The sequence below is a fragment of the Lissotriton helveticus genome, chromosome 3_1 (assembly GCF_964261635.1).
Source record: "Lissotriton helveticus chromosome 3_1, aLisHel1.1, whole genome shotgun sequence".
Lineage (NCBI taxonomy): Eukaryota > Metazoa > Chordata > Amphibia > Caudata > Salamandridae > Lissotriton > Lissotriton helveticus.
The window spans coordinates 2,097,557,883-2,097,846,240 of record NC_136061.1 but is presented as its reverse complement, the minus strand read 5'-3'; the positions used below and the strand labels follow the sequence as shown (position 1 = coordinate 2,097,846,240).

Genomic DNA, 288,358 nt, shown 5'->3' with positions numbered 1-288,358 from the left:
TATATACAGGGTGAGGGGCTTCAGGAAGCTACAGCTGGTTTATACAATAAGGATCGATTTGAGGAATATATACACAGGGTGAGCTGGAACTCGAGGCATATACACAGGGTTATGAAGCGCTTGAGGTATATGCCGAGAGGTAAGGAGCTTGAGCTCAGCCAGGTTATACAAAGAGAGGATGAGGAGGGATGCGGAATATATACATAGGGTTAGGAGCCTCAGTCATATAGACCGGTGGGTTAGAAGCTTGAGATGTGTACAGAAAGGGTGAGGCACTTGAGGCACAGACGGATAGGGTGAGGCGCCTCAGGTATACTGAAAAAGAGAAGCGAGCACGAGGCATGTTTACAGATGCGTGAGGAGTTATAAGCATATACACCGGGTGAAGAACGTGACCCACTTTTAGATACACTGGACTGTTAAAACGTAAACAGGATAAGAACTTTTGGCACAAAGACAGGCAGTGCGGGGACCCCGCGGCGTACACTGTTTATATCACCTTCAAGTGCTATAAATAAATTGTTCACATGGACTAAAAACAAGCAGCATCTAGGCACATCACGCTAAATGTTTTGTTTAATAGGGAAGTATTTGGGTAAAAGAGAATAGCTAGGTCTATGCACTGTTTGCCAGGACTTACAGACAGAAAGTGCTTGTGCACATTACATAATTCTGTCTATCCATAAAACCATGTTTAAGACAGCCCCACAAACACCTGACCAATGCTGTACACTCCGTCCATCCTGTTCAGTACATGTTTGTTACTTCACGTAGTTATTTTTTTTCCACTTGGGTGGTATTACGCTACTTTTTACTGTGTAGTTAAACGTTAGTACTGCATTAGCTCCTGCGGTGTTGTGGGCGCCTTTGGAAAACAGAAAAGGCAAAAGAGGGGGCACACTGCTGGACACTTCGCCGCAGGTAGCGTTTAACCGCGGGCAGCGTGTAACTTCTAAAACAGGTGTGTGCTCAATGATATTAACGCTATCCCAGCAAACTTTTGTTTAATAAGCAGTATGTAGGTGAAAAAAATACCATAAGTGTGTGCGCTTTCTGCAGGAGTTACACAGAGAAGGAGCTTGTGCACATTGTCTGATTGCACCATTTTCAAACAGAATGGTATCCTTTTTTCCACCACTCTGGTACTATGGTACTTTTTTTTTTGCTTTATAGTTAAGGTTTAGCTATGCATTGGGCACTGCGATGTTCTGGACGCTTTTAGAATACAAAGAAGAGAGCAGAGGGCGCCCAATGTAAGAGACATAGCAGGCAGCAGGCACCATCTAGGGACAGCCTGTAAACTCTTTCATCCTCCCTAACACCAACCTGCTACTTCTTCCAATACATACTTCTTACGGGAAAGACGCGTGCCCTCCAGCATTTGTTTACTGTCTGATAACCAAGCGTTTGCCATTTGTTAGTAATGAATTAACAGTCGCTGAACACAGCACCACACCAACAGAGCCCTCAGGGCGAACGTCCTCTGGCAGCAAATGTACGAAAGTACCAGCATCCTTTCGTCACTCCCTATATTAGCGATCAAAGCACGATTTCTAAACTTACAGCTATTTATATTTTCTTTTATTTCCAGCTCTACTTATAATGCCATCTGAACATATCTCTTATGTCATGTTGTGTTAGGCTAGGCTGCATTATGTTGTGTTAGGCTAGGCTGTGTTATGTTGTGTTAGGCTAGGCTGTGTTATGTTGTGTTAGGCTAGGCTGTGTTATGTTGTGTTAGGCTAGGCTGCATTATGTCGTGTTAGGCTAGGCTGTGTTATGTCGTGTTAGGTTGGCTGTGTTATGTTGTTTTAGGCTAGGCTGTATTATGTTGTGTTAGGCTAGGCTGTGTTATGTTGTGTTAGGCTAGGCTGTCTTATGTTGTGTTAGGCTAGGCTGTGTTATGTTGTGTTAGGCTAGGCTGTGTTATGTTGTGTTAGGCTAGGCTGTGTTACGTCGTGTTAGGCTAGGCTGTGTTATGTCATGTTAGGCTAGGCTGTGTTATGTTGTGTTAGGCTAGGCTGTGTTATGTCGTGTTAGGCTAGGCTGTATTATGTTGTGTTAGGCTAGGCTGTATTATGTTGTGTTAGTCTAGGTTGTGTCGTGTTGTGCTGTGTTTTGTTATGGTATGTTTTACTGCTGAAATGATATTAGCCTGGGTTTTGTTCTTTTATGTTTTGGGATCCAGGTAAGATGGGCAGCGAACGAGACTCACCAGATGAGAATGTGTTCAGAGTATCTGGCTGACATGTAAGCTTTCAAACTCTCACTCTGTACCGGGTAGTTTGAGGTGTGCTCCGGGTTTTGTTGGTTGCTTTATTTCACAAATAGTTAGTTACCTTCCAGAAGGAGCAGTGGTGGGTGGGGTTTATTGAACTCTGCGTATTTTCTTTGCCTCGCCAGGTGTATCGCAAAGATTGCTATATATTTATAATGTTTGCCCTGAGTCTTTGTCATTCCCTCTCCAGTTAGTCATTGCAAATATTAATCTTGCTCTGGTTGGTTAGAACAAACGCCGCTGCAAAACTGCCCTGCTGTAGTGCAAATGTAACTAATCCTGCCCCTCAGTTCAATTATTACCAGGGAGGTCGTTGACCCACCAGGAGGGCATGGCAGCCTGCCAGATACGAGTGTTCTGTACCTGGGAGCCTCTGGGGTCGGACCCTCCCTGGAAAGGATGCACTCGGTTAAAGTTTGCCTTCGACACAGAGAGAGGTTTCAGGGAAGAGGTCGGAGTTTCACACTTGGCAACACCAGGGCAGGGCCGGTGCATGTTTACTGGGGAACCAGGGGAAATCACTGGAGCTTGTCCCCATGGCCCCACTGCAATTAGGAAATCTTTGATGTGGGATGGGAAAGGAACGGGTGGGGTGGGGTGGCCGCATCAAGGAGGAGGGACAGGGGTGGAGAGGACGGGAGGCTGTGATCGTTCTACAATGAATTCCACTATATATATGTTTGTGTGTTTTAAGACATGACACTATTTATAGAACCCAAATAATTAACAAAACACTGGTAAAGCATACAAAACAAGCATTAGCGGCAGCATTAGAAACGAAAATCGGCCGCGAAATGAAACAAGAAGAAAACAAGCAATAAAACGAGTCACGGCCTGCGGCCGTGAATAAGTGACGGCGGGGGGAGTCAGAGAGCTAGATCCGTGCACAAGTGATTATCTGCATTGCAGGGGGCGGGGCAGCCGAACCCGAACCCTTTGAAGTAGCCAGGCTGAAAAAAATGCAATTAGGACGGCCTGCGGCCGTGAATAAGTGACGGCAGGGGCGGGGCAGCTGAAGCCTTTGATGTGGCAAATGCTGCTGGCAGGGGGAAGCCTGTGGGGAAATGCAAGCACGTGCACAAAGGAGCTTGTGGTCACGTGATTTCACGTGAACAGTTGAGAATCCTCATCATAAAAAAGTGGATGGATAGGAAAAGGTATCTCTACGAGACCTAAAAACATGATGAACGAGAATTCAAATGGACCGTCTATCTGTCATTAAACAACACCCAAAAGCTTACATGCTTGCAAGATTCAATAGTGTCACCAACAGGTTAACCCCTTCGGTGCTGGTGACGGAACCGCTCCGTAACCAGCGTCGGTTGAGCTGTGCTGGTGACGGAGCGGTTCCGTCATGGCCCGCCCAGCTCGATAGAACGCTCATGCGCGGCACGAATTCCGCGCCTGCGCTGAACGTTCTATTGAGCGGGGCGGGCCGTGACGGAACCGCTCCGTCACGAGCACAGCTCAACCGAGGCTCGTGACGGAGCGGCTCCGTCACGAGCATGCGGCCGCGAAAATTCGTTAGCACTGCGGCGGAATAGCCGCCGCAGTGAAGTGGTTAAACTAAATGTCAGAAACGAGGAGAAAGTAAGATGTTTTTCTAACACAGACCTAATCCACAACTAGCTGCTTCCCTTGAGGACTCTGTCTCCCAGAATGCAACAAGTTGGGTTACCGGTACTTAAACACCTGATACTCATAATTTAACTGTGTTATTGAAGTGAGAACAAGGCCCGCCACATTCGTTCACGAGTACCCGATTCAAGTAAGGGTGTTTAGTTATCTAACTAGGCATTGCCATTTAACGGGCCCTTTGTTTCCCTTCATTAAAACGGCATGTAATATTGTTTCATTTTCAGTTCGGAAGTGAACTGTCTTGTTGAAGCGAGACGAAGCCCCGCCACAAGCGTCCATAAACTCCAGATTCAAGTAAGTCTGTTTGTTTTGAAACGAAACCCAGCAAACCATGAGGCACTCTGTTTCCCTTTACATAATCGGGTTTTAACATTGCATCATTTTTAGCATGACCGATTAACGATCCAGTGCTGCTGCGCTTCAGAGAATTACATTTCCTCCGATAACGGCTAACAGGCTCCTACATAACTTGCATCGGACAATAAATGTAAGTGACCGTCCTGATCTCGTCAGAAACGGTCGCTCCCCACGCTGCTCCCTGCTCCGCCTACCACTGGATATCGTAGCGCCATACCGCAAGTGTGCTCTGTGAACCTTCATTGCCTGCCTGCTGTGCCGAATTATATCGTAGCGCTATTGCCTGATTGCTCAGTTGTTTTAGATCGTAGCGCCATATACCTGCTTGCTCACTGCCTGCCTGCTGTGCCGAATTATATCGTAGCGCTATTGCCTGATTGCTCAGTTGTTTTAGATCGTAGCGCCATATACCTGCTTGCTCACTGCCTGTCTGCTGTGCCGAATTATTTCGTAGCGCTATTGCCTGATTGCTCTGTTGTTTTAGATCGTAGCGCCATATATCTGTTTGCTCACTCTGTCTGTATCGTAGCGCTGCATTGCCTAGGTGCGCATTCGCGAGTGTTTCTATTGTGCTGTGCTGCCTGTGTGTCTCATTTGCGCCTAATTGTGCGGTGCCTCTGCCATTTTGTTCGCTTTTATTCATTCACTTTGTGCCCCAATTCTGTTTCGCTTTTTGGCTTGCTACCATTTTGTTGTTGTTGTAGTCCCTCCCTGCCCAGCTCTCCGCCCCGCTCCCGCCTCCCAGCTGCTCCTCCCTCCCACAAATAGTTAGGCTCCGCTCTCCCCTTGATAGCACTGTGACCGTCCTGATCTCGTCAGAAACGGTCGCTCCCCATGCTGCTCCCTGCTCCGCCTACCACTGGATATCGTAGCGCCATACCGCAAGTGTGCTCTGTGAACCTTCATTGCCTGCCTGCTGTGCCAAATTATATCGTAGCGCTATTGCCTGATTGCTCAGTTGTTTTAGATCGTAGCGCCATATACCTGCTTGCTCACTGCCTGTCTGCTGTGCCGAATTATTTCGTAGCACTATTGCCTGATTGCTCTGTTGTTTTAGATCATAGCGCCATATATCTGCTTGCTCACTCTGTCTGTACCGTAGCGCTGCATTGCCTAGGTACGCATTCGCGAGTGTTTCTATTGTGCTGTGCTGCCTGTGTGTCTCATTTGCGCCTAATTGTGCCGGTGCCTCTGCCATTTTGTTAGCTTTTATTCATTCACTTTGTGCCCCAATCCTGTTTCGCTTTTTGGCTTGCTGCCATTTTGTTGTTGTTGTTGTCCCTCCCTGCCCGGCTCTCCGCCCCGCTCCCGCCTCCCAGCTGCTCCTCCCTCGCCCCTCCCCACTCCTCTATCCACATATGACAGAGGCTATTACGCGCAGCGGTCACGCCCATGCGCGCCGAAGGTGCGCCAAAGGTAAGCCCGTCTACGCCCGTCCGCGCCTGGACCGCGCCCAGCGTTAGACCTCCTCGTCCTCGCAAATCCCACTCCTCCCGCATAACATATGATGCCGCATCCCTCTCAGCACTCAACCCCGGCCGACTCAAAGACTGCTACCAGGCCTCCCTTGGACACACCCACGGATCCTTCTCCTGCCATATCTGCAAACTCGACTGCATCAAGACCCGCTCCAAATCCACAGACTCCAAACAGAGCTCTGACACCAACCAACTGAAGTGCATCCTGCTCAACACCCGCTCTGTCCACAGACACGCCATTGAACTATGGAACCTACTCGACACCACTTCGCCGGATGTCGCCTTCCTTACAGAAACCTGGATGAACGCCTCCTCAGCTCCCGACATCGCCATAGCCATCCCGGACAACTACAAGATCATCCGAAAAGACCGCACCATCCAAACAGGAGGAGGCATCGCCATCGTACATAAGAACTCCATCCGCATCACGACCAGCTCAGATGACAACCTTGCAGCCACCGAACACCTTCACTTCCAGATCCACACCGACCCCAAGACCACACTCAGAGGCACCCTCATCTACAGGCCACCAGGACCCCGCACTCGATTCAGCGAAGACATCACTGACTTCATCAGCCCACACGCCCTCCCCTCTGAGGACTACATTCTACTGGGAGACCTCAACTTCCACCTGGAAAAGAAAAATGACAACAACACCACCACCCTCCTGGACAACCTAGCCAATCTCGGACTAAAACAACTTGTTGATACCCCCACCCACTATGCCGGGCACACGCTCGACCCAATCTTCACCTCCAGGAAGCACTTCTCCTTCAACCACACTACAGCACTCCACTGGACGGACCACAGTTGCGTTCACTTCAACTACAAAAAAACCTCGACCCACAACCTCCCTCAACCAATCCCCCGAAGAAACTGGAATAAAATTACCACCGACCAGCTCTCTACTTCGCTTCACAAAAACCCTCCCGCCAATACATCGGACCCAAACCAAGCTGCCACCAACCTCACTCAATGGATCACCCACAGCGCCGACGAACTAGCTCCCTTGAAAAATCATCAAACCAAGCAAAGTAGCAAAAAAGCCCCCTGGTTCAACAATGACCTTAAGACATCCAAAAAGCTCTGTCGTACCCTCGAGAAAGCCTGGAGAAAAAACCCATCCAATGACAACATGACCTCCTTCAAGACCGCCACCCGCAAACACCACCAACTGATCCGTTCCACCAAGAAATCAGCATTCAAGGATCGACTTGACAACAACTCCCTGTTAGAAAGGCGATCCCGGGTGAGGCAGAAGATGTCTGACTGACCTCCCCTAGGTCCACCCCTCCGTCTAGAAGTAGCCGAGCGTTAGCGAGAGGCCTCCTGGGTGAGGGTCCTCTCCTAGGATCGTACAGCAGAGCAATCACACCACTACAAATGGACACCACACAAGAGGATAAGTTCTTAGGCTTTATCAAGAATAAAGGTTGCTTGTCTTCAGCGATATGTACAGGCAGATCGGGGGATCTGTAAAGTCTCGTAATTAAGGACAGGGTAGCGGGACAGTCTTAGTACTGGGGAAGGAAGGGATACCCTGCGCACAGCTCTCAATCCTCGAACCGGGGGGTTCCGAGAGGTTGAGCCGCGGCAGCGCCAGCAGGCCTCGAGGTGGTTACGGCGAGGATGGGCCGTGGCAGCGCCTGCAGGCTCCAAAGATGGTTCAGCGAATATGGACCGCGGCAGCGCCAGCAGGCTCCAAAGATGGTTCAGCGAATATGGACCGCGGCAGCGCCAGCAGGCTCCAAAGATGGTTCAGCTAAGATGGACCGCGGCAGCGCCAGCAGGCTCCAAAGATGGTTCAGCTAAGATGGACCGCGGCAGCGCCAGCAGGCTCCAGAGATGGTTGCAGGTTTCAGGGAAATGAGTTCGTCTCGGAGTCAGCCGCGACAGCATCAGCAGGGCTCTCCACTCCAGGATACAACTGCCGTACTACTCTGGGGCTGGCCCAGATATAGGACTGGAGTCCTTTGATGTCCAGACCCTCTCGCCTGGGGGTCAGAGGGGCCGGGATGATGATGTCCAGACACCCAGCAGGGGGGTGGAGCCAGCGCCCAGGGAGGCCGGAGGGCGATCGATACCAGGCGTCCGGGGACGGCTGGAGGGCCATCGAAACTCCCCTCCTCTAGGATCTGTTGAGTGGCCACTCTGCCACCCGGGGGGATCTTGGTGCCTCGATGTCGGGGCTTCGCTGGGGCCTTGGCCGGGGCCGAGGCCACGTGCTCTGGACGTGATGGGCCCAAGATGGAGTCGGGCGAGGCCTCGTGCTTGGAATGTGATGGGCCCCAGATGGAGTCGGGCCCGTAGGGGTGGTCCGGGGTGGTAGCCGGACCGGCAGGGTTGGGGCGTGCAGGGTCCGCCATGTTCCAGGGGGGAGAGCCGTGGTGTGTCAGGGTGGTTGCTCTCGCCAGTAGTTCGTGTAGGGTCGGGCCAAGGGGGCGCCCGTGGCCCGATGGAGGGCCGATGTCGTCCTGGGCCCGCCATGCGGGAGGGGTAGGATCACGCCATGCGGCCGGGTCCAACACACGTCCCCTCCAGCTGAAGGCAGGGGAGAGTCACCCATCTTCTTGGGGGTTCTCCTCGCCGAGGCGGAAAAATCGGGACAGGCCATCAGCATTGGCGTGGTCGTTGCCAGGGCGATGCTCCACAGTGAAGTCCATCCCTTCGAGGGAGATGGACCATCGGAGTAGCTTCGGGTTCTCGCCCCGCATCTGCATCAGCCACCGCAGGGGCCGGTGGTCGGTCTGTACCCGGAAGTGGGTGCCGAAGAGGTAGGGCCGGAGTTTCTTTAGGGCCCACACGACGGCGAAGGCTTCCCTCTCGATGGTGCTCCATCGTTGTTCTCTAGCCAGCAGGCGCCGACTGATGAAGGCCACGGGAAGGTCGACTACCTCAGGGTTTACTTGTGATAGGACCGCCCCAATGCCGTGCTCCGAGGCGTCTGTTTGGACCACAAACTCGCGGCTGTAGTCGGGGGCTTGGAGCACAGGGGTGGTACACATGGCAGTCTTTAGGGTCTCGAAGGCTGCTTGGCACTCTGGGGTCCAGTGCACCTTCTGTGGTAGTCTTTTGGAGGTCTGTTCTGTGAGGGCCCCACAATGCTCCCATAGTCTTTTATGAAGCGCCGATAATATCCTGTGAGCCCCAGGAAGGCTCGGACTGCGGTCTGGGTGACCGGGGGCTCCCAGGCCCGGATGGCGTCAATCTTTGGCTGGAGGGGAGCCACCTGGCCGCTCCCTACTTGGTGCCCCAGATAGGTCACGGACCCTTGGCCTATCTGGCACTTGCTGGCTTTTATTGTCAGTCCGGCCCGTCGGAGGGCCGCCAGGACCTCCCAGAGGTGCGTCAGGTGCTCGTCCCAGTGGAGGCTGTATACTGCAATATCGTCCAGATACGCGGCACTGAACTCTTCTAGCCCCGCCAGCACTCTATTCACGAGTCTCTGGAAGGTGGCCGGGGGATTTTTCATGCCGAAGGGCATCACTTTGAAATGGTAGTGGCCATCAGGGGTCGAGAAGGCAGATCGCTCTTGGCAACCAGGGGTGAGGCCGATCTGCCAATACCCAGCCGTGAGGTTGCAGGTGCTGAGATACTTGGCGGCCCCCAGGCGATCGATCAGTTCATCCGCCCGGGGGATGGGATGGGCGTCGGTCCTGGTGACGGCATTCAGCCCCCGGTAGTCGACACAGAACCGGAGCTCCGGGGGTGCACCGGGGGCGGCGGCTTTAGGGACCAGGACAACGGGACTGGCCCAGGGACTGTTGGAGGGTTCGACTACCCCCAGGGCTAGCATCTTGGCAACTTCGGACTGAATGCAGGCCCGAACTCGTTCGGGAACTCGAAAAGCCCGGTGTCGTACAGGCGGGCTGTCCCCGGTGTCTACATCGTGGACACACCTCCGGGTGACTCTGGGAATGAGGGAGAATAGGTCTGCAAATTGCCCCAGCAGCTTCCGGCAGTAGTGGTGCTGTTCGGGGGTCAGGGTAGAGGAGAGCGTGACCCCTTCGACGGAGCCGTCCGGAGCTCAAGAGATCTGGTAGGGGCTCCGAGTCGTCTTCAGCTCCGTCATCTGTAGCTAGCAGCAGGCTCAGTTCAGTGCGGGCAAAGTGAGGCTTGAGCCGGTTGGCGTGTAGAACCCGGAGGGGGTTCCGGGGGGACTCCATGTCCACCAAGTAAGTGACGGGGCTCTTGCGCTCCACCACTTTGAAGGCCCCCGTCCATTTGTCCTGGAGGGCGCACGGTTCGACCGGGGATATGACCCAGACCTGCTGGCCTGGTTCGAATTCGATGGATGAGGCATTCTGGTCATACCAGCGTTTCATATCCTCCTGACTGGCCTCAAGGTTGGCCTCGGCAAGTTCCCGGAACTTCCGAGTCTGGTTGCGGAGGGTCAGGAGGTACCGGTAGACATCCGGGGGTGCATCTTGGACAGCCGTCTCCCAGCCTTCTTTGACCAGGCTGAGGGGACCTCGGACGGGATGCCCGTACAACAGTTCGAAGGGGCTGAACCCCAGGGATTTCTGGGGCACCTCTCGATAGGCAAACAGGAGGCAGGGCAGCAGGACATCCCATCTGCGTCGTAGCGGCTCTTCTAGGCCCTTGATCATCCCCTTCAATGTTCGGTTAAACCGCTCTACAAGTCCATTTCCTTGGGGGTGATACGGGGTGGTGAACTTATATGTGACCCCGCACTGTTGCCACAGGGACCGCATATATTTAGATATAAAGTTGGTGCCCCGATCACTCACGACCTCTCGGGGGAAGCCGACTCTGGAGAAGATCCCCATTAGCGCTCGACCCACCACGGGGGCCGTGATGGTGTGGAGGGGGATGGCTTCCGGATAGCGGGTGGCATGGTCCACCAGGACGAGGATTAAGCGGTGCCCCTGAGAGGTGCGGGGGTCCAGGGGCCACACGATGTCGATCCCCACTCGCTCGAAGTGGGTGGTGACCACGGGAAAAGGCTGGAGCGGGGCTTTGACTTTCCCCCCGCTCTTCCCGCTGGCTTGACAAGTCGGGCAGGTTCGGCAGTGATTGTTCACATCGTTGCGCATTTTCGGCCAGTAAAAATGGGTCACCAGGCGGCTGTAGGTCTTGTCCTGCCCTAGGTGCCCGGCGAGGGCACATCATGTGCCAGGTTCAAGAGAAAGTCTCGGAATCGGAGGGGGACGACCAGCACCCGGCTGGCTCCCAGTTCGGCAATCTTCTGCTCGCTGTAGAGGAGGTCGTGGTCCCAATAGATCCAGTGGGACCCCGAGGGGTCGCCGGCGGCTTGAGTGGCGGCTTGTTGACGGATTCCCTCGAGGGAGGGACATGTTTTCTGCTCCTGCCGGAACTGTTCGCGGGTGGGGCCACCTTCTTGGCGCCATTGAGCTAGTTCTGGAAGGTGGCCGAGCTCGGCGAGGTCTTCAGGGTTGGGCCCCTGGGGCCCGGGTTCAGGGTTGGCGTCCTCGGAGACGGCGGGCGGCAGAGGTGCGGGCTACTCCAGTTCTTCAGGCGGGGTGTCTTCGTTCGGGGCGGAGGCCCGGACGGTCATGGAACGAGTGGTGGCACAGACCCACTCGGGAAGGCCTAGCATCCCCAGATGCTCTCTCCACTCGACGTGGGCCCAGGGGGAACTTTCCAGGTCGTTCCCGAGGAGGCAGTCCACGGGGGCATCGTCCCGGACAGTCACTTTCAGCATGCCCGACACCCCTCCCCATTCGAAGGGGATACGTGCCATCTGGCACAAGCTCGGAGTTGTCCGCCGACCGTACTGGGCACAGGACGTTGGGCAGGATTTGTTCAGGGGTCACTAAATGGCAGCGGACCGCCGTCACGCTAGCTCCAGTGTCACGGAGGGCTTCGGCCCGGTGTCCATTAATGGTGACCCACTGGCGGTACTTCTGTGTGTTGCCTGGGATCGGGGTTCGGGGGATCATGTCTCTTTCGCCCAGGCACACCAAGGACATAGCTGCGGGCTCCCACTCTGTCTGTTCGGGGACTTCGTCCTCTTCCTCGCCTCTTTCTTCACCCAGGGCGGCGGCCACGATCTGGCGGTTTGGAGGGCCGGTGGTGCCGGGTCGCTGGTTCATCGGGCAGAGAGGGTCATTAGCATAGTGACCCAGCCGCTGGCATCTGTGGCAAGTAACGTTCGGGCGGGGCCCCGGTCGTGCTGGTGGGGCCCCCCTTTGGCCCAGGGCTGGCGAATTGGAGGTAGGGGAGGACCCCGTGGGGGCGTCTCGGCCCCTGCTCTGACCTCCTCCGCTGCCTCGTGGTCGGTGGTTCCCCGGGGATCCCCGGCCGTAGTCTCCCATCGGGCTCCGGGGGACTCGGGTGCTCACCCATCTATCAGCCTCGACAGCGAGTTTTCGTGGCTCTGTCAATTTGCTGTCGAGGAGATGCTGCCGGAGTTCGATGAAGCAGTTGTTGGAAAGGTGTTCCCATATAATGAGGTCGACCAACTGCTGGTAGGTGGTGACCTGACTGCCTTTGATGCACCCCTCGAAGGCTCTGCTATAAAAGTTCACGTATTCCACCCATGTGGTACCGGGGATATTTTTTACAGTCTCGGAATCGCTGCCGGTACATTTCGGGGGTGAGCCCGTAGCGAGTGAGGAGGGCGGTTTTCATGTGTTCGTACGAGGTCATCTCGGCGTCGGGAAGCTCTAGCAGGGCGTCTCTCCCTTCGTTGATGAACTTCCCCCACAGACCGGCGCCCCAGTCCTTGAGGGGTACTCGATGGGCGGTCATGGCTACTTCATAGGTTTTGAACCACTGTTGGATGTCGTCGTTCTTATAGTACTCTTTGACGACATCCTTGGGTATGGGCACCTTCGTGTCCACAGGAGGGGGCGAGGTCTTGCCCCCGGAGGCGCTGGCCTCGTTCGCTTTGGCCTTTAATTTCTAGTTCCTTTAATCCACGCTCATGCTCGAACGTGAGTCTCTTTTCTTCGAGGTCTCTTTGTCTTCGCTTCTCCTCCAGGTCTCCTTCCAGCCGTCGTTGTTCTAGTGCGATTTTTCTTTCTGCTAGCTGTAGTTCTCCGTCTTGCCGGAGTCGGGCAAGCTCCAATTCGTGGAGCCGGTTCCTCTCTCGTTCTCGGGCGTCTTCGCGGGAGAGGCCCGTATCTAGGTTTGCGGGTCTTTCCCCTGCTGGGGTCGGGTCAGTCTCCGGGCGTCCGTCCGGGCCCGGGTTATCTTCATTCTGGGGTGGCGTGTCTCCGGCTTCCACCCATGCTTGCAGGCCCGATTTAAAATCTTCCTTGGTGCTTAGGCCAGTGGTAGCGGTGCCCAGATCTTTGCAGAATTGTTTCAACTCCTTATGACTGTACTCTTCCATTTTCTCTTTCCAGAATTCTGCAGTCGGTCTTGTTTCTTGAGTAGTCATGCTCGCGGTGTGTTTTTCTCGGTAGTGGTTGACTCACTCTCTGTACGAATTGCGTTGGCTCGGATCGCACCGCCTGCCACCAATGTTAGAAAGGCGATCCCGGGGGAAGCAGAAGATGTCTGACTGACCTCCCCTAGGTCCACCACTCCGTCTAGAAGTAGCCGAGCGTTAGCGAGAGGCCTCCTGGGTGAGGGTCCTCTCCTAGGATCGTACAGCAGAGCAATCACACCACTACAAATGGACACCACACAAGAGGATAAGTTCTTAGGCTTTATGAAGAATAAAGGTTGCTTGTCTTCAGCGATATGTACAGGCAGATCGGGGGATCTGTAAAGTCTCGTAATTAAGGACAGGGTAGCGGGACAGTCTTAGTACTGGGGAAGGAAGGGATACCCTGCGCACAGCTCTCAATCCTCGAGCCGGGGGGTTCCGAGCGGTCGAGCCGCGGCAGCGCCAGCAGGCCTCGAGGTGGTTACGGCGAGGATGGGCCGTGGCAGCGCCAGCAGGCTCCAAAGATGGTTCAGCGAATATGGACCGCGGCAGCGCCAGCAGGCTCCAAAGATGGTTCAGCGAATATGGACCGCGGCAGCGCCAGCAGGCTCCAAAGATGGTTCAGCGAATATGGACCGCGGCAGCGCCAGCAGGCTCCAAAGATGGTTCAGCGAATATGGACCGCGGCAGCGCCAGCAGGCTCCAAAGATGGTTCAGCTAAGATGGACCGCGGCAGCGCCAGCAGGCTCCAGAGATGGTTGCAGGTTTCAGGGAAATTAGTTTGTCTCGGGGTCAGCCGCGACAGCGTCAGCAGGGCTCTCGACTCCAGGATACAACTGCCCTCCTACTCCGGGGCTGGCCCAGATATAGGACTGGAGTCCTTTGATGTCCGGACCCTCTCGCCTGGGGGTCAGAGGGGCCGGGATGATGATGTCCAGACACCCAGCAGGGGGGTGGAGCCCACGCCCAGGGAGGCCGGAGGGCGATCGATAGCAGGCGTCCGGGGACGGCTGGAGGGCCATCGAAACTCCCCTCCTCTAGGATCTGTTGAGTGGCCACTCTGCCACCCGGGGAGATCTTGGTGCCTCGATGTCGGGGCTTCGCTGGGGCCTTGGCCGGAGCCGAGGCCACGTGCTCGGGACGTGATGGGCCCAAGATGGAGTCGGGCGAGGCCTCGTGCTTGGAACGTGATGGGCCCAAGATGGAGTCGGGCCCGTAGGGGTGGTCCGGGGTGGTAGCCGGACCGGCAGGGTTGGGGCGTGCAGGGTCCGCCATGTTCCAGGTGGGAGAGCCATGGTGTGTCAGGGTGGTTGCTCTCGCCAGTAGTTCGTGTAGGGTCGGGCCAATGGGGCGCCCGTGGCCCGATGGAGGGCCGATGTTGTCCTGGGCCCGCCATGCTGGAGGGGTAGGACCACGCCATACGGCCGGGTCCAACACTCCCACAACAGCAAAGAACTCTTCAACATCGTCAAAGAATTTACCAACCCCACCGCCGGCACCAACGACATCACCCCTTCCCAAGACCTCTGCGACTCCCTAGCCTCTTTCTTCCACAACAAAATTGCCGACATACATAACAGCTTCGAAAACCAGTCCAGAAACCAATCCACCCCACCCACCCCCAAACCAAATACCCCCTCCAACAACCTCTACGCATGGGACCCAATCACCACTGAAGACACCATCCACCTGATGAACTCCATCCACTCAGGATCGCCTACCGACCCATGTCCCCACCACATTTTCAACAAAGCAGACTCCATCATCACACCCCATCTCCGAGACGTCATCAACTGCTCCCTCAACTCCGCTACCTTCCCGGAAAGCTGGAAACATGCCGAACTCAGCACCCTTCTGAAGAAACCCACAGCAGACCCCACTGAACTTAAGAACTACCGCCCTATCTCGCTCCTCCCATTCCCTGCCAAAGTCATTGAGAAAGCCGTCAACAGTCAGCTCGCCACCTTCCTCGAATCCAACAAATGCCTCGACCCTTCTCAGTCCGGCTTCCCAGCCAAACACAGCACTGAGACCGCCCTCATCGCAGCAACAGACGACATTCGAACACTACTGGACAACGGAGAAACAGTCGCCCTCATCCTACTGGACCTCTCCGCAGCCTTCGACACGGTCTGTCACAGCACCCTTATACAACGCCTCAACAACATCGGAATACAAGGAAAAGCACTGGACTGGATCATCTCGTTCCTCGCCGGAAGAACCCAGAGAGTCCGCCTCCCCCCTTTTAGGTCAGAGGCCACCGAAGTCATCTGCGGCGTACCACAAGGATCTTCACTCAGTCCCACCCTCTTCAACGTATACATGACCCCCCTCGCTTCCATCACGCCAAAACAACCTCAACATCATCTCCTACGCAGACGACACCCAGCTGATCCTCTCCCTCACCAAAGATCCAAACTCCGCCAAAACCAACCTACACGACGGGATGAAAGAAGTGGCCGAATGGATGAAGAACAGACGCTTAAAACTGAACTCGGACAAAACAGAAGTCCTCATCTTAGGATCATCCCCTTCTGCCTGGGATGACTCATGGTGGCCACCGGCCCTGGGCAACGCACCCAAACCCACGGATCACGCACGCAACCTCGGCTTCATCCTGGACTCCTCCCTCTCAATGACCAGACAAGTCAACGCTGTTTCCTCATCATGCTTCAACATCCTTCGCATGCTCCAAAAAATCTTCTGTTGGATCCCTACCGAAACAAGAAAAACGGTCACCCACGCACTGGTCACAAGCCGACTGGATTACAGAAACACCCTTTATGCCGGAACCACAGCCAAACTACAGAAAAAACTTCAACGCATCCAAAACGCCTCTGCCAGACTCATACTCGACGTCCCCCGCCAAGCTCACATCTCCGATCACCTGAAAGACCTCCACTGGCTTCCCATCAACAAGAGGATAACGTTCCGACTGCTCACCCACGCTCACAAAGCCCTCTACGACCTAGGACCCGAATGCCTCAACAAGCGCCTGTCCTTTTACACCCCCACCCGCCAACTTCGTTCATCCAATCAAGCCCTAGCCGCTATTCCGCGCATTAACAGATCCACCATGGGAGGAAGATCCTTCTCCTACCTAGCGACCAAAACATGGAATTCTCTCCCCACACATCTCCGCCTTACACAGAACCACCTCTCCTTCAGAAAACAACTTAAAACTTGGATATTTGATAAGTAAGTACCCCCCTCCTCCCCAAGCGCCTTGAGACCCTCTGGGTGAGTAGCGCGCTATACAAATTTATGAACTTGAACTTGAACTTTAAGTCCCCCTTTTCCCTTCATATTATGGAATTACCAATGAGCGCACTTGATACAGTTTTTTACTGTGTGGCCTCAAACGTCGCGTTGTCATGTCGCGCGATGTTAAATCGGCGATGTGACACGCGATCCAATTAAATTGCCGCATTTGCGGCGCAACTACTTGCGATGACATAATGGCCGGTGAGACGGCCGATGCGATGTAATGCCCGCGATTTGAAGTGCCGCAATGACATTGACATCGACGGATCGTCATACAACCGTTACACTGGTTCATATGAATGCCCTGCCTTGCCCAATGGGTATCTAGGGGAGGTGACAGTACGGGGTTGACTACCACTCCCCTGAGCTTCGTGGGTGAATAGTGTAGACCAAGGGCAGTAGGGATTGGATTGGGCTCTGAGCAAATGAGGACTCCTAGGGGTGGCATTCGCAGAATGTCCACCCCCGAGCAGCTTCGGGCGGGTTGAAGAGGCCAGTGGGACAGGTGTGTGGTCATTGGTTGTTTACGGATTAGGGTGGGGCTTAAACAGCAGTTTGTGTCCTTATGAAATTCTAGTCAGTTTACGATGGTTAAGGTTTGAGATAACCCTTTTGCTGTAGTCAGGAGTTAAATTTCATCGCTCTTAGATTAATTTATAGAATATGGTAGAGAAAGCGGTAGCTGTTAGAGAAGCGCTAAAAGTGTTATGCGATGCTGGCAGGGAGAATTTATTACGACCGGGAGTTTTATTTCCTAGACATGGGTGGGTATGAAGCGGCTAAAGCATTTGGCTGCTAATGGTGTGGCAGGAGCAATATTAGCCTGTTCTACACCAGGGAATCCCCCTAAAGCAACTAACTTTAATTGCATGACAGGAAGCATGGAATTAATTAAGTCGTCAGAGTGAGAAACACCGCTTACCTCTCTGCTCCGGCTGGTCTCGCCAGTGAGGACAGGGAGGGGTCAGTGAAGGTGAAAGTCAGTTTCAGGATGCTTTGGAAATTAAAGTGGAAGGCATAAGGGGACACGCTTGTTCGTTTTCGCTCACTAGAGATGATTTTGCCAGAAGTGAGCCTTCCGAACGGTGGACACAATCCACTCAGGCATTACATATCTAAGGTAAATATACCCATATTAAAAAAAATGTTGGGTAATGTCGGAAATGACATTTTTTCACATTTGGTGGAGAGAACATTACCTCTAATAATTTGTGGGATACAAGGGGACAACCTTGTACATACAATGCAGTCTCCTGGTTTAAAAGTATGTATTGGTGGGGGAGACAAACTTCCAGAGCGAATTAAAGAGGCAATGAACAAAATAACGTAGATTCTCTTTTGAATAAAAATGTTAAAAGTGATAATGATTTCGACAAGCTGCTCACAGACTTCATGCCAAAACATGCCACATCTTTCACCTACCGCAAGCTGGTTAATAACCTGCCGGACCCCAGTAAGACACTGAGAGACAGGTGGGCGGCGGATATTGGAGACATGGATGAAACAGAATGGCAGGAAGCCTTAGCCTCACCCAAAGAGGTGGGTATCCCGGCAAGACTCAAGCTTGTACAACTCAAGATTTTACACCGCACATACCTCACCGGGAATACACTACACAAAATAGGCAGGGCACAACATCCGTATTGCCTCAGGGGTTGTGGGGACGATGGCTCTTTCTTTCACACGATATGGGACTGTCCACTGATAACAGACTACTGACGGAAGATACTACGAACAATATCACAGACTATGAGTGTCTCATTGATGTCAGAACCACGTAGATGCCTTCTTAATGTGTGGGAGCCCAATGACCTATCGCAACACGGGCAGACATGGGTAACATTGGGCCTCATGGTTGCAAAACGTAACATAGCGCAAAAATGGGGGGCTGCTGAGCTGCCGTCGTTGGCGGCTTGGTGTAAGGACATGGACATCATTATGTTGACAGAGAGAACTGTGTACATGAACCGGAAATGCCCCCGGAAATGGACCAAAATATGGGCAGCATGGAACACGTACAGGGGGGACATCTGCGAACCAATACCGGACTCTGATGAGGGCAGTTCAGATGAAGAACTTGGGGAGGAATAAGGGAGGTGGGTAGGTAGGGCCAATTTTAGCTAGTACACTGACCGGCTGGTGGGAGGTGGTAGACGACGAGGATTTGTGTCTAGAGCTGTTTCAGCATATTGTTTTGTAACCTATGATTCTATGCATGCTGATTGTCTTGCCGATGCTACGAATAAAAATAATAAAAACAGTTTAAAAAAAAAAAACTTGGAGCAGAATTAATAAACGTAATGTTTCAGTACTGAGAGGCGCAAAAAAAAAAGTGATAATGATTTCGACAAAATATATTCAGCTAGCGCAAAAAGAAAGAGAAGGACATCTCAGGTTGGTAAGTGGGTTTGGGTGCCTAATGAAATAGATATGTAAGTAATGGAGGAAACAAAGTCACAGTGTCAGCAAGTTTTGGCTACTTGTGGAACAACGGTGGGAAAACTCTGCATGGTAAATCAAGATGCAGTAAAAATGTCCCGGACAGGTCAAAAGCATCCTGTTGTCACCGGCCCGAAGAGAGGGATGATTTTGACGCAATCATCCCGACGGCTTGGGAATTATGAGAAAGTGCCATCTTTCTTGCATGGTATGCCCCCACTTTTTGATGAATTGCTGATGTACTTTGACTGAGTGTGCCCAGGGCTCCTGCCAATCAGGTGCCCAGGCCCTGTGTTCCTTTCTTAAAACTGTATTGAAACCTAAACCCAATTGGCATTGCTGGCCACATCTCAGCCCCTGGTAAATGGTACCCTAGGTACCCAGGGCACTATGACCAGAGAAGACCCCTAAGGGCTGCAGCACTTATTGTGCCACCCTTATGGGCCCTGTACCCTGACACACACACACACACACACACACACACTGCCTTTGCAGGCTGAGTGTCTTGGTGCAGAACAAAACAAAGAGTTGGCATGGCACACATCCCTGTGTGCCATGCCCACAACACACTGCCCTGGCATACCTCAGCCACCCCTCTAGCTGGGTGCCCTATGCCAGTGGTGTGGGTACAGGTGCATGAGCCCTGTACTCCTACAGTACCCAGGTCCATTCCTGGGCACTGTAAGTGCAGTGCTGCCATTAAGAGTATATGGTGCTGAGGGGTCATCATCACGAACTCCACAGCACCATGATGGCTGCACTTAAGACTGAGAAGTTTGGTCTCAAACTTCTCAGCACATTAAACCCACACTGATGCTAGTGTGGGATTTAATGTACAATGCCCAACTCTCGCCATCTTGTGGATGGGGAGCCCTACCCAATCAGAGACCAGCTCCTGCCCCCCTCCCACTGGAGAGTGGCAGGATAGGGGGTGTACTCACCCCAGGGAAGGGACCCATTGGTTCCTGACCTTCCCATACCTGTAACGCCCCTAAATTTAGTATTTAGTGGCACCCTGAACCTTCCTTCCTCATATCCTGATTCCAAAACAAGAAGAAAGAAGACCTGCCGTGCAGCTGCTAACAAGAGGACAACACCAACTGACTTGGCCCCAGCCCTACAGGCCTGTCGACCCTCGAACCTGCTCCTGCTAAATCCCGGTGTCACTTGTGGTCAGCAACCTCGAAAACCCCGGAGGACCTGACTGCCTTGCTCATCCAAGGATTGGGACTCCCACGAGCAGCGGTTCTACTCAAACAGCAACAACCCCTGGTGCCAGCCAGGAACCGCGAATCCAGCACACTCTGCACCCGCCGAGCCCGACCCTAGCCTGAGTGAAGAAAGACCACAAGGACGTGCCCCCGGCGACTGTGACCACGAATCCAGCACCCAAGGACCCTACTCAATGCTCCTGACGTCGCCTGCAGCCTCACAACTAGGGACCCCTCCAACCGCGACCAGCTGAGGGTAAGATTTCCCGACACCAAAAGACACCCCTGCAACCGGCACCCTGCGGCCCCCTGTGCCCTCTTCTGGGGTGCCTACCTAACCTACAGCTTCCCAACTTACCTCTGGAAGTCGTGGCGCACCTGAAGAATCTTCGTCCCCGAGTTTGCAGCCTTTGTTCGTCTTGTAGCTTTCCCATTGAAATACATTGGACGCCGAACGGCCCAAAAGCACCTGCACCCAGCCGCCCGAGTGCCACTGGAAGTGCAGTATCTGTTCTATCCTACTTCCCCATTTGCCCTGTGTAAGTGACCAGGATCCCAGCTCCCACAGCTGTGTGGCCTGCCTGCATGCAGCCACCAACCGAAGGCCACCTGCCTGCCATAGGCTAACATTGGGCCTACCCACTCTGCACCCGGCTGCCCCTGTGCCGCTGAGGGTGTAAAGACTGTACCTACCTGACCCTGGGAGATCCCCGAGTCTTATCCCAGAACCCTAACTCTGCCAGTCGAGTACTTACCAAAAAAACAATAACTTGATTTCTCCATAGGGTAACATTGGCAGGTTTTCACTTGGAAATTCTTCTGTCGAGTTTTGCAACTTTGAAATATTCCTTCTGAATCATCCTATCAACGAAAACAAAATTACTCACCTGCTATCAGGAGAGATCCTAGTACTGGATCTTTGTGCCCAGCACTGACCCTCAAAAGTATTTACAACTGTGATTTTCTGATAACCTGATTTTCTCCCATGCGATAACATTGCCTGGTTTTTGCCAGTAATTCTTTTTAGTGTCGATTTTCAAAACATACAAATATTCCTTAAACATCACCTGTGTAACAAAAACGATTCATTTCAACTGTTTACGGGAAATGCACCAGGGATGAATCCAGGATCCAGCCCTGAGTAAGAAAAACATTTGTAATTGATTTTATTGCATTTACTTTAAACTTCTCATTGAGCTCAATGTTATAATTGTGTTTAACTTGTGTTGCATATTGCAACAACTGTATCTATTGCATTTAAAAGTCTACTGCTGTTTGAAAGTATTCAATTGCAACATCTCATTCTAAGAAAGTATTTTTATACCTACTTGTGGTTCTAAAATAAAACAACAATATATTTTTATATACAAAACAATTGGCCTAGAGTTCAGTTCTTGAGTGCGTGAGACCATTTGCTGACTGTGTACAACAAATGCTTCACACTGTCCTCTGATACTGCCTTACTGCTCAACCAAGCTACCACTTTAGAGAGTAAGGTTATATCTAACTTTAGCCTCTGCCAAACCTCTGGGGACTGTGGACTCTGTGCACACTGTACCTTACTTTGGAACATTATATACAGAGCCACTTTCGTACATTGTTGGATCAGCGGTGGGATACAAACTTGCATTTGTTGGACTGCTTGGTTACCGTCTTATCACACGACAGAACTCTTAAATTGCCTTTAGAATTCTGATTTTCCTAAATAGTTTTTTCCAAAGTACTAAATGTCTTGTCAGGGCCTTGCTTAAGTCCCCTTAGAATTTTAGAGAAATAAAAGTCACTGTAGTTGAGGGTAGAGGGTTAGAACTGTCTGGTTAGAATGTCTCACAAGTACCCAGCTACTAGTGAAGGTAATAACATGTAGGAACTGGTTGAGGAGCTCGACCTCACACCTTACTTACACTTGTCTTTCAAGGAATTGAGGTCCTTATGCAAACTTACAAATAAACACATGGGCCTGCATCCAACCAAAGAAGGGCTCCAGGAGCTCCTGGCTGAGTATGTTCAGGACCCCCCTCTGAGAATGGTGATGACCAGTCAGATGGGGGAAATCATCCCTAGGGAGGAAAGGGATCCCTTACCCTTAACTCCAAGAATCAATCTCTTGGGACCTAGAGACCACACAGGTGGACCAGGTCCCAGGGAAAACATTGGGGAACTCCCCAGTGAAGAGAACAGCTTTCTAGCAAAGTTAGCCAAGAGATTAGAGCTAGAGTACAGACTCCTGGCTCTAGAGAAAGAAAGAAAAGAGATGGGTTTAGCACCCATCAATGGTGGCAGCAATACTGATAATAAGGATAAAGAGCAGTCTTATGATCCTAAAATCCCCAAAGGAATGGACCCTAATTTCGAGGAAGGTGATGACATCAAGTGGTTCACAGCCTTTGAGAGGGCTTGTGACATAAGAAAATTAAAGAAACCTCTCTGGGGGGCACTCCTGTGGGAACTGTTCTCTGGTAACTGCAGAGACAGGCTTCTGACCCTCTCTGGGCCAGATGCAGGGTCCTATGACCTAATGAAGAAGACTCTGATTGAGGATTTTGGCTCACCACTTAGGAATATAGAATTAGATTCACAGGGGCTCACAAAACCCAGACCCAGTCCTGGATTGATTTTGTAGACTACTCAGTGAAGACACTGGTTGGTTGGTTAACTGGACACAATGTGCATGATTTTACTGGACTTTACAATGTGTTTATGAAGGAACATATACTAAGTAATTGCGCAAATGAAAAGTTTCATCAGCAAGTGGTAGACCTAGGTCTAATTTCTCCCCAAGAATTGGATAAGAAGGCAGACCATTGGGTCAAGACTAGGGTGACAAGGACAACCACTGGGGGTGACCAGAAGAAGGTGGTAACAAAACCTTCCCAGGGGAAAGGTGGTGGGAATCCCCAAGATAAAAAGCCTGAGTCTTCTAAAGGGCCCCAAAAACCTGTACAGGGGGGTGGGAGCCAAACTACTCCCTATGTGCCTCAGCCCTGTAGGGGGAAGATCTTTGATCCTTTAAAGGCCTGGTGTAACAACTGTAAGATGTTGGGACACTTAACTGTAGATAAATCCTGCCCCTATACAAAGGCCCCTAGGGCAACCAGTACAGCTACACCTGGAGTTGCAAGTCTACAGATGGGATCAACAGTGTGACCAGAGCAAATCAGGATGCACACTGAAGCAGTTCTAGATTCAGAAGGAGAAGTTGAGTTTGCCACTGTAGCTGTGTGGCCAACCAACTTAAATAAGTATTTGCAATACCCCTGGGTTAATGAAACTAGGATAGAAGCTCTGAGGGATACAGGTGCCAGTGTCACTATGGTGAGAGACACACTGGTTTCCACTGAGCAATACTTGATTGGGAAAACTTACCCAGACAATAATGCTAACAGTGTTACCACTAATCATCCAATGGCTATGGTGACATTAGGCTGGGGGAGGGGGGTTACTGGCCTGAAACAGATAGTGGTCTCTCAAAAGCTACCATCTGTATGTCTGCTTGGCAATGACCTGGAAACCTCAGCCTGGGTGGAGGTTGAATTGAAAACCCATGCCGCCATGCTGGGTATCCCTGAATTGGTGTGTGTGCAAACAAGAGCACAGAGCAAGAGGAAGGGTGAAACAGTAAGATTGGAGCCTGGTAGTATGGCCCAACCCACCAAGAGAAAAGATAAGAAGACTGGGGGACCAGATTCTGTACAGCAAACCACTCCGGACCCCTCTCCTCAGGGAGAGGACTTGGACACTGTTGTACATTGGATCATCTCCTTGTAGCTGCTCAGCCAGTATGAATGTGATGTCTGTGTAGAATGTTGAATGCTGGATGACAGAGTGGGTAGAATGAGGAAAGGATAAAACAGTCCAAACCAATGGCACAGACACCCTAGAGGGAACTGAGCCTTTGGAGCTTGAACCTTATCAGGTTGAACTCCTGGGCCCAGGGGGGCCCACTAGGGAAGAGCTGTGCCAGGGTCAGCAAGACTGTCCCACTTTTGAAAGCATGAGGCAGCACGCTGTTTCAGAAGCACAGGGAGATGTCAGTGGCACTCACAGAGCTTATTGGGAAGAGGGATTATTTTATGATGAGGCAAGAAACCCCACTCCTGGAGCCACCAGGAGGGTGGTAGTGCCACAGAATTACAGGGAGTTTCCCTTAACTTTGGCTCAAGGCATCCACCTAGCTGGACATCTGGGGCAAACAAAAACTTGGGAAAGGCTAGTTAGTCACTTTTAATGGCCCCAGATGCGCCAAAAGGCGAAGGACTTTGTTAGCTCCTGTGTTACCTGTCAGGCCAGTGGCAAGACAGGTGGCCACCCAAAGGTCCCCCTGATACCACTGCCTGTGGTGGGCGTTCCCCTTTGAAAGGGTAGGTGTGGAGATTGTGGGCCCACTTGAACCTCCCACAGCCTCAGGGAACAAGTACATTCTAGTAGTAGTAGATCATGCTACTAGGTTCCCTGAAGCAATTCCACTTAGAACTACTACAGCTCTGCAGTAGCCAAGGCCCTCCCGGGTGTCTTCACCAGGGTAGAGTTTCCTAAGGAGGTGGTTTCAGACGAGGTTCCAACTTCATGTCTGCTTACCTGAAACACATGTGGAAGGAGTGTGGAGTGCAGTACATGTTTTCCTCACCATAGCATCCACAAACCAATGGCCTTGTTGAGAGGTTCAACAAGACATTGAAAGGCATGATCATGGGACTCCCTGAACAACTCAAGGGGAGATGGGATGTCCTGTTGCCATGCCTGCTTTTGCTTACAGGGAAGTGCCACAGAAGAGAGTAGGGTTTTCTCCCTTTGAACTTCTGTTTGGTCATCCTGTGAGGGGACCACTCTGTCTTGTGAAAGAGGGTTGGGGGAGGCCTCTCCAAGAACCCAAGCAAGACATTGTGGACTAAGATCCAGAATGGCTGAGTATATGGAAAAGACATCCAAGAATCTTGAGGCCAGCCAGGAGCTTCAGAAGCACTGGTATGACCAAAAAGCTGCAGTGGTTGAATTTCAACCAGAGCAACAAGTGTGGGTTTTAGAGCCAGTGGCACCAAGGGCACTCTAAGATAGATGGAGTGGCCCTTACCCTATCCTAGAAAAGAAGAGTGAGGTCCCTTACTTAGTTGACCTGGGCATCAGCAGGACACCCAAAAGGGTGTGAACTGCCTCAAGCTCTACAATGACAGGGCTGACATCACCATGCTGATGGTGACTGATGAGGAACAGGAAGCAGAGACTGAACCCATTCTTAACTTATTTCCTGCCGTCAACGCTCGCTGAATTGAAGCGACCATCCCAGAGGGACTTGTGAACCTTTCTTTCCACTAAGGACCCAGGACTTTGCTGACCTCGCCGGACCCGCTTCGCGGGTCCCGCAGCGCCTCGTGTCCTCTGAGGCTGCATATTGCTTATTCACTGGGAGCTAGCATCGAGGAGCGGGCAGGTAGCATAGCCGGCGGGGCTGCGAGCACAGGCAGGGACTCCAGTCTCCAGGAGCCCCTGCGCGCCCATTTTACACACCTGGGCTGCTCTCCCCGCTGGCCACGCCCCCCGCTTCACTAGTGTAAAGCCGGCTGTTTCCAAGGATTCCACAGACCATTCTTAACTTATTTCCTGCCGTCAACGCTTGCTGAATTGAAGCGACCATCCCAGAGGGACTTGTGAACCTTTCTTTCCACTAAGGACCCAGGACTTTGCTGACCTCGCCGGACCCGCTTCGCGGGTCCCGCAGCGCCTCGTGTCCTCTGAGGCTGCATATTGCTTATTCACTGGGAGCTAGCATCGAGGAGCGGGCAGGTAGCATAGCCGGCGGGGCTGCGAGCACAGGCAGGGACTCCAGTCTCCAGGAGCCCCTGCGCGCCCATTTTACACACCTGGGCTGCTCTCCCCGCTGGCCACGCCCCCCGCTTCACTGGTGTAAAGCCGGCTGTTTCCAAGGATTCCACGGACCATTCTTAACTTATTTCCTGCCGTCAACGCTCGCTGAATTGAAGCGACCATCCCAGAGGGACTTGTGAACCTTTCTTTCCACTAAGGACCCAGGACTTTGCTGACCTCGCCGGACCCGCTTCGCGGGTCCCGCAGCGCCTCGTGTCCTCTGAGGCTGCATATTGCTTATTCACTGGGAGCTAGCATCGAGGAGCGGGCAGGTAGCATAGCCGGCGGGGCTGCGAGCACAGGCAGGGACTCCAGTCTCCAGGAGCCCCTGCGCGCCCATTTTACACACCTGGGCTGCTCTCCCCGCTGGCCACGCCCCCCGCTTCACTGGTGTAAAGCCGGCTGTTTCCAAGGATTCCACGGACCATTCTTAACTTATTTACTGCCGTCAACGCTCGCTGAATTGAAGCGACCATCCCAGAGGGACTTGTGAACCTTTCTTTCCACTAAGGACCCAGGACTTTGCTGACCTCGCCGGACCCGCTTCGCGGGTCCCGCAGCGCCTCGTGTCCTCTGAGGCTGCATATTGCTTATTCACTGGGAGCTAGCATCAAGGAGCGGGCAGGTAGCATAGCCGGCGGGGCTGCGAGCACAGGCAGGGACTCCAGTCTCCAGGAGCCCCTGCGCGCCCATTTTACACACCTGGGCTGCTCTCCCCGCTGGCCACGCCCCCCGCTTCACTGGTGTAAAGCCGGCTGTTTCCAAGGATTCCACGGACCATTCTTAACTTATTTCCTGCCGTCAACGCTCGCTGAATTGAAGCGACCATCCCAGAGGGACTTGTGAACCTTTCTTTCCACTAAGGACCCAGGACTTTGCTGACCTCGCCGGACCCGCTTCGCGGGTCCCGCAGCGCCTCGTGTCCTCTGAGGCTGCATATTGATTATTCACTGGGAGCTAGCATCGAGGAGCGGGCAGGTAGCATAGCCGGCGGGGCTGCGAGCACAGGCAGGGACTCCAGTCTCCAGGAGCCCCTGCGCGCCCATTTTACACACCTGGGCTGCTCTCCCCGCTGGCCACGCCCCCCGCTTCACTGGTGTAAAGCCGGCTGTTTCCAAGGATTCCACGGACCATTCTTAACTTATTTCCTGCCGTCAACGCTCGCTGAATTGAAGCGACCATCCCAGAGGGACTTGTGAACCTTTCTTTCCACTAAGGACCCAGGAGTTTGCTGACCTCGCCGGACCCGCTTCGCGGGTCCCGCAGCGCCTCGTGTCCTCTGAGGCTGCATATTGCTTATTCACTGGGAGCTAGCATCGAGGAGCGGGCAGGTAGCATAGCCGGCGGGGCTGCGAGCACAGGCAGGGACTCCAGTCTCCAGGAGCCCCTGCGCGCCCATTTTACACACCTGGGCTGCTCTCCCCGCTGGCCACGCCCCCCGCTTCACTGGTGTAAAGCCGGCTGTTTCCAAGGATTCCACGGACCATTCTTAACTTATTTCCTGCCGTCAACGCTCGCTGAATTGAAGCGACCATCCCAGAGGGACTTGTGAACCTTTCTTTCCACTAAGGACCCAGGACTTTGCTGACCTCGCCGGACCCGCTTCGCGGGTCCCGCAGCGCCTCGTGTCCTCTGAGGCTGCATATTGCTTATTCACTGGGAGCTAGCATCGAGGAGCGGGCAGGTAGCATAGCCGGCGGGGCTGCGAGCACAGGCAGGGACTCCAGTCTCCAGGAGCCCCTGCGCGCCCATTTTACACACCTGGGCTGCTCTCCCCGCTGGCCACGCCCCCCGCTTCACTGGTGTAAAGCCGGCTGTTTCCAAGGATTCCACGGACCATTCTTAACTTATTTCCTGCCGTCAACGCTCGCTGAATTGAAGCGACCATCCCAGAGGGACTTGTGAACCTTTCTTTCCACTAAGGACCCAGGACTTTGCTGACCTCGCCGGACCCGCTTCGCGGGTCCCGCAGCGCCTCGTGTCCTCTGAGGCTGCATATTGCTTATTCACTGGGAGCTAGCATCAAGGAGCGGGCAGGTAGCATAGCCGGCGGGGCTGCGAGCACAGGCAGGGACTCCAGTCTCCAGGAGCCCCTGCGCGCCCATTTTACACACCTGGGCTGCTCTCCCCGCTGGCCACGCCCCCCGCTTCACTGGTGTAAAGCCGGCTGTTTCCAAGGATTCCACGGACCATTCTTAACTTATTTCCTGCCGTCAACGCTCGCTGAATTGAAGCGACCATCCCAGAGGGACTTGTGAACCTTTCTTTCCACTAAGGACCCAGGACTTTGCTGACCTCGCCGGACCCGCTTCGCGGGTCCTGCAGCGCCTCGTGTCCTCTGAGGCTGCATATTGCTTATTCACTGGGAGCTAGCATCGAGGAGCGGGCAGGTAGCATAGCCGGCGGGGCTGCGAGCACAGGCAGGGACTCCAGTCTCCAGGAGCCCCTGCGCGCCCATTTTACACACCTGGGCTGCTCTCCCCGCTGGCCACACCCCCTGTCCACCAACCAATGCCAGGCACTGACAGTGAACAAAACTGATTATATTTCCCGCTTCGCGGGAGAAGCCCGGGACAAGGGCGGGACCGTCTGTGGCCGTCCGGGGCCGCGGGAGGCCGGGTTGGGCCAGGGTATTGTCATTTTCTTTTTTATGCTGATGTTATTTTAATTATTTATTCTCTTGTTGGTTGCCCACTGTTTCGCCGCTGTTAACAGCGTTTTATGGTATTAATAACGGGTAGATAACATATCCTGTTATTCCTCTTTCGATATGAGTCACTCAGCCCCCCCTGGTGTGGGCACCTTTCCACTTGGCCCTCTTGATACATTTTTCAAAAAAAACACCAAGGAAGTAGATAGGGATCACCTCCTTGCAGAGAGAAGAGCTGAGCGACGACGCTCAATAGAGCAACTGAAGAGAATCCAATTGCCCTCCCCCTCAGGCTCAAACCTTACTCAGGCTACGGATGCCCGAGGGCTGAGCTCCATTGAGGATGATGGTACAGACATTAACCAAATTTCCAGCATATTTAGGTTTCCTATTATTTCGCCGCCATGTGTTAGTGCAACTAGTGGTGACCAGTTAGTTTGCATTCCCATTGATCATTCGAGCTTTGTTGATGCAAACATTCCAGCTAGCCAACCTAAGAACCTCGGGCCTTGTCCCACGTTGCCCAACTCTTCACTGGTTTGTATTGAACACGGTGAGAACATACCCTTGAGGAGTGTGGGTGACGTTGCTACTAAGTCTGATGATGTAAAGAGGGTGGTGCGTTCCCCACCGAGAAAAAGAAGGAGAAAGGGTGGGGTAAAAAGGAAAGGCCAAAATCGCCAGATAGTATTATCACCCCCACCAATTGTTATCCCTGACCAACTAATCCCTCCTCATGTAGAGCTACCGACGCCAGAATTACAAAATTTGCCTACTCCTGACTTAGGTACTGAAGGGTTTAATGAGGTGTCTTATGCCATCATAGAGAAGCTCATTAAATCATACATGTTACCTTTGCTGGAGCGTGTTAGGACTATGAGTGACAAATTGGATCGCCTTCTGGTGTCCTCTGAGTTAAAACAACCCTCTACCTCAGTGAAGGGCAAGGGTGTATCCATCAATCCACAAAGTACTACACACACGGCAGGTAATATAAATACCAATACCAGTCAACATCCTAATAGTATAACCAATGCAGCCACTAACCGAAATAAAGCATCGGCTATGGCTGTTAAACCCCCAAGACCAGCTAGTACGGCCAATGCGAATCCCAGGGTGGTCGTTAACAAACCTCCCCTACAGGGAACTGTGCAACAACCAAAGAAAGGGGAGGGTAAATTGGCTCCCTCTATTAGTAATTCCCACAAACCCTCATTAAGGAGGCATAATGTGGACTTACCACCGGATTCCATGAATTTTGTTATTGTAATGACGGGTGTGCCACCAGTCTCGGAAGGGGATCGGGAAAACAATGAAAGCCTAAAAAATAAGGTCATTTTTTGGCTAAAGACAAATAGACCCCTTCCTGCACATCTTAATGGGGACATTGTTTCGGTCAGAAGATGTCAATGGGTGGGGGTTCGTCCAAAGGATATAGAGGGAGATATAGTGATTATCAACTTTAGGGACAACAGAGTAGTATCCCACATCTCAGATTGGTTTGTAGGAAAACATGAGGGTGGGGTTGCCACCAGGAACCTTAGTTATTTTTATCCTGAGACCCTGATTAACCCAATTGAACAACCCCATGTTAAAAACACCAAAAGCCTCCTCAAATGGTCTAACTTTACATCTAGCTTTCATGGACCCCAAATTAACCCTGAGGAACGGCACCGCTCCTACACCCAATCTAGCTACAACTGCCCCCCTCAAACACCAGGCTGGGCTAAAATTAAACTTCAACCACCTGGCCCCCCAGTCATACCGAACTATCCTGTTCCAAATAATCCTCTGTACCCCATAGTTCCTTTCACCCATGTCTTTCCTCAGGTTCAACAGCTCCCTAACTTTTACCCGGCATATCATCATCCATCTAGCCTAAACCCCAAAGATCACTGGAGCATACCGTTGAGGAATCTTTATGACCCCCTATCAGGGTGATCGACAAATGATTGACCAGTAGCGTCGATAAGGGATGATGAATCTAACTCTGATCATATGGGAGGGGGGGTTGATCTGTTTAATTCATTACTCAATACTGGAAGTTTGGTAGAACAACCCTGTAACTGTATGGAGGGGGGCACGGCCAACCCAGTGGAGATAGGCACACTGGACATGGCATTAACCCCTTTGCTTTCAACGAGTGTTACTTTAGTGGGTACAAACCCAGAGCCATGTCCTCAGGCCGGGCCTGCGGGTTTGATAATGCCAGGTTTGAGCTTGGCTGCCTCTGTGCCTGAAGCACCTCCTCCCCAGTCTAACGATCCCCACCCTATTGAGATTGCTAACTTGTGTGAGCAAGTGTACAACAAGGGTACTGTTATGGGTTGTTGGAACATTGCAGGTATAGAATCTTGTATATGTATTCCTGATTGGGTTGAGTTCATCTCTCAAGGAGATATTTGGTGTTTTCAGGAGACCTGGGCAATTCTTCCAGTGTATCTCCAAGGTTTCCTGAATTTTTACAAACCCGCGACCAAAGGTTTAAGAGGTCGGGCTATGGGTGGCCTCACAACATGGGTTCGCCAAGCTGCAGGTGTAACTGCCAAAGAAATTTTTATTGATTGTCCTGACTTATTGATAGTTAGCATTCGAACATGCAGTGGGCTGGATATAATGTTGATTAATGTTTATGCTAGGGGAATGACGGGTGGCAGAGTTTCACACACCCTTACTTGTTTAGATGATTTTTTAAGTTCCACCATAAACTCCGGACATGTAGTGGTGATGGGTGACCTTAATACCTGCTTCGAACCATTAAGTAAAGATGATGGTCTACTAACTGAAGCAGAGGACCTGACCTGGGGGATCCCACAACTTGAAATACCCCCAATTAATAAATGGTCTCAAGCAGCTACATATATCAAAGGTCTTTGTTTGAATTGGGGGCTTCGAGCACTCAATGGTCGCACTAGCTCGGACAGGATGGGTAATCACACTTTTTTTAATGGTAGATACAGTAGTCGTATTGACTACATTTTAGTAGATATGAAAATGTGGCCTGTGGTTTTGGATATGACTGTTAAACCGCGCCAAGAAAGTGACCATGAACCCTTGGTGGCAGAATTGAAGGATTTTAGTTTTGTAGGGTTGGTTGTACGACAGCCTAATCCAGTTCAGGAGGCGTTAGTACTTACGAACGATATGAGGAGGGTGCGCTGGCCAAAGGTTTCGGTAGACGTGAAAGCACGCATAAAGATTAGAGCTCTGGTCTCAAACTCCTTGGTAGAATTTGAAAAGTGTGATATACAGAACTTAGACATCACAGCCATTCATGCCAGCCTGTTTCTGTCCCTAAAATCCTTGTTTGTTAAGTATGTTGCAAATAAAGGGAGAGGGAAGGGCAAGAAACCACTAAATTGGTTTAATGAAGCCTGCAGAAAGTCCCATGCAGATCTGTTTAAGGCTTTAAAATCAAAGAACCCTGCCCTAATCAAAGCAAGTAGGAAGGCTTTTAATGAAGCCAAACGTCATGCCAAAGCTGCTTGGGATGATGAGCGATGGACATCTCTAGCCGAGGCCTGTGGCTCCAGGAACTTACAGCAGTTCTGGCACCTCCTTAGGTGGGGTAGCTCACAGGATGATCGCCCAAGCCCTGCTTCTGTTGAACCACAAAAATGGGTGTCCCACTTTGCGGAACAATTTAGATGTCGCAACACAGCGAATGTTTCTATTAGCGGGCCAATATCTTTTGACACTCTTGTGTTTTCGGCTAATGAAGTCGAAGCAGTTCTGAAAGCCATCCCTAGGGGAAAAGCGCCTGGTCCAGATTGTATCCCAGCGGATATATTTCTGGAGGATCATGACCTCTGGGTTCCATACCTGGTGCGTTTGGTAAATGCATTGGCAGCGGACGCCAGAGTACCCGATTCTTGGGCTGGTGCTGAAATACTGCCTATCTTTAAGAAGGGCGATCGGTCGGTTCCATCCAACTACCGGCCGATCAGTCTAATAGACGCGGTACAGAAGATCATAACCCGTCTTGTGCTCACTAGGATCCAGGCATGGATAGAGGAGTACGATATCCTCACTCCTCTTCAAGCTGGGTTTCGATCCCACGTGAGCACCTTGGATCAGGCATTCCGATTTATGCTTTTGCATTGGAAGACAGTTACCTTGGGTAAAGGCAACCTGTACGCGGCCTTCGTGGATCTTAGGTCAGCGTTCGACCTGGTCCCGAGGGCAGGTTTATGGAAATCCCTATTGGATATGGGTATGCCCCCCATTTTGGTACGTCTCATTGTGAACCTTCATGCCCAAACCTTTGCATATGTGCGCTGGGGAAAACCGGGTGAGGTGACGGAGAACTTTCCAGTGGCTAAAGGCGTCAGGCAAGGCTGTGTCATGGCACTTACCTTGTTTTCCCTATATATCAACGGGGTCACTAAATACTATGACAACTTTTCCACGGATGCCCCAAGTTTGGCTGGTATGCGAATCCCCCTGCTCATGTTCGCTGACGATACTCTCTTGATTTCACGAACCAGACAGGGTCTGCAAAAGGCACTGTCAAGGTTCGAGAGTTTCTGCAGCGAACATGAGCTGGAGGTGAACGTGTCCAAAACCAAATTTATGGTTTTAAGGGGGCACAAACAAATAAACGCCAGGGTTCTTATGGGGGATACCCCCCTGGAGCAAACAAAGCACTTTACCTACCTGGGAGTTACCTTCAGTGACACTTTGAGCTGGACCCATCAGATCGAGCTCATGACCTTGAAACACCAACAGCTGGGCGGGGCACTGATCAAGGAACATAAAGGGTCATTTACGAGGCCGATGTCCCCGCTTATTAAGATCTATGGTGGTAAGGTTCTATCAGCAGTCCTGTATGGTGCGGAACTTTGGGGTGGTAGCAATTTGGATCCACTAAAACACGCCCAAAATAAATTCTTAAGAATGTCTACAGGTTTGCCACAGTCGACCCCACTAATTCCCCTTCTTTATGACTTTGGGTGCCACTCGGTGGAGGACCAAGCAAGACTCCATCCACTAACATTCTGGCGCCGTCTGTGGACAACACCAGAACTCCATCATTATGCTGAAGCATGCCTGGAGGTTAAAAATAGCTCTGGTGCCAAAAACATTGGTTGTTTCAGAGACCTCAAGGCTACCCTACTAGCTTTGGGTCATGGCGATCTGTGGTCCTCGCCTGAGTCAGCCAATTTCCCCTCAAAAAAGGAACTTAAAAAATGTTATTGGGATTGGGTGATTCATAACATGTACTTGAAATCGAGCTCAAGCAGTCTCACTGGACTGTTCATTGTACATAAGGACGCGCCCAAGCTAGAAGGGTACTGGGATACTATAACTAAACCCCTGGACCGCAAACTATTTTTTCAATTCAGATGCGGTTCACTTCCCATCGGGGAGTTTACCAAAAAGTGGGGAACTGAAAGGTCGGGGTTTTGTCCTAAGTGTAAAGGTACTGGGGAAAGCCTGAATCACTTTTTGTATGTGTGCCCTCTATATTCTGCCCCCAGAGCCAAATGGCTAAGACCGGTCTGTAGACATTTAGGTATCAGATCGGCTGTGGAAGCAACTAGATTGTTAAAAACCAACCTGGATTCCCTTATTATTGTCGGGGTTGCTAAATTCGAAGGAAGGATGGTTTTTTAGATGTCAGAGGAAGGGCGCACTGCCAGTATGGAAGCACTGTAGGACCAAGTGGAGTGTGGTGCAACTGGGTGAGTGGATAACCATATAACCACTCAAAGGAGTAGCCAGCAAGCTGGACTAATCCAACATAACAAGAAAAAACATACCCTATGCACACACTTGACAGGTACAAAATGGAACAATGTCCAAACGCAAATGTTCAATATAATGCAGAGAAACAACAATAATAAGCAAATTGTTATAAATAAATGAATAGGTGTCAATAAAGAAGTCTTGATCTCTTTAGTCTTGATCTCAAAGACTAAAGAGATCAAGACTTCTTTATTGACACCTATTCATTTATTTATAACAATTTGCTTATTATTGTTGTTCCTTGGTTGGGCCTGGGTGCTTAGAAGTAGGCTTATCAAAAATAACCAAATGGTGACTGCCTAGTATTCTGTAACCTGCTGTCCTATGGTTGTATTTGATTCCCTCTGTAAAGTTTTGCATATTTGTACAAGAAGCTGATTAGTTATAATTGATTTAATACTTGTTTTAACTGTATCATATGTATGTATTGTATTTTATGTCTTTTATGATGAACTAATCGAATAAAGACTTCTTGAACTTGAACTTGACTGAACCTCTCCCTTATCTCCTCTCCTATAGCCCAAAAGATGGGTCAGTAGATGGAGTTGTCTTTTCAGACACCCTCTCTGCCCAACAGCAGACTGACTGCAAGCAAGTCTTGCAACCAACAGTATGATAGTCTCTTTTCCCTGACCCCTGGTCTGACAAACTGGCGTACCCATGATGTGGACACTGGCGACAGTGCACCTGTCAAAAACAAGATCTATCGACAGTCAGGCCAAGTTAAGGAAAGCATCAAAGCTGAAGTCAGCAAGATGCTGGAGTTAGGGGTTATTGAACCTTCTGAGAGCCCCTGGGCTAGCCCAGTGGGGCTGGTCCCCAAGCCTCATCCACAGGGTGGAAAGAGAGAAATTAGGTTTTGTGTGGACTATAGAGGGCTCAACTCTGTCACCAAGACAGATGCTCACCCTATCCCAAGAGAAGATGAGTTGATCGACAAATTGGGGGCAGCCAAATTTCTAAGTACCTTTGACTTAACTACAGGGTACTGGCAGTTTACTGTGATGCCTTTTGGGTTAAGGAATGCCCCTGCCACCTCCCAGAGGTTGGTGAATCAAGTCCTGGCTGGGTTGGAATCCTTTAGTGCAGCTTATCTTGATGATATTGCTGTCTTTAGCTCACCTGGCAGGATTGAAGAACCGGGGTATTTAAGACCCAGGGGTGCCAGGGTAAACGCCCGAAGTCTCCGAGTTCACCTGTCTTGGCATACAGAGACACGGAATACTTTTTGGTGACGTCAGAGATCAAATTTATTGGCTGCAACCAGTAACAGAGGTCCACGAAGTACAATAGCTGTATATTCATAGGAGACTGCTCAAATTTACAAAGCGAGTCATCCCTTTTTATACCAAATATTGTGCTTTAGGCAAACATTCCTTATTTACAGTTCAACCAACCACATGTTACCACAATCTAAGGTATTGTATAACGACAAACCCACTTTCTAGTTTGCCCAGCCCATAATCGATCATTGGTCAAACCCAACATTCTTCATCAGACAGGTCGATCGAACCCATCATAAAAATGGACACCTCCTCATCGTAAACAGGTCATAAAGAAAGGAGCAGAGACAGGTGTGAGTAAGATAAGACATAGTTGTGTGCAATAAAGGTTTATGATGTCCTGTGCCTTGATACCTAATCTTGATCAGCTACTGGGAAAGGAACTGGCCTAACAAGTTTGGCTTCGGGCAAGAGGGTCGCTCGCTCAGGTCATTCAGAAGTCAGCTAAAGTGTACGTGTCCTAAAGACTCATTCGGCCGCAGTCATCGGCCTATGTGAGGGCAACCACAAAATGGCTGCCGTACACAAAATGGAACCCAAGGGTTCAGAACGATTCCCTAAATACGTAGTGAATCCATCGGTGTAACGTGACGAAAACACTCAGGCTTGCCGTACTAACTGGTTACGGTTCGCTAATACCAAATTCGTAGCGAAACCATGACCTTTAATAAACGGGTTCAGTATTCACGGAACCTCAGACCCTTCTTTTGCCCTTACATAGGCAATTAACCTACATTCACGTCAATCTGAGTCCAGGTCTATATTCATCAAGATGTTGCTGAAGCATAATCCTATTGCTTAGTACCTCTCTTGGGACAGGGCTCCTTGCACACGTAGTAGCACAGAGGCCACATATAGCAGGAGCGCACTGCACACAAAGACAGAACAGAATCGCTAAAGCCATCCGTATGACCATCAGAATCTTCCATCCCCAGGTGGATAACAGTTCCCAGAACCATCCCATCAACGACCAATCTCCTTTCTCATCGTGTATAGAGTCGGAGATCTTATGTAACTTGGAAATGGCCTGGTATACTGTTGGAGCATTATCTGGAATGAAAACACAGCAGCTCGATTGGATTACTTTACATACCCCTCCTCTATCTGCAAGTATGACATCTAACGCAACTCTGTTCTTGAGTGTCATAAGGCGATCCGACTGGAGCTCAGCAGTCAGGTTACTAAGGGCACCGGCAGTTTCAACTACGGTGGACTCAACCACTCTCGTCAATTGCCGTATGTTCCTGCTGTTAGCCATCGGTCCCCAAAACGGCAGAAAACCCTTCAAGAAATCTCCCGATTCTTGTCCTGCAGTATCTTCCTTACTGAAGATGTCTCTCACAATTCTTGTTTTGTGGTAATCTGCCGCAGCTGTGTAGGTGGGTGGCAACAGGAACGATACAAAACATGTGCCCGAGAAGTCAGGGGGCAACCATGTGTACACCCTATCGTAACAGACAAAATAGGTCTAGAAATGGTGGGGAAGTCTGGGACGCAAAGACATACGTCTCAGTGCAGATACTCTTCCCTAACTGAGCTCTCGGATTCTTGCCATTACCTTGCAGACAAAGATGACCCTGATGGGGTAAGATCCAGATCGGAAAGGATCTTTTCGCTCGCTGGCTCTCACTCAGACTAACTCCATATCCAGTCACGTTCCATCCAATATACGCTAGTGTCTCATCTTTCGGGATCGTCTCATAGGAGCTAACTCCTCTAATCATATCGACTATACCCTTAACTAGAGCACTATTCTTTGGATTGTCCTTCACAGAACGTAGGGGGTAGACTTCACGAGCATAGATGAACATCGTTCTGTATGCCCACACAGAACCATTGTAGCTGAATGGCAGGACCAGGTAAGGAATACCTTTATCAGTAGTATGAGGCATAAGGCCACACAGTTAGTCGTGTTCACTACTAGTTGGTGTTGGTGCAGAAGCTGAACAAAGGAGTTATTAACAAATTCCAATCTTCTAATGGATTCATGTTCAGGCAGAGGATGAAAAGAATGCGAAGAAACAGTAGAAGAAAGTATGGGTTGTGTAGTGGGTGCAAACGTCACTTGAAAAGAGAATATAATATATCCCATTAAAAACATCATTAAGCTAAGTAACATAAAAAGACATGATATTAAAAAACATTTTCTGCTCATAATTTGATACATTTTGCTCTTACAATTCGTTTCCTTAGCAGGTCTCTCCATCTTGAAAAACTCCATCCTCTAACCGTGCCGTTCGCGGCGGTTGGGTGTTCCGTGCTAAGGAATGCGTCTGTCAGCCAAGGGAACGCCCTAGAACCAACCAGAACCGTCGACCTTGTGTCTTCGGCTTGCACTCCAAAGACTTGACACCGCGACCCTACAGCTGAACCCGGATGGCGGTTCGAAAAACAAAAATCGGTCAAAACAGTTTCTCAGATGGGAGAGCTGAATCTCAAAAATAGCAGGAAGAAAAAAATTTGTTATTTTATTTGTACCATGACTCTTGGTCGCAAATTATAACGGCTATTATCAGGCAATGTCTGGTCGCGGAATAAGAGTTCAGGCTCAGTAGTGTCCAATCAAACTGACGGTGGCACAGCTTCTTGTAGAAGATCGTCGCTTTCTTGCTCAGAACTTGTCCCAATTAAACGTGCATCGCTAAAAGGCAGAAAACGAGGCACAGTGTCAGTTTCCGAATCAGGAATGCCCTCCTGGACCCACCGGTCGTACGGCAGAGGTAAAGGAACCCTCTTACAATGTACGCCGTGGATCCAGTTCTTTTTTCCTTGCACTCGTACTGCAGATCGTGTTGATAAGAGTACCAAGTAGGGGCCAGTCCAGCGAGGCTGATCGTTCTTTGTCCGCTGAAAATTCTTGATCAGCACCCAGGAACCAGGATCGATGACATGTCCTGGATCGTCAGAAGCCTGAGGCAGTGTATCATGAACCTGTTGGTGTAAGACACGCAATTTAGCCGTCAAATCATACAAATAGTCAAGCAGTATAGGGTGTTCAATCTCATTAAATTTCGTCGGCCTCGGCACTCCCCATATGTTTGCCGGGCGACCAAAAATTATTTCATAGGGACTAAGTCCCACTCGAGAATGTACAGTCATTCTAGTTGACAAAAGTGCTAATGGCAACGCGTCAGGCCATTTAAGACCAGAGCTCGCCTGTATCTTGGCGAGTTTTAACTTAAGAGTGCCATTATAGCACTCTACTAGTCCAGCTGATTGTGGGTGATTTGCAGCGTGGAACTTCTGCCGGATTCCTAACCCATTGCACACTCTCTTCATCACTTGACCCACAAATTCACTCCCATTGTCACTCCAGACCATTCTCGGCAAACCATACCTAGGGAAAAACTCTTTAACAAGGGCTTTAGCTGTGGAGACGGCAGTGTTATCTTTTAGGGGATATGCTTCTACCCATCTCGAAAAGGCACAAACAACCACGAGTACGTATTTCAGGTTGTTGCATCTCTCCATGTGAATGAAATCTAATTGCCAAACCTCAAACGGATACGTTGGAGGCGCAAAATGACCAGCTGGAGTTGGAGTTCCCTTACCAGGATTGTACCTCAGACAAACCATACAATTCTTGACCGCATTCTCTGCACACTTGGGAATTCCAGCATTTTGCCATACCGGAGCCAACAACTTACAAATCCCTTTCACACTGATATGAGCCATTCCATGTGCCATCGTAACCACTGCAAGCACATACGTATCGGGTAACAACCATCGCTGATGTTCTGACAACTCAATTCAACAACCATTCGCATCCAATTTACCCGTGCTCTCTCTCCACACGCTCAACTCTCTCTCTGTAGCTTCAGCTTGGATAGACTTCACACTTTCTATAGTTTCCTCACACATTCCAACATCACCAATCCATCTTGCAGGGCCTGAAACATACATTCGACTCATCACATCCCTCGCCACATCTTTCGCAACTTCGTCTGCAAACGCATTACCGCGACCAACGTCGTCAGTAACCTTCTTGTGCGCACTGCATTTCACAATCGCAACTTGCAACGGCAAGGTAAGTGACTCAAGAAGCTCATTCACCAACTGACCATTCTGAATCTTCGTTCCATGAGACGTGAGGAACCCACGTTCTTTCCACAAGCGTCCAAAACTATGCGCCACACCAAACGCATACTGGCTGTCGGTATATATGGTCACTCTCTTTCCTTTCGATAACACACACGCTCTCGTAAGTGCAATCAACTCTGCTGCTTGAGCTGAATTATGTGGGATACGTGCAGCTTCAACAATCGTATGCAAAGTCGTAACAGCATATGCCGCAGTCGTAATCACCATTCGGAAGCTTGAAGCATGAACCATCCACCCATAAGATACCATCACACTTAATAAGAGGAGTGTCCCTAAGATCTCTTCTCCCTTTCGTTTCCTCTTCTGTCCTGAGAAAACAATCATGTTGTTCAGAAACATCTGTCTCTACTGAAATCGGCAACAACGTGGCGGGATTCAACGTATTGCATCTCTTTATGTGTACATGACTCGCTAAAAGTGTTAACTCGTACCCTGACAATCGAGCACTAGTTAAGTGCTGTGTCTTAGTCCTGTTTAACAAGGTATCCACTGCATGTGGAACCATCACAACCAGCGTATTATTCATCACCAAACCAGCAGTCTGTCGAATGGAAACAGCTGCTGCTGCTGTGGCTCTCAAACAACTCGGCAACGCTCTAGCTACCGGATCCAAAGTCGACGAGAAATACGCGCATGGACGTTGCTTGTCCCCAAAAGATTGTGTCAACACTGACAACGCACAACCCTCTCTCTCGTGGACATAAAGTGTAAAGAGCTTACTGTAGTCGGGGGTACCCAACACAGGAGCCGAACACAATGCATCGCGCAATTCCGAAAAACTCTTCTGACAATCATCAGACCACGGGAGGGGATTCGGTGTATCTTTACAGGTCAATGCCACCAGCGGTTTGGCCAGCAAAGAAAAATTTGGTATCCATTGTCTGCAATATGACGTGATATCCAAGAAAGCACGCACGTCTCTCTGTGTGATTGGCACACTCATGTTCGCAATCGCTTGAATTCTTTCTGGGGTCAATCTTCTTCCCTCCATCGATAAGAGATGACCTAAGTAGGTCACTTCTTGTCGACAATACTGTAACTTCGAAATAGACACCTTGTGATGGAAGTCAGACAAATGACGCAACAACGACAAAGTAGCTTCTTTACAGATTTCCTCAGTATCGGCAGCGACTAACAAATCGTCAACGAAACTGGAGAAGAGCAGCACCATCAGGTAAAGCGATCGTATCAAGCTGAGTTTTCAAAGCCTGACTATAGATAGAAGGACTTACGCAATAGCCCTGAGGAGCTCTCTTAAACCGGAAACTTCGGCCTCCTAATGAGAAGCCAAAAATATCCCTACTCTCCTCGGCAATCGGGATGCTGAAGAAAGCATTCTTCAAATCAATCACCGAGAACCAAGCAGCCGAAGCTGGAATCATGGTCAATAAGGCAGTGATATCTGGAACAACAGGAAATTGTGGCACTACTATCTTATTCACCTCTCTAAGATCGATCACAAACCTGTAAACAGGTGGCTGAGAAGAGTGAGTGCGTTTCAAGACAGGCAAAACAGGGCTATTGCAAACATTACCTCTTGTTTCCTCAATTACATCTTTTTCAATTAGGTCATGGATAATCGCTAGCAGCGCTCTTTCACCATCACTAGAGATCCTATACTGGGGAATGCGTGGCATTTTAACGTTTGCTTTCAGCGTCACAACATATGGCGGTATCTCCAAAAGACCCACATCATTAGGACCAGTAGCCCAAATAGTATCAGGAAGAGAAGACAATTCGGTCGGAAGTTGATCCCTCGACAAATACATCGGAGAGACCACTTTCTTACCCAATGTAAGTTGTACTCCCGAAGGAGAACAATACAATGTCGCATACAATCTTTTCAACAGATCCAATCCCAACAAGTTCTCACCACAACCTGTTGTCAGAATAAGGGGTGCTCAAGTTCACGAGGTCCAACATAAAGAGACATAGGACTAGAAATCGGGTTTCTAACTGGGGCACCAGAAAAACCTACTGAAACATTCGTTAAGCCAGACAAAGGTGCGCCAGGGAGTCTAGAGTGCATAAAAGAACTCTTCGTAGCACCAGTATCCAACAGAAAAGGCTCTGACACACCTGATGTAATCACTTCAACATAAGGTCCACTCTGATCTACTGAAACAACTCCCTCTCTTTGTCCATGGCTGTCCTAGCAATCATTACCATCCACATTCTCACCTTCAACATAGTAGTCTTCAGCATAGTATTGAGTCGTCCTACCAGACGCATTATTCTGCTGATCGAAACAATTCATTGAATTCTGCTGAGGGAAGGAACGTGCGTTCTGGGGGAAACTCCCGCGTCCCCTACCTCCTGAAGCTTGCGGAACACCCCGACCTCTTGCGCCAGAAACACCATTCATACGCTGTAACAAAACAGGGCAACTATGTTTAAAATGACCCTCTTCTTTGCAATAGGCGCATTGATTAGGGCCTACAGGAAGACGCTGTTGAGAAGGCTCAAATCTTTGCGAGTTTCGCTGAAACTGCTGAGGTTGCTGATAATCACGTTGGTTATTACGAGGCGGGTACGCTTGCTGTAAAAAAACCTTCGTCTTCAAATCTTTAGTCTTCTTGTCTGCACTATCCTTCTCATCCTTATCCCTATTTTCGTAGTATTGCGCAGTAGCCAATATCTGTGCTGACGAGGAAACAGCCCAAGAACTCTCTGAATCCTTTAACTTGGTACACAACTCGGGAAGTAAATTATGCACAAACTTATCAACGAACAACCGTTGACCAGCCTCGGTACTCATGTCTTGACCCCTATGGTCAATAAACGTTTCTTCAAACCTAGTGAAGAAATCAGACACAGTTTCATCCTTCTTCTGCTTACACGCAGACAATTTGTCCCAATTTACTCTCATAGCAGGCATTAAAGTTTTCATGTAAGTAATGATCTTACCAGGGAGATCAGCAACTAAAGGCTCAGGTTTAGCACCACCAACTTGTCACGCATCCGCAGCACCAATATTAGCCCATGTATCACCTAACTCCGGCACATGATCAGTATGACGAATCAAACCCCACAAAGGCTGCGGGACCACATTACCAAACAACATGTCTATATCAGCTAAATTCATGACGCATGAGTCTGCAGTCTGTGATAATTCCTTATAATACCCTGCAGGATTTTTACGGGGGTCAGGTAAAGTCTGTTTAAGGGCCAAAACTTCAGCACGTTTCCATGGAACATGCACCCACACACGTTGAAAATGAGCCGGTATGGCATCAATGTTATTAGGGGCATCAGCCTGAACAGCTTCCTTCCATACAGGAGGAACTTCTCTCATTGGGTACTGTCTCACCTTCCTCCTAACAGAAGGGTCAGGCTCAAACAACGACCGAGAAGGAGACTTGCTCCTGAACGAAAGCAGTGTCGCTACCGCTCTTTCAACGTCGAGACCCACAATCGTGCCTTTCGCAAACTCGGATTGCACATTGGACAACTCAGGCGGAGTTAGTTCCAGATCACCATCTTCCCATTCCTCACGAAGGAAAGTGCACATCTTATCGAAGACATATCTCTGCTTCGGTGCTTCCCATTGACGGAAGACATCCATAACAGACTCTACATCATATCTTAAAGGACGGGTGACCCATTTATGCACCAAATGATCCAATACTTCCCTTTCTCGGGAATCAGGCAGTTGACTACGCAACTGCTTACGCTCTGAGAAGGGGGTCGTACTAAATGACCCAAAGAAAGGGGACAAAAGACTAGTAACAGTATCAGTCATTCTCTGTCGAACAGAAGGAGAGGTTGACAGGACAGGAGATAAAGCGGACTGAGAAAAAGTCAACGTAGGAGAAGTAGCAGAGGAGGTAACGAGAACAGGCGAAAACGTCGCAGCAATTAAAGGCGGGGCAGGTAGCAAAGTCGGCAACCCTTGAGTAGGCTGCACCAGGGGAGCAGGAGCCAACTGAAGAGGAGCTGGCGGCTGTGCAATAGCAAGAGGCAAAACAACCGGGGGTTGCGCAACTAAGGGTTGCGGAGGTGCTGTAGCACTTTGTGCATAAGGGGGTGGCGAATTCAACAAATGTGACATCAAAGGATCTTTCTCAAGTTCCTTCACTGCATCTTGCTGAAGAGGCGGCAAAACTGGATAGCATTTATCGATCGCCATTTTACGTTGCCTGTGCAACTGCTCACTCGCTTGTTCCTCTTAGTTCTCTTTAAACTGTATAGCCGCTTGCATTATTGAGATACCCTTCTCTCTTTTATTTTTCTTCGCTAATTTAATTTCTTTCTGTTTGGCTTCCTTTCGCCATAGGCGGAAAGAGTCAAACATCGCCGGCCGGGCTTTCTTCTTAAAAAGTCTAACTTCTAGATTATCTAAAATTTCCGTATCAAAACTACCATGTTGGGGCCATTTGAGGACACCATCCTTCCTAGTGTATCTAATCCATACTTCGTTATACGTGATGGAGCCCACGCCATGTTTCACATAGATCTCATAGGTTGGAGTTCCAATCGGAGGAACCGGACACGAGTCCTCCAATCGGGAATCCCTATTTCAACCACAACAAAATATTCTTCCAAGTCTGCTAAGACCAGGCATCTTCGCTCTCTAGTCTAGCTTCAAACTTCAAGGGAGTATCGAACACGATAGTCTCGTGAATACACAAGTCCCTCGGCTTTGGAGCTTGCAAGCTTCAAATCAAAGATCCCAAGGGGATACCCAAAACAAACTAAGGACTGGGAGACGCTCCACTCATACTTAAGTGAAGTATCGATGACGTCGCCAGAAGACCCGTCTATCGTCTCGCTCTACAAATCATCAAAGGCTCCAAGACAGGGCGACAGTCAGGGCAGCAGTCCTTCGTAGCCGTCGGAAAGCGGGGAACCTCGCAGCAAAGACTTTCGGACCACGACGACATACAGGGGTCGATGAAGTGGCAGGCCTTCCTCCAGAATTTCCACACGAAGCTCCTCACGATCATCAGGCTTGGACCGGTACCGCTGAAGTCGCCCCTTGTTGGACGCCAAATGAAGAACCGGGTTATTTAAGACCCAGCGGCGCCAGGGAAAACGCCCGAAGTCTTCGAGTTCACCTGTCTTGGCATACAGAGACACAGGATACTTCTTGGTGACGTCAGAGATCAAATTTATTGGCTGCAACCAGTAACAGAGGTCCACGAAGTACAATGGCTGTATATTCGTAGGAGACTGCTCAAATTTACAAAGCGAGTCATCCCTTTTTATACCAAATATTGTGCTTTAGGCAAACATTCCTTATTTACAGTTCAACCAACCACATGTTACCACAACCTAAGGTATTGTATAACGACAAACCCACTTTCTAGTTTGCCCAGCCCATAATCGATCATTGGTCAAACCCAACATTCTTCATCAGACAAGTCGATCGAACCCATCATAAAAATGGGCACCTCCTCATCGTAAACAGGTCATAAAGAAAGGAGCAGAGACAGGTGTGAGTAAGATAAGACATAGTTGTGTGCAATAAAGGTTTATGATGTCCTGTGCCTTGATCCGTAATCTTGATCAGCTACTGGGAAAGGAACTGGCCTAACAAGTTTGGCTTCGGGCAAGAGGGTCGCTCGCTCAGGTCATTCAGAAGTCAGCTAAAGTGTACGTGTCCTAAAGACTCATTCGGCGGCAGTCATCGGCCTATGTGAGGGCAACCACAAAATGGCTGCCGTACACAAAATGGAACCCAAGGGTTCAGAACGATTCCCTAAATACGTAGTGAATCCATCGGTGTAACGTGACGAAAACACTCAGGCTTGCGGTACTAACTGGTTACGGTTCGCTAATACCAAATTCGTAGCGAAACCATGACCTTTAATAAACGGGTTCAGTATTCACGGAACCTCAGGATCACCTGATCCACATTGGGAAGGTTTTTAAAGCCCTGCAATATGCAGGCCTAACTATCAAGGCATCCAAATACCAGATAGGGCAGGGCACTGTGATGTACTTGGGCCACCTAGTTGGTGGAGGCCAGGTACAGCCCTTACAGCCCAAGATCAAGGCCATCCTGGACTGGGCAGTTCCAACAACCCAGACCCAAGTCAGGGCAGTCCTTGGCTTGACTGGGTACTACAGGAGGTTTGTGAAGGGATATGGGTCCATTGTGACTCCCCTCACAGAACTCACCTCCAAAAAGATGCCCAAGAAAATCAACTGGACAGTTAGTTGCCAAAAGGCTTTTGACACCCTAAAAGAAGCAGTGTGCTCAGCACCAATTCTAAAAGTACCAGATTATGTCAAGCAGTTCATAGTGCAGACTGATGCCTCTGATCTAGGGATAGGAGTGGTCCTATCCCAGACCAATGATGAAGGTCAAGACCAACCTGTTGCTTTTATAAGCAGGAGGCTTTTCCCCAGAGAACAGCGTTAGAGTGCCATTGAGAGGGAGGCCTTTGCTGTGGTTTGGTCCCTGGAGAAGTTGAGGCCCTACTTGGTTGGAACTCGCTTCCTGTTTCAAACTGACCACAGACCTCTCAGATGGCTAAAACAAATGAAAGGAGAGAATCACAAACTACTAAGGTGGTCCATATCCCTACAGGGAATGGACTTTGAAGTGGAACACAGACCTGGGACTGCCCAGGCCAATGCAGACGGACTTTCCAGGTCCTTCCACTTAGACAATGAAGACTCCATAGGGCAAGGTTAGTCTCATCACCTTTCGTTTGGGGGGGGGGTTGTGTGAGAAAGTGTCATCTTTCTTGCATGGTATGCCCCCACTTTTTGCTGAATTGCAGATGTACCTTGACTGAGTGTGCCCGAGCTCCTGCCAAACAGGTGCCCAGGGCCTGTGTTCCTTCCCTAAAACTGTATTGAAACCTAAACCCAATTGGCATCTCTGGCCATATGTCAGCCCCTGGTAAATGGTACCCTAGGTACCCAGGGTACTGTGACCAGAGAAGATACTAAGGGCTGCAGCACTTATTGTGCCACCGTTAGGGGCCCTGTAGCCTGACACACACAAACTGGCTTTGCAGGCTGAGTATCTTGGTGCAGAACAAAACAAAGAGTCAACATGGTACACATCCCTGTGTGCCATTCTCACAACACACTGCCCTGGCATACCCCAGTCACCCCTCTAGCTGGGTGCCCTATGCCAGTGTTCTGGGTACAGGTGCATGAGCCCCGTACCCCTACAGTACCCAGGTCCATTCCTGGGCGCTGTAAGTGCAGTGCTGCCATTAAGAGTATATGGTGCTGAGAGGTCATCATCACAAACTCAACAGCACCATGATGGCTGCACTGAAGACTGAAAAGTTTGGTATCAAACTTGTCAGCACATTAAACCCACACTGATGCCAGTGTTGTCAGTGTGGGATGTAATGTACAATGCCTGACAGAGGGTAACTTAGAGTTGCTCCCTGAAACTAAACCACAACCCATGTCCTGACTGAGTCTGCCTAGGCAGCCACCCAGCAGACATGTTGCTGGACGCCTGGGTAGAGAGCCATCCGCTCTTGTGGGACTGCAACAATGCACATCCTGGGTCGAGGTGCTAGGCCTCCGCCCCCAGGATGGGCAGGGGGAGCTTCAAAGGCATGCCACCTTTGTGAGCTTCTCCAGGCCACTTGCTGTACTCAGCAACTGGCCCCCACCGGTTCTAACCCCCCACTCTGACAGGAAGACAGGCGGGAAAATCTAAGTGAGGAAAGGGGGTGTGCCAGCCTCTGCCAACCCCGCTCCTCTGGTGGGGAGGCGAGGTGAAACACAACTCCGGACTCTCGCCATCTTGTGGATGGGGAGCCCTACCCAATCAGAGACCAGCTCCTGTCCCCCTCCCACTGGAGAGTGGCAGGATAGGGGGTGTACTCACCCCAGGAAAGGGACCCATTGGTTCCTGACCTTCCCATACCTGTAACGCCCCTAACTTTAGTATTTAGGGGCACCCTGAACCTTCCTTCCTCAGATCCCGATTCTGAAAAAAAGTAGAACAAGAAGAAAGAAGACCTGCCATGCAGCTGCTAACAAGAGGACGACACCAACTGACTTGGCCCCAGCCCCACAGGCCTGTCGAACCTCGAACCTGCTCCTGCTAAATTCTGACTCCCACGAGCAGTGGTTCTGCTCAAACACCAACAACCCCTGGTGCCAGCCAGAAACCGTGAACCCAGCATAATCTGCACCCGCCGAGCCGGCCCCTGCCTGAGTGAACAAAGACTACGAGGACGTCCCCCCCGGCGACTGTGACCACGAATCCAGCACCCAAAGGCCCCTCCTCGATGCTCCGGACGACGCCTGTAGCCTCACAACCAGGAACCCCTCCAACCGCGACCAGCTGAGGGTAAGATTTCCCGCCACCAAAAGACACCCCTGCACCCGGTGCCCTGCGGCCCCCTGTCCCCTCGTCTGGGGTGCCTACCTAACCGACAGCTTCCCAACTTACCTCTCGAAGTGGTGGTCACACCTGAAGAATCTTCGTCCCGGAGCTTGCAGCCTTTGTTCGTCTTGTAGCTTTCCCATTGAAATACATTGGGCGCCCGATGGCCCAAAAGCACCGTGGACCCAGCTGTCCGAGTGCCACTGGAAGTGCAGCATCTGTTCTATCTCTCTTCCCCGCTTGCCCTGTGTAAGGGACCAGGAGCCCAGCTCCCACAGCCGTATGGCCTACCTGCTTGCAGCCACCAACCAAAGGCCCCCTGACCGCCATAGGCTAACATTGGGCCTACTCACTCTGCACCCAGCTGCCCCAGAGCCGCTGAGGGTGTAACGACTGTACCTACCTGACCCTGGAAGACCCCTAAGTTTTACCCCAGAACTCTAACTCTGCCAGTCGAGTACTTACCCAAAGACCAATAACTTGATTTCCTCCATAGGGTAACATTGGCTGGTTTTCACTTGGAAATTCTTCTAAGTGTAGAGTTTTGCAACTTTTAAATATTTCTTAAAAATCATCCGATCAACAAAAACAAAATTACTCACCTGTTATCAGGAGAGATCCTAGTGCAGGATCTTTGTGCCCAGCACTGACCCTCAAAAGTAATTACAACTGTGATTTTCCGATAACTTGATGTTCTCCCGTAGGATAACATTGCCCGTTTTTTGTCAGAAATTCTTCCAAGTGTCGATTTTCAAAACATAAAAATATTCCTTAAAAATCACCTGTGTAACAAAAACGATTTATTTCAACTGTTTACAGGAAATGCACCAGGGCTGAATTCAGGATCCAGCCCTGAGTAAGAAAAACATTTGTGAAGTGATTTTATTGCGTTTACTTAAAACATCCCATTGAGCTCAATGTTATAATCGTGTTTAACTTGTGTTGCATATTGCAACAACTCTATCTATTGCATTTAAAAGTCTACTGCTATTTGAAAGTATTCAATTGCAATATCTCATTCTGAGAAAGTATTTGTATACCTACTTGTTGTTCTAAAATAAAACAACAATATATTTTTATATACAAAACAATTGGCCTAGAGTTCAGTTCTTGATTGTGTGAGACCATTTGCTGACTGAGTGTGTACAACAAATGCTTTACACTGTCCTCTGATACTGCCTTGTGCTCGACCAAGATACCACTTTAGAGAGTAAGGTTATATCTAACCTTAGCCTCTGCCAAACCTCTGGGGAATGTGGACTCTGTGTACACTGTACCTTACTTTGGAGGGAGTTTTTTTATGGGAAGAACGGGGGGGTCTCTAAAACTTTGTAAAAAAGTCATGTTTTCCAGAAAAATGATGCAGATGGAGAGTCTTGGATCAGAAACAAAGGTCTAAAAAGATTTCAAGTGGGAGACAACAAAAAGTGGACCTCACCAGATGTATACAACATGTTGAGAACAGGTGAGAGTCATTGGTTGAGGAACTGGGGTACTAAAACCGTTTGTGGCAAAAAAAAGAACATATCAGAGCATGTGTTTTGAATAAAAAGGGGGGTACAGAATGAGAATAAGACAAAAAAGGTGGCGGAAGTAAAGGGGGAAACAGCCATGTCAGAGAACGTGAAGGCCGGAAAAGATGATAATGAAAAAAAGAGTAGAAATGAAGGTTTAAAACGTTTACCTTATATGGGGCTTTCCAGTGCCTTCGGGGGCGCATTTGAGTAAGTCAACTAAAGATAAAGCCTGGAAGGGTGAATTCATGGTTGTATACAAATTGCTTCATAGAGAGATTCAATCAAAAGAAGGTTCTAGGGAGGAAGCCTGGACCAAGAGTGCCCACTACAATTGACACAAGGACGTCAGCATTTTTTTTTTTAATTGATTATAACACAAGAGTACAAATATACATATCGGGTATCATTTGACGGAACACAATACAGTAGTGGACGGGCAAAGGAGTTGAAGAAATACACTACAGTTATAGGCGTCTGAAATATCAATACCAGCTAAAAACTGGGGCAAAACCATACAATATAGATAACCGTAGACAAAAAATTTTAAAACCCGCCCACCGAGGATACAGGATATGCAGATTGGACACTCGACACCCAGATGGCTCAGGAGAATATGCCACATCTCTTGTGAAGAAGGGAAAAGGGAAATAGACAGGTCATAGAACAAAATAAAGGAAAAAAAAAAACACAGCCCTCCACCCTGCACCCCTGCGGATGGCTACGACCTAACCCCACTAGCAGCGTGCCTGTCGCCCCCTAAACTACGCCCCAAGGAAGGGAAAAGTTGGAGGAGGAGATGCATTACAAAACGATACGGGCTCCCGGACTCCTCTCCCCCCGCCAAGGCGGACATCCCCTACCGTAATATTAAACGAATTACAGCAGACTAATAAGCAAACCGATAGGGGAGCCATCGACAGAAAAAGGACCGTCCCACCAAGCCCCCGGCACCACAGAGGCAGCAAATCCCATTTTTCGAAAATAACCGTCACACCAAACCCAGACAATCAGAATTCCATCCGGTCCTCACTCCCACAAATACAACCCAGCAGAGCCAAAAGAAAGTCACTGTACCGAATTCAACCAGTCCAATTCAGCCCTGGCCCTTACGATCCATTGTACACACCCCATCCAATAGGACCAATGTAGTAGCAAAAGAGTCAAAGCGTTGTTGAAAAAGGAGATCAATATAGCCTGAAAGAGTCAAAAAGGTTAAGTCTCGAAGTCGATCAGATACACGAAAGTCAATCCAAAAGATATTAGTAGACGTTTCCAGAAGAGAAGGAAGAAATGAGTCCTGTGCGGGCGATAACTTCGTCGATCTAGCTAGTTGTTCAGGGGCTCCAGTAAAGTACAGCTGTAATTGTCCGGGTATAATTGGCACCAGTTTCCGATCATATTCGGGGTTCTCCTCTTGAGGTAGATCAAGCTTCGCAGGGATCACTGTCTGTTGCAAGTCTGGCACAAGGCAGGAGTCCGGTCTCAAACAAATAGTTTCGATGCTCTCAGTCAAATTGTGGAGAGCAGTCTCCATTTGCAAGCGAAGGGCCCCGATGGCGGCCATTACGGTCCCCAGGGTCGGTCCACACGTCGTCCGATCCATCTCCGCGTGAGCAATAAAAAGGCAAATCTTCAACCCCGGAGGCCGGCTACTCCGGGGAAACCAACAGGCGCGGAGTGGACGGAAGCGACTGGCGACTCACAGGATTGGCACTCTTTACACCGCTGCCGAGAGCGGGGGCCCCACCCGCGGACCCCGAGGGCTGCAACAGGGTCCCGGGACCTGGCCCCCCACCCACCGCGGCAGCCACGTCTCGTCGCCGTCGTCGTCCGGTATTCGCCGGGACCAGGACCACCACCAGGATCGAGAATATGTTCCACTCCGATGAGACCGGCCTCCGCCAGGCACCCGCGGCCGATATTGTTCAACTGAAACCCGGCTGGGTCAGTACTCGAGGCCCCGGCTCAAACACCGGAGTAGGCCCGAAAATGAAAGACGGTGTAACTTCGTCACTAAAAGCGATAGAAGCTCCGGGATTGCCCCCCCGGGCTCAGCAAAGATTCAGACACACGGGAGTCTGGCAGGAGGTCAGGATAAAGTTCAGGATAAGTCCGCCAGCGACGGAGGTCGACGGAGCCGGGAGCTTATGCGGCCATCTTGGTTGCTTGCGTAGCTCCTCCCCTCGACGTCAGCATTTTTAGTATTTGCTAACTTCTATTGCGAAAGGTATCCCGAACGTGCAGTAGCAATATTCAAATACATGGATACTATTCGTAAAGCACACATGGAATTTGGGGTTTTTGCTTGGTTGCATTATGACGAGGAGTTTCGAGCTTGTCTAGTGCTAATTCCAGAGGAGCCTTGGGGTGAGGTGGATAATGAATTATGGGTCCAATGGATGTATAACAAAGGCCTGCTCCTCTTTTGCATACTGCAAGTGACTTAGCAGTGCCTCACTGGCCTTTTCTTACCAAGCCTACCTCGGGAGGGGTGGGATCATGGAATAGACCTTGAAATCACAATTCAGGTGCATGTTGGAATTTTAATAAGGGATATTGTCCAAGGAACCCATGCAGGTACAAGCATTAATGTTTGAAATGTTGGGGAAAACATGCCATATTGCAATGTTTTGGAGACCAAGGAAATTGGGGATGTAATAGCCAAGGCAGAGGGAGCGGTGGATACATTCAGCCTTGTTACAAAGGCTGTTACTCCAATTGATATAGAAAAATTATCATTTTGGCTAAAACTTTACTCTAACAGGGAAGGACCGTCAAGGCTGGAGTGGAGATTTAAAGACGGATTTAGCCTAGGTTACCAAGCTCCAAGAGTTCATAGGTTTGCAGAAAATCAAAAGTCAGCAAAAGCGCATCATTAAGTGGTCAAACAAAAATTGTACAAAGTTTCAGAAGGGAGAATGATGGGTCCTTTTGCTTGGTGGTTTTTACCAGACCTGATAATCTCCCCACTTGGAGTACAGTTAAAAAAGCACTCGCGGGCTACTCACCCGTGAGGGTCTCGAGGTGATTGGGGGGTCACTCCTGTCAGTCGAAGAGCCAGATATTGAGGGTCTTCCTGAAGATGTGCTGGGTGGGGGCATGTCTGATGTCAATCGGGAGCTCGTTCCTGGTCTTGGCCTCGATTTAAGAGAAGGTTCTTCCACCCATTCTTGCTCTGCGGATTCGCGGGGGTTCCGCGAGGGCAAGGTTGGTGGATCAGAGGTTCCTCTTGAGTACGTGGAAGGAGATTCTTTTGTTGAGATATTAGGGTCCGGTGTTGTTGAGGCATTTGTAGGCGTGGACGAGAATCTTGAATGTTACTCTTTTTTCGATAGCGAGCCAGTGGAGTTTACGCAGGTGTTGGGCGATGTAGACGTTGAAGAGCATGGAGCTGAGCGATGATCATTGGGGTACTCCACAGTTGATCTCTATGGGTTCGGAGAAGAAGGGTGGAAATCTGATTCTTTGGGTACTGCCGGTGAGGCAGGAGCAGAGCAAGCAGAGGGTGGCTCCCTGTATGCCAGTGAAGAATGCAGAGAGGTCAAGGAGGATCAGGGCTGCGGTGTGTTCTTGTTTGAGGAGGGTGCGAATGTCGTCCGCGGCGGCAGGTAGAGCGGTCTCAGTGCTGTGGTTGCTGCGGAATCCGGATTGAGGGGGGTCGAGGATGGAGTTTTCTTTGATTAATTTCATTAATTGGAGGTTGAGGGTCTTCTCTGTGACGTTGGCCGCGATAGGTAGAAGTGAGACGGGTCGGTAGTTCTTTAGGTTCGTGGGATCTGCCGAGAGCCTCTTGAGTAGGGGTCTGACTTCAGCACGTTTCCATTCGTCAGGAAAGATGCCGGTTTCGAAGGTGGCATTGATGGTCTATCTATAATGTTATTTTTAAAGCTAAACATGTCCCAGGTACAGATAACAATATTGCAGACGTATTATCTCGTTCGCAATGGCAAAAATTCTGTAGTTTGGCACCCGGAGCAGATCTGCAAACAGGTGTGCCACAAGAGGTATGGGATCTAGTAGAATGAGAATGTTTCAGCTACTTGAGAAATTGCTAGCATCAAGTAGAGTGAATATCATACAGAATCCTCCACCTCTTTTCCGGTACATCTTAAATGCGTACTATTCAACTGCAGGTCAGCCAGCAAACATGCCTCTGATATCTTCGACCTCATCCAACACAATGAGATAGATATCATCATCCTCACTGAAACTTAACTTAATCCCTCTACCACTCCTATCCTAGACCTCTTAGTGCCCCCCTACTCACAACATAATTCGTCTAGACAGAGCTTTGAAGCTGGGAGGTGGCTTAGCCTGTATACATCGGAGCACTCTTGCGGTCTCCCTCTCAGAGTCTTCTACGCCATCATCTAGCGAATACCTTTGTCTCAACATCTCCAGTAGCAATCGTCCGGTGTGCAAATTACAAACATTCTATCACCCTCCTGGTGACAACCTCCCCTGATAAAGATCAATTCTAAATGGTCAGGCGATTTCAGTTGATGTTTCCTAAGTTAAATTTGCCCGGCGTAAAAACACCTCTAATACCATACGAAGTTATTCAATAAAGAGGCAGGCGCTGGAGACAGGAAGACAGGAAACACGTTTTATTCCGACGGAGTAGAACACATCAGATCGGACAACAAGGTATCGTCTCGAGGTGCTCTCTCAGCCTCTCTGAGAGCTGGTCTTTTATACACTGGTTCAAGACATGTGGACGCTCTTTATTACAACAAAGACATTGTGAAGTATGAGAACGACATCACCGGCACCCCCCCCCCCAGTTCCGGCCCCTTCCAACACATGACAACAGTAGAGGCCCTTTCCCCTCATATGATTGGGAGGGGGCTATCACGCAGCTGAGTGTTCTGCCGATTCCTCTGGAATGTGTGCGCCTGATCGAATCTCAGGGGGTGGGGAGGTCGTGATCAATAGTGGCTCCTTTCAGGAAAAGCGAGTGCATACAGTAGTGGGCAATAAACTGTATCCTCGGGCTAAAGGATGACCAGCGGTTCGTACAGGCAGTCGGGCTCAGAGGAAGGGGTCATCAAAGGAGGGGTATTCATGGACGGAAAGGAGGTGTTGGTCAGGCGCGGGGTGTGATTCCCTGAGACAGAGTCATGGGAGGGGAGGGTTCATGACTTGTGCATGTGAGTGCGGGGGCAGCCAGGGTGCGCGGGGAAGGCTTGCAAGGTTCAGGGAAGTGTGCTGACGGGCGATCGTGAACAGGGAGACCATGGTACCTAAAATGGCTGTCGTGTAGGCTCATACGTGAGTCTGCAAGATGGCGTAGATGATGTTCAGTACACGAACTAAAATTCCACAGTCCTCCCTTTAACATGTCTCGCCAGCTTGTCAGTTCGGATCAATCCCCATGAGACCACGCACCTCTATCTCGTATAGGGGACTCATGTGCTCAGTTTTAAAGTTCAAAGTCTTTGGGCACATACAGTTGGAAATGAGTGCACATAAAGATGGTAAACATTGAATACCTAAGCAACACCCACACAGTATCATGATTGGTATCAATAAAAACGTGAACAATCTCCATCCCCAGTTCTTCAAAGTGTCCCAGAACCAGCCTCCAAGCGACCATACTTCCTGCTCCTGGTGAACCTCCGAGGACAGTCTGTGGAGGTGTTCGATTGCTTTGTAAACTGAAGGTGAGTTATCTGGCACGTAGGTGCAACAGCTGGAGCCGATGATGCGGCATGCACCTCCACGGTCGGCCAGAACCACATCTAGAACAAGGCGGTTTTGAAGAGCCACCAGGCGGACTGCCTGAAGCTCAGCTGTGTTGTTAGCAAGGATGCCAGCGGTGATGTTAATGGTTGTTTCTACTGCCTGAGTCAGGTGTCGGATAGCGCGGCTATTTGCCATTGGTCCCCACAGAGGAACAAGTCCCTTTGCTGCATCCAGGAACTGTGCTCCGGTGGAGTCGGCTTGTTCAACATCTCCAGCGCGCTTTTGCCGGTGGTGGTAGGCTGGAGCCACATACGTGGGAGGAAGAATGAAGGCGATGTAGCACGTACCCCTCCAGCCTTTTGGGAGCCAAGTGTAAGCTTTGGTGCCACAAACAAAATACATATTCGGAGAAGCAACAAAGGAGGGGGGGTCAGCTGAAACCAATGTTTTGGTGATGCGACAAGAACTGTGACCCACCAGCTGCGTTCCTTGTCCTTCGAGGCATACGAGTCCTGTGACATTGATGACAGACAGGGCCACGGTCAGGGTGGCAGCCGTTTGTTTCCGCAGGTGGGAGAAGGTGGGTCTGGCTGGATTGTGGAGCACTTGCATTTCGACCCTTTCTTTGGCAGGGATGTTCGTAAGGAAGGTTGAACCTGAAATTGCAGGACAAAAGGGAGCAGACGTCTTTCCTGTTTTGTTCAGCCAGAACCCATAGTAGAAGTGTGACACTGTTTGACCAGAAGCGGCGTTGTCCTTGTGGCTTTCCTGCATGAGGATCAACCAGGCGAGGCAGGAGCCGTGAACTGAGAAAGGAGAAGGGATGAAGGGGATGGAGTGTCCGGTAGCATGTGGGAGCAACCCACAGATCCAGCAGTTTGTGGCATTTGCAGCAAGGTTGTGCTGGTGCAACAGTTGTACGAAGGAATTGTTCCAGAACTCCTTACGCCTTTCTCGGAGCTGAGGTGAAAGGGTGATCAGGTGGTGCTCTTTCATGGTGGTTGGCTGGACAGTGGTTGGCAACATCTGGTGAGCGGGTGTGCTTTCCTCCAAGATCCAGAAGGAAGTCATGAGGAGGAGGCAAAAGAGGAAGACAATGAAGAAAGCGATTGTCTTTGATTTGTGCAAATTATCAGTCTTTGGGTTCCTGTAGCGGGTATTTCCTGTTGCTTCCGACGTCTTCTTATCTGGCGCTTCCATCATCTTCTTATCTGGCGCTTCCATCATCTTCATCTTCAAGGTGCTCGGTAATGGGCAGAACCACAGACTTTGTTTAGCTTCTCTCCGGGTAACCCTTGGTTGCTTTGGGTCACTGTTCTGAGATTTTTAACTTAGTCAGTGGCCTACTTAGCCGAAGCTCCCTCCTTTCGACGCAGGAAATACCCTTCTCGGGAAGGCACAGTGGGATCAGAGTGTTTTGCAAGTTCAAGTGCCTCGGTATCAGGATAGCAGTTCAGTGATGGTCGGTCTTTGTTCAGGAGCTCTTCTTGGGTGCTGACGTTGTCTGTCGTGGCCAGGGTCGAGGAGAGCTTCTTGCAGTGGTGTGCATGCAGCCAGTTCTTCTTCCCCTCCACTCGAAGAGCCGTCCGAGTGGTGATCAGTACTTGCCAGGGGCCCGTCCACCGGGGTTCCAGACTCTTTGCTCGTTGGAAGTTCCGGACTAGGACGTAGTCCCCCGGTTGGATATCGTGACCGGGACCCCTGGAAGCATCGGGGATGGCCTGCTGCACCTGTTGATGAATGACAGACAACGTTTTAGTTAACTTGTATAAATAATCTGACAGCAGGACGTCGGGGACGTCGTGAATGGAGGTCGGTTTGGGGGCAGTCCAGAGGTTCATAGGCCGCCCAAACACAACTTCGTAGGGGGTCAAGTGGTGCTTAGTGGGAGTGGAGCGCATCGATAGTAATGCCAGTGGAAGGGCGTCTGGCCACTTAAGTCCTGTGGTGGCCACTATTTTTGACAGTTTCAGTTTCAGTGTAGCATTGTGTCGTTCAACCAGGCCAGCAGATTGGGGGTGGAAGACTGCGTGGAACCTTTTTTTTACCCCCAACCCCTTCAGGATTAGTTGGATAACTTCAGCTATGAAGTGGGGGCCATTGTCGCTCCATAAAATTCGACAAAGGCCGTAGCGAGGGAAAAACTCTTTCAGTAGTACTTTGGCAGTAGTCATGGCAGTGTTATCACGGGTCGGATAGGCTTCCACCCATTTGCTGAAAGCACATACAATGACTAATACGTACTTCAAGCCTTGGCACCTCTCCAGTTGGATGTAATCCATCTGGAGGACCTCAAAGGGGTGGTCGGGGATCCCAAACCCTCCCCGGGGTACTACAGTTCCTTTCCCGGGGTTGTGTTGTAGGCAAATAAGGCACTGCTGGACTAGGCGTTTGGCCGAGTCGGGGATCTTGTTGTTGTGCCAGACTTTGGAAATGAGTTCAATCATGGGGGCAGAGCCTATGTGTGCAGGGGAGTGTGCCATTGTCAGTATGGGGATCAAATATGCATCAGGCAGCAGCCATTTGTTAGTGTCTTTTGTCCGCCAGCAGCCTTCATCGTCCCTTAGACCCTCCCGTGCCCATTCAGTCAGTTCGAGAGGTGTGCTAGCCGACTGGATGTCCCTAATGGTTTCCCTAGCGTCGGTCCATTTTTCTGCTTGTGACCTGGTCACATACATGCGTGTCGTTGTCCTATTCTCAGCTGTGGTTCGGGCAGTGATGTCGGCTAGTGCGTTTCCCTGTCCAACTAAATCTGTCACCTTCTTGTGTGCCTGGCATTTGATCACTGCTAATTGTTTGGGGAGAAGAACTGCTTCAATCAGGGCGGAGACTAAATCTCCGTGAAGGATGGGCGTACCGTGGGACGTCAGGAATCCCCTTTCCCTCCATAGGAGCCCAAAATGATGAACCACCCCGAAGGCGTACTGGCTGTCCGTGTAAATGTTTGCCGTGGTTCCTGCTGCTATGATACATGCTCGTGTGAGGGCAATTAGTTCTGCTGCCTGTGCGGATCGTTGTGTGATGCGAGCTGTTTCAACTACTGTTCGAGCTGTCGTCACCGCATAGGCAGCAGAAGTGGTGCCGTCTGGGAGTTTGATACAAGAGCCATCTACCCATAGTTCTCCATCAGGGTCTGTAAAAGCAATGTCTCGGAGGTCAATTCTACTCCTAGTCTGTTCGTCCGTGAGGGTCACACAGTCGTGTATAGGGGGCACATCGGGGTCATTTTCGGGCAAGGGTAACAGTGTAGCAGGATTTAATGTCGTGCATCTCTTCAAGGTGATGTGGGGTGCAAGTAGAGTCAATTCGTACCCTGTCAGTCGTGCACTAGTCAGGTGTTGAGTCTTGGTCTGGTTCAAAAGGGTGTCAACTGCATGGGGCACTAATACCGTGAGAGAGTTCGAAAGCACAATTCCCTCACTCTGGCGGATAGAGACAGCAGCAGCGGCTACTGCTCGAAGGCAGGCAGGTAGAGCTCTGGCGACTGGATCAAGAGTGGCAGAGAAGTAGGCACAAGGGCGTTGTTTGACGCCGATGGGCTGAGTTAGAACAGACAATGCGCATCCCTCCCTTTCGTGAGTGAAGAGGGAGAAAAGCTTGGAGTAATCTGGTGTTCCTAGAATGGGTGCCGAGCAAAGGGCATCCCGCAACTCCTTAAAGGATGCTTGGCATTCGGGAGTCCAAGGGAGTGGGAACGGAACATCTTTGGCCAACAGGGAAAGTAGGGGTTTTATAATGAGACTGAAATTTGGTAACCATTGTCGGCAGAAAGAAGTAAGGCCCACTAATGAACGGACCTGCTTCTGTGTTTTTGGAATGGGGGTGTCTAGGATGGTTTGGATTCGGTCGGGCGTAAGTTTCCTCCCTTCTTTGGACAGGAGATGGCCTAGGTATGTTACTTGGGGCTGACAGAACTGCAGTTTCTTTTTGGAGACTTTGTGGCCATTCTCCGCAAGAAAGTGCAAGAGTTGGATAGTGGCTGTGACTGCAAGTGGAGTGGTGTCGGCCGCCAAAAGGATATCATCGACATATTGGATCAACACCACTCCATCTGGTAGCTGGACGGCGTCCAGCTGTCTTTCGAGGGCCTGGCTGTAAATGCTGGGACTTTCAGTGTAGCCCTGGGGAGCTCTACAAAATCTGTATGAACGGTTTTTTAAAGTGAAGCCGAAGAGATAACGGCTGTCTGGATGGATGGGGATAGAGAAAAATGCATTTTTAAGATCAATAACGGTGAAGGTGGTGGCAGTGGACGGGATGAGAGTCAGAATGGTGGCGATGTCTGAGACTACGGGGTACTGTGGCACCACCACTTTGTTGACTTCCCGTAGGTCGATGATGAAGCGGTACGCTTTCTCATCTCCCTCACCTTGCTTCTTAACAATGGGTAGGATAGGGCTATTGCAGACATTACTAACCACTTCCTCTACCACTCCTGCATCTACCAAGGACTGAATAATCCCTACCAATGCCTTCTCGCCTTCGGAGTGGGAGTTTCGGGAGTATTGCATCTGGTCGAACAGTTATGTGTACAGGATCGATCATCATTCGTCCTACATCCGAGTCGTTTCTGGCCCATAGGTACAGGGGTAGGGTATCGAGCAAGGATAGGTCAGCATCTGCTATGGTGTATATATATCGTGCGGGGTAGGGTCTGGACATGCTCGGGTTATCGTACAGGATGACTCGGACTCCATCCGGGGAACACCTAATAGTAGCGCGGAAATGTTTCAGTAAATCAATACCCATAATGGCGTCAGGGGAGTTGGAGGAGAGCAGAAACGTGGTGTCAGTGGGATTGTTTCCTAGGTCAAAGGAGATAGGTACAGACAGGGGATTAGTGGAGGGCGTTCCATCGAAACCTATCGAGGTAATGTGTGAGCCAGACAAGGGTGCCCTTGGAATCAGTCGTTTTGATAATACACTACGTGTCCCTCCAGTGTCTACCAAAAATGGAGACTTTGTACCCAGGACCTTAGCAGTGACGTAAGGACCTTGCTGGTCAACACAGAGCTCGACTGGATCCCTCCCTTGCCCCTGGCAGTCCTATGCAAAGTCGGGAGCATTGTTGCAATCGGACTGTTGGCACTGATTCTGTCGGGGGCGGTCAAATGTGTTTGGTCTGCCAGGTCTGTCATTGGTGGTGTCGCGGGTCTGCCCTCGTCCCTGCCCTCCAGTTTTTGGGCCAGTTGTCATGTCCCTTGTCTCTTTATTTTTAATCATTTCCCGAAGGGCCGGGCATTGGGACTTCCAATGTCCGAATTCTTTGCAAAATGCACACTGGTTCTCATCAAGGTCGGTTCGTGGAGTACCAGGTGTGGGGTTGCGGTCTCTAGGGGGCGAATTCCTAGGGGCATTCGACTGGTAGTTTCCCCTATACCGTTCCCTTCCTGTAGTCACTTCATGTAATTGAGCAATCATCACTCGTTCCTTCAAGTCCTTTTTCTTTTTCTCATTCGTCCTCTCGTTCTCGTTCTTTTCATAATACTGAGCCATCTGAAGGATAGCTGCAGGTTTGGAGGCTCCCCAACTACTCTCGCTCGTCTGTAACTTTTGGGAGACCTCTTGCGATAGCCCTTTTACGTAGTTTTGCACGAATAGGTGTTGTCCGGTTGCGGTGGTCATGTCTTGGCCACTGTAGTCGGAGAAAACCGTCTCAAATCGGGAGAAGTATTCTGATACGTCCTCCTGAGGTTTCTGGTGACAAGCCGTGACTACCGACCAGTCTACCTTCTTTTCTGGGATCAACGTCTTTAGCTTCTGCACTATTTTGTCGGGGAGTTCCAGTATGTCTTTTACAGGTTTCTTTCCGGGCTCTCGCTGCCTATCTAGTTCATCGAGTTGTTTCCAGGTGTGTCCGAACAGGTCTGTGTGGTCGGCTTTCCGGATTTGCTTCCACACATCAGCCGGCAGACACAACCCGAAAAACAAATCCATGTCCGATAGAGTCATTATGGTTGAGCCCAAGGCTGTGCCTAGTTCGGTATAAAATGCTGTAGGGTTCTTTCTTAAATCGGGCAGGGTTTGCCTAAAAGTTAAAATATCTTGCCGATCCCATGGTTGGTAAACCCAGTTGTACACAACCCTCCCTTTTGCATCTGCGTGGTTGATATCATCGTTTGTTCCCTGACCTCTTGGGGGAACCCAGTAGGGGGCGGCTTCTCTGATAGGCATCATAGTGTTGGCTGCTTCTAACGAGGGCTCAATCGTCTCAGGGACTGTGATCTTGACCTCTGGTTTCTGTTTCGCGAGGTGGCGGAAGACCTCAAGCGTTTGCATGAAGAGGTCCGTCACATCGCTCTCAGTCCCATCTCAAACATCGACCCTTCTATATAGAGTCATCAGTTTTGCAGGACTCTTAGTCTGGTACCTATCCTCATATGCATTCAGGGTGTGGTAGCTGAACCGTAAAATGAAATGCCGTCTGTGACTACCGGCATGTGAATTATGCATATTCATCGTATATTCTTCGCTCTCCTTCCGTTCTACCAGGGTCTTTGCTATCTGGTCGATTCCATCCCGCTCATTTTAACTCAACCTATTTGGTCTGGCTGTTAGCTGTTTGCCAGTCTCGAGTTCATCTGGTGTTGTTACCAATGCGGCTGGTGTGAAGGCCGTAAGAGCCGGGGCACTAGCGCTATGGTCACCCACGCCTGCACTTTGAACTGGTGAGTGTTGTGCTAGAGGTTGGCAGGGAGCATATGGAGGAGGCATGTAGATAATTGGAGGACCGAGCAGTAACTCGTCATTTGCCCGCTGTTTGGAGGGCATCTCCGGGTAGAGCGTAGGGGTGGTCCTGACAGGGCATTGGCCTGCCAGTCCTGATTCTTGTGTTTGTTTAACTTCCTCTCTTCTTCTTATTTCTTCATCTAGTTCTGCTGCGGCCAGATGGGCTGTTTTTCGTAATTCTTTCACTATTTTTGCTTCTTCTCTTTTCCTTCGCTGTTCTGCTTCTTTGCGCCACATGCCAATACTATCGAGCATAGTGGGCGTTGCCTTATTTATTTTTACAGCTGCTTCTAGTGTTTTTATTTTATTTTCATCAAAAGAACCTATCAGTGGCCACTGACTTTCAGGATCCTTTTTTGTATATTTATGCCATAACTTACTATAAGCTATAGCGACTAGTCCTTGCTTAGTAAACATGTCCTTATTAGGGGTGCCTTCCAGTGGAGCTGGATGGTTCATCTCTAATAAGCGGTCCGGGTTGACCCAACTACTAACCAATGGGGAGAAGATAGGCATGACGGATTACAATGGGGGGCAAAAGCCTGCACTACCTATCTTTTCACTACTTGCAAAGATTGGACAGAATATTCTATTCTACGCTATTTGCAAATAGAGAATACCTCCAGAAAGAACCAATTCCAAACAGTCAACGTTTGGACAAACAATCAATCAATGAGGAACGAAATAGGTACGACGTGTTAAAGGTTTGCGTTACCTACCCTTCACTATCGGCAAAGGGAGAGAGAATATTCCTATTCTTCCCCGTTTGCAGGCAGAGAAGATCCCTAAGAGAACCAACTTCGAACAATTCAATGCTCGATTCAATCAATCAATCAATGGGGAGAAAAATAGGCACGGCAGATTACAATGGGGGACAAAAGTCCGCGTTACCTATCCTTCACTATCTGCAAAGACTAAACAGAGTATGGCGATTCTGTGCTTGTTTGCAAATAGAGAATCTCTCAGAAACAGTCAATAAGTAATACTAGTATTTTCAAACAATCAATCAATCAATTTCGCAATTTGTCGTGTGTCACGACCTTACCCGGACCGCATGGACAGTTTCTCGTCTTCCGCTTCCAGCGCCCGATCGTCCTCTACTCTCTGTTGCTATCGCGGCACTCCTGGTGGTTCCCAGTCAGGACCGTAGATCACTCGGGAGAGGTCTGCTCGGAATCAGTGAAGTTCAGATGATCGGCTGTCAGACGAGGGTCTATCGGACAGGAGCTCTCCCGATCGTTGCAGTCGTTCACTCTGTCGTCGGGATCCACGTGTCGCTGATGGGCCCCGCGTTTGGGACGCCAATTGATAAAGATCAATTCTAAATGGTCAGGCGATTTCAGTTGATGTTTCCTAAGTTAAATTTGCCCGGCGTAAAAACGCCTCTAATACCATACGAAGTTATTCAATAAAGAGGCAGGCGCTGGAGACAGGAAGACAGGAAACACGTTTTATTCCGACGGAGTAGAACACATCAGATCGGACAACAAGGTATCGTCTCGAGGTGCTCTCTCAGTCTCTCTGAGAGCTGGTCTTTTATACACTGGTTCAAGACATGTGGACGCTCTTTATTACAACAAAGACATTGTGAAGTATGAGAACGACATCACCGGCACCCCCCCCCCCAGTTCCGGCCCCTTCCAACACATGACAACAGTAGAGGCCCTTTCCCCTCATATGATTGGGAGGGGGCTATCACGCAGCTGAGTGTTCTGCCGATTCCTCTGGAATGTGTGCGCCTGATCGAATCTCAGGGGGTGGGGAGGTCGTGATCAATAGTGGCTCCTTTCAGGAAAAGCGAGTGCATACAGTAGTGGGCAATAAACTGTATCCTCGGGCTAAAGGATGACCAGCGGTTCGTACAGGCAGTCGGGCTCAGAGGAAGGGGTCATCAAAGGAGGGGTATTCATGGACGGAAAGGAGGTGTTGGTCAGGCGCGGGGTGTGATTCCCTGAGACAGAGTCATGGGAGGGGAGGGTTCATGACTTGTGCATGTGAGTGCGGGGGCAGCCAGGGTGCGCGGGGAAGGCTTGCAAGGTTCAGGGAAGTGTGCTGACGGGCGATCGTGAACAGGGAGACCATGCTACCTAAAATGGCTGTCGTGTAGGCTCATACGTGAGTCTGCAAGATGGCGTAGATGATGTTCAGTACACAAACTAAAATTCCACACCCCTTCATCGAACAATGAATGGAAGTCATCGCTGCCAATGTCGAATCCGTTTTGTCCCACATCTACCTCGGTGACTTCAACCTCCACTGGTATAACCCTAATGACCAAGCTGTAACTTGCCTCAAATCTTTCTTTTTTTTTTATTGAATTCAATAGCAATCATACATATAGTACCGATTAGTAGATATTACAGTCACTCATACATTTGTATATTATTCAGGGGTCAGCAAAGCATATACATTAATTGATTACAACTCTGTTCTCACTTCTGCGCATTTCCAATTCCATCATTTGGGATATACATATGTCTCCATGACAGACATTCCATTTGGTCTATTTCCTGTCCTAATTTTTGGTGCACCCCCGGTTTATAAATACTTCCTTCTCCGCTATCATGCACTTGCCTAATTCTATCACCCATACAGGAGTGGAAGGTGGGGTTGCCCCCCCACCCTCTCACCAGTTCCCGCTTGACCAATGTGTATCCTAGCATCACCAGCTGTTATTCAATTTCAGTAAGGTCAATCGCTGCCCAGATGTTTAGCAGTCCCAGCTGTGGTGTGAGAACTACCTCTTTTCCCAGTGCGGTCTGAATGTAATTTTTGGCTCCCTCCCATATATGTTGGATAGCAGGGCAAACCCAGATAGTGTGATTGAAGGTGGCTGATTGTTGGCAACCCCTCAGACAGAGGTCATCAGGTCTTCTGTGTATTTTAGCCAAGGGGATCCCTGTCATATAGGACCGGTGTAAAATTCTAAGCTGTATCAGTCGAAAGCGAAGTGTGATGGCTGCTTCCCTCGGTAACATTAAGGCCGACTGCCAATCCTCATCATCAATGGATCCCAAGACCCTCTGCCACTGCTCTCTAAGTTTACTAAAAGTATCGGGCAGGTTGTTACATAGTTTTTTTATATGTTAAAGATATGGCTTTCGAGAGTAGTGGCCCATCTAGCAATCTATCTTCTAATGGCGATGATTCTGGTATGTCTTTTTTAGATTTGGAAAATCCGTCTGTAAAGCGTGTTGTATTTGCAGGTACCTGAATAGTTCCCCTCGAGCCATTTGATAGTGTCCCCGGAGTTCCTCAAAACTAAGGATAGAACCTTATTAACCAAATCTCCTACCACTGAAATTCCAATCATGTCCCATTTGCCAAACTCTGGTTGATGACATAGCCTGCCTAGTTTCTCGGCGTACCACAATGGCGTTGCTTTGGTGAGGGTGGTAGCCCAGCTCAGCCCAGCCCAGTCAAGAGTTCACTTGGTGACAAATCCCTAGTGTGTATGAGGTGAGTCCAAAATATCTACGTTTTCTGGTTTTTTAATATAGGGCTCCTAGATAACCCGAGCGGTCTGTTTGGTATCTGGCCAGAGCATAGGCTGGCTCGTTAGGGAGGTGATACATCCAATGGTTTACAGTTACCAGTTGTGAGGCCCAATAGTAAAGCTTAAGGTCTGGTAATGCTATGCCCTGTCATACTAACTTTTTGTTAGCTTTTTCATTGCCACCCTTGGGGCCTTGCCATCTCACAGCAGCGTACGGACCTCACTTTTCACTGCTGTGAAATATGCATCTGGGACACGGTTTGGGCAGTTCTGAAGAATATATAAAAGAACGGAAGGGCCAGCATCTTGAAGAGGGCGTCACGGTGTGGAAAAGTAAATTTTGTCATGTTCTGTGTCCCTACGTGTCATCCATCATATGTTATGTGTGCATGACCAATATGCATATGTTATTCCCCATGTCCGATTAAAGACGCAATTATAGTTGTGTCCACCTCTGATATGCCATTTCCTAGTCCTCATGAGTAATATGAGTATCAGGCCTATGTAAAGTTATGTTGCCACGTTTCTCAGTGTGCACGTTATTTCATTATAAAGTCCCCGTTTCTAGGCCTCAAAAGGGCCCGGACATCAGATTCAGCCCCTGTCTCCTGAACCCTCGCTGAGGAGCTATCCAGCCCCCACCTGTATCCTCGACCCTTCACTTACTTCCTGCCTCGCAGTGCCCGGTGCAGCTTGGCTCTGCCTCTGAGTCTGCCAAGACTATGTTATGATTCCAGCTATCAGTTCAGTCCTCCTTCTCTGCATTCCTAAGCTACTGAACTGCATCAATAGTTTCCGTCATTGTCTAGCCTATTCGGCTCCATGTAAGAGAAATACTGGATTTAATGGTCATTTAATATTCTTCATCACGCGCTACATGTAGAATAATGCATGCTCTAGCCTTAGAGTCTGTTAGCTTCTCCCCTCATGACTTCTAGTTTATATCAACATGTTCCCTAAACATTAGATACCAGATAGGGTTTAGGTACATGTCGCTCCGACCCTCCAGACTTTAGTCTCTGCTCCTAGCACAGAGTTCATAGCCCCCAGCTTCTCCTAGTAACACGTCATTGTCAGTTTGCGCGCACCACCAGGTTAGAGGTCCCGGCTCCTCAGGTAGCCCCTCCGTGGTTTCCGCCCATTTTATGACATATTCTGTTACGTCTGCATCACATGTCTATGTATACGCCCTGTTACACCTCCTTTGTACCCTTATCTTTCGCGACTGCTACGCGTCACACCTACTGCTCCACCCACTGCTACGCCCATTGCAATGTAATGCTATGTGTTTGCGTTATGTATATATGCTCATGTAATGTTATTAAATGTTAGAGCTAGCCATTCCAGATCCTGTCCCCGGCAGCTGCCGGGCCATGCTAGTCCTTGCCATTCTGTTCCTATGCAGGTTATCCTGTCCCTGTCCTTTATGCTGTAATAAACCTGCAAAACTCCCACTACCTCGAATCTTGACTCTTATTTTATTGAGCTATCTGTTATTCATTCATTCATTAAAAAATAGATCCGGTATTATTTATTTATATACCACATAATGGCGCCCGAATAGGGACTTGCCCTTTCCCCACGCGTCGGTGAAGCCACGCCGACCCCCTGACCCTCTGCAGTCGTGACGGAACTCTTCTGCGCAGTGGCAGATATTTCTGCTCAAGTATCCCTCAGGCCCACGGAGAAGACGGAGGAGGCGGTCCAGCATCCAAACGAGACGGTGGAGGAACGCGGCGAGTCCCGACCAGAGCCCAAGCCAAGAGTCCAAGGTCCGAGGTATCCGGAGGTCCACCCGTAACTGAAGTCCGAGGTCCGAAGTTCGTCGTCCGTCGTCGTAGCAGTGCAGTCCAGTCCGAGGCCTTCCGTTCTTGCTGCCCGGTGAGTACCGTTACTGGGGTGGTATCTAGACAGGGTCAATCTAATTGACTCTGGTCTGTGGGTTGGTGGTACACAGTCCCACAAACGAAGTGTCCACTTCGGTGGATACGGGTCCTGACGTGTCTCTTTAAGAGACCGGTAAGTTTCGTACTGTTTCAGCAGTGCATCTAGTTCCTGTTCTAGTCAGTTCTGTTCTCGAGAAAATTCATGTATTCTGTGTTCCGTATTCCAGGTAGTATTCTGTTCGAACTGTTATTTTAAATGTTTTTCATGTATTTCAATGTCGTGGTATGAATGGGGTATAAGTATCGTGTTTATTGTGTATTGTATTGTGTCTAGATTACAGTTCAGTCATGCCCATATTTTCCAAGTTACGTCAGTTGAAAACTAGAAAGGGTCTGCTGGAAGCAGCAGTTCCCGTCCCGCCTAGGGACAGTCCAGGTCACTTCATGTATCAGAAACATGGCATAAGCGCCATATTATATTTAGATTTATGGGTAGAGTATACAAAGGAGCTAGAAGAAAAGTATAGATGGCCCGTATCAGGTACGTGGGATGCCGAGTGCATCATGAGAGTAGAGGAGGCATTATGGAAAAAGAAAGCCAGACAATCACAGAAAGACGCCATCGAGCTATGGCGCAAAGAAGCTCATAAAAGAACCGAAAAAGAAATCAGAAAGTCGGAACTAAGTAGAGAATCCCAAGAACGAGCCCAAGAAAGAGAATTAATCGAGATAGGTGAACGAGTCAAAGCTGAACAATCAGACAGACAGAGGAATGCCCTCATTAAGGGTATGTATCCTCTTCTTGCCGAGGGCTTGCCAAAAGCGACCCTGGAGGCATCCAGTAATTTTCCGCCACCATTAGTTCCGACCAAGCTACGTCACAAACCGACCGCAGCTGATATTTTTATTTCGTCCTATCTGGACGACACAGTCCCAGAATATGCAAATCCTGTTCGCACTCCGCCCGTCCCTGTAAATCAGGTAATTCCTGCTCCCCCAGATACCGGGGTGCCCTTAACAGCCCCCCCGGGTCAGCCCGCCATACAAGTCCAGCCCACGTTACAATTACCCACCCTGCCAGGACGAAAAGCATCAGTTGATGATTCTAGTTTAGGGGCCGCAGGAGGAAGTCTTCCTCAAACCCCGCCGCCATACAAGCGTTTATCAGCACTCGAATTACATGCTCAAGCATCACAGCGTACTCCTAAGAATAATAAGTCTGTTGCAGAGATCAGGCAAACCCTTGGTGAATGTGTCTATGACCCAGTACCAGGCGAGTTTAATATGGTTTTATATTCCGTACGCGTAAGGAGAGTGACCGAGTATCTAGTCACCCTGCCGAATATGAAAGAAGATCTAGACAGGATATATCGTTTCATCCGTACAGGGGATGACCCACAAAGTATTGGTGATGCCATGTCTCAAAGGAAAGCCGAGATTCAGCGCATGATATTAAAGTTCTTAATTAACTGTCTAATAAGAGAACAGGATTACCCGTCTAAAGACCCGGAAGAAATGAAAACTCTAACAAAGTGGAGTGATAATATAGCCGAAGGAAAGCACAATACCATTGGTGCCATGGAAAGTATGTACAAGAAAATCCGTAGAGAGATAATAAAGATACATGAACAGCGTAAAGCAGCACAAGTAAGCGAGAAAGAAAGTACCTCTGATCCTGAAGAGGAAGACGATGAGAATACCGCCAGAATAGCGTATGTAGGAAAACCTAGAATTCCAGATCGCCATTTACGTCTAGAACACAAGCCAACTTTCCATCATTCAGCACCAGAACAAGGTTCCCTAGAACAAGTATTCCAAGCTACCGATCACATTCTGAAATCACGAATCGGTTACAGTGAGTTAAGTACCATGCATGAACAAGAAATAGTTCGGTCAGCAGTCCGATGGATTACTGATTCTACCACTTTTCCAGACGAAATAGTGGCACAAATGTTTCTGAAAATGCCCCCAGCCGAGCAGCGACTGGTGGGTATGTATATGATCCAGCACCTCATTATTCTGTATGAGGGTCAACATTCTGATCCAGGCCCGCTACATGATATCCTGAACGAGTTACTCCAGTATAGATGGAGAGGTCTAGGTACCGATTTAATTAGTGTCATTCTAGAACAGCGCCACAAATATAGAACGTTTTTGAACCCGCATTTTGTCCATGTCTCACCCCCAGAAAGTAAACCGTTTTACATAGACAGACAGAATCCATTACGAGAAGTACACCCAGTCAGAGGAGCGGGTGGCGAAATGCAGCGAGTGTTTGTATACACTCCGATCACAAAGATGGAACTTCTAGAGATGAAGAAATTAATTCCCTGTCATGATAAAGATCCAGCGGGGTACCATAGAGAATTAAAAGACATGCTCCGTATGGGAGAATACACATACCCGGATATAATTAAAATGTTAAAGGTTCTGTTGCCCGCAGGGGTGTATGAAAAGCTCAAAGAGAAAGAATGGGAGGTGGGAGAGAAAAAGATAGATTGGGCAGTTCTAGAAGCAGAGGATAAGATACGTGTACCAGGTACTGGTCTCGGAGATAAATGTAAAGAATTACCAGAATTATTGATTCAAGTTTTACCCAGATTATTAACAACGAAAAAGGAAGACTGGGATGCAATCTCAGCCTGTAAACAGAAACAAGATGAAGATATTAGTGATTTTTATTCTAGGTTTGAAAAATGTTTCAGTATTAACAGTGGCCTCAAGACAAGCAGTGAGTCATATCCTCACCTTTTCGTTACTAAATTAGTCGAGAATTCAAGTCCACCAATTAAAAACCGAGTTTTGAAGGTCGAGAGTACCTGGCAAGCTAATACTCCGTCCCAGATGCTCCAGATGCTCCAGTATCACCAGAATAGAATCAGAGAAGAACAAGAACACGAAAGAAAACGTATGAAAGATACGAAAATGAAAGTACTAGTTGCACAATCTGTTCCTCAAGACAGTCAGAAGAGGGGTCCGAATCAAGTCAGTCATCCTGCAGCTCCCGTTAAAGGGAACTGCAATTATTGTAAACAGCCAGGTCATTTCATAAACGAGTGTGCAGTTCTGAAACACAACATAGCTACTGGTAAGACTAAAGAAAGACCACGTCCGCCCAGACAAGAACAAGTTACGCAGATTCCTCAGTCACAGAATGCACCACAGACAGTTACAGCACCGCAGCCTGTTGCTGCAACACAACATGTCACATCGCAGATGTACCAGTATGCACAGTCTGAGTATCCAGAGTATCAACAGTATTCATGAAACAGCCTAGAGAGGGAGGTAGGCTTGCCCCTCATCGAGATACCTGTAGATCAAGAGGGTCCTTATGTTCACAGTCAAGTATTAGGGAAAGACAGAAAGTTTTTGATTGATACAGGGGCAAGTAGGACCACAATTAGTCACGCCGAAGTTCCAGGGGCTCCGCTCTCAGGCTCTAGAAATGTTTCCCTTGGATTTTCAGGAAAGCCTATCGTGAATGAGATCTCAAAGCCAGTCACTCTTGAAGTAGGTCCATTGTCCCGCACTACTGATCTGTTACTTACTAAGTCATGTCCGGAAAACCTATTAGGCATTAAGACATTGAAAGAGTTAGGTGCAGTTATTTGTTGTTCCCCCGAGGGAATACGATTGTTCCTACGTGATTTTAAGGGTCACTATGTATTACGAGATTTTGATCCCAGACTGTCTAAAGTTCCGCAGCATTTATGGGCGCAAGGTCCAACTGATGTAGGTTACATGCAAATCACACCCCATCGTGTGACTCTCAAGCCAGGTGTAGTGTTACCACGAATCAGACAATATAGATTGCCACCTGAGGCTGTAGCAGCCTTATCCAAAATTATAGACGAGCTCATGGCTCAAGGAGTAGTTGTAGAAACTGACTCCAATGTATGTAACTCTCCGATCATTCCAGTCATGAAACGTACTGATCCAAATGCACCCCCAGTATATCGATTAGTGATTGATTTACGAGAACTTAACAAATGTATTATTCCTCAGTACCCAGTTGTCCCAGATATCTCTTCCCTATTGACAGCTATTGATTCCGAAGCCACATTCTTTACTGTAATTGATCTTAAGAATGCATTTTTTAGTGTTCCCATACATCCAGACAGCCAGTTTCTTTTCGGATTTTGTTTAAATGGAAGGAGCTATATGTTTACACGAGCTCCTCAAGGTTTCACAGAAAGCCCTAGTATTTACAGTCAAGCACTTAAAAGACAACTAGACAATATTCATATGCCAACTGACACTGCCCTGCTCCAGTATGTCGATGATCTATTGATCACAGCCCGTTCTGAACGTGACTGCGAGCGAGCGTCACTGACGGTTCTGTATTTCCTAGCCGAGATGGGGCACAAGGTGTCCCCTTCGAAGCTTCAATTCTGTGTCCAGCAAGTGGTCTACTTAGGACACTTACTGTCCAAGAGGGGTAGGCAGTTGACACCAGACCGTATCCAATTGATAGCGAGTCTTCCTCAGCCCAGAACCCAGAAGGAGGTACGTGCCTTTATTGGCCTTACTTCTTATTGTAGACAATGGATTCCACAGTATGCATTTCTAGCCAAGCCACTGATACAGTTAACGACACAGGAGGCAGCCGTCTCGACTGTCCTCCCTTGGACATCTGAACATACACTTAGTTTCAACGAGTTAAAGAAAGCTTTATGCCAAGCTCCAGTCCTAGCTACACCGAACTACAGTAAGCCTTTTACACTCTTCGTCACTGAACGCGAAGGTACAGCATTATCTGTTCTTACACAAGATCAAGCAGGACAATACAAGCCGTGTGCTTACTTTTCTAGCACATTAGATCCGGTCGCCCAGGCTCTGCCTGCGTGCCTCAAGTCAGTTGCAGCCACAGCACTAGCTATCAGACAAAGTGATTCCATAGTTTTAGGACACTCCTTGACAGTACAAGTTCCACACTCCGTGGAAGTTCTTTTAAATAGAACACAAACACAGCACTTGACAATTGCACGTTTAACAGGTTATGAATTGACATTGTTTCAGCCACACATAGAAATCAGACGCTGCAACGTCCTGAACCCTGCTACACTGTTACCATCAGTTAATTCAAATTCTGCCACACACGACTGTGTGGAAGTAGTCAACATTATGACAAAACCAAGACAAGACCTGACAGACATTCCGTTACCAGATCCCGACCTGACACTTTATGTGGATGGTTCATGTATGAGGACTAGTACAGGAGATTTAGTTGCCGCGTATGCAGTGACTACTGATACTGAAGTTATTAATACACACCGTATTGACACTCTGTCCGCTCAAGCAGCAGAGCTAGTTGCTCTGACACAAGCCTGCATACACGCCAAGGAAAAGAAAGTTAATATTTACACAGATTCACGCTACGCATTTGGAGTCGTTCACGACTTTGGAGTGCTCTGGCAGGAGAGAGGTTTCATGACTTCTCATGGAACCAAGATTCAGCATGGTCTCCTTATTCAGGCTCTGTTAGATGCCATACATTTACCGACCTCCATTGCTATTATGAAATGCAAAGCACATACGAAAGTTACTGACATTATTTCCCAGGGTAATGATCTAGCAGATCGCACAGCCAAGCTTACAGCACAGACTCTAGACATTCAAGTTAATCCGACACAGACACAAACCCCAGATCCGACTACATGTATGACAGTTAAGGACCCCACCCAGGATGTCATAGATATCCAGTTACATGCTACTCCCGATGAAATGAAGAAATGGTCTGAACAAGGAGGGGTCCAGACAGATCAAGGATGGGTGACGAAGGGAAGAACCGCATGGTTTCTCCCCGACTCTATGGTTCAAGTCATTATTAATACCGCACATAGTCCAGCACACTTAGGAGAAAAAGCAATGTTAGACAGTATCCAGAACATTTGGTTCAACAAGCATTTACGAGCTGCAGCCAAGCAGAAAGTCCGTACCTGTATGATATGTTGTCAGTTTAATCCAGGTAAAAGTGTCCCGGTGGAACAAGGTGGATTCCAGCCCCCTGACCACCCTTTTGAGGTCCTCCAGATGGATTATATTCAGATGGAGCGATGTCGAGGTTTCAAGTATGTCCTTGTAGTTGTATGCGCTTTGTCCAGATGGACAGAAGCATATCCAGTCCCAGATTACACAGCCGCGACCACTGCCAAGCAGTTGGTTCGTGAGTTTTTCCCTCGATATGGACTCCCTAGAGTCGTATATTCTGATAACGGTCAGCCATTCTCATCTGAACTCATGAAGCACGTTTCCCTGTTGTTAGGGTACCAGTGGAAGTTTCATTGTGTACGCCATCCTGAAGCAGCCGGTCTAGTCGAGAGACATAATCAGACTCTGAAAATTCGAATTGCCAAAATATGTAAAGATAAGGGTGTGGACTGGCTAGTAGCTCTGCCAGTCGCTTTGTTTTATATGCGCATGGTCGCACATTCCAGATCAGGTCTGTCCCCGTATGAGGTTGTATTCGGCCGCCCCCCTAACATGTGGGGTACTCCTAGACCCCGAAGTATTACCGATGTTTCATGTAATATGCTGACAGATTACCTAGCTTCCTTGATGTCTGCCCTCAACTCATGTCGTTCACAGGTTGCCGCCGCATTTCCAGACAATACCGAGGTGGCCCCGCATGAAATCGTTCCAGGTTCGATGGTACTCGTGCGGAACTTCGACAGATCAAGTCCGCTGGAGCCACGTTGGAAGGAGCCCCGTCAGGTCCTCCTCACCACCCGTACAGCCGTGAAATTGGAAGGACGCCGCGGCTGGGTGCATCTTTCGCACGTCAAGAAATTCTACGGATTGAAGCCGGTCTCCAAGAACATTTTCCAGGATCTAAAACATTGTCAAAACCTTGTTCCTATAGACTGTCCCGCAAATGACATTGATACAACCCCTCCCTTGGTAGAGAAAACTCCGCAGCAGGAGTACAAGCAAAAACTCCGGTCTAGTAAAATAAGTCAGTCAGTTTGATTGTATAAGTCCTCCCCTAGGTGAAACGGTTAGACTGTTTCTGACATGTATAAAATAGACCCCCATAGTGAGAGAGTTAGTCAAAACTCAATTCGATGTATCATTTTTCTAAGTTTCATATTATTTCTCAGCCTTTTGACTTCCTGCACCAGTTACGCATTTTACCTGTGTTTTCCAGTTCCTCATGTAAATAAGCATTCTAATGTTACAGCAGAACACACGTTTAGCGATCTGCCTCCTCATGAATATTCATACCGCCTCGCGATGCGTAACAATACATTTATCCGCATGTTACATTACTCACACCAGACCAGCAATGCCACTAATTGTTGGGTGTGTGGTCGACTCCCCCCTTTTCAGACACCGAAGGGAGTTCTGCCACTCTTTCCTTATCCTTTTTCCCATAATGGTTCGTGTGGAGCATGGTCCACGTTAACGTCATCCTCGACAGATATGTCCTTTCTTAACAGCACATGCTTCCCAGACAAGAAAGGTCTTCCCCACAGAACAGGTTTAGATCTAGAAAATGAAGTGTACAATTTAGGTAATTATTCTTCGAATTTTATGGTCCTGAATGTTCAGTCTGATACTACTCCAGACTCACCTGCCATTTCAGTATTACCAGTCAAAGGTGAATTATGTGTCCGTAGTTATGGTTCCGTACATGTAGGACATAGTGATTGTACTACTATTATCAAGTATAGTGACAGTGGGAAATCTATTTTCAAAGCTTCACGTCATTCTTATTTTGTTTGTGGTCATACTGCATATGTCCGTCTGCCCCTCGATTGGGAGGGAACCTGTTACATTGCCTTCCTACTGCCACCTGTTTTCTTAGCACCACCTGACTACCATAGGAATTCCTACCTAGTACACACTAGACACAAGAGAAACCTCCCGATTGTCGATTATACTGAAACTGCTGCAGAGCAATTCATTGATATTGATAAAGGTGTTTTCCCTTATTTAGGCACAGTTGTAAATAGTAAGCTAATTCGTAGGTTAACAAGAACCCTTGAAGCTGTAGTAGATGAGACTGCCTCCGCTCTAGGTAACTTAACCGAAGAGCAATCCTTTATGAGAATTGTTGTGCTCCAGAATCGTCTCGTCCTTGACGTCATACTGGCCGATAGGGGCGGGGCCTGTAGAGTCCTCGGATCCAGTTGCTGCATTTTCATTCCAAATAACGCGCCGTCTGTTTATTCAGCTATAACCAGACTTCATAAAATTGCCCATCTGTTACACCAAGATCCAGGCACCTGGACATGGTCCGGTTGGTTCTGGAATACAATTTCTGCATGGGGATGGAAAGTCCTGTCTTTTCTAGGTATTGCAGTAGCGATCATATTCAGCTGCTGCCTCTGTATACAATGTGGCCCTGCGATTTGCGGCATGTGTGCTACCTCTTGTATTCCTAGTCCCAAGCCCCGTTCTAAATCTCGTTCCAAGACAATTCGAGATGAACAAATGGTACTGTATGAAACGATAGATGGTATCATGAATATTGATGTTTCCTGATGGAAACGTAGTGACAAGGAGGGAATGTGGAAAAGTAAATTTTGTCATGTTCTGTGTCCCTACGTGTCATCCATCATATGTTATGTGTGCATGACCAATATGCATATGTTATTCCCCATGTCCGATTAAAGACGCAATTATAGTTGTGTCCACCTCTGATATGCCATTTCCTAGTCCTCATGAGTAATATGAGTATCAGGCCTATGTAAAGTTATGTTGCCACGTTTCTCAGTGTGCACGTTATTTCATTATAAAGTCCCCGTTTCTAGGCCTCAAAAGGGCCCGGACATCAGATTCAGCCCCTGTCTCCTGAACCCTCGCTGAGGAGCGATCCAGCCCCCACCTGTATCCTCGACCCTTCACTTACTTCCTGCCTCGCAGTGCCCGGTGCAGCTTGGCTCTGCCTCTGAGTCTGCCAAGACTATGTTATGATTCCAGCTATCAGTTCAGTCCTCCTTCTCTGCATTCCTAAGCTACTGAACTGCATCAATAGTTTCCGTCATTGTCTAGCCTATTCGGCTCCATGTAAGAGAAATACTGGATTTAATGGTCATTTAATATTCTTCATCACGCGCTACATGTAGAATAATGCATGCTCTAGCCTTAGAGTCTGTTAGCTTCTCCCCTCATGACTTCTAGTTTATATCAACATGTTCCCTAAACATTAGATACCAGATAGGGTTTAGGTACATGTCGCTCCGACCCTCCAGACTTTAGTCTCTGCTCCTAGCACAGAGTTCATAGCCCCCAGCTTCTCCTAGTAACACGTCATTGTCAGTTTGCGCGCACCACCAGGTTAGAGGTCCCGGCTCCTCAGGTAGCCCCTCCGTGGTTTCCGCCCATTTTATGACATATTCTGTTACGTCTGCATCACATGTCTATGTATACGCCCTGTTACACCTCCTTTGTACCCTTATCTTTCGCGACTGCTACGCGTCACACCTACTGCTCCACCCACTGCTACGCCCATTGCAATGTAATGCTATGTGTTTGCGTTATGTATATATGCTCATGTAATGTTATTAAATGTTAGAGCTAGCCATTCCAGATCCTGTCCCCGGCAGCTGCCGGGCCATGCTAGTCCTTGCCATTCTGTTCCTATGCAGGTTATCCTGTCCCTGTCCTTTATGCTGTAATAAACCTGCAAAACTCCCACTACCTCGAATCTTGACTCTTATTTTATTGAGCTATCTGTTATTCATTCATTCATTCAAAAATAGATCCGGTATCTATTCCCCTAGGGACAAGGGCAGGGACCGCCAGTGCTTTACATCCGTTCGTAGCCTTGCTAGCGGGGCGCTAAATTATGGTTGTGAAAGAGAGCCGGATATGACATTACAAATATTCTCAAATACCGGAACCCTTCTAGCTACTTCTATCGAACAATTCACTGGAAGACGAGGGACCTGCCCTCGAAGCACAAACAATACCGACTTGTTCCAATTGATTGCATATCCAGAATATTTCCCGAAATTTGTGAATATGTCTAAAACAGCGTGTATGGATTTATAGGGGGAGGCAAGGTACAATAGTATGTCGTCGGCATACAAGGATATTCGGTCTTCCTGGTCCTCTACCCATTTCAGCCCCCTTACCATTACGTCACGACATATCCACGCGGCGAGGGGTTCTAATATGAGGGAAAATATCAGTGGAGATAAAGGACATCCCTGTCGGGTACCTCTCTGTAGCATGAACGCTCGGGATGTGTAGTTGTTGACTCTCACTTGCCCCTGTATATCGGTATACAGCATTTTCACCCAACCCAGAAACTTGGGGCCAAATCCCACCCTGCTTAGAACTTCAAATAGGTATGGCCATTCTATAGATTCGATTGCCATGGAGGCATCCAATGACAGCACCACTGCATCTTCTTCCAGGAATTCTCTGCATGCCAGCACGTTATGGAGACGACGGATATTGAGTGCTGTATTTCTCCCTGGCATAAAGCCAGATTGATCAGGGTGGACTAGGGAGGAAATAACTGCAATGAGTCATATGGCCAGGACTTTCGCTAGGTTTTTAGCCTCTACGTTAATCAGCGAGATAGGCCTGTACGAGCCACAACTGTCCCCTGGCTTCCCTGGCTTATGGATAACTACTATGGTAGCCAAACGCTGGTCTTTAGCAGCTGTCCCCTCTCGTAGCTTTCATTATACATAGCTCGCAGGTGTTGGGCTACTTGAGAGGCAGTTGCTTTTAGAAACTCGATGGGAGTGCCATTCGGCCCGATCGCCTTTCCCGAGTTGATTTGACTGATGGCTCTTTGAATCTCTTCATCCGTTAGGTCATCATCAAGGGTGTCTCGATCTGATTCCGAGAGTGTCAGCAAGTCACTGTCTGAGAGGAGTTGACGAGAGTCTTCTGCTGTGTATGTGGTAGAGGGGGAGTATATCTTCTCTAAGTGATCTGCGAATGCCTCCGCTATGTCCCTGGGGTGGGTGAGTGACTCGCCACTTGGCAGTGTTAACTTGGGCACCCATGTAGTTCCCTGTTCTCGCTTCTCCAACCATGCCAGGGTTCTGCCGGCCCGGTCACCCAATTCGTACAGTCTGTGTTGGATATTGTAGGGTTTGGACATCATGTGTTCTCTAGTTTTAATTCTGTACTCTTCTTGTTTAATTGCCAAGCGATGTTGAGCGCCATCTGATGGACTATTTGCGTGGTCTGACTCCAGTAGCTGGAGTTCTTCTTCCACCTGAACTAATAATCGGTGCTTTTTTTTTAATATACCCAGTTTTTAAGGACAAGGCTTGCCCATTCAAAACCACTTTATATGCCTCCCAAATGCTTTGCGCTAAGTCAGCGCTGAGTCAGCCCAGATTTTCTTTGAAGTAGTTACCAGTTAGCGTGCATAGTTCCTCTTTTATGTCAGGAATTTTCAGCAGCCATGTGTTGAGGACGATAGTGGTGTGTGGCTGTCGTTCCTAGTGCGTGAATTCGATCCTAACCGGGTAGTGATCCGAAATGCCTCTCGGCAAGGCTTGGGGGTGCCTAAAGTTACCTAATGAGGCTGTATGTGTTAGAAAATAATCGATAAAAGATAGGCTCTTGTGTGCGTTGGAGAAATAAGTGTATTGTGTGTCAGTCAGTTGTAGTGCTCGCCCCACATGGATCAGCCCCATAGCTGTGGTGAATTCTGTCATGAGCCCATTTGATCTCGCTTCCGGCCGCTGTGGGTGCCTATCAATGTGTCATCCATCGTCATATTGTAGTCACCTCCCAGGATTAAGGTGCCCACAGGAAGATCGGTCAGTATGTTACCAAGGTCTAACAGGGCTTCCTTACCCAATGCTGGCGGCAGGTATAGTGAAATCATGTTAAGTGCTCTCCTCTCCCACTGGGCCTCTAAAACAGGAAATCGTCCCCCAGTGTCTGCCCACGTACGGTGCACAATAAGAGGTGTACTTCTTTTAACCAGGATACCCGTTGCCCTGGAGCCTCTGGTGTAGTCTGCATGTACTAGGAGTTTGTACCCCCACCTAGTAAGGGCTTTGCTTTTATGCCCGACCAAGTGCGTCTCTTGCAGTAGTACAAGGTCCGGAGATTGTCTCTTCAAGTACTGTTTGACAATTCCCCTTTTGATTTTATCCCGTTCACATTCCAGGTTAGAACAGAGAGTGACCGATCTCTTTCATCCCCCATCTTGTACCATGGTGAAAATCGCAATATAGTAGATCAATGATAATGAATAAGTTGCATTCGATACTAGCTGAACCCGTGTAACTCTCCTCTGCTTATTTCCCCCGCTGCTGAAACCGGCTAGGACATCGGTACATAACAATATACAATTGTCATGATTCAAGTCAACCAAACATTGAAATAGTGAACACCCACCCCCCTCCCTGTGGATTTAAAACTACTCACTCCCAACTAGGCAGAATGCCTCTGCCCCCCCCCGAAATACTGAAAAGGCACGAGCTTAGTCAGCCCCCATCCCCGCTAGTTGCACGCTACATCTTGCCTGTTGCAGTCAATCCGTTGTCCGTACTAGTAAAGTGTCCTGGGAGTATCTGCCTCAGTGGGTTGCGATTAAAACTAATTATGCAACAATCAAATCCACATGCAACCATATTTGTATGTAAGTCTTAAGAACAGTCTCACCACCTCTGCAATACCTGCACTTTCGTAGAACGACCAACGGGCATTCCTCATCCCCAAGGTCTATGCGGGCTCCGTCTCCTTTGTGTTCATGGCAGCGGAGCCACCTACAGATGGATTTAGCGAGTTCCCCTTCTGCGGCCTGGGTCCTCCATTGCGATCCCTTCTTTGGCTCACCACCCTGCACCACCCCTCCAACCAATCCCACGCTTCCTCCGGCGAGGTGAAGAACCATGTCCTGACGTCAGACTCCACTCTGAGCTTTTCCGGAAAGAGCATGGCGTATTTCACTTCCCGGTCCCGGAGCTCTTTTTTCACTGCCTGAAAGCTGCGTCGCTGGACTTGAACTTTGGCCGGGAAATCCGGAAAAATTTGATTTTGTTGTTATCAATACTTAGAGGCGGGCTGGATCTTGCCGTCTGCCGTATGATATGTCTGTCCCAATAATTAAAGACACGGGCGATGAGTGGTCTCGGGGGAGTGAGGGGGGGGGGCAGGTTTCGGCCTGCCTCCTGGCACCCTATGTGCCCTCTCTATCGAGAAGTACCGTGACAGGGTCTTGGGTTATAGGTGTGTGGTTATCAATTCCTCTACATATAGGTTGGCTGCTGACCGTCGGCCCGCTCCAGAACACCTAATATATGTATGTTGTTGCGACTGGCCCGTCCTTCATATTCATCAAGCTGTTGCGCCATTCGCTCCTGTCTATTCTGTAGTTCAACCATGTGCGTTTGGAGATGGGAAGTGTCAGTCTGCAGCGCTGTCGTGACAATTTTGAGTTTCTTCACCCTTTCATCCATTTTGCGAAAGTTCGCTCTGATGAGAGATACATCCAGGTTAACTGAGTCCAGAGAGGTGCGCACTCCACTTATGGCCGCCATGAAGTCATGCAGCGTTGGTGCCGACCCTGGTTTGGGGGCATTCTGCACCTCTGTTTTCTCCATTTGGTGCGCTTCTCGATCGTCCCCTGTTTTATTCCAGGCGAATTTGGCACGTTTATTTTGCGCGTTGGCCTTTGGACCCCTGACTGTTGCCATGTGTGCGTCTTGAAGTCTCGCAAACAAATGGTAAAATCAGGGACATCCTCGGTAGTTCCCGCCGCCTACCCAGCGAGTCAAGCAATCTCGCCGTTGACCTGTCGGGTTTCCCTAGGGTCCCTTCTCTCCGGCTCCCAATGATCAAGTCTCCTCTCCATCCAAGGGTACTCACTGCATCTAGGTACTCCGCGACAATGGGGGCTCAACAAGCTGCGCACTAATCGCCCACTCTTCCCATGGATCTCTGGTTAGGCGGAGTTGTGCCGTTGTCTATCGCTACTGCAACAATAGCTACGCATGGACCAGGGCTGTTTCTTAGTTCTCGTCGCTGTCTTTCAGGAGGTTCCTGGCACCCCTGGCCAGAATGGGGGGTGGGGGCGGGGGGGAGAACCACTCACGCTGCTCAATGAATGTGCTGCTTCAGTAGGTGCCCTCTCTTCCCAAGTCGACATGTCTGTGGTTCATGTACTCAACGAATTCTACAACTCTACTATATCTAGCATAATGGATTCCGTTGCTCCTCTCCAACAAACAAGCACCTCAACAAAAACATCAGTCAAATTTGCTTTATTCGAGATAAAAGCTCATAAAAGCATAATACATTTAAAACTATTTTTATTTTTTTATATTTCTTTTTATTGATAAATAAAACATGAAAAAACAAGGCAATAAAGTCAGTACAAATGGAGAAGCGCTCAGCGAGGAAGGAAATGCATTTCAGTTTGGTACAAATCATCAATGCAGGAGGGGGTAGCGGGGGGGAAATTCAAAGTCTTAAAACATTAAAGCTGTAACATCGTTAGGAATGTCGGGTCAGGGGGAAGACGGAACATCCAGAGCATCCGTGAAGGGAGGTGTACATATATCACCCCGGTAGGAGTTCCATTGGCCCCAGATTTTACCCCACTTTTTGGGTCTGCCGCGTGCCACATATGGTATGCAACGTTTACAACGAATTTTTTACCACGCAGTACCATTACAACGCAGTCATTACAACGCATACCATTACAACGCATACCATTACAACGCATTGCGCTGGGGGGCGCTCTAGGATAGTGAATAGGTTAATTTACTATCCAATAACCTTCCCTAGTGTCCACGGGGACTGGAGTTGGAATAGTAAATTAAACTATTCACTATCCAGCACCCCAAAGCGCTATGCGTTGTAATGGTATGCGTGGTAAAAACCGCGTTGTAATGGTATGTGTGGTAAAAGTATGCGTTGTAACGTCATACATCCGCCACATATACCGTCTTCTCTCTAAACATACACCAGTCCATATTCACCTTCCATGCCAGGATGGTGGGCGGTCTCTGAGAACCCCACAACTGTGCGATATCTCTCTTGGCGACCATATTCCCAAGGGTCCCCCACTGGGTCTGCGCCACATCATAATCAGTCAGCTCCCAAATATTCAACAAATAACACCTTGCTTCAGGCAACAGCGCAACACCCGTGACCTCCTCCATCACAGCATGCACTCGATTCCAGAACCGTACCACCCCCGGACACTCCCAAAGTATGTGGAGGAAAGTACCGGTTAAACCGCATCCATGCTTACACAACCCATCCACAGAATATCCCATACGAATCAGACGAGGGCCAGTCACATAGATCCGGTGCAGGATCTTAAGCTGTACGAGTCGGAGACGAGCTGGAATCGCGACCTCCTTCGGCGAGGATATCGCCGACTGCCAGTCCTCGTCGTCCAACTCCAAACCATCACTAGTCCAAACCTCTCTAAGTCGGACCAACAAATCAACCCGATCATTAATCAATTTCTTATAGATCAATGAAATAGTGCTGTCGGGAACGTATCCGTCAAGTACCCAATCTTCAAGTGGGGATGCTTTCGGGATAACGGTACCTGGGGGAAAAAACTGAATTCAGCGCGTGGCGAATCTGCGCATAACGGAAGAATTCCTTATCACTTAACTCATATTCTACTTTCAACTCCTCAAAGGTCTTAACCCTGTCTTTGGCCCAAACATCACTCACCCTGCAGATACCAATCACGTCCCCCTCTCGAAACCTTTCGTCTTCCACAGGCTGCCCAGACTCTCAGATGCATAAAGCGGAGTCGCTCGAGTCAGTCGACCCCGCCATCCCATTGCAGCATTAGCACATTGCCACACTCGCACCGCTCTCTTAGTGGGTCCCGAAAGCTTCTTCCCCTGCAGATTTGGTATAAAGCGCCCTGTTATAATCACCGCCCGGCAACAACCACTTATCCATTTTGAACGCAGGATTCGACGCAGGACCGTAAATTCCATGATTGATCGCCCCCAGCTGGAAAGCCCAATAGTATTGCCTTATATCCGGAAGTGCAATACCACCATCGTACCAGGGAAGCGTCAGCTTAGCGAGGGCGATGCGTGAAAGCCTGCCCCATATCAATTGTCTCTGCAAACTTTCCACCCCTCGAAAGTAGTTCGCCGGAACAACATCAAGTGTATTCTGCAGCGCGTATAAAAACCGCGGCAATTACATCATTTTAAAAAGAGCTGCACGCCCGAGGGGGGACAGTGGCAGTTTGTGCCAGGCCACACCATCGGATTTTAAGCGTTGGAGCGGGGGAAGCAGGTTACGATCATAACGGACCACGGGGTCCAAGGCGATAAAGACCCCCAGATATTTAAATCCAGACTGCACCACTTGTATGGGACAACCGCGCGTCAAAGAAGGAGAGTCACCCGAGAGCACATAAACACAAGACTTGGACCAGTTAATCACAAGGCCGGAGTTTCTCCCGAATGAGTTCAACACATCAAATAATACGATCAGCGACTTCCGAGGTGACATAAGATACAACAAGATATCGTCTGCATAGAGTGATACTCGGTCCTCAAAATCCGGGGTCCACCGAATACCCCTCATCGATGGCTCCCACCGCAGCCAAGCAGCCAGGGGTTCCAATGCGAGGGCAAAAAGAAGCGGGGACAGCGGACACCCTTGCCGCGTGCCCCTTCCAAGGGTAAACGACTCAGAAACCCGACCATTCACCACAATCTGCGCCAATGGTTCCTCGTACAAAAGTTTCACCCAGCCGATGAAACCAGGACCAAAACCGAATTTTGCAAGAGCGGCCCAGAGATACGGCCACTCCAACGTATCAAAGACCATCGTAGCATCCAAGGAAGCCAAGATGGCCGGTTCACGTAATGACGCCGCTCTCGCAAGAAAGCCATGTAAGCGCCGCAAGTTCAATGCTGTATTACGGTGTGGAATGAAACCGGATTGATCTGGATGGATCAGGTCGCTGATTACCTTTATCAAACGATTTGCTAGCAATTTCGCAAGGATCTTGGGCTCCGCATTTAGAAGTGAAATAGGCCTATACGAAGCGCAGCGGTCCCGCGGCTTCCACTCCTTATGAATCACCACAATGGTCGCAAGTCGCTGATCACGAGGGAGGGAGCCGACGTCTCGTGACTCCAGAAACATAGAACGAAGATATGGCGCCATTTTGTCAGGGCGTAGCTTGTAAAGCTCGATGGGGAGACCATTAGGGCCCATAGCCTTTCCCGAACGTAGTTCAAGTTCAAGTTCAGGCATTTATATAGCGCACTACTCACCCAGAGGGTCTCAAGGCGCTAGAGGGAAGGGTTCATTGTTTATCGAAAAGCCAAGTTTTCAATTCTTTTCGGAAGGAGATGTGATTTTGAGTGAGGCGGAAGTGGGTGGGGAGTGAGTTCCAGGCCTTGGCAGCCGGGAAGGAAAAGGATCTGCCGCCCATGGTGGTTTTTCGGATGCGCGGGACTGCGGCGAGGGCTTGACCGGATGATCTAAGTTGGCGGGTGGGATAGTAGAAGGACAGTCGGGAGTTGAGGCATTCTGGTCCTAGATTATAGAGGGCCTTGTGTGCGTGGGTAAGAAGGCGGAAAGTGATTCTCTTGTTGACGGGAAGCCAGTGGAGGTTTTTTAAGTGTCCGGTGATGTGCTCTTGGCGCGGGATGTCTAATATGAGTCTCGCTGATGCGTTTTGGATGCGCTGGAGCTTTTTCTGTAATTTTGTTGTAATTCCGGCGTAGAGAGTGTTGCCATAGTCCAGTCGACTTGTGACCAGTGCATGGGTGACAGTCTTTCTTGTTTCGAGGGGGATCCAGCGGAAGATCTTTTTGAGGATGCGAAGGACGTTGAAGCAGGAGGACGATACGGCGTTGACTTGTCTGGACATTGAGAGAGAGGAGTCTAGAATGAAGCCAAGGTTACGTGCATGGTCAGTGGGAGTGGGCGCTGATCCCAGAGTGGAAGGCCACCAAGAGTCGTCCCACGCTGAGGGGGAGGATCCAAGGATGAGCACTTCAGTTTTGTCTGAGTTGAGTTTTAAGCGGCTCTGTTGCATCCATTCGGCTACTTCTTTCATGCCTTCGTGAAGATTGTCCTTGGCGGTGTTGGGGTCTTTGGTGAGGGAAAGTACAGAGCGGATAGCAGTTGCCACCTCTTCGACGGAAAGTGCCGCGTCCATCAGTTCCCTGTCTAGATCCGACAGGCAGGGCAATGTAATGTCTCGTAACAGCAGATGTGAGTCTTCCTCTGGTCTGTCGGATACAGGGGAATACACTTTTTGAAAATATTCAGCAAAACACTCAACAATCTCGGCAGGATTAGTCACTCTCACTCCATCCACTCTCTCGACCACAGGGACCACACGACTCGCCCTCTCCCTTCTATCCAGCCAAGCAATCAATTTCCCCGCCTTATCTCCCACATCATATAGATGTCCTTACTGCTCTCTACTCATAACTTTAGCGGCGTCCGTCACCAACGCCCTATAGTCAAGTTGTTTGAGACTGAGGAGATGAATCTTGTCATGAGTAATACCCAGTTCCAAATCCCCTTCCAACTCAGCTATTTTGGTCTCAAGGCGGACTACCGCCTCGTTTTTACTTTTCTTGGCGCCAGCAATTAACGACAGCGCCTGGCCACGGATAACCGTCTTGAAAGCCTCCCACAGCGAAACAGAAGAAGACACAGACCCCACATTCTCGGCAAAATAATGATCCAGTGATCTAATCAACTCCGCCAGGGTTTTGGGGTCACGGAGATACCAAGGATTAATCGGGGCCACTCGGCCCTCGGCTCCCAGCCTCATATCCATCATAAGCCACAGTGGGGAGTGATCCGAAATACCCCTAGCAAGATGTCTGACCTTCCTGACCGAAGAGGCCTGCGCCGCCGGCATCAGGACATAATCAAGTCTAAAGAGACTGCCGTGATCACCAGAGTGGAAGGTGTATTGCGGCTGTCCAGGATGCAGAAGCCTCCAACAATCTACCAGTCCCAGCGTGTCCAAGAAGCCACCCAACCAGGACTGTGATCTCATGAGATCTCTGAGGGGGGTAACGGTCATCCCTACCGGAGACAACAGAATTGAAATCACCACCCACTACCAGGATGCCTTCCGGAAGCCCCAGAATTACTCTCCCTAAATCAGCAAAGGTCGTAGTCTGCAGGCCGGGAGGAACGTAAACAGAAAGCAAGGAGACAGTCTTCCCCTCCCATCTACCAGTGATAGCAGCGTAGCGCCCCCTGTCGTCAAGGATGACATCGTCGACCTCCAGGGGGAGGGAACCCCTGGCTAGGATACCCACCCCCCTAAAACCAGTGGTGAATCCAGAGTGTGCCAGAAGACGATAACCCCGCCGATTCATAGCGTGGCATGTATTTTCAATCAGATGTGTCTCTTGCAGTAACACTACATCAGGGGAGAGGCATCTCAGTAGCTGCAGCACAATACCACGTTTTATCCTATCCCCCAACCCGTTAACATTCCAGCACAGTAACTTCAACCCCCTACCCCCCATCCCAGGAAATAACTGCAGAATCCACCCCACAGCGAGCGCAACACCCAGGTCCAGAAGTTAAACAATGCGTTGCCTTGAAACAAAATGAAACACACACAAATTCCCCCCCACCTCCCAACAAATACCCAAAACACTCCCCACCACCCTGCACCCCTGCTTTAGACTCGAAAGCCACCCCAACTTGCAGTGTGCCTGTCACCCTAACATTAAACTAATCTACAAAAAGAACCCCGGAGGAGGAAAGAGTCTCACCCCCCGCCACCTCTGGGTATCCCACCACTAATAGTGCCAGTATAAAAGTTATCGAACCACAGCTGCCAGTTGTACACAATGTCCAGAAATCCGAAACCACTGCTCAATCCTGTTCCAACGGGCCGCCTTCAGCTCCTTCGGAATGTTCAGGGCGACCACGCTGCATGGGCAACGTATCGAGCCAGTCACTCACAGTCTCAGGGCGGTCAAAGAAAAACGTCCGATCTTCGTATTCTACACGCAGCCGGGGTGGAAAAAGCATCGCCTATTTCATGCCCATGTCTCTCAATCGTCGCTTCACCCCCTGAAACCCCATCCTTTGCTTCTGAACGAACTGGGTGAAATCTGGGTAGAAGCTCACCGTGGTGTTTTCAAACTTCGTAGGGCCACCCACCCGCGATGCCTGCAGGATAGCGTCTCTATCTCTAAAGTTGAAAATTCTGGCGATGATGGGACGCGGGGTGGCGCCCAGCTTAGGTTTCCCACCCGGCACTCCGTGTGCGCGTTCCACCGCAAAAAAGTTGCTCAGGCCTTTGGGGGCAAGATGATTTAGGATGAGGTCCTCAACAAGGAGATTCACGGCTGGGTTTTCCGTTTTTTCAGGGACCCCAATAATATGGACGTTGTTGCGTCTGGCCCGACTTTCAAAATCCTCCAGCCGGCGAGAGAAGAGATCATTGGAGGACCGTAGATTGCGAACCTCCGTCAGTAAATCGGTCGTAAGGCTGGAGGTCTTCAAATCCAAGGATTTGACTTTTTCATTAGTCTTTGATAAATCCGCCCTGATCAGGTTGACATCGATTGCCACAGTGTCAAGCTTTAGGGCCAGAGCCTCCTCACATTGTTGGCCGATAGAGGTCTTCATACTAGAATGGCACCCATGACATGATGCAGGGTCAAGTCATCCACTGCTGCTGAGTCATCTCCAGCATCTCCCAGGAACCTACTCGTACCACCGGGGGACCCCTTAGGATGGGTATATCGATCCATTAAATTCGATTGAATAGCACACCCTTGGTGAACGGTCTTGGTCTTCTGTTTCTCGCTTTCGGGTTTGCCAGCCATATTGGGTGTTGCGCCCCTGAGGAGCCTTAGAGACCTGGTGAAAATGACTCCTCTCGATTCACCCATCAACGAAAAACACGTGTCAGCCCGATGTCACACGACCAGAAACACTTGATGGCAATCAAACAGTGGAGTTGTGGGGCAGATTGCATCCCGGGTTGCCAGAGCGGTCTCGAGACAGAAGAAGGCCGAGAGTCGAAAACGAAACCGAAAGTTAACTCCGGGGTAGTGAGCAGGGCCCGGTAGGCCGTTGTTGTTCAATTACTACCTGGGCATCACAATGACTCGAGCCCCGGGCAGTGCCATGGAGCAGGCCACAAAAGTTCGAAGTGCCGTAGTTACGGTTCCTGGAGTCCAAATCGATTTCTGAAAGCAGCTATTATATCAGCTGGGTTGCGTCTTCAATAACCCATCGTCATAATCAGGATAATGTTCAGGATAGATGCAGGAGGTCGCGAAGGTCCCGGGAGCACTGTGCTCACGCGGCCATCTCGGTTGCGCGCGAAGCTCCTCCTCCATTTAAAACTATTTTGATTCATGATAAAAAGTATAAGATATATTTACAAACTCCAAAACATTTTCTTTTTGTCCATTTTACAAAGAAGGAACGATAATTGTATATTAGAAATTAAAAAGAATAAAACATTTTGGCTTCGTTAGTGTTTAAAAGACCATCAATAAAACATCAAATTCATATAATGATAATACCAATAAAGACCCATCATACATAATCAAGGCATTCCTTGAAGCTAGCGGCAAGACATAGAAAGCATGACTTGATCTCAACCAACCTACTCTCAGGGTAGAAATTTCCTTCTAATAGCCCATGCCCATCCCAAGAATTTGGCAACCGCCACAGATATGACTGGCAGAGAGCTAGTGCAAATTATTCTTAGAGCCACCTTGCTCTCTCTCATACCAAGCAGTTTGCATATTGCCCTTAACCAGACACGTCGGGGAGTTGAATATGCCCCGCAAACAAAAAGAAGGTGGGCAATGGACTCAATGCCATTATTACAAGCTGGACAAACATTAGAATTAGCTTCTGCCCATCTTCCTGTTAGCGATCTAGTTGGGAGCAACCCCACTCTAAGCTGGAAGTAGAGTTTCCTATCCTGTGGTCTAGCTATAATGTCCCAATAATGCTCCAGGGACGGGGAGACCTTCACTTCCAAGAAGCGACCTCCTAGGGAGGTGGGATCTGCATCATTCCAGTTTCGGCGTGCTACCATTTCCCAATACCTTGTTTTTATGGTGTCTTTAGTCGGGAATTGGGCCAGCTCTGGGTTCTCTCATAACCCCTTCATGCCCATTTTTTCCAGTGATCTACACAAGTCCTTTAGCCAGCCTATCTTATGGAATTTGTCAATTTTGATTACATCCAGGAAGCCCCTCGCATAATGCGCAAGTTCGGGGGTAACCCAAATGCGCCGCCAATATAAAATAGGTCGTAGCCTAGCCATATCAGATATGGCTTTCCTGCCTAAATCATAGCGCAGTGGCTTTATGGGTGTACTTTTAGGGAGGCCAATAAGGTTTTGCAGGAATTTATTTTCGGCAAGCGTTAATGGGGCCAAGTTGTCATAGCCCCACAGCTCGGCGCTGTAAATCGCCGCGCCGAGAGCTTTGGCCTCATACACCTGGAGTGCTGGCGAAATTGGTTTAGTCAAAGATTTTTTGTGTTCAGCACTTATAGCCCCAGCATTTTGACGGAGTTTAAGGGCCGCCATTTCTATGTGCTTCCCCCATTTTACTCCCTTTGCTATATGGATTCCCAGGTAAACAAAGTCCGAGATCATTTCCACCCTTTGGCCATCCATAAAGAAGTTCCCTTCCAAACCATGGTTCAACTGCAACTTAAACTCGGAATGTCGCAACATTAGGGCTATCGAACGATCCTGGAGATCCAAACCATCAATGGACCAGCTAAAAATCCTTAGATCGGTTAGGGGCTCTTATAACAATCAAATCAAGAGAGCTAAGGCGGACTATTTCAGATCCCAACTTAATCAAGCCGCAAACCGCCCCAAGAAACTTTTTTTTAACTGGTCCCCAGCCCTGATTCGGAAATAATCTGGCTGCTTTCTTTACTGAAAAATCAAGACTCATCAATATTGATATGGATACCAAGTGGGCCCTACTGCTAACCAATGGGTCTACTCCCCGCCCAGCCCTAACGGACACGATCGAACCATTGAGCCTGGGCATCAAGAACAATGCCTCCTGAGACACCTTTACCCCCCTCAGTGAAAGCGACATTAAAAAGGTTCTTATGAGTATCAACCCTTCTAATTATTTTTGCGACCCGCTGTCACCTTCCATCTTCAAAGAAATCAAGGATGTAGTCTCTCCCATCTGGACTAAGATTGTCAACGCGTCTCTATCACAAGGCACGGTCCCGGAGTGCCTCAAAGCAGCTCAGGTAACACCCATGTTAAAAAAACATACCGCAGACAGCACTGACCTCAACAACTTCCTCCCTATCTCTAACATCCCCACCCTCGCCAAACTCCTAGAAAAATGCATCCAGTCACAACTCTGTGCTCACATTGAGAATTTCCATCTCCTGGACCAACATCAATCTGGCTTTCGTAGTGAGAATAGCACCAAATTGGCTCTCACTCACGTTATGGACGATATTTTAAAAATGCTTGATCAAAATGAATCGTGCCTCCTTATCCTTCTTGACCTTTCCTCTGCGTTTGACACTGTTAATCGCGACAACCTCCTATCCATCCTAGATCACAGGAGGGGCTTGTCTGGTGCGGTGTTGCAATGGTTCTTGTATTTCCTCCATCACAGATCCCAAAGAGTGAAGGTGAATCACTCTCTCTCGCAGCCATCTCCAGTATCCATGTGTGTCCCCCTAGGGTCCGCCCTATCTCTGATACTCTTCAACTTGTTATTGGAACCACTAGCTAATGCACTAAATTCCATGGATATTCCCTTCCACATGTATGCAGATGACACCCAACTATATCTGAAAATCTCCTCCCTTGATAACATCACCTCACTCAAAACTACACTGCTAACTACTCAAAACTGGTTAACTATGAACCACCTCCTGCTCAACACCTCCAAAACAGAATTCCTTCACATCTCTCCTCCAAATCACACCCCTAAACTAGACCTCTGGTTGAATCACATCACCGCCTTCAACTGCTCCCCCCTCATTATCGAATCCGCTAAATCCCTCGGAATCACTCTGCATAAGCACTTGAACATGAAGACTCATATTAGCAAAGTATGCAAGGGAGCTAACCCCCTTTTGAGGATACTCAGAAAGCTCAAACCTTTCCTCCCACAAGCTGATTTCAAACAAGTGGTCCAAGCTCTTGTTTTACCAAGACTTGATTATGGCAGTGCTACGCTCTATGGTCTCCCCAAATATACCTTTGCCCCGCTAAGGGCCTCATTGAATGTGGCGGCCAGAATGGTCACGGGTACCAAAAGAAATGCGCACATCTCTCCTGTCTTAAAATTCCTATATAGGCTGCCATATGAAGCGAGAATACAGCTAAAGATTGCTTGCCTATCTCACAAAGCCCTCCATTTCAAAACCCCCAGTTATCGAGCACAAAAACTGGAACTATCAGGAGGGGCTAGACCTTCTAGGAGTGCTAACTCTCTCCTCCTGAAACCTCAGATCTTTCGCAAAAAGAGAACATGGCACTGTCAGTTGACTGCCCAGTCTTGCCCAATTTTCTACTTTCGGATTTTAAGATCTAAAGGACATAAAGCCAGGGCTTTAAGTAGGCCGGGTCTCCCCGGTGCTGAGCACCTGCATTTTTTTAAAGGGGGTCTCGAAACGGGTCTCTATCGGGTTCTGTTTTGTGCCCTGGTACTGGCGGTCTGTTTTTTTCCGACTGCAATGAGCGCAGGCAAATCGATGTGCGTGTGCTCAACCTGCTCACTTCTCGCTAGTGGAGAACTTACTGCATGATGTCACGACAGGTGAAAGTTGTAGGGGAAGGGAAATCCTTTAAAGAGAGTCATTTTCTCTCTGGATTCCCCTTCTCTTTTTGAAACTCCGGAGCAGCAACATTGTCGTGGTGTCACCAGGGCTTTAAGCGGAAGCTTTTTCAATATTATAGACATGCCACCGTTGCAGCTTATTTATATTAAGCAACTAAGGGTGTGGTCTTATGGCTAGCCTGCCGACTTTGGAGCTGGGATACGAAGGTTCGAGCCTCGGGGTCGAATCTCCACATCCTGTGAATATGAGCAAATCACTTTATCTCCCTGTGCCTATCAATATGTCCTTGTGTAACGTAACTGGTGCTCATGTAAAGCGCTCCAATACCTTCGGGACAAGTTTGCGCTATATAAATCTGCAAAAAAAAAAACTGACAAAGCCAATAGTCCTGACTTGTTGTAAGTATGATGTTACCTGTTGTATTATTTATCTGGATACAAACAGACAAATACAAGTCTGGCGGCACACAATGCTAACCACAGATTTTTAGCTTACGTGTTTTTAAGCCACGCCATTCATTACATTGGCTGCGCCCATTTGAGAGACCCCCTCCCTTTTTTCATCCCACTTAAAGCCCTGCATAAAGCCTTATCGATGTTGATGTTTTTGAGGGTTCGGGTATAGCTGGAAGAAGTGAATATTTCATTGTGAGCCAATAAAACTATGTGATGCTATAAATAACTGGAGAACGCAGATTCTCTCAAAATAAGCTCTAAAAATGCAAACTGTGATTAAAACCCTTGATCAGCTTAGTTCCTGCAGACTCCTACATCGGAAAAGGCTTGACTTTCTTAGCTCAGTTTCCTCCACTATGGCGACAATGTTGTTCTATTGCAGTAAATGAAGAATGCTATTGCTCTAGTTGTGCGGCGAGACGCTTTTGCCTTATTTCGCAGCTCGGAAGTCGACAATACAAATGGAAGAAGGACAATACTGGAAGCGATTCAATTGGACACGAGTCGGCCATATTGGAACTGGAGTGGTTCATTTGAATGACGAACATCGCCCTCTAATCCCGTGTTTAGTGTAAGCATGCACGGAGTTCCATACTTGACTGTTCTAACTCGTGGGCATGAGATCGCTCCGGAGCCGCAAAGCCAGTGCAGAGACTTCAGTCAATGGCTAAAGAAAGTCTGAACGAACATGTGGACCCCGGGTCGTTGTGGTTTGGTTTTGGCTTTGGAAGTTTTGGACAGATTGTTTCAGGAGAAACGCAGCAGGTATATGCACCGGTACCTGTCCAGTTTAGTCCAGTGGCAAAAGAACGAACACGCCCATCCGAAATCGGCAAACTGAGTCCTGCTTGGAGCCACACTGCGGCACTGACAGGTCAGCGGGTGGAAGACAGAAACATGAGTGAGATTGTCTCATTTAGGCGGAGCGACGGATGGTTTTATGGAACGATTGGAGGGAGGATAATGGAAAGACTGAGGCGGCAACCAGTAAACGTTAAAGAGGGAAGGGGTGGAGCCACCGAAGGGAGCGGGCGCTCTGTAGTTTCCTAGGTCTAAGTGCTAAATCCAGTCCACGTGCTTCTTTTGCATTCTGGTTGTTGTATTCCCCATTTTATAATTGGGTAAAAAATAATAATCACAAGCCCCAGAATGCAAAGGAAAGCCCCGAACAAATGTGCTACTCACAAATGGATCTCTGAATAATGCAAAAACAAAAACAAGCATTTGCAATGCAATAGGTCTCGTATTTACGCGAGTTTGAGCTATTGGCATTGTAAATGACAATGCCTCTTATTAATGTTTTGGGTTTTAAAACATAAATAAAACACATTATCCTTTATAATGCCAATAACTTAAACTCGCATAAATGTGAGACCTATTGCATGCAAATGCTTGTGTCTATGGTTTACACATAGCTGTGCGTGCGTACGTTGCTTCTCAAGGTGCCATCTTAAATTCAGGTAAAAAGTTTCCTGATGTCTGCAACCGTCCTAACCATACGAAATAAAAAACACATGGTTACACTTTCGCCTTAAAGGAAGCATGGAGCCCATATGCAGGCGAAACAGACCTGTAAAGTCATGATATAAGGAATCCTTATATCTTATGATTTTTCGAGTAATAGTTTGACTTTCATTGCCGGCTATTGTATATATTGTTACTAATTTGTGTAGCCGAATACTGTACAGAGAACAGCCTTGAGATGGCACACCTGTCCCATGAGATTAACCAGTTGTAGATGTTTATCAAGGAGCATCTTCTTGAGGAGAGATTTACAACTTTGTAAAGAAAAAGAATTCTTAATATGAAGAGAGACTGCAGTCCAGATTCTCAGAGTATTATCAGAGAAAGATCTGCAAGGCATATATTTCTTAATATGTAGAGTGGAACATGGTCTTCTGCTTTTGCAGCATAAGGATATAGAGATTTCAAGAATGAAAAGATTCTGGGAGAGATGCTCAGAATCTTGGACATTCACAGTTTTGGATGCAAGGCAGACAGACCAGTCTCATGGGGCAGCATTCCTGGATCTGGAGCTACTTACGGTAGGCAAGTGAAGGTGGTTTTAAGAGTTGGTGACCAATCTGGCAGCACCATGAAGAGCAGCCCTAACTGGGGAAAGTCTGTTTTATGGTAGGCCAGTGAGGAGTGCAAAGCCACAGTCGAGTCAGGAGACTAGAAACAGCCTCAGTGCTACCTTAAAAACCTGGCAGAAGATATGTTTTAAACTTCTTGTGTTTCGTAACATGGAACCTGACAGATGTATCCAAGCATGAATGCACCCTTTAGGTTTGAGTGAAGAAGGAAATCCAGGGTTTAACAGTGGTAGTCAGCTTGGGAGCAATATCTGCCTACTTTAATGATCTAACCCACAGTGGATTGGTTACGGAGTTAGGCTTAGGGAGAAGAAATTCAGATGCCTTTGCCCCATTCATCTGCTTATGCTATGCAAAAAGGATTTTATCATGGAGCTGGATTAAGAAGAGTCCAATCTTAGTTCAGCCTTGGTGTCATCAACACAGTCATGAAAAGATAATGAAAAGATGGTTAGTAATTTTCACTGAAAAGTTTGACAGAGACTAAATAGAATGGGTACCAAGAATGAACCATGAAAGACACTGCAAGTGATTGAAGTCGAATCATATAACTTTGTTTATTTCATCGAAAAAGAATGAGGAAAATTGGTTGTAACTGGAACGTATTGCATCAGAAAATTATCTACTTTTCTGAGATTTCATAATTTCAAAAAGCTTCTTAGATCTGCTTTTTGAGAAGTTGAATTGAAATTTCATATATGCTGCTTGTTTAATTAATGATTGCCCTCGCACGCCAAAACTAGAAAAACAGCAAGTTGCAAGACATGAAACTACCACCGGAGGGCAGCAGAGGGCAGCAAACTCTCAATGAATGTCTAAAACCTTCCCAGGAGTGGTGCATGCGTGCGCAGTCTGCTCTTCTTTTTTTTTTTTTTTTTTTTTTATTTCAAAATATTTTTATTGAAAATAAATTTTATACATATCCATAGAAAAGACATTCTTAATACTTGTACTGGTCTTGCAAGATTGCGGCCTGGCGGGGCCTGAGAGAGGAAAAGGAAAAGAGAGAGAAAAGAGAAGAGAGGGGGGGGGGGGGGGGGGGATTATCGTTCCAGGTATGTGTCGAGAGCTTCCCACATATTCTCCTTGGCCGTATGGTTTGCCGCCTTTTGCTTGGCGGTGATGTTATCCGCCCCCCGGAGGAAGGTTACCCAGTTGAACCAGCGCTTAAAAGTGGCTTTGCTGGTGTCCTTCCAGTTGCCCAGAATCGTTTTCACCGCAGCCGTTAGAAGTACATCGACCAGGTCACGTACTTCTTTGGACTGGAGGTCTGTTGCTAGGAAGGCGGTGGCTGCCCCGGCTAGTCCTCTTTGTATCTTACTTCCCGTTATTGTGTCTATGACGTTGTAGACCTTGCCCCAGAAAGCTTTGACTTTGGTGCACTCGAATAGCATGTGAGATAGATCTCCCGTGGCCCTCTGGCAGTTCCAACATGTGCTATTATCACTGGCTCCGACCCTCCCTAGTTTCGCTGGTGTCCAGTGCAACCTGTGAAGTAGCCAATATTTTGTTTGTGCTAGCTGTGGTGTTATTTTGTTTTTGGACGCTGTCGTCCATAGTTTGGCTCTTTCCACTTCGTTCAGCTGTCTCTGTATGGTCTCCTCCCAGAATGCCAGCGTCTTGTTGTTTAGGGTTGTGGTGCGTGTTGTGATTAGCTTATAGATTTGTGCTGTTTGGTGGCCCGTCTTGTTTAAGTTTTGCGCGTATTGTATGATGGTGGGTGTTTGTTTCGTTAGTCCTGCTCTGGTGACCGCTGCTTTTATTTTGAGGAATTCGTAGAACTCCTTGTTAGGCAGGGAGGTTGTCTGCTGTAGTGCCGTGTAGGTGAGTGGGGTGTTCCCTGCCTCTAGTTGCGAAGGTGTAGTGATGCCTCTGCTACGCCATACCTTGTTATCTAGTGTTTTCCCTTTGTATTTGACTTTGGTGTTGTGCCACAGAGATTCCCATTTGGTGCTTTTGATACTCACAGCCATTTCCCTGTCTACTCTTAGCAGCGCTATCTTTGTGTTGTGAATTATTGCGTTTTTGGCTTCTGGGTGCTTGTGGGCCGTGAGGGCCATAATTGGGTCAGCGCCACCTAGAATACACCTTTCCAGGTCTAGCCACACCGGCGTATAGCCTGGCGCGGGGGCAATCCAGTGCAGACCCTGTTTGGCCAGGGATGCCATCTGAAAGGCTTTGTAGTTCGTGAGGTTTAGTCCGCCTTGTTCTTTTCTGAGTCTGAGTTTCGCTAGGCTCATTCTTGGTTTTTTTCCTCCCCAGAGGAACATGTTGATGCTTTTGTCTAGACGTTTGTGGAAATCGGGTGTGAGTGTGAGAGGCAGCATGGAGAGCAGGTAGTTTAGCATGGGGGTGACCATCATCTTTATTGTTTCGATCCTACCCCACCAGCTTATGAATTTGGGGCCCCATGTGTCTAGCTTGGACTTAATTTTTTTTAACATCGCATCCTCGTTATGGTCCAGAATCGTCCTTAGGTCCCTACCGAAGAGGAGGCCTAGGTATTTTAGGGGTTTCGTTTGCCATGCTAGGCCGGATGTACCCAGGACGGCCTTGGTGGTGTGGCAGTTCATCGGTTTGCACTCAGATTTCTCCCTATTGAGCTTATAGCCTGAGACATGTGCATACTCCTCTATTGTCTGCACGAGTGCCTTAATTGACTGTTCTGGGTTGTTTGTGGTTATCAGAATATCGTCTGCGTATGCCGCTAACTTGAAAGCTTGCCCCTCTATCCGCACCCCCGTGATCCGGGCATTTGACCTGATCATGTGAAGGAGTGGTTCCAGGGCGAGCAGGAATAGACCCGGTGATAGGGGGCAGCCTTGTCTTGTCCCTCTCTCTAGTATGAGTGTGTCTGATGTGGCTGCGTTAACCACCACTCGCGCTCGGGGGTTCTTGTACAGGGACATGACCATACCCCTGTACTTCTCGCCTAGTCCAAACTTGAGCATGCATTGGTTGAGGAAGGGCCATGAGACTCTGTCGAAAGCTTTTTCCGCGTCCAATGCGATCATGACCGCCTTTTCCGCGCTGTTGGCCGTGCGGTTGATTAGGTGGCATAGCAGTCTGGTGTTATCTTGCGATAGTCTGTTTTCCAGGTAGCCCACCTGAGATTTGTGTATGAGTGCGGGGAGAAGTGCATTTAGTCTGGCAGCCATGACTTTTGCATAGATTTTGCAGTCCACGTTAATTAGAGAGATTGGCCTATAGTTCTGAGGGAATTGTGGGTCCTTCCCTTCTTTGGGGATGACAATAATGTTTGCCTCCGCCATTGAGTCTGTCATATTGCCGTTTTCTGCGCATGCTCGGAATACTCTGACAAGTGTGTCCTTGAGTAGCGGTTGGAATTGTTTATAGAAGGTGGCTGTGAAGCCATCCGGTCCTGGGGCCTTGTTAGGTTTTAGTGAGGCTATGGCCCTCTCAACCTCCGCTTTGGTTATGTCTTGGTCTAGGGCCTCTCTTTGTTCGTGGCTTATACTGGGCAGGTCCAGGCTCTCTAGCAGGCTTGCCCCGCCGTCCGCATCTAGCGATGTGTCCGCTGTGTATAGTTCTTTGTAGAACTTCCTGAATGTTTCGAGGATATGCTTATTCGCTGTGTGTGTTTTGTTGTCTGCGTCTGTTATTGTGGCTATGCAGTGCTGCCTTTGTTTGGCTTTCAGGTAGCCAGCTAAGGCCTTCCCCGCCTTATTGGCCGAGCATAAGTTTATGGATTTGTATTTGTTGATCCACGTGGATGCTCTCTCGCTTAGGATTCTGTTTAGCTCATATTTTTTCTTTGTTAGCGTTGTGAGTGTGTTCCTATCTGTTAGGTTGGCCGTGTGGTTCCTTTCTAACCCCTTGATCTGCTCCTCTAGGTCTTTAATTCTCTTGTTTCTGCTCCTGTTCATGCGTGCCTTGATGTTTGAGTTTCCCTCTTATTGTTGCTTTAAGCGCATCCCATAGTGTCGCCGCCCCTGTGTCAGCTGTATCGTTAAATTGGAGATATTCTTTGATCGCTTCTTCTATTTCGGTGATGTTGGCAGGGTTTTCGAGTATGTCGCTGTTAAGGCGCCATCTCCTGCTCGGTGTTTCGTTATGCTTGCCACTCAGGGAGAGGGATACGTGTGCGTGGTCTGAAATTGTGATGGGTCCTATTTCCGTCGTGTCAGTCAGGTGTGTGTGTGTTGGACATGAGTATGTAGTCTATCCTGCTGTATGAGTTGTGCGGGTGCGAGTAGAAAGTGTATTCTCTGGCGCTTGGGTATTGTAGCCGCCATGGGTCCGCTAGTGAGAGTTTGGCGCATAGGTTTTTAAGTATGTTCTGTTCTTGTGAGTCATGACTAGGTCTGTCTGGGTGACTGTCCGTGGCGTTGTCCATCGCCTGGTTCATGTCTCCTGCCACGATTAGAAGTTCGCCCAGAGGGACCTTGCTAAGTTCAGTTTCTAGCTCCTCCCAAAAGTTTTTGTCCCCCGTGTTTGGCCCGTATATATTGGCTATGTGCACCCTCTCGTCGCCTCTGTTGATTGATGTGATCAGCCTCCTTCCCATGGTGTCTGTTGTGTTATCGTTGACCTGGAACTTCCCTTTCTTACTGATTAGAGTGATGACCCCTCCCTTTTTGTTGACTGCTGGTGAGCACAGTACTTCGCTTATCCAGCTGGCTTTCAACCTGTTTGCGTCCTCTGTGGACACTCTAGTTTCTTGCAGGACGTATATGTCTGCCTTCAGTTTGTATAGGTAGTCTAGTGTTTTCCTTCGTTTGACGGGGTGGTTTAGCCCTTTGACGTTAAGTGACACTATCTTTATGTCTGAGGCTATCTGTGCTTGGCTACTATTGTCGGGAGCCATCATGGTGTGCTGTTTGTGTCGCTGTGCCTACGTGCACCAGTTGAATATCTTCCCATTGCTCTATTCTTGCTTGGTGGCAGCCACCACACATGAGCCCCCCCCTGGGGTGTTGGATGGGATAGGGTGGTGTATGTGGGTATGGGAAAGAGGAGAGAGAAGAGAAAGAAAGAAATGTACATCCGCCAGGCTCTGATTGTCCATGCAGCAGGGCCTCCCTCCCGACCCCCTCCCCCCCTCCGCCCCCCCTCCCCCCTGTCAACGTACTGTAAACGTGCGACAGCAACGGTTCCCGCCCTCCGCTTCCCCGGTTCCTTAAAAGTCAGTAATGTCCCCGCCCCCTTCTTGCCCCCGTGCTGCGCTTTTAGGCAAAGGATATGGTTGTCAGATGTTCAAACCCCTGGTATTCTTTCTGTGTGGTTGTCCATGATTCGCTGTGTTTAACAGGGTAGGGCAGTTCAGTGTCTCTACACATGTCCAAAATCCCATTGTTGAGGTAGTTCTGCTCTGGCACCTTTGGTCCTTTCCTTGAGGTAGTTGTTGTTCGCATTCCGCTTTACAGTGTCATTCCCCGCCGTGTCATTTGCCGCCCGCTGCCCCTTTCTCTTCCGTCTCTGAGCCATCTGATGACGCTCTTCTTTTTGCTGTACCTGGCGTTGTTTGTTCCATCTCCTCCAATTCTGGCTTCCTGAGGTATCTGCGTAGCTCTGCTGGGTCGTCGAACGTACGTGTGTCCTGCCCGTCTGTTATCCTCATTCTTGCTGGGCCGACAAAGCTGAACGTTATCTTTGCTCTCTTCATAGTGTCTCTCAGCGCGAGGAAACCTTTCCGTGCTTCCACTGTGCTCCTTGAGAGGTCTTGGGTAAAAATTATCTTCTTTCCTTTCCAGATGGGGGTTTGCCCTCTTCGGGCAAAAGTGAAGATTGCATCAGTGTGGCTCGACCTAAGGGGTTTGCAGATGATCGTTCTAGGCCCTTTCATGTGCGGTTGTTTTGTGGAAGGGATCCTGTAAGCCTTGTCGATCTCCAAGGCTCTTTCGAAATTTATGCCTGTCAGCTTGGGTATCAGCGTTTCGAGCATTGCTGCGCATGAGCCCGAAGCTTCTTCCTCATCTTCTGGTATGCCTAGAATCCTGATGTTCCCCCTTCGGTTTTTGTCTTCTTGCTCTGCGAGCCTTTTCTGCAGCTCACTGGAGACTTTGGAGATATAGCAGATGTCTTTGTCCATGATGCCTGACTTGTCTTCTATGTCGCTGATCCTTCTTTCTGTCTCCGCTACTCTGCTTGCCGTTTTGTTCTGGTCTGCTCGTATGGCTGTGAGCTCTAGCTGGACATTGTCCATTGAGATCTTTGTGGCCTTTGCTAGGTCGTTGGCTTCCGTTATTTTTTTAACGAGCTGGTCCATCGCAGACTCTGAGCTTTGCAGATTTTTCATTTTGATCGGTGATTCCAGGTCCTTCCTAATTTTTTTATTATCGCTGTTCATTGTCTCCAGGCCTCTTCTTTCTTGGTGTATGGACAGTCTCTCTTTCTTCTGCAGGTTATATTGTGCTTCCTTTGGTGGGGTGGTTTTGGCAGTCGCAACCGTGCCCGCTTTCGCCTCGCTGCCAAAAGTGAACCTGCTTGGCCACCTTATAGACCTTGTCCTGGTTTTCCCGGACGCCAGGGCTACCGCTCTGGGTCAGGTGCTGGACCCTGGTTTGGTGACGCGTTCCCACTTCTTTGTCTCTGCTCGTTTGGCTGTGTCTCCCCTGTGTTTCGCTCACTTCACTGTGCCAACCCTGCTCCTAGGATGTGGCTAGGTATGCTCCGTACTGTGGCTGCGTCGATGTGGTCAGGTGCTGGGTCGCTCTCTAGCTTGTTACTGCACTTGTGGCTGAGAGGCGCCGAGGGTAATTGTGCCCGGTTTCTGCCGACCCTGTCGATTTTTTTTTTTCCTGCCGCCTTGTTGTGCTCGCCTTTTATCTCCACTGTGGGGTTGCCTGTTGTCTGTTGTGCTGCTGTTGTGCTGCTCCTCCTCTCAAAAGTGGCCGCCACTATGTTCGTCTTCTTGTGTGGCCTTTGTTCTGCCTATTTGGTGGCTGTTGATCAGCGCATGCATTTGCATTCGCAGCGGGCCCCCCGAGTGTCATTGGGTTGCACTACCTTGCATACTTGCCAGTCTGCACCCCCGATCTCGTGTTGTTGTGTGCTTGCGCTATTATTGGATCGCCCCTCTCAAGATGGCCGCCGCCTTTCTCGCCTTCCTCGCCTCCCTTCAGGACAGCCACGCTTTGCTCGCTGGCCACCCCACTGGTACTCCCTGATGGACCCTGGCACCAACGAAGCCCTTGTGGGGGGGGTGACGGTGCTTCTGCGTTTCTCTCCTTCTTTTGCTTGGCAGCCGCGCCGCGCTGTGCCTGTCGCCCCTTCCAAGATGGCCGCTACCTTTGTTTTCCGGCTCTTTTCTCTCTGAGATCGTCCGCTTCACGTTTGCTGGGGCGTGAGCTTAGCCCGGCGCTGCTTCGCTTTGTGCTCCCTGGGGGGGGGTTGTAGCTCGTTGCTCGTACTGGTGCTCGTGCAAGTACTTTGCCAGTACTGGTGCCTCTTCCCCTCTTCCCCTCCAAGCACTAGCGCCCCGCTTTCCGCCTCACTCCCGCTTCGCTGCGCCTCCCTCTCTGGATGGGCGCTTGCTCCGCTGACTCGCTTTTGTGCTGGCGCACGGCCGCTTTTCTACTCGGGGGGGGATACCTGCTGAGCTGCTTCTCCACCTCCGTGTTGTGCTTCTAGTTGTGCTCCAGGGTGAAGTAAGATGGCCGCCACCGTTCTGCCTTTGCGCTCCTCTGTATCCTCTCAGTGCGCTCGCAGCCTCCTTGCTCTTTGGCGCCTCCGCTACCTCTCGCTCCCTTGCCGGACCTCCACTTGTGTCCCGTCTTGCGGATTTCTCCGTGCTGTGGCGCCTTCTTGTCCGTTTTTTTTTTTTTTTTTTTTTTTATTGCCCCGCCATCTTGGGCTCTCGCTGCCTGCGCTCCTTCAAAAAAAGGCTTTTTAGTGCCTTTATCTTCGTGTCGCTCACTACAGCTCCTCAGCTTCGCTGCACCTCACGTTCGCACACGCTCCCGTCCGTTCCGTGTGTGGGACCGAGGGCTATCGCTGGTTGTCTCGCCGTTCTTCTCCCCGGGGTCGCGGAGCTCTCGAACTCAGGCGACTGCCTTCGTTGCCATCCAAGCCACGCAGTCTGCTCTTTTTGAAAGCACATACTCGTACTTGTGGCGCGCCCCTGCTAGCTCCCGCAAGGTGGATGCCACCACAAGCACGAGTATGTGCATCCAAAAACAGCAGAGCGACGGCTAAAGGTCCTCCTATGCAGCGCATGCAAGACCTTAAAAAAAGGGGGGGGGGGTCTATGTTAATGGACAATAGGGCAAAGACGGAACTGCACATATTGGTAATCTTACCCCGCCCCAACTAGAGCAAATAATAATGGGAACCCCTTTGTTAGGTCTCTTGTCCATTGGGACATCCCTTTGCACTGCATTAGAGCAGATGAAGATGCTGTTTAGTCAAGTGTCGAACACAATGAACAAACGATATTTCGTATAATGTTGTTATTGCCAGGTGACTTCATTTAGTGCTTCACGACAAAATAATTTTACACTTTGTATTATTTGAAAGTTGTTTTTTTTCCTCAATAAACTCGCTGTCTTTCTTAACACATTTATTTAAACTTAATCGAAGTTCTCAAAATATACTATTATTGTGATCTAAAAGACTAATCCTTTGGCCGTGTCAACAGCATCGCCTCTAAGCCTCTCACACAGGAGGAACGAGTCTTACATTTTAGATCAGTATAATTTATTACAGTTAATTTGTTGATAGTGGGTAGCAAGGCTCTCCTTAAACATTATGAACATGAGAACCTAGATGTGATGATGTAATCGTTGAATCTTCTGCCTTGACATTAAGTATGGGGCAACCTAGGAAGGGGGTGCTAGTTGGGGTGTTTGAATTTAATGCACCAGCAATGCACTGTGAATACTGTAAGCATTGCTCAGACTGTACAGTATGTGAAGTATTGATATACTAAATGCCAATAAATTCTGGTAATAAACATAAAAAAGCATGGGGCACCCTAAGTGACATACGTGCAATAAAAATGAATATTTTTTCAATTGTTCCATTGTATTCCTGCAGGGAGCTCTTTGGAACACTTGACTCCAAGGGGGTGTATTTGTCAAAAACACAAAAACTGTGATGAAACTGTCATGCTGCATTCTGTTCTTTAAGCCTGCATTACAATAGCGAACCTAACTGTGGGCCTCATTACGATGGCGAAGGGACCGCCACTGCCGAGCCGGCGGTGGCAGTCCCTCTGCCATCTGACTCACATTTCTCCCTGCCACATTAGGATGGCGGGAGGAATCACATTGTGACCGCGGCGGTCACACAGACCTGCCCTCCACGCTACCACCATGGCAATCGCCACCTTTGCCTGGCTGAGCGGTCAACATGGTTGTAATGGCGGTGGTGCAGGCACCGCCTAACACACAAGATGATGGACGGAATGTTGCACAATGGCAAACCATTCACCACCAGTCACAGATTTGGGTTTAATCCATCGTTATTTTGCTCACTAAGCCACCCCAGTTCAGACATGGCCATATGCAAATCAGTCTTGACCCTGTGCCTCATGGGAACAGTCCAGACCGAACTGCCAAGCCATGTCTTCCCTGGACCGGAATCAAGCATCCTAGGACCGAATTCTGGCTATCAACCTTCATCAGCCAGGATAGCTTGACTCCAGTGGCGTAGTGAGCACGGGACCCACGTCTGGGCATACCCTTCCCACATAGGGTGAACAGCAAAACACCCAAGATGATGGACGGAATGTTGCACAATGGCAAAACATTCACCCCCAGTCACAGATCTGGGTTTAAGCCATCGTTATTTTGCTCACCAAGCCACCCCAGTTCAGACATGGCCATATGCAAATCAGTCTTGACCCTGTGCCTCATGGGAACAGTCCAGACTGAACGGCCACAGTATGTCTTCCCTGGACTGGAATCAAGCATCCTAGTACCGGTTTCTGGCCATCAGCCTTCATCAGCCAGGCTAGCTTGACTCCAGTGGCGTAGTGAGCACAGGACCCACGACTGGGCATACCCTTCCCACATAGGGTGAACAGCAAAACACACAAGATGATGGACGGAATGTTGCACAATGGCAAAACATTCACCCGCAGTCACAGATCTGGGTTTAATCCATCGTTATTTTGCTCACCAAGCCACCCCGGTTCAGGCATGGCCATATGCAAATCAGTCTTGACCCTGTGCCTCATGGGAACTGTCCAGACCGATCTGCCAAGCCATGTCTTCCCTGGACCGGAATCAAGCATCCTAGGACCGGTTTCTGGCTATCAGCCCGGATAGCTTGACTCCAGTGGCGTAGTGAGCACGGGACCCACGTCTGGGCATACCCTTCCCACATAGGGTGAACAGCAAAACACACAAGATGATGGACGGAATGTTGCACAATGGCAAAACATTCACCTCCAGTCACAGATCTGGGTTTAATCCATCGTTATTTTGCTCACCAAGCCACCCCAGTTCAGACATGGCCATATGCAAATCAGTCTTGAACCTGTGCCTCATGGGAACAGTCCAGATCGAACTGGCAAGCCATGTCTTCCCTGGACTGGAATCAAGCATCCTAGGACCGGTTTCTGGCTATTAGCCTTCATCAGCCAGGATAGCTTGACTCCAGTGGCGTAGTGAGCACGGGACCCATGTCTGGGCATACCCTTCCAACACAGGGTGAACAGTAAAACACACACACCGCCTGCCAGATCAGCAGCCAGCAGCCAGCCTTACCAAGGCAGTGTAGCCGCCATGTAAAGGCCCGCGGATGCTGGGCTCTGAGGGCTTACCCATAGTACCCTCTTGATTTCTATGCACAAGCTGGCAGACACTGTGTGGTGCCTGCCTCATTGTACATGAAAATGCACTACGTGACTTTGTTCCATTGTGAACGGTGCTGCAGCCAGAAGCACCGTCCGCAATGATCAGGGCCCTGGATGGGCCCACCATAGTGGTGGGCACATCCTAATACACATCGCGGGACCGCCGCCTTACCAGCGTTCGGTCCCAGTACCACAACGATGGCGGGCGGACTAATGTCCGCCCGCAATCGTAGTAACTGCCTAAGAGAAAATTCAGGTTATTTGCCATGAATAACAAACAACCATCAGTACAAATTTGGTCAATGACAGGTACCTTGTGGATTTCGAACCCCAGATTTCACTGAATGCTAAGTTACTTGGATGCACCTTGGACACTAACCTCACCTTCAAGGAAAACGCTGCCTAATAACAGATGTCCTGGTACCATCTCTTTCTTTTGAAGAACAGGGGACCGTTTGTTCCAGAAAGACTCTAATAAAAGAGAGAGGGACCCAAACCCAAAGGGATAGGGTACCAACAAACGACTTTATGTCAAGAAAAATTCCCTTTAGGTAAATCAATTTAACGAACATCCACTTCTTAGTGACATAGAAGAATAACATATATTTTAAACAAATATATAACTCCGCAAATTAAAATCCAAGATTCGGACACGCCTTCAAATTTAAAATAGATAATGATTCGGCGGATAATCTCTATCTAACGTATAAACATCCAGAGTACTCGCGGTACATATCTTAGATCTCAGCTAGTTTTCCATAATTCAATGGGCTCCCAGCCCATTATCATTACCCTACATGAGCTAGAAAACACCGGTGTTCAGTGACGACTTTTACGCGCTGTTCAGTAAAACATACATCGATAAAACCGGCTTTAATTTGCGGAGTTATATTTCTCTGCAGCCCTACGGAGAGAGGGCATACCGTCCGCGCTAATAGCAACTGTTCGCCTCACGTGGGTGACGTGCTTAATATACAAGATTGCTTGGGAATACAGACTATATTTCCTGATGAAGACGGCGATAGGTTAAATGTCCGTCGAAACGCGTTGAATTGAAGGGAATAATACTATCAACTTTTGATTTAGGATCTTTTGTGTATTTCCTGTTGTTAGGTGTATGAATTTGATTAGAAGTATTTATGGTTTGATTCATCCCCTTGTTATATTCTCTGTGTTCCCAAATTTATTGTGTTTTTATGTAATTTTTATCAAATTTTATGTATGAATAAACTGTGCTTATTTTGAAATCACTGTTATCTCATGTTTTTAAACCTTATGCATTGCTCTTAGTTTCCTAGTCTCCAAGGTTGTAATTGTTTTTGTTTAAAATATATGTTATTCTTCTATGTCACTAAGAAGTGGATGTTCGTTAAATTGGTGTTCCAGAAAGACTTCAGACTACTGTTCAAGCCCTCATTCTCTTGCATCTGGATGGTGGCAACGCCCTGCTCCATGACCCTACAGACTCCACACTGGCTACCATTAAGGGCGTCGAACATGCCACAAGTCTAATCCAAGGCCAGAAGAAATAAGATCACATCACCCCATCCTTGTGGAACTCCATTTGCTCCCATTGCTGCTGCATCTTCAAAACGAGTTTTATAATGTACAGTGCCATCATGATCAGCACCCCTGCTTATTTTGCAGACAAGCTCACCATCTTTGGTGGTTCTCAGCACACCTGTAGTTAGGAAGCCATCAGACTGTAGACTAAGTGTTAAAAAGGAAAAGCAAGGAAGCTGTCTTTTCCATCTATGCAGTTAGTATCTGGAACAACATCCCCATATCCATCAGGACCACCCCAACACTTCAGATTTAGGAAAGAGTTGAAGACTCGCCTGTTTAAAGAACACTACATCACAATGCATTAACCATCCAGGTTGTAATGTGGAGGAGGCATTCCTCCAAAGCAGTGCTTACTATTGAAGTAAACAGCACTTTTCTTCTTTTAAACTAGTTGTTCACTGCAATACCGTTAAGAACCTTTTAAACCTTTAAATAGTTTTAAATTCACTCACTTCATTGGCAGCTTCTGGTTATTTTTGTTTGGTACTGCTCCACCGGTCTGCCTGGGTCTAGGCGTTTGTTGCGGAGGGGAGCAGTCCCTCCCCCCTTCCTTTCTACTTCAGGTGGGAAGTTAACAGGCACCTCCGGCCAGCAATAAAAATCACTTGCTGAGATGGACGCGCAGCGGGTGTAGTGTGGAATAGGCATTCCTCCTAGGCAGTGCTGGCTATTGAAGTAAGTGGCACTTTTCTGTTTTTAAACTCGTTGTTCATTGCAATACCATTAAGAATCATTTAAACTTTTAAACAGTTTTAAATTCGCTCACTACATTGGCAGCGCCTGGTTATTTTTGTTTGGTTCTGTTCCTCCGGTCCGCTGCGGGCTAGCCATTTGTTGCAGAGGGGAGCAGTCCCTCTCCCTCTCACCTTCCTTACTACTTCCGGTGGGATGATCACATGACGCCTCCGGCCAGCAATAAAATTAGCAAAATTAGCCAGACGTGCAGCGGACGCGCCCAGCGGGCATGCCGATTGCGCGCCGATGGCACGTCTAAGACAATCCCCCTCAGTGCCTGAATCAGGTCCAGGGCCAGGACCCCTTGCTCCCTGAGCATAGATCAGGTGCAATCGCTATCCCTCCGCCCCTCTTCAACTAATAACTGTCCCCGACTGGATTTGATGCTCCTTTCGGATCTAAAACCGCAGATATGTTCAGCGTGTGATTGTCAATATTTGAGTCCTACTCTGAGGACAGGAATGGAACCCAGTTCTTCTATTTGCCCTTCTAGAACGGTAGGCAACATGGAAAAACCCTAAAATATTTAAATAGGCCTTAGTTAATGCCCGGTCTCTTCCTAAACATAAAATTGAGATCGGAGACCTGATAGAAAGGTTGCACCTGGACTGACTTTTTATTACTGAGCCCTGGGGAGATAATGCTTGTAGCCCCGACTTTGCAAATGCAGTCCCTAAGGACTATGCCCTTTTCAGGCAGGATAGATTAATCAAAAGAGGTGGTGGTTTGGCGCTAATCTACTGCAATGAATTTTCAGTTATCTGTCAAGTACTAGCAGAGAATAGCCTCCTTTTAAACCAGTTCACCATTCTCGGAGACTTTAACTTCTATTTGGAAGCCCAGAAAGATAAGAACACAGCTAATCGACTAGATATCGCAGAATCCTTAGGATTGAATCAGTTGGTTAAGGAGGCTATGCACTCAGCCGGTCACACGCTGGAAGGCCTCTTCATCAAAGATCCTTCTTTAAAAATTCAAAATATCTTTCCTGTGGTCTGGTCAGATCATTTGGTCATAACGTTTTCCATGGAAAATTTGAGAGACCAGACCGACTTGCTCAATACACCTGCTATCATCAGTTACAAAGATTAGAGTAAATTAGATCCTGTCAGTTTAGCACAGTCCTTAGGTGAACATTATCCCCCTTTACTCGAAGAAGCTGAATCCCCCGCGACGTGCTACTCCGACTGGTTGATGGACTCATTCAGGGAGCTAGTGCCCACTAAAAATCAGCGCTCATTTCGGAAGGAACCGACGGCCCCTTGGTTCACAGAAGCCCTGAAGCCTCAAAAACAAGCAGGCAGAAGGCAGGAAAGGAATTGGAGAAGAAATTATGATGAACAGATGAAACCGGCTTATAAGAGGGCACTAGGCACATACAAAGATCTTATCATGTGTGGAAAAGTAAATTTTGTCATGTTCTGTGTCCCTACATGTCATCCATCATATGTTATATGTGCATGATTAATATGCATATGTTATTCCCCATGTTTGATTAAAGACGCAATTACAGTTGTGTCCACCTCTAGTATGGCAGTTTCCAGTTCTCGTGAATACTACGAATATCAGGCCTATGTAAAGCTACGTTGCCACGTTTCTCAGTGTGCACGTTATTCCATTGTAAAGTCCCCATTTCTAGGCCTCAAAAGGGCCTGGACACCAGATTCAGCTCCTGTCTCCTGTCTCCTGAAGCCCTCGCTGAGGAGCGATACAGCCCCCACCTGTATCCTCGACCCTTCACTTACTTCCTGCCTCGCAGTGCCCGGTTCAGCTTGGCCCTGCCTCTGAGTCTGCCAAGAGTATGTTATGATTCCAGTTATCAGTTCAGTCCTCCTCCTCTGCATTCCTAAAGCTACTGAACTGCATCAATAGTTTCCGTCATTGTCTAGCCTTTACGGCCCCATGTTAGAGAAATACTGTATTAATGGTCATTTAATATTCTTCATCACGCACTACATGTAGAATAATGCATGGTCCAGTCTTAGTGTCTGTTAGCCTTTCCCCTCCTGACTTCTAGTTTATATCAACATGTTCTCTAAACATCAGATACTAGATACTGTTTAGGTACATGTCGCCCTGACTCTCCAGACTTCAGTCTCTGCTCCTAGCACAGAGTTCATAGCCCCCAGCTTCTCCTAGTGATACGTCATTGCCAGTTTGCGCGCACCATCAGGTTAGAGGTCCCGGCTCCTTAGGTAGCCCCCTCCATGGTTTCCGCCCCATTCATGACATATTCTGTTACGTTTGCATCACATGTCTGTGTATACGCCCTGTTACACCTCTTTTCACCCTTATCTTTCGCGACTGCTACGCATCACGCCTATTGCTCCACCCACTGCTACGCCTATTGCAATGTAATGCTATGTGTTTGCGTTATGTATATATGATCGTGCACTGTTATTAAAGGGTCGCCTTCCCTTGTCCCGACCCTGATCCTGGCAGCGCTGCCAGGGCCCTGCCATCCTATTCCTGTGCAGGTTGTCCTGTTCCTGTCCTTATGCTGTATTAAACCTGCAAAACTCCTACTACCTCGAATCTTGACTCTTATTTATTGAGCTATCTGTTATTCATTTATACATGCAAAAAGAGAGGTATTATTTATTTATTTACCACATAATGGCGCCCGAACAGGGACTTGCCCTTTCCCCACGCGTCGGTGAAGCCACGCCGACCCCCTGACCCTCTGCAGTCGTGACGGAACTCTTCTGCGCACCGGCAGATATTTCTGCTTCAAGTATCCCTCAGGCCCACGGAGGAGACGGAGGAGGCGGTCCAGCATCCAGACGAGACGGTGGAGGAACGCGGCGAGTCCCGACCAGAGCCCAAGCCGAGAGTCCAAGGTCCGAGGTATCCGGAGGTCCACCCGTAACTGAAGTCCGAAGTTCGTCGTCCGTCGTCGTAGCAGTCCAGTCCGATCCGAGGCCTTCCGTTCTTGCTGCCCGGTGAGTACCGTCGCTGGGGTAGTATCTAGACAGGATCAATCTAAATTGACTCTGGTCCGTGGGTTGGTGGTACACAGACCCACAAACTAAGTGTTCACCTAGGTGGATACGGGTCTTGATGCGTCCCTTTATGGGACCGGTATGTTCCGTACTGTTTCAGCAGTGCATCCAGTAACTCTAGTCTGTTCCGTTCTCGAGAAATTCTTGTGTTTCTGTTCTCAGTATTCCAGGTAATATTCTGTCCGAACTGTTATGTTATGATGTTGTTCAATGTATTTCCAATGTCGTGGTATGCCTGAATTGTTCTCCCAATTGTTATTGTTCCTCGTCTATTGTATTGTGTTCCGATTCAAGTTTACAATGTCTCTCTTTTCGAGATTACGTCAGTTAAAAACTAGAAAGGGTTTGTTAGAAGAAGCAGTTCCAGTTCCGCCTAGGGACAGTCCAGGTCATTTTATGTATCAGAAGCATGGTATAAGTGCCATATTATATCTAGATTTATGGGTAGATTATACCAAACAGTTAGAAGAAAAGTATAGATGGCCCGTATCGGGTACATGGGATGCCGAGTGCATCATGAGAGTAGAAGAAGCATTATGGAAAAAGAAAGCCAGACAGTCACAGAAAGATGCCATCGAGTTATGGCGCAAAGAAGCTCATAAAAGAACCGAAAAAGAAATCAGAAAGTCAGAATTAAGTAGAGAATCCTCAGAACGAGCACAAGAAAAAGAATTAATCGAGATAGGTGAACGAATTAGAACTGAACAATCAGAGAGACAGAGGAATGCCCTTATTAAGGGTATGTATCCTCTCCTTGCCGAGGGCTTGCCAAAAGCGACCCCGGAGGCATCCAGTAATTTCCCGCCACCATTAGTTCCGACTAAGTTACGTCACAAACCGACCGCAGCTGATATTTTCATCTCGTCCTATTTGGACGACACAGTCCCAGAATATGCAAATCCTGTTCACGCTCCGCCAGTCCCTGTAAATCAGGCACTTCCCGCTCCTCCAGACACCGGGGTACCTGTTACGGTACCCCCGGTCCAGCCCGCCATACAAGTCCAGCCTACATTTCCATTTCCCACTCTGCCAGGACGAAGAGCATCAGTAGACGACTCTAGTTTAGGGGCCGCAGGGGGAGGTCCTCCTCAGACCCCGCCGCCACATAAGCGTTTAACGTCAACCGAATTACATGCACAAGCGTCACAGCGTACGCCCAGACATCAGTCTGTAGCAGAAATAAGAAAAGCCCTTAATGAATGCGGCTATGATCCAGTCCCAGGAGAGGATAATATGGTTTTATATTCATTACGTGTAAGAAGGGTGGCCGAGTATCTAGTCACCCTACCGAATATGAAAGAAGATCTAGACAGAATATATCGTTTCATCCGTACAGGGGATGATCCAGAAAGCATTGGCGAGGCCATGTCTCAAAGGAAAGCTGAGACCCAGCTCATGATATTAAAGTTTCTGATCAATTGTCTAATAAGAGAACAAGATTACCCGTCCAAAGATCAAGCCGAAATGAGAACCCTGACAAAGTGGAGTGATAATATAGCCGAGGGTAAGCACAGAACCATCAGTGCTATGGAAAGTATGTACAAGAAAATTCGTAAAGAAATAATAAGGTTACACGATCAACGTAAAGCAGCACAAGTAAGCGAGAAAGAAAGTAACTCTGATACTGAAGAGGTAGAGGACGAGAATCCCGACAGAATAGCGTATGTAGGAAAATCTAGATTTCCAGATCGCCATTTACGCCTAGAACACAAGTCTACTTTCTATCATCCAGCACCAGAACAAGGTTCTCTAGAACAAGTATTCCAAGCTACCGATCACATTCTGAAATCACGAATCGGTTACAGTGAGTTGAGTACCATGCATGAACAAGAACTAGTCCGATCAGCAGTCCGATGGATTACTGATTCTACCACTTTTCCAGACGAAATAGTGGCACAAATGTTTCTGAAAATGCCCCCAGCCGAGCAACGACTGGCGGGTATGTATATGATCCAGCACCTCATTACATTGTATGAGGGTCAGCACTCTGATCCAGGCCCGTTACATGATATCCTGAACGAGTTACTCCAGTATAGATGGAAAGGTTTAGGTACCGATTTAATTAGTGTCGTTCTAGAACAGCGTCACAAATATAGAACGTTTTTGAATCCGCATTTTGTTCATGTCTCACCCCCAGAAAGTAAACCATTTTACATGGAGAGACAGAATCCGTTACGAGAAGTCCACCCAGTTAGAGGAACGGGTGGCGAACTAGAACGAGTGTTTGTTTACACTCCGATTACAAAGATGGAACTCCTAGAGATGAAGAAATTAATTCCCTGTCATGATAAAGATCCAGCAGGGTTCCACCGAGAATTAAAAGACATGCTCCGTATGGGAGAATACACGTATCCAGATATAATTAAAATGTTAAAGGTTCTGCTGCCCGCAGGGGTGTATGAAAAGCTCAAGGAAAAAGAATGGGAGGTGGGAGAGAAAAAGATCGATTGGGCAGTTCTAGAAGCCGAAGACAAGGCACGAGTACCAGGTACCGGTCTTGGAGCGAAATGTAAAGAATTACCAGAATTATTAATACAAGTTTTACCCAGATTATTGACAACTAGAAAAGAAGACTGGGATGCAATCTCAGCCTGTAAACAGAAACAAGATGAAGACATTAGTGATTTTTATTCTAGATTTGAGAAATGTTTTAGCATCAACAGTGGTCTCAAGACAAGTAGTGAGTCATACCCTCATCTTTTTGTTACTAAATTAGTCGAGAATTCAAGTCCACCAATTAAAAATCGAGTTTTGAAAGTCGAAAGTACCTGGCAAGCTAATACCCCGTCCCAGATGTTACAGATGCTCCAATACCACCAGAATAGAATCAGAGAAGAACAAGAACACGAAAGAAAACGTATGAAAGACACGAAAATGAAAGTACTAGTTGCACAATCTGTTCCTCAAGACAGTCAGAAGAGGGGTCCGAATCAAGCCAGTCATCCTGCAGCTCCCGTTAAAGGGAACTGCAATTATTGTAAACAGCCAGGTCATTTTATAAACGAGTGTGCAGTTCTGAAACATAACATAGCTACCGGTAAGACTAAAGAAAGACCACGTCCGCCTAGACAAGAACAAGTTTCACAGACTCCTCAGCCACAGAATACACAACAGACAGTTACAGCTCCGCAGCCTATCGCTGCAACACAGCACGTTACACAGCAGATGTACCAGTATGCACAGTCTGAGTATCCAGAGTACCAACAGTACTCATGAAACAGCCTAGAGAGGGAGGTAGGCTTGCCTCTCATCGAGATACCTGTAGATCAAGAAGGTCCCTATGTTCATAGTCAAGTATTAGGGAAAGACAGAAAGTTTTTGATTGATACAGGGGCAAGTAGGACCACAATTAGCCACGCCGAAGTTCCAGGGGCTCCGCTCTCAGGCTCAAGAAATGTTTCCCTTGGATTTTCAGGAAAACCTATCGTAAATGAAATATCAAAGCCAGTTACTCTAGAAGTAGGTCCATTGTCCCGTACTATCGATCTGTTACTTACTAAGTCATGTCCAGAAAATCTATTAGGCATTAAAACACTGAAAGAATTAGGTGCAGTTATATGCTGTTCCCCAGAGGGAATACGTCTGTTCCTACGTGACTTCAAGGGTCACTATGTATTACGAGATTTTGATCCCAGATTGTCTAATGTTCCGCAGCATTTATGGGCGCAAGGTCCAACTGATGTAGGTTACATGCAAATCACACCCCATCGTGTGACTCTCAAGTCAGGTGTAGTGTTACCACGAATCAGACAGTATAGATTGCCACCTGAGGCTGTAGCAGCCTTATCCAAAATTATTGACGAGCTCATCGCTCAAGGAGTAGTTGTAGAAACTGACTCCAATGTATGCAATTCTCCGATCATTCCAGTCATGAAACGTACTGATCCAAATGTACCCCCAGTATATCGATTAGTGATTGACCTACGAGAACTTAATAAATGTATTATTCCCCAGTACCCAGTTGTCCCAGATATCTCTTCCCTATTGACAGCCATTGATTCCGAAGCCTCATTTTTCACTGTAATCGACCTCAAGAACGCATTTTTCAGTGTTCCCATTCATCCAGACAGCCAGTTCCTTTTCGGATTTTGTTTAAATGGAAGGAGCTATATGTTCACACGAGCTCCTCAAGGTTTCACAGAAAGTCCTAGTATTTACAGTCAAGCACTTAAGAGACAACTAGACAACATTCACATGCCAACTGACACTGCCCTGCTCCAGTATGTCGATGACCTCCTGATCACAGCCCGTTCTGAACGTGCTTGCGAGCGAGCATCACTTACAGTATTGTATTTCCTTGCCGAGATGGGGCACAAGGTGTCCCCTTCTAAGCTTCAATTCTGTGTCCAGCAAGTGGTCTACTTGGGACACTTACTGTCCAAGAGGGGTAGGCAGTTGACACCTGACCGTATCCAGTTAATAGCGAGTCTTCCTCAGCCCAAGACCCAGAAGGAGGTACGTGCCTTTATTGGCCTTACTTCTTATTGCCGACAATGGATTCCTCAGTATGCATTTCTAGCCAAGCCACTGATACAGTTAACGACACAGGAGGCAGCCGTATCGACTGTCCTCCCTTGGACATCTGAACATACATTCAGTTTCAATGAGTTAAAGAAAGCCCTATGTCAAGCTCCAGTTCTTGCTACACCGAACTACAGTAAGCCTTTTACACTTTTCGTCACAGAACGTGAAGGTACAGCATTATCTGTTCTCACACAAGATCAAGCAGGACAATACAAGCCATGTGCTTATTTTTCGAGCACATTAGATCCGGTAGCCCAGGCTCTGCCTGTGTGCCTTAAGTCAGTTGCAGCCACAGCACTAGCTATCAGACAAAGTGATTCCATAGTCTTAGGACACTCCCTGACAGTACAAGTTCCACACTCCGTGGAAGTTCTTTTAAACCGAACACAGACTCAGCACTTGACAATTGCACGTTTAACAGGTTATGAATTGACACTGTTCCAGCCACACATAGAAATCAGACGCTGCAACGTTTTAAATCCTGCTACATTGTTACCATCAGTTACTTCGAATTCTGCCACACATGACTGTGTGGAAGTAGTTAACATTACGACAAAGCCAAGACAAGATCTGACAGATATTCCGTTACCAGATCCCGACCTGACACTTTATGTGGATGGTTCATGTATGAGAACAAGTACAGGAGAACTAGTCGCCGCGTATGCAGTGACTACCGACACCGAAGTTATTGAAACACACCGTATTGACACCCTGTCCGCTCAAGCAGCAGAGCTAGTTGCTCTGACTCAAGCCTGCATACACGCCAAGAACCTGAAAGTTAATGTTTTTTTTTTCACAACAAATTTTTTTTATTTATTGGCAGGATCGGGCAAGTAATATGCGTGGCTCCCCACAGTCAGGAGAACACCACCAAACATCATGATAGCATGACAGCACAGGACCAAGTGACCAACCAGTCAGTCATGAAAGATAGATAAACATTAACAGCACGATGCCTTCCCCCATCCTCAAAAACCCCAACTACCCACTCCTCCCAACCCCACCCCTGTGTCCCACCCCACCCCTCGCACGCGTGTAACAACTGCTGCACGTTTCAACATGAGATAGGATTCGTGGCAAAATGCAAGGACTCGCCAATAACAGACTTCTAGGGATCTTCCTCCAGTTCCGCTGGAGGGTCAAGTGTCAGCCCCCTATACTCAGCCCACCTCTTCCAGATCTTGAAATGTTTGCGGGGGCAACCGCGCGCCTCAAATACCGGCCGTTCCAGGCCCATGCAAAAGTCCAATCCGGCCCTCCACGCACACAGGGGGGGAGCCCTCACATCCTTCCACGCTCGGGCCAGGTCCCTCTTGGCCACCACTAGACCCAGGAGCAGGAGATGCCGTTTGTATATGTTTCCACCAACCCCCTCCAAGACGTGTAGGAGGCCTAGGCGATGGGTACGAGGAAGAGTCCAACACAACACTTCCGACAAACAGCCCCATACACCCCTCCAGAACCCCACCAGCCTCGGGCACGACCACATCGTATGAAGCAAATCGCCCACTGCATTCCCGCAGCGCAAACATTCAGGGGACTCAATCAAGCCAGCCTTCCACAGTCGTTCACGGGTGAAGTAGGCCCTATGGAGAATCTTGAACTGGATTAGCCTAAGCCGCATGGCAATGGCCGCACCTTTAGGGGACTCCAGAGTCTCCCTCCAGTCATCCTCGTCAAGGGGGCCAACGTCAGCTTCCCAAGCCGTCTTCAACGAAAGAAGGGTGGAGGAGCAATGAGTGACCAAAGTCTGATAGATGCGAGAGACTTTCTTATCACCCAAATCACCCATAAAGACCTTTGCCTCAATGGGACTAAACTCTGGAAGGGAAGCTAAGGTGACAATGCTGGGCATCAGCGCATGGCGAAGTTGCAAATATCGGAAAAATTGGGACTGGGGCATATCAAACTCAGCGCTAAGTGCCTGAAAGGACTTGAGAGTCGTACCGGACATCACATTACCCAGTCGCGAAATCCCGATCGCATCCCATCCGTCGAATCCTGTCAGGGCCGAAAGCTCGGGCAAGAGGCCATTATGCCAAAGCGGCGTCTCAGCGGTCAGGCAACCCCACCAGCCCATGCGGCGCAAGGCCTGCCTCCACACCGCAAAAACAAGGCACGTCACCCTCGGCAGATCCCGCCGCACGCGGGCCGAGTAGAGAACCGTGTGGAGCGTGTTGTCACCCATCAAGGAGCGCTCCAGGGCATAGGCCGGATCCGCTCTGTCACCATACCACCAGTCGTTCAGGATAAGCAGATGAGCGGCTTGGTAATAGGATAAGAGATCCGAGGTGGCTAGGCCCCCGCAATAGGTGGACAAGAAGCATGTACGGAGAGCCACTCTGGCCGTCCCCCCCGCCCATAGAAAACGGCCTAAAACCGAGTTGACTTGTCGGAACCACCGGGGTGCAATTGGATAGGGATGATTCTGCAACTGGTAGAGGAGACGCGGGAGGGCCACCATCTTAAAAATAGCGGACCTGCCAAATATAGAGAGTGGCATTCGAGACCAAGTCTTGACATCCGACTGCACCCGATCCCAAACCGGCACTACATTGCGCTCCCACGCAACGTCCGCCGAGTTCGACAGGAACACTCCCAAGTATTTCAGGCCACGTGTAGCCACCTGAAGCCCCAGCGTCCAGGGATCTGTCACATCACCGCCATCCAGCACCCAAAGGGTGGATTTACGCAGATTCAAATAGAGACCGGAGACCTCCCCAAAGACTTGCATGATTTCCAGGACGCGCGGTCCCGATCGCCGCAGGTCGGTAAGAAAGAAAAGGACATCGTCCGCGTAAAGCGCAATTCTATCAGTTAAACTGACGCTCCACACAAACCCCCGCATTTGCGCATCTATACGGACCCAGGCAGCCAGCGGCTCCATAAGGAGAGCAAACAAATAGGGGGAGAGTGGGCATCCCTGCCTGGTCCCTCGACCAATTGGAAACGTCTCCGATACCGCCCCCGCAACCCGCACCGAGGCCGTATTGTCGGTGTACAATAGTTTAATATAGGACAGGAAGACCGGGCCGAGATTGAGCCGGGGCAAGAGTGCAAACAGGTACATCCAACTGACAGAGTCAAAGGCCCTATTGATGTCAGCCAGCAATAAGGCCGCCTGCTCCCCTGTGGCTCCCATTGCATCAATCGCCGCCTGCGCGCGTCTGATGTTGTGCCGCGTCGCCCTATGAGGCATGAACCCGGCCTGATCCGGATGCACAAGATCTGTTATATGTGGGGACAAGCGATTCGCTAGAGCCTTAGCCAGCACTTTAGCCTCAATATTGAGCAACGAAATGGGGCGGTAGGAGTCGTGCCTCTCCGGGGGTCTACCCGGCTTCTGAAAGACCACTATTTCGGCGTGCCTCCAGTCCCGGGGCAGTGTGCCCTGCTCACGTGCAGTCTCAAGCGCACGGTGATAATGGGGCCCCAGCTGTACATGAAACTTTTTGAAGAACTCACTCGGGTAACCACTTGGGCCAGGGGCTTTCCCAGTATTAAGCTGTCCCAGGGCATCGCCCAGTTCCTCAGCTGAAAGGGGCACATCCAGGGCTGTCCTGGTTTCGTCAGACACTGCCTTGGGGGGCAGGTCCTCAATAAATTTAACCACCTCATCAGCGGACAGGCGGCCGCATGGGGCGTATTGGGCAGCATAGTAAGCGGCAAAACTCGCCGCCAGTTCAATTGGATCGGTAATGACCTCACCGTCAGCAGACGTGAGCCCCGGCAGCACAAGCGGCTGAAGATGGCGTTGGCAGAGTCTATGAAGCATCGTGCACGACTTGTCCCCCCACTGGTATATTCTACTACGTGTGGCCAGCCACGCCTGTCTAGCCTCATCAAGCAGGACAGACGCATAGGACTGTTGAGCCTGGAGAAGCAATCGCAACCCGGCGTCGTCTCCCCCCGCGCGGTTCTGCCCTGCCAACGTTTCCACCCTTGTAGCCGCGTCTATGATCAGTTCCCGCCGTTTCCGACGCGCCGCGGCGCACCACGCAATGTCCACTCCACGGATAGTGGGCTTCATGGCCTCCCACACCACCCCAGCATCCACGTCCCCCACAAGGTTCTCCCGCCAGTAGAAGTCCAGCGCCTCCCGTAAATGCGTCACGTAGGCCGGCTGCTGCAGATGCCATGAGGACATCCGCCATCGAAACGGTTGGCGCGTTCGGCAGAGTTCCACCCTAACCGAGACCGGGGAGTGATCGGACAGACCCCTAGGCAGAATATCAGCACTTTTCACTCTACACAAGCAGCCCCTGGGCACAAACACACAGTCCAACCTCGAGTAGGAGCCATGCACAGCAGAGACATAGGTATATTCACGAGCTGCAGGATGCATATGCCTCCAGGTATCCGACCAACCCAGTCCCTCAGCCATAGCATGCAATCTAGTGCGAGCAGAGGGAGGGGCAACGTCCAGCACATCCCGGCGCCGCCAGCGGTCCACACTCGCATCCATCACATCGTTCCAATCACCACCAACCATCGCCAAGGAATCAGGGATGTCCTCCCACACAGTGAAGAGTCGCTCAGCCAGGGCCCACTGCAGGGGGGGGGGGGCATAGACACTCCCAAAGACCACAGTTTCAGCACCCACCATGCCCTTGACAAAGATAAACCGACCCTGCGGGTCAACCCACTGTTCCTCATGGACGTATGCCACCCTGCGATGAATCAAAATGGCCACACCCCTAGATCCCCGGGAAAAACCAGCATGGAACACCTGGTGGTAGCCAAACCTCTGCAGGCCCAACACTTTCGAACCCATCATGTGCGTTTCCTGGAGCAATAATATGTCAGCACTCTCACGCTTCCCCCAACGCAACACAGCACCACGCTTGATCTTGTCAAGCAACCCCCTGACATTCCACGTGACCACCCGCAATGACTCCCCGGGGAGTCTATGAGTCCCATCAGCCATAATCCAGCGGGACTAGATCAACAGGGCGTCCTCGCCATTGCCACCCATCACACACAGTAAAGAACAATACAGCAAAACACACGTGCAGTCCCACCCTCCCGTCCCAGAACCCCAACAAAACCCAACGAGCAACCCTCGTCTCACCCCAAACCTCAGGGCCAACCAACAATAGAACGTCAGCATAGTCCAGATCAAAGTACAGTCCCAACTTAGTGGCCTTGTCTCCAGCCACCCACACCCCACCGCCCCCCACCCTATACCTCAAGGAACCATGAAGTACCTGTCGCGGCATGGGTGACCCAGGGTCCAGAACAGAGAGCCCCGAGCCATCCATACCAATGGATCCCAACTCCCCCAGAACAGTAATCACACCCCTCCCCCCCCAAACCTCCTACAGTCGTAGGAGAACAACAGCCCCTAACATGCAACCCCCGAGCCCCCACTCCCAGTACCCCCTCATGATCAACGAACAGTTGCAAAGCCAGGCGGTAAAATGGGACCCCGCGGAGCATGTCCACTCAGCCGGGAATCATGGTAGACCAATACGGGCCTATGTCCCCACTGGCTGTCAGCGGCCTCTTCCAGAGTGATCAGAGTCAGTAGGCGCAGCAGAAGGAGATCCACCTCGGGAAGCGGTCCGTTTCCGCGATCGTGACTTCCTATCCCTTCGGGGCCTGGCAGCCTGGTCCCCCCGATCTTGCGACGGCTCCCGTGAACGTCCCGGGTTCAATCCAGGCTGATCGTGCGGTCTGATTCTCACCGTCTCATCCGTCCATTTGAACACGGCCTCCGGGGTGTCGAAGAAATGGGTACGAGATTGAAAGATCACCCGTAGGCGAGCCGGATAGAGTAAGGAGTACTGGATCTTTAGGCCCCGGAGTTTCGCCTTAGCGGCTAGAAAGGAGTGCCGCTGTTGTTGCACGAGCCTAGTATAGTCCGGGAAGATCATAATTTTTTGATTTTCAAACAGAAGAGAGTCTTTGGCCCTCGCTTCCCGCAGAATGGTGTCCTTGTCATGAAAGTTCAAGAGTTTGGCGATCACAGGTCTGGGCCTCTCACCCTCCGGCGGCTTCTGCGTCAGAGCCCTGTGGGCGCGTTCGATCACGAAACAGCGGGACAGGGCCTCCGGGGGGAGCCAACTCTCCAGCCACTGAGTCAGGAACCGTTCCATATTGCCCTTCTCGCACCCCTCCGGAAAACCCACGAAGCGTAGGTTGTTTCTGCGCGCCCGCCCTTCGGCATCCTCGACCCTAAGCGCCAGACCACGTTGAATGTTTTCCATCGCCGCCACTTTCCGCTTCAGGGTCCCAACATCGTCCTCCACGACAGAGACCCTCGATTCGGTCTCAGTAATTCTAGCCACGGCGTTGCGCAGATCTTGGCGCAGCAGGGTGACGTCCGCTCCAACAGCCCCAATCTTGGCATCGAGCATGTCCCTGGACTGGGTGATCGCCGCCATGAGCGCCGCGTTGTCGGGGCCCGAACCCTGGCCACCGGACGCCCCCTGACTCCCACTCGGGCCAGTAAATTTGTCAATTGGGCCCTGTTTGGCGGGCCCTCCCCCCCCTCGGGTCATGGTGAAACTCTCCTCAGGTGACCGGAGCCCCAGGGCAGGCACCTGTCCTCACAGCCGGGCTGTCCGCGCCGCAATTCACCACCAAGTGTGGCACCCAATCTCAGGCCAGCAGACCGCCACAGTCCGTCCGCGGGGGGGGGGGGGGGCACACGCAAAGCTCCCAGGGCTAGGCCACCGTCCAGCAGGGGAGCAGGCTCCAGCGGGCCGACTGTACACCCCGTCGTCTCAGCCGAGGGATCGCCAGCCACCCCGAAGTCAGGCACCACCTCCAGGCAAATCCGGGGCACCCCAGGGGTCCGGGAGGCCACACTCACCCCCAGTCGCAGGATAAGGCCACCCCCGGTACCTTCGCCCCGAGGCAGGTCCAAGCCCCCGGCAGCGGGCCAACAGCTCACCTCGTCGACGCAACCAGGGCCCTCCAGCAACTCCAAGGCCGGGCACCACCTCCAGAGAAGTCCGGGACAGAGGGGGGGCCCCCAGCCAACCAGAAGGCAGACAATCGCCAAGGCTTCAGGCCAAGGAGCAGGCAGGATCGCACTCCGGGGGGCCGCAGCACCAGCCGCCCCTGCGCCGCAATGCGCAAGGCACCAAAATCTAGGCCCCGGTCTCCGGGCCCCGCAGCAGGTACTGTCCGCCCTCAGGGTCTGGGGGGCTGCACTCACCCCCCAGATGCAGGATATGGTAGCCTCTGGCACCTCCGCTCCTCTTGCAGGATCAAGCCTCTGGTCGCGGGCTGCACCGCCGGCCCCGCCCGCCGAGCCCGGAGCCCCGGGCCGGGGATCACCAAAATTGAGGCCCCGGCGTCACTCGGCTAGTGTAGGCCCCAGGTCGTCGCCACCACTAACTCCGCCACCGATGTAGCCAGTGCTCCGGTTCTTGCACCGGAGGGCACCCCTCGCTGGACTCCACCTCCGCTGCAAGTTTGGGTCGGGAGTCGGACTCGGGGGCAAGGATAATGCGACGGATCAGGTACGGGCTGGCGGGAGCTCTAAAGAGCCGCGTCCACCATCTTCGCCCTCAAGGCCACGCCCCCCTGAAAGTTAATGTTTACACAGATTCGCGCTACGCATTTGGAGTCGTACACGACTTTGGAGTGCTCTGGCAGGAGAGAGGTTTCATGACTTCTCATGGAACCAAGATTCAGCATGGTCTCCTTATTCAAGCTCTGTTAGATGCCATACATTTACCGACATCCATTGCTATCATGAAGTGCAAAGCACATACGAAAGTTACTGATACCATTTCCCAAGGTAATGATCTAGCAGATCGCACAGCCAAGCTTACAGCACAGACTCCAGACATTCCAGTTAACCCAACACAGACACATACTCCAGATCCGACTACATATATGACAGTTAAGGACCCTACTCAAGATGTCATAGATATCCAGTTACATGCTACTCCCGAAGAAATCAAGAAATGGTCCGAACAAGGAGGGGTCCAGACAGATCAAGGATGGTTAACGAAGGGTAGAGCCACATGGTTTCTCCCCGACTCTATGGTTCAAGTCATTATCAATACCGCACATAGTCCAGCACATTTAGGAGAAAAAGCTATGCTAGACAGTATCCAGAACATTTGGTTCAACAAGCATTTACGAGCTGCAGCCAAGCAGAAAGTCCGTACCTGTATGATATGTTGTCAGTTTAATCCAGGTAAAAGTGTCCCGGTGGAACAAGGTGGATTCCAGCCTCCTGACCACCCTTTTGAAGTCCTCCAGATGGATTATATTCAGATGGAGCGATGTCGAGGTTTCAAGTATGTCCTTGTAGTTGTATGTGCCTTGTCCAGGTGGACAGAAGCATATCCAGTTCCAGATTACACAGCCGCGACCACTGCCAAGCAGTTGGTTCGTGAGTTCTTCCTCCGTTACGGACTCCCTAGAGTCGTATATTCTGACAACGGCCAGCCATTCTCATCTGAGTTGATGAAGCATGTTTCCCTTTTGTTAGGATACCAGTGGAAGTTCCATTGTGTACGCCATCCTGAAGCAGCAGGTCTCGTAGAGAGACATAACCAGACCCTGAAAATTCGCATCGCCAAAGTATGTAAAGAGAAAGGTGTGGACTGGCTAGTAGCTCTGCCTGTTGCTTTGTTCTATATGCGCATGGTCGCACATTCCAGATCAGGTCTGTCCCCGTATGAGGTCGTTTTCGGCCGCCCCCTAACATGTGGGGTACTCCAAGACCCCGAAGTATTACCGATGTTTCAAGTAATATGCTGACAGATTACCTAGCTTCCTTGATGTCTGCCCTCAACTCTTGTCGTTCACAGGTTGCCGCCGCATTTCCAGACAACACCGGGGTGGCACCGCATGAAATCGTTCCAGGATCCATGGTCCTTGTCCGGAATTTTGACCGCTCAAGTCCGCTGGAGCCTCGCTGGAAGGAGCCCCGACAGGTCCTCCTCGCCACCCGTACAGCCGTGAAGTTGGAGGGTCGCAAAGGCTGGGTGCACCTTTCGCACGTAAAGAAGTTTTATGGACTGAAACCCGTCTCAAAGAACATTTCCCAGGATTTGAAGGATTGCCAAAATATTGTTCTCAAGGACTGTCCCGCAAAAGACATTGCTACAAACCCTCCCCTGTTAGAGAAAACTCCGCAACAGGAGTATAAGTTGAAACTCCGGTCTAGTAAAATAAGTCAGCCAGTTTGATTGTCTAAGTCCTCCCCTAGGTGAAACGGTTAGACTGTTTCTGACATGTATAAAATAGACCCCCATAGTGAGAGAGTTAGTCAAAACTCAATCCGATGTATCGTTTTTCTATGTTTCATATTATTTCTCAGCATTATGATTTCCTGCACCAGTTATGCATTTTACCTGTGTTTCCCAGTTTCTCATGTAAATACGTCTTCTAATGCTACAGTAGAGCACACGTTTAGTGATCTACCTCCTCATGAACTCTCTTACCGCCTCGCTATGCGAAATAATTCTTTTATCCGCATGCTACATTATTCACACCAAACCAGCAATGCCACTAATTGTTGGGTGTGTGGTCGACTCCCCCCTTTCCAGACACCGAAGGGAGTTCTGCCACTCTTTCCTTATCCGTTTTCACATAATGGTTCGTGTGGAGCATGGTCCACGTTAATGTCATCCTCAACAGATATGTTTTTTCTTAACAGTACATGTTTTCCAGACAAGCAAGGTCTCTCCCACAGAACCGGGTTAGATCTAGAAAATGAAGTGTACAATTTAGGTAATTATTCTTCGAATTTCATGGTCCTGAATGTTCAGTCTGATTCCACTCCAGATTTACCTGCTATTTCAGTACTACCAGTCAAAGGCGAATTATGTGTCCGAAATAATGGTTCTACACACGTAGGACATAGTGATTGTACTACTATTGTCAAGTATAGTGACAGTGGGAAATCTATTTTCAAAGCTTCACGTCATTCTTATTTTATTTGTGGTCAGACCGCATATGTTCGTCTGCCCCTCGATTGGGAGGGAACCTGTTACATTGCCTTCCTACTGCCACCAGTTTTCCTAGCCCCATCTGATTATCATAGAAACACACATCTAGTACACATTAGACATAGAAGGGAGTCCCCCATTGTCGATTATACTGAAACTGCTCTAGAACAGTATACAGATTTCAACAGAGGTTTCTTTTTCTTTATAGGACCTATCCAGAATAGTAAGCTGATCCGTAGGTTAACCAGAACCCTCGAAGCTGTAGTAAATGAGACTGCCTCTGCTCTAGGTAACTTAACCGAAGAGCAATCTGCTATGAGATTTGTCGTTTTACAGAATCGTCTCGTCCTTGACGTCATACTGGCCGATAGGGGCGGGGCCTGTAGAGTCATCGGATCTAGTTGCTGTATTTTCATTCCAAATAACGCGCCGTCTGTCTATTCAGCTATAACCAGACTCCATAAAATTGCTCATCTGTTACACCAAGATCCAGGCACCTGGACATGGTCCGGTTGGTTCTGGAATATAATTTCCGCCTGGGGATGGAAAGTCTTGTCCTTTCTAGGTATTGCAGTAGCGATCATATTCAGCTGCTGCCTCTGTATACAATGTGGCCCTGCGATTTGCGGCATTTGTGCTACCTCTTGTATTCCTAGTCCCAAGCCCCGTTCTAAATCCAGTTCCAAGACAATTCGAGACGAGCAAATGATACTGTATGAAATGATAGATGGTATCATGAATATTGATGTTTCCTGATGAAACGTAGTGACAAGGAGGGAATGTGGAAAAGTAAATTTTGTCATGTTCTGTGTCCCTACATGTCATCCATCATATGTTATATGTGCATGATTAATATGCATATGTTATTCCCCATGTTTGATTAAAGACGCAATTACAGTTGTGTCCACCTCTAGTATGGCAGTTTCCAGTTCTCGTGAATACTACGAATATCAGGCCTATGTAAAGCTACGTTGCCACGTTTCTCAGTGTGCACGTTATTCCATTGTAAAGTCCCCGTTTCTAGGCCTCAAAAGGGCCTGGACACCAGATTCAGCTCCTGTCTCCTGTCTCCTGAAGCCCTCGCTGAGGAGCGATACAGCCCCCACCTGTATCCTCGGCCCTTCACTTACTTCCTGCCTCGCAGTGCCCGGTTCAGCTTGGCCCTGCCTCTGAGTCTGCCAAGAGTATGTTATGATTCCAGTTATCAGTTCAGTCCTCCTCCTCTGCATTCCTAAAGCTACTGAACTGCATCAATAGTTTCCGTCATTGTCTAGCCTTTACGGCCCCATGTTAGAGAAATACTGTATTAATGGTCATTTAATATTCTTCATCACGCACTACATGTAGAATAATGCATGGTCCAGTCTTAGTGTCTGTTAGCCTTTCCCCTCCTGACTTCTAGTTTATATCAACATGTTCTCTAAACATCAGATACTAGATACTGTTTAGGTACATGTCGCCCTGACTCTCCAGACTTCAGTCTCTGCTCCTAGCACAGAGTTCATAGCCCCCAGCTTCTCCTAGTGATACGTCATTGCCAGTTTGCGCGCACCATCAGGTTAGAGGTCCCGGCTCCTTAGGTAGCCCCCTCCATGGTTTCCGCCCCATTCATGACATATTCTGTTACGTTTGCATCACATGTCTGTGTATACGCCCTGTTACACCTCTTTTCACCCTTATCTTTCGCGACTGCTACGCATCACGCCTATTGCTCCACCCACTGCTACGCCTATTGCAATGTAATGCTATGTGTTTGCGTTATGTATATATGATCGTGCACTGTTATTAAAGGGTCGCCTTCCCTTGTCCCGACCCTGATCCTGGCAGCGCTGCCAGGGCCCTGCCATCCTATTCCTGTGCAGGTTGTCCTGTTCCTGTCCTTATGCTGTATTAAACCTGCAAAACTCCTACTACCTCGAATCTTGACTCTTATTTATTGAGCTATCTGTTATTCATTTATACATGCAAAAAGAGAGGTATTATTTATTTATTTACCACACATGAATGCAAAAAGCTGGTATTTCACTCAATTATTAGATAGTGCCTCCAATTCTTCAAAATAACTATTTCAATTGGTTTAGAAACTCTCTACCATTTCGAATGAGACAAACTCATCAGACAGTCACTCCTTTTGCGATGCCCTTGCAAATGCCTTTAAAGAAAAGGTAAATGGGATCTTTAAAGACATTGATAGTGGTATCCTTCCACCTTTACAATCATCAAAGGGGAGGGTTTTAAGTGACTGTTAGATTACTCATTTCTTTGCCACCACACCAGAACAAGTGAGTTTCTTACTTTTTCAAAGTAAATCAGGTTCCCCTTATAACCCCTGCCCGGTAAAGATTTTGATATTGGTCCCAGGTATCATTGCAAGGAACCTATCTCTCATTTTGAACACCATGCTCTCCACTGGTACCTTCCCTTCTGTCTAGAAACAGGCCTCTATCCTTCCGCTGTAAAAAAAATCCAACTTAAATGTTAACGATACCTTGAATTACTGTCCAATTGCACGTTTACCCATCCCCACAAAAACTTGTGAAAAGATAATGAATTCTCAACTATCTAAATACATTCTAGAAAATCAGCTTCCAGACTCCTCCCAGTATGGCTTTTGACCAGGGCATAGTACTGAAACCGCCCTGGTCAAGGCAACAGAAGAAATAAGGAAGGCAGTAGACAGTAGAGGTTCAGCGGTTATGATCTTATTGGACCAATCCACCTTCGATACTGGAGATCATACAATACTCATCAACTGTCTAGAGGATATACGGGTGAAGGGGTCAGGCTTGATCTACTCTCTTCCTTTCTCAGTGACAGATCACAATCAGTAGCATTAGAGAAATGTAATTCCTCACCTTTCGCCCTGCCATGCAGAGTCCCTCAGGGGTCATCCTTAAGCTTAACACTCTTAAATGTTTATGTAGTCAAACTGGCCCCTCTCATTAGAAACTTCAATTTGGAGGTAGCATCTTATGCTGATGATACTCTGTTGATAATAGCAGTTTATCAGGCCCTCTAAGATGCAGAAATTACATCAAAGCGGTCAGTGACTGGATGAGTGGGCACTGTCTTAAGCTTAATTCAGGTAAAACTGAGATCATTGTGTACAGGAACCTCTCCCCAACATGGTCCACCAATTGGTGGCCTGACAATTTGCCCCAGCCTCCTCTTCCCGTCACCAAGGCTAAGAATTTAGGAGTCATTATTGATGACAGCCTTAACATGAGTGCGCAAATTTTAGTTATAACATCCTCAGCCTACTATATCCTAAAAATGATCACGAAAATTCTCCCATTTATCCCGTATAGTCACAGGAAAGTCTTAATCACGGTGCTAACCCTTCCTAGGTTGGACTACTGCAATAGTCTTTATTTAACCCATGACATGCCTTCAGTTAGTTCAAAATGCTGCATCTAGATTGATTATAATGCTTCCCAAGTTCCACTCCATCACACAGGGGCTTCACAAGCTTCACTGGCTTCCCATGCGCAGTCCTGTAAAATTTAAAACCCACTGCTTGGCCTTCAAAGGAATGCATGACTCTCTTAGGTCAGCTTTTAAGCGATAAAAGCCGAACTGAGAACTCAGATCGGCCAAAGCCAATCTCTTAGCTGTCCCCAAATTAAAAACGTTGCATTGGGTGGCAGAAGTATAGTCCTCAACACGATCAAACTTTGGAACAGTCCCCCACCTCATCTCAGAGCATTCCATTCACTATCATCTTTTAGGAACGAGATGAAGACCTTGCAATTTAACATCTAAACAGCAGCTAACTTGCCTCTTAGACAGCGCCATGACACCTACGAATTCTTAACATAACAACATCCACAACCCAGCTACCTCTTGTATCACACATTGACTTTATGCATGTATTTGACCCTGTGCAGCACTCAGCTGCTTTTTAGCTAGGTTCATGCTATAGAAATACCATGTAAATTCTAAAGACACAGATCCTAAAGGGGCAGGTAAAAATTCAAGATTGAGGCTCAGCTGGGTAAACTTCACTTAGCACAGTAGTGCAAGTACACAGTGCTTTAGATGGGCAGGATACAGTACCTTCAATAGTAAAGTAGCAACAATTCTCAGTAGCTAAAATATACTCTTGTACAGTGGACACCTGCCCTTCTATATTTCCATTTCAACGTGTGACTACACTCTGGGCCTGGTTACGATGTTGGGCGGAAATCCTCCGACCAGTGGTCAGAGGCTTTCCGCCCGACATGGTAGGTTTAAAGTCCGACCGCCGTATTAGGATGACGGTGTTGGAATTAAACCTGCGGGGGATTCTGACAAGGTTCCGACAAGCTTGTCAGTTGGAAAGACTGCATAATCCCTTAATGACAGCAGCTCCGCCTTCAGGATTATGATTTCAGTTTCCAACAGCCATTTCATATCTACCTTTCCGACATGGAAAGGCATCCGAAAAGTGACATTGGGGACCCCTAGCTGGGCCCACTCCACCTCCCCCGGTCATCTGCATTTGGCCCTGCACCATTTGGCAGGGAGCACACAGTGCTGGGATGTTTGAAAACATCAATTTTTCAATGGAAGCTTGTGCTGCACAAGCTTCCACTGAACAAGCATTTGCAATGCAATAGGTCCCGCATTTGCGAGAGTTTGAGCTATTAGTATTGTAAATGACAATGCCTTTTATTTATGTTTTAAAAACCAAAATGTAAATAAAAAGCACTGTCATTTACAATGCCAATAGCTCACTTGCATAGAAGCGAGACCTGTTGCATTGCAAATGTGCTCCGACTGGGCACATTTCCAAATGCAAGAATTAAACAGGAAAGCACACTGTGACACCTGCCATGACATTGTGAGATGTGAAGTAGAGATTACTTTTTTTGCCTCGTAACCAGACATAAAGGTTACTGTGGACAGTACGGGACGAACCACTAGGGCCTAATCAACATTTAAATCTCAAATATCTTGCACTTCCCAAAACAGCCTTCAGAGGCCCTTTGTGCTAGTGTCCCTCGAGCGGACATGCCAAAATGGACAGAACGTTCGACAGCCTAGGAGGCGTCTGAGATAGGAACGGAACGAAGAAACCGACTACATCAATTTCATTTATGTATAACCATTATATAGCGCGCAATACCAACCGACCCGCTTCAACACCCTCCAGGCCTAATATCACTTCATTGAATGCACAGATATTCCAAATGAGAAAGTACAGGTCATTGGACATGTATGTCTGTTAGAAATGCGATCCCGGGGGAGGCAGAAGATGTCTGACTGACCACCCCTAGGTCCACCCCTCCGTCTAGAAGTAGCCGAGCGTTGTCGAGAGGCCTCCTGGGTGAGGGTCCTCTCCTAAGATCGTACAGCAGAGTAACCACACCACTACAAATAGACACCACACAAGAGGATAAGTTCTTAGGCTTTATCAAGGATAAAGGTTGCTGGTCTTCAGCGATATGTACAGGCAGATCGAGGGATCTGAAAAGTCTCGTAAACAAGGGACCGGGTAGCGGGACAGTCTCAGTACTAGTGAAGGATGGGATACCCTGAGCACAGCTCTCAATCCTCGAGCCGGGGGGTTCCGAGAGGTCGAGTCGCGGCAGCGCCAGCAGGACTCGACAGATGGTCTCTAACGGAGAGGGGGCCGCGGCAGCGCCAGCAGGCCTCGAGGTGGTTTCGGCGAAGGTGGGCCGCGGCAGCGCCAGCAGGCTCCAAAGATGGTTCAGCTAAGATGGACCGCGGCAGCGCCAGCAGGCTCCAAAGATGGTTCAGCTAAGATGGACCGCGGCAGCGCCAGCAGGCTCCAAAGATGGGTTCAGGCTTCAGGGTAATGAGTTCTTCTCGGGTCAGCCGCGACAGCGTCAGCAGGGCTCTTGACTCCAGGATACAACTGGCGTCCTACTCCAGGGTTGGTCCAGATAAAGGACTGGAGCCCTTTGATGTCCGGACCCTCGCGCCTGGGGGTCAGAGGGGCCGGGATGGTGGTGTCCAGAAACCCAGCAGGGGGGTAGAGCCAGCGCCCAGGGAGGCCGGAGGGCGATCGATACCAGGTGTCCTGGGACGGCTGGAGGGCCAATGAAACTCCCCTCCTCTTGGATCAGTTGAGTGGCCACTCTACCACCCGGGGGATCTTGGTGCCTCGATGTCGGAGCTTCGCTGGGACCGGGGCCGAGGCCACGGGCTCGGGACGTGATGGGCCCAAGATGGAGTCGGGCGAGGCCACGTGCTCGGGACGTGATGGGCCCAAGCTGGATTCGGGCTTGTAGGAGTGATCCGGAGGGGTAGCCGGACCGGCAGTGGTGGGGCGTGCAGGGTACGCCATGTTCCAGGGGGGAGAGCCGTGGTTTGCTAGGGTGGTTGCTCTCGTCGGTAGTTCGTGTCGGGTAGTGCTCAGGGGGTGACCGTGGCTCGATGGAGGGCCGATGTCGTCCTGGGCCCGCCATGCGGGAGGGGTAGGACCAAGCCAGGAGGCCGGGTCCCCCACTGTCCATTTAAAGCACTGCCTGGTTTGTAACAGTAAATAAACGGAGGCGCCACAGGGCAGACATGGCAGCAGCGCATGGTGTCAATGGTACTTGAAATACGGGGTCACTTCAAGACATGGTATACATGCACCAGCGGACAGCTTACTGTTCTTTCATTTCTATTTTAGGTAAGGAGAAAGGCGGTGTTTGGTTTCTAACAAGTAGTGTATAAGCCACCTTTGGGTCAGGGTGCTAACGTTGAGGCTGCAGTGTGGGGCCTGATCTTTTATGCTTTGGACAAGGCAAGTGGGGAAATGATCCGGGTGACCTTTGAACAGTATTAACACCAGGAGAATGGATAGGGACTCTCAGCCTCGCGCCCCTCCACCCTCCCCCTCCAACTATATGTTACTGAAAGTGACATTTGCATAACGGTGCTGCTCAGAGTGGCATGAAAAGGTTACCTTACAAATTTCGGATTCTTATTCACATCGTGTGATTTTGGGCAAGTGACTTAACTATTCCTCTGTGCGCAAAACTACAAACGTGAAACGTCATCAAACGCAAGTGTAAATTTGCGAAAAAGAATTATAATAAAATACACCATATTGTATTGTCTCTAACTTCCCACTCACCTAAACACACCCCGGACAATGACAGAATCAAAATACACCTTGCACCCCTGTCCGCAATGGCATCATCACGCAGAGCACTAGCATGCCAGAATGTCAACCGCTCATCCTCCCGGTGACACGCTGCCATCGCGTCCACACGATAAGAAAAATGTGCCCTCCCACCACACACTCAAAGGCTAGCCTGGGAGTGCATTGGCATAGCCAATAGGTCTCGCCTCCGGGACCCTGTATGTGTTTAGCCATGCAGCACATTACATTAGCTCCTCGCTAAAGCATAGATATACTGATGTTCAAAGATGGCCGGCTTTACCATACACACCAAGTGCAAACCAACATCACTGTTGTTTCATTAGGCTGTGCTCTGGGCTCAGTGAAGTACCGGCCTTAGGTGTGCAAGATCCTAGGGCACTGAAGGGGCATGCCAGATCTCATTATGGAAACTCAGAATTTAATGTGGTAGTGGTGGTACCAGGTTGTCCTGCCAAGCGTGGACACCATGCTGGCTGCGGGCAAGGGCTATCGGGCTGTGCTACAGTGCACAAAAAGAAAAGAGAGTGGACCTTGGCGGCGGGTGTGCTGTGTGTGTGAGAGCACAGCAGCAAGCACATTTGGAAATATATTTAAGCAGCATTACACCCCGCCGGTAACTGAATGATTGTATGCCTTACTCCAGGGCTAAAGCGGTACAAAAGGGGGTGGTGATGGACGGGGCTAGGCACACTTACTTTGCGGCGACGGCTGGTGGCCGGGAAGAGCAGCTACAATTTAACACGGCCTGGCTCACCTCTCTCCGTTTCTTGTTGCTGGCCGCCGGGCATGATGAGAGCATGAGGCTCCACTCACTCAGCTCAGCACAGTCAGGGGTTGCCAGTGCTCTGGGAAGCAACGGAGCTGTCAGCGAACCACCATGTCTACTCTCGGCATTTCCAGGGCAACCTCATAAAAAGCATTCATAAAAAAACTGAGAAGCTGACTCTCAGTAAACAAGCTTGTGGGGGCATGGCAAACAAAGCGACCATTCGCGTTTCTTGTCTGAACATGCCGCCCAAAGAAAACAAAACTCAAACACTGCTCCAAAAGCCAATTAAAAGAAGCACACAGTAAGAAAAGAACAAGTCGGCCTGGAGTGGAGAACAGCCTAAGAGACGCGGGAGGGCATGAGCGTGACGCCGTGAGCGTGCACGTTAGCGTCCCCTGCAGCTCCTGCTAGTGGCGGCCCTGCAAAGCTAGAAGCGCGTTCACAGACCTGAGCTCGTGCCCATACTAGAATCGGCTCGTGCACAGGTCTGTCTCCAGGTCTGTCTCCTTTGGAGGCAAACACGGCAGCTATAAGTCTCGTTGGCGGCAGCGCTTTGCGCTGCAACGCCAGCGAGACCTAAAAATGGATGTTTCCGACCACCCTATAGGTAGTCTCATCCTTATAATGGGGTCAGAACCACCGACCTGAGGTTTGGCGGTTCCCAGTCCCACCGTTTAGTCAGCCCGACATCGTGATTGCCCCCACTGTCATTTATGCATTTTGGAAAGATTTGTTTACATTGCAAGATTATAAAAATGCATATTTTACAGTCACTGTACCCTTGTGCTAATTGGTAAATGCTATTGCCAGGTCACTGTCAAGCAAATATCTTAATTCCTTCAAGTAAGAAATCATTCAGATCAATTACAGCTTTCTTCTACAAAAGTGAACTAAGTCAGCCTTTTGGGATGACATTCTTCTCAGCATCATGTAAAAGCGACTGAAAATGGGGATTCCAAAAATGAGACAATGGCCAAGATGCATGAAAGGAAAATCTGGTCGCAAAGGGGCAGATTCTCAGAATCTGCCCCTTTGCGACCGGTATTTTTGCATTTGGGATGCATCATCCCAAATGCAACAAGCATTTACAATGCAACGGTCTCGGCATTGCAAAAATTAGAGCTATTAGCATTGTAAATGAACGCGAGTTTAAGGTCTTGACATTGTAAATGACAAGGTCTTTTATTTATGTTTTAAAAACCGAAACATAAATAAAAGTCATTGTCATTTACAATGCCAATAGCTCAAAGTTGCGTAATGTGTATGGCAAACTACAGTAGCCTCCTGACGAGTGCCCTTTCACTTAATTTTTTACAACTGAAAGCCCTGGCATTTATTTTTTTTACAAATTAAGCACGGGTGGTGTCCGTGTCTGCATGGGAGTGGTGGTGTCCGTGTGTGCATGGGAGTGGTGGTGTCCATGTGTGCATGGCAGTGGTGGTGTCCGTGTGTGCACGGCAGTGGTGGTGTCCGTGTGTGCATGGGAGTGGTGGTGTCTGTGTGTGTATGCCAATGGTGGTGTCTGTGTGTGCATGGCAGTGGTGGTGTCTGTGTGTGCATGGCAGTGGTGGTGTCCGTGTGTGCACGGCAGTGGTGGTGTCCGTGTGTGCATCGGAGTGGTGGTGTCTGTGTGTGCATGGCAGTGGTGGTGTCTGTGTGTGCATGGGAGTGGTGGTGTCTGTGTGTGTATGCCAACGGTGGTGTCTGTGTGTGCATGGCAGTGGTGGTGTCTGTGTGTGCATGGCAGTGGTGGTGTCCGTGTGTGCACGGCAGTGGTGGTGTCCGTGTGTGCATCGGAGTGGTGGTGTCTGTGTGTGCATGGCAGTGGTGGTGTCTGTGTGTGCATGGGAGTGGTGGTGTCTGTGTGTGCATGGGAGTGGTGGTGTCTGTGTGTGCATGGCAGTGGTGGTGTCTGTGTGTGCATGGCAGTGGTGGTGTCTGTGTGTGCATGGCAGTGGTTTGACTGTCGTGTCTTCGTTGCGCAGCTGTTTGTTATTGTGCCACTGCTAAATCCGACGGTTTCCGAGGCCTGTGATTAGTAATGGCAGATCCTGCCAGCACAGGGGGCCCCGGTGGGATTCCACGGGGTCTGTGCATTAAGTATATGATCATATCATCTCTCAAACAGATTTTATACGGTTTACACAAGCCACACAACTGGACCTATTTATAATGCGGCGGCTGCCGGCTGGATAAAGTATTGCACTATTGCTGTGAGCACACCAAACTTATATCTCCACATCACCGACATAAGCGGCTTCATTTTAATTTCTTGCAAAGGGCAAAGTCACCCCCACCACGATCGCCAAAATAGACCCTGATAGATCCTCCAACTTTCCGAAATGTAACCCACCTGATGCTGACTTTGCTCACCTCACATGGTCCTGCCCACATATTAGTCAATATTGGAGCACTATATTCGAACACCTCTCACTGATGATTGACATTGCACTCCTCCCTGACCCCTTCCTAACGCTCTTTAGGCTTTGTGGCAAACATTTCAAAATTGGTGCGCAGACACGGGCCATTGCACTATTACTCGCTAAATGGGAGATAGTGCTACATTGGAGTAACAACATCAGCCCGACAGTTTAGGCTTGGATAACAAGCTTAGTCACTTGCATTTCTATGAGCAAAATCTATTCTACACTCCAGCCTCCCACCTCCAGACCTAAGGATATCTGGCAGTCACTCCGGGACTCCCTTCTAGCACAGGACAACAACACCACCGTAAATACATGCGAGCCTCACAACAACATGAAATGCTTGCAGAACTCCAACGATAATGCTGTACTGTTATCTATCTGTAACCACAGCTGAAATGCAGGACAGAATGCTGTTTCTGTACTATACAACATTGAATGCTCACCTTCCACTGATAACACTATTTAATGTGCCTTAACCCATTTAAAGGTACTTTTTTGTATATAATTATTTTGAAAATTATATAAAGTCTTTTTTTTTTAAGAGTTAAAGCACAACAATGGTTATGAATTAAACCCCAAAAAACAATGAAATTCACAAGTTATGGTTAAGAGTTGTAGCTTTTGACTTCTGCCGATACTCTGATGACAGATTATAATTTTGACAGTGTCCGAACTGAAAATAATGAGTGTGTTATGAGCCTCGTGTCCACACTCTGCATGTAGGCAGGAAGCTGAATCTCTCCATGTCTTATAGAAAGGCAGAGCTCTGTGACAAATGTTAGCAAAATAAAGGTATGCTCTCTCCTGTTGGAGAAGAGTGAGCAGTAAAACATTGAAAATAAGGCAACGCTGCTACTACAAAAACAAGCTCACGCGCCACGCGCTGGTATGCAGACTCCCCCTGCATTCCAGCAGGCGCGTGTCGCGATCCGGGCTGCATTAGCACTGTGGAGACAAGACCTGGCCGCGCGCACAACGTTATCCTATGGGGAAACGCTGCGCGCGGCCAGGTCTTGTCTCACTTCGGGCGTCTCAGACTGCTGAGACGCCGACAATAGTTCTCGGCGAGAACGCGCTTTCAGTGCGTTACTAGCCGAGCCCTAAAAAGCTCTATTTAAGGAATCTCTAAATTGAGATTCCTTAAATTGCGATTGCATTTGAGGAATCCCAAATTGAGATTCCTTAAATGCAATGCAACAAAGTAAAAAAATTAGCGATTTCGCTAATAGGGGGAGCAAATTACCATGAAGTTTTTATTATTAATGTATCAATTATAAGACGCACAGAATTAAATCATCACCATAAAATACGGAATAAAAACATTTCAAAGGGTAACACGATACCCACGAAAGATTAGGAAACATTGAAAATACACGATTTCTACAATAGGCATCTCATAATTAAAAAACAAAACCACATGGAAGGAGCAAATATAGGGCAGTCAAAAATGTGCCTTTACACTGTTAATTTGAAACCAATGTAAACAAGGCATGTTTCATTCTAGATACATTGAATGATACAGAATAAGGAAGGAATATCTTTGTTATTCCTGAAGAAGGTGGTCTTATCTACTTAGTCCCACCGAAACTCCTTGACGCAGGAAGTTGTGTTAAATTTGACTTGGGACAAGAAGCATTGAGACCAGAGCTAACTGTCCTTTGCCTTGTTTACATTGAGTTTCAAATTAACTGTGTAAAGGCACATTTTTGACTGCCCTATATTTGCTCCTTCCATGTGGTTTTGTTTCTTTATTTATGAGATGCCTATTGTAGAAATCATGTATTTTCAATGTTTCTTAACCCCTTCCGTGCTCCCCAGTGCTGCGAACAGCCAACGGCCGACGCAGCACCGCCCACTCACTAGAACGCCCGCACCGCGGCGGAATTGCCGCAGCGGTTAAGGCGTTAATCTTTGGTGGGTACTGTGTTACCCTTTGAAATGTTTTTATTCTGTATTTTATTGTGATGATTTAATTCTGTGATTCTTATCATTGATACATTAATAATAAAAAAATACTTTTTTAATATAAGGACCGTTGTATCCTGAATGGAGTTGTTCCAAGTGTGATAGTATTGACTGAGTGTGATGATAGTTGGTGTCTTGAGTTTACCAAATTATACTAGTTCAAAGGGAATCTTCACAACTATATTGTTGATTTTGGTGCTCTGTTTCTTTAGACTTTATGAGCCCCTCTCCTTGTTTTCAAGGTATGTAAGTTGTGAGCCATGTCTTGACATAACATTGTTAATCAATCAATCGGCATTTGTATAGCGCGGTTACTCATCCTTGAGGGTCTCAATGCACTGGGGAGGAGGGGCTGCTGATCCGTCTGGGCATGGAGGTTCAGTCGAAGAGCCAGGTCTTGAGAGCCTTCCTGAATTGGATCAGCAACGGGGATTTGCCTGAGGTGGAGGGGCAGGGTGTTCCAAGTCTTGGCAGCGAGGTAAAAGAAGGATCTTCCTCCAGTTCAGACAGTGGCCAGGGCAAGTTGGGCAGAGCAAAGTTGTCTGGCCCGTAAGTGGAATGAGAGGCGGTGGTACAGATATGCTGGTCCTACGTCATGGAGAGCTTTCTAGACGTGTATGAGAAGCTTGAAGGTGATTCTCTGGTTGACTGGGATCCAGTGGAGTTGTTGGAGGTGTTGTGTTATGTGGCTGTGGCAGACAATGTCGAGAGCATTTTGAACGTTTTGTAGTCTCCTAGCTGTTTCTGGGTGACGCCGGCATAGAGTGCGTTGCCGTAGTCGAGTCTGCTGGTGTTGTGTGCATGGGTGGCTATGTTTCTGAATTCTATGGGGATCCATCTGAATGTCCTTCAAAGCAGGCCGAGCGTGTGGAAGCAGAATGAGGATATCGCGTTCATCTTGCGGTTAAATATAAACGAAGAGTCCAGTATGATGCCGAGGTTACATGCATAGTCCATGGGGTGGGAGAGGTTCCTAGTGTGACAGGCCACCAGGAGATGACATGTATGTCTTTGATATGTAACATCAATGTGGACCACATGTTTTACTGTCATAGTTATGTAAGCTCACACACACACACACACACACACACACACACACACACACACCAAAATGTACAACATTGATTTCTTTTCAGCAGGTGCTTAAAGAGATCAGCCTAGATTACTGACAGTTTTGCAACCAAACATCTTCTCAACCCTTCCCATGTGTTATACCTAGAGTCCTACATATCTATGTGAAGGCATATATGTATACGTGAATAGATTTGAGATGGACGTTGCCTCCTTGGACATGTTTGCGTCCACTAAAGCTGTTACACTGTATATGCTTTCAATGTTGTCCATTTGTGTTGATTCCCAGTTCCTCCTGCATAGTGTGTGTTGGCACCAGCACAATAGCGAGTTTAATTTGCCATTATTTCTTCCTCTTTATAAACTGATGCTGGTGAAATAATTGCCTTTGCATCACTTTACAGTGGTAATATCCCTGATGAATTCATGCTTCATAAAGTCACAGGGACTTTGTCATGCAGTGTCCTATGCATGATAATCTATGTAACTACGAGTTTTCATGAAAGAAGAATTAATTTACCCACAATAGCATCACAGGAAAAAAACATGGATTTTCTGTGAGAAATGTACTTTCCATATCCACTTACCAAACTGTAACCCATCTCCAAATGTCCCTCTGTCTAACTGGCGATTGATGGTGGCATGCTGGAAGATGTAGGAGTTGTATGCATTTCGAGGCTTCTTGGCCTTGACATTGGTGAAGCACTACCTTTCATTGCAAATGCTTGCACAGTACTAATAGGTAGTAGGTATGTCTGTGCTTCCAATGAGGGTGAGAAGGGCTACTGATGGGATAAACGTGACATGGGTACACTCAATTGAATCAAGTGCAGTGCTGTCTGGTAGAAGCTCTACTTCCTCTTTACAGGTCCAGGATTTATGAACTGTAGTTATTGGGGCCTGGTTTTTAAGATTTTGTCTAAGACAGATGGCAAGAATACAGAGAGTGAACTATGGGTTATGCCTTCTACTTTGGTATATGGGCTGTTAAATGACCCAGAGCCAATTAGGGGGGAGTACTGCAAAGAGCTTGAAATGAGCTGGCATGGCATGTGACCTGGCAGAGGTGGGCTTCACGTCCGGTTATGTTCAGCAAAGCCTTGACCACCTGGTTTATTATGTAACATTTAATGATGTGCCCCATCTCTCCGGTCAAGGAGTGTGACCCTCTGCATGAAGATACTCTCCTTTTTCTATCTTCTTTTTCTGATGAGTTGACGTAGGCGCTGACTGTGCCACAGGATTGTAGACCCTGTGTTTGTTTCCCTGTGTGACCTATGCGTCTTTTTCTCCTTCATATAGTGCTGATGTCAGAGGTTAGGCCTAAATTTTGCACCTGCTCCAACCTTGGACTATTTCTGAAAGCAATTTGGTCTGGTTGCTTACTTTGCGTGACTTTTCCTGAGGGTTGTAGCCTGTGTAGGCTTTGTATGCGTTTTGGCAAGTGTTAACTCTGGTTCTGCCCGACACACACAACTTACATACTTCTAAAAATGTTCTCTACTCAGCACTAGTTTTTTGTGCTATGCATATGTGGGTGTGGGACCCCTAAATTCTTGCACCCCAAGAAGACACCTCAATAGCAGTCCCAGTGTTGGATGGGTCGTGGTTGGTATGAAACCGCAATTCCTTGAAGCTGTGTGTCCAGAGACAAGGCACAGCCGAACACATCAAAAATACAGTTGGATAAGGACAGACTCAATGAGTGTAATAATTCTAGTGCAGTATTCGAAAATTCAAAAACATTTGTTACAAACATTCAAAGGGTACAATACACAAATCATAAGTGATAATTGCCATGAAGGCTCTCAGTAACAAGGCAATAGAGAATAATGAGCAGAATCAGAAAATTTCTGAGACTAAAATGAGCAGCAAAATGAGCAAGACATCAGCAGTATCCCTAGAAGCATTGCAAATGTCTCAGGAAAGTTCTGGCTCAAACCCAAAATCAAGGGTTTATATAGGAAGTCTTCTCATATTACATAACTAAAACTGAAAAATCATCATGGTGTGAGTAAAATAATTTCAATGTCGGCCAATCTGAGCTTTGCTTTTATTAAACGTCATATTGCCTTACCATCTAGGCCCCACTACATGAAAATTGCTTCAGCTCTTCTGTGCTAATTTAGTCTGGAAACAAACCAGTTACAAAAACAGCAAAAACTATTGTGAATGATTGCAGTACATTGAGCTAGCGGAAGAGACCTTGAGGGGTTGTAACATTACTAAGCCCATGTTGAAAAAGTTTTCTTGTAGGATGTCAATGAAAATAAACATAATTTAGCTCGACAGTGTGCAACAGGATTAATAAACAGTGAACGTTCAGGGAGAGACAACCATTTTAGCGTGTAGTCCAAGCTGAGGCCTAGTTAGCATAAGCCAAGGAAAGGCACTTTATCATGCCATAGTAAAATTGTTTTAAAAACAATAGCATCAGATAAGTGTACAGATTTCCATGCCCTATATGCATACGTTCAATTACCGAGATATTCACCCAGCTCCTTAAATGCACCTCTTTCCTGACCTTGTGGGTACACTGGTTTTTAGGTCTCGCACCTGCGGCGATCGCGAAGCGATGTCGCTGCGAGCCCTATTGTGGTCGGCTCTGCTTACAAGGAGCTAAGGGAGACAAGAGATGTGCACGTGCCGCCTGCCGTAATCGGATCAGGTCGCGCGCGCGTTCACCATCTCCTGTCTTCCCTAGCTCGTACAGCACACAGAGACACACGCACGCGCGCGCACGCACACACCCAGACACTCGCGCACACACCCCCTCTCCTCCACACCAGTCATCAGGCTTTTTTTACACACGCACGCATACATACACACGCATACACGCACACATGCATACACACACACGCATACACACACACGCGCACACACACACGCGCACACACAGACACACTCGCACACACACGCGCGCACACATCCCCCCTCAGACCCCACTCACTGGGTTCTTTTTCGGTAGCCTTTAGACTAGATCATGTTAAGTCGTCACCTTAATCTGGGAGGCTTGGGTCTGAAGCTCACTGCTGTTTGAATGTTTCCTAGTGGAAGGACATGAACCGACTCGAACATCAAAAAGCGCCTAGAAGCGCAGAACTCTTCTCAGAGTAACACCGCCCGCCATGGCTTTCTCCAATGGACAAGGACAGAAGGAAACAGATGACGGACAACGTATCTCCCATGGCTATCCCAAGACACTATACCACGCATGTCTTAAAAAAAAAAGATTTTGAACAGTAGCCATGTTGCGTGAGGGTACAACATACACTTAATGCGCCTAATCGTGCTCAGCCTTATCTTTAAGATCCCTGCTCACTTAGCACGCTGTGGATGCGTCACAATGCAGAAGGCTATGTTGTCAAGCATGAAAGTGGGCTAAGTATTCGACAGCTCCCATCCTAAAGCCAGGCAAAACTGGCGTTCCCTGCACGACGATGGCGACAAAGTGTTTTACGACGTGTTGTAAAAAGAATGTAAAAGCAAAACAGATGCCATGGAAACGAGACTCGACTCGCTGTCGCGGGACGGTTGGGGAAGTGGCCTGCTCACCTGTTGCCAGCCGGGCCAAAGTTGCGGAAGTCGCGCAGCCATCTGTGGAGAAGGGGCGGCTTTGGCCGATCTCAGTTCGGGCCAAGCAAGTCGGTGACTGTGTCAGGAAGGCGCCTAAGGGACGTGCTTGTCGTCTTGAGCCCAACGCCTCTGCAAACTCCACCCAGTTTCCCCAAGAGCTGGACAGGTAAGTGACAGAACTGCCACAAGGCGATAAGCAATGTGAAAGGGCAGGGAGCTGAATAGAGTCCCTGGTGAGTGGGCTGAGTGGTCACGTATGAACTGAATTAGGAAAGTAACAGGCCACGGGACAGAGATTCGGTCGCAGAACCGTATTCTGCTCCCGAGGTTCGTCGAAGGCACCAACATAGATATAAGGAGGTTTCCCGACTCGTACATCTAAACTGCTCTAAAAGTATATTTTGTTTGCATGTATAAGTATGTCATTTATTCAAGGAAGTTACTAAAGCATGAGCTGAAAAATATTTGTTTACGAACGATGTGCAGAAGTGCAACTGTGGCATTCTATTTTACAGTGGAGTCCTAGTGACCAGGTTTTTTAAAAATTATTATTATTTTTTTTTTATGATTGTCTCCGACCGCCCCATTATCATAAGATATTCGGACTTCCAGGTGAATAGCGATGGTTACAAATATTATAAAGAAATCGTTTGCCTAGTGATTAGGATTACAAGACCTAGCTTTGGCGAGACGGTCCCATTTCTGGATGCCTTTCTTGAAACATTGATTGCACACTTTAGACGTGGCAAAACTTGATTATAATATATAACAAGCATTTGCAATGCAGTAGGTCTCGCTTTTGCGATAGTTTGAGCTATTCGCATTGGAAATGACAATGCTTTTTATTTATGTGTTTTGAAAACTTGCAAGTGGGGCGTAAACATGCACTCTGTACTTATAGCCTTTGTTTACGAGAAGCAAGGCTAGCAATAACTGCGCCAATTTTACCAATTGCCCCCGCATCTACCAGAGGGCAGTCTGCGCATTCATTGTGGAGCACTTCTGCATCTCACTGCGCCAGTATCCGGCATTCAGAGTGTGCACTGAGCAACGACCTGCTACTATACCGGCATGGTCATTGACAAATGTGTGTTATCTGTTAGCACTCAACCTGTCATTATTAAGGCCTCGTAGCGCTGTGTAAGTGCCGCCCACACAGTTCCGAGGTTTAGAGTCCGAGTCATCCTGGGATATGTTTCATTCGTCGAGCTTTGCATGTATGATGTTAGTGTCCGGGAAGTGGCGGGAGGGAGGGTGTCGGGCTTTTCTGTTTTATCTCCATTTAGTAGATCAGTAAGTCATTAACTTTTGTGCAACGAAAGCTTTTCCCAGGTTTGTCGAGTAAACACACAGAACAGGTGCATCACGGGCTGCATCAATGCAAGATTCCATCAAACCTAGAACAAGCCTTTCCATCCCCCATACAAATGTGGAGGGCCGTTGACTGTCAGTGTTTGTACAGGAAGCAAGGCTCTGATCTCCTGGGGGACACACTCTGCGTGCCACTGACTCCCTCCCCAGGAGCATCGCACCCTTACATACATGTCTCCCAACGAAGATTTGAAGTATAACATTTGCCCCTATCAACCCCATTCCCTTTCCCGTATTTCAACATGAGTTGATTGACTGTTTTAACTAGTGTCCCAGCATTTTTTTAGGCAGATGCTGGACAAGAGGGTTTGATGCCGCTCGGTACTTTAAATGGCAGGTACTGTCTGGTACTGAGTACCTCCGCCTTTTAAATATTAATTTATTGGAGAGTTTTATATAGCGCCAGCTAGGCCTGACGGTATCAGAGTGCTTTACAACAGTAAATGTTCACGTCAAAGAAAACAAGTCCATACAGAGCATCCGACTCTGAGTGCTTTAAAACAGCAAATGTTTACAACCTGGATAACAAGCATAGTGGGCATTTATGCTTTATGAACAAATACCCCTTTCTCTCTGGCACTAGCCAAAAGACACCAGTAGCGGCTTATCTCACAGCAGAGTGGCTGGGGAGGACTCTGGGGTGATTGGGGGAGGGGGAAACGGAGGTACAGACAACTGAAATAAATGAAAATAACGTACTTGTTCCTTGCCATTCGCTCTCCTGCTCTTCTCCTTCCTGCTGTGTAGGTGCTGAGCTATAACTCTATTGTGGAACCTGTGATCCACTGGTTCCATCCTTATGTGCACACAATCTTTCCTCTGTTTTGAAAGAGGATACAGTAGGCATTTCTTTCATTTCAGTATTTATTCAAACTATTTTTAGGTTGATTTTGAAAGGTATTCCATATTTGACATTTTTCAATCTTTCATCAATTCCAACATGTGACAAAGTCCATTAAATTCATCCAATGCATTTCGGGCCATTAATTGTGCCCTTCATCCGGTAAAAGACACTATAAAAATGAAACAAAAATGAACTTGCTGTCAGTGAATATCTATGTAGTACGTAAAACAATTGTATATATGGTGCTCTTGGGGGTGTGGGTTCGTGTGGGCAAGTGAAGAGTTTATGGTATCACCTTAAAAAAAAAAACCTGAATTCCCGTGTGTTTTCAAAGGAAGTATATCTGTGGTCTTACGTGTCACTGGCTCGATAAGGTTTCTGTAGGTAAAAAATATGGGGAAGCATGAATATTATCTTTTCCGAACGCCGGTATAGGCGTTCGGAAAAGAATTGATGCCGAGCAGACACCCCAACAAACCCTTTCATCCAACTCGCCAGGTTAGTCTCTATGCCTCACTGGAGGAGGCTTCAGTTCCCAGCGAATGGAAACATGCAATGGTGGTTCCATTGCTAAAGAAGGCCAATGCGGATTCTAATAACCTCTCTAACTTTCGTCCTATCTCTCTCCTTTCCTGTTATTCTAAAATTCTTGAAAAACACGTGAATTCTTCTCTCACTTCTTATGTTGAATCTTCTCACCTTCTTCACTGCTCTCAGTCTGGGTTCAGGGCTGGTTTCTCCACGGAGACTACGCTTCTCGGCGTGTCTGAGACCATCAGGAGACAGGTGGACAATGGGGAGACTGTGGCACTCATTTTACTTGACTTGAGTGCCGCATTTGACACCGTCTCCCACTCCATCTTATTGTCCACCTTGCAATCCGTGGGGATTGTTGGCCCTGCCCTGGCCTGGATTGCTAGTTTCCTTTCTAATCGCACTTTCCAGGTCTTTTCTGCTACCTCGGTTTCTTCTATCTACTCTTCCCCTCACGGTGTTCCCCAAGGGTCTATTCTTAGTCCCCTCTTCTTTAATCTCTATGTGAGACCGCTTGCTTTCTTGGCAGAGCAAGCGGGTCTCACAATATATTCTTACGCTGACGATACTCAAATCGTCTACTCTCTTTCCACCAAGAATCATTCGCCTTCCTCCTCTCTGCAGACCGGTTTGGAACAGATTGCCAATTGGATGCAGAGACATAAATTAAAGCTCAATGGGGACAAAACGGAGCTGCTCCTATTCGGTCCCAATGCACCTTTGTGGGGCCCGCAACATTGGCCTCGTCAGATGGGCCCTTTACCTACCCCCTCAGACTCTGCCCGTAATCTCGGGGTTCTGCTTGACAACCAGTTGTCATTGAAGCAACATGTGGTAAAGGTCTCTGCCACCTGTACTACCATCATCAGGTGGCTTAGAAAAATCACATGGATGCTCCCAGTGGATACCCTGAGAACCGTGGTCCAAGCCCTTGTTATCTCTCGGTTGGACTACGGGAATGTACTACTTCTGGGCGCCTGTAAGGAGGTACTAAAGAAACTTCAGGTTGTTCAGAATATGGCTGTGCGCTTGATATGTAACCTACCTGCTAGATCATCGGCCACTACCCATCTGCACAAACTGCATTGGCTACGAATAGAGAGCCGTATAAAATTCAAAGCTCTTTGTATCATGCACCGTATTAAAATGGATCTGGCCCCGAAATATCTATCTTCCTTGGTCCAGCACTATGTTCCATCTCGCACTTTAAGATCGTCCACCCAAAATAAGTTTCAAATTCCACGTGTGAAGCGAGCCAAGATGGGCGGACGTTCGTTCGCCTTTCTGGCCCCCTCTTTATGGAACTCTATGCCCCAATCCCTGCGCTCGGAAGTCTGTTATATGGCATTCCGCAAAGGTATTAAGACCTGGCTTTTTAACATGTAACTGCCTTGCCCATGTTTTTCTTCCCATCTTCCGTCTGCTACAGCGCCGGGAAACCTTCGGGTAGCTGCGCGCTCAACAAATGCAATTATAATAATAATAATAATAATAATAATGCTAAAACAATCCATTATCGTGTAACCGCGATTCACATGGAGACAGATAATATTCATGCTTCCCCATATTCTTTACCTACAGAAACCTTATCCACCCAGTGACACGTAAGACCACAGATATACTTCCTTTGAAAACACACCGGAATTCAGGTTTTTTTTTTTAAGGTGATACCATAAACTCTTCACTTGCCCACACGAACCCACACCCCCAAGAGCACCATATATACAATTGTTTTACGTACTACATAGATATTCACTGACAGCAAGTTCATTTTTGTTTCATTTTTATAGTGTCTTTTCCCTGATGAAGGGCACAATTAATGGCCCGAAATGCATTGGATGTATTTAATGGACTTTGTCACATGTTGGAATTGATGAAAGATTGATAAATGTCAAATATGGAATACCTTTCAAAATCAACTTAAAAATAGTATGAATAAATACTGAAAGGCCTACTGTATCCTCTTTCTAAACAGAGGAAAGATTGTGTGCACATAAGGATGGAACCAGTGGATCACAGGTTCCACAATAGAGTTATAGTTCAATAGACGTCGTGGGACGCTCGACGTCATTTGTGTAGCACCTATAAAATTGAAGAACACTGTTAAACTAGCTGTGCATCTACCCTACCAGTATTAGTGTAGGTGCTGAGACCACAATCACACACCACTGGAACTTCTCCATGGTAGGGAACTAGAGACTGTGGGCCAAATGGGCGAGCTGGCCTTAAAACATCTTTTCACACAGAAGAGCTATCCGAGATTTTATTTTTTGATGATATATCCCTCATGGTTCTACTCAACATAGTAGCTGTAAATACACAAAAATGTGGCAAGATGTCCTCACACACCACCAGGTGGGAGGAAGGAGCAGACGGGATCAGGTTTCTGGAGAGGAACGCACCTTGACAAACGTGTGACTACGGGGGTTCCTGAGCCCTTCCTTCATGGGGCCTGGATGACCAGATAGTGGGGTACATATGGGACAGATAGAAAGGGTGACCCGTGTCAACCTCTTTCACCAAATGGGCACTTCCTCTAATGGTAACTGGATGCTTTCTTCTTTGGTGATTTACATGCACTTCCCTGCTTGTCCTAGAAGGCAGTCTCTCTTGGGGACACCCACATGTTGCTCCGCAGGTTTCCAGTCACATGTTGTGCTTTCTGAGGCCAGTTTGTTAGCAAGTCACGTAAGGGCCACGCTTCCAGAGTCCAGCAGACGCCGATCAGCAACACTGTATTCATGCTCGGGAAAGATAGCTAATCAGCAACAGGAGGACGTGCAGCGAACCGAACCGTCCAGAACTAGGTAGGAGCCAGTGACAGGAAAGTAAGTTAGAGGAGCTGGTTGGATGGGGGAAGAACGTACTGTATGAATTTGATGGGATTACTTTGGTCTAAAGTTATGGGGAGGCTAATTCAGCTGGAATTAGAACGAGGATCATGCCTCTAATCAGTGCGGTGTGGGGAGACCTCCTTAGAGGTGTCCCAGCGCTAGGTACAGGTGTCCACCGGCCTCAATCCAGTTATCAAACCGTACAATTTTAAGCTATTAGAATTGGAAATACCAATGCCTTGTATTCATGTTTTAAAACCCAAAACATAAATAGAAGGCATTGTCATTTACAATGCCAATAGCTCGAAATCATGTCAATGCGAGACCTATTGCATTGCAAATGCTTGTTCATTATTGAGATCTTCACAATTTGGAAATGTAGTTGAATTTAATATTTTTGTACATCAATAATTACTATTAATATGCACCTTCAGACCTGATATATATATACCAAATTAACAAACTAGCAGTTGATACGAAATTCTTATGTGGTGTAGAAGTAAAGTTATGAGTGTTTTTAGTTAGGCCACATCTCTATTTAAAACTCCATCTTGAACAAGATTGCTTCTATTTCTGTCACTCACTCCAGCTTCCCCCATGCTCACATCTCCCCACAAGCTCAGTCAAGATGACATATAGAAGTTTGTTTCCACTGTTATGATTAAACTACTTCGATAAACCTTTTCTGTTCCCTATGACTTGTAACGGTTTTCATAGTTCTTCCGATGTGATCACTGGTCCCTTGATTCGCAGAAAGTCTTATTGTTAAAAATGTCATATTTGTTCGGTTATCTCCGGATGATGTTAGCATAGAGGGTGTTATATTATAATTTAATGAAATGAGGTGGTGCTTATGCGTTAAGGTAATACACTTATTATTCTTGTGTTCTGATTTGCTATATAAATTATACTTTGGTCTTACCATATGATTGTGCTGAATTGCTCATATTCTAGACAATAATTTTGTGAATTTGTGATGCAGATTAAAAAAATAAAAACATCTTTTTAGCTTTCCTTGATGCTACTAGGGATACTGTCGGACCATTTACTGAGTCTGCTACTTATTTAGGACTTGGAATATTTTCAGATTTTACATACTCTATATACCTCTGCTTCCTGACACGTACCCTGCATTGCTCATTTTTGAATTTATAAAATAAAATCCATTAACTATTCTTTGATCTAGAACTCAATTTTTGACTGGTTCCTTTGTTTTTACAATTGTTTTACCCTGCTAATTTGATGATCAGGAGGTGTTTTATTGTGCACACTAATCTGTGGGGATCCGTATGAGGTCAATTTTGGGATGTCTACATTTTTAGGTATGGTTTTGCTCTCACAAAAGCACACTCAAACCATACATAATACCTTTTAATGGGGCTTAAAGTATTTACATCTTCTTAGCTCGGGCGTGCTTGCAACGGTCAACATGTTACCTTGTGGTGTAAAATAGGTGTTGGACAATTCAGACTTTCATCTTTCTGAGTTGACTGTGAGTATTAGTGAAATAAGTTTGAAAACACAATACCTGATAATTCATTTTGTTATTGTTAATTATGTTTTTAGATGTGGGCATTTACCACAGTGATCTTAATTTGCCGTAGCAAAATTAGGTGGATTACGACAAAGGTACACTATTTATTTATTTATTTTAGTGGTTTTATCCTAAACGCTGTACAATAATAACTAATACCTGTGCTGTCATAAAGGCTCTGGCTGGCAGATTGCTCAGATGCTGTTTGAAGCCCTGCAGCCACAATTAATTGGCTTCATCTAGCCAAGATATAAAATATTCCCAATGTAATGAAAACGAAACTAAAATTACTTCAATTTGATTACAGATTTGATCTTTTCACGACAATTTACCCAGGACGTTTTACTCATGTTTTTTTGGGGGGGAGGGTTGGCGTTATAGCTCGGAACTACACATTTAACATACATGTCTATTTCTCTGAAACAAAACTTTCTTCTTATGCAACATGTTTAGCAGCCTAGGTTGCAATACTGTCTTTTATCCCAGTTTAGCATTTGTACGTACAGGGTTCTCTTCCCTAAATGTTAATTGTGGTAGGCATATACTCTTAGTCTGTAATGATTAGTGCAATGTGTTGTCCCTTCTCAACTGAAATGCTATTCGGTGTTTTTATCTTCGGGGGCTTCGTTAGGGCCATTTAAATGCAACCAGAATTTGTTAATCCATGTTTGTGTAGTTTATTAATTCTGTTTGGATCACTTTGTGCCAACTGTGAATATATGGAAAGACACAGAAAGGCGCTGAGGGAAAGACTAGACAGGTGGCACCAGGTCAAGGCAGCTGAAGTGGAACAAAAGTTAATGTTTGAGGAGGCTGGAGCGAAAGAAAGAATGGGGAGCAGGGAACCGGCAATGGGACTAGAGGAAAGAACTGAGTAGAGAATTGTGACAAATTACTAAAGAGGGAAGATGGAGATGAGAGCTCCCAGAGACTGGGATACAATCTGAGGACTAGGATGGAGAGGAACATCATTGAGAAGGGAGCTAAAGAGAGACTGAGAAGTCCATGACAGAAAGATTGAAGAAATTGAAAAGCTGGTACGAAAACTGGGGAGGGGTTAGGGCTAAAGACGGAGACGGAGGATGTGGTTGGCGGAACGAACGAGAGGATGTGAGCTGGAGAGTAATAATATAATGGGCTACGGAGAGACTGAGGTGTGGACTGGTCAGATAGACTTGAGTGTGGTATTTGTAGAGCAATTTAAGAGTGGGGCTGAAGAGAAAAGTTGAGGGTCGAATGGAGATACATACACAAAGCACACAGATGGACTGGATTTTAGTAGTTGTATTAGACATTATTTATTCCTTTATTGAGACTATAAGAACGGAGTATTGTGATTTGTGACACATGTTTTATTTCCCTTCTCTTTAGTCGATGGGCACCTTTTGCTGGCTGGTTTCCTTGGAGGTTGTCCTCAGCAGTGTACACAGTTCCCTTCCAATGGCTGTCAAGACCTCCTTGCAGCAGAGAAGTACATGCTGCTGAAGTTCAAGGACTGTGTAGAGTGCTGGAATACAGATTCACTGCACTCTGCAAGGCTGCATGGAAATCCGGTCTGGAAAATGGACCTTCCAGTTTACACAGAAAAAGGTACTCAGTGAAAGACAATGGAAACAAAGATGACTGTCTATAATTTACAGAATGATAGCTAACTGCATAAAAAGCAACCCCTATTTTCTATTGCTGCATTTGCAACTAAAGTATACCAGAGTGGATGGAACTTGCAAAACACAATAGTAACCTCAAAGTGTCAACTATTTATGACAGCTGAAAGACTCGGTAGCACTCTCCTCACCTTGGTTGGTTAAAAGGGTTCTTGTTGTATTTTTGATGTCTCCACCATCAACACCCTTCACGAAGCTTACTTTTGTGATGGGAAATATGGGCAGTTATGCATAATGGAATAACTAAATATAATTTTGCAACTCGTTACAATGGGTTTACACCCAACCATCCACTGTAAAATGAACCACATATTATTGATAATCTAGAAATGTGGTTGCGTTTGGGGAACCATAGTGTCCTAAATCTTAGAGGAGAGCCCAACAATAAACTCCTGTCCCCATTTGAAGTTTGGCAGGTCGAGAATTGTTCATTGCAAAGACAAAACTTCCATTATTCGTCATTTTTCACCTGTTAATTTGAGTTGGTATGTATATATTTGTTCACCCACTGGCTAGAGACCTTAACGGTTAGACTGTTACAGTTTAATCTGTGTTGTCATTTCTTGTTGTGGACGGTTTCATTCATCCCTTCTATAGCCTGTTCTCTAACTTCAATATGCTTTTGTAGTTTAGGTATTTGTTAGGTTTATGTGTTTATGATGTAAGAAGGTATCAACTTTAATTTAGACCGAGATCAGAGCGTTCATGAAGTCTCACGTTCAATATTCACAGCACTTCCACTGGCTGCAGATGGCTATGTGATGCCAAAGCCACCCTTCTTCAAGCAACTTCCTTGCGAGATCCGGGTGCAAAAGCTGGTGCTGGGACTGGAACATGCTCTGTTGTTGAGCGCTGATTGGGAAGTCTTCACATGGGGTTCTGGCAGGTAGGTGTGCCTGCATGTCTTTGGTGTCATTCCAATAGGGCAAGACACCTGCTACATTGGATTCAAATTTGATCTTGCACTCTAGCATACACAATACCACATACGGATGCTTAGTTGAGACTTTTCAATTAGCCATGCTTACCTATGACCCTCTTCCATCTGCTGCTCTAGAACGTTAGCCTCACCATACCACCTTCCTTGCTTTGCATTATTTGTGTGTCTAAGTTAAAACTACACCTTTCAACCTTTGTCAAAATATGTTTCGATTACACCTCACTGGTTCTGCAGACAGTTACCTTCAACATATTTGCCCTCTCATTTGAAGGAACGCATAATGAGAAACCATTACTATATTTTCCTGGTGCACAAGAGAATGGCTTAATGTACTGTAGATTGCATGGTTAATGATCCACCGCTAGACCACACCACCCAGGAGCTTGATTTAGAAAGAAGGAGAAAACCCACCTTTCGCACTAAAGAAAAGACTCCTCAAAACCCTGCTTAGTATTCTATACAATGAGCCACGTATAGGTCTAGGCCCTACTTTCAAGTTAAATCCGTATTTGTAAAGCGCAAACTACTCACCCTTACGGGTCTGAAGGCGCTGGGGGCCGTCGTGGAAATTAAGTGAGCTATTGCCCAGAGTCACATGGTGTCGAGCTGAGCAGCCGCTGGAGCCGGGGATCGATCCGTGAATCCTGTGCTCCGAAGTCAGCTGCCCTGGCTGCTGCACCACACCTCTTCACTCTTGATCTCTAATAGACCAGCAGTTCTTAACATTTTGATTGCTGAGGACCCTCACTGAATCATAACTGGAATCCAGGGACCACCAGCCTAAACAGTGTCTATGATTTGGATCTCAAAATAAGACACAAAATCCAAAAAACAAGTATACCCCAAATCAATGCTCAAATATTGAAACATTTTGTTTAATTCACAATCAAATATAGAAACAGTTTTCACATTTTCAATTTTGCTTATTTATTTGTATATATTTTAGAAGTTTTAATGTATTCATTTTAATATTATTTAGTTTTGGAAAAGAGTCGCAGACCCCCTGAGTAGGCCTTGAAGATCTCCAAGGTTCCTCGGAACAGAGATTAAGAACCATTGTTATAAACATTGCCAAACCTTCGCAGTCTAGCCTCGCTTAGATAAATAATTGCTGTTTTTGTCTCATCAGACATGGACAGCTTGGCCATGGAGGGCTGGAGAATGTGTTGGAGCCACAAGTTGTTGAGGCATTGAGAGGATTATCGATGGGCGATGTGGCAGCGGGAAGTTGGCATTCGGTCAGCATCAGTGGTAAATTTCAAAATTTCTCTATCACTTTGTCTGAGAATGACACAAACTGTGAGATTATTGCCTTTCAATTTCGAACAAATCTGTTTCATTATGAATGGCCAAAGGAAGGGTATATCACGGGTAGACCCACAAATATGCTATATACCTTGAAGAGATAGAGCGTCATATATTTAATGATCATCCTTAACCTTTAACAATTCCTTTCTCCTCTAAAGTTGAGTTCCAGGCCATGGCATTATAAAAAACTTATTGGGTCAAGGCATTGAAAATGATGGACAATGGGTTGAGGTTCATGTTGTCATGCTTAATCACTCAGCTGTCTTTCACACCATGTACCAGAACAGGCTACAGTATGTTTCATAGTAATCTTCAATTACATCTTCTAACTGTAACGTTGTAACAATACAACAGGTATGGGAGCAGTAATACATGAAGGGGTGTTCATTTTTGAGGTACGCAAATGCATTACTTGGCACAAACCATGATTAAATATATTTCCACTTTTATGAAACATTAATAAGCGGCATCTGAATAACACACAATCCACATACCTTTGTTTTTCCAATATTCTACAGTGCTCAAGACCTGCCCTTTTCTTTGCAATACTTGATGCACAGGAGGCTCACTATGTTTGGGCTTTGCCCCTCTTTGCAGTGACCAATCTGAGCCTCTTAGAGAGTTTAGTCTATCAATCTATTTGTAATTCTTCTGCAGTTTACACATGGGTGCAACGTGCAGAGAGAACAATTCTGCACTCAAGTAATATCATTTAGGGCATATGCCATCTCATTCCAGTATATTTCCAATATTCCATATCCGCTCATCTATCCACATCACACTGCCGACATATTAGGTAGCCCCATTTTATGTAGACAGTAGCCTATGCTATAATAAACATGGTGCCAAAATGTGAATTGTATAAGTCTAAACCTAGCTGCAGGGGCAGGCTCCCTCTGGGCCATGAAGACATCCTGACAGTTGCTGCCTTCGCTCTCTCCAAGGTCATCCTCCAGCAGCATTGCGTCAGATGACTGCATTATGAATGTTTTAGAAATCTGAGAGATCTTTTTTGGCGAGTATGGGGCAGCGCCGATTTTAGATGGCTTAAGATCTATGTTTTAGGTAAACCAACATTTTCCTGCAGTTTGGTAAAGGCTTATATGATAGTAATGGTAATTATATCACATAATGTAGAAATTCCCAATGCCCTCCATCCTCCAAAACCTTGCAACAGGCTACAGTATTGAACATTTCCATATCCGCCATCTCTTGGAGAGGTTCCTTCTTTATCTTTCTCTCTTAACAGATCAGTCTCAGCTACTACTTTTCACCTGAATTTACCATTGAATATAGGGTCCCTCAGTGCTCACGCGTTGTCTGAAGCCCTTCGCAATATTTAGGGGGCCATGCTGTTTGATCTCCTGCTACACTTCCCATTTTGCGTAAGTGCGAAGCAGGAGTCAAGGTAACTCACATATATACTGCTCTAAACTGCATCAAAGCCTTTCTCTCACATGTGGGGAACTTGTAATGTGTCACCTAGTGTTTAGTTTGTAATAGAATATATACCGGGCCCAAAGTCTGCAGCTGGCGCAACTGAATGCTGCTGCAACAAATACCAAGGCTGTGTGGTCTTGATTCCACATCATGCCCCTTTCATTCACCACAAAGGACCTGCTATCGCAGTTCAGGCTGGACTGTTCCCACGAGGAGCAGGGTCATGAAAGACGTGCATATGGCAGGGCCCAAACTTGGGTAGCGTAATGAGCAAAAGAACAATGGCTTAAACCAAGATGTCTTGACTTGGGATGAGTGGCTGAAACTTTTCAGTACTCTGTCCAACATCTTGTTGTGTTTGCTATGGGCTTGATTCCACCTCATGCCCCTTTCTTCCACCAGACAGCATTTCTTGCCTCTTTATCACAGTCTTGCAGATTCCTTTTCCTCCCTATTTCCTCCCTTAGTCACTGTTTTTCCGTGTTTCTCTTCCTGCTTTCCCTTTAGTGTGTTTTTATCACTCTTGCTCTAGGTCAAAGTGCCGATCCCCAAAAATGAGTGCTGATGGGCCCTACCCACAACCACTGGCTCAAATTAAGCACTGCTGTCAACCACAGCCCTCCCACCATGCTGAACTTTCTCTTGTTATTTGTTAAGTTCCAGCACTTGAACTCCTGGAAACCCTCCAGTGCAGCTCACTCCCTGACAACCAGAAAGCAGTCACATACCTCCCACTGTTCAGTACTGCCCTAAAATCCTCACTGCATCTGATCAAGTACCAAAGTAACATATGACCCTGTCTCTTCTACTCATACCATTCCACACTCACCTGCGTTCAACGCCTACTCTAAGAGATCCAAGAAAATAATGTGCAGGGAACAAAATGCATTGTAAATATTTATTCTTTATTTATAATGTAACTGTGCCTGTCTGCTCATCACTTAGTGATTACCTTTAGCAGTCTCTAAATGTACTTCTCAATCTGATGGTTTTCTGTTGTACCACTTGTTAGCATCTAAAGCGTTTTTGATGAAAATGCTGTTAGTTCAATAAATACGTATTCAGATCTACTTACAAGCCAGATCATTTTAAATACAAAAAAAGACGAAATATAGTAGAAGGGAGTGACTACGCCTTTGTGGAAAATCACTTGGCCAAATGTGTCTTCTCTGCTATAAAGAGGAAGGTGTTGAAAAAAATGAACCAGCTGCAGTTTCCTGTGAAAGAAGAGGGTCTTAACCATGATACAATCATACTTTCGAATAAAACGAAGATTTCCACACCATCTGTATTAAAGCCGCACCATTTTAAGACACACTTTGACCTATGTTCTATGTATACAAACTATGTAAATGGGGAAAACGACCTACACTTTCCAAGTTTTGAAGCTGCATTAGTTCATGTCATATCTAAATGTGATGGTCATAAAGTTTATTCTTCCAATTTCAGCAGCTAAATATATATCCTAACTGCAAAGACCAATATTTTAGGGTTTTCACTGAAGATGTAAACTCTGATACAAAGAACTGATTATTGCTTCTTTGGCTTAGTCAAACTGATCCTGGCCAGATATTGGCTCGTTCCCGTTCTAAGAGATAGGGTGCTGTGGAAACTAAACTCACATCTCATCTGTTCTTTGAAGAGCATATAAAGAGTCAAGCCATGAAGCAGTACCTAAAAGTCTAGCGTTCATTAGCTGCATAGTTGGCCAACTTGTAAATAGCAGGTAAATGATGACTGTTATACAGAATTAAGCAAATGTTCTACTTCCACTGACACGCTGTCAATCATTTAAATATGCTGCGGTCTTATGACTCTGCCAGTAAAGAAACATGCTTTGTGCAGCAGGAGAGCTATCAGTTGATTCCTTGTCCTCTAACCACCAATACTCCTCCATTTTTTTTATTTTTCTCTTATTATTCAGCTTTCCTTCTGGTTCTCTTACATGTTGTGTTTGCTCTAGTAACTCGATGTATTAGGAAGCGCAATTAATCAAGTGGATAACTAGTGTAGACTTGTTGCGTTGTTTCTGTCTTATTTACACCCTGTCCCACTTTATCCTTTATTCTACCAACTGGAGGTAACGAATTGTAATCCAGGACATCGACATCGGTCAATAAAGGGAGAATGCAAATAAAAAAAATTGCAAATATGAAGTCCTGCTCGTGTTGTATTTCTTCTTGTGCTTTCGATAAAATGTTTAGCCAACTGTCACCACTTGGTCAGAGTTGTCAATGTTATTTTTATTGTAAAACTAGCATGAGCTGATATTTTGTAGCCAAATCATACTACAGCTTAAGACTGCTTGAAATTTGGTACAGGTTTCTACATGTTGTTTCTTACAATTTCACAATGTTTTGCTACTATCAGTAATGCAGTGTGAACAGATCCCACTGTGGCAAAACAATCACTTAGATCTATTTTTATTTCTTTAAGTGGCAGGAGACCTATATATATGGGGATGGAATGAATCTGGCCAGCTAGGTCTTCCCTCGAAGAAACTGGTAGAAGACAGCCTACATGTACCTCGCATTACACAAAAAGAGCTTCTCCAAGGGCCACCGGGCTCACCCTCCAAAATAGCAGAAAAGACAACTGATACTGAAGAAGAAAATGCTGGTGAGAATGGTTTCATATAGTTGGAGTTGTTTGAATTCTAATGGTATCTTTTGCATAGTCTGTGCAAGAAGACTTGCATATATGGGGAAATAGAAACAGTAAAGCAAAGATATTTAATGAAGAATCTGATCACAAGTCCTCCCTCAATACCAATTGCACTCATATTTTGAAGCTCAAGACATTGACATGATGACATAATCTGGTTGGTCCTACTACAAAAGTGTCGGCCTAAATTAATTCCTCCACAGGAAAGAGCAAGAATGGATTTACAAATTAGACACAGTGAATAGAAGTTTAAATGTTATGTGTTCTTGTAAAGCGCACTATCACCCTCACAGAGGTATCCTGGTGCTGAGTAGGTTTGTTACCTAGCACAGCCTAGGATAGGTTGGAGAATTCAAAAGCTAGGCCATCGGCTTCATGTGGAATTCAGGAAGCCAGGAAGAGGCTCTGATGTGGAGTGCTTTACAACACTCATCCTAATAATCTGGCTCTGTGTATGCATGGAATGTGTGTGAGTAGGTGTCTTGCAGAGTGAAGGTGCCTGAGTGGTTGGTGGTAGGAGATGGGACTGTTAAAATAGGTGGGGCCTTGAATGTGTGTGTGGGGAGTTTGAAATGTGCACATTTGTCTATGAGGAGCCAGTGGAGATCCCTGAGATGTGGTGTGATGTGAGTTCTGTGAGGGAGGTTAGTAATGAGTCTGGCTGCAGAGTTTTGGATGGTATGAGTTCTTTGGTGAGTTGCTTGGTGATCTGGGCATGGAGGGAGTTCAGATAGTCAAATCTGCTGGAGACTAGTCTGTCGTGTCAGTTGTTTTTGGTGTTGCCTGGGCGTGACTATAAAGTATGCCTTTTTATAATCTTGCAATGTAAATAAATCTTTCCAAAATGCATAAATGACAGTGGGGGCAATCACGATATTGCCCTCGGTGTTCCCGGGGTCGACCTTCTAGGCCCAGATAGCACAAAATGGTTGCTGACTACCAGAGACACATTTCTGTTCTCCTGCTGCTGAGCCAAGCTCGAGACGAGAAAAGTGGAACAATAGGCATCCTGTCACAGGGAGGTGTGACCACCTCCCAGACAGGATTTCGTGTATTGGGACCGGGTGGGTGCGCTTGCGAGCGCCAGAAAGTCTGCATGAGGGGCACATTTGGTGTCCTTGTGCAGAGTCAAGTTCAAACCAGTTCCGGGTGTCGTCTCCCGCTCTGGCCCGAAACTGGACAAAGGACATGGGAGTAACCTCCCCCCTACCTGGGAGGGTACCCTGAATCTTCCCAACTCTTTCCCTAGGGTACTTAAGGGCTTACCTGGGTGTAGGTCCCTAGATTTGTTGTAGGATAAGATTCAGAACGGAAACCACTACACATCTACCGTCTGGGCACTCTGGACTTCGCTGGACTTCGTTTGGGTCTGACTTCATCTCCCTTTCAGGCTGCTGTTTCGTCTGTGCCTGTGCACCATACAGGATCCATGCAGGAACTGTGGAGCATCCAAGACACTTGAAGGAATCTCGCTTGAAGTGAAGGAGGCATTTGCAGGCACCTTAACACTGCTGACCGGTCTGCTGAACCTGAGCTCCTGTGGACTTCGAAGGATTCAACAACACAGGTGGTGGTTTCCTACGTCCCTCGAGGCCTGAGCTATCCACTCACCGAATTTGAGGCCAGAATCCTTCGTGGGGACTGTATTAACCGAACCCCTGTGCACCACGTACTTTTGCAAGTGCAAATGCTTGTTGGCAATTTTGCGATAAGTGCATTGGGCTCCCAATAACCCCAACCTCCGGCAACTTTTTCCACCAAGATCTTCAGCCATACCGCCTCGTAGGCACTGTGGCCTGCCCCTTTTGGTGAGCTGCTCGAGGTCCTCTCACAACCCCTGTGCCTCTGGCCTATGGGTCCATTTGAGGGTCACTGTTGTGTTCCCAGGGCTCCCTTGATTGCTTGGGTCTGCCCTGACTCCCTTGCTTGTGGGGAGTCTTCTGGACCTTGCTGGTCCCCATCATGCACCTTCTTGACTTCCTGCATGGGTTGCATTTGCCAAGGCTTGTTGGTGCCCTTGCCATACACCGACCCCTCAGCACTTGACCTCCTCCGTGGTACAGCTCTTATCCGACTCCAGGTTGTCCTCAGCGTCCTCTGGTCAAGGTCATTGACATAATTCCTGAAGCACCCGACATGGCAGGGCATTCATCTTTCAAATCTCCTGGTCACTCCCGAGTGACATAGACTCTGTCCCTTCTGCTTTCAGGTACTCTTCTACAAGAATCCACATTTGGATTCCTACAAACACTTTCTCCTCTTCCAGCAGCTGTACTTTCCTGAAGTCCTCCATTGGGTTTGACTTTCGTTTCCACTACCACTTCACCCCTATACCCCCAGCTTCCCTGGTATAGGTAAAGTGGGTACTAGGGTACCCATGGTTGGGGTGGCTCTCCTACCTTCTATCTTCCACGGGGTTACTTCAGGGTCCACTGGAAAGGGTCCTTAGGGCCAGATGTATGACCTGCCAACTAGCGACTTGCAAATTGCGTCACTTTTGCGACTTGGTATTTGGCATGTACAACAGTGTCGTGGACACTGTTTGCGATTCCCAATAGGATCGCAAAATGCGAGGCTCATGAATATTAATGAGCCACTCGCATTTTGCGACCCTATTTGGAATGGCAGGCCCTCCCAGGGATGGTGGCCTGCCGGGATCAGCACACCACCATGTCTGGGACTGCTTATAAATAAAGCAGATAAAGCACGTTTTTTTTTAATGCTGCCCGTTTCCTTAAAGAAAAACGGGATGCATGTAAAAAAATAAAAATGAAATGTTTTCCTTTAATTTTTTTAAGGGCTGGCAGTGGTCCATGGGACCGCTACCTGCCCTTAAAAATAATTTAGCATGCATTTGCAAAGGGGAAGAGGTCACCTGGGGGTCCCCAGTGATTCTACGTCCTCTCGGCATTGTCATGACTCGAGTCATGGTTCTTATACCACTTTCTTAGTATATGGTTTGGTCCCCCCCGGGGCCCACTGTGTGTTAGTGCTATTTACTGTGATTTCTTGCTAAAGTATTGTGTGCTTTGTGTCTATCTCCGTGTGGGAGATACTGTAACATACTAGATAGTGTTATATAATTAATACATGTTTTTATAAATCATTTGTGTGGTTCCTTTTCATTTAATTTATTCTATGCTATAAGATTGCATTCTGGGAAAACAAGCTGCTTTACACTCCTCCAAGACTAAGCCTGAAGGCTGCTCTCCACAGCTACCACTTAGAGAGCTTTCCAAGGTTGTCTAAGACCTCTTAAATCACCATAAGGGTTGTCTGGATTAGTGCAGGGTGCTACAATTACATTAGTGAACATCATGTACCAGGCCAGCTTCTCACAACAGCTTATTGATATCCAGTGGAAGCTTGAGAACCGTCGACACAACAATTTGCAGGTACTGGGAGTACTAGAAGGCAAAGAAGGAACCGTTATTTGTGTATACATGGTGGAACTACTACACACTGCTTTTCCAGAGCTAGAAGGATGGAACTGGTCCCAAGAAGTGCAACGAGTCCATAGGGTGCCCTATGTTCTTAAAGAACGTTCCGTAAAGATTCAAATCTGCAAGCAATTCTGGTATATTTTGAGAATTTTCTGCTAAGACAGTTAATGTTTGAGAAGGCCAGGCCTGAGGCTAAGTGGATCAGAAGTGATGTTTCATTCTTTGTCAGACATGACTTCTGTCTTATAACTGTGGAAAGAAAGTGAAGTTTGCGGCAATTAATTCAGTCCTTTCAAGATAATGGGATGCAGGCATATCTTGTGAATCCAGCACAACTGAAGGTTGTCAGGGGAGTGGGGGGGGTCAGACACATTTATTTTCCTCGGAAATTAAGGCGAAGGAATTTTTAATGGAAACAAGATAAAGATGGGATTTGTACTGTTACTGGAGGTCAAGTCCCTAGTCTCTTTCTGAATACTCTGTCCTTATGTTTTCTTTTCTCTCACAACCTAGAACTGGTTAGGCAACTTGTAATATGTCTCTAATATATGTATAAGCAGTAATGATGACACGTATTGGATAACGGGTGGGTGATGAATGGCTGTTGATAGCTAGTTGAAACTATGACTGTGGGTTGAAGAGGCTGCCTTCATCTCTTACACAGACCGATGAGTGGTCTGTACTATTCTCAGGAATAGGGGGGAAGGGCAAAAGGGGAGTTGGAGGGGTGCTCAGGGTCAGGGAAGGACGGGGTGGAAGGGGAGATGGTGGCAGTTGCAGGGGTGGGGTGGGGGCCAGAGGGGTTGGAGGGAATTAGGGGTGGAAAATATAACAAAAACCAGAGAAGGAGCAAAGAGCGATTTGCAGAATGTTGGCAAAATATGACTGAGAGAATAAATATTGGATGGGTATTTAACTGTATGCTTTGTCAATGTGGGAGGGCTAAATGATAAGGCCAAGCGTCGCTGAGATTTAAGATTAGTATCCCTGGATATTATATGCCAACAGGAGACATGCATCCCATGGGGCAGGGAGGGAAATATTATCAATTGAAGGGTATACTCTATTGGCTTGTTTGACTCAGAGCTCTAATATCAGAGTTTTTTTTTGTGGCTAGGAATAGAATGGGCCTAATAAGGCGTAAATTGGTGGATAACTATGGTAGATTGGCATTGGTGGAGTTGGATATGGGATTAACAGTACGTACTATAAATGGTTCAAATCAGGATGATGTTCAAAGATGTGTATTTGAAAGATCTGGAGGTGGAACTAGCATCCTGGTCAGATTCATTGATAATTTGTGGGGACTTGAATATACATTGGGCAGTGGATAGGCTTCAAGCGAGTAATTATCAAGGAAAAATGACACAAGTTAACAGGGCATTGACTTCACTTATGGTTAGTCACGGCCTGGTCAATGTCTGGAATGCTAAACATCCCTCTGACCCAGGCTACACGTAATTTTCTTGACCACGCAAAAAGTATGTCAGGTTGGACTACTTTTTGGCTTCTGGTAGAATGCTGGAGAAAGTAGGGATTGTTAAACTGCCGAAGCTTATGTCAGATTATAATCCCTTGGTTCTAGATGTTGTGGTCCACAGGAATCTTTAAAGGTCAGTGTAAATGGACCTTTGATAGAAAATTACTGGTAAATGCAGCATTTATAGAGTATATGAGAAGTTGGGGCATTGATTATTTTGACAATAGTAGGTATAGTGCCCCACGGTGTATAGTGTGGGATGCTTTTTAAAGCAGTGCCGAAGGGAGACGTAATTAGCTTTGCGGCGCATAGTAGGAAACAGCAAGAGGCTGAGAGTAGTAGCTTGTCAGAAAAATTAGGCGACTTGCAAAAAGAACACATGGTAAGGATTAACCAGGGATTAGACATAGCACTAAATCAGCTGGAAATCACAATGTTAAAAGCAGAGATAAATAGCTATTATACGCGGACAGAGACCAGACTCAAAGGTATGAATTGAATTTGGTTAATCAGTCGAGAAACTCCTAGCACTAAATACTAGACAGAGAAAACAACTAAGAATAATATTGCTTCGATTAAAAGAAAGAATGGGTCAATTGTAACCGATGCTAGCGATATCTTATGTGTATTTGAAGAATTTTATCAAGATCTATATAAGGACGAGGGCCAGGCGGCTGATCTTGGGATAGCTCAGGGGTTGGACTTGGGCGGAAAGACAGTCCAACCTATCAGGCAGGAATTGGAAGCTGACATTTCGCTTACAGAAGTATTAAATGCATTGCATCATTTGGCTTCAGAAAAAACAGCGGGCCCCAATAAAATACAACTGGAGCTATATAACGTATTTCAAATAGAATTTCCTCCTAGATTTGTTCCTAGGAGTACAACACAGAATCTGGGAAAGGCACGGCTATCGCTATTTTTCCTAAAAAGGGTGAAACCCCCATGACAATTCCACTTCGTATTGGCCAATATCTCCTATAAATTCAGATGCCAAATTGTATTCTAAAATCTTGGCACTACGTTTCGGGAGGATCATAGCTCACCTGGTCACACCATGGCAACATGGATTTATACCTGGCAGAGGAACAACTGATCACATAAGGCGTGCCATATTTCTGTTTGATATTTCCAACGTGACCAGGAACCAGATGGCTATGATACTCCTCAATGCTCAGAAAGCATTCGATCAGGAGACGTGGAAGTATTCATGGGGTGTTCTAGAGGTAAAGGGATTTGGCTCTCGAATGATCACCGCTATTAAGGCAATGTATATAGATCCATATGCCAGACTTAAATGAAAGGGTGAAGACTCTGGAAGAATAAAGGGACACGACAGGGGTGTTCCTGCTTTCCAGTTATATTGCCCTCTATATCAGTCCATTTATTGAACACATTTTACAGCATCAGGGAATAAAATCAGTAATCACAAATGGTTATGAAACATAGGTACTGACATATGCATATGTCATTGCCATAGTTCCTATCAATACCGAGAGTGCAATGAAATGGGGTGAAGCCATGGCTGAGGAGTATGGCCTACCCTCAGGGTACGTACTGAACAAGAAGTTGCAGATAATCTGCACAGAGAATATCAACTACCATGATTCTCGCCCAGTGGATACTGCCATATATCTTGGGGACAGAATTACTCCTAAAGTGGATACAATCAGTCTAGCTAACTTTAACCCTTGGTCAGTGAAATATCTATCGACCTAAGGCGGATGAATGGGTTACACCTGTCAATAATTGGCCGGAGCAATATTCTTAAAATGATAATGCTACCAAAGATACTATGTCTGTTTAGGTCTGTTCCCTTAGAGATTGAAAGGTTTATACTAAAGAAATTAGACTCCGTTTTTATAGATTTTGAATGGCAATATGGTAAAGTTAGGCACTCTATGAAATGTCTTACGCTTCCACAGGAATGTGGTGGCTGGGCAACCCCTAGCCTAGCTTATTGCTCTACTACTGGTCGGCTCTCCTCCAGCAGATCAGCATATTATTCTTAGCAGAAAATATGGATAGGGAAGATTAGGAATGCTCAATGGCTCCTCCAACTATCTATGAGCTTGCAGTTGGGAGAGCGACACGTGGCGTACTGGAGCCGAAAAAGTACAATTTAAGTGTATAATTAATGCTTGGAAAGTTTGTAGTAAAGTTTTAAAATGAATTAAGATCTCAAACTATAAGAAATACTCACCTTTGTGGTGGTCCCCACTCTTTCCACCTCTCTTACATAATATGATTGGAAGGCAATGGGAGCCTTACCAGTATTAGGGATATGTTTTCATCAGGACATTTGCATCCATTTTTTGATTCACAGCATGATTTTGGTATACGTAATAGCTCATTCTTTAAGTATTTACAAGTAAAATAATTTTTTATTTGGGCAGATCTTTCTTTAGAAAATGTCCCTCTTCAAGAGGCAATTAACTGCACTGATAGCAAGATAAGACATGTCTATAATACCCTAATGGATAAAATGCCAGATGAGCCTGAAAACACTGAAACACACTGGGATAGGAAATTAGAGGAGGCAGACACTGATCTAGATAGGTCACGTGGACTCGCTTTCAAAGATCTTCCTGTCAGCCAATCTGAAGTGTGGAGAAGGGCCAGCCGAGCTGGTTCATATGTTTTACAGTTGTGATAAGCTATTACCCTTGAAAAGCGGCTTAGAGATATTCAGGGAGAAACTATTTGGAAGAAAGATCTGCCTCTGCCCATTGATGATGTTGGTTGGCTACGATAATAACAGCAGATTTGACACAACTCAAAATCCTTTTTTTATATCAGTCGCTGTTGCTAGGTTTTTAATCGCAACAAGATGGAAAGACTGAGAACCTCCTTTATTTCAGGCCTGGCTTTGTAGCCTGATGGGTGTAGACAATCAAGAAAAAACTCTATATAATTGTAAGGGTAGACAGGCTAGGAAGTGGGGGCAAATGATCTGGTCCCCTATGTCTGATTGGTTGAGTGGCAACCTTTTTTTCCCCTCCTTTGTTAACCTCTTCGGCGCTGCACACCTTTTCAACCTGTGCGGGCGATTTAAATAGTGGGCAGGATTCAGACGGCCCTCGGCACAAGCCCACCGTGACGCATGCTCACCGAAGGGGTTGAATATATATTTGTTTATTTGTTTATTGGCATTTTAAACACCATACAAACATTGTCATATTACCTAATCACGGCCAACACCTGCAAGTGTTGCATATTACAATTGTAACTTAACAACACCATAACAGAGTAAACAGAGGTCAGATTATGCGTTACATAATTACTCAATAACACCAAGACATTTTCCCAGCTACAGTGTATTCAATGATTATCCTAGTACAAATCAGACTTGCTCATTGGCCTTCTTTACAGCAAATCACTGTGATCTACTACATGTCTCATGGCTGGCTAAGGGCATGATAATGAGCTAGTTACTTGCATCTGCGGCTGTGAGGTTGGGTGTGCCAGCAGCGTCAGGCTGGAGAGTGCTAGCCACACCAAGACTGGACCCCAGATGTCCTCGGGTCTGGAGGCGATGGACATTAATTCCCAGAGTATAGAGAGCTGGGACTGACAGAAGGTGACCTCTTGTATCCAGGTTTTAAATGACTGGGTATGTGGTTTCCCCCAATGCATAGCTACCCTGCGCTTCGCCAGTAATAATAGCATAGCATGAAGTTTCCGGGAACCCGCCGGGGTATCTTTCACATATTCCAGTATCCCCAATAGGGGTGTGGGTTCAGCTTGCACTCCCAAAATGTTGTGAATCTGGTTGAAAATGTCTATCTAGTATGTTGCAATGGGAGGGCAGCTCCTAGCCAAATGCAGAAATGTTGTGGGTGTAGCGTTGCATCTCCAGCATCTAGTATCAGGCCATAGTCCCATACGATGAAGTTGGGTAGGGGTTCTATAAAATCGGTGCAAACTTTTTAAATGGATCAGCCTTCGCTTGTAATTTGGAGACAACCTCTGCAATTGGCCACAACAGAACCTCCACTGCTCATCTGTAATTGGCGTGTTCAATTCTACATTCTAGTCGAGTAGTGCTTTTGGCTTTGTCACCGGGTGCGTGTTCTGCATGGTACTATACAGCCACGTGATGAGCCTACGCGGCAAGGGTCCAGCTATTATATGTTCGAGGGCCTGCAGCGTTGGTGGGGGACTGGGAAAAGTGTTATGTAGCTAGCGACAAGACACTCGTATACGATGAAACAGGAATGTCTCCGAAACGTTTGATGCGGCTCCCTCCTGCGCTGCTGGCGGGGAATGGAATTTATCGTCTGGATAGAGGTCTACAAATGTAATCATACCCAACTGTTGTGCCAGGGCTACATTCCCTTTGTCTGCTAGTGGAGGGACATACAGATTATATGCCAGCAGCACTGAGGGGGCATACAGTATCTCCAGCTGAGCTCTGCTCTTCAGACCCTCCTAAGCCCAGCGCAATGCCTCAATCAGTATTTATTTCGTTACGGGGCATCTATACGGCTGGTACAGTGCTAGTTGAAGGGAAATGTGTGCTGCACTGTACTCCTCCACTGCTACATGAGGATGAAACAGGATGGGATGCAACCAGTAGTGTAGGAATTGGGTGTGCGCGCAATATGCATAGATCGGGATATCCGGAGCGACTTGCCCTAGTGGGAGAGTCAGGAGTTCCCACGACACGCGGGCCTGTTTACCTGCCCACACCAAAGAGAGCATAAGGGAGCGCAATGTTACAAAAAAAGGCTTGTGTGAGAGGAAGAGGAAGATTTATCAACATGTATAGGTATTTGGGTAATATAATCATTTTTGCTACCGCAAGGGATAATGGTAATTTAGACCAGTTGCCGACCTTACTTTCAAGCCAAGCGATAGCCCTTCTGTAATTCATGCTCCATAGTTCTTGTACATTCCGGCTTGGCAAGATCCCCAGTTAACGTACCTGGACTTCCACCCATTTGAGGGGATATTCCAACAAGGGTTTAGTGTCATTGGTCAGAGGGAACAAGATTGATTTTGCCCAGTTAATCTGGATACATACCAGCCCTCCGAATATAAGAATCTCTTATAGGATCGGGTGTAAGTTGTCCACAGGATTATTGCTGTATAGAATGACGTCGTCCCATATAGCGATATGATAAGCCCTCTAGTAGTGAACCCCAACCCCCTGACTGCATGACATTGCCTGAGTCGAGCAGCCAGCGGCTCCATGCCAATGGCGAAAAGCAGGGGGGAAAGAGGACAGCACGTGTGCTTTGAGTAATATGCAGTGGGCGCGAGATCAAGCCATTTAACCGAAGTCTGGCAGTGGGTGCAGAGTAAAGCTGTTTTATAAATGTCGGACTGATTCCAAGTCTAGCTGGGATGATAAACAGATATGACCACTCCAACGATTCAAAGGCCTTGGTGGCATCTAGGAGTGCAGCCAGGGCTTGTGTGTGGGGGTCTAGATAATGCAGCTCCGCAAAGAAGGTGCAAAGGTTGTGCACTGTTGATCTTCCTGGGATGAAGCCAGATTGGTCAAAGGCAACAGTGGCTGTAGTCTATTCGCTAGTAGTTTAGCTAAATTTTGGTATCAATGTTTATCAGCGATAAGGGGCGAAAGGAATGTCTCTCATTAGGGGGTTTCCCAGGCTTTAGCAGTGACAGTATGATTGCCTCCCACATAGTTGGAGGAAGTAGCCCTGTCTCCTAAGTCTCCTCATATACTGACAAGAGGTGGGGTGCCAGTAGTGCAGCATAACACTTGTAAAAGGCTGTGGTGAGCCCACCCGAGCCTGGAGCTTTGCCGGAGGGCAGACTTTTAATGACTTGTATGATATCTTCTGTAGTAAACGCCTCGTCTAAATTGGCCCTGTGTGCCCTCTCCAACTACAACATTTCGATGGAGTCAAGATAGAACTGGAGATCTACTGGTGCTATGGAGGAGGTGGAGGAATATAAAGTAGTATCAAATTGTATGAATTGATCTAGTATTTACTGAAGGCCTCTGGTTGGGTCGCGATTATCATCGAAAATTTCTGGTTATTACGTGCATTGCTCGGCGTTCGTACAATAGTAGCTAGGGTTTTACCAAGCCTGTCCCCTTCTCCGTACTGTCTAGCTAAGGCATATTGTCCCAGACATTTCACCTCCCTTTGTGCTTCTTCCTCGTCTTCTAAAACTTTATCTCTGAGTGATGCCAACAAGCTTGAGTTATCAGTACCATAATATTGCAGTTCTATGTCCCTGATGCTGGATTCTAGTTTTACAAGGGATTGTCTGATAGATTTCACCCGTGATTTCTTCCGGTAATCCCGCATCTAAAAGGGCACCATGGGGGAGCCTCCATCTAAACATCCTCTGTGGAAGCCCTGGGATAGTCAGCTGTAAGCAAACTGGAGAGTGATCAGATAATGTCCTAGGTAAATGTGTAAAGTCCGTCGTCTAAGCTGCTACATCTCCGGACACCAGCCAATAGTCTAACCTGGACTAGGCATTGGGGTGAGCTGTGATGCAGGTGCCTTCAGCCGTGCCGGGTGCCACTACCGCCAGCTGTCAGTCAGGTTTCCATCCGATATAATAGTGTTGAGTGTCTCACTGGATCTGGGGTGCAACCTACGAGAAACTCCTTTTCTATCCATGCCGTTGTCTAACATGGTGTTAAAGTTCTCTCCACATATAATGATGTCACAGCCGTCATGTTAATTTTAGCCCATATGTTGTGGAAAAAGTCAGGTGTATCGATATTCAGCCCATATATTGCTGCCAAGGTCCTATTCACAGTTCCCAGCTTGACTTCCCAGTATGATATAACTCCGGGTCAATGATGTGTGAGACCATTGTTGTCCACCCCAGTCCCTGCCGCATTAGTATAGCTACCCCTCTAGCATAATTAGAGAATATAGAGGAGTAGATATTTCCCCATCTTTTGTGATGTAGTTTAGCGTGGGACGTGCTGTTAAGATGTGTCTCTTGTATAATACATATGTCAATATTGTGTCTGGTTAAATGGGACTGTATGAGTCTGGATTTCCTATGGTCGTTCAGTCCCCTGATGTTCCAAGTAAGAAGGTTGTAAGACATCATAGCGATTTGGTGAACGTATGTAATTGTACAGGTTCTCTGACAGGGGTCACTGTCCACCTGATAGCTACGAGTGTACCAGTGTGTTCTAATGTTGCATACACAAATGGGTTTGACTGTAATGTGTATCCATTGGTGTTCTAGTTCTAGTTCTAGCTGTCTTGACACCCCTGTTAAATAAGATCATCCACCTAGGTGAATTTCCTAGCAGTTGGAAGAAAGCCTGCATTCGGCCCATTCTCAAGAAGGATACTCTTGATCCTTCTGAACCAAAGCACTACCGTCCCATATCCTGTCTGCCCCTACCAGCCAAGATTCTGGAAAAGGCCATGAATCAGGAAATGTGGATGAAAATAAGTTGTTAGACCCATCACAGCACGGATTTAGACCCTCTCACTCTACAGAGTCCGCTCTCATCATGGCTACGGAAGAATTACGTAAAACCATGGATGAGGGTGGCCGAACGGCCCTGATCTTATTAGACCTTACAGCGACCTTCGACACTGTAAACCATTCCGTCCTGTTAAAAAGACTAGAAACTCTAGGTTTCTCCGGCACTGCTTTGGCTCTTGTAACATCCTTCTTAGGCACCCGAATTCAACAAGTGAATTGGAACGGCCTACAATCCGATGAATTTTCCCTTCCGGGAGGGGTTCCTCAGGGCTCGGCACTCTCGCCCACGTTTTTTAATTTATATGTTACACCTCTAGCTGCCCTGATTAGATCCTATGGCCTGCGTTTAGTGTCCTACGCTGATGACACAGAAATTGTAGTGTCGATTTCCCAATCAATTGAGGCTACAGCAGAGTGTTTCAGGAACTGCCTCGTAGGGGTAAAAAACTGGATGAGCCACAATTTCCTTAAAATAAACACGGATAAGACCGAAGTTATAGAGTTCGGTCATACACCATCCATCTGGAGTGACTTATGGTGGCCACCAAAGGCAGGGTCCTGTCCCAGTCCAGTAGACAAGGTTAGGAATCTTGGTTTTCTGCTGGATAAAGATTTATCCTGCAGGGCACAAATCAACCAGGTGACGTCGGCTTGCTTCTTTAATATCAAGGTCTTGCCTTACATCCCGTCCACGTTAAAAAAGACAGTAATGGGAGCCCTGGTAATGTCCCTAGTGGACTATTGTAATTCACTCTACCTGGGATCAGGAGAAAAACAACTGACCAAACTGCAGGCAATTCAGAATGCCGCTGCTAGGGTCCTGTTGAACCTCCCAAAGCGACACCCAACGTCTAAAGTTATACGGGAACTTCATTGGCTCCCAGTCAGACGCAGAATACAGTTTAAGGCTCTCTGCCTGGTCCACAGGTCCTTATATGGGAAGGGACCTGATGACCTCGCTAAACTCCTGTCCCGCTACGCACCCTCACGCGCTCTGAGGTCAGCCAACCAGGACCTAGTATGTCAGCCTAAAATCAGGAGAGTTTGATGGGGGGGGGGGGGGGGGGGATCGTTTTCCTATCAAGCTGCAAAATTATGGAACTCGCTGCCCCCCACGCTTCGTGCACAAGCGTCTAAACTCTGTTTCAGGAAGGCTTTAAAAACCCGGCTTTTCACCCTGCCCTAATGTGCTCTCATCTGCTCTTCTGTACTATAGCGCCAAGACGCCGCGGCATTCGAGCGCTTTATAAACACTTCAGTCAGTCAGTCAGTCAGTCACTGCTGATTTTGTGGAATACTGATCTGAAAAAATGCATTAAAAACCTCGATCCCATCCTCCACCCACACCAACCCCCCAACTAGGTTAAAACCTCCCCTACAAACAAACCCAATACCTAGCCCCAGTCACAAACATAGGGACGAGAAACAGGAGATCTCTCTTGGCTTACTGCCCTGCCATGCGCCTGGGTGGCCGCTCGTGTGAAATAGAGCCAGGAGACATTCATCGAGATTGGTGCACTGTCGCCGAACACTGGTTTCAGCTGCAGCTCCACTGCTATTAAGCGACTGGAGCCACCCTTTCATGTAAGTAGAAGATCAAACCTGGTGAGAGGACATGGGTAATTATCAATGCGTGGCTTTACATTCCGCCAAAGGTTAGTCATTGTCACTTAGTCCCGTATCCGAGGGGTCTCCCTTGGCCCTCATGCCAGTACGCTTCAAGCCTCCCACATGTTTGGCAAATTTCATGGCCGACTTGGCATCCATGAAGTGGTGCACAGTTCCCTCGTATGTTAACTCAAGTTTGGCCGGATATAGCAAGGCATAAGGGATCGCTGCCTGCAACAGGATCCGTTTGACAGGCACGAATTCCTGTCTGGCTGCCTGTACAGCAGGAGTAAAGTTAAGATCGAGAGAGATCATGTTCCCTCTGTAGCTTATGCTGCCTTGTTCCCTAGCTTTAAACAAGATGATGTAAGGGTGTGTGAGTTCAAGGTTATTTTAGAAAAAAAAACGTTGGCAACTAAAGTGATTTCGGTGTCTTTAATCCACCAATCATAGTTAGTTAATTTTGAAAAACATGATCAATATTTATGTCAAGTCAAACATGGAAAAACACTCAATTAGGAGAATTCACGAAAACATGGAAAACATACATTAGACAATTTGCAAATACAAAACCAATAAAATGACAATACGTATGTGACAAACAGTGACCAGTCCAAGTTTGAAAACAGGTGGCGGCAAAAAATTATTTCCAACATTTCAGAAAAACAGCCTGCCACAACGAGCTAGCCTAAAGTGGAAACGGTGCAACAGGCCGATTGCCTTGTTTGCACCAAGGGTTACTCTGTGTATTCAGTCAGTATTGTGACTAGCTGGTAATGGTCGACGCTTTTCTGAACCCTTAATCTCTTAGGGGTTCTCCTCAGGGCCGGGACTTGGTAAGGCTCTAAAACATATATAGAAACAGAAAATCTGATTTTGTGTCCCTCTAAGTCTAAGGTGTCAACCCTACTGACCTATTTCTACAACTCGGTAAATCCTTGCCATTCAAGTATTTGGGGGAGCACAGGGGCGGTTACCAATTGGGAGCGTCAAGGCTCATAAGTGTATGCGGTTGTGCTATAAGAAATGAAGAAAATTATTATGGAAAAACCAAGGATCGATCAATCTATTTAAAGGTGCAATCCATTACACAGCAACAGTTGTTTATCACAGCGTGGGTGTGCACGCATTTACTTGAATTGTCTAAAGAGACTTGCCTCAATTGTGAAGATGCAAGATGTCCGATGATCGTGAATTATTTCGTAGGCAGTAGGAACATACAAATTTTATAATGGTGTAATTGGCAGGCTGTACTTTAATGAATAGTGGGCACTTGAAACAGCATTTTCGACATGACTCACTTTAATATTTTCTCAGCTCTGAACTCGTGGGACAGCCGGGAGCAAGTCAGACGTAGGATGATATCGCGGTCTCGCTTTAAAAGACGTGCCAGAATTGGCCTGGGCAGAGCTCCAACAGGCGTTCTGGGGCCCAATGTGCGATGGGCTCTCTCACCCGTGAACGTGGCGAAGAGGTCTGGGCCAAACAGTTTGCGCAGTAGCTTTTCCACGGAGATCGTTTCTGCATGAATGGGCTTCTAAATCTTAGTTTTTTGGGCTCTAATGATATTAAGTACTCTGTCCATTTGTAGCAGTTGCTCCTTGGTTTCAACTTGGAACTCGTGGCCCTCGGAAGTACGATTTTCCAGCTGATCCAGACGGATTTCCGGCGTGTTCACTTGCTGCTTGACTTGGTCTAGCTGAGAGGTAAGTAAATCCAGCTTGCTATCAATCGTTATTAAACTGGACTTCATGTCCATCAGTAAGGACCGGAGGTCATTGTTTGGTCCTTTCATGTCATCCCTTGGACCTTGCTCAGCATCCGTATCTGCATAAGCGTCCATTTGTCGTGTGAGCCTTTTCTGTTCGAAAGATGGTTTCACCTTGCATCATGTTTCCCCATGACACCAAACAGTGCAGTTCCGGTCCCACAGTGCAATGGGAACAACTTTTGCGGTATATAGTCCTGAAATGTGTGTCACAGTGCCAATCTATGCGCTCCCACCTGGGAACTAGTCCACAGTGCTCCACGCGCTTCCACTTATGCTGCCTTCCTCATAGGTAATGGAACCGTTCTCAGTCGAGCACCGCTTCTCCCGTTGCAGGCACATGTAGTTCCCCAATGGACTTTCTATTCAGCTCCACCAGGCCCCAGTCGTATTTTCTCGGGTGCCCACACCGGGGCCACCGGGAGCTTCGCCCAGGGTAGCAGGAACACGGCCCAGGCCCAAGTGCCTCAGCGAAAGTGCTCTCCCTTCGCACAGCCCCGGCGGGAGGTTCTGCCATGAGCGTCACAGGCATCAGGCGAGCCCCACATGGCCCACTTAATCAACACTGCATCGGCGCCAAACGAAACAACTTCACCCGCATCCCGTCCCGGGGGCAACCGGGGCCACGACTCACCTTGAGATCGCCAGAGTGTCCCTCTGTCCTCACCGATTCCTGGCAGAGCAGTTCCACTCTCGGCATGTTGCCTGGGCGCCGGCCCGTAGCCCACTGCAGATATGCAGCCCGGCCTGCAGGAAAGGCGGCGCACCTCGGATTTTGTTACCAGTTCTGCACCATGGTCGATTCCGCATCATCCTGAAACACCGGTGCACTCTCCGCCTGCAGGGTGCCGCTCTCTATTCACTCCAGGCCCAGGCTCTCCGCACCGTTAGAGCAGTGTCTCGCAGTGGCCCAACTTGCCCGCTACTCGGAACTCCTGCGTCGCCTCTGACGACGGATTCGCAGGCCGTCTGTAGTAATCTATGCTTCTGCCGATGCCCGACTCAGTCACATTGCAATTCCCGCATAGATCAGGAATCGTTGGCTCTTCTATAAGCAGCATACTGAAAGGATTATGTCGCGGCCCGCAGAGCCCTCTCAATAAGCAGCCATCTTGCTGCTCGGCAAGCCACGCCCCCTGAGCGGCGACCTTGGTTGCAGAGATTGGCTTGGTTCTGCCCCGTATTAGCTTTTAACTATTTAAATGCTCAACTTTTTAAGAGAGGAGATCCGACTCTCTCTCTCTTCTCTATTTTATATCCCTGTGAGTTGCCATACTATGTATAAAATACTGGGCCATTATATATGTAGATACCTATGCTTACCTTTTATATTTAATAACTTTTAGCACAAAAGCATATATGAAATTTGTGGATAATGTAATATATTTATTCTCAAAGATATGAATATATGCTCTTATGTATGATGATGAGACTTATGTAAAGTGCGACAAATACCCTGAGGTGTCTAGGCGCTGCCAACAGTGCAGTTCAGTACAGAGGGTGCAAGACAATTAGACTGAAAACAGTCAGGGTTTAAGGCCCTTCCTGAATTTAGAAAGACTATTATCCTTTTTCAGTGTGATATGCAAAGAGTTCCACAGGCTTGCTGTTGTGGATGTGAAGTTCTTACCACCCCATCTCACCCTGCTGACTTTAGGAACAGTACGGTTTCTCAATGTGGCCGATCTAAGTGCTCTGGCAGGGGAGTAGGGTTTAAGAAATGTCATCAGCTGTGATGGCCCCATATTGTTCAGACATTTAAAAGCGATACATAGTGATTTGAATTGTATCCTCTTAGCCACTGGAAGCCAGTGTAGTCTGATCAGAGTTGGAGATACTGAGTCAAACTTGGGGATGCCCAACAATAGTCTAGCTGCTGCATTCTGGGCTGTCTGAAGTTTGTTAATGCTGCAGCGTGGAGCACTGGAGAAAAGGGCATTACAATAGTCGAGTCTTGGTGAAATCAGTACTGAGACCACTGTCTTCCTCAGATCCATAGGTATTATCGGGAGTGTTTTTCTCAAAATTTTCAGAATGAAGAAGCAGGTGGAGGTGGCAGCATTAATTTGATATTAAAAGGACAGCTTGGTATCAAATAGAATGCCTAGATTTTTTGGCTTTAGGTATTGGCTTGAGCAGAGAACCCAGTTGGTCCGGCCACCAGCTGTCTGTCCAAAAGGCAGGATTTTTCCCTAGCAACATCACTTCGGTCTTCGAAAAGTTTAATTTCAGACAATTGTCTGACATCCACTTTGCAATGTGGCTCATGCAGTCACAGAACCTAGTGGCCATCTGGCTAGCTGAGCTTCTCACCGAGACGATGATCTATGTGTCATCGGCATATGACACAAGGGTGAATCCATAGCTTCTCACAAGACTAGTCAATGGGGTGACGTAAGTATTAAAAAGTGTTGGGCTAAGAGAGGAGCCCTGGGGTACCCCACAAGGCAATGCAAAGGGGGGTGATACCTGGTTCCCTAACGCCACCTTCTGAGATCGCTTGGACAGGAGGGAGCATAGCAGGGGCAATGCCTTGCCCCTGACCCCGATGGCACACAGCCGGTACTGCAGCAACCCATGATCAACAGTATCAAAGGATGCTGACAGGTCCAGTAGGATCAGTGCTGCATTCCCCTCTGTGTCCAGGATCAACCTAAGCTCCTCCATTGCCGTGATTAGAGCCAGCTCTGTGCTGTGCTGAGCACGAAATCCGTATTGGAGTGATCAAGTATGTCATTGTCCTTGAAAAAAGCAGAGAGTTCAGTATTTTTTGCTCTTTCAAAAACTTTTGCTGGGAATGGAAGTCTTGAAATAGGTCTGTAATTGAGAAGCTCCTTAACATCCAGATTGGGTTTCTTTAACAACGGGAGTATGGAAGCTTTTTTCCAGTCTGTTGGAAAGTGCCCTGATGTTAGCATTGAGTTGAATATCTCATCAAGGGAATGGCTGTAGTTTCTGGTGAGATATGCAGGATTTTTGGAGGGCAGGGTTCTAATGGAGAGCCAGATTTAGTAGTGGCAATAAGTGAGGTGGTTTGTTCAATTGTCGGAGTATTAAAGTAGGAGAGGGTGGGAGGGTCTATATCTAGGACACCTTGTAAATTATTAGCTATAGCCGTTTGAGTTTTATCAGCCTCAATCGGCGATTAGCCTGGGCATTTGTTTTTGTACAAATAGATCAAAGACCGACTTGAGCTTTTGTTGAGAGCATACCGCTAGAGCATTACAGAATTCTTGACTGATGGTAGTGTCAGGTACAGATGGCAGCTTTGCAAGATTTTTAACTGTAGTAAACAAGGTTTTGGGATATCTGTTGGCTGCCAGAAGTTTCTCAGAAAAGTAGGTGGCTTTTTGTATGTCATTATAATATATTTGATTATATGCACTTATCTGTGGGGAAAAAAAGAAAGCTTGTTTTAGAATGTTAGGTTCGCAGTTACATGTGGCAGAATAAAGATGCGTAATACTAAGCTTTGTGTGTGGCATAGTTATTGCGAGTACCCAGGCTACGAAGATGCTACAGGGGCAAAGGTAACAGCTAAGGTTAATATCACATGGATTGAAACAAAGCCTAATCGGAAACAGGTATGTGGCCATTTGACTCTCCCTGATATGCGAGAGTAGGGTTGCACAGGCCATAGAATTAGGCATGGCAAAAGGTTGAAAAATTGTTAAAGCCATAGTGCTATGGACATTGCTTTGTCTCTTCCCCATACAGACTCATACTCATGGCCTGCATCACACTGAGTGAACACTCAGACTTCCCCAAACACAATTCACAATTTAGTGGGATGCCATATAGAGACCTCTGAAGTTAACAGCCACCAAAGCTGGGTGGCACAGCTTAGATCAGGAAAAATAGATAAATTACCTTTCCTCGGAGCCTGTTTCTTCTTTGTTGCAGCTGCTCATGTCACCAATTCTGTTAGATTAGTTCCATTGAAATACACCATGAGAGACCATGCTCCCTCTATCTTACATCCTTCTCCTGTGGCAGGCATTCTTATTATCTTGTCCACCTTTATATGTAGGATGGAGTAGCCCCATGACCTCAGAAATCCTTCCTTAGGAGATAGTTCTCTCATTTGTGCCGCTCACACTGAATTATTCTGAACCTGTAGTTTGACTTCCATTTGTACCAAGGAGGAAATTGATGCATTGGGACATTTCATTGTCTTCAACCTAGACCATACACTACCTTGTCCATTTTCCTCACTGCTGCTTATAGCTGCTTTAGTGTTCCCTCCAGGGACATTTGTTCTCTGTATAATGTGATGGTCGTCGGGTACCACAGTAAATCGAACAACACAGAATTGCCATGGGTTCAGTTGGCCATACCATAGCCAAAAGCGTCCTTCTCTGTATTGTGCTCACCTTCGCTTAATGATGGAGAAGGAGATGAGTACCCAAGCTAGAATCACTACTAGTCCCTTGTCTTGGTCCACGTTAATGTAGCAAAAGGTTGCCATGGTACCCTAAGACCCTGTGACATTTTCTGCTAGTTTTGCAATACTGTCCCGTGCCTTGAAAGCATTAGGTGCATGCTGTATTCTGGGAAATGGATGTTCAACTGAACACCCTTTTACTTCGAATCCCCGGGCGAAAATATCCTCTTGCTCCGAGTGACCCATCTATGCCAGATGCCCTCATGTCAACATAGAAGAGTCTCTCCTTCAGCAGTTCTGCATGCCCCATCTTGGGTGCTAGCACTCCTCAGAATAGAAGAGAATAGAGGCGCCACCATCTAGTCAGTTTGGTGGGTGTTTCCTTGGGTCCAGATCTGGTTTTTTTCTGTCACCTGTGGCGCTCGCCTACAAGACATCATCCAGAACCTACAGCCTGGAAAGGGAGCTGTACCAGAGCAACGGGAAATGGCAACTGCTCAAGTGCTCAGTGCAACACAAGCTCCACTGCTTCCCCTTTATTATTATTATTATTAGGGATATTTGTAAAGCGCATGGTTACGCAGAAAGCGTGTCCCCGTGCTGGAACTGGGGTTTAGAGACAGAAGGAGGGGGAAGCCTAATTAACCCTGAAAGAGGTGCGTTTTAAGTTTCTTTCGGAAACTTGATTCTGAGGGGTCCAGGCGGAGGTTGAGAGGTAAGTAATTCCAACTTTTCGCCACCAAGTAGCGGAAGGACCTCCCTCCCATGCGCGTCCTGCTAACCCTAGGGACTTTTAACAGGCCTCCGTGAGAGGAGCGCAAGGCGCGTGATGGTGCATACCTGGTGATAAGGTTATGGAGTGGGGCTGGCGCCTTTCCAGCAAGAATGCGATGGCAAGTGCATAGGGCCTTGAATGCGATTCTGCTTTTTACTGGCAGCCAGTGAAGGGTCTGAAGGGCAGCTTTGGAGTTGGATCTTTTGGGGAGATTAAGGATAAGGCGGGCTGCCGCATTCTGTAGCACCTGAAGGCGGTTAGTTGCCTTACAGGTTGCTCCCAGATACAGTAGGTTTCCGTAGTCCAACCGTGATGTGACGAGTGCATGCACCAGCATTCTACGGGCGGACGTAGGCAGGAGAACAAGGACCTTCCGCAGGCTTTTCAAAACACTGAAGCAGACACCCGCCACCCGGTCTATCTGGGGTCCAAAGGAAAGGTCCGCGTCGAGCCAGACGCCTAGGTTTTTTACTTCCTGTCGGGGCGTTGGGGCTTCTCCTAGGCATGGTGGCCACCACGCCGATGACCAAGCAGACGGATTCTTCCCTACCACGAGCACCTCGGTCTTGCTGCCGTTAAGTTTGAGGCAATTGGTGGACATCCAGGTTGCTAGTTCTTGCATGCAGATTCTGAAGCTGTCCATAGCAAGGGCGGGTGCACGCGAGAGGGAGATCACCAGCTGCGTGTCGTCGGCGTGGGACACAATTTGCAGCCCATGCCCTGCAGCAATGGAGGCCACTGGGGAGACATAGAGATTAAAAAGAGTAGGGCTCAGGGACGATCCCTGGGGAACTCCCTGGCCCAAATCTATGTCCCTAGAATAGTGGTCGCCCTGGCGGACCTGAAAGCTCCTCCCAATTAGGTAGGATTGGATCCATTGGAGTGCAGCTCCTGATATTCCTCCATTATTCAGACACTGTAGCAAGGTGGTATGGGCTACAGTGTCGAATGCTGCACTCAGATCCAATAGGATGAGGGCCATAGTATGACCCTCATCCGCCCCCTGCCGTAGGGACTCCACCGCTGTCAGGAGCGCAGATTCTGTGGAGTGGCGGGGACGGAAACCAAATTGGGTATCGTGAAGTAAGGCAGCCTTATCCACGAAATCCATTAGTTGCCGATTGACCGTTTTTTCTGCCACTTTGGCCAGGTAGGGTAGAAGGGAGATAGGTCTAAGATTGTCTAGTTTATCAAAACTGACGTTTGGTTTCTTTCTAAGAGGTAAGACCACCACTTTTTTCCAGTCGTTGGGCACAGTCTTAGTGCTGAAAGATGTGTCTAGTAGGTGTCTTATGTAGGGTTCCAGTACCACTAGACTATCTGTTAGGCGTTTGGGTGTAGTGGGGTCGCGTGGGGAACCCGACTTCACAGATATGCAGATTTTAAGAAGTTCTTCTGAGGGCGGGGTGACAAAGTTGGTCAGGCTTTGTCTATACCCCATGTCCTAGGGCTTTCAACAAATTCTAGCCCGTTAATGGGTTGAGTTGGAAAAGCCGAATACATTTTTGTTATTTTTTCCGAGAAGAAATCTGCGATCTGATCGCAGGATTCAGGCGAGCAGTCTGCTGGGGTATTTGCAGATTTTCCGCTTGAAAGAGTTTTGTAGATCAGAAAAAGCTCCTTCATAGAGTTACCAGCTTCGCTGATTCTCGCTGTATAGTAGGTTGACTTGGACTTTCTGATTAGTCCATGGTATAGGCGCCTCACACTCAGGTAGGTGTCCCTGGTTTCTTTGGAGGGTGACCCCCGCCAGTGTCTTTCTGCTCTTTTCAGTGCGGCTTTCCTGACTCGCAGTTCGTCATTGAACCAGGGGGCTGTTTTTTTAACACGGCTGCCTATTTTGGCTTTTGAAAGGGGAGCGGTGGAGTCAAGAGCCTCATGGATGCGCTTGCAAAGATTGGTGTTAGCCGTGTCAGCGTCATTCCCTCCGGGGTTTCCCCCTTTAGTTAGTGCCTCGCAAAATTTGGATTGGGAGAAGGTGGCCCATCTCCTCCTAAGGTGGTAAAGTGCCACTGGTGGCGGAGTTTTTCTTCCAGGAATACGTATGGAGAAAGGTACTAAATGGTGGTCGGACCAGGGAATCGGGATGGGGGTTGAAGCTTCTATTTCATTCCAATTAACAAAAATAGGGTCGAGCAGATGTCCTAATTGGTGAGTAGGACCCTTAACAATTTGGCTCAGTTGAAGGGCTCCTAATGCCTGACAGAAGTTCTTGCTGACGCTATCAGAGGGATCATTGAGATGTAGGTTGAGGTATCCGAGTACCAGAAATTTTTCTTTGCATAGTGCCGTCTCTATGATACCCTCGACCAGGCTCTCTTCGAACCTGGCCAAAGGTCCCGGGGGTCTGTAAATTAGCACGCCCTTCAGTGTCCAACCATTATTCACTTTGATGGTGAAGCTCCCTGCTTCACTATCTAGGATGGGGGAGTGATCTAGTTGGCAGCGTAGATTTTCTTGGGCTATGATTGCAATTCCGCCTCCTCTTCCTTTGGGTCTATCCTGTCTGTGCATAGTATAACCCTCTGGGAGTGCCTCAAGGGCATCCAGAGTGGAACCTTCGTCAAGCCAGGTCTCAGTTAAAAACATAAGGTCCCACCGTTTCTCTGTGAGTAGATCGTGTAGATCTAACTTATGTTTCCGTAGCGAGCGCACGTTGAGTAATCCGCATTGCAGGATATGGTCTGTAGTGGCTGTGTTTGCGTCAGGATCAGGGTCATAGGAGAAATGACAGTTTTCGCAGCCTATGTTGTCCTCCACTCGTAAGGTGTGTGTACAGGATATGGCCGTGTTGTGGCGGAATTTTGTCAGTTCCTGTTTGCTCCAACGGATGTGAGTCTCCTGCGGAGCATGAGGTATGGCCCTGGACCGCGTACGATCGCGGACGGGCGCAGACGGGCTTGCCTTTGGTGCGCCTTCGGCGCGCAGGCGGCGCGTCCGCTGCGCGCGTACGTGGAGGGCACATTTCTAGTGGAGTAGAAGGGGGCGTGGCCTGCGTCAGTGGGCGTGGCTTGTGCTCGCTCCAGTTATGGCGGCAAGAACTTCGACCCGCCGCAGCCCTGAAATCGGCAGCGCGGGGGTTCTCAACAGGTGAGGTGGGGGGAGTGCTCTGGGGTAATGTGCTACAGTTTTCAAGTACAATTTAGATTAAAAAAGTCTTAAAACACAGCGTGCAACAATTTTACCAAAATGCAGTTTTAAAAGTAGATCTTTAAAATCAGGTGCTCGGGTAAATTAAAAAAATGCTCCCTCTCCCGGCTATCTCGCCTCAGGAGTGATAAGTCTCTGCTTGTGGCTTGTAATCAGCTTGTTTTTAAGGTTTTGCGGAGGGGGCGTGGCCTGCGTCGGTGGGCGTAGCTTGTGCTCGCTCCAGTTATGGCGGCAAGAACTTCGACCCGCCGCAGCCCTGAAATCGGCAGCGTGGGGGTTCTCAACAGGTGAGGTGGGGGGAGTGCTCTGGGGTAATGTGCTACAGTTTTCAAGTACAATGTAGATTAAAAAAGTCTTAAAACACAGCGTGCAACAATTTTACCAAAATGCAGTTTTAAAAGTAGATCTTTAAAATCAGGTGCTCGGATAAATTTAAAAAATGCTCCCTCTCCCGGCTATCTCGCCTCAGGAGTGATAAGTCTCTGTTTGTGGCTTGTAATCAGCTTGTTTTTAAGGTTTTGCGGAGGGGGCGTGGCCTGCGTCGGTGGGCGTGGCTTGTGCTCGCTCGAGTTATGGCGGCAAGAACTTCGACCCGCCGCAGCCCTGAAATCGGCAGCGCGGGGGTTCTCAACAGGTGAGGTGGGGGGAGTGCTCTGGGGTAATGTGCTACAGTTTTCAAGTACAATTTAGATTAAAAAAGTCTTAAAACACAGCGTGCAACAATTTTACCAAAATGCAGTTTTAAAAGTAGATCTTTAAAATCAGGTGCTCGGGTAAATTTTAAAAAATGCTCCCTTTCCCGGCTATCTCGCCTCAGGAGTGATAAGTCTCTGTTTGTGGCTTGTAATCAGCTTGTTTTTAAGGTTTTGCGGAGGGGGCGTGGCCTGCGTCGGTGGGCGTGGCTTGTGCGCGCTCCAGTTATGGCGGCAAGAACTTCGACCCGCCGCAGCCCTGAAATCGGCAGCGCGGGGGTTCTCAACAGGTGAGGTGGGGGGAGTGCTCTGGGGTAATGTGCTACAGTTTTCAAGTACAATTTAGATAAAAAAAGTCTTAAAACACAGCGTGCAACAATTTTACCAAAATGCAGTTTTAAAAGTAGATCTTTAAAATCAGGTGCTCGGGTAAATTTAAAAAATGCTCCCTCTCCCGGCTATCTCGCCTCAGGAGTGATAAGTCTTTGTGTTATGAAGTACTGAAAGTAAGCATAAAATGTAAAAGCTTAGAAAATAACAGCAAAGAAACATGTGGAGCAACACAGCACCCAATTGCTCAGTTAAGTTGCAGCAATGTACATTTTAAAGAGTCTGCAGTTGTATGTCTATTCTTCGTTATTTTTTCACATTTTAAACCAATGAATCCAGCCTTCGAATATAAGCATACTTGGTAAATTGTTAATCTGTATATCAGAGGAATAAAATGTGGATAAATAGAAAATTGTCTAGAATTGATGGGACCCAACTGTCATATATTTTAACACCTTTTGTATATTTGGAATTTCCTTTTAGAAAGATGCACTGACCAGAAGACTTCTTCTTTAAAAGAAAGTCCAGGATTGTCTCCTAAAAACTGTGCACATGCATCAGAGTTTATTTCCATTCAGGCCTTCCCTGCTTTGTTAGATTTACCTCAAGAGTCAGAGGTGGTTAAGGTCAGCTGTGGGTCGCGACACACTGCAGTTGTGACAAGTAAGTATGGTGTATTTTTCTCCATTGGTTGTGTTGTGGGTACTCTGGCATGATTTGCACTATAATATCTGGCAATCCAGAAAATATATTTTTTCTGAGTATTTCATCGCATGTCTGTTGAACAATGTTACAGAACTCTTTCCTTTCAGTTTCTTCGGCCTTCACTTTTTTTTGGAAGGCTGGAACTTGTCATTTTGCATAGTTATTTATCCGTACGTAACACTGCACATACTTTATGCCAACGTACATTGTACTGGAACTTTTTAGTAGACAATTACATACAGTTGTGTAATTCCAGGATACCACATATGCACACTCATAGTCATGTCACATGCAAAAATCTATAACGTAGCTTTTCTATTTTTCCATTTCTAGTATCGCAACAGGAAAACCTCTCAAATGTTTAACAATCTGGCAAAGATAAAATCATTAAAAAAAGATAAGGAATAGAAAAGTAAAGAAAAGTTGTCATCGAACTTTTCACAGTAACTTTTATACACACACTTTAGCATTGAAGCAAACAGTAAACAAATCTATTTCAGTAATAGGTTTCTCTAGGCCTTATGGGTTAAGAAATCCTACACGCTTGGGCTTAGAAACAGTCTGTATAAGAGGAACATCATATGATTTTACATTCTCAGCAACTTGTTCCCCAGCATATCTTTGTGGTTCAAGAAAGTCTCCTTCTGCATCTGGGTTTGGACACCTAAAAAAACTAATCTTTCATCTTCACCTGTACTCTTGTAGGGTATCGCATAGAAGCCTTCAACCTTTACAAATTACTTCTTTCTTGACAAAATCTAAATCCATCGTCCACAAAGAGGTGATGTAGCCCAAGTAGGAAATAAATTAATAATCCTCCCATGAGAGGTCAAGCTCCTTCTCTTGACCACTACCCAGGTTTACCAACATTCATTGTCCAGCCTCATCTTTCACAAATAAAGGGCATATCCCATTATCAATTCCAGCGTGGCCTTTTGTAGGGAGACGGGCAACTTTTACACAGTCACTGACTCTGTATTAGCCCCCTCCAACACCTGCTGAGCAAGCAAGCTTTGCACCTCATCCCTCAGTAGGGATATTCCCAGGGATCCCTAGGACTGGATGTTGGAGATTGTCCTATCATTCTCTAGAAACGAAACTTTGGACTAGAGGTGGGTTAAATAATTATAGACATTGTCCTCTAAGATGTATGCCTGCTGAGCTCGACTCATTTTTACACAGCCTATTTTCTACTGAAACCTTCCTATTATTTAACAATTCAATTTCTACTTCCATTTTATAATTAATCCTCAAAACCCCTTTATAGACCCGTCAATGGAGAAGACTTTGTGCATATTTAGAATTGGACAGGTGTGAGACATCCGGAAAAATGTAGCTGATTTCTCATCCTCTGTATTAAGAGTGCATCATTGTCAATGGGACTCTAAATAAGGCGTACAGGACACCTATTCATGTTTGGTGGAGGTTCTGTTTCACTAAAGTGTGAATGAGGCCTTGAAGCTATTTGTAGTTTCCCTTGCATTTCCATGAAAAAGGATTCTCCCTTGGTCAGAGAACCCTTGTATGTGCTCCTACCTCTATCCTGTCATGTGAGCTGTGCTTGGGAAATGAAGATCTCGGGGTAAAAAGGCCCGCTTGTCTGTCCCAGTTTGCCCTTTTCCTTGCATTTAGAGCACTGTTGTGTGCACTCAGGGGCTTGTAGTAGTGTGTGCTCCACACCAGGAGAGCCATTCCTGCTCCCAAGGTGGCTTTTGCTCTATATCACTTGCCGCCATGCTCCTAGTCCTGTCATTCCTCACGGGGCAGGGTACTGCGCCATTCATATGTAATCGCTACCCCTGCCTGTTCCGTCGACTCCTTCTCTCTACGCTCTTTGGTTCCACAGCTGCACATTGAAACTTAACTACCTATCGAGCCTTGTCCAAATGATGGAAAACTGTTCAGCTGATGGAAAACAGGGATCAGACCTACAGGAAGGTCACATGTGTGTAGCTGCCTTGCACTGGATGGGATCCAAAGAGGCACATCATCCCCAGGGGTACCACCATCATCTTTTGCTTTGACCTGAGCATAGAGGTTCTCCTCTGGCTGTTTGGCCTATCAAAGTTCTCGTGGAGCCTCCAGACCTACTACCTCATAGCCAGCATCATTTATGGCAGGCATCGCTGAGGCCCAGTGTTCGGCTACAGCCCCTATTTCCCCACACCAAGTAATTTTATTGAAGTGGAAATTAGTAAAATATGCAAACTGGAAAAGGACAAATACAGAGACATCAAGTTCGTTTTTCTTTTTTTAGTTTTCATTGTTTTATTTAATTTCCAGATATGGAAACACACATACATGTATATCTCGGTTCAAGGTTGCATACCAAATATCCCGACAGAGAAAAATAAAAATCCATATCACAAAAGTGTGAGGAAGGTGGCGCTGCACATATAATTAACCTGATGCTACTATAGGCCTAGATGGATGGTCAAACAATGTGTGGAAAATTAACGGCAAATGGTGGGGCCTGGTTTTGTCACCCTTATTTTGTGAAGTTTTTGATACAGAACACCTATCCTATTATTGAGGCGGCACCATCTTACTCCATATTTACAGAAAAGGCAACAAATCATACCACAGCATTTATAAGATCCTTGCCATGTTGAGTCCTCCTGCACAATCTTTGCCACTTTATATTGCTTGTTGAGTTAAATAACTGGGCAGTAGTACCAGCATTTTAACAATCAACCAAACAGTTTTCAGAAGAAGGTCGTCACTGTACATGGTTTAATAGCACTGACTGCTATGGCAGAATAAGTCTGGTCAATGGGGTTGTCCCACTGCGTATCGCATCCATGGACTATAAAGTGGCATTTGCACCATTTAGCGAGGTTTCTCAATAGAAACTCTATAACAATTTTTATTCATACCCCAGTACCCTACAAATAATTCATTTGGGTACACTGTGAAGTATTTTTAACTCTCTCCCTCTTTATCTGGGTCCCTTCTTATCCAGAAAGACATTATCTAAGAACTCCCATCCTTTTGGTTGAGTCGGCCCTGGTGGTAGTACCCTACCACAGTTTGGATAGGCACCAATGACGAGGCATGTCACAATAAAGTGAGTGAGGCGTCCATTTCAATACCTTTGGAAATCTTGGCACGACTAGGAAGCAGTGTCCTTCTCTGACGCGGCCCATTTTCTTCTCCTTTGTCCAGTTGCCTAATTGTGAGAATAATGATTATTTGGGAGAATGCTACTGGGTATGTAATCTCTTGCTCACCTTATGTGAGAACAGGAAAGTTGTAACTTACACAGGGTAAGTTTACACTTTAGTCACAAAATGTGAATCTGGCATGTATGCTGTGATTTATATGTGGGCAGTGTATACACTCATGTTTTCACCATGCCACCATAGTTTTGCCTTTAATTGAAACTTTTGGGTGTAGGCAGAGAAGTGCTAGGAAAACTGAATACAAATAAATTAACACCCTCAAATTGCTAACTAATTGGGTATTTGCAAGTCTTTAGTTACACATTGTTCCCACACTTACCTTCATGTTACACCTGAAAGATTTGTACATGACTAGTCATATTTGTAGAAAAATATACAAAATCATGTATGAATCCCAGGATCTAGAAGCCAATGCGTTTAAGGGTATTTCTTTCTTTTTTTTGTTGTAAAATGGAACAATTGTCTTATCCCTAAAAATGCATATTTTGCACTAGATGTAATTTATGCATATTTGTATAATTGAGGAAGTTAGCATTGATTGTGAATTCTTTGCACTTCCATGCGTAATTTACAATAGGCATAAATTATGCACATGCAGCTTAAAAATTGTGTGAAGCAGGAAACGTGTTCACTCCATCCGCGTTCAGAATTAAATACACGGTCCTTCATTTCAGGAGAAAAGAACAATAAACAGAGGGTAAATTACAAACGGTTCAAAATAATGGTTCATTTTTTTTCCATATATTCTTTCTTTGAAATGGTATAATCAAGTAGATGATTAAAGACAGAAAGAGCAATTAGTACAACTGACACTGGTTTTGCTCTATTCCATAGACCCTAGTGTTCTTTTCAACGCTGCGGAGAAACAAACTGCTCTGGAAAACAGAAACCAAATGGAGCTTAAATCCGCCTAGTCATTGGTGTTGTGAAAGTAGCATAAGCGTGTTGAAGTCCAGATGGAATTCACAAAGGTGGGCATTTAAGGCCTTGCTGGTGAAACAAAGGTTCTGTGAAACAGTATTGTAGTGACTTAATTCTCCCTAGTGCATCCTCTTCTCAGCTGCTCAGCTAGAATGAAAGTGATGCTTGCGTGGAATGTTGGAATGCCTGATGACAGTGTGATTGGAATTTTAGTGTGCTTGTTGGTATGTGAGGAATGACAGTTGAAGAGTGTAGGCTGAGCAGCAACCATCTAGCTCCTGGTGGGACGTCTAATGAACTTAACAAGGCTTATAACTTATATCTACTGAAGCTACCAATAAACCTCTACAAGGAAATACTTCCTGGCTACCTCTTGTCATCCTTGGAACTTACTTATAACAAGTATAGTGTGGGATTCGGGCACGTTTGTGCAAAGGTGTATGAGCAGCAGATGGTTCGACCTAATTGTGATGAAATCAGGCAGGCATACAGCTGTCAGATAGTAATAAAAGAGGTATATGTATCAAACAAGAAATGACATACATCATGGTTGAATTGAAGATACAGGTGACCTAAGGAGAGTCTATTTTGTCATGGTGCTTCAAAGTGATAATTGGAAGATGGGACTCGTTGACTTGTCCATTTTGTTAGTTTACTGGTAGCATCTTGGAACAAAAGGTCTCAGATGTTGGTTGGTGTCCCATTAGCCTTAGCCTTCTTGCGCTGGAGGAGCAATTGTATGAAAATTATTTATCACATTGCTATCATTAGCAAAGGACCCTATATAACGCATCCGAAAGGAATTTGCCGTTACATGTCAGAGATAAGTAATAAAATACCTTTGCTGTTTTCAAAACTTGTGCTTTTTGGTGGTGCCAAATGAACTGATGAGCATATATGAAAAGGTTATTTATTCAGACTTGTTTTTTTCTGAATTATTGACCTATTATTTCAGATCTGTTATTTTGCAAATCTTTCGTACAATTGCCATCCCTCAAGCAACTAACCTCTGTATTTTAAGAGCCTAAAATGACTGTCCGCATTTCCTAGGCATCTGGTATGCTCTATTTTGAGGTTTCTTGTTTGCGATTTACCATTCAGTATCATTTGGCATTACACAGCATCACTCATTCAGAAGAAGGCCCCTAATTTCAAACTCCTTCTCTAGCATCTTAAAGTGGTCACTGATATTGATTTGAGGATCTCTGCTTTAGAGGACAACGGCATATTCACTGCCATTCTGTGCTACTCAAATGGTGGAAGTTCATCGCAAGATCTTCTTGTGCTTACGATCTTTGAATACATTGTAAATTTGTACAAACATTTTCATTTTTTTTTTCAGGGGAAGGACACCTGTATACCTGGGGCTGGGGTAAGAATGGTCTGCTTTCACTTTGGTTAGCTGTTGTTTACATTTTGGGGACAGAGAAGGGACGATTGACCTTGCAACAGAATCTATGTAATTGTGGTGATGACTAATGTAGTCCTCACCATAATTCCAGTTTGTGTATTGGTTCCCACTGTAATTTGTTTGGATCAAATATCCATTATATTTGTCGATACTCTTGCTTAGGATTTATGTGGCGGAAAAATTGATTAAAATGTCCTACTATGAAATTGATAAAGAAAACGGAAGATATTTATTGCATGAACTGTTAAGTGAAATACTGCAGAATATATTTCTAACTATTTTATATGAATAGTTAAATATTGCTAATATTACAGACCGGAGTAGTTTGAAAATATTTTGCAAGTGAATTGTCCTGATCATTTTTGTTTAGTATGAACCTAACTTGTGCATATTTTATTGCAATGTGGTGAATATTAAATATGGAATAAATAAACAATAAATACCAACATGCTGTAGACTTTAGAGCAGATCAGAGAATATATGAATCAAGCATAAGGACGTTTCGACACTTCACCTGAATGTATTACATTAAAAAAAGACTAGGTGCCTCCAATTTATTGGAGAGAAAGGAAAGATCAAGAGTTGATGCTGAAATATGAAATGTAAAAAGAACTAATGATAGACAGAATGCTGTACAATATAAAACACTCACCCCCTTATCCTCACTTCCAATTCCCTATTTGCCAGTCGATCTTACCTTCCGGAACTTGCATCATGACCCTATCGCACATAATACTCCCCTGGCAGGGGGCGTACCAGGGGAGTATTATGTGCGATAGGGTCATGATGCAAGTTCATTGCAGCAAAGGTCATTGAAGGTAGTTTCTCTAAACGTGCACAGTTTGACACATTTGATCAAATGACCGTTTGTAGGTCATCAAAAACCTGAGATCGCCCTCCTTCTAGAAACCTACCTGTCTCCAACAGAGTGAGACAAATCTGAAAGAAACAGGTTAGTATTAGATTCCTTACCTTAGAATATCCCCAGGCGCCAGACTGGATACGGAAACTTTTTGCGTAGCAGTACCCTTGGGCGTCGGTAGGCATCGTCTGCGGCTCTGCGTCCGTCGTCGTCGGCGCCGGGATGACGTCGCCGGAGTACTTAGACGCCGCCCTCGCGCGCTGACGTCAGTTCCTATTTTTTCCGTGCCAGCAAGCGCCGATCCGGGAACAGTGGTACCCTTAGTCATTTTTGGACTAAACTTTTTGATCTTTTTGAACGACTCCGACGGTGCCGGTAGGGAGGCCCGGGTTTAAACCCTGCGTCGACTGCAACCAAATGTTGTCGGTTACCGACCCCCATCGCCGGTGCCTTCATTGCCTGGGGCCCGACCACGATGACAAGTCGTGCCGGGCCTTGACGTCGAAGGCTAGGCAGGAGCGGTCCCGCAAGCGCCTCGAGCTCCGGCAGTTGGCCCCGCGCCGTTCAAGGTACCGGTCCGGAAGGAGGTCGAGGGACTGGTCGTGGCACCGGAGTCATCACGGCTCGGAGGATCGACACCACTCCTCGAGCTCCAAGTCCTCAGGTAAGAGGCACAAGAAGTCGAAGAGGCGACATCGCTCTTCCGACTCCCCCGACACTCGCGCGACGTGGCCGGGGGTTCGGGTGACTCCGCCAACACGGCTCCATTGGAGCCGCAGGCGTCGCGGCCTGCTACATACCCGCCGGTCCCTGGGCAGAACGCGACGCCGGAGGAGATCGACGCCTTCCTCACGGCCATGAGGTCGCTCAGTCCTCCGTCGGGTCCGTGGCGCCTTTGGGCCCAGCGGCCTCGACTGGGAGCCCAAGCGGGCCGGGTGCTTCGGCCCCGGCGCCGTCAGGTGCTTCGGCCCCGGCGCCGTCAGGTGCTTCGGCCCCGGCGCCGTCGGCGACTTCGGTCCCGACACCGTAGGGCTCCGCCGGATCCGGGTCGTCGCCAGTCAACCTTACCACCTCGCCGGCGCCAGCTCCTAGGGTGTCGCCCCTGGCGCCGACCACGGTCGACGCCGTCCAGTCCCCCCCTCGGTCCGGTTCCGATGCCGGAGCGGCGTCGCTCGATGCCGCATTCAACGCTGATGGGAGATTTTTTATTCTATGATCCGGCCCCATCATTTGACCCTGAGTACCAGGAGATGGGTGGCGAGGCGGATTGGGAGGGGTCTGAGGACCCTCTGGCACGTGAGTGCCAGTCTTATCAGGACTGGGCAGGTGAGCTAAGGGACGCCAGTGGTCTGAACACTTCGCCAGACACTGGTTTTGTATCCCCTCCTACCGTGGCTACGGAGGAGGGGGCAGCCTATAGTGTGGTGTTGACGCAGGCGGCCAAGGCCTTATCCCTTGAACTCCCCGTCGCGGCCGTGAGGACTAACCTCCTCACTGAGGTCCTTAAACTGCAAGCAAGCTCTTCGGAGCCTCTGTTGCCGTTTAATGAGGCCTTGTCTGACGTTCTTCTGGGCACCTGGTCCAGGCCCGCTACAGGTCCTCCTGTAGATAGGAACGTGGCCAGACGCCACTGCCCGACTCCGGGTGACCCTTGCTTCTTGTCCACCCACCACACTCCCGGGGGCCTGGTCATACAGGCCTCTAACTCCCAGACCGCATTCCTGACAGCAACCCCGGTCGGGAATCCAAGAGGTACGAACAATATGGCAAAAAGATGTTCTCCTCACTGAGTTTGGGGTTGCGGTCAGTTAACACCGCGTGCCTCTTGGGCCGTTATACCCACTCTCTGTGGGACAAGGTCGCGGACGTGCTACCACAATGTCCAGAGGGGGCCCGGACTAAACTCGCCCAAGCCCTAGCGGAGGGTCAAGATGCGGCACGATACTCCATCAGATGTGGACTGGATACCACGGACTCGCTGGGTAGAGCGATGGCAACGGTGGTGGCGATTCGTCGCCACGCCTGGCTGAGGTCCGCAAACTGTTCGGCTGATGTCCAAAACACCCTTATGGACATGCCGTTTGATGGCTGTCGCCTCTTTGGCGACAAGCCAGCCAGTGCGATTTAGCGATTTAAGGACTCCAGGGCTACGGCCAAGTTCTTGGGCCTGTCGGCCCCGCGCCAGCAATCTGCTGCCTTTCGCCCCTTTCGTGGCCAAGGAAGGGCGCCCCCACACGTCCTGCCAGCCACGGGCCACAGACTAACATCCAGCGCGGTGGCGGACGTGGTAACCGCCGTGGCGGTGCCCGGGGACAACGGCACGGCCAGTCCACATCCACCCCCGCAGCATCCGCTTCAAAGCCTTCCTAGTCCGAGCTTTCAGGCCCACGACACGCCAGTGGGGGGCAGGGTTTGCCATCACCTCCTCCACTGGCGCGACATCACATCAGACAGGTGGGTGCTGCAAATCGTCTAAAGGGGCTACTCCCTCCCTTTCGAGGCGACCCCTCCATCCATGCCACCCCAGTACCACCGTGTGTCGGGGGATCACTTGAATATTCTGCGAGAGGAAGTTACGGCCCTCTTGGCCAAGGGGGCCATCGAGCGCGTTCCTGGGCCAGAAGTAGGGTGTGGTTGTTACTCCCACTACTTTCTGGTTCCCAGGAAGGGCAAAGGGGGCCTACGCCCTAACTTGGACCTGCGGAACGTCAACGGCTTCCTCTGGGAGGGAGGGGTCAAGATGCTGACACTGGCTCAGGTCTTAGCTGCCCTGGACCCAGGAGCTGGATGGTTGCGTTGGACTTGCAGGACGCTTATTTCCACATCCCCGTCCTACCGGCCCCCCGGCGCTACCTGCGGTTCACGGTAGGCCACGAGCACATTCAGTTTACCGTGCTCCCCTTCGGCCTTACCAGCGCCCCACGGGTGTTCACAAAAGTGATGGCGGTGGTCGCAGCTCATCTGCGCAGGTTAGGGGTTTCAGTCTTCCCCTACCTCGATGACTGGATGTTGAAGGCGGGCTCGCCCCAGACAGTCGTCAGCCACCTCCAGACTATGGCCGACCTCCTGCGCCTGCTGGGGTTCTCCATCAATGTGCCGAAGTCGCACCTGTGTCCCTCTCTGAAGCTCCTCTTCATCGGAGCGGTTCTAGACTCGGTGCAGTTTCGGGTTTATCCTCCCGAACAGCGGGTTTGGGATATTCAGGCTCTGGGGCTGATAGCCTCCTGCATCCTTCTGGTGCATCACGCCAGGTGGCGGATGCGGGCTCTGCAGTGGGACCTGAAGTTTCAGTGGGCCCAGCATCAGGGCAACTTGTCCGACCATGTCTTGATCTCGGAGCGAACTGCAAGACAGTTGCAGTGGTGGCTCACGGACCGCAATTGGGTCAGCGGCAGATCCCTCTCCCTACCCCAACCGGAGCACGTAGTTGTGACGGACGCGTCCCTCTAGGGCTGGGGAGGCCACATGGTAGAGGCGGAGATCAGAGGCCTCTGGTCTCCGGCGTAGTCCCAGCTCCATATCAACCTTATGGAGCTGCGGGCGATCCGACTTGCACTGAAGGCATTCCTCCCCTCTCTCCCGGGGAGTGTGGTGCAGGTGTTCACGGACAACACCACCGCCATGTGTTACTGCAACAAACAGGGTGGGGTGGGGTCATGGACCCTATGCCAGGAGGCTCTGCGCCTCTGGCAGTGGCTGGAACATCAGGGCTTGACCCTGGTGGCTCAACACCTGGCAGGTTCCCTGAACGCCAGGCCGACAAACTCAGCCGTCGGTGCATGATGGATCACGAATGGCGTCTGAACTCGGACGTGGCGCAAGGCCTCTTTCAGCAGTGGGAAGAGCCTTGGTTAGATCTGTTCGCCACAGAAGAGTACGCACAATGTCATCAGTTCTGTGCGTTGGACTTTCCAAGGCAGCACTCGCTCGGAGACGCTTTTCGTCCCGAGTGGAGTTGCGGTCTGTTGTACGCCTTTCCGCCTATACCACTTCTGCCCAGAGTGCTGAAGAAGATCAGGCGCGACCGGGCCGAAGTCGTCCTTGTGGCTCCGGACTGGGCACGCAGGTTCTGGTATCCCGAGCTACTCAGCATGTCTGTCGATCCCCCGATTCGTCTGCCCCTTCAGGATGGCCTTCTGTCGCAGCAGCAGGGGACGGTTCTCCACCCGAACCTGTCCAGTCTCCACTTACATGCATGGAGATTGAGCGGCGGCAGTTGAGGCCATTTGACTTGCCTCCTGAAGTCTGTAATGTCATTCTGGCAGCCAGGCGTCCCTCCACAAAATCAGTATACGCCTGCAGGTGGAACAAATTTGTGGCATGGTGCACAGCAAAAATTGTGGATCCCCTTTCTGCCCCTCTTTCAGAGGTTCTCCTCTTTCTTCTTTCTCTTGCCCAGCAGGGCTCTGCGCACTCTGAAGGGCTACCTCTCGGCCATTTCTGCCTTCTTAAGGCTACCTGATCAGCCCTCTTTGTTCAAGTCCCCGGTTGTAAATAGGTTTTTGAAGGGCATCACTCATATGTTTCCTCCAGTTCCTTTTGTGATACCTCAGTGGGACTTGATCCTTGTTCTCACTTTTCTGATGTGCGCTCCCTTTGAGCCACTTCATAACTGTTCTCTTCGTCTCCTTACTCTGAAGACCGCCTTCCTGGTTGCCATCACCTCTGCCAGCAGAGTGAGTGAGCTCCAGGCTCTTTCTTCTCAGCCTCCTTTCCTTTCAGTCCATCCGGACAAAGTTGTGTTGCGGATGCGACCCTCTTTCCTGCCCAAGGTAGTCACAGCCTTCCACATCGGGCAGTCCATCACTTTGCCCACCTTCTTTCCGCCTCCGCATCCCTCGAAAGAGGAAGAGAGGCTCCACCGTCTGGACCCAAAACGTGCGCTCTCATTCTATTTGGATCGCACACGCCAGTTCCGGGTGGATGACCAACTCTTTTTTGGATACGTGGGTGCTAAGAAGGGACGGGCGGTGCACAAACAAACCATTTCTCAATGGGTCGTCTTGTGCATCAAGGCTTGTTACTCTTTGGCTCAAAAGGAGCCTCCTCTGGGGCTTTGTGCCCATTCCACACGGGCCACGGTGGCTACTACTGCTGTGGGCCGGGGAGTCCCCTTGCAGGACATCTGTCAGGCAGCTACGTGGACCTCGCTGCACACGTTCGCTAGATACTACTGCCTGGACAGCCAAGTCCGGAGAGATGGCTTTTTCGGCCGATCTGTTCTCCAGGACTTTCTGGTGTGATCATTGGTTCGCAGACCCACCACCGGGGTTGGTATTGCTGAGGTATCTATTCTAAGGTAAGGAATCTAATATTTCAGATGCACAAGTTACTTACCTTCGGTAACGATATATCTGCATGAAACAGTAGTTAGTATTAGATTCCTTACCGCCCCACCCATCCTCCCCGTTCTGCGAACCGATATCTAGGGTTAAGGTCATCCCCTTTCAGGGCCCTAGTTTTTATGGCACCAGTGTTGGTTTTATCATGGCTCTGCGTTTTCTGGCGCGGAAAATCTATGTATAAGAACTGACGTCGGCGCGCGAGGGCGGCGTCTAAGTACTCCGGCGCCGTCATCCCGGCGCCAACGACGCCGACGATGGACGTGGAGCCGCAGACGACGCCTACCGACGCGCAAGGGTACTGCTACGCAAAAAGTTTCCGGATCCAGTCTGACGCCTGGGGATATTCTAAGGTAGGAATCTAATACTAACTACTGTTTCTTACAGATATATCGTTACTGAAGGTAAGTAACTTGTGCGTTATGTTCAGAAAGGGTGGGCCGGTTCCTTCATTCTAGTATCTCTCCAACATCACAGGGTCGTAATGACACAGGTGGTCCACTTCAGAAATGAGGCGTTGCCATACTTCTTAATAAGCACATTTCATATAGAATTCTCCAAACTTGATCAAATACAGATGGCAGCTATGTGTTTGCCAAGCTATCTATACAGGGAACAACAGTTCTCGTGGGCTCATTGTACGCTCCACAGACCTTCTAAGTCTGGGTTTCTTTCTCAAATCATTAGGTTACTGACATCATTTTGCACCTCTAGAATCATCATTGGAGGAGACTGGAATGTAGCTCTTGACAGTTTTCAGGACATAACAGGTAGGCCAGACATATACCATGATGGGGACCATTGTGCTTTACACAATCTAATGCACAATATAATGCAAGATCATGCTCTTTGGGACCCTTGGAGACTTCTGAATCCCTAAAGCAGCATTTATACTTTTACTTCTTGCTCCCACATCATTCATACTCGTACTAACTACTTCCTTAGCACCCCCTTGGCGACCAACACTTGGTAGACACGAACATTATTCCTTGTGGGATCTCAGATCATGACCTTATAGATCTACACATAGACTTGGCATTGCATACACCCCTCGAGGACCTTGGTGCCTAAATGCCTCCCATTATAAAGACCATGAGGCAAAACGTCACCTCACAGAATACGTAGAAAGGTATTTGCAATACAATAAGGGCTCAGTGACCTCGCCACAGACACTGGGGGAGGGGGCGGGAAAGACTGTTCTTTGTGGCATGCTGATGAGGGACTCAGCAATGATCAAACGGAGGCTTACAGAATATAGGCGAGAACTTAAAGCATTGGTCATATCCCTGTTTCCTGACTCTTCTCCAAAATCATCCCTTCTCTGGGAGTTTTTACTGGCTAATATCAACTGAATGCACACTATACTACATGGGGCAGAAATGTCTCTTCCGTATATGACAAAGACACTACGAAAAGGTTGAGAAAGTATGTAAGCTTTTGGCTTATCAGCTCTGCCAACAAGCTTTGTCCCAAATGATTCCTGCCATTCGAGACTCAGAGTCTCATCTCATTACCCACCAAACTGCAATAGTGGCAGAGTTTCAGAAATATTATGAACGCCTTTACACAGCTGAAACACATCCAACATCAGATACTGAATCTTCCTTTTTTTTTAAATTTACCTTAAAATACCAAGGCTATCCCCTACACAATCTGCGCATCTGGAAAGTGCGATAACGGCAGAGGAAATCGCATCAGCAATCAATGCTGTGACCTCTGGGGAAGGAACCTCGGGAGGACAGCCTTCCTGTTGAATTTTATAAGGCCACAAGAGCTCCGACTATTCCTATTTTGGTCTCCGTTTATTATGAAGCCCTAGTTGATGACCACCTCTCTGCAGAATTTCTTAGGGTTCGAATTTCTGTACTTCCGAAACCAGGTAAGGATCCTCTGGAATGGCCACGCTTTTGCCTGAGTTTATTGATAAACGTGAACGTTAAGATTTTGGCAAAGGTTTTGGACATACATCCAAGTAAGGTTATCACAACTCATGTTGATTCTTCCCAGTTAGAGTGCGTAAGTGAATGTCCAGGAACAAAGCCTATCACATATTGTGTAGGAGGTGATGGAAGAGCTATAAGAGAAGGTTCTCCTCTCACTGGATGCCGAAAAGGTTTTTGATTGTGTCGATTTGGGTTATGTCTCTCAGAGAATGGAATGAATGGGCATAAGACATGATTTCCTGACACTAACCAGGGGTATGTACTCTTGGTTTCCTCAACCAGATTCTTTTTCCCAGTTTTCGGGCTATGAGATAAATTGGTTGAAATGTGAAGCCCTGCCCTCAACGCCCACTACAACAAGCACCTTTGTATGTAGTCTGCCATTTAAATGGCTTCAATCCCATTTGAAATATCTCAGGGTATTTATTAAAGGGGCCTGGTAGGTGGCCAAGATGGCCCGCAGTAATAGGCTGCTAGGTGCTCGCGCTCATCCCGGCCCACACCCTCCTTAGAGGTGGACCACTTGCCCATATTTTATTGGGGGCAGTGGAGGTGCTGGAGTGCTGCTCATCCAGTACACGCTCTGACCCCCCCGACCACCGTGGGAAGGCTACAGAATTGGGGCAGGTACAGAACTGTCCTCCTATCAACGTATAGGTCCTCGTGGCTCCACACCTGTCGCCAATCCTAACCGGAAGGGAAGACCCACTGACGACTCCCCGGCATTGCGGGGTGCCTGCAAATCGGAGACGTATTCTGTCCCACTCACTGGGCAGACCAGGTGCCCACCCACAACCTCATCCATAGTGACACTATGCCCACATTCCCCCGCGCCCTCCCACGACTCAGCTGTGGTCCGCCGCTCTCGGTGAGCCCACCTGAGGCCTGCCGGCTCTAGACACAAGGTTGCAGGCCCACGAACTGGCAGCATAAACTCTCACCCCGAAACCTTTCACTGCTGCCGGAACCCTACACCTGCTCCCCCTGCCCGCTGGCAGCACCACAGTGGGTAAACCCAGAGCGGAGAAGCCCCAGGCGCAGCCCCCGAAGACAGAACCGGTACCTCCGAACGCAAGGTGATCACAACGACCAGTCACACAGGTTCGACGAACAGTTAGCTGTTATTCTCGATATCAAAACCCGAAGATCGACTGACTGAGTATAGACTTGGGTTCCTCAGGGAAGATCGCAAGAAATTGAAGAGCAGAGCAGAGTAGAGGAGTCTGAATCTACGCTGGCCCCTTTGCGCCCCACAGTGACCGCGACGGCCACCCACCTGTAGTCCCTTTAGCAAAAAGTGGACTATCTGAGAGCACGAGTGGAGGACCAGGAAGGGCGCTCACGCCGGAACAACGTACACATCGTGGGTCTCCACAAACAATTGGAAGGCCACAATATGGAGCTCTACCTTTTTGTTTTATGTTACTTAGCTTATTTGAATTGAATTTTAGTGCATATGGCCAGTTGCCCGTTGGCAAACCGGCCTAGTGTGGAGTGTTGGGGAATCTTTTGTATGATGTCGATCTTCCTATTTGTTTACATGATGCAAGGACTGTGTTCATATACTTCTGGTACTGTGCACGGGGGCAGGGTGCGGGGTCGGCGGGGTGGGACGGGAGGGGGATTGTATGTCTGAAACAGGTCCAGTATCGGACAACCCCTTTGCAACCCAATAAATGGTGGCTGGAGATTGTTTTGTTGACCTGGAACGTGAGGGGATTAGCGGGGTGTGCCAAGAAACATACTTACATCACTTTGTAAGCGCTGGAGGGGCAAGATTCTGGGCACCATGTATTCGGGATATGCCAGGGGCGCGCTAATCTGGGTGGCACTAGGTACCCCGCTACAGGTCACGCACTCTAGAGTAGACACACAAGGCCATTTTGTCACTATGAAGGGCCTACTGAATGGATCTCTGCTGGCATTGGTGTCTGTATACGCCGCGAATAAAGGCCATTCCTCATTCCTGCAGTCACTCACTCCGTCCTTGCTCACGGACACCACGGCCCCCGTTTACTGGGGTGGAGATTTTAACAGGGTGAAAGACCTTATCTTGGACCGTTCCTGCCCCCCCTTCCAGAGGCACAGTCCATTAAACTGGTGCATCACATGAATGAGTGGGTATCTCACATGCAGGTACACGACACATGGCGTAGCAAGCATCCTTTGGCATGCATCTATTCACATTACTCTGCATTACACAACCTATACACTCGGATAGACACTATATACTGCTCGGACGACGCCCTACACAACATACTGCAGACAGATTATCTACTACGAGCGGTTTCGACCACAGCCCGCTCCAATTATGCTTATCCTGTGGTATGAGATGACCTGGGATCTCGACCTGGCGATTACCGTGCACCCCACTGGCTGATTCATCTTATTGCACTATCCTTTCGCGTTCCATCGCCTCGACCTCTTGACGAATGCTGGTACTGCCTTGTCTGTAGGGGCGGAGTGGGACACCTTTAAGGCTGTCCTTCAGGGACATGCCATCAAACTACACATGGCGCCCGAAGGTCGCTGACAGATGCGCTCCAGACGCATGAACTGGAAATACAGAGATGCGAACAGCTCATTCCTACTGAGCCCTGGGTGGGTCCTTCTCTGGCCTAGGCTTCCTTAAAGTATAAGGTCTCAACCAATGACCTTTACGCGCTAAAACGTACTTGCCGCGCAGGTATAAGGAGGGAGATAAAGCTGACAAGTTCCTTGTGTGGCTGCTGCGGACTGACACATCCCATCCCATCCCCCCATTACCGCCATACATACCTCCGCTGGGAAGCTAGTGAACACACAAGATGCCATCAATCAGTCCTTCTACGAATACTATGCAGCGCTATACGCGTCCCCCGTAGTCCAAGACCCCGCATCCATACGGAATTTCCTTGCAGGGATTCAGCTCCCACAAATCACGCCAGATCACTATGACTCCTTGGAAGAACCAATTACAATGGATGAGATTGCATAGGCAATTAGACAGCTGGCGACTGGCAAGAGGCCGGGAACAGGCGGCTGGGCATCGGAGTTTTATTCCATCTACTCTGAACAGCTAACACCTAGGTTAGCCAGCATATACACCGAAGCCATCGAGAAAGGTGAACTCTCGCTCACTCTGAGAGAGGCGACGCTAGTGGTACTACCAAAGCCGGGCCGAGACCCTCTTCAAAGGGCCTTGTATCGCCCTTTGTCAATGTTGAACATCAACTACAAGATTCTCGGGAAATTACTGGCTAATAGGTTGGTCACGGCTGTTCCACTACTGGTCCATGAGGACCAGAATGGTTTTATACCAGGGAGAAATACTGGCCTGAACTTGCGTAGACTATTCACACTAATGGAGTGGGCAAGGGGGGAGGCGTGGACGTCCTGGATAGCATCCCTGGACATCGAAAAGGCGTTTGACACACTGAGCTGGAGTTATCTGTTGGCAGTGTTATCCGGGTTCGGCATGGGCCCCAATTTCTTGCGTTGGTTACGGCTGCTATACCACAAACCACAGGCCAGGGTGAAGACAGGTCGTATATTCACCCCACTTTTTAAGATCACACGGGGCATGCGCCAGGGCTGCCCTTTGTCGCCGATACTTTTTGCCTTGGCCATGGAGCCACTGGCATGTAGGCCACGACAACGGGTCTCAGAAGGGAGGCTGCATGTGGATCATCGCTGGCATATAGTGTCGCTGTATGCAGATGACACATTAATTTACCTGTGCGGCAGTGCTGAGGTACTGCAACAGTTCGTGGATCTCTTAAACGAGCATGCACTGGTCTCTGGTGCTGCAGGTCAATTGGTCTAAATCGGTGTTGTTCTCAATGACGCCCATATCACCGATTCAGACACAAGCTGCAGCGAACACGCCGCTGAAGTGGGCGTTTGACACTGTTAAATATTTTGGGGTCCGGGTTTATCATTTAGGGATAGACACTATTGACGGCAACCTGGGGCATGCCGTAACCAGAGCCCGATCAACACTTCCATTTTGGCTGAGCCTCCCTCTGTGCCCCATAGGGCGAGTGGCTATCTCCAAGATGCTGGTCCTTCCGCGTCTACTGTATTTCTTCTATACAATCCCCTACCGTCTGCCACAGAGAATCTTTAAGGATTTGCAGTCCTTATTAGTCTCCTTAATGTGGGAGGCCCTCCATAAGTTATATCTACCACTGTCGGATAGCGGTCTAGGTGCCCCAAATGATGAGCGCTACTACGCCGCAGCACAGCTGCAATGGCCAATGAGATGGTTAGCAAAGAGTAACCTTACTGAATTTGCCATAGCAGCCATATCCTGGGACCACCCGACATTATTGGAGTGGTTGTCGGGCACCACTACCTTGACCCAAAAACATCAAGGCAACGTTCTAATGACGGCGGCCAAGCGTAGCTGGTCCAGATATGTGCTACCCAAGGGCCGGGCTACCCCATATGCCCCTGACCAGCCACTAGATGTACTGCCGTGCACGTTCATATGTCACGGACGTATGGAGCTCAGGCCTTGGAGGGAAAAGGGACTGAATTCATGGCGAGATATTGTGCAGACTCGCAATTACAAACATTCGAGGAGTTAGTGGACACTTATGAAGTACCGCAGGGTTCATTCATGTTGCATGCATTGCTTACGCGACACTTTCTACAAACTTGAGATAATGATTGCACCGAACACCCCACATCGCACCTTCTGCAAATACTGCTGACACATGGACGAGGCAGTCGTGCCGTAACTGCCATTGACACCTCTTTTAGCCTGGATGATACGCCCGCATTGACAACACTACGCACGTACTGGGACACCGAGCTCGCCTCCGATATCACTGACAAACAATGGGTGCAATGCATCAGCCACCCAAAAACTATATAGACCAACGCCAGGTTAAAGTACACCCAATTCAATTACTTGCATCATACGTATCTCACATCTCATAGGCTGGCACGTATGTACCCGATGACTGTTGATGAGTGTCCTAGATGCTGTGACCCGGGGGCCACATTTACACATATGGTTTGGACCTGCACAAGTATTCAAACATACTGGGCTAATGTGGCCACTATACTCACAAAGGCAGCTGATGCCCCAGTGAAAGCACAGCCTATCCATTTCTTATTGGGTATCACGAAATGTAGCGCTTCCAGTAAGGGTCTGAATAAGTTTCTTGATCTAGCCCTGGGCCTCGCCACGCATAGAATAGCCATGTCATGGAAGGCACAAATGGGTCCCAACATACACAAGTGGCTACTTGATCTTCGAAGGGCACTGATGTCGGAACACACAAATCAACTAGCAGATGCTGCGCGTGCGATAGCGCCTCCGTGACCCAACTCCATACAATGGCAGGACTACCTGACACTGGTCGAGGCCAAGCTGGCCATGGCACGTCCCCCTCCTTTAATCCCTTAATCATCCCTGGTATAGGCACCTGGCCTTTAGCTCCCCCAGTTGCATGGGAACAGCGACCACTCACATACAAACTCCTGCCTGTTGGAGGCACGAGGACTCCACCCTTCTCCCTTCCCCCTCTTCTCTCTCCTCCTCCTTCAGTGGCGCCACCTCCCCACCTGCCCTCCCACCAGCTCATTCCCCACCGGACAGACTATAATACCTATCTAGTTATATACGTGACACCCATTGATGCAATTCACCAACATGTACACTTTGGCCTGTGCCAATGCATAGAGCTCGACCTTTAGTTATCTTTTATTTCCTTTTATGCTGTTGTTATTTCGTTTTTCACAAGCGATTCAATTCTGTGCAAATATCGATGGGTTTATACAACTGTCAGTAACTATAATATGTCATGAAAATGTGAGACGACACAGTAAATATAGTGTTTTTTCTCTTTCATTGCCTTGGATTCTCCTGGCGTCCCGCCTAAGCCACCTATGTTATTGTCATTGTAAGGTTAATGCTGGATTATGTCGTTACACAGAGGCATAGAGTTGGTCAGCCCTGAAACTGTCAATGTGGGGTAGGGTACAGGTAATTAAGATGAATGTCCTCCCCAAATTTAATTACATTTTTGGTATGTTAAAGCTGGTTATGTCAGTCTCCTATCTGCAAAGCATTCAGCGCTCCATCTCCCATTGCATTTGGGGTTCAGAAAGACCTTTCCTATCTGCCGGGCAGCCATCGCTCCATCTCCCATTTCATTTGGGGTTCGGAAAGACTCAGATTAAAAGTTGCAAAGCTCTACTCCATATCAGAGAAGAGTGGCTTACGTCTTCCTCACATGGAGGGTTATCAGTTGGCACAGCAGTTGGCCCCCTCTGTGTATGGGTTACCCATATCCAGGATCACTACATTATGTGTGAAGTTAGAGCGCCATACCTTGCAATCTTCTAGAGATCTGGCTGTTTATTTCACTTCAAGACCTCAAATTTCTCCCCTCGTGAAACCAATCATACACGCCTCCCAATATGCATGGCATTGGGCCCATAGGCTGTTGTAAGTCCCAAGTCGCATCCACGCAAAAGCCCCATTGTGGCGGATTGCGGCCATAACATTTCATGGGGAGGAAAATAATTGGCCCATCTGGATTAATTATGGTATTCACCACATTGAGGACTTACCTCTAGTGGCTTTATCAAATCGTTCTCTGACTTGAGACGGTAATTCGCGATCCCACCCTCCCAATTATAGAGAAGCAATCTGTTGTCTCATGCCCTAGCGCATGTCCTGGGAAAGACGTATACTGACCTCCCCAGATCACCCATTACTCTATATATCCATACCTGGATAAATTTGGGAGGACTATGTCAGGATTGTATGTCACACTGTTGGTTCTCTGTTTTTCATGCCCTACACCCCCTACACTGAGAGCTTGGTGAGAATCTTGTCTTAACACACAATTCCTGGATGATGACTAGGGTTCTCTACTGACAGATTATAATAAACTATTACTGGAAGAGCACCATAAGTTTAGTTTTTTTAAGATCCTTCACCGATGGCACTGGTCTCCAGAACGGTTACACAATGTCCATCTTAGTGTAGACTCATGCTGTTGGAGGTGTGACCTTTTGGACTTAGTGCATATTTTATGGGAATGTGAATGACTGAAGGCCTTCTGGTCACAGGTTTGGGATCATATAAGAGAACACCTTTGGGTAGCTGGGCCATTGTCTGCCCAGATAGTGCTCTTGCATGATACTTCTGACCTCCCTTAGGTGACACAAAATTTTAATAGATGGCTTTCCACTGCCCTGGGGGTGGCTAAATTGGTGGTTACGCGACTTTGGAAATCGATCCTAGTATCCATTTTTCAGAACTGGTTGGATAACATGTATGTTATGGCAATTTTTGAACACCTCATTTATAAGCTAAAGTAGGACTGGTACATGCGGCTTGCCCTGATAGTTGATCAGATGATCTCCCCCGCCCAGTCGGGATTTATTCCCCATAAGTCAACCACCCTTAACCTCCGCGCATTATTTGCTACACTGCACAGAATATCACCCTCAGTTCTGCCGGAGGCCGTTCTGCTTGACGCGGGAAAGGCATTTGACTCTCTTGAGTGGCCTTTTTTGTACACCATTCTGGGTCGCCTTGGGGTGCGGGAGCAGTTCCTAGCTGTTGCCAAGCTATTGTATTCAACTGCCACGGCGCACATCCGCCTCAATGACACCATAACTTCTGCATTTCACCTCTCACGGGGAACGCGGCAGGGGTGCCCACTCTCCTCCCTGCTGTTTGTCTTGGCACTGGATCCCCTGGTGCGACATCTGCAGGAGAAACACAGCTAACGGGGCCTGCAGTTTATACCAATAGTGCGGCACCCGGACGACAACCTTTTGCCACTAATCCATGAAATAACCAGGTATGGCACCCTGTCGGGCCTCTGCATTAACTGGGAAAAATCAGAGGTCTTTCCGTTGATCGCTGCGCCCTGTGGCGGTACGCCGCAGTACCCACTGGTTTGGTGCGAGGACTCCGTTAAGTACCTTGGTATCCACATACATAGAGATGCGGTCTGCATTCTACCGCTCAATTACGGCCCGGTGGTGGAGCGATTTGGACGCAACAACGAGCGCTGGTTGACTCTGCCCTTGACTATGGCGGGTAGAATTGCCTTAGTTAAAATGGTGATCCTCCTGCATTTTTGTACTTATTTCAAAATATTCCCATTCCATTGTACAACTCTACGGACACATCTGATTCGGCTGGTGTGGGGAGGTTAACAACCACGGGTCAGCTGGGACACCCTAATGTTGCCATACGAGAGAGGAGGGTTCGGGAACCACATTTCCGCATTTACTACTTGGTAGCAAAGGCTAGCTTTGCCCGGCACTGGTATCATGCTGATGCCAGGATTCCCTATTTCAGGCCGGAGGCCGATCTGGTGCTCCCAGCTTCCCTTAATACATTATTACCTCCTGGGTTCCTGCGGGACCCACAAGATATCCAGGCACTCTCCACAACAAGCTGGGGCTGGCACCGGTTACTTAAAATAACTGGTTCCCGCCTCCTGTACTCCGTTGCGCTGCCATTGGTGGGCAACGGCTGAATGCCCATTCTGCAGGAGACGTTGGTAAAACGCACATTGGCAAAATTCCACTTGGACACATTCGGAGACCTATTCCCTAGTGGCCATATCTACTCATGCACTGAAGATCCTCGTTTCTGTGTGGCCACAGTCATGGATCACTTCGTGCTGCAGAGGTTTTTGAGGGCCACTATTTTTAGTTACCCACTTGAACCTCCCGATTTCCCCCTGCTGACATGCATCATCAAAGACACAAGTGGGACTCACCTCATGTCCAGACTATATAGGGCTGCTGTGACAATGCTGCCTGTCGGGGCGCTGGGGTGCAGGCGGCATAGTAGCGAGACCTGGGCCATCCCATCTCTGACACACAGTGGAGTCGCTGTTGCACGCAAATACGCATTCTCCCTCAACCACCGGCATAAGCTGCGGCTTTTTAAATTCCTATGGTGGGCCTACATGTCGCCAAACACATTACACCGTATTGACCCATCCCGGCCACACTCTTATCCTAGATGCAGCTCTCCGGAAGTAGACTTCACACATATCACATAGACATGTGACAAAAAAGCAGGTTATCGGAGGGTAACCTTTGGGGAAACCTCCCGTATGATAGGGATGGAGCTTGCACCTATACCCATGCTGGCACTCATGGGGTACATACATGACCTCCCCAAATCCATGTGCTGGTTTGTAGCCATTGCGCTCCTTATTGCCAAAAGAGAAGTAGCCCAGGGGGCAGCAGAAACGCGCCCACACTGAAGACATGGCGACGCAGCATGGCCTATTGCAACACGGACAGCGAAACGTATGTGTCACTACGGCCACGGGCTGCTTGGCCCCTTGCATACGGCAGCCATTACATGATTATTTTCTGTCCACGCAGAATGTTGGCGGCACTCCGCCACCACAGCAACATACTCCTCTGGCCACCGGGACGAACAGGGGAACACCCAGGTCCACTGGGCAGACGTCAACATCATATTGTTTGTACACATGTTATTTCCTCCACCATGTCAATCAGGATTGTTGTTATACTTGACAGCTTTGTAGACCTTTGCCTGTTTATTACTTTTTACCTATCAATTGACACTGTATCATACTCAAACCTCAAGCTGCACTGTACTTTTGTTGAAATTATTATTCCAAAAGTCAATAAAAGAATTTTTTTTTTTAAAGTGGGACGGGTATGCCCAGATGTGGGTCTCCTGCTCTCTATGCCACTGGATTCAATCTATCCTGACTGATGAGGGGTGATACCCCGAACCCAGTCCTAGGATGCTTGTTGGCAGTTCAGGCTGGTCTGTTCCCATAGGGAGCATGGTCAACATTGATTTGCATATGGCTGGGTCCAAACCGGGGTGGCGTGATGAGCAAAAAATCAATGGAATCAGGCCCAGATCTCTGTACTGGGGGTGAGTGTTTGACATTGTTCAGCATTCCGTCCATCAATTTTTATTTTTGAAGTATGAAATGTAGCATTGTGCACAAAGTTGGAAGACAGCTAGTTGGAAGGCAGCTAGTAGCAAGTTATGTTATGTTATGTTATGTTATGTTAATTAATCATTTTTATAGCGCACGGCTACTCAAAAAGAGTGTCCCGGCGCTTTTATTGGAGAAAGAAAAAGCTGCAACATAATAACATAACACCAAAAAAAAAAGACTAAAAGAGAAGTGATCCAAGGATTCGAAAGAGACCGGCTACTGAGTAAACAGCCACGTTTTAAGGCCTTTCCTAAAAGCCAGCAAGCTAGTGGCTCCCCGCAGGGCCAGTGGCAAAGAGTTCCATAGCTGAGATGCCAGCAATCCAAAAGAGCGGCCGCCAAGGCGCGTTTTCTTTACCCGAGGGACAGCAGCCAAGTGCAGGGATTCCGACCTCAGAGATCTGGTCGGATGGTAAAAGACCAGTCTCTTTTGGAGGTACTTAGCTCCCCCCTTGTGCAGAGCTTTATAGGCCAAAGTCAGCGCCTTAAAGGCAATCCTCTTGCGGATGGGCAACCAATGTAAAGTTGCCAACAGGCCAGAGGCACTGGAGCGCCTACTAAGGCCGAAGATTGCCCTGGCCGCGGCGTTCTGCACCACTTGAAGCCGCTGCAGCAAGTACTCTGGAAGGCCCAGGTAAAGAATGTTGGAATAATCCAACCTGGACCCAATCAGAGCCTGAACTGTCAGCGTCCTATGCTCCACGGATAACAGAGGAAGGAACCTCCGCAGCATCCTGAGGATGCCAAAGCACATGCCCGACACCCCCAGTATCTGAGATTTCAGGGTTAACCTGTTATCCATCTTCACCCCTAGATTCTTTGCAACCTGAGAGGAGCAGGATGGAGGGAACATATCCAGTGGCCACCAAGTCTGCCAGTCAGGCTCGGTGTCACACCCAAAGAAAAGTACTTCGGATTTGTCGGAATTGCACTTAAGGCTGTTTAGATGGAACCAGTGAAAAACAGCCCCAAGGCAATCCCGAATACTGTCCCCGTCAAAGTCACCTCCTCTCTTACAAGAGAAGATGAGCTGGGTGTCATCTGCGTAAGATACGATCTGGGCACCATGCGACTCCACCAGCGCCGCCAACGGGGTCATAATGATGTTAAAGAGGGTCGGGCTCAAAATGGAGCCCTGAGGGACCCCGACTCCCAGAGGCGGCATCACGGCGGAATCAGGCGGGGCCCAGATCGTTTGCCGGCGGCCGGCAAGAAAGGAAGAAAACCAGTCGAACACCGTCCCCCGTATGCCTATCTCGCGAAGTCTTGCGAGAAGACCAGCATGGGGAACGGTGTCGAAAGCCGCCGACAGGTCTAACATCACCAGCATGACTTTGCCCCCAGAGTCCAGAACACCTTTAATGGTTTCCGAAACCTCCAGGAGCGCTGTCTCAGTGCTAAGATGGGGACGAAAGCCCGATTGGGTGGCGTGCAGGATCTCATTAGATTCAAGAAAATTGGAGAGCACGCCTTGAACGTGCTTTTCCAGAATCTTCGTGAGGGCCGGCAGCAAAGAGATGGGCCTATAATTAACTGGGGCCTTCGGGTCTAGGCCAGGTTTTTTGAGCAAGGGAATCACCATCGCCTGTTTCCAGGTTTGCGGGACCACACCCAGCCTCAACGAAAGATTCAAAAGCGGATTGGCCAGCGGGTTAATCACCTCCGCTACTTTCGCTAAAAATTTAGCAGGGCATGGGTCGAGGGGAGAACCTGATTTTAAATTGCCCATTAGAGCCAGCGAGTCCGGAGCAGAGATTGGAGGAAACACACTCAGCGTCGCCCCTGGCCCGGCCTGTGGCGGTGTGATGATGTCCAGTTCAGTCTGGCCCACCGACACTGGTACCAGGAATGACTCCTGGATGCGTTGGATCTTGCTCGTAAAGAAGTCAGCAAGGTCCGTAGCCCAGGTACCGGATGGTTTTTGGTCCGAGGTGTTAGACCAGGGGGAGGTGAATTCTCTCACGATGGAGAAAATCTCCCTGCAGGAGTTGGAGGCGGCGTCAATTCTCCTGGCTAAATAAGCTTTTTTCTCCAGGCGAATGTCCCGGTGATAAGCCTTAACCGCCGTTTTGTAGGTCAACTTGGCAACAGTGTCATATTGTGCCCGCCAAGCTCTTTCGGCTACCTTGCACTGCTGCCGCGTAGCCGACAGTGCAGCGGTAAACCAAGGCGCGGAGACCCGTTTCGGTGTCGGGCGAGATGTTACTTCCGGGGCAAGATCGTTTAGCCTGTCCAAAAACCAGTCCTGCATAGTCTGCAAATCCCTGTCTAGATCGCCTGAGAGGAGGCAGGGATGGACCACAGCTGCTTGAGCCAGCATCTCTGGGGTTACTCGGTGGAATGCCCTATGGACACGACCCTGTTGATGTGCCAGGATAGGCACTGACTTCACTATGCCCTTGATCACAAATTTGGCAAGAAAGTGGTCTGACCAAAGGACAGGAGTAACCTCTATACCCTCGAGAGGGACAGACGAGAAAACTTGGTCAAGGGTGTGCCCCTTCTCGTGCGTAGGCTCCTGAAGGTAAGGGATAAGTCCCAGAGGGGTCAGCGCCTCAGAGAGTTTGGTGGCAGCCGGATCGGAAGGATCATCCAACCGAAAGTTGAAATCGCCTGCCACGATAAAATGTTCAGCTTTCAGGGCCAACTCCACCAGCACCGAGTCCAGATCTTCAAAGAAGGTGCCGGGAGCACCAGGTGGCCTGTATATGAGCAGTCCCTTAAAGGATTGATGGGGCGATAGTGTGATAGAGAAGGCTAGGGTCTCAGAGCCTCGGATGTCAATAGCTGGCAGGATCGCACAGGGGGTTCCTTTCCGGACCACAAGCGCCACTCCACCTCCCCTTCCCTTGGCTCTATCCTTTCTGAAGATGTTATAATCAGGCGGGATTGCCATAGCGACGTCAGGGTTAGAAGAGTCTGCCCACCATGTCTCAGTAAGCATGAGGCATAGTGGCTTCTCTATATCGAGAAGCTCATAGATGTCCTGCGCATGTTTGCATGCTGACCTGGTGTTTAATAGCATGCATCCGAAGCCCATCCTGGAGGTGTTATTGCTCGGCCGTGAGGTGAGCGAGCGGGTCGGGCACCAACCACAGCCCGGGCAGCGGGATTTCCCATGATGACGACCAGGGAACACAGTGCGACAGCCCGAGCCATGGGGATAAAAAGTGCGAAGTTCGCTAGGGGAATAGCACAAGACGGGGGTCACAGGGGGACACATCCCTGGTGGTAGAGTCCCACCCGCCGCACCGCCCGCTCCCGGGACGCTGACGGACGCAGACGGGCAGGACTCTGGCTTGACTCCGGCGCGAGTCCGGCGCTCCCGCTGCGCGTCACCGCTGCGCGCAAGTGGCGAGCATTAAGTAGGGCTCACCTGTGTCGAAAATGAGCGCTAGAACGCTCAAAACAAGTGGCACACTCGCTCCAACCACCCCCAAGATGGCGCCCGGCGCCAAACACGAAGGCTGAGAGAAAAATGAAATAGATCCGCGAAAAGCGCGGTGGGGGGCCCAGTTTAAGGTGCAAGTGAGAGGGCAGACACAGATAGTTTTAAAAACAGGGTGAATACAAATTAAATTAACAAAGATACAAAATCGGTATTTTTAAAAATTACAGCAGCGCTGAAAATGACAAATCAGCAGAATAGCGCGCGTGCGTGCTACTACCTTTCTCCAGGCAGAGCTACTGCCTAGCTCGCCTTAAGTAGGGCTCACCTGTGTCGAAAATGAGCGCTAGAACGCTCAAAACAAGTGGCACACTCGCTCCAACCACCCCCAAGATGGCGCCCGGCGCCAAACACGAAGGCTGAGAGAAAAATGAAATAGATCCGCGAAAAGCGCGGTGGGGGGCCCAGTTTAAGGTGCAAGTGAGAGGGCAGACACAGATAGTTTTAAAAACAGGGTGAATACAAATTAAATTAACAAAGATACAAAATCGGTATTTTTAAAAATTACAGCAGCGCTGAAAATGACAAATCAGCAGAATAGCGCGCATGCGTGCTACTACCTTTCTCCAGCAAGTAATGAATACTCTAGGAGGAGAGTTGATTAATGGATTGCAGACAATTTATTTTGAATCAAACATGGCTCATGTGTTTGAGGCTCAAGTACTAACCCATCCAAAGATTACCACATTTTCTAATTAGAGGTATACTGATAAAAATAAGATTACATTAGAACCGTCAACAATATTGTCTGAAATGCAAAGTTGTAAATATTTCAAATAAAGCATACACTTTAGATATGAAAAAACCAGGATGCAGCACCCATAAACAAGCTCTAAAAATAAATACAGTATTGCAAGAAGTAAGTAATGGGTTAAGGGCTTGGAGTAGAAACCGAAATACAACTGGGCGCTCTTATATAATTATGAACAATATTATAAATTGCACATAACTAAATGTTATGACAGAAAATGAACATTTATATTTAATAACATTGGGAATAAATCAATTAGTATCCCTAATACTATTCAGTTGACTTATTCCTAATCACCCTAGATGAAATGAGGAGATTAACCGTCACTATTTGAGAGCAGAATAAAGGTTACCATGGTCAGCACAACACATTGTACACTGTAGGAGAAGAAAAGCATTGAATGAAAAACTAGTACTTGCTGAATGTATGTTGCACTCTATTCAGATATAACCTATGGCAAGTTCATTATATCTGTTAAAAAAGGAATCAACATTTCACAGTTTACACCAGAGGGCCAGGCCTCTCATCACAGAAACATGCAACACTCTGAAGGTTATAAGGGAGAAGAGCAAATTGATTAGAGAATTGAAAATTTGCTGATTGTCCTTTTTAGAGTATGTAAGTACTCCACCCTATATATTCCACAGGCAATTCTGATGCTTGAATAGCGCATTTTGATTATCTTTCTATGACTGGAGATTTCATACTGACCAAATATTCTGACATTACATCTATGGCTGGGCAAAAGATAGTGTACGGTCAGAATCAGATCTCAGTCAGAACTATTTAAAATTGATTCAGGGTCCAATTGAATGTGATTTTGAATAGTGATCCAGTAATTGGGATCATCAATGGTCAGGTAGACCGTTTATGTTATGCATGGATTAGATACTACTATAAACCTTTTCCTGTAATAAATTACCAAAAAAAGGGAAAAACTACAGATGACCAAATTCAGGTATACTAGTGTCCAAAGAAATTGGGAAAATGAACCATTGCAGTATTTTTTCCAGATTTCAAAATATGTTAGGCAGTGTCATAAAACCCACAGATTATTTTTCATACATCCATATGACTACTACTATTGGCCGTTTATACTGACATTTTGTTACAGATGAGCTTCACCCAAACCGAGCTCTTAACCTCCCTCTGTGCTTCTAGTTGGCCACATTAACTGACAACATTTTAATATACCAAGTGACTGATGGTATTGTATTGAATAAGTCAGACGAAAAATCATTTTACCAGCAAATTACCCCATTCAAAATGCGGGGCTAGCTATCCTTTCTGGGGTCACAGACTGACAGCATTCATTACTTTGAGCTCTGCCATAACTTTGACTCCTGTTCCACAAGCAGCCGACGGACCACACAGTAGGTGCTCAAGGGTCCATTGTGATGGCTTTCTGGATACCACTATAACTCTGATGCGACCCTGCTTACAATACAGGCCTGGCTTGTTCCACAAGCAGCTAAGATAGCGTTGCCAGTTTGAGGTGATCAGGATCCCTTGATATGCCAGCCGAAATATTGCTGAGGACCCCATGCGCCAATAGGCACATAAAAGACCCTCACCCATTGGAGAGCAATATACCAATGGGAGCTCCAGACAACTGACCTAGTGTGTCACTGAGATGTGCAAATGAAGCAGCCACCCAACAACAAGTGATGGGAGAGGGTGTGCTGCAATCACGTGGCATTGTGTTGACGACCTGACCCAGTGCAAGCTAAGAATGAATACCATCGAAAACTACAGACTACCCCCCTTAAGAGGGTAAACAGTGGTAGGCTGGAATAAAGTGGCCTTTTCCTTGCTGTTGACTAAGATAGCCAGGAACTTCGGAGATAGGAATACTAAACTTCTCAGGAGTTGGAGTTACCTGTTCACAAGGGCATATGTTAATTATGGGTACAGTAAAGGATGTGCAAGACTCAGGATATCGTATAGGGGAGAGAATGGCCACACTAGCAGGAACCTTGGAGGAAAAAAAGGCCACATTAGCAATACTGAACAGGCCTCAGAGTCTCTGGCGATTACATCATGAATCAGTCCATGGATATTCGAGGTTTGAAAACTGCATCCCTTCCACATCGCAAACTTGGAGTTTCTACAAAGTGATGCTAAATCCAGTAAGAGTTAAAACTTGGGGTTCCTAACCATAAATAAGATAATGGATTTAAAAGTGGGCAAACAGTGATTCCTATGGGGCACTCTTCTAGACAGTGAGGAAGCGAATACATTGAACGTACTGATTGCTAATCAGAGATTCAACTGACAAGAGGTGAGTTGTGGGTACAATATTGCCAGAGCTAGGGGTTCCTTTAACCAATTTTTATTGATTTTTTGATTGCAACAAAGAAAACAGCACCATTCAGGACTACATCTTAACCCCTTTGCTGCTGGCCCGTTTCCGCCGCTGTGCGGTAAACAAAAGAACAGGGCGGGGCCGTGACGAACCCAGCCGTCATCCGCACACGAGCACCGCAGAGCGCGACGGCTGGGGTTCGTCACCAGCATGCAAGGGGTTAAAAGGCAAGACCAAGGCACAAACATCACATTGGCATAAAAGGATAGCCGCACATAGGACCAATATCGGCATACCCACTCCCAATCTAGATATCATATAAGTCCAAATTAGTCTTCTATTACTGTGACCCACTTGCCCCATATTCGACGAAATTGAGCTTAGGGTTTCTAAAACAAGATCTGACCCCGAAATGGGCACTAAGAACGGGAGATCATGGCGAATGGAGCCATGATCCATGTATTCCTAGAAATCAGCCAAACAATGCGAAGTTGCATGCGGGACCTGCATGTGGTGAAAACAGTTCATTTCACAAGGTTCTGAGTTATGGTTTTCCGTGCAGTGTTGCCTGTTCAAGACAATTTTATGTGTTTGGAAACCAAGAGTCGACACAGGAACGTTTGATGTCTAAAGAAAATAGTGTTGCTCTTTCAGATGAGAAAGAATGTCCCCTCCTGGCTGATGTTCGACCTCTCTGTGGCTCGAAGTAACGGGCTCTGTTTCAGCTAACTTTTCTCTGTTAGGGCCTGAGTGAATATAATTCAGTGAGACTGTGAAGAACTGAAGGACTGCAGCAAGTAAGAATAAGTGAAGTTTATTTCGAGGAGGAGGAGCACCCACGATTGGAGCCAACCAGCTGCAATGAATCCAACGTTGCTAAGGGATTCCCAACAAATGTTCAACTACGCTGGTGAGGGAACACTCAAACCATAACAATATAGGAATTACATTCACTTGCAAGCACGTCTCAAAGACAGTGTACACGCAGGCTGATACATGAGTACATACTACAACATCTTCCTTTCAAACAGAATGAAGATTGACCAAAATAAAATACAAAAATAATATACTAAATGATTTGTAAAACAGATGCATGTAAGGAGCAATGCAGACAAAGTAAAACAATTACATCAAATACCTATTCTCTTAACTTACACGGAATCTGTTAAATATATATATCTCTAATAACATAGAAATCAAGCGCATGTAAAGAACAACATTGACAAGATAAAATAATTCAATTTAATACATAATCCCTTAACTTGCAACGCATTTGTCTCTTGCGTGCACCTTTTGTGCGAGACATATCACACATGTCTGTGTGATATGTCTGTGACCTGCTGTTGAGCAACCGGTGTGGTCACCTTTTGTTTTGACATAATGGATTAAGGCGTAATGGACCCCATACTTGAACTGGACCCCACATCTCTTTCCTGATGCCAGTCAAACCATTCACCATTTTCAGTATTACAGGTGCTATGTTTCTTAATGATGTTAGATTGAGGAGTAGAAACTTTGACCAGAGCTCTTTTATTCCACCTACCTATGTTGTCAAGAAGAGCTGAACCTTTGCTCACCTGTACAACAGTCACTGGTAATGTAAACTTGGAACAACCTTTCGCCACCTTCGTCCAACTCTTCATAAGCACTCAATCACCTTTCTGTAACGAATGATCTACAGAATGTGGGGAGCGACCTTTGACCCTGCTCGGAGGCAGGTCGCTCTCCACGCTGCTGTACTAGCCTTGGCTGTACCGGTCTTATTGGTGCATTGCCTAATGCTCCTTTTGTCTGCCTCCTACCAATCTTTGCTGTGTCCTGTTTTTGCCTCGGTTCCCCTGCCATCCCGCACCCGTTTTCCCGTCGCTGAATCTCTGCGGCCCCGCCCCCCTGCTCGCTCATTCGCCGCCAAACCAACCTCCACAAAGGAATGAATGCCATCACCGAATGGATGAGGAACAGCCGGCTAAACCCTCTTCATGACTAAGCAGGTGAACGCCGTCTCTTCCTCCTGCTTCAACACCCTCCGCATGCTCCGCAAGAGCTACAAGTGGATCCCCACTGAAATGGGAAGAACGGTCACCCAGACCCTCGTCGGCAGCAGACTGGACTATGGAAATGCCCTCTACGCAGGAGCCAAGACCAAACTCCTGAAATGGCCGCAACGCATCCAGAACGCCTCTGCACGCTTGATCCTCGACATCCCTCGCCGCAACCACATCACACCACACCTGAGAGACCTGCACTGGCTCCCCATCAACAAGAGGATAACCTTCAAGCTCCTCACACAAGCACACAAGGCACTCCACAACACCTCAACAGACTACTCAGCTTCTACGCCCCCACCCGCCAGCTCCTCTCTGCCGACCTCGCCCTCGCCACAGTCCCCCGCATCCGAAGAGCGACCTCTGGCGGCAGATCGTTCTCCCACCTCACCGCCAAGACCTGGAACAACCTCCCCATCCACCTACGGCAGACGCAGGACCTTCAGAAGACTCCTCAAGACCTGGCTTTTCGAGCAGTAGCAGCATTCCCCACCCCCCAGTGCCTTGTGACCCTCACAAATGAGTAGTGCGCTTTATAAATGCCTTGATTGATTGATTGATCAAATTGTGCTTTCATGTTAGCCTGCTTTTCTTGCACCTGTTCTTTGAAAGAGATGGAAACATCACCTTTTATGCCTCTCTCACACAGCCAACTGGGATATAAACGAGTATGTGCCTTACTTCCTCTGAGAAAAATGAAAGGAGCAACACCTGTGGTTGAGTGTGGAGTTGTATTGTATGCCCAAACCTTGCTACGTACAAATTCCAAAGAATCGTGCCCAGAAGAAATTGTAGTTTCTATACCTTCTTTGATGATTCTGTTTCCTCTCTCAACGAAACCATTAGAGGAAGGTGAGTACAATGCAACCAAAAATTACAAATATCTTGCAATTTAAGAAACAATCCATTGAAATGAGTACCATTGTCGGACACAATGATTTTGGGGGAACCTCGATGATGAACACTCTCAGCAAGAATTTAGTGGCATTTTCAGTGGTTGCTCCCTTGCAAACACAATAGTACAGCCACTTGGTATGATAGTTTACGAGCAACATTAAATATCTGTTCTCATATGGTATATATTTTATATGGACCAGAAAAGTACAGCCCCACCTTGTCCCATGGATTTTTCGGAATTGGAACAGGATGAAGTGGTGTGGAATGAGCCTTCCAATGCTTGTCTGATAAAAGACCTTCAGTGCATTTGTCAATCATGGTCTTAACCTGTGAATCAATGGACGGCCACCGATAATACTGTTTTAAGCGTTGGCAGATCTTTGTAACACCTAAATGTCCCTGATGAGCAGTCTGAATGATCGCCCTGCGTAGGGATTCTGGAGGGATAAACAGATCTTGGCGAATGACCATATCGTGAACCACGACAACTCATCAGCGACATTTGCAAAAGACCTTAACTCTGCAGATAAGGTTCTGCGCTCAGGCCGGCGACTTCTAATGAAAGTTTTGACTTTGGACAGTGTAACATCATTAGCATATGCCGTATTCCAGTCGTTCTCTATAATGAGTGGTTTTTTTTGTCCTCATTCTGCAATAGTATGTGTAAGGAGTAGTCGGGGACCCGCCTCTCTCTTTTCAAACCTTCACTGCCCCATATTTCCGTGGCTCAACCGGGAGTCTCCCTTTGGCTTTGGAGGAGGTCCCTTTATTTCCATCACCAATTCCAATACATTTTTCTGGAGGGGGGAGCTGGCCATCCTGGCTACTCAAACGGGCATTCTGCCAGTTTTTTTATTGCCATTGCATAATCATTGGACTTTGAACACCACAGAGCGAGTTTTCCGGAAGATTGCAATTACTGGCTAGCTTAGTTGAACTGTTCCCAGATTTCCCAGAAGTTATTATTTCCTACTTGGTTTCCCCCTCCTATCCAGTTTGTTTATTCTATGAATTGAAGACAGCCATTCCCAGTGTGTGGGTGGTACAGGACTTACCCATTTGATGCATATTTCCCTTCTTGCAAGTAGGATTAACAAAAAGAGTACATTTTCTTGCTTCTTAGTTAGCTTAACTAGACACTCTGTCTGGACCACCCCAAATATAACAAGGTCAATACTTACATCAGATGGTCTTTCTAGTAAGGTGCCGAGGGTCTTACCCACTTCCTGCCAGAATTTGTCGAGCTGGAGGCACTGCCAAAACATATGCAAGTCGTCTGCTTTCTCCATACCACATTTTGGGTAGTGCTTCGTTCTTGCTCCGTTGAGCTTTGATAGCCTCTTCAGAGTCCAATAGGCTCTGTGAGTGGTAAACAAATGGTTTCTCCTTAAAGCAGCAGATTTTACAATGGACCAACATTTTTCCATAGATACTCGCCATATTTTTTGTGCGTCCAGCGTCGGCAGGTATTTCTCCTCAGGTCGCTTCGGGAATTGGGAAGTCATCCTCGCTCGCTAATATGAGGGCCCAGTACCATCGAGAAATTTATTTTTTCAAGGTCACGTTTTTCTGCATCTCTGTCTTCAATGCAATATTTCCTTTTTTGTTTTCTTTAAGTTTTTGCCCAACTAGTGAGTTGCTAAAATTTGAATTTTGATAGGGAGGCTGTTGCTGTTATTGTCAATTGGTCCCAGTCAACAATGTTGTTCTCAGTCATCAATTGGCCCCACTTGAGTATTCCAGATATTTTCAGCGGGATAGCAAGCCTGTCTTTAAGACAGTCTGGGGTACCCGGTGATTCCCATATGGGGGCGAATTCGCTATAATATGGTATCTTCAAAGTACTTCTTATGTGGTACCATAGTTTTGCTGCTGACTTGAGGACCTTTAGTTTCACCTTTTTAAAAAACTTCAGGTGGCCAAATTTGTATATAAAGTATACTCCACTCCCAGTCATTGCTTGTAGGTAGGTAGGGTAGTACTCATGGGTTTTCAATAAGACCCTCATGTACTTACATTGAAAGGCTCTGTAATATTCAAATATATCTGGGCTTGCTATCCCACCTTGTTCTTTCTTCCTTCTTAGTTTGTTCCATGCTATTCTTGTCCCTTTTGATGACCAAATAAAACTGTTCAGCTCCCCTTGAAGATTCTTTATTGACTCCCTCTTAAATTCTACTGGAATGGCGCTAAAAAGTTAGGTAAATCTGGGTAGAATTGACATTTTGATCTCCCCAGAAAGGTCAGAGGAAGACCCCCCCATACCGTAAGTCATTTCCTGACCTCGCCAGAAATGTTGTTAAAATGTATCTGTGCCACTTTGTCCAGATCTCTGACCAACTCTATGCCTAGATACCTTATCTTTTCCTTAACAAGATGATTATTGATAAGTGTATTCCAGTTCATAATTTCTGTTTTTGCCTGGTTGGTCTGGTATCCCGATACTCTTCCAAAATGTGTCAAGGTTTCTTCTATAATGTTAAAAGAACCCTCAAGGTCACTTGTGAAGATCATTAAGTGGTCTGCATACAGAGTGACTTTTTCTCCCACCCCTGATGGGAGAAGGGGGATTTGTCTGAATTATTTCTAAGATTTTGTGCCAGGTGTTCAATATATAAATTAAAAAGTAAGGAAGACAGGGGGCAGCCCTGTCTCGTGCCTCTCATGATCTTTATGTTTTCCGTGAGGTTCCCATTAATGAGTATCTTGACACTTGGAGCTCTGTATAGTCTTTTAACCAGTCCTTTGAAATTTTCCCCCAGGTTATATTTATCCAAGACACTGTTTAAAAAGTCCAGTACACTCTGTCGAATGCCTTGGCTGCATTGAAGGTGATTATGGAAAGGGGCATCTTTTCTTGTGTGGCTAAGTGTATAACTCCGATTAATTCATGGGTCAGGTCTTGAATCTGTCTCCCTTTCACAAAACCCTTCTAGTCGTTATTAATTAGGGTTCCAGCTACTTTCCCTAGCCTCTTTGCCATGATCTGCGTAAATATCTTGTAGTCGTGGTTCAGTAGAGATATAGGCTGATACAACTCGCATTTCACCTGATTTTCCCTTGGTTTTAGTAAGATATTGATTACAGCGTCATTCCAGGAGTCTGAAAGATCTCCTTTCTCCTCAAAGATTTTATTTAGCAAATCCGTGAGGGAGGGGGACGAGGTTTTCCCTTAAGTTTATAAAAAGCTCATTGGGTAGAGCATCAGGGCCTGCTGCCTTCCCTCTCTTTAAACCTCTAATAACTTCTTCTACCTCTTTACTTGTGATTTAGGCATTTCGGTCATATTTTTCCTCTTGTGATAATATTGGGAGGTCTAGCCCATCTAAATAATCCTGGAGTTAATCGTTTGTTGGGCTACTGTCTTCGGTATATAAGTCTCCAAAAAAAGTTACAAATTCCTGCATAATCACACAGTCCTCGGAGCTTGTTTCTGCAGAACTCTGGGGCTGGATACCTACAATCTTGTTTCTAGTTTGGTCAGTTTTTGTTTTCCATGCCCGCATCTTGCTGCACCCTTCTCCATATTCATAATGGGACAACTTGCTGGCCTCCCATCACTCTCTCACAATGTTTTCCAAAATGTCTGCGAGAGCTTCTTTTTTTTTGACCTGACAGCCTCAATTTTTTCCTTTTTTGATGTTACAGTTTCTGCTGCTAATTGTCGAGTGTTTTTATGATACCTTCAATTTGGCTTATCTCTTGTTTTGTTTTCTTTGATTTACATGCTGATATGCTTAACAGCTTTCCTCTGATTACTTCATTATATGCGTCCCAGGTGACTTGTATAGGAGTACCTTTTTTGTTATTTTGAAAATAGAGATCTGTTTCTAGTTTGAGGGCTTCTATATTTTGTGTGTCCGCTAGATTTGTGCGGCCTACTATCCATCTTGGGAGAGTGATGTTTTGTTTCATGTGAATTTTTAATAATACAGCTGAGTGGTCGGATAGATGAGCAGGCAAGTGTTCCACCATCTGTGTGCTCTCAACTAGGCTTCTGTCCACCAGGAGGAAGTAGTCTATTCTGGACCGCAGTCCCAATTTTTTTATTTTGGAAATGTAAAACCTTGCCCTTTGTCTCCTTTTTCTTTTCAAATGTCGGCCAAACCCAGGTCTTTTATATAGAGCCCCAACCACTCCCTCATTTTTAACAGGTTTACTTCTCTCCTCGGGGGGAGACAATCCACCTTAGGTTCTAGGATTATATCAAAATCATCCCCTATGATTATCGGGGTGGTCGCAGATAATAGTTGCATCTACAGTTTTTGTGAAGGGGCTGGGTCGTCTGTATTTGGCCCGGAGTAACCGGCAATGGTGTATTGTTTGTTGAATATTCTTAGTCTGGTAACCACCCATCTTCCTTTCCTATCAACTTCAGCAGACTCTATTCTTACTTTGAGGGATTTTTTAAATAATATGGCTACTCCTTTAATAATGCAGTCCTGATTTGTACAGACAAATGAGTCCACCAAACTCAAAGTCTTTATTATTTCTTCCCATTCATTTTTCAAAAGATGCGTTTCCTGTAGTATTATAACTTCACTATCTATTTTTTCAAATATTCGAATATTCTCCTTCTCCTACTGTCAGTTCTGAGGCCATTAACATTCCAAGAGAGTATGTTGATTACGGCCGGATCTTTCTTCATTTATTTTGATTCTTTCTTTCCTGGGGTCTTTCTACGACTTTGTCAGTCCCGCTCTCCTTCTTCTTGTTTCTTGAGGACATTTTTAGTTTTGTTTTTTTCCCTAGTTTGCTCCCCACCCCTGTGTTTGCATTTTTGTTTGTTTTTTGTTTTTATTATTGTGCTTGTTGAAGCATCCATCCCTGGAGAAGCCTCCCTTTTCTCTTCTTTGGGCAGTTTTGATAACCCTCTTTGAGCTCCAAGCTCGCCATTTGTTATTACAAATGTTCCTATTGTTGTTCACGCATTTGATCTCTCATTTGTTCCAGGAAATGCTCTACCTCCATTGGCTCCCTGATGTTATACATTTTATTCCTCCACATAATCCTTAGAGCTGCCGGGAACTTCATTTGTACCGTGATCCCTAGAGATCTTAGTTCCTGCATCTGCTGTCCTAGCTCCCATTGTCTGTCTTTTGTTGCCTTAGAAATATCCAATCTGATTCTTGAAGACCATTCATCTTTATTGTAAGAGCCCTTCTTTAGAGACTCACTCAAAATCTTTTCCTTGAGGGTAAAGGTCTTAAAATTATTTAGTATTTTCCTTGGGTTCTTCCTCGTCTTGTTTTTGCCGAAGGGGTCTCGATGTACCCTCGGTATGTCCTCTGCTAAATCTGCTGCTTTTACCCAGGGGAAGTACTCTTCAAGGAGTAATACTATGTACTTTTTAATGTCTTCTCCCTCTCAACCCTCTGGCACTTTAAAAAATCTCAAGTTATTCCTCCTCGTGTAGCTTTCTAAGGATTCTAGCTTTTCCTTAATTCTTTCGTTTAATTTCAGAGCCCTGATCTCCTTCTGGTTTGACTCCGCTTTTTTGCTCAGGACCTCTACTGCTGCCTCTACTGCTGTCACTATCTCCCCCAATGCATTCAGTTTAGTGTCCAGCATTTCACATGCCTCTTGAATCTAGTTTTGACCTCAGAGACAGCGAATTTTGCCCTCATTTATTCTAGCATTCTTTCTAGGATCTGATCTATTGAGTTCTGAGGGAGCTCGTGGGGTTTTGATTGCTGGTCGGTGCGCTCAACACTACCTAGACTGTTCGTACCTGCAGCTACGGTGGTGGTGGTGGGCAGGTCTGCTGTTTTATCTGCCGTTATAGGTAGCTGTCGTGGCTCTGACTCTGCACCCCCCTCCATACTCTCCCTGATCCCCTTACTCTTATTGGTGTTATCCTCTCGAGCTTTAGGCGGGAGATCCCTAGAATATTGAGACTTGATCAGCTGCTCTAATACCTGGACCTTAAAGAATGATCTGAGGGAAGGGGTGACCCTGACTTTGGGACCTGAAACCCCCTCTGCTCCTCCTTTCTCGTTTGTTTGCTTCCTTTTGGCTCTCGGGGTGGGTGTTGTAGTCTTTGCCTATATCTTGTTTGGGGGCAACAGACTGGTTACTCTCAAGGAACTGCCTACTTCTTAGGCAGTAGCAACTGCGTTTGCCTTGCTCTTTGCCTTGCTCGTTGCCTTGCACCCTACCTGCCTTTGTCACTGCCACGGGGGAGTAGGAGGTGTTTGAGGACTCCCCCCACTCCTCACCAGATGCAGCGGAACCGGGCACCCACCCCTCCCCCCTTGTGGCCACGCCGTTCTCTCTGTGGTGACGCCCCCCTCAAAAACACCCAACCGGCTTACTCTAATCATGCAGGAGACCTCACGGTAGACTTCGATGCCCCTTTCACGGTCTTTAGGTTTCAGTGGACCGGTGCCTGCTGAGTGCGCTGCGGAGTATGCTGCCTGAGATCCCTTCTGCAGCGTCCTGGTTTCGCTTGATCCTGTGCAGGAGAAAGGTTACGTTTGAGCTGCAGTCACTCTGCTCACGCTACCCTGGAAGGAAAAGGAGACCCTGGCGGCCGCCCTCCGGCAGTTCCGGTGAGCTGCAGAGGCTTCCGCCCGCAAGCCGGCATACGTGTGGAGCGCTCTGTTGATGGTTAACTCCGCTCCCCCACCGGGCTCTCTCAGTGCGGTAAGATTGCCGATTGATTCCGCTTTCATAGCATGTAGCATGTATATCTTGTTGCAGCTTATCTTCTTGGTGCATGTGTAGAGAAATCGGGCATTTCCTGCATCAGGTACTGTGGATTTTTCATTATTTTCTGCCGGCGAACACGGAGCTCCCAACCGGTCAATCTAGCCAGCCGCCATCTTCTCCTCCTTCTCTCTGTAATGGGTGGACATTCACTCACAGCGTCTACAACTGCGACCACACACTCAGTACCATCTGCCTCATTAGGCGCTTCATTCAAAGCCATTCTCGACAGACAGGCTGCTCTGAAATTTTTCCCACCAGGTATATGTGTGATGTTAAAGTGAAACTCTTGAAGTTTAGAAAGTAAGCGAACAAGCCTGGCAGATGCCTTGTTTGAACCACTGTTGGAGAGCATATGCATAAGACGTTTGTGTTCACTGTATAACTCAAATTTACCCCCCCCCCCCCCAAATGTATGGTTTGAGCTTGTGAATAGCCCAAACGCATGCAAGAGCTTCTCTCTCAATAGAGCTGTATCTTGTTTCAGCTGGTTGGAGCGTTCTGGACGCAAAGGCAACAGTGTATTCTTTACCTGCCACCCATTCTCCTAACATTGCTCTCAGACCAGTGAGACTAGCATCGACTGTCAAAAAATATTTATGACTATCTTGTAATGAATGTAACGCTGGGAAAACAAGTTTTGTGACTTGTTCAAACACAGTCTGAAGTTCGTGGACCATACAAATTTAGCTCCTTTTTACAAAAGTGCTCTTAGTAGTTCTACAATCTCTGTGTAAACTTGCACAAACCTGGCATAGTATTCTGCAAGTCCAAGAAATGAACGAAGGGCTTTTCTATTACTGGGTGGCGTGGCATCTCTGATGGCTTTGATAAGAGAAAATGTAGACTTAATACCATTGGGTGAAATTGTGTGTCCTAAATATTCAAGTTCCTGGACAGCAAATGTGCACTTGTCACGTCTAACAGCCATTCCAACTTTACCAAGTGTCTCCAATACTTTGACAAGAATTATATCGTGCTCCACTCGACTGCCAACGTACACCAGAATGTCATCCCGGTAGGCCAGGAATATTTATCCAACTAAGTGTCCATCAACTTCTGGAATACGCTGGCCTCAGAAGCCAAGCCAAATGGTAATCTTAGATATTTATGAGCTCCAAATGGAGTTACAAATATGGTAAGTTCTTGTGACTTGGCAGAAAGGGGGATATGATGATATTCCGACTTTAAATCTAATAAAGAAAAATATTTAGCTCCACCTAAATTGAACAACAAGTTGTGAATCTTTGGCAAAGGATGACAATCCACTATGATATTGTGATTAAGTTAGCGCAAGTCAGCACAGAACCTGACCACGCCTGATCTTTTGTGGGCTAACACTATGGGAGAAACCCTGCAGAGGAATTGCATGGTGTAATTATGTTTTTATCACATAAGTTCTTCAATACTTTTTTTAATTCATCTTTAGCACTTAATGGCAGGGATTGGGAGTGGACTTTGTGAGTGACTGGTTGAGTATTGGATTTGAGTCGAAATTCATGCTCAAAACCAATAACATTGCCAACTTTGTTCTCAAAAACTGAAGGGAATTGATCAAGAATGTGATCAATGCCAGTACCTGAAGTAGAAAGATTAGACACAACTATGTTCTTAGCATCATCATGACTGTAATAATCAACTGGAATATCACTGAGTCAAATAGGCTGTTCTGCACTCTGTTTGAGATACAGGCTCATTTTTGCTAAGTCCTGCCAGCCTATGATGTTCCTTCACTTGAGAGCAACATATATTTTAGTAAAAGTGCGCCTGCCTAAACATTCCAGTCTGGAGTGAAAGTAACCCAACATATCAATTTGTGTTTCCCCGAAAGCTTTTGGATTAACATCAGACTAAGTGAGAGTGACGCTGTCACCCCAATTTGCCTGAAAGGTGGTATCTGATAATATGGTGATATGCAACCCTGAATCAGCCTTCACTTGCAAATGAATTGCCCCAACAATTATTTTGCACCAAGGTCCCTCAACTTTGCATATGTCAATAGAATCACATTCAATAGTCAAAACCACATTGTTCAGCTTGTCCTCATTGATCTCCACCTTATTGACCCTGGTAAACCTTTTTCCACCTCTACATACGGCTTGAGAATGTCCTATTTTTTTGCAGGACGAACATCTTTTGCCAGAAGCCAGACAATTGGAAGAATTTCCAACATGGTTTCTTGAGCCACATCTGAAGCATATCATTTGTTTCTAGGGCAACTGTTTTGAAGACTTGTTTACAAGGTTTACTGTACACATGGAACAGTCTTCAACGAAATGAATTTATTTATTTTATTAATTGATTTTGTTAAGCGCGACAGCTACCCATGAGGGTTTCCCGGCGCTAAGAGACAGAACGACAACATAAGGCAGAAGATTTTAGAGATCGAAGAGCCAGGTCTTCACCGCTTTGCGAAATCGCATGTGACAGTTTTCCATCCGTAGGGCCAACGGAAGTGAATTCCACAGTCTGGGTCCTAAGTTCGCAAAGGAGCTACCGCCCCTTCTGACAAGTTTGAACCTAGGTACATTAAAGAGATGGAGGGATGAGGAACGGAGAGAGCGAGCTGGGAGGTAGGGGCTAACAAGGGCCTGAAGGTAGAGGGGTGCTGATCAGGTTTTGATCTTATGCATAAAGCTCATAGCTTTAAACTTGATCCGGTTTTCAACACGAAGCCAATGCAGCTCTCTCAGGCGTTGGGAAATGTGGTCACGTTTACGACATCCAAAGAGAAGCCGAGCTGCAGCATTTTGTACTAGCTGAAGGCGACGTATGACGGCCTTTGAAGACCCCAGATAGAGTACGTTGCCGTAATCCAGTCTGGAGGTCACCAAGGCGTTCACGACAGATCTCTGGGTGTTTTTGGGGAGCATCCAGAAAATTTTACGCAGCCATCGTAGAATGGTAAAACAAGTGGCTGTGACTCTGTTGACCTGATCTTTCATGGATAGTCCCCTATCAATAATTACTCCCGAGTTTCGCACTTGTTCAGATGGAGTTGGAAGGGGACCCATGGTAGTGGGCCAGTGAGTCAGGTTCCAGAGATCGGGTTTGTTGCCAAGAATCAGGACCTCCGTCTTTCCGCCGTTTAACTTGAGTAAGTTGTTGTTCATCCATTCAGATATCTTGCTGAGTCCAGTTTGCAAAGGGGAAGGAGCCATGGGATCAGTTTGAGAGAGTGAGAAAACAATTTGTGAATCGTCGGCATAAGAAAAAAGATTTAATCCAGAACATTGTGCAACATAGGCCAAAGGTGTGACATATAAATTAAAAAGAAGAGGGCTAAGAATAGACCCTTGGGGTACCCCATGGGGAGAGGGGTGGCTCTTAGAGGATTATGACTTAGAGAAAATTTGAAAAGTGCGGTCAGACAGGAAAGATGCGAACCAGTCCAATGCTTCGTTACCAATGCCGATGGCAGCGAGGGATTTGAGAAGGATACTGTGAAGCACAGTATCAAAAGCTGCGCTTAGATCGAGTAAGATCAGCGCAACTGTTTCTCCTCGATCCAAGAGCAGACGCAGATTATCTGTAACGCCAAGCAGGGTCGTCTCCGTAGAGAAGCCAGGGCGAAATCCCGATTGGGAAGGATGTAACAGGTTGTTGTCTGTTACAAATTTTGAAAGATGGACGTGGATGTGTCGTTCCAGGACTTTCGAGAATGCCGGTAGTAAAGAAATGGGACGATAATTGGCGGTTATTTGGTGTGTTTGATTTTCTTGTAGTACTTTAGACGAAATTGTGGCACGTTCTATCCCTTTTGGACTGTTTCTATTAGCTGGTATTTTTGCTGGCAACCTATCTTGAATTTTTTTGAAAAACATGAAAATAATCAATCAATCAATCAGGGGTTTGTAAAGCGTGCTACTCACCCGTGAGGGTCTCAAGGCGCTGGGGGCAGGGGGGGAGCAGCTCCGGATCAGTCGAAGAGCCAGGTCTTGAGGTCCTTCCTGAACGTGTGCAGGGTCGGGAAGTGTCTGATGTTCACAGATGAATATGAATTGGTCCCTAATGCACATGTCTGTGGTTGCACCAAACTTGCACGTGGCTGCTAAAATTCTGAACTCAGCAATGTAATTCTCCACATTCTCATCAAAAGTTTGTTTGCGCTTAAAGAAATTATGACGTTCTAGTAAAATGCTGGGTTCTTCAGAATGTAATTTTCCTAAGCGTGCAATGGCTTCTATACACATCCCAGTCATCACCTGATCCACCTGGTGCAGGAAATTAGGGAAGATTCTCAAACACCTGTTGTGCAGCCACACCTAAACAACCATACAAGATTGCTACTTTGCGGCTGGGGAGTTCTTCATTGCATCAATTGCAACAAGGTAATTCTTAAAACCTTTTTACCTCTGTCGTCATTTAAGTAGTGGTTTGCCAGGGGTTTGTAAAAATGTGAAGAAGCCATAACTTGGATAATATCAGGATAAAAATAAAGATGAGAATAATGAGCAATCTAATGTCAGTTGAATGCAATAGAATATTAGGGTGAAGTCATGATAAAGTAATGGAGTTGTTTTTTTTAAAAACGGTTTCAAGTGAAAACAGAAACATAGACACGCGTTGTAACTGAAAGCTTCTGTGATAGCAAGGAAGCATGGACTGGAATTGAAAGCGATAGGCTTGCAAAGGAAACAAGCGTAAAATGAAGCTCTGTGTCTTTAAAAGCTCTGTGTAGGCTGGGGAGCGTGCGCTCAAAATGAGGAATTGCTATGACAACGTGTCAGGTTACTTGGGGCAAGCAAGCACGAGCACGTATACGCGTATGAGTCTACAGTACCTGAAAGTGGAGTCGGGTAGCGATTCAAATTGTTGCTCAGCTGAGTGAGTGTGCCACTGGAAGAATCACAGCAGTGCGGAACAGCAGTACGGCTTGGCAAAGTGGATCCCAGAATGGCGGCGAAGTGAGGAGATGGCAGCAGAGGAACCAGTGGAAGTTGCGGTCCGGAAGTATCCAAAAAATGGAAATAATTACAGCGGTGGGTGCTGGGCGGGGTAGACCCGCTCATCACCAACTTGTGGAGTACTGAAGGACGGCAGCAGGTAAGACTAAGTAAAGTTTATTTTGAGGTGGAGGAGCACCTATGACTGGAGCCGTCCAGCTGCAATGAATCCAACAACAACAGTGGTGTTGCTAAGGGATTCCCAACAGCTGTTCAGTTACGCTCGTCAGGGGAACACTTAAACAATAATAATATAAGAATTACATTCACATTCAAGCACGTGACAAAGACAATGTACACACGGGATGATACATGAGTACATACTACAGAGACTTTCATGTGTGATATACTATTCAAATTATAATAATGTTTTAACACTGTTACTGTTTCTGCTTTTCTCATGACTCAAGCTCTCTTCCCCATTTCCCAACACCTCTCATCCATTTCCAAACCAAGGTTTATTTGGGGAGACTGGTGTGGTGTATTGTGTTCTTTGAAGATATGTGATACTTAATTTGAAAAGTTATTGTTTTCTGACTATGTTGGATACTATTTTACTGGTACTGTATTGCGGCGTATGTCTGAGTGAATGCTGCTGCTAGTATTATTCATAATAAAAAGATTTCGGTCCAACACTACCATTGTAACTATTGGTGTAGGTAAATATATTTTATCCGAGGAAAGTTGCAGGACTGCACACTACACCAATGGTGAAGCGAATCGCCTTGATTCATAGAATGATGTATGGGCTCAGCCATATATAAAAATAAAAAGACAGGGTGTTTATTTTGACCTTGTGTCTCAAATCTGTTTAGGGTAAATGTTAAATGCTGCTTAGTGGATACTTTAAAGACTTTTTAAAAATAAGTGAAAATAAACTTTTGAAATATTAAGAGTGATTGGTTTTCAAAACATGTTTATTTTTTACAATTGTGATATGTGTCATATAATAAATTGTACTGTACTTTCCATTTCTTAGGTGCATATGGACAGCTCGGCCATGGTGATACAAACAGCCTAGACCAGCCAAGGCTTGTTGAATGTTTCTCACAAAAAGAGCTGTGTGTTAAAAATGTTGTGTGTGGCCTTTGGAATACATTTGTCTTAGGCAGTCCTAAAGCAATAGAGCTTCAACATTAAGGTAAATGTAGGAGCATCAGTAGTAGAGCGCATCTATGCAGCAGCATGGAGAAGTCATTCATCGAAGGTTCTTGGTGCGGTCCTTCTTCAAGGGCGGTCTCCCATACAAAAAAAGAAAATCTTGTTTTGAAAATAACGTGTTCACAAGTTTTACCTTAAGAAGTAAAAGCTGTAGAAATATTTATCAGATTAAAAAAATTGAGTTTTTCTATTAAACATTTGCCTTTTCTATCTGAAAGACATTAAGCTTTTTGTAGCCTTGTCAATTTTTGATTGCGAGTTGATGAAGCCATGCGTGATTTCATATGCATTAAAAAATAATCTTCCGTTGATGCTTATACATGGCTTGACAAACTTAATATGGTACACCTGACAATCTGCTGCACAATAATATCAAACCACCCTACCTGCCTTACAAATATGACATTGTAAGCACAAGCTTTGCCCACATGCTGTATTGTCTCAGTGGTATTCTCAACATCATACATAATTTTTTTCTGTTGTGTTTGTGTAGCAAAACCTTTTCATATCATTTCTTCTCCACTGGAATTTGTTTCTTTTATTTCTGAATTGTGGTTTGGAGGCAATAAAAGTTTATCCAACCTCCATTGTGAGTGTCAGAACCCTTTTCAGATGGCCACGAGGCAAGCAGGGGATACTGTCCCCAACCGTGGGCGTTGAGGCCTTTTACTCCTGATGTCCCGGGTGCAGCCTTCCTATGGATTCTGAGTAACTGGGTTAAGAACCCCTTCTGACTGTCAGATTTAGGCATGGTTTAGCATTCCAATGCTCCCTCACAGGGGAAGGTGTGTATACCGATTAGTGAACATGGGCTTACAACTCAAAATACAGGCAGCAGTAGCAATAAATAATTGTTCAGCCAAATACAGGGGCTTATTTACAAGCCCCTTGCGCCACGCGTACGACACTTTTCCCATGTTAAAAATGACACAAAAGTGGCGCACGGGGCATGTAAGTAAGCCTCACTTACTTTTATGAAAAAAGAGAAGTACTTTCTTACTACCGCTAATCACACAAAGGAAGAATACGACATTCATAAACAATTACACAGTCCTCCATTGAGATTGGGCTGTAGTGGCTCTTTTGCGATTTCCTGCCTCTCTCAATCCACGTGTTAGCGGTCATGGTTATTCACCATTCACTACTGGTATCGTCTACTAGCAGTCCGAGTCCCAAGATTTCACTACAACTCTGATTTAAAGCTAGTAGTGTTCCAGCGCAATCACACTTTAATCGGCAGCAAGTTCCCCCGAGAATGTTGGGCCCGAAACACATCTTACCCGCACTGGCATGCATTCGGCATTCTGGAGTATGCCCTGTCCGCGGATGCTTACAGCAGCTGCAGCCAAGTTCAAGTAACTCAGCCACACATGGACTAGGCAGCTACACTCGCCAGGTGCAGGATCTCCTATTTGCAGTCACACTCTTGCAGTGATGTGAGGTTTCCTGCTATTTCTCCTGCTGGGTAAGTGTTCTTTCAAGCCCAAGGGCTTTCCCAAACAGGCATGTCTCCCATAGCAGACATGAGTTCTTTCTCTGACAGAGGGAGATCCAGGGCCTTTTTTTGCTCTTTTGGTAAATTAGTCAAGGGAAATTAATGCCACATGTGCTTTTGCTTTTCAAGCTCCTCATGGTCCCTTTTGTCTAACAGGGCCACAGCAAAAACTTTCACAATACCCAGAGAGTCTGCTACCAGACCTAGTCTATTCAATTTGTGAGATCATCCAGGCCTCCATTTCTCTGTTAACCAACCAGTCAGTGGCGGCCTGTAATTTTAGGAGGGAGGGGGCGGATGGGACACATACACACTCACAGCCATGCATTCACACAAGCATGCACACACACAAACACATCTATTCACAACACTCATTATCAAACATTCATACATACACCCACCAAGCATTAATAAAAAATGAAAAAACACACTGACCTGCAGCACTGCCTTGGAGGTCCCAGGAGGCTTGGGACTGCTGCCTTACCTCATTGGCTGATCTAAGGTTGGAAGGCAGCAGTCCCAACGTCATAAGGCATTTGCATACTCTTCCAGCTTTTTTTAGGCTGCTTGCTGCCCACGTTAGCCCAATCATATGTGAGTTTAATTGGTCCAAAAAAACGGTGATTAATTAGGCTAGGTAGGATTGCGATATTTTGGAAGAGATATCGCATTTGGGGTAGCACAACTATCCTCATACTAGCAATTCTACCAACAGTGGATATGGCAATCTGTTCCCGTTCGCGGGACTGGTGATGATTTTGCTGGGACAGTGTGGTATCTTCCGCCCTCCTCCTTTACAGTGAGCCGTGGAACGCTCCGTGGTGACATCATTTAGAATGTCACCACTGCGAGTGTTCCAAGGCGAGCGCCGTGACAGATCCTGACCGGTGTGTTGGGTGTGACTCCAGCTGTGGCTGAGGTCGTTTGTTCCGACTTCATTATCTACCCTGTTTAACCCAATAAATACCTCTTTGAACCTGGCATTGCCTCCCTCACCTTCTTGGGTACTTGCGACAGACAGTAACCATTATAACCATGCCGCACAGTCTCTAAATCCCAGTGATCTTATTTACCAAGGTACCTGACTGGGGTCTCTCACCTTTTTATGGGGTATTCCAAAGTTGACTGAGCAATTGAGGCTCCTATGGCAGACGTATCGCTGCCAGGAACATATCTGGAGGAAACACTACGGGGAACATGAGAGGCCCCAATATAAGGTTGCCCTCAGAGGATACAAACTTACCATTAAGGAAGAAAAATCGCACTATTGTAACAACAAATTTGAGACATCGAACTCTCTCAAAGAGATTTTTACATTTCCCATCAGCTTTCCTCCCCACCCCCTGGCTTGCCCACAGGTGGAGGGATCACAACAGATCGGCAACAAGATTACAGAATTCTTCCAGGCTAAAATGGCCAATATTTACTTGGAGCTGGATGCTTGCAGTACTTCAGAGAGGGTGCAGGGGAGTCCCAGTAGGGTAGCACCGCAAAAGTCTCTAGTTCCCTCAGAGGCTAAGGAGGAACAGGTGCAGTTGCTCGAGGTCTTCCCGATCCTAACACCTGAACTTTCGGAGTAACAGTTACTTAATATCAAGTAGGGATCCCCTTGGGAACTTTTCGCTGCTAAAATCCTGCACCCATTAGCTGGTACAGTGGCTCGCCCCATCACCACGATCATGAACACTGCTGTTATGGCAGCACACTATCCAGGGCTGTGGAAAGAGGCTGTGATTAGACACTTACTTAGGCCTAATCTTGATCCCAATCACCTCAAGAATTACAGGCCGATCTCACTGCTTCTGGTCCCAGCTAAGATCCTGGTGAAACACCTCAACCAATCTCTGATGAGGTAAGCAGAGGAACGGAGTCAACTGGATGTTTCGCAGTATGGCCTTCGTAGCAACCATGGGAATGAAACTGCCTTGGTAGCTGTAACAGACAGCCACAGATGCTTGTTCGACTAGGGGAAGGCCACGGAACTGATCCTATTAGAACTTTCCGCTGCTTTTGACACCATCTCTCCCTCCTTGCTGATAGAGTGCTTGATGATACTGGGTAGCAAAGACAGAGCTTCGAACCTGCTGTCCTCCTTTCTTTTGGGTAGATCACAGAGGGTCGCTCTGAATCAGTTCTACTCTGAACATTTTCACTGCCTCGTGTGGTTCATCAGGTCTCCTCTCTGAGCCCTGCATTACTTCATCTGTACATTTCCCCAATGGCCAAATAATTTTGTACTTTTGGTTTGGAGGCTGTGTCATGGGTCTCCATTCCATTTTTTTCACTGTTGGCTCCTGTGTTTTCGCTATGTTTTTGCTGGTGTAGATGCTTTGGGCACTTGCCACTGCTACCCAGTGCCAAAGTGCAGTGCTCCCTATTGTATATTGTTGTAATGGATTAGTGACTCCATGATTGGCTTATTTGATTTACTTGTCAGACCCTAGTACAGTGCACCATGTGTGCCCAGGCCTGTAAATCAAATGCTGCTGGTGGGCTTGCAGCACTGGTTTTGCCACCCACAGAAGCAGCTTGTAAAGTGTGTCTCAGGCCTGCCATCGCAGAGCCAGTGCACCCACTTGCCAATCCCTAAACCTTCCCTTTTCCACATGTTAGTCACCCCTAATGTAGGCCTAAGGTACCTCAATGGGCAGGGTACATTGAATGTAAAAGGTAGGACATGCCCTGATGTGTGTGGCATGTCCTGATAGTGAATTACAGCCAATTTTGTTTTTCACTATTGCAAGGCTACCTGTTCCTATAGGCCAGAAGGGGTAGTTTGATTATAACATCTTATAATCCTAACTGACTCAGGGAACTAGGTAGAATTTAGAGTTTAGTATGCCTGAACTTAGAATGTTAAAATACATCTTTTAGTGAAGGTGTTTTTTACATTCTGTGTTTGAAAATACCACTTTTAGAAAGTAGGTATTTTCTTGCCTAACCATCCAGCATGCCTCTGCTATGTTTGGGCATTCCATGCCTGGTTTGTGAGTGACAGGGAGCTGGAGAGGGCCTTGGCTCTAGCAGTCTGATGGGTCAATGCTGGGCTGATAGGGCCTGCTTTGAATAGAGAATGGGGGGTGGAGATTTCCTTTCACTGACCTGAGCCCTCATAGACTAGAGAGTAGGGGCTTGAGATTTCCTTTCAGCTACCTGGGCCAGGTCTGCTTCAACAATGCTGTCTCCACCTCCTGCTAGGAAACTGCACAGAACTGTTTTTTGCTGGGCACAGGCTCCCTCTGCCTTCAGAGGACATAGGATTTACTGGTATAAAGACCCCTGAACTTTAGATCACTTCTGGGAATCAAGACAAACCTTTGCCAAGGAGAAGAAGAAAGGAAGCTGAAGGAGGAGACTGCCCCTGTGCTGTTTTGCTATTTCTGGGGTTGGCCTGCAGTGGTTACGTTATTGCCAAGGAAAGGGGAAACAGTCTTTTGTGACCTTTTCATAATCTTGAGGAAGAATCTCCAAGGGCTTGAAGTGTGCTTGCCTCCTGCCTGAAGTCTCAGGGATACAAGACTTCACCACCACCTTCCCTAAATTCCCTTGCTGGGAATGCTACAAGCAGAGAGGTGCCTACTGTTGTTTGGACCCTCTGAGAAGACTGCGTGTCGCTGGGAGCTGGTAGCGCGACACCACGAGGAGAAGCGTGTCGCCGCTGCAGCAGTTCCCGTCGCATCGCCGAATTAGCGAGCCGCAGCTGTTTGCCGTTGCATCACTGACGAAGCGGCATGGCAGTTGGGCGTGCACGCATCGCATCCAACGTTGTCGCACTGCATCAAAGATGCCATTTTGTTGCATTGCACCGGATCATCGCATCGAGGCGCCATCTTGTCACATCGTTACCGGGCCGCAGTAAGAAATGATGCATCAACTCCCCACACAGTAAGGAAGTGAGCCTCAACTCCCTGTGCAGCAGTAAGGAAAGGACGTATCCACTCCCCTGAGTTTAAGGAACGGTGCACCAACTTCCCTGCGACCCTTTTGTTTGTTTTGCGTGACGCATCTAAAGTACTTTGAGAGTAAAGTGTTGCATTTACCATCTATATTGAACTAAGCTATTTTCTACCATTCTAAAGTCTTATTTTTGATTACAGTATTGTGGATTTTTGTCGTTTGGTCTTGTGTTAAGTCTAGTAAAGATTACTTTTTTTTTTAATTGGTGTGGTACCCATTTGTAGTTTTTTTACTGTATTACTGTATGTGTTCACAAATGCTTTACACACGGCCTCTGAGATAAGCCTGTCTGCTCGTGCCAAGCTAACAAGGGGGTGAGCAGGGGTTATCCAGGAGTGTATCTCTCTTATCCTGACTAGAAGCAAGGGTCCTTATTTGGACAAAGGTGCAAACCATTGCTAACTAGAGACCCCCAATTCTAACAATTATGATCATTGTATGAGGGCTGTAGAGCCATGGATGGGCAAGAACTACCTGAAACTTAATGGAGATAAGACAGAGGTCTTGCTCTTTGGTTGTCAATCTTCAGTCTGGAATAGCATTTGGTGACCTGATATACTAGGTACCCTACAGAGCCCAGCAGAAACAGAGAAGAATCTTTGTATTATCTTGGACGGCAAGTTGTCATTGAACAGCCGGGTCAATCGTACAGTGTCAACTGCTTTTGGACGATCAAAATGTTGAGGAAAATCTTTCCTTTCATGACCTGTCTGGTTCACAAACAGGTTGTACTTGCTCTAATGACCTCTAGGATACACCACTGTAACGCACTCTATCTTCAGGCCAATAAGACAGCCGTTGAAAAGTTATAACCTATGCAGAATGCGGCAGCTAGACTCACGCTGGACATTCCTAAGCAGCAGTTGGCATCAAAAAGTCTAGGTGATCTGCATCGGGTTTCGGCAGAGAAGCATATATTGTTTAAGGCACTCTGCATTGTTTATAAAGCCCTCTACTCCCCGTGTTCCAATTGTATGTAATAGACAGAAATCTCTGCTCCGCAGCTCGCAAATAGGCAATTGTTCGCAGAGTCCATAGGTAGAAATGAGGAATCGGAGCCTTATCGGCTGCTTAACAGTCTGCTCCTCTATTTTGCCTCCATTAAGCCACATCTTCCTTTTAGAAAGGTTTTAAAAACTTGGATCTTTACACTTTAGCAAGTTATAGGAGAACTGGGAATCTTTTCTCAAATCTTTCTTTTTTTCAGTTCTTGCCAAGCAGTCTAGTAAGACTACAGTTCCTTGATGCCCATGTGCTCTAAAAATCATGTTCATATCATATCATATTAAAGAGGTAGCCATAGTAATCTTCATCAGTGGCATCATTAAGGACTTAGACCAATGAATTGTAAGGCCAGACCACCTACCAATGATCTCCGGAACCATAGGTCCCAGTCCTTTCTCTGGGTCCCACCGCAAAAGTAGGATGTCATCTGCATAGAGTGAGAGTAGTTTTCTGTGAGATTCAAATGTTATACACCAATTGCAGTGAAATTCCCGAGTAGGTCTGCAATGCAAATATCAGCAACAGGGTGCCATCCCTGCCTACTTCCGTATTTAATTTCTATCAGAAAAGATATGGTTGTCCACCTTTATCCTGGCAACAGGGTGGGAAGGTCTTATAACAGTTTAATCACTGCACCATGAACCTACCCAGTACCATCTGTTTCAGTGTCATCATTAGAAAGGGACATTCTAGGGAGTCAAAAGCCTTAGCTGCGTCAGGGAACACAACCACTGCCTTAATGTTTGGATCAATGGAGCGTGTGACCATGAATAGTGTTTACTAATTATCAGTGGTGGATCTGCCTGTTATAAAACCAGATTGGTCCAGTAGGACCAAGCCATGAAGCAGAGGGAGCAATCTTGCAGCCAGGATTTTCTTATCTATATTTATCAGAGTTGTCTGTAAAAGTTACTAAGATGATGGGGGTTTTCAATTTTTAGCAATGTAATGACCACAGCTCTTGCATGGACGAGGGGGTAGGGGTTGGACTGTCCACTGGCCTTTGGCTCTTCGTATACACCCAACAGCAGGGGTGTATGCTCATCCATATGTTCTATAGTATAATTTGATAGAATTCTTCCTAAAACCATTATTCAAAAACAAACTAGGAAAAATGCAGCCCCTTGGTTCTGTTCCAAACTTAGGGTTTTAAAACAATCCTGCCGGAAACTAGAAAGGATCTGGAGACAGGATTCCACACAGCATAGGAAGGAAGCCTATAGGAAGGCCATCAGGCTATATAAAACTGATATTAAAGTTGCACAAGCTCATTTCTATGAAACAAAAATCGGCACGGCCGCCAACTCTCCCAAGGAGATTTTTCGGATAGCCAAGCCTCTGATTACCCCGCCTCAAACACCTCCATCCAGGGAAGGAGCTTTGACCCGCTGTAACAAACTAGCGGTGTTCTTCCAACAAAAGATCCAAGCTATCTATACAGCCTTCCCCCCTATTCAGCCTGAGCCAGAGGAAACTGAGGCAACGGGCTCGGTCCCGGTTCCGGTGTTGGAACAATTTTGCCCTCTGGATGCATACACTGGATCAGGTCATTGGCAAGGTGTCTTCAGGCTCCCCGTCGGACCCTGCTCCGCCTCAACATCTTGTGGCGGCTCTTGACTCCGTCCTTACAACAATCATCGAGATATTGAACTCTTCTATCACAACTAGTACAGTCCCCTCCCAGTGGAAGTGCGCGATGGTGAGGGCCTTACTGAAAAAGCCTAGTCTGGATCAATTGAACCTTTCCAACTACCGCCCAATCTCGCTCCTGCCCTGGTTGAGTAAGCTGTTGGAGAAACATATCATTAATATCCTGGTCAATTATCTAGAATCCAACAACCTGCTGGATGCCACGCAGACCGGCTTCCGCCCTCACCATGGGACGGAGACCGCTCTGCTGATGGTAACAGAGGAGGCAAGGAAGTTGGTGGATGAGGGGGGAATGGCTGCCATCATTCTCTTAGACCTCAGTGCAGCGTTTGATACGGTCAACCACACCATCTTGGCCAACCGACTCAAGAGTGTCGGAGTAACAGGCGCTGCACTGGCATGGTTCTCATCCTTCCTCAGTGACCGCCACTTCCAGGTGTTCGAGGGAGATGTGGCCTCCTCCAGTCTACCTTTGGGTTGTGGGGTTCCACAGGGTTCAGCTTTAAGTCGGACTCTCTTCAATATTTATATGCGGCCGTTAGCAGGGATTATCCATCCATTTGGCATTAAGATCGTCAGCTATGCAGACGATACCCAGTTAGTGGTATCACTCCACCACGACAAGGGTTCGTCTAGCACCTTGGCTCCTTGCCTTGAAGCAGTGACCAGATGGATGGAGCGTTTCTACCTCCGCCTCAGTGGGGACAAGACCGAGATCATGTTGTTGGGGAATCCATCACCCACTGTCTCGGTCCCTATGTGGCTGCCATGTCTAGGTCCTGTACCATCTCCAAAGCCACAAATAAAGAGCTTAGGCATTTGGCTTGACAACTCCCTTAACTTTGGACATCAAGCTACCATGCTCTCATCAATCTGCTATGGATTGTTGAGAATGCTCCGTAAAATTATTCCCCTCCTCCCATTTGAGGCTAGAAGGATAATGGTCCAAGCCCTCATATTGTCCCGGCTGGACGATGGAAATATTTTGTATTTGGGAGCCCCTCAAGCCACAATAAATGAATTACAAGTAGTCCAGAACTGTGCAGCACGGATGCTCCTGTAGGTTCCACGACGGCTATCAGCAAGGCCAGCATTGCAACAGTTACACTGGCTACCTATTGCTGCCAGGATACAATTCAAGGCTATGTGCTTGGCACATAAAGCCATGTGGAAGACCGGCCCATCCATCTTACACCCATTATTAACACCCTACTTGCCGCCTAGGACTTTACGTTCTAGCTCTTTATATCTGGCTACCACTAAGAAAATAAGGAAGTTGAGATGGGGAGGACGCTCTTTCTCATTCACTGTTGCTAAATTGTGGAACTCCCTTCCCCAAGCTATGCGGGGGAACAACAACTTGCTGACCTTTCGCAAGCTCTTAAAAACACACTTGTTTGGAATGCTTCCCTAGCGGTGTAGACTGATGTGATTCTGCTTTCTTTTCTTTTCCGGGTAGTTATGCGCTATAGAAATACTTTTGTCATTTTTTCATTTCATTTCATATAAAGCTCAATTGTGAACCCCTCACTTCCGAGGAGTCGACCATTCCTCCCTCAATCATAGTTTTATGCCTCTTCTATTGTGATCGGGGAGCACAACATCCCCCTTTTGTGTACTTTCACCCATGCTAAGGTATCATTTATATATTACTGTGGGGCATATTCTCAAGAACGTGTGATAACCATCGCAAAAGTAACCTAACGCAACTTCCAACATTGCAGTCTATAGCGGGAAAATTACGCCGTGTTAACGAAGCATTCTCAACACGGCGGTACCATGCGATAGTCACCAGATAACGCATCAAATGACCATGTTAACATCAACGCCACGCCGCAAAAATGCGAACGCAAAAAATCTTGCAATGAGTCCAATCGCGGTACAAAAAGAGGCAAAAACCAGCGAAAGGCCTGCAAATCCCACGCTTCTGGCGGGAAAATACACTATAAAAGCTACAGAAACAACACACCAGAAACAATCCAAAGCACGTAGCAACATGGATGCACCCTGACCCAGCGCAGAGTCCAACGCGAACCCCATAGCCCCCCCAGACCACCAGCAAGGAACAACGGGGTCGGGGAAGGCCAAGGAGAAGAGGGAGAGGAGGATGGGGTGCAGTCCACAGCAAAACCAGATCTACGTCACGAAGGTGACAGAACACTACCATCAACTGACCCACAAGTAGACCACCAGGAATGCAGTCAAAGTCGAGCAGGCCAATGGAGGAGGCCAAGAGGCGCTGGCATGATGTGATAATCTAAACCAGGCACAAACCCGCTTCTAACAGGAAGGCTGCAACGGCGACAGGAGGTGGGAGTTCTGCCTCACAGGAGGAGCTTGAGGAAATGGAGTCCACCGTCATCAGTGTGGAGACGGTGCAAGGAGTCGGGAGTACAGACACAGCTCTAGAGGACCTGACACAACTTCAACAAGGTGAGTAACGACCAGGGACTGGGGGGACAGGGGGAGATGGGCACAATGGCACAATGGCACACATCCACAACGATGGGTAGCACACTGCACACCCACAATGACCCTGGATCATGTCCCTGATTCCCGTGGCACACTCCAGCACACACACATAGCAAGAACAGCACACCCAAATTGACGACAATGTGGTGCAATGCGCAAACCCGACATTGCATAACAGAGCACACAACTGGCTCCGCACACCCCCAGAAACAGGCCCACTACATCTGACAGAGCTGGAAACTGTGAAATGGAAATGTACGAATACAACCTCACATCCGTCATGTAGTCCAAATGTACACGGTCCCGCATCTAAACCCTGCACCTCCCAAACAGTCACAATGTACATTGTCATACTGTCTGCATGTAAACAAGAACAATGCGCCAACATACATGTCCACACAATGTCAACATGCATCTCCCCTTCACATTGCAGAGGGTCACACAACACCTCCAGCAGAGCACATAAAACCACACATCAGTGATGCCGGAGAGGACTACCACACCTTCGACACCGACGCCCTACAACAGTCCATGGACATCCCACGCAACCCACCACCAGGACCAGGGCAGCCAAGCTACTTAGAAGAGAACACATACCCTGCAACAGACCACACAGCAGGAAGCACCCGCAAGCACGGCTGGCTCACACCGACCCACACATGGCACCCCAATGCCAGGTGTCAGAATGCCAAAAGGAGGTGGCCGAACAGGTGTGGGTGGGGTCCGAACCGATGGAAGGCGAACTAGATCACATACGTGGGTGTCTATTATCCGTCAGGGACCACCTACACCCCACAAAGGAGACCCACACCGCCAAAGAGACACATGCAGATGCACATTCCCAGTACACAACCACGCCCAGGGGCACTCAAATATCAGTCACATACCCAAGTTGGCTCTGCGTACGATGGCCTAGTCCACTCCCCTTACTAATTGAGTGTGTGACGACAAAGCTGCATGTGCAAACTCTAACCCACTGCCTGCGGTGACATAACTGCGTCCGCTGCACACAGCGCAATGTAATGTCGTAGGGCTCAGGTCCCTCATGCATACAACAAGACCACAGGGACACACGCAGATATTATGTTGAACTGGCTACGGGCAAGTGCGCCCGGCTCTTTATTGGCAGGGCCACATGTACAGTGACGCCTGTGCTGGATGTGTGTGAGGTGAGTGTAAGCCAGCCCGCACGGAGTGCTTGGTGCTGCCAACAACTTGAACAGTGGACACCAGTGCAACGGAAACTGAAAATATCAGCATAACAGAGTCAACTGCTGAGCAACATGGAGGGAGCCGGAGCAAGTACAGAGGTGACCCAACATACATACAAAAGTTTCCATGAATTGCAGTGCACTGAGGTTGGGGCACTAGAGCTGAGCGCGCTCGTGTGATGAAAATGACTAGGTTTGTGTCCATTCAGTATATTTCTGATGCAGATGCAGTGGGGTGTGTTAGACCTGCATCATCTTCCTCATCAACGTCCCAGGTCTCCCACACTGCCTGAGGTGACATTGCTGCGCAACCTCTCCACAGCACAAAACTCAATCAGTAACGGTCTAAGGGTTGCGGTGCACTGAGTCAGAGGCACCTGGAGTGCTGAGCAGGGTATCAGGCAGGTGATGGCATCCACAACAGGTCTGAGCAACTCAATCTGCCAGTACCACTGTTTCGACTCGTGGCCGATGGTGGTTGGAGTTGGCCCTGGTGATAGTGGTGTGTGCCTCCTGCGGTGATGCAACATCCGGGCCAGTCAGAAGTTGATTTAATGTGTGACACCTGGTGGCCCGTAGTTGAGGCCGGAGGCAGCGGACAGCGCAGGGCCACAGAAACATGGCGTTGATGACCCCAAGAACACCGTCACAGAGGTCAACCAATATTCATTCAGACAGGGTCCCTGACTTGAGCTGCACAGTTAGTGGCCCCGAATGCACAGCGGCTGGCACAGGCACACCACCACGGGACGATGACTTGCGGTCCACTGAGGTAGGGCCACGTGGACTGAGCGGGTTGATGTCGAAGGTGAATGTGGCGAGGGGTTGCGGGGGACGGTGGAAGGTGTCCTCCAGGGCATGATGCAGAGGACAGAAGCTATCCGGAAGCAGCAATTGGAGAAGTGGAGTGCCACAGCCTCGTTGCCACCACCAATTCGGTATCAGCTACATGAGGATGAAAACTACCCCCTAATCCATAGACTCAGATGCCACCAATGTTCGACCAGAGAGTGTCCATGAATGTTGGGTAACAGACTTAGTGGCACCGGGCTGAGAGGGGTTACAGTCTGCGATGTTGCCGGTACACTGAAATGAACTCCGCCATTGCTAAATCAAGACTCTGTGACCTACTGGACCGCAGTGTAGTCCGGAAGCAGCGGTCAGAAGTGGCCCACAGTCATGTGTCGTAGGCTCGCGATGCACAGTTAGTGACACCTGGGAAGTTGTCGGTAGTGTTCAATCAACTCCGTAACAACGATCCTTTTTTCCTCCCAAATGCAACGCATCATCCTCTTACTCCTCTCCTTGCGTGCAATGATATGTACTCTGCCTTTGAATAATTGATGTTCAGTTCCAATTGTGTGACCTACTCGAGCACAGCGTATGCCGAAAGCAGTGGTCCGCATGGGCCCACAGAATCGTGCGGTTGTGATGCACTAATAAGACCTGGTGGCACCACATCAAAGGGAGTATAGTGATATAAACTCAGCCATAATTAATGCGCTCTGCCATGGTGCAATCAAGACTCAGTTCCAAATATGTGACCTACTTGTCCTCTGTGTCTGCCGGGAGAGTACGTCAATGAGAAAGGAGTACTGCGGGCCTGTGTCGTGGAGGCTGTGTTGGTCTGAGGAGGCTGCCATGGTTGCAGCCCTCGGGCTAGTAGATTGCACCGGCACGTGGTGGGCCCTCTTCGACACAGGCCGGTGTTGTCAGGTGGACATGGAGGCCTGGGTGCGCTGGGGCGGTAAGACAGGTTCGGGGACCAGTGTCCCGGGGTGCAGCAGGCGCACAGGATTGCAGGCAACCCCACTCACGGTGATGGCATCGGCCTCGTGGTGGGTTGAGAGGCGCTGCCCTGGCAGAGACGCTGGGCATTCCGGAAGAGGACCACGCCCAGAGTTACAAGACTTTTATTCACACCCCTACGCTGGCCTGGCATACACCAGGCCAGCCCACTCCGCTCACGCTTACGGGGGGCACGTAACAAGCTACATTTTTGCGATCTTCCCCACTGGCTGGGATGACATGGTTGCGTCCACAGTCCACTACACTCCCAACCACCAGCGGTGTGTGTCGACATGGATATGTGTGTGGTCTATATACTGCAGTCTGGCCAACACATCCACGCCACACTAGGCATTGTGTACATTCTCATTCATACGTAACTTGCCTCATTCCCACATGCCTGGGCCCCACCTCTTCCGACATTCTGCTATTGTGTGGCTGAGGTGCCATGTTGTTCATGGCTTGTGTACATGGCTGGCCCAGGTTCCCACAGTGAGTTGTGCTGACGTGTCTGGTGGGTGTGCATGTTGTATATGAGCTTGTGACGTGTGCATTTCCTGTGTTGTGAGTTGCATGATTGTGGAGTTGAGGTGTGTAGTGTGTGCATTTGGTATTGGACAACGAGCAGTCCATTTCCGTGGGTGCCATCCTAGGAGCGCAGGTTGATGATGGACTGTCGGAAGTGTAGGAATCATGCACACTGCCTGGATGGTTGGCGGCGACATTGGCGGAGATTCCCCGGTGGGCCACTATTGCCTGCACATTGGTGGGATAAGTTATTGTGTGCAGTGTTGCCGGGGGCTACTAGTAAAGTAAAAAGTCCACATTTGTAAAGCGCACAATCACCCGTAAGGGTCTCTAGGCGCTGGGGGCCGTCGGGAAGATTAAGCGAGCTATTGCCCAGAGTCACATGGTGCTGGGCTAACCTGCCGCCGGAGCCGGGGATCGAACCGTGGTCCCCAGATTCCAGCGTCAGTCGCCCTGGCCGTGGCGCCACACCTCTCCCAGAGTGTGAGGGATTTGGATTGGCCTGGCTGTGTGACTCCTCTGTCTCAGGTGGATGTTGGTTGGAGGGTACCAGAGGCCTACAAGTGCAGTACGGCCAGCAGCTTTGTCTGAGGTGGGATGTTGTTTGTCTGCTGTGTTGGTACCGTCAGCCTGTGGACAATGGTGGTCAGGATGCGGAGGAGGGTTGTCCCTTTGAGCAAGTAGTGGGCAATGACATTCTCTGGTGTTGGGTATGTGAGGTAGGTGCATTTTCGGAGGGTCGCTGTCTTTGTCTGAGCTGCCTCGGTGTTGGTCCAGGGTGGGGGGGTGGTGGGTGTCCGGGGGTGTGGGCGGGTCCTGGGGGTGGTGGCAGTGGGTGTTGTGGCACTCTTGGGTGTCCGGCCTGCATGTTCAGTGGCTCCATGGCATCTGTTGTTCTTCAGGTGTGGCTCTGGGCTGTTCTGCCTTTTCTGATGCAGGCTGCTGTCCGACTGTACACCAGGTCAGAGCAGGTGTTAATTTCCTGCTGCTAACGCGCCTTATCGCATGTTTCGTGGTCTTTTCGCCGATCTGGCTGGTCGTTGAGAATGTTGTGGAGTGGTGTTGTTGCTGCTTTTGGCACGGGAACGCCTACTCTGCATCTTATTAGTGATAGTTGCCGGGGTCGTCTGTGGCAATGTTTTTTGCGGCTGCTATCCCGGGTAAACTGGTGCTATGGGCTGTTAGCGCCAGCTTGTGAATGGAGTGATACATTTATCTCGACTGGCTGTGATAAAGTGCCGTTAACTCGACGATACCTCCTTGAGAATATGCCCCTATGTATTGCACTAGTAGGCGTTGGGTCACCAGAGTCATATAACTTAGCATCATTTTGAGCAAAGATATTCAGTACATTATTGGTGTGGTATTGCGGGGTGCCGTCAGGGGAGATACCCATTACTATGTCCAAGGCCATCGATTATTGTGAGGTTAGTTTGGCCAGTGTGCTTCTCCACCTTCCTATAATCTTCTGGCCACTGAATATTTGCCCGTAAATCTAATTTCACCATCGACTTCTTTCGTAGATTACTGCAGTTCAGCATGCATGTTTTACAACGATTCTGTCTGACCTAAGGAGTAGATATTCCAGTTTTTTAATAGCCGCTTTCAGTTTACTCACTCTGTGGCATATGGGCTTCAGTATTCCATGACCTTTTGTTATGCATGCCTCTATCCCATAACAACCTTGAATGCCTCCCATAGTGGACATAGGTATCAACAGAATCTTTGTTTATGTCAAAATATGTGGTGATAGCCTGCCTAATTTCCACTTTAAAAACACCATCTAACAGCATAGTATGGCTGCAGCCCCCACAATCCATGTCTGCATATAGAGTCTGGTAGTACAAAGGTCAGCACCGCCTGGTGAGTGTTCTGAATATGTCTGTCTGTCCATCCTGTGACGTCCCTAATATGCAACCGGAAATTAATTGTGGATTCTGTCATGTACTGTGGAGTAACATGTGTTCTCCCTGTTGGTTTCATATTGAAGTCACCAGATGTCATATTGCTGCAATAAGACCAAGGAAAAAAATCTGGGTCTCTGGTATTTTGGCCCAACTGTATTGATCAACGTCATACGAGTAATTTGTAAAATGCCATGTGCAATTAGGAAACGGACCAGAGTGTGATTGGGTCTACAGAGGATAGTCTTTCTGATCAATATGGCCCCCCCTTGGAGTATGTGGAATAGGATGCAAAGATCTAGTGTATGCCCCATTTCTTAGCTACCGTCAGATCTTGGGAGTGGTGGATTTCCTGAAGGAACAACACGTCTGTTATGCCTGTTAACAAATGCAAAAACTGGTGCATATTCTTTGGAATATCCCATGACATCATCTTGAGTTTGAGGGCTGATGAGGCCCATGAGTTGTGCTAGCCATGATAAGATGTCAGCACTTGCAGGTTCATTCTGCCACCCATCACCACTCCTTCTACTCTGTTTCCAGTGGCCGAGATGCAAGCTCTTTCATTTGTATTCGGTCCTCCACAACCTTGCCCCCCCCCCCCACCTACACTTAGCACAAACTCTCCACTGGATATTCCCATAGACCGTTTTTGGAGTAGCCAAATTTGGTTTGTCTTTTTCCCATCAGTAGCTATAATAGTATCGGTTAAGCAGATCTACAAGTGGGCAACTAAAGAATTAATAGTAACTGTAGCAGTATCGATCATACTGCGCGTGGCATGTCATCCCTAAGAGTCGCACGCAACTGGTACTCAAGTAGTATCACGCATGCTAAGCAAGCCGCCATCCAACATATGCAGCACACATTTATGCAAGTCGAGATCAATTGCTTGTGTATATAGGTTGAAATCTAAATTATAGTAGCCCAACCTACTACTCTTCCCTAAGTAAGTAATCAACACATGCATTAAAGTGTATGGCAGGCACGCTATTACAGTAACCATCAGCAGTCAATATTTGCTTCATGTTCAATAAACTATGGCAAACACCTGTCCTTTCTTTAGCAGCTGGCGGTATACATCCTCACTGATGGCAGCCATCATCACTTGTTTGTTTGTAGGATGGCTGGTGTGCTTCTTAGCGGAGTCTTTGTGAACGAAAGTAGGCGCGGATTGGTGATCAGTGAACACCTGTATCTCCAGAGCCTGTAACTTCTTTTTGATTGGTGTACATTTCCTTCTGGCTTCTTGGACCGTCTGAGTGTAATCCGGATAAAAGGAGATCTTTGTAGTTGATGTTATCCTTCTCTCTAGCCAGTTTCAATATCTTATCACAATCTTATTGCATATTTACAAGCCCCTAGTGCCACCGAAGCATCACTTTTTAGGGCTCGCCTGCTGGGCGCATGCGCCTAGCTGGCGAAGCTCTATAGGGGCCTAAACAGACTTTACCCAACTTGGCGATTTGGTGCTGTGCCCGTGGCTTTTAGGTCAATGCGCTTGCGCATTGACCTAAAATGCGCGTGCACATCACCAAATCGCCGTCTGTTCCCTCTGCCGCACTCCTCCCACACCTTTGAAGTGAAGCTTAGCTTCACTTCAAAGGCCCCTGCTGCTTAACACCCTCTCCCCGCTCCGCCCCTGCTAACTGCGTGTGTTTGAGTAAATGTCACCGAAGGCTTATTGCAATCCGTTTGGCGTTTAGGACTGAGGGAGTGAAACCGTGATTATGCAAGTCTGAATGGAATGCATTATCGCCGTCAGGTTTTGTATGGTGATGCTTCACAAACGGTGCTTGTTTCCCACGCTGTAGCCTGTGTCTGTAACAAGAGACTTTCGTGGACTCTGGCTAGTTTTCTCTTATCTTTACTTTCACAATGTCTTGCTCGGCTTGTTTACGCTTCATTAGCGTGTGCTGGAATCCTTTCTGAAGTGTAGAATTTTACACCGAAACTTACACTACAGCAGACTTTGAGCCTGCTCTCTTCCCCATAACATATGTTTATGTATTTTATGTAATTAACACAGTTACAAACCTCGTGAAAGCAATTTTGTAAACAAAAAAAAACGAAGTTTTAAGTTTAATTTAACAAATTGATTCTGTTTCAATTTAAAGCTACAAACATTGTTGGTGTGTAGCTGCAAACATGTAGGTATAGCCGTTTTGGTACTGGTTAATTTGTAACTTGCGTTACACAGAGTTGATCATCTGAATTTTAATAGGGCCTCCGCTACTGCCGCTTTAACACTTTAATTTCTAAGAGAAGAGATGCATGCGTTTTAATTATGCGGTAGCTTCACACAGGGTGTTTTCTGTTTAGCTTGCACAACATAAAGCATATAAACTGTAGAAATAAGGGTGGGATGTTGTTAAAGGGTCAAAGTGGCACCGTACGAGTTTGGCAAATATTTTTTATTGTTTAGTTGTAGTTATTCATCTTTTATTGTGGACGAAGTACTGTTAATTTTGATACATGTAATAAATACATTTGAACGCAAGTGGTGCTATGCTATGAAATTATTTTGTATGTAGATGGGAATAATTAGCTATTGCCGCCCTGTTAGTGCTTGTGAATGGTTTATGCACAACTTATACTTTGAAAACGATATGTGTTTACGGGTTTTGCATTGCGATCTTTAGCATACAGACAAGGCACCGTAAATTTGTCATTTTTAATGTGCATAATTTAGTCAACCCGACCATATATTTGGGTGGTCGTCAGCCATATAATTTCAGTGGCTTTACAGATATATTGATGTTTGGAATATACACAAATGGACATCAGGATTTATGTTGCAAAGCAACTGTTACAGGTAAGTAATGTGCTTTTGAAGACAGGCATGTGGAGTAGTTAATGAAGGAGGAGTGCAATGGTGCTAGTGACCCGGTCCCCCCACCGCATTAACCGTGTACAGAGTTTTCTCCAACAACCTTTTGGTCAGATGCTAGTCGTGCTGTATGTACACACCCTGCCTAAAGCTCGCCATCCCAGAAACAGACCACAGTCCTTGTATTTGCTTTCTATTCAGCGGCTGTACTTTGTGCTTCCTTGTGGTGCCCACAGGGCTTATGCTGTGGAGATATAAGGGTAATAGGGCTTGCCATGTACACCTAACAGCCTACTGCATCCTAAAGTGGGGAGGCCAAACATGTACTTTTCTTTGCTATATGTGAGTTTTTTTTGTCTTATATGTGCTTTATGCTCACCATTTGTGCTTTTAAAGTGCTTCTTGTGCATTCTTTGGAATCCGAATGTGTCCTTTTCAGGCCACACAAACCTTCTTTACCTATATACGAGTCTTTTGGACGTAACGTTTGGCTTTTACACTTCACTGTGTATTGTGCCTTTGTTCACGATATCTGCTTTTCATGTTTTAGGCGTGCCCTTTAAACTTGATATGTGGCTTTTAGTTTCGTAAACCTTTTAGTTACATTGCTCAGTAAACACGTAGCTACTGCTGCCTTCGTAATGCTTAATTTGCAAATAATGAAGTGGCGGTGTTTCATGAGGCAGCAGCTTCACAATATGATTTTTTTTGGGGGGGGGAATGTACCTGAAAGAAGAGTATATGGACTAAACTTTAATAGGATTTTAGCGGCAGCTGTTTTCAGTAAATTTGACTTTTTGGGGCACATAATTTCGTCAACCCAGCAACATTTTTGGGTGCTCTCCGGACACACAATGCCACATAGATTTACATGTGAATGTAAATATAGATTTATGGGGCAGGTTACAGGTAAGTAATATGTTTATGAAGACAGGCATGTGTAGTAGTTAATAAAGGACTGCAGTGGTGCTAGTGACCCAGTTCCCCCACCAAATTATCAATTTCTGTTTTTAAAACTATATCCTTTTGGGCAAGCGTTACTCTCGCTGTATGAACACACCCGTTTTAACGCTCACCATGCCACTAACAGAACACAGTTGTATCCGCGGTTTGCGGTGCTTCTCTGTGGTGCCCACACAGGCTTATGCTGTGGAAATATAAGGCAATAGTGCTGCCATCTACATATAACCGCCTACAGCATCCTTCCTAAGGTGGTGTTGGGGAGGCGGGGGGGAAACAGGTACATTTGTTCGCTCAATGTGACTTTTATTTTCTTAGTCCTGCCTTTTGCTCACGGTTTGTGTCTTTACAGAATTTCTTGTGTGGCCTTTGGAATTGGTGCTGCTTTCCTAGTGCTTAATTTGTGACAAACAGATTCACTCTATCTATCTACCGCCCTCACTCCATCTATCTATCTACCTCCCTCACTCCATCTATCCATCTACCTCCCTCACTCCATCTATCCATCTACCGCCCTCACTCCATCTATCCATCTACCGCCCTCACTCCATCTATCCATCTACCGCCCTGACTCCATCTATCCATCTACCGCCCTGACTCCATCTATCCATCTACCGCCCTCACTCCATCTATCCATCTACCGCCCTCACTCCATCTATCCATCTACCGCCCTGACTCCATCTATCCATCTACCGTCCTCACTCCATCTACCATCCTCACTCCATCTACCGTCCTCACTCCATCTACCGTCCTCACTCCATCTACCGTCCTCACTCCATCTACCGTCCTCACTCCATCTACCGTCCTCACTCCATCTACCGTCCTCACTCCATCTACCGTCCTCACTCCATCTACCGTCCTCGCTCCATCTACCGTCCTCGCTCCATCTACCGTCCTCGCTCCATCTACCGTCCTCGCTCCATCTACCGTCCTCACTCCATCTACCGTCCTCACTCCATCTACCGTCCTCACTCCATCTACCGTCCTCACTCCATCTACCGTCCTCGCTCCATCTACCGTCCTCGCTCCATCTACCGTCCTCGCTCCATCTACCGTCCTCGCTCCATCTACTGTCCTCGCTCCATCTACCGTCCTCGCTCTGGCTATCGCGCTCGCTCTAGCTATCGCCCTCGCTCTAGCTATCGCCCTCGCTCTAGCTATCGCCCTCGCTCTAGCTATCGCCCTCGCCCTATCTATCACCCTCGCCCTATCTATCGCCCTCGCCCTATCTATCGCCCTCGCCCTATCTATCGTCCTCGCCCTATCTATCGTCCTCGCCCTATCTATCGTCCTTGCCCTATCTATCGTCCTCACTCTAGCTATCGCCCTATCTATCGTCCTCGCCCTATCTATCGTCCTCGCCCTATCTATCGTCCTCGCCCTATCTATCGTCCTCGCCCTATCTATCGTCCTATCTATCGCCCTCGCCCTATCTATCGCCCTCGCCCTATCTATCGCCCTCGCCCTATCTATCGCCCTCGCCCTATCTATCGCCCTCGCCCTATTTATCGCCCTTGCCCTAATTATCGCCCTCGCCCTAATTATCGCCCTCGCTCTATCAATCGCCCTATCTATCGTCCTCGCCCTATCTATCGTCCTCGCCCTATCTATCGTCCTCGCCCTATCTATCGCCCTATCTATCGTCCTCGCCCTATCTATCGTCCTCGCCCTATCTATCGTCCTCACTCTAGCTATCGCCCTTTCTATCGCCCTCACCCTATCTATCACCCTCGCCCTATCTATCGCCCTCGCCCTATCTATCGCCCTCGCCCTATCTATCGCCCTCGCTCTATCTATCGCCCTCGCTTTATCTATCGCCCTCGCTCTATCGCCCTCGCCCTATCTATCGCCCTCGCCCTATCTATCGCCCTCGCTCTATCTATCGCCCTCGCCCTATCTATCGCCCTCGCTCTATCTATCGCCCTCGCTCTATCTATCGCCCTCACTCTATCGCCCTCACTCTATCTATCGCCCTCACTTCACAAAACTTATTTACAAAAGTTTAAGCTCTTGCCATTATAAATTACAATAACTTTCATTTAAGTATTAATTATTTAAAAAAAATAAAAGCCATTGTTATTTGTAAGATCAATACACCTAAGTCACGTAAATACAACACATATTGCATTACAAATGCTATAGGTGTCACATTTGAGAAAGTTGAACATATTGGCATTGTAAATGACAAAGCTATTAATTTCGCTATTTTCAAAACCAACACATAAATTAAAAATTTGTCATTTACAATACCAATAGCTCAAACTTTCCTAATGCGAGACATATTGCATTGCAAATGCTTGTTACGAACTCTGGTGGTGCAGAGCCATTTTCTACATTTACAAGGTGGCCAGTTTGAGTCGCTTAACGCCACTTTGTAAATATGCCCCCTTTCCGTCGCAGTCCTCTGCAACAAAGGGGCGTGCAATGGGTGTTGCTCTGGGTGTTCCACCTCAACACCCATTGCTTTTTTGGCGCTGTCCTACATTTACAAGGCTGAGACAGCGCCAAAAACCAAGGCCATGGAATACCCGGGTTTAGAATGGTGCATCGTGGAGAAATTATTAGTTTCTCCTCGTTTTTTGGTCTAGTTTCTCTTCGTTTTTTGGTCATTCCATGCGTGCTGCTTTCTGCGGCACACATAGAAGGTGCAAATCGCCACTATTGATTGTTTATGTGCAGAAAGGTGTCCCTTCCTGGACATAAACAATCGTCCCTGTAGCGCAGGCACCCTTGCAACATGGCGGCATGCAGCCTGTGCTGGCACTAGGCAGCTTTTTTGCTCCAGTGCTAGGGGAAACACAGGGGTGCGCCGTATTCTTGTGAATGTACCCATCCCTACATTTTGAAAATGTTGTAGCGTGGCCCTGCTAAATTTGGCACAGTTCCATGCTACAACATATTCTTTTGAATATGCCCCTTAGCAATTATCAGGCATCACGGGTGCCCGAGACGGATGTATGTCATATCATCGCATACCAATACCACGCGTGCCATTACAACTCGGGTATTACTACATAATGTCAATGACTACAACATGCCATTACATCGCAAACTTTTACCTCGACTATGCCTTTACCACGCATGCCATTACAACGCAAAGGCATGCGTGGTAAAGCTATACTCGTGGTTAAAGTTTGCAAGGTAAGTGAATCTACCCTAACCCTGCACAACCCTCCCCGACCCCCAGTCCTCTCCCTACAAAAACAATTCACTACCCTGCACGACCCCGACACTACCCTAAAACACTACACTACACAAACCCTACAACACTACCCTAAACCCTAAAACACTACACAAACACAACACTACCCTAAAAGACTACACTACACAAACACTATAATACTACCCTAAACCCCAAAACACTACACAAACACTACACTACCCTAAACCCTAAAACACTACACTACACAAAACAACATTACCTTAAACCCTAAAACACTACACTACACAAAACGACAACACTACCCTAAACCCTAAAACACTACACAAACACTACAACACTACCCTAAACCCTAAATCACTACACTACACAAAACCACAACACTACCCTAAAACCTATAACACTACAATACACAAACACTACAACATTGCCCTAAAACACTACACAAACACTACAACACTACCCTAAAACACTACCCCCAGCACAACCCTGCCCCTACCCACAGTTCGGACCCTACACGGAAACACTACCCTGCACAACCTCCCCGACACTGCCCTAAAGCCTAAAACACTACACTACACAAACATTACAACACTACAACATAAGTAACCCCCACCCCAAGCGCAATCTCACTTACCTCACTCTTCTCATGGTTCCTCTCTCCCCAGCTGTGTCATTCTTGTGTAACGGCTCGGTGTCCTCCGTTTCCTGCCTGCTTACGTCGTTGTGAGGAAATAGCCTCAGTTTCCTCACAACGATGTGGATAGCCATTACATCGCATGTGTGCATGGGTTGTAACACATGCGATGTAATGGTACTGTGTGGTTAAATCCGTGTAGTAATTGCTGTTTCCCGCCCGAGACAGGCCTTGAGGCTAGTGTGCAATGTACGCTGTCCTCTGTCTGTGGACTTCAATAGATTAGCCCGCCCAAAATATTTTGGCCAATGTGGATTTGATATAGTCCTCCACTTTGCCCATCACATTTTTCTCAGGTATTCCTATAATGCAAAGGGTCGACCTGCAGGATCGGGCCTCCAAATATTCATTGCGTAGCTTGATGCGTTCCAGCTCACCAGCCATCTCTTTTTGCGATTTTGTTAGTTGCAAAGTCTGCGTCCTCTGAGAAGAAAACAAGTTACTTACCTGTAACTTCAGTTATCCAGTATTGGTACCTTTCATAGATTCACATGCCTGAATCATTCCCCGTCGCCGAGGCGGGAGTCCCGCGGTAAATAAAAAAGCAGTGCAAAAAGCACATTATAGTAGTAGGCCCTAGAAAAAGGCCTGAGGCCCAGGTTGTAGTAGCCTATCTACCTCATTATGCTAAAAGGACTAAAGTCTTTGCAGCAACCAATCCGCTTACAGCACCCTCTAAAACCCTCTCTGCAGAACCAGTTCTCCTCAGATTTTCGTAGCACAAGTGGGAAACAAGTATCCCAAATCTAGAGAACTGACTCTCCGGGGAGGAGGGTGGGTGCATGTGAATCTATGAAAGATACCATTACTGGATAACTGAAGTTACAGGTAAGTAACTTGTTTTCTTATCCAGTATTGGGGTATCCTTCATAGATTCACATGCCTGAATCAGAATAGCAAGCAGTAAGCCAGGCAAAAGGCGGTTGCGGATGGTGGGAGACTTATTGCTGTGCACCCCCATAGAGGTATATGCAACAAACAATAATCACATAGTAAATGAACTATTAATAAGGCATGTCCAACTTCAACATAGAAATCATACAGTTTTCCACAGGAAGAAATATAAGCACGATATTAATAAACAATACATCAACAAATGCTTGTATATTAAGTCAATAACATACTGAAATGTATACACAACATATGGAATAAGCAAATATTGGTACCTGAATATATTCCTTATGGAAACAGGTGACGTAAAACAGCTTGGCCCACTGCAGCATCATCCTGATTTGCTGATTGCAGGCAGTAATGTCTTGTAAACGTGTGGACATTCTTCCATGTCGCAGCACGGCAAATGTTCTCAAGCGTCACTCCTGCAAACAAAGCTGCAGACGCCGCTACAGCCCTTGTGGAATGAGATCTAACAGACTTTGTCAATGGTCGGTTAGCTTTGATGTGCAGAAATGAATAGCAGAGGCTATCCATCTGGAAATTGTGGCTTTAGTGACCGCTTTTCCTAATGTAGTCTGGCCATATGCCACGAAGAGTTGATCTGATTTTCTCAAGTTTTTGGTTCTCTGAAGATAAAACTTTAAGCATCGCTTAATGTCTAAAGAATGCAATGTTCTTCCCGCCGGGGTTGTAGGATTTGGAAAGAAAACTTTCAGTTTCACAGGTTCATTTAGATGGAATTGAGAAGGCACTTTTGGTATGAAGGTTGGATTCATCCGCAGAGTGACATACTCCTGGGAGAAATGTAAAAAGGGTTCCTTTATAGTGAAGGCTTGGATTTCTCCCACTCTTCTGGCGGAAGTTAGTGCTAATAGCAAAGCAACCTTCCATGTCAAGAATTTTAGATCAGCTTTGTGAATTGGTTCGAACGGGTGTTTCATCAGCTGTGAGAGAACTGTGTTAAGCTCCCATTCTGGTGGCGAAGGCTTTACTGGAGGATAAGCCCAGAAAAGACCTCATGAACTGTTTTATTAGCGATGAAGAGCATAGCGATGGAGTGTTATCCACTTTCCTGTACCTGGATAAAGCCACTAACTGTACCTTTATTGAGGAGAAAGAAAGACCAGAGCAAGCCAGATGCAATAAATAAGGCAGTATTTTTTCTGCTTGGGCTTCAATAGGGTGTAAATAATTTGACGTACACCAAGCGCAGAAACGCTTCCACTTGAGACGGTAAGTCTTCAGTGTGCACTGGGCTCCTGCTTTCCTCAGAATGTCTCGGCAGTCTTTAGGAATTTGGAGATGTTGAAATTCTAGGAAGTTAGGAGCCATGTGTGCAATTTCAGCGATTGAGGGTATGGGTGAAGTATCTGACCCTCGTTGCGTGACAGTGGTGTCGGAGTTATCAGAAGCCTGATCGGTGGCTCTTGTGATAGTAGCATGAGCTCCTGAAACCAATACTGGTGATGCCATCTGGGAGCAATTAGGAGAAGGCGGCAACTCTCCAACTTCATCTTGCGTAACACTCGTGGAATAAACGGGATCGGAGGAAAGGCCTAAGCATAAATCCCTGACCATCGCATGGACAGGGCATTCCCCCTTGATCCCTGTTGAGGGTATCTGCTGGCGTAAAACCGGCATTTCTTGTTTTGTTGCCTGTCAAAGAGATCCAACATCGGCTTGCCCCACTTCTGAAACAACTTGCTCAGTTGGCCGTTGTCTAGTTCCCACTTGTGGCAATCTGACGAGGACCTGCTTAGTTTGTCCGCCAAGGTGTTGTAGAGACCTCTGACGTGCTCTGCCTTGAGAGTTATGTTGTATACTGTTAACCATTCCCATAACTCCTGGGCTTCCTTGGACAATGTTGCTGATCTTGTCCCTCCCTGCTTGTTTATATAAAACATGCTAGTGGTATTGTCTGTTCTGACCAGGACTGAGGACCCTGCTATCCTGGGCAGGAACGCTTGAAGAGAAAGAAAAATGGCTCTCAGCTCTAGACTGTTGATGTGGAATTTCTTGAGTTGTTGAGACCATTTGCCTTGCACCTGTAAGTCCTGGAGATGACCTCCCCATGGACGCATCTGTCGTCAGAATGAAATCTGGAGGAGTTTGCAAGAACGTGTGCCCTTGTTTCAGATTATGTAATTGTGTCCACCATTGAAGGGCCTCCACCATACGGGTGGTGACTGTGATGGTGAACTCGAAAGAGCCCGTCGCTTGCTGCCATTGACGATGTAACTCTTCCTGCAAGGGCCGCATCTTGAGCCGTGCTAACGTAATGAGATTGATGGCTGAAGAGCACATCCCCAGAAGGGATGCGAATAGGCGAACTGAAAGTGACCTTTTTCTTGATAGCTTTATGGCCAAAGCTTGTAGCCAGAGTTGTCGCTCTCGAGGCAAGAATGCCTTGCATCCTACTGTGTCCAGACCAGCTCCTAGGAACAGTAGATTCTGTTTTGGAATCAATTGAGATTTGCTCTTGTTGATCGTGAGGCCTAGCGATGCAAAGAGAGTGCGGCATACTGCAATGTCGGACTTTACTTTGGTCTTCGATGGACCCTTGACTAGCCAGTCGTCCAAGTACGGCAAAACCTGGATTTTGATGATTGAAGAGCTGCCGCTACAGGAGCCAGGCACTTTGTAAAAATCCTTGGAGCCGACTTGAGGCCAAAAGGAAGGACTTTGAACTGGTAATGGGCGCCAGCCACAGTGAAACTGAGATATTTTCGATGTTTTGGGTGGATTGGGATGTGGAAGTATGCATCTTCCATGTCCAAGGAAGCCATTTCATCTCCCTCGTTGAAGCAATTGAGAATGTCCGAAAGAGTGACCATTCGGAAGCCCTGCTTCTTGAGATATCTGTTGAGATTGCGCAGATCTAGGATCGGTCGCCATTCGCCTGATTTCTTCTTTATAAGGAAAAAACGTGAATAGAAGCCTGTTCTTCTCTAATGGATTGGAACCTTCTCCACAGCGTTCTTGAGAAGCATTATCTGAACCTCCTTGAACAATAAGTGAAGATGAGGGGGAGGGAGACCCCTGGGCGGAGTTGTTGGAGGTTTGTTGATAAACTCCAGGGTGTTACCATGCTGGACTAGGTCCAACACCCACCGATCGGTAGTGATCTGTTGCCATTGTTGTTGGAAGGCAGATATCTTCGCGCCCACGGGAAGGTAAGGAACTGTGGTTGACGCCCAACTGACCTCACTGTTTTTTGTGAGTGTCTTGGCCTTGATTATTTGTGCGACTTCTTCCTCCTTGGCAAGAGAAACCAGTTGAACCTGACTGGCGATAAGAGGATTGATAGTTCTGACGATATTGCAGCTGGTATTGCCTGCCTTGTTGATAATAATTGTCTCTGGACGAGTAACCACGTCCTCTTGCGCCTCTGAAGGATCCTCTCTTGTACTGCAATGAGCCTAGTGATCTTGCAATATCCGTATCTGTTTTAATTGCTTGGAGAGCCTCATCGACAAACAGGGACTCTCCATCATATGCCGTGTCCAGTATCTTTAATTGAACCTCTGGTCTAAAGATAGTGGCCTTCAACCACCCTTGACGTCTCAAGACCGCAGCTCCTGCCAACTGTCTAAAATTTGTGTTGACAACATCCAATGCACAGTCTATAGATTCCGCAGATGCGCGTTCTCCTTCCATCAGAATTTTACGCGCTTCTTGCCTCTTATCCTCGGGAATCAGATCTATGAAACCAGCCATTTCGGACCACATTTGGCGATCATAGCGCCCTATAATCGCCAAGGAATTTGCCGCCTTGATGGAAGCCGCAGCCATTGTGGAGAATTTTTTACCAATAAGGTCCAAACGGCGCCCCTCCTCATCAGGTGGTGTAGAAATAGGGGTAGCTGGATTCTTTGCCCTTTGTTGTGCGGCCTGTGAAATAACTGAATCCGGACGCGGATGACCAATGAGGCATGCAGGACTACCGAGTGGGGCACGATATTTCTTTTCAATTCGTGGTAACACAGCAGGCACAGAAGCTGGATTTTTCATCACATTGATGCCCTCTTTCCAGATGTAGTCAATAATCGGAATGGCTCTAGACACCTTCCTAGTGTCTTCCTTGAAATCGTGGAGAAAACATTCTGTTTGCTCCTCCATCACCGGGAACTTAAATCTATTCGTTGCTCTCTGCATAAGATTGTGGAATCCCCCTATATCTTCAGGTGGCGAGTCTGAAGGTTGTGGCGTTGGGGGGGATGGCATGGGGATAACGTAGTCATCCCACGGATCCAGTGGAGGCACGTTAGGTAACTCTCCTTCCTCTACTTCTTCCTCCGAAGAAGTGTCCGGGGTGTGTGAAGGCAACTCAGGTTGCGGAGCGTCTCCGACCAGAGAAATTGGCGGAACCTGAGGCGGAGGAACCGGAGCAACAGGTTGAGGCATTTGTGGTGGAAAGCGCTGTTTATAATCCGCAAGCATAGCCTGTAAGTCCTGAATAAGGTTAGGCGGCCTCTGAAACTTTAGGCCGACTTTGCTGTTCTATAGAATGAGGCACTACAATGTCCTCCTGGTAATAGTGCCCTGAATAAGTGTTGTCTTCATCCTCATCCTGGCACTTAATAATAAGTTCGGATGGATGGCGAGCTACTCCAAAAGCTCCCTCATTATCGTCATCATCAAATTCTTCCTCCTCATCAGAATAGGATTCTAGAAGATGAGAGGGCATAAGCGGTGACATATAAGAACCCTGCTGCCTCTGGTAAGATACCAGTTGAAATTGTTTTGTTGAAATCGGGGTAGAAAAAGCCTGCTTCATAGCGATAGGCTTAAATAAAGCCGAATCCATTGGTCTTGATGGCACCGGTGACAAAGGAATCGTCATCGATGGAATTGCCGTCGACGGGACCGTCGTCGACGGACTCAACGTCGACGGGACCGTCGTCGATGGGCTCGACATAGACGGGGCTGTCGTCGACGGGCTCGACGTCGATGGGGCAACCGTCGACGGACTCGTCGTCGACGGGATACGCTTCTTCGTCGACGAGACCGTCGTCGACGGTGGTGTCGATGACTTCGTCGACGGGATCTTCTTAGTCGAGGAAAGCTTCGTTGACGATGGAGTCGTCGTCGACGACGGGTCGTCTACGAGAGCCTTTTTAGTCACAATACATATTCTCGTAGAAACAATAGGAGAAGTAATAGCTGTGGTGGTGATCATAGTCATAGAAGAAGAGGTCGAAGTAGAGATAGTAGTCACTGGTGAGGAGACAGCAGAACTCTTACTCACGATTTTCTTTGAAGATCTTTGGTGGCAGAGGCTCCAGAGACAGAATGTGGAGATCTCTGTGAAGAGCCTGAAGTGGAGTGGGAGGTTTTAGCATGCTTTCTCCCCTCACTTGAATCATCCTCTTTAGACCTTACCCTTTTGCTGGAGGTAGAGGCCTTGTCATCGTCATCCGTAGAAGAGGATTTCAGCCACAAAAGGACTCTGGCCTCCCTATCCCTTAAGGTTTTAGAAGGGAAGGTGCGGCAGATCTTACAATTTTTTGCCTCATGTTTAGGGTAGAGACAATAAATACAGTCCTTATGTTGGTCAACAACATGGACCCTTTTCTTTTCGCAGGTTCTACAAGGTCTAAACAAGGCCTTCTTGTCAGACATCCTGAAGCTTTGAAGAAAAAACTGAGTCAAGACTCAGGGAGACTCCCTTCCACACGACGTGCGGTGAAAATCTGAGGAGAACTGGCTCTGCAGAGAGGGTTCTAGAGGGTTCTGTAAGCTGATTGGTTGCTGCAAAGACTTTGGTCCTTTTAGCATAATGAGGTAGATAGGCTACTACAACCTAGGCCTCAGGCCTTTTTCTAGGGCCTACTACTATAATGTGCCTTTTGCACTGCTTTTTTATTTACCGTGGGACTCCCGCCTCGGCGACGGGGAATGATTCAGGCATGTGAATCTATGAAAGATACCCCAATACTGGATAAGAGGCTTTAAGCCTTGTCGATACGAACACCCCGATTGTCTAGAATATCTTTCATTCCATCCATCCTTCAAGTCAGGGTATCAATCATGGTATCTATTATGACAGACTGTTTTTCATTTCAATCATTAGCACTTTAACATCTCAGTCTTAGTTTACATCATCCATATCGTCTGATACAGGAGGTTTTTCTTACGTTGCCACCCATTCCTGTGAATGCAGGATTTTACTTGCTTCGAATGTGACCCTGGGCTGCTTGGTTTTTGTATTGATCATAGCTGTCACCTGCTGATATAGTCACTTACTATTCAACATGTGTTGCTCAAGCTCTTGAACTCTTAAGACTCGCTTATGGCTGTCCCGGTCTGTGGACGGTAGGCAGGCTAGTCTCCCATGTAGTAATCAGCATATCCAAACCAGTCTCCTTAGTTCCCAATATGGGGCTTTTTCGTCTTGTCCATCTTCCTCACTCATTCCTTACACTTTGAGTGAGCCTCTTGTCTCAGACATTGTTTACCAGCTTGACAAACAACCTTCCCTCAATATGGCTGCTATTACCCAGAGATACCTCGGACTTCTTCCTGTTTTTCCCTTCTGTTGGTGCAGACGATTACCTTCCTGACATGAAGTAAGAAATAACTGTTTTATTTAAGGTTAGCGAAGGCAGTCTTGCCCTTTTTTTTTTAATGAAGGATTGTTTTTCTTTCTTTTCACCGTGGGATGGATTAATTTTGCCCCATGCTTCTCGGCCTCAAAATAGCCACTCTAGCGAGATTTTGTGTGCCACATGATCTCCTTGCTTAACTAGGAGGAAGTGTCAGTTGGTTGCAGAAGTTAGCGAGATGGAGGCAAATTTGTTTAACAAGCACCAGCAGGATCCTGATGAGACATGGGAGCAATATTATAAAATGTGCCGCAATTTCCTTGTTAGCGCCGGGGCACCTTTCGAAAGGTGTGCTCGGCGCTAACCAGGAGAGTGCACCATATTAGATTGAATGCGCAGCCCACAGGGCAGCCTCAAACTCCTGCTGCTGTGGAGGCAGCGCATTCAAGTGAAATCCGAAGTGGCTTTGAAGTACCCGCTCTGTATTTCACTGTGCAGGTAGCAACCCACCTGCACTTTTCATAGCGGTGAGAGATTACCTTTGCAGGAGGGTTCAGTGAGTGAATGCAACCGCCTGCAGGGGAATATGTTGGGGGTCCATAGGACCCCTTCCGCTCCCTCCAGAAGGCTGCCACCAGCAGGCGCACTGACAGTGTGCCACCATTTAGGCCAGAGGTCTTCAAACTTTTGGATGCCGAGACCCCCGTCAACATTTTGAGGCGTGAGGACCCCCTCCTGACAAACATTTCTAAACCTGTAGGCAGGGCTGCTGGAATTGAGGCATGGTACATATTCTTTGTAGCAGGCACATTAACCCTCTGCACTGTGTGGGTGACAAGAGTGCCCATGTGATGCACGATAAGCGATGCAACAGTGTGAGAGTAGGGTAGAGGAGTGACTTCCGGGTGAGTGAGGTGGCCGTATGAATTTGGGTGCGAATGCAAGTTCAGAATGGGACGAATGAATGTATGATTACTGACGGGCTTGTTTGAGTGAGTTGCATATTGAACAGTGAGGGGGACAGGTGAGTGAAGTGTTACATGAGTGCATGGCACTGACTCTCTACCTGGGGAGGTACAGCTTTGGTATCCTTTCTCAAGGGAGGACTCTGCGGTTAGAATTATCCAGTAGAAGACCCAGGGGCATATTACCAAGCAATAGCGATAATTATCGCTATTGCTTGGTTAGAGACAAAAATGTACTTCTGAGCTGCGGCGATTTTGCCGCAATGCATGAATATCGCTGAAAAGTCAGCGATATTCATGCATTACCAATGCTCTTAGCCATGTTATCCACCTCCCATTGGATAACATGGCTAAGAAGTGCTCAGGGCAGGTGTTAGCTTTTGGAGATATTCGCACTTAGCGCGAATATCTCCATAAGTTGGTAATAGGAGATAGCGATGTTAGCGACTGTTTCCAGTCGCTAACATCTTGGCACGCCCACTTTGCATGTCATTAGTGATAAATATCACTGACATGCAAAGTGGGGCCCAAGATGGTCGCTATCTCCTACTAGCTGTCGCTAACTGGTGTTAGCGACAGCTAGGTAATAGGGAGATAATTTTATCTCCGCTTTCTTGGCTTTTAAAGCCAAAAAAGCGGAGATAAACCCCCTTGATAATATGCCCCCCAGTTCCTTAAACATTATTGCTCTTTCTGTAGGATACTCTGTCTGCAGATTCCTCACCTCCTCCCACCTCCCCGTTCTGTGGAATGGCCTCTTTTTTAACATCTGAAAAGGTCCCATGTTGAAGGTCAGCCCACACCATTGTTCATTCTCCGCATCAGGGGGCGAGGAAAGGGAAATAAGAGACTGGCATCAGCTCACAGCAGTGGAATTGATGTTAAGAAAACCTTCCGTATCCAGTCTGGCACCCAGAGAGTATTCTAAGGTGAAGACTCTGCATTACTGAAGGTAAGTAACTTGTGCCTTCAAACTGCGAATGGCATGTAACGCATCTTTCATTGACTTTATACAGCCCTTTCCTCATATAATTTCCTATCTTCCATTCTTCTTTTTAAAATTAACACATTTGAATACCCTACTCTCTTCTCATTCTGCCTTCTCTCCCCTACTGTAAACTACTCATTATTTTTCTAGCCTTTCTTCATTCTCAATTAAGTTAACCCCTATCTCTCTGTCCCTTACCTTTTGACTTCCAAGTAATCATTTGTTGAATAGTCATTGGGTCATTATAGTCTTCTATTGGGAACATTTGGTTAATCGGATTTTCTCTTTGCCACAACACGGGATATTCAGCTCTTCAGTTCTGTGCACATTATAAAAATGCTGAATAAAGTGTATACGCCTATTACCTTTGTCAAAGGATATTGGACATGCATGCAGCGCCTTTGAGCAGGTAAAACCAGGAATGAGAAGATATTAATTCAGCGTAAGCACTGTAAGCGGTGCAATAAATACCAGCTAATTTCCTACATCTGACGGGACAGCCTATGCAAATGGTCTTTAAAGACCTGTGAACAACTCTGGCGTGCTGGCGATGAGTCCAGACACTGCCCAGCCGAGACTAAAGCAGATCGAGTTACACTGCAGCAGCAGCCGGGCTGGGAGACGCGTCGAGGGAGGAGGGGGGCTGAAGCCCTTGGGCCTGGGAAGAAGTATGACTGTGAAGGCGCGACCCCCTATGGATCGCTCCACGGCCCCCCGGAGGGTCGCGCCCCACAGTTTGAAGACCCCTGATTTAGGTGGTGCACTGTCAGCGCGCCTCCTGACAGCTTCTTTACATTTGCGCTTGTGTTTATCATACAAATAGAACAATTGATGGACGGAATCCTGAACAATGTCAAAGATTGAACCCCAGGACAGAGATCTGAGCCTAAATCCATTGTTTTTTTGCCCACAATGCCATGCCAGTTTCAACCCAGCCATATGCAGATGAGTCTTGCCCCTGCTCCCCATGGGAATAGTCCAGACCGAACTGCCAAACCAGGTCCTCCCCGGACCAGAAACAAGTATCCTGGAACCGTTTCAATGTATCACCCCTCATGAGCCAGGCTAGCTTGAATCCAGTGGCATGGTGAGCACAGGAGCCATGACTGGGCATACCTGTTTCACTTGGGTTAACAAATGCTAAAAGAACAATTGATGGATGGAATGCTGAACAATGTCAAACATTCACCCCCAGTACAGAGATCTGGGCCTAAACCCATTGTTTTTTTGCCTACCATGCCATTCCAGTTTAAATCCAGCCATATACAATCAATCTTGACCCTTCTCCCCCTGAGAACGTTCCAGCCCAAACTGCCAGGCCAGGTCCTCCCTGGACCGGAGACAAGCATCTTGGGATCAGCTTTGGGGTATCCTCCCTCACAGCCAGGCTAGCTTGAATTCAGTGGCATGGTGAGCACAGGACCCACGTCTGGGCATACCCGTCACACTCAGGGTGAAAAATGTAAAACATAATATGTAATAATAATACGTTGCAGGCACAGAGGCAAAGCAAAAAACAGGTGAAGCAAGAAAAGGGCCTTCTCCATCTAAGATCCTGAGAGTCAATCCAAATGAGACTGTGGGGGACCCTGATCAGGAAAAAGAAAGAGTTTGCTTTGTTCAGGTCTCTGAATTGACAGAGATTGTGCAGCTTTTAAGAGACAATTTACACTTTCCTCCACCTCTATCTAACAGTGCCTAGAGTCAGAGTCTCTCACTTTGAACAGTGCTGTCAGTCGTGTGACTCACAAGTGGAAGGAGGTAGACCAGCAATCCTTCCAAAGGTTCCTAACGAAGCGCTATCTATTAGAACTCTTTGCTGAAGAATTGCCAGCTTCAGTTGAGGTTGATAATCAGATGGTCGGATTATATTCTCAAGGCACTGTTATTTCAGAGTATACTCTCCCTACTGATCTAGTTACTAAGAAGGTAGAAAGGGGTGGTCAAAAGGGTCTATGCAGCAACAAAGTTTCATTTCGGGGTAGTGCCTATAGTACCTACACTATTCAAACCCTTCTGATGGATTTCCAGAATCTTGCACAGGAGTTATTTGATAATCTTTGCTTCTCAGCTGCAACTTCAAGAGCTATGCATGCGCTCCTGGAAAAAAGACGCTTCACACAAGGTCATACTGATGAAGCTACCCTTTAGTGGATGATAGATAATTAGCTAACAGTTATAAGATATGGTTAAGTCAGACAAAAATAAGAACTCAATGACTCTGGTGCATTAATTTACCAGAGATCTTGGTTTTGGTTACAAGAGGTCTTTTGGTCCAGGGACTTTAAAAAGCAATTACAAGGCCTTTTGAGGCACAGGTCATAGCTGGGGGACATTCTTGCAGACAAATTCCAATATCAGCCTCCTTCCACATCGCCTCACCCCAAGACATGACTATGGCAGTGAAGTTTCCATTGGGGGCATTTTATGTAATTTCAGAAGGTTTTGCGAGATTAAATTACAGATGCATGGGCACTGGATATTGTTTTGAAGGCTGCACGATAAACTTCAGGAAAACTCTGTACCAATGCTTCCGCCAGATTCCTCCTCTGTGGAATGTGGTACATCATCTGTCTCTTCTCGGTTGAATTCAACTCTTGCTGGACAAAGCTGTGATAAATCCTCTTCCTCAGAAAGAGTGATTCCAAGGATACTATTCCATCTTGTACCTTGTGCAGAAGACATTGGGAGAGGTTCGTCCAGTTCTGGACCTCAAGAGCATCAGTTTATTCCTCACAAAACATTCAAAATTGTATCCCTGCAAAACTTTCTTCCTCTCATCAAGGCAGGTGACTATTTGACCTCAACAGACATGGTGGGTGCTTATCTCCATGTCCCTATCCATGTTAGGCACTAGAGCATTGATCCTACCTGTTCTCGCGTCCCTGGTCCGTCACAGCTCTTGTGTGCCGCTTGCACGGAGGGACGCGACTCCTCCCCCAACTACCCCACTTCCTGCCGGAGGCTTGATAAAAGCAGATGGGGGCCCAGCCGCGCAGCGGACGCGCGCACTGGCAGGTGTGGCTTCTCCTGTGATTTTAGACCTGATCAACATCTCACTCTCCTCAGGGGTGGTACCCCCCTGTGGAAAGCAGCCGTGGTAAGGGCTCTGCTAAAAAGAAACAGTCTCAATCCCTCCAACCTGGGAAACTTCTGCCCCATTTCCTTGCTCCCAGGGGTCAGCAAAATTACCAAAAAATATTTCAACTCAATACTATCGTTCTACTTGGGGACCCATAAAGTTCTCCATCGGACCCAGACAGGTTGCCGCACACTACAAGGAACAGAGACGGCTCTGCTCTCAGTAGTGGAAGAGTCAAGAAAGATAGTAGACTCCGGTGGCATCGCGGTGGTCCTTCTTCTTGATCTCAGCGCGGCATTTGATACCGTAAACCATTGTATCCTGATCCACAGGCTCAGTAAACTAGGTATCACTGGAACTGCCCTGGCATGGCTACACTCCTTGCTGAACAACAGATCCTTCCAAGTCTTTGACAATGAAGTAACCTCCAAACGGACACCCCTCTGCTGCGGAGTGCCTCAGGGATCTTCCCTGAGCCCCACCTTATTTAATCTTTATACCTGCACCCTTGCAGAGGCAGTTCTACCCTTTGGAGTACAAATAGTCACCTAAGCAGATGACACGGAATTGGTGATTGTGCTTAATAGAAAGCTACTCTCCCTGCCTACACTCGTGTTTGAAAGAAATCGAAAGTTGGTTGAGCGAACGGGGAAAAGAGCGAAATCATGATCCTGGGCAACCGCTCTCCCCTTGACTTAAATGAAATATGGCCTACCTCCTTGGGCTCATCCCCCATCCGCAAGACTCAGCTAAAGAGTTTGGGTGTATGGATCGATCAAGAACCTACATTTAAAAGTCTGGCTCGGAAGACGGCTGCCTCATGCTACGGGGTCCTTAAAGTGATTAGGAAGGTCCGTCCTCACCTGCCTTTTCAGGCTAGGAAAATTATGGTCCAGGCCCTCGTCCTATCCCGGCTGGACTATGCTATTGCCCTGTATCTTGGTGCCCCTGCTGCTACTCTCTCCAAACTGCAGACTATTCAAAATTGGTCCGCAAGACTCTTAGTGGGCATGCCTAAACACCATTCTGTCAAACCTGCCCTCAAATCACTCCATTGGCTGCCAGTCCAGGAGAGAGTTACGTTTAAGTCCCTCTGTATTGTTCACAAATCTTTATCTAAAACTGGTCCCCCCCATTCTTCACAGCATCATCCAGCATTATGAGCCTAACAGAAGCCTTCGCTCCAAAACCATGAACCTGGCCATTATCCCTAGGATCAGGAAGGCCAGAAGTGGAGGCCGACAATTTTAGTTCAATGCTGCCAGACTTTGGAACTCCCTTCCCCTCCACCTGCGAACAGAACCCAACCACCTCTTCTTCTACAGATCCCTGAAAACATTACTTTTTCCTTAAACTTGCTGAATACCTCACTGCTGCCACTGCTAGCACTGGGATGCCTCCGGGTAGCCATGCGCTATACAAATGTTTATCAAACAATCAATCAATCAAGTATCTACGATTTATACTGTTGGGGAACCATTATCAGTTTGGAGTTATACTCCCTTCGTCCTTGCTTCAGCACCAAGAGTTTTTACAAAACTCTTGGCTCCTCTGCTGGGTATCTTGCATGCTATGGGTATTCAAATATATCCTTACCTGGACGATTGGCTAATAGTGCAGTCTTCTTTCTTAAAGATAGTAGAAGATATTCACATTTTGTGCTAACTTCTCTAGGATCATGGATCACGGAACAGGAGCTCAGCTCTTTCCATCGTAGTCTCTCCAATTCATTGGAGCTCTGTTTCTTTTGGATCTAGGACGTCTTTTTGATGAAAGTGAGAAAAATAAAACTGATATCTCACCTGTCCACTTTCCTAGAAAAGACCAAGTATAAGGTTGTGGCTCAGAAGTCAAGGGGAGATTACATCTACTCTTTCCATTCTCTCTTCATCTCTAACTTTGTCCACTGGTTCATAACCTGCTTCTTTATTGGAGCCCTGTTTCCAAATATTTAGAAGCTCCTATTCCTGTGACTGGGTACTTTCCGCAGGTTCTCCAATGTCAGCTCAATCAGGAAACCGGGACAGACAATGTCACATGACTTGTCCTTCCCTTGTAATTTTGTCAATAGATGCCAGAAAGTTAGGTTGGGGCAGTTCTGGGTGATTCCAAATCTCAGTGCAAGCCGGAACGCAACTCTTCTAACTGGAAGGAGTTAGCTGGAGTGCAGAAAGCCCTTCTGCACTTTTCACCCTTGATTTGGAATCAGACAATTTTAATCCAGACTGTTGATATAGGATCTCATCTCCTGGATGTCAGTCAGAGGTGAATGCATCAGTCTTGGTTTCTTCTTTCCCGGAGAAGAGAACTTTGGGGAAAGTAAAATCTCCTCTCCCTCTTAGCAGTATATCTTCTGGAGAAGGAGAATGGGCCTGCAGATGTTCTCAGTCGGACATTTCTCTCCTCAGTTACTCTCTGGTTTTGTCCCCTGCCTTTTCAGAAAATCAATGTGAAGTTCGGTCAACTCTGGCTGAAACATTTTGTAGTAGAGACCAACTCCCTTCATCATTCAGGAGCAGACGACAAGGCAGGCACACATCTGATACAAAGTCTTTGGACTCAAACGGTGCTACATCCCATGGGGCCCCTGATAATCGATGTTTTTTTAAATCTTTTCCCAAAACAGTGTGGAGCATGACTGGCTGATGAAGCATGCCATCTCGGTATGTGCGGGTCAATGCATCTTATAGGACACTCTTAGAAACTTAGGTAAGGCAGTTAGTAGAACAAGTAAATTCATTTGATTTTTTATCTCAATGTAGGTATAAAACAATACAGAAAGACACCTTTATATGTTTTCGATATTAAAGGAGGACATGTGGACAATTCCTTTCGTCCCCTTGTTAGTTTTTTGCCAGCTCCCTCCTACCTTAGTTTGGTAGTCGAATTCCATTCAGAAGGGCTTGGGCGATAGATGCTGTCTGGATTCCTTGACCTCGGGTCTCCTTTATTGCTTCCCTCCCTTTCAGCTAATTCCCAAGGTACAGAAAAAATCTTAGAGACTCATGCAGAGGTTATTCTGATATTACTAGGTTGCTCCAGGAGGTCATAATATCTCCTACAGATGTCAGGCTTCCACATTTGTAGTTTCCAATTGAGCCTCGTCCTCCTTTGCTTAAGGTGTATCTTCAATCCCCAGATTCTCTCAAAGTTTGAATCTGGGAGTACAGCTTTTGAAAGGATAAGTCTCATAGCTCAAGGATGTTCTTGAGAAGTTAGAACAACAAAATAGGAACCCAGCTGTGCGGTCCCCGGTGGCTGAACCGATTAGGAAACAGAGCAGAGGTGAAGCCTTGATGTGAGTATGACTACAGGCTATGACTACAGGCTTCGCTCTCCTCGGTGGAACCATGATGCAATATCAAAGAATTTTACATAAAAACAGACAGTGAGAAAGGTGGTAAATGTAATACACCTTTTTCATTAGCATGCAAGAAGTGTGCGTTCATTATTAAACAACTGGAGTTGTACCAGGGAGTTATTTCTCTAGGTACTGATGACAAGCCAATAGGGGTACGGCTTAAAACATGTCTACCTTTTTAGAAATGAAGTACATGGCATCCTAATTCCCCCCCCCTTTTAAATAGGATACACGTGCTAGCCAGGTATTTGTAAGATACACTCCAGCACAAACCCCGCTCCTATTTTCAACACCATCTCCTTTATCATTGAATATTCACCTAAGTGCTCCCATGTAGTCCGTAGGTCACAGCACGCCCACTCTGCAGCAGAATGGGATGGATCTGATGATGAAGCATGCCACCAAGGGGCAACCCTGGTGGGTGAGGGTTTTTACAAGAAAACTCGTTTTTTCTCCAGCGGAGGGTTAGTCTTTTTGGCACAGCTGTGTTCCGATTTTGGTGTTATAAATCCTGTTTGGAGGACGAACCCAGTATATCTTCTCACGCCCCTCTTTTTTTTAATATATGTTCTTGAGCAGTGACAGAATATTTAACATTGTCAACATTGTGGGAGACCCTCTGCTCTTGAAACTTACAGTAACCATTGGCACAATTTTGATACCTGGTGTGGAGACAAAGGACTTTCCCCAGCCTCCTGTGATTTTTGGATATTTTAAGGATAAGTTTTCTTATAGATCTAGCATACTTAACCATTAGAAGCCAGTAAGTAGTGATCACGGCCTTTAAGGGGCAGCGGCATGGTATGTGTCCTCCTTAGCTTCTTGCCTCTTGATGTTTTATTCTGAGTAGGCTTGTTATTCACTGTCCTGAACCTTTCTGGGATCTTCCAGTAGTTCTACAGGCATACATTGACATCTTTTCGAACACCTGGAAAACTACAGACCTACCAGTCTCTTGGAAAAGTAAATTTACTTAGTGGCCATGGGGCATATTGTGAGACCTTTGCATCATGTATGCACCCCGCAACATAGTACATGCATGACGCAAACCTCTCAGTCATAAATATGAAGCCACGCAAAGCCATTGCGTGGCTTTGCATGGCTTCACAAATATGGAGTAATGCAACGCAGCGCAAATTGCTGCCTTGCCTTACTCTGCACTTAGGCGTTGATGTGAGTCTTCCCACACAACTCCCATGGTTTCTTGACGCATTCCCAGATTTACAAGGACTTGTAAACCTGGGAATGAGTCAAAATCGTACGCCTCCCAGGTGAGGTGTAACTAGGATAAATATATTTTCCTCTTTTTATGTGTGCTGCATTTTGCAGCACACATAGGAAGAGGAAAACGCCTCCAAGGGTTGTTTTTGTGCAGGAAGGTGCCCTGCTGTGGGCAAAAGAAGGATGGATTTAACCCAGATCTTTTGACTGGGGGAGAGTGTTTGCATTGTCAGCATTCCGTCCATCATTTGTTTGCTGGAAGGTGCCCTTGAGGCACAAAAACAATCCTGTCTGTAACGCCAGCACCCTTGCATCATGGTGCGTTGGCGCTAGGCTGGGGAAACAGCACCAGTGCAAGAGGAAAGGACAGGATTGCACCGTACTAGATAAATATGGTGAATTCCTGCCCTTTCTTTGTGATGCAAGGCAGAGCAGCAAGGTAACCTGCTGCATTGCTCTGAGCCACGATTCCAGTAAATATGCCCCTATATGTTCAGTCAGAAAGATAAGAGAGTAGCACTTTACTTTCCTCGTTGCTCTTTCTAACATTCTTCCCAGATAAAGGAGTCCTTAAACCAAGTCCATTATTTCTACCTAAGATTTCCTCCAAATTCCATTGTACAAGGGATACTGGGGCATATTATCAAGGGGGTTTATCTCCGCTTTTTTGGCTTTAAAAGCCAAGAAAGCGGAGATAAAATGATCTCCCTATTACCTAGCTGTCGCTAACACCAGTTAGCGACAGCTAGTAGGAGATAGCGACCATCTTGGGCCCCACTTTGCATGTCAGTGATATTTATCACTAATGACATGCAAAGTGGGCGTGACAAGATGTTAGCGACTGGAAACAGTCGCTAACATCGCTATCTCCTATTACCAACTTTTGGAGATATTCGCGCTAAGCGCGAATATCTCCAAAAGCTAACACCTGCCCTGAGCAGTTCTTAGTTGAGAAGTGGGTCTAGAGGATCTCTAGACTCATCCCTTTACGGGCACACATATTAGTCGATGATATTTTTTAGTACTACACGGAGCGCTTAAACAAGGCACTATCACAGAGAGAACGAAGAACTTTCTCACAACACCGAATCCGAAAAGCCCATCACTACGAATGGTACCGAAGATCCATATAAATACCTATGACCCACCAATGCGGCCTATCGTATCGACACAAGGGAGCCTACACGAACCAATTGGTCAAATCATTGACAAATATATGCAACCCACAGTACAGTCCATGCAAACTTACGTTAAAGACACTTCCCAATTTTTACTGAAATTACAACAGATACCATTTAATCCAACTGAAAAAGTGATCCTATGTACAGCAGATGTACGTAGCTTGTATACTAGTATACCTCACAACATGGGCATAGAAGCAATGGAAAACGCTCTACTTAACACAGAACTGGATCCAGACTTTCAGATTTTCCTCATGGAACTGATGCACTTCATACTCTACCACAGTTACTTCAAAGTCAAAGAATCCTGGTACCAACAGCTCACTGGCATGGCTATGGGCAATTCGGCAGCACCCGTGTATGCGAATATATTTATGCAGTGGTATGAAAATCAACATATTCTCTCCAAGAAAGACTGGACAGACAACCTCAAACTGATAATCAGATACATTGATGACCTTTTCATAATCTGGACAGATACAGAGGAAAAACTGCTAAAGGAATTGACCAAATTCAATGACATAGACCAACGAATTCAATTGACATGGGATATATCAGATACCATGGTTAACTTCCTGGATGTAAAAGTATCTATAACTCCAGATGGATTCACAACTGACCTATATATCAAACCTACTGATAGGAACAACATGTTACTATACTCAAGTTTTCATGAGCCCAGTCTCATCAGGAATTTACCATTTTCACAAATGGCTAGAGTGAAAAGGATTACTTCTGACGAAACGATCCTCAACTCAAGACTTGTAGAAATGTCCAACAAATTCATAGCCAGAGGCTATCCACCAACTCTAGTGGAAGAATCCAAAGGGAGAATCGATAAAATAGTCAGATCAAAACTTCTAACTCCCGAAGTGAAAACAGACCAAACACGCACTGTGGTGGTATCTAAATATTCTACAGCCAGTAAGAAGTACAAACAAACCATCCTGAAACACTGGCCAATTTTGAATATGGAACCAGACTTTAAACAATCTTTCAGCCAACCACCTATATTTGCTTTCACTAGAGCTAAGAACTTGGGTGAAATTCTCCAGTACAAAGCTTCAGAAAACACCACATACTCAGGGACGAAACCTTGCCTCAACTGTGGCAATTGCAACAGTGTAATCAGAGGGAACACCATATGCCACCCTACACAAGGTTATCCCATCAAATAAAAGGTTAATGCCACTTGTGAATCCAGCAATTTAATATACAGGATCAGATGCCCATGTGGCAAGATGTATGTGGGCAAAACAGAACGTCGCATCAAGGTGCGACTAACTGAACACAAATCCAACATCCGTTTGAAGAACACAAAATCAGCCCTATCATCGCATTTCGCAGAAGAACATCATAATGTTTCCCAAATCAGGTTTACCATCTTAGAAACTGTTCAGAAAATTGAGGGGAGAGACAATTCCAAACATCTTCTCAGAAGAGAGAACTATTGGATTCAAAAACTTTCCACCCAGAAACCGATGGGTTTGAACGAAAGAATTGAATTTGAGTGTTACTTATGATTATTGCTCCACAGACCGTATCTTGTGTAAACTGTGTTCGTTAATTATTTTACATGACACCCACAGTACCATGGTCATTGCACTTTTACATCACTCAATAGTTCCTGTCACTCTCCAGTGGCTTTACTCGTTAATACAGTCTCCTTATACACCCGCATTTCTAGGTTCGAATCCCGACAGGTCCATCACCCTTTTTTCACCCCCACCTCACCGGGCTTCATTTTGAACTCATTCCCCCACTTCTAAATTATTTTTGAACACACCGCATATGATGCTCCGTGTGTCAACCCATTACTCGCTTAACCTACTAAGCGTCGTACCAGTTAGATTCCTAGACTCGCCACAGTCCTGTTTCTCTGACTACCGTCATGTGACTCATCACATGACCGGAACAGTTTTGAAATAACTAAGCGCGGCCGACATCCTCCGCACCGTCGCTATTGAAGACAAGTAACGGACCTGAGCACGTCTAAACCCCTCTTCCAGGTTAGTCCAATACAAGGGACTCGTTGACCTTTTCTTAAGCGGCACGTCCCACCGTCCAACGATCGCACCCTAACCGAGTCCCAATGTTTCCCTTCACAGATTGCAACATCTCCTTTGAACAAGGCATGTAAGTGACGCTTCATTTCCATTACCTTGACCATTCCACTGGTACACCACGGGTAGACCCTGTAACATAACACTGTCAGAATGGAATTCATGTTAGTTTTTTGTATATCGTCTTTGTTTATTTCCGCAAGTTATCTAATTGCTAATGATAATTTACGGTAAAATTGTTTACACCACAATAATGGTACTTCATTACGTTTTGCAGTGTCGATTCCCTGATGAAGGGCATGACCTAAAATGCCCGAAATGCATTGGAAAGATTGTAAGGACATTGCCTGAAAGATAAACATGTTTGAAAAATGCTAAAGGATAACTAAGTATGTTTGCAAACCACAAGTAAAAGTATTTAAGAAATAAAAAACACACCAACAAATCAAACAACTGAGTGGAAGTCTTTATCAAAGGAAGACAACTAATATGTGTGCCCGTAAAGGGATGAGTCTAGAGATCCTCTAGACCCACTTCTCAACTTATGCTTAAGACGCCGTTGAACCCTCGTCGCCACCTTTCGGTGCACCATAAAACCTCAACCAAACTAATCATAACTGCAGGGTAACAAATTCGCTGTGCATCTATCCAATTAATTGTACTGAGCAGTTCTTAGCCATGTTATCCAATGGGAGGTGGATAACATGGCTAAGAGCATTAGCTCGGTAATGCATGAATATCGCTGACTTTTCAGCGATATTCATGCATTGCGGCCGGTTTTTATCGCATTTGCGATAAACCTTGGTAATACCAAGGTTTATCTGCGATAAAAATCGCCGCAGCTCTGCGGTAAATTATTGTCTCTAACCAAGCAATAGCGATAATTATCGCTATTGATTGGTAATATGCCCCACTGTCTTCGTCCGTCCTCCTCTACTTTCCAGATGGCTAAAGATTGCAAATTCCAATCCTAAGCAATAGCAGGTCGAGATCTTCATAAAGCTATGGAAAGAGGATCTCCTTAAGGGATGGTTACAATCTGGGCAGTTTTTAAGGGCCTCCCTTAAAGACATTTGTTGTGATGCAACATGGTCATCTCCCCACACATTGTTGCATTATCACCTGCAGATAGGTGATAGTTTTTCTACGGACTTAGGTTATCGTGTTTTATCTTCAGTACATATCGGGTAAATTGGTGGGTTCTACATAACATTAATAAATTCATGGGTATTTAAATGATATTTGTCATTGGGCGTCTAGTGAAGGAATTAAATAATCAATCAAATTTCTGCTTGGATATTACCTCAGCACGTAAATACTGTGCGAGGAACATGCAAAGAGATGATGACTCGGTTCTTTACCACTTTTCTTTATTACTCTCCAGGTCTTCCTCTTCATAGTTGTGAACCCTTTCCCTCCCTACTTTCCTTGTTTTCAATTGATTTCTGTTTCTTCTATGTCTTTTCTCTTTCAGCTGATTACAGAAAGTGCTCAGAGAAGTTCCTTCTTTTATTCATCTGTAGATAATAGTAGCCATGTTGGAGGAGTTTTTTTTAGCCAGGCCTGGTTAGCAATGTCTGTGAGACAGAAGGATCATTTAAAGTGAAAGGACTGTGACGAGGAAAACCTGGACAGTAATGAAGATTACCAGAAGGTAACTGCGTCACTTCTGCAGAGGCCTGAAAGTAGCCGCCAACAGTGTCCCACCATGCTGGTTCTGTGCAATTTTAATGGGGCTATTTCCTACACTTTGGATCACCACCAGGTTTCTGCTGATAGCCAGCAAACCTGATGGGCTGCTCCACCCTCCCATAATCTCAGAACACATCTGTTTTAAATGCCGGTATAGGGTGTTACTTAGGGCGGAAGTACCAAACTTCTTCATACAGGCTCACCATTAATTTGCTTCTGGGAGGGTCCAGAGGTGGCTCCGCCTCACCCACCTCATTGCAGCTTCCATGTAGGTCACATTGGCAGGTTGCTGTTCCTCTGGTTATTCTGTGAGTGCCCGTTGATTATAGCAGGTTTCAGGGGATGATCACTGTTTGTACAAACAAAGCACAGCTTTGTCAGGGTAGACTGAGAGGTAAGGTGGCGTAGATGATAAGGCCTGCAGTTCACTTACTCTGCGGGCAGATATAAATGCCACAAGAAAGGCTGTTTTCAAGTTGAGAAGCTGGCGGGGACAATTGTATAGAGGCTCGAAAGGCGAGCACATCAAGAAAGTTAAAACCAAAATAAGGTCCCACTGAAGCATAAGGAGGGAAGAGATGAGTAAGACCCACGAGGAACCTATTTACAACAGGGGACTTAAACAAATAGGGTTTACCAGGCAACCAGATGAAAGCAGAAATGGCAGCTAGATAGCCCTTAAGGAAGCCCAGATCAGATCCCTTCTTGACAAGAGAAAGAATGAAATGCAGAACCTCAGAAAAAGTGGCAGAAAGGGGATTGACAGAATGTTCGAGGCATATGAGCTGCAGATCTCACAATTAGCATTAGATTGCCATCTGGTGTTGGGCTTGGATGCTTGCCCGTTGTTGTCTTGGAAGAAGTCTTTGTAGTCACGAGATAGGTGACTCCTCCCTTGGACGATAGTGTGCATGGGCATTGACTCCATCCTTAGATTGTTTTTTTCCGCCATTGGGTTCGGATGCAACTTTTGCGCTCTAGTTCGAAATCTCCATTTCAAACTTGTTAGACGCGCAAAACTTCCACAAACTCTTTGGATTAACTTCGAACATCTTCATCTTCGACGCGACTTTCATATGCTCGATTCCGGTCGTCGACGCGGGCCCCTGGGCCTATCCACGCCGTAAGGCCTACAGCTCATGGAAAGGACGCCATTCAAGAAATGCCCCCAGTGTGGAGCAAAGTTCCCGCACAGTGACCATCATAAGGTGTGCACCCTGTGCCTATCACCTGAACACAAGTCCAGCTGTCCAGCCTGCACATCCTTTTAATCGAAGAAGACCATTCAAGATTGAAGAGCTCGACAACACATCATGGCGCAGAGTTCAGCTCCAGAACCAGAGGACATCTTCGACGCAGGACCGTATGTCCCGTAAAAAGATCCCGAAGATCTCGAAATCGTGTCAGAGGCAGAAGACTCAGACGACCTCATCACTCCTGGTCAACGAGTGAGTATTACTACCCCAACCCCAACCCCACAACCAAGACCGAAGGCACTGGTCAAAATCCCAGTCGAGACCGAAAACACGCTTCAGAAGCCCCGCCTCCCGGCCCGGCTCCGAAGAAAAAAGACAAACCTTCCGGTAGCTCGGGACCAAACAAACCTCATGTAATCGTCCCACCGCACCTTCGGCAACGAAGCCAGAGGAACACTCGGCTCCGAAAGCGGTTCCGACGCCTTCTGCCTCCAAAGACAAATTGGCCCCGAAAACCGTGACGTCTGTGGATAAGCCGGATTTGAACGTTTCCAAGCCTAAGATCCCACTTCGGCTCCGAAACCAAAATTCTTGGAGCCAAAAGACAAGCCTAAGGACTCTACCACACCTCCTAAGGCCAAAGACTAGAACATTCAACCCTGGGCCCGCTTATAAACTCAGAATTAATACTGAGTGCAGACAGGGCCTCAATGCAACACAGCCAAATGATTTGCCAAAGTGGCAGTCTGGGACCATGCAGTTAATCATTGCACATGTGACCTTAGCACTGAACCTAGCTTGTGGAGTCCCGGTTTGAACATAAGGCCTAGTTGCTACAGTGGAAATCAAGTGTTGCCCAAGTCGCGCAGAGATATGTAAGTAAAAAAAGAAAGGAAAGGAACAGGTGCTGTGGGATGGGCCTGCTCTGCTTGCATCAACGGCTGTGTTTGTGAATACATAGTTATCTTGTGTCTGTGTGTAAGAGAGAAAGAAAGGGTGAGAGAGACCCAGAGAAGACAGTGAGAGAAGGAAGGAGATAGTGTAAAATGGAGAGAGATGGAAAGAGAAGAGAGAGAAATGTCACCCACTGAAAGATACAGAGAGATAGCCTCAGAACCTGGACCTTGATGAATATGTGACTACAGGAGAGGTTCCTCCTCGGTGTGTCTGCATGGCACAGCACCCAAATAATGTAGGGTGAAGATGATAGATTGACAGGTAAGACCTATTTTTAAGTGGTGCATGAATGACTGATTGAACCAGTACCTGGACTGCCCTGGTAAAGGCCTGTGACCCTCGATTGGGGGATCCGATTGTGGCAAAAACATGTTGACAATCAGACCGTGATGTGATGCTTGAGACATAAGCTCTCGACAGCAGTCCCACAATTTTTAATACAGCCAAGTGTACCACACAATTAAGGATATACTGGGTTTGCATTGTTGACCAGAATAGCAGTTGTCTGATCTCCTTCCCACATGAGGTTGAGACCACCGTGTTGGTATTATCCTAACACAATGGGTTGGGCTAGCCAATGATAAAGTATGCTTCAAAAGAGTGGGTGAGACCTTTCCAACCAACATCTCTATATTTTGTCTTGCTATTTGTCACATAGTACATAAGTTGTTTTGAGTCTCTGATAAAATACAGGGTGATGACCCCTGCTATACCAGTTGTGTGTTAAGCCTTGGAACACCTGCTAGAGCCAGATAATGTGGCCCATACATAGCCACAAAATTATACCCAGAGGCAACTAGAGAGTTAATACCAGGAAGAGCAAGTTATTTACCTTGAGTAACAATCTTTCTGGTGGATACTCTAGCTGCAGACTCCTCAATTTGTGAATAGATACATAGCAATTCATTTTAATTTAGATCAAATAATCCATCACTAAATAGGCAAATAAATAATCGCATAGCTAATTTAAATCTAAAAAAACAATACATTTGGGGGCGTGGCTTGGAGCGTCAAGATGGCGGTCGCACTCTAAGAGTGCTCTGGACCCCTTCTATCATCCGCGCCAAGATCCACTATCATCAGTGTCCTTCTCCTTACCTGCTCAACATCCAGGGCTCCACCTTGATCTGGCCGTCGCAAACCAGAAGAATCTCGGCTCTGATCCTCCGCACGGCCGAGTTCTGCACTGTGGAACTGCTCGGTCCTGGGTCCTAAGATGGCGGCCCGCCTCCGGAGCTGGAGCTGACGGCCTTGATTCCTGTCCAGTGAGTTCCTGCCAGCAATCTGCCGGACCTCTCTCTGCAGCTGTGGTGTGATACAGAGACTCCCCCTCGCCTCCTAGGAGCTCAGAACAACCCCAGAGTGCAGTTTTCTCCGTGCTGTGACTCCGGTCTTTCGGGGATCACCTTGAGCCACCCGCGACCTACCTTGGTGGACATGGGGAGGCGCGGCGGGGGAATCGGCAGTCGAACCGTGCACGGGGACGCCGGGAGTGCGGGTGCCAACGGCGCTGGCCAATCTCCCCCTCTCCTTGCAGTGCGGAGTGCTGCTGAGGGAGCTGAGGGCCGCTTCCCCCTTTTTCCCAATTCCTCTGTGGGCTGCACCGGGCACCCCTGGGAACAGAGAGGCTGTAGTGTGTAATCAGGAAGGCAACACACGAAGATTAAGTAGAAGTGAATTTATTATAATTCTGTAACTAAAGAGCTTGTGAGAGGAGCAGTGACTTCACAGAGTCACAGGAGGTTCTCTCAACTCATTTCCATATGACGTCACTTAAATACCATGCACATTCCTATGCTAGCGCGTGCCTAGCAACCAATAGGAAGAGTGACAGAAAATAACAACTCGAACCACAACATCTCCCTTTCTGCAAAGAAAAGATTATGTTAAGTCATATTCTTTAAATGCGCTTAGCAACTTGGATAATCTGCCCGACCTGGTGCAGGTTCCTTCCCAACCTCCCTGCATAATAGTGGAACTTGTGGGATCCGAAGCAGCATTAAAGGATGCTTGAATAGGAACCTCACTACTTCTCCTGTGCTGTACACATTCATTATCATTTAGATGGAGACTGCTCTGAACATTACCCGTATCAGTGTATCTACTTTCAACAATGTCATTACTACTGCATACTCTATCATAAGGTACATACATATCATCTAATTGATAGCTATCATCTTGTTCTTCTTCACACTGGTAAGTATTCAACCAAGAAAAATCATTGTCGCCTTTAGCATTGCCTTTCTTACCCTTTGCCATAAATCGACTTGGTTTTTGTTAATCTTAATGGCATCACTTTTGTTACGCCAACCGGCTTTCTTGAAGTAAACAGCGCCATCAGTAACCTCAACTATTTCTTCAGGATCTAAGAATTTAGACTCTCCTTTGAGATAATGGCCAGGTTTTGTAACCAACGCCCACTCTCCTTTACAAAAATCTTTGTGTATAGCTCTATGCACCTTATCATGATACTGTTTGGATTTTAACTGACATTCTATTATTTTTTTTCCTGACCTGTAATTGATCATAGTTTACAACAACAGTTGAGGGTAACGTGCCTTCTAAAATATCAAACTTTGGAACAATATCATTGTCACATCTTCTCCCTCTCATCAAAAAGAAAGGGGAGAAACCTGTGGTACTGTTTGGAGTGGTGTTGTAAGAAAATACTCTTTCTAGCAAAAAGTCCTCCACTGGTAAATTAGATGCCAAGGCCAGTTGAATGCCATCTTTGAGGAAGCGATTCACTCTCTCAATCTGTCCATTGGACTTTGGCGAGTATAAAGGCGTTTTCTCTTGACGAACTCCGTGTGAGACGAAGAATTCAGTAATCTTGCTTGAAGTAAGCTGTTTTCCATTGTGAGAAACGATGATTCGAGGATTGCCTTCAATGGAGAAGCAAGAACACAAGAAATCTATGACTGCAGTGGAGTCAATGGTACTGACAGACTTGTGATAAATCCACTTTGAGTAGTAGTCACTAACTGCGATCAAAAATCTTGAATCTTGACTAAGCAATTGAAAAGGTCCAGACATATCTATGGCAATTTTGAACCACGCCGAGTTGGGAATGGAAACAAGTTGCATTTCTTGTGTTCTGAGTTTCCAATGTTTGTCAGATTTAGTACAAATCTCACACTTTTCCACAAACAGGTCAACATCGAGGTCCAAACCAGGCCACCAATAGTGTTCCTTAAGAATCCTCATTGTCATGGTAACTCCTACGTGTGCTTTATGTGCAATGGAAATTAATTTACTTCTGACAATGGTGGGAGGAACAAGTAAATCGCCTCTCCTAAGAAAACCATTTAAAACATTTAATTCATTGCCCACATGAGAAAAAGTTCTCCAATTAACAGGTAAACTGCAAACAGGAGGCCATGACGTAGACATGAACTTTTTAACCTTCAATATTACTGAGTCATTACTCATTGCATACGTCCATTCTTTATTTGAAATGATCTTGTTTGACTGTTGGATAATATCAATGTTAGACACAACACACTCTGTATCATCTTCTTTTTGGGATTCTGTATTATCAGTTGGTAAGCGAGATAGGAAATCTGCTCTGACATTACATTTACCTAAAATGTGTTTAATTGAAAAATGAAACTCTTGCAACTTGGCTAACAACCGTACCAATTTTGCCGACGCCCTTCCATTCCCTCTGCCATATCCATCGAACATGAAGGTGAGAGGTTTATGGTCTGTGATCAATTCAAACTCCTTACCCCACACATGCATCTTTAATTTTTCCACAGCCCATACACAGGCGAGGGCTTCCCTCTCGATGGTGCTGTAATTTTTCTCTGAGTCATTTAATCTGCGGGAAATGAATGCTACTGTGTGCGTATGCTTACCTACTCTTTGTGTGAACACAGTGCCAATGCCCACCGAACTCGCATCAACTGTGATGATATTGGAACCCTTAGCATCAAATGGTTTCAAAGTAGGTGCTTTTAATATAGCTTCTTTGACCTCTTTAAAAGCATTTTCTTGTTGTTCGCTCCACTCAAAATTTTGACCCTTGCGTAACAGAACCCTTAATGGCTCAACCATCCTAGAATAATTCTCGATGAATCTGGCATAATACTCCCCAAGACCCAAGAAAGATCTCAGCGAGTCCTTCCCTTCAGGTCGTGGAGCATCTGTAATTGCTTTCACTAGATTGAGTTTAGGTTTGATTCCATCTGTGCTAAGTACATGGCCCAAATATTCTATTTCTGTTTTCAAAAACTTACATTTTTCTTTGGATACTGTCATGCCTTTTTCCAGCACTTTCTTCAACACCATCTTTAAAATGTTATTGTGCTCACTTTCTGTTTCTGCATGAATCAAAATATCATCTTGGAACTTTTGTACCCCTCTGATATCACCAAACATGTTTTCCATTAGTTTCTGAAATACACTGGCTGAAGATGCCAGCCCAAATGGTAACACATATCTGTAAGCTCCTAAAGGCGTTATGAAAGTGGTTAACAATTTAGATTCATTGTCTAGCTTAACCTGGTGATATGCCGATTTAAGATCAATGATACAAAAATATTTGGACCCAGCAGTGTTTGCTAAAAATTTCCTGAATCTTAGGAAGGGGAAAGCAGTCCACCAAAATATTTCTGTTCAAGGATCTTAAATCGGCACATAGACGAAACTCTCCACATTTTTTTTAAATTAAAACAATCCCAGAAATCCATTCTGCTGAATCAGCTGGTTCGATTACCTCCTCCTTGACTAGTTTTTCCAACAAAACTCGCAATTCTTCACGAACAGACAAGGGTAAAGGCCTAACCTTGTGTCTGATAGGAATAGCATTTTCTCTTAATATAATCTTATGAACAAACCCTTTAACACATCCTATTCGATCTTCAAATAGTGCTTTATACTTACTTACTATAGACGTGATATCGTTACAGGATTCTGAGGGAACAGAAACAAGAGATATGAAACCCTCATCCAAAACAATGGGGTCATCTGAACCTGGTTTTAAAATTATTTTCAATTTGGCGAGATCTCTCCCCCCTACAATATCTCTTCCTCGTTCGGCCACATATATTTTGGTACTTATACATCTACCTTTTATGCTCAAAAACTACTAGAAATATCCGAACATATTTATGTCGATTTCCCCGAACGCCTTTGGGTTTACATCTGATGGGAACAAATCAACATTTGGCCAATATTTCAAATATTTTCTGTTAGAAATTATCGTGATGGGCGAACCAGAATCTGCCATAATACTGAGCTCAACTTCACCTACATGAGCAACTCCTAATGGACCTTTGATTTCACTGTTAGCCTCACCTAGGGCCAACCTTATATTGGAGCACATATCTTCATTGAAATCTTCAACACAGTTAACTTTGGTTTTAACAATACGTTTTTGTCCAAAATTGCCACACACACCTGCAAAATGCCCTACTTTCTGGCATCTTGTGCATCTCTTTCCAATTGCTGGACAATTAACAGAATCCGCCTTGTGGTTATGAGAACCACATCTAAAACATACAAGATGGGAAGAATTATAATTATAATTTGGCCTGTAAGAATTATTAGCACTAACTTCCTTCCTTCTTTTGTCATTAACCATTGAAACATTCAAACTTGAAGAACCATATGCTCTGGCCAGTTCTTTTCTCCCTTCTAATGAACGTTCTATGCCCTTGGCAATATCAATTACCTCAGACAATTTTGGTTTTTACAAGCAAGCAATCTCTCCTGAATTTTGTGTTCAAAACAGTGAAATACAAATTGATCACGAATGTATATATCAACCATGTCCCCAAAATCACATTTGGTGGCTAGCATCCTTAAGATACCAATATACTCTTCTACATTTTCAGACTCTGACTGTTTCCTCATTGCAAAACAACGTCTGCCCACCATAATGTTCTCTTCCTCATCAAATTGCTTTTCTAGTCTTTTCACAGCTTCCTGAAATTCATCTAGGGGAATAAACTGCCCTGGTTCAGGCTCGAATTCTGGAAGGCTGACGAACATTTCTTGACCAGCAATCCCTAAAAGTCCAAAAAGAATTGCTTTTTTTCTCTCCAGTTCATATTTCTTGCCATTAATTGCAACTAGATAATTTTCAAAGGCCCTGTACCAGTTCTTCCATTTCATCACTGGTTTACCCGGCACATCAAGAAAATGTGCTGGTGCATTAAAATGCACCTCATTTGCCATTACTTTACCTTCGTCTTCGGGCTCTTTTTTAATTAAGAAATCAATTGTGAAGCTGAAACTATTGTCACAGAAAGGTAAAATTATGTTTAAGAAAGAAAGTGAAGCAACAATGAGAATTAAAGTATATTGCATACGCTTATTGAACTTGTACCATGAAACGTAATAAGTTCTTTAAAAATGTCTCGAGAATTTCACTTAGAACAAAACTATGTTACTCCTTACGCCGATAAACTGTCCCCAAACACTTGAGATCCAAAGTGAAATCTTTATAACATTTATTAGTTTATTACGCAAATATTTTGCTGTAAAAGTTTAACTCACCGAACTGACACAAAACCAGCTGCGTGAGGTACGCGGCAACTCCAATGAAGGAAAAATAAATCCAAGATGGCGTCACGTACTTACGTCAGTGGCGTGATGACGTACTAACGCTAGCATGCAACTTTCAGCTGAAGCATAGAAAGGAAGCTTGAATGACGTAACGGCGTCAGCTGAGATTGACAGTTGACAGTTGGACTGTCAACGAACACTTCCAACGGCAAACCGAATTCCTTCAGAAACACTGCCAAAATACCCTTCAGCAACACTGCAATAAATATGTAAACAACTTAGAAATGTGAAAATCGTTTCTCGATAACACGCAAATATCCAAACTTGCCTGAACAATATCTTTAAGCCGCTTCACAGATTCCTACGATCTTCCTCATGTACCAACTTCTATGTAGACTTTGGAAAAACCTGTAATCTGTATCGTACGGCTCGAAACACAGAAAAGAAGCGAATTAAAAATAAGAAATGCTCCTTGAAGTTGAAAGAAAAGCAGACACTTGCCTCGAAAAAAAGGTGTCGACCTCCCGAAGAAATCTCCACCACAAGCTCTGAACTAACTCGTCCCGTCCTCGTCGCCAATTGTAGTGTGTAATCAGGAAGGCAACACACGAAAATTAAGTAGAAGTGAATTTATTATAATTCTGTAACTAAAGAGCTTGTGAGAGGAGCAGTGACTTCGCAGAGTCACAGGAGGTTCTCTCAACTCATTTCCATATGACGTCACTTAAATACCATGCACATTCCTATGCTAGCGCGTGCCTAGCAACCAATAGGAAGAGTGACAGAAAATAACAACTAGAACCACAACAGAGGCCATTGGCACTGCGCCAGGGGTGAGCCCGGGACTGTACGATTGCCGGGGTAGTGGTGAGGGGGAGGCATTCGGTTGCTAATTCAGGCAGCGGCAGCCTCATCAGTGCGGGCCCCCTCCCCTCTGGTCCCCCTTGCCGCATGGTGACTGTCCATGGCCCCCAGCGGTGAACCGGCCTACCCTACTGGGATCCTGCCCCACGTCGGCCTCGGGGCTGCCTCCTGCCGGGCGGTCCGGCTGATGGGGCCCCAGAGCTTCATTCCTCACTGGCTGACACTACCTTAATTCCACCACGAAAGAAACCCAAATTGGCTCCACAAAGCTGCACAGCCTTTAGTAGCTTGAATCCAATGAATTAATTTCATATACTATTTTATCCTTTTCACCATTTTATCCGTTTATCTCTCTTTTTTAATCAATTCATTTTATTCAATCCATTTTGCCATCCATTTTCCAAAAAAACTCGAGAGCATAGGGTGAATTTTCATGCCATGATTTATTTTCAAATGGCCCAATGCATTTCAAGAGTACCACTCCCTTCGTCAGGGGCATCTAGAAATACAAACAAACATTTCATTTATTTCCAAAATACCCACACAATATATCATAATCGGTTGCCCAAGTGCTAAAAACGAGACCCAGAACATAATCATTCTTTATCTAAATCACTCAAAACTAATTACTGTTGCATTCCTGTGTTCTACCGTCATTAAAAGTCTGTAAATATCCATTTGTACTCAATAGCTTCATGTCACTCGAACTTAGTGCACCCCTTCGCTGTGTAACAAATTATGCTAGTCATAAACAGCAATAAACAACCATTTGTCAAATTAATTTGCTTACCATGACATACTAGCAGAACTTAAAACATCAGGTGAACATTTCCTGTTCGACCCGGACCATCTAAAAGCAGTGACTCAATATTTCCTTTTCAAAGAGTGCCATTGCACGCCTCTTCCGTTTCATTACAAACATCTTCTACTGCTCTTGACTCGATGTTTTTATGTCTGTGGAGTTATTGTTTCAGCGCAACGGGACGAAGCGCGTTGAAAGTATTGCACGCCAGAATTGTTTGAAGGATAATACCTGGATGAAACTGTTGAAGAAAATGGTGTAATATGGTTTGCATCTCATCATCTTTAAATTTCATGACACTACCCTAATGCCTTGTGACACCGGGAGGACTGCGAGAAGCGGGAGCCTCTGGATGATCGGCTGCCTGATTGGGCAACAGAGGACAGCGGGCTGTACCTGGAGAGCTGTTTTGCCGGGGTGAGCTGGGATGTGCTGTCGTTGGGGGTGGGGGTTGTCCGGCTGCAAGATCGGGCAGCGGGTTCTGGCGGTTGGGGCCTACCCCCCCGTCCCTCACCCGCTTCATCAGCTGGCGGCCCGGTGCTGACAATGCACCCCCCCCCAAGGTGCTGTGAGCCTACGGAGGGGCTTGCTCTCCGAGGAAGACCGACTGCCTGATTGGGGGGCTGTGGGCGTGTCATCGCCGCAATGTGGGGCCCTCCTTCCTTGTGCTCTGACCGGGGCGGACAGTGCTGGACCCCAACCCATCGAACTGATCCCTGCACGACACTCAACTGCGGGGCTACTGGGCGCAACATGGTACTGCTTCCGCGATCCCGCAGTGTCTACTCCTAGAGCACGCACAACGGTTTTCAAGGAGGGAGTGCTGAGGCGGTGTAGGCCAAGCCCAGCGGGAGATATACCTGCACTGTATTGGACCTTTGTGTTCAGATCCAACGCCGGCCGCTCCTGCAGTCCACGTTTCTTGCTTGATGGGCCTTGCACCCGGGGCCTGACATAGGATCGCTGCTCCCTGCCAAGGTTGGTGGGACCTGCTGACGGCACCAGCGCGCTTTCTTCCCTGTTGACGGCCCATCGGGGCCCTGACGACGGACCTAAGATGGGCAGAGACCGTCCTCCGAAGCCACCCGCCCCGCACACCCAGACCAAGATGGACCAATATACCCCAACGGAACGCGGTCTGGGAGAGGGGATCCCCGGTACCTCTCCTACTCCCGGAAATGATCTCTCGACCATCCTGCAGGCCATGAGCACTTCCCAAGCCTCGTGGAGGGTAAAATTGGAGAGGTCCCAGTGGACGTGGCCCTCATACACCAGGACCTTCGAAATGCCACAACAAGAATTTCTGAGGTGCAATCGCGTATCTCTACAGTGGAAGATGAGCTAGGACATTTGAAAACCCAGATGGGCAGTCTACAAAGCCGCACTTTAGAACTACATCGGCGCGCTTAGGACGCGGATAATTGCTTGTGATGAACAACCTCGCATTATAGGCTTTCCTGAAGGGATAGAGCAGGAGAAGACAGAAGCTTTCATTGAAACATGGCTCAAATCATGGTTACCCAGTAATGCCTTCTCCGCCTGGTTCTCGATCGAACGAGCCCACCGCTCCCTGGCCCCGAAGCCCCCTCTCGGGGCTCCACCTCGTCCTATTAGTATCAGAATTCTTAATTTCAGAGACAGAGACACCATCCTTAAGGAAGCGCGGCTCCATGGCCCCTTGAAATTTCAGAATCAGACCATCATGCTCTTCCCCGATTATACAAAAGAAGTCCAAGCGCAACAATGTACATACTCGGAGGTCAAACAAAAACTCTGCAATCTCGGGCTACGGTATGGCCTCCTTTTTCCAGGTTGCCTCTGTGTTATTTTTCAGGACCAGGCGATTTTCTTTGAGTCCCCCCAAGCAGCCTGGACGTGGCTTATGGAGGAGCGGCCCTTGAGGGCCCGGCCCGCTCCCGCCTCGACTCAGCCGTCTTCCCCTATGGTACATCCTCCTCCTCCTCCGAAACAGTAGTGGCGGCGCACCAGATCCCAAAGGAGGCACAATCGCCGAGGAAGGCTCTCACAATCACCTACCCTCGGGCCTACGCATCAGCAACCCACTGGATCTTCCCTGCCCCGGAGACGCGCACCCTGGCCAGCTCACTGGAACTGCTGGACCGGCGGTCTACTTCGCCCGCCTCCTCCCGCCCTCTTGGATCGGACTCAGACCTCTCAAGAAGCCCTCAGATGCCAAGCTCGGGAAAGAGGTTTGGAACGGGACTTGCGAGCTCTGACGGAGCCACTGCCTCCTTGGACCATGTCCAGGACTCCTAAACTTCGAACGCACTGATGACATTACAGTATCCGTCGAAACAGAAGGGCCCGCCCATGCCACGCATTACCCTGCTAAAAGTTTTAGCTTAGCTACTGTTACTGTATTTTGAGTTGTTTTGCTTTTTGTTCCTTCCTTAGGGCGACAGATGCTTCAGTTTCAGAAGCGTAGAGTGGGGGAAGTTGGTGAGGGTTGGGAAGGAAAAGGAGCTTCCGCTCCAAAACCGGTGCAGCTCATAGTTCCACGTGAACTACAGTTCCACGTTCTTACAAAGCGTCTTATCAAAGTTCTACGGATCCACCATCAACAGCCTCAACAACATCCAGCACGGGTCCCACCCCTGATCTGGCATGGAAACAATGCCCATTGGAGGGCGCTCACCTTCTTTTGTCAACCCCCCACCATGTTCCACACATGATCTAGATGGCTAACACCAAAAGATCGCTACACGTTCTGTCTTGGAACGTGAATGGCATGCTAGATCGTATCAAGCGCACCACCGTTCTCAAACACACCCAGCGCCATGCATCTGATATCCTCTTACTACAAGAGACTCATCTCCTAGGTAGACAATGACCCATTCTAGCTCGATATGGCTTTGATAAGGTGTGGCATTCTGGCTTCAGTCGAGGTGCCCGGGGGGTGGCCATAATAACTCAGAGAGGTCTCCCCTTTACTCCCACACAGATCAGAACTAAATCCCAGGGACGGTACGTGATTGTCTCCGGAACTCTTGAGGGCCACACCATTAATTTTGCCTTAGTCTACGTCCCCCCGCCACCCTTTCATAAACCCTGCACTGCCTCACTGAGATAATTTCAGCCTTACCCCAGAGACCGACCATCATTGGGGGTGACTTTATTGCAGTCTTACAATCACGACTTGACTCGACTGGTGCCCCATCCACGGCGCGACTGTCCCATGCCACCAAACTCTCTGACTGGACCGGAGCCCTTGGCCTCTGTGACACCAGGCGGATCTGGAACCCCCAGGGAGGACAATTTACCCACACTTCCACGGCCTGCCACACTCACTCTCGCATCGACATGTTTCTCCTTCCTGCACTTGATTGCCACCTCGTCTCATATCTCGATTCTCCCTTGTGGACTGTCAGATCACTCGCCCCTATCCTTACGCCTTGGGCAACCACGGACAGATGCGCGACCAATATGGCGATTAAATGCCTGGTTTCTCCGGGACAAGCAGCTCAGGGAGGCGCTTGGGTTGGAGCTCCAACAATACTTCCAGGTCAATCATGGGTTGGTCCCCTCCCCGGGCACGTTATGGGAGGTCGGCAAGGCAACTCTCCGTGGGGTGGCTAGG

The 288,358-nt window shown here is 47.4% G+C and overlaps 1 protein-coding gene across 3 annotated transcripts; it reads left to right on the top strand.

Moving 5' to 3' along the window:
- Positions 1–93,008: 93,008 nt before the first annotated feature.
- Positions 93,009–229,366, top strand: RCCD1 (RCC1 domain containing 1). 3 transcript variants are annotated; one of them, XM_078683261.1, is made up of 8 exons: positions 93,009–93,348; positions 150,474–150,692; positions 151,499–151,652; positions 152,836–152,957; positions 156,897–157,073; positions 182,675–182,854; positions 188,342–188,371; positions 228,598–229,366. In XM_078683261.1, the coding sequence occupies exons 1-8, from the start codon at positions 93,138–93,140 to the stop codon at positions 228,756–228,758; spliced, it is 1,254 nt and encodes a 417-aa protein (XP_078539387.1). In that variant the 5' UTR covers positions 93,009–93,137; the 3' UTR covers positions 228,759–229,366. The 3 variants fall into 3 exon arrangements, with proteins under 3 accessions (XP_078539387.1, XP_078539386.1, XP_078539389.1); XM_078683260.1 differs by having other exon boundaries at positions 156,891–157,073; XM_078683263.1 differs by lacking the exon at positions 188,342–188,371 and having other exon boundaries at positions 156,891–157,073.
- The last annotated feature ends 58,992 nt before the right edge of the window (positions 229,367–288,358 follow it).

Bases quoted from the DNA above. Each gene is read 5' to 3' on its own strand.
- RCCD1 (XM_078683260.1), top strand. From the start codon at position 93,138: ATGGCTAAAGAAAGTCTGAACGAACATGTGGACCCCGGGTCGTTGTGG. The intron at 182,855-188,341 runs GTAAGTATGGTG...TTTTTTTTTCAG, and splicing joins ACACACTGCAGTTGTGACAA to GGGAAGGACACCTGTATACC. The intron at 188,372-228,597 runs GTAAGAATGGTC...TCCATTTCTTAG, and splicing joins CCTGTATACCTGGGGCTGGG to GTGCATATGGACAGCTCGGC.